The sequence below is a fragment of the Ochlerotatus camptorhynchus genome, unplaced genomic scaffold (assembly GCF_037179485.1).
Source record: "Ochlerotatus camptorhynchus isolate MF236.1 unplaced genomic scaffold, CSIRO-AGI_Acam_v1.1 ptg000261l, whole genome shotgun sequence".
In the NCBI taxonomy this organism is placed as follows: Eukaryota; Metazoa; Arthropoda; class Insecta; order Diptera; family Culicidae; genus Ochlerotatus; species Ochlerotatus camptorhynchus.
Genome location: NW_027040751.1, coordinates 520555 through 736890, shown reverse-complemented (window position 1 = coordinate 736890; position 216336 = coordinate 520555). Strand labels below are relative to the sequence as shown.

Below are 216336 nucleotides of genomic sequence, written 5' to 3'. Positions count from 1 at the left end.
AGTGCGTTAAGGGTAGTTGCAAGACCCTCATAAATCTTATCTGCCGCACCGCACCGACAGCCGAGCTACCCGACTGTCAAACCAATTATCGACAGCCGTCTACTCTACGGCCTGGAGCTCACCGCAATGGCCAAGGACAAAATGTTGCAACTCCTTACACTGGCACAACGACTATATGCGGGTAGTTTCCGGTCTCCTGCCCTCGACGCCGGCTGACCCAGCCTGCATTGAAGTCGGGGTACTTCCCTTCCGGTTTCGAATCGACACTGTAGTCGCCATCAAAGCGGCTGCCTACTTTGTAAAAACATCGGGTAACGAACGGATCTATCTCTATATCTATCTATCTCGGCGGCGCTTAGACATTGCGTTGCGGAAATGCTCAATTACAGGTACCCCAGGCATGCGCACCGTTTTACGAACGGGTCGACAATGCATAATTTTGTCATCAGAAAACGAGGGATCTCCGTGATGGGAAAAGTGGTTCCCTAACACAGTCGCCGAATATTGATACCGAGCACGTAATTCTAGATAAATTGCGTTTGTTTTGAATATCTTCGCTGTGAAGTACGAGCGAAACGAACAAATGAGTTCCTTATACATCAACGAATACGCGTTTGTTGATATTCACCACTGTTTGATTATCCAACCCAAAATTGTCAAAATCAGAAGCAATCCTTAAAAGCAAAATAATCATATTAATTTTGGGCGAAATGATTATTTTGAATAATGTCGATTTCAGAGCCTAAAACCTCGATATTATCATCAATTCAGCATTAGGCAATAATTTTCCATCAATCTGTGTATAAAAACCAACACTACATGTTCTACAGCGCTGTTTTTGTGTAATATGAAAATAATCATTTTGCATTTGATCCTCAAAATCATCCCCACCAAGATGAAGATGAATATTGATGTTGACAACAACACAGGCGATCAGCGTCGCCAGGTCATTTTCAGAAAAATCTGGACCAGTTAAAATATAAAATCTGGAAAAATCTGGAATGTATGTATGTATGTAAGGTAGCCACCATCCCTTCAAAGATCTTGTCTTGTATGCAGCTCCACTTAATAGCAAGATCAATTTGAGCTACCGATCTGAATTCACAATATCGCTGTATGAAGGGCCAAAAACGGAGGTGCGGACCCGTAAGCAGAGACACTTACACGAAATCCACGGGAATTTAAGAATCTCCTTCCAACGATACGATCCAACAAATCGAATAACACAATTCGCAATACTTATTAAGCTTCCTACAGGATGGTTTGTAAAGAAGGGCGCGTCAATCTCACTGAAACTGTTGAAGTAGAATTCACACCACCACAATCGAATCGGTAGGATAAAGAAAATGATAGTGTTTATTCCCTCCTAGACTCCGGTTGTCATACCACTCCATCGTCCAGTCCCAGGTCAAATGATACCCTGATGCTCCCTCCCAACCCAGTATTTATTTATATAATGAAAATATATGTAGTGGAGAAATGAAATATATCAAAACATTAAATATGAAATAATGAATATAAATTTATATAGATAAAATAGTTGATATTCTGATAAGATGCAGCTCTATGTTTCCTCAGCTCACAATATCAAGTGGATGTAACACTGAAATTTCAAGGTTATATTAAGCAAATATATATTTTTATCTCTAATTACTAATAATGTAAGGATGTAAATGTAAAGTGTAAAGTGTGATGTATAATTAACATGACTAACAATAAAATGGGATTACTAGAAAAATAAAGGAAAGATCTCACCCGATATGTTGCAAAGGAATCCATGACATCACGATGATTTCGAAGAGCTCCAATAGATATGCTGCTGCTACTTCTTCAAGCGGTGTTAAAAACAGCACTCTCGCCTTTCGGTTCTCACACAGCAGAGCAAACCCCATCAACCACGAAATACACTCTAGAGGGATCTCAGCAGAGGAAAAAAGGACTGCATCCACTTTCCATCACCAATCACTCGCGACGCCAGCTCCGATCACTTTTGTAAGCCGTAAACTACTGATTCATGGTAACGTCGACCGCCGAATCACCACCAAAACTCGCGACGGACACATTATCTGCACTTTGCCCGGCTAATTTGCCAACTGGACCGTGTTCAAACTCGCACCCGGTGACGGCAAAAAAAGGAATCGATGGGCAATTTTGTGATACGGAATTTCCACAATAAACCGGGAATGCACGAATTTCTTCACATCCAACTGCGAAACACGTTTAGGAGCACTTTTGGTACACTTTCGATCGAACACACTTATTTTTTTTTTTTCAGAAATGGTTGCGAGTGAACCAACATCATCACCGCGTAAATAAACTTAAATTAAAATTATCACTCGCGATGGCACAAGTTTCTGGTCCGGGAGAAAAAATCAAACAACGCAGATAGCTTCAAATCTTCTGTTGCTTGCAAACATGATGAATCATGTTTTCTTTTTCGATTCTAAAACTTCTCGGAAAGCGAGAAAACCAATCACACACGTATAACCGTCCGGGAGGCAGAGTGCCAGCGCTAATCCGGCAAATGCAACCGAAAACTATGAATGCGAACGCACGCACAAAACAGAGAACAAACTTAAAACACAACCGTATCCAAAGGCATTCGAAACTGAACTGTGTTATGAGAAACGAATATTTCAATATTACAAAATACAAATATGGAAATGGCTCTAATGTTGGCCTATGGATCCAAGATTGGGCCCATAGTCAAAAATCTGCTATTTATCAATTTTATCTACATGAACGCGTCATTAGGACGGTCCCAATGGATATTCCTGGTCGCTATAGAAAACTTAGTCGGTTGTCGCTATAGAAAACTTAGTCGAATTTATGTATGGGCCCAAATTAGGGGCATTTAGGCCGACATTACATCCATTAACCTTATATTCCTGACAGAATAATGTATGTATGAGGTAAGCTTAAAATAGAAAATCATAATGGTAAACGTCCATTGATGTTGCACAAACAAAAACCTGAAAATAAACTATAATGATATAAATCGATGGGTTCCACATTGTTTTTGTAATACTGGTATCCAATAGATTCTGCTGTTCTTCTGAACTCTATATGTCTACAAAATTTTATTGTGGTTTATTAACAATTAGAATAAATAGAAATAGATGGCGACATGCTGGATTAATATTCACTAAAGAAGTATTATCGGATAATTTTGCAATTAAGACGGATAAAACTACAGCTTTTTTTAATAATTTGGGTATCATGTAACAACGCATGCTTGGCTTATAATTAGATTGATGATCACAAACGAGTTAGTTCAACTAAGTTTACTTGAAAATGCAATCCTATCATCGTCAGGGAATAACTGAAGTTCCAAATAAAGCAGCGTTCAGCCCAGCTCTCAAGGGCTTTCTTTGTTCACATATTGATTTGCCTTCGAAAATTACTAAGAAAATTTGGGATTGATTCAGATCTTAATTTGATAACACAATTGAAAGCTTTAATCACTTGACTAAGATCTAACCAATTCGTTTTACAGCAAGCATTTAAGGATCGTTTTTTCCACCCATGATCCATTTGTTTGTATTATTTACAGAAAATGAAATACCTGTAACAATGAAAATTATGGGAAAATATACATGCAGCTCGCGTAGCTGTGCACCACCAATATAATGTCGACTTTCCTGAACGGTTCAAAATAGACCTATGGTTTTGAGTGCTAACACAGTTGTGCGCAGAACCGGGTCTAGGTTTCAAAATATTATTTAATAGAAGCATGAATAAGGAACAAAAGGAAAAGTAATTATAAAACCAACCAACAATTTATTTAAATGATCATGAAAATTAATTTAATTAGAAGTAGGTAACAGAAATGAGAATAAAAGTTTGAAAAATGATGGTTTACAAAATCACGACAGCACTGTGCAACTGAGACCCTAACGCACCAACACCAACATAGTTCTCCAAACCTAAAACACTTCACTGAACGCTCAAACGTCAGCGTACAAAGTAAGCAACTCCAAGTACATACCATCGTATCTACACTCTAACCAAGAGCTCCAACCAACACTTGGAGAGTCGAGAGTCCAATCCTCGCATTCCATTCTATACTGTTCTATGTGAATCCAGCTCTAACCGCCGTGCCACGTACTCTGTCACTGTATGCTAAGGCCATCCATAAATGACGTAGCATATTATTGACGAATTTTAAACCCCCCGTCCCACCTCGTAGCGTATTTAACATAGCCGATCACAACAACTAATAGCGGCTCTCCCTCCTCAAATGCTAAATCATTTATGGATGATCCCTAAAAAGAAAGGGAAGGTCACATCGCTTTCTTTTTATTCCTCTTGTAATATCTACTCTCTCTGTTTTCGCTTTCAGCAAATAAACACGGCTCGAGCCTCACACTCTCGAGTCCTCAGAATGATTCGGTCTAAACGCGCACCTACACAAACAACCAACCCATACACTTTCACGCAAATTCTTACATACACTTGACGGTGTTGCGGAAGTCAATGGTCTATGGTGGTTTGAGATAAATATACAAAATCTGGTCTTGCAATAGACGAAACACTAGGGCACTTCGTATGAAGCACAACCTTTAAAATATAATAATAATCAATAACTTATCTGTGTTGATGTCATTCCGCTTGTTAGCCACGTCACTCCGCAACACCCTCATAACAGCCCGTTCAAGAATACACATCCTTGGGCTTTGCCAAAGAAAGTGAAACAGCAAATACCACTTAACGGAATGCTTTTTAACACTAACACGACGTCTCTACCGCAACCGTGTATTTTTTTTTCTTCGGAAGCAACGCACTCACACCAACATTCCAAAAATCATGTTTAGCCCTGTTTTACCATATGCACTTCTTGATTTTCTTCTTCTTTAGTTCCGTTGGCTCAAGATTAGCTGTAATCAAGCATCTATTCTTTCCAATGCTAACATGATCAATTATCTTCTGAAACACAATATCGAATCCTAAAACCACAAACCAAACCAATGTTTCGCATTTCAGCATCAATCAGATTCTAAACCTCTCAGTCCGTTTTTTTTTCACACCCACAAACTAGAACAAAATGCGCTTTGCTACGCTCATGCATAGAATGCTGAATACTATTTAATTTAACTTGAATAGGCATGTAGGTATAAATTTATTGATTGAAAAAAGCACTCCAATACAAATCACACTGCAGAACACCAGCTAAACTGCGACGAACCTCGACAAAACAACGCATCAAATCAGGAGCAAGACCGACGCACACCCTCTTTCCTCAAAATCTGAAAGCTAACTGATCTGGAAAAATCTGGAATGCTCCAAAAAATCCTCTTTTTAACATAATGCTATTGAAATCAAAGCGATGTGTCAATCTCCCGTAAAAATAGGTCAGTATGATAATTTAGAATTTATTTAAAGTTCTAGAATGGTTATAAATTACATGTTTAAATAAATTATATAAAGCAAATAATTTGTAAACATTGCTTCCAAAAGTTGAAAAGTATTGACACGGTGTGCCCAAAAAGTTCATACATCCATTAACCAGCATTTCAAAAATTGAGATAAATGTGGGTAAAAAACAGCAGAAAATATGGTTAGAATTGTTTTTTAAACTGTAACTTTTTAAAAAAGAATGAGAAGCAAAGAATCAATGAAATTTGATGGGATGGATTTTTTGAACTAATAGTCGATGTAGTCCTTACTATTTGATGCAGTACCAGAATTTAAAGATTTTATTAGTTCTAAATAATTCTAATATTACTCTGAGGTTGATCAGATTTACAGTTTAATTCTTGACAGCATAGAACCCACCACACCCAACAGACCAGTAGGCAATTTTATGTTGAAGCTAAATTCACCGGGCTGAAGTGGGAATCAAAACCTAACATCGTGGAACTCACACACAGTTTACCTAAACTACGGGTAACTCCACTATTTGCATGACCATTATGCCAAAGAATAATTTTATTATATTACTAAAATGAAAGTCTGATAGTTTCATTTTTGAAGTCTCAGGATCTTGCAATGATTCTAAATTCCGGAATTTATATTTTTCCTGCGTCCCAGACCATGAAATGTTTTGGTAGTCTGAATTTACTTGGAACTCATTACAGGATATATTGGCCTTTTTTTGTTCAATATGAATCATCCTAGAATTCCATCATATTTCTTTTCTATATTCCCCTAAAATAATCTTGAAAATATCTAAACTTTTCCAGTAACATTCTAAGAGTTCTTATCATTACCTCTTGAAATCTCTTATAAATCACTCTTCAATCCCACAACTCCCTCAAATTGGTAATAATTCCCAAGAATTTGCTCAATTTTGTGTCCATTTTTCTCTATGAAATTCTTAAAATATTCTTAACAATTTCCTTGGTACACTCTTCTGAATGACCGTCACACTCTTCTCAGACTTATCCGATAATTCCCTTAAAACTGCTATGTAGGTAAGGTTAGAATTGGTTTGAAATCCTTTTCAGCATTACCCAAGTACTCAAGTACTTTGCCAAAATGGTTTTGAAAGTCTCCCAGAAATTGCACTTAAATTTTTAGTAAAATTAATCTCCATAGAAACATTTGACAGAATTCCATTGAAATTATTCTCGCGATTCGTATCAGCATGCTCCTTAAGTTTCATGATAAGAATTTTCTATGATTTATTTTCCGGATTGTATTTCCTTTATTGACAAAATCTCCATGCAATTGTCATCAGAGTTAACAAGACAATTGATACCGTCTTCAACCAGAGGTTGCACAGACTGAATATTTAACATTAAACAACGGAAAACACACCACACCCCTAAGAGATGAACTAGCCTATGGCTAAAAATCTCTCAAATAAAGAAAAAAAAAAAAACGCCACACCAATTACCATTAGAACAGTAGGCAAATTTTGAGGTTGCCATAATTTGCCCCGGCTGGAGCGTCAATCGAACCCTCACTTCGTGGCACTCACAATACGCCTAAATGATGGGTGACGCCGCACGACCCTGAAGCCCACAAAGATGGATGTCATTCTACTCAGAAGTAGCTTGAAATTCTCCTTTGATTTCACAAAGAATTCGCCTCACACTTAACTGTGAGCTATTTTCAGAATTACTTTAAAATTCCAATAATGTCCAATGTTGATGGCCTTTAATAATTAAAGTACCAAATTTGGCTTTTTATTTTTTTTTATTAGAGGAAAGAGCAAATTAAAAAATCTGGGAAAATCTGGAACATATTAAAAAAATCTGAAAATATACGAGGTCTGTCTGTCTATCTGGCAAGACGACTAAAAATCTGGAAAATCCAGATAAATCTGGAATACTGGCAACGCTGCAGGCGATAATAAACTTCCAGCCATGAATGAACAAACACAAATGTTGACTTCGATACTCAGAGGTTTCCTTGATCAAGAGAATGTGTTTATGTCAAAATTCAAATTCATGCAGGTAGTTGGTCTATCTGTTAAGGTTGTCTTCATTTTCAGCTAAGTTGAGAGTAGAAGGAATGATTTTTATCAGCACTGATTTATACATCCTTTGGTGCAATGAAAAAGTGCAAGGGAGCAGACAAATTTGGGAAAGACCTGTGATATTATTGGGGCGTCTAGTTAAATATTATGTCAAAATCAACTTATGATTGAAAATTGTCGAATCAAAATAGGTAGGCCCAAATTACGTGATTACGTGAGTAGGTTGGTATTTCCAGTGAAAACATGATGCATGTATTCTTCTAACACCATAGGCTCTTTCTTCTTATTCTTCTTCTTTTGAGTTATTACGAATTAATTATTGGGACTTTATGCCGGCACTTTCACAGTTGTTAATTGAGAGTTTTCTTAGCCTGTACAATTTTTGCATTAGTATAATTGAGTGGTAAGTACAGTCATACAATAGAGACATTTTTCAACCCGCAAAAATCCCTAGACCGGACAGGGCCTTGCTTGAACTTGTTGATCTGTTCGCGTCATTATTGGTGATGTTTCAATGGCTTTCATTAAAAATAGTTTAGGATTTGCTAACTTATACAGTTCATGTTGCTTAACTTCGCGTCACATGTAGGTATTAGATGTAACTTATGATAAGTATGCAATCTGCTTAAAAATAATTGAGCATGGTTTGGTTATAACCGAACGTATTATTTTTAAGAATTGTTCATTGACTTGAAGAGCAGTTGTTAAAAAACGAAACAACGCCGTTAGCGATAAGCGTTCGAGATCCACCCCAGCTCCAAGAGTCGATAATTTTTTTGTCGGTTACGATCGGGTAAAAATGCACAAAAGAACCGATCTATTCTGCCACTCGGTTGGGTGACTACAGGTGGCCAAAGCAAATAGGTACTGAGCGTATGTTGAGAGAATTTGAGCACTACACTCGATGTTCGGTTGATGTTTCGCTTATATCGAAAGCGAAAACAAGCTCTCGCTTTCGATCGCCAGACCACCATTTCAATCGTGGGAACGTTGAGCTATGGGAAGCGAACGGCGTTTGAGGGATCCTTTATGACCTACTGATTGATGCGATTTATAGGAAATGCTCGGTCTTTATAAATAGTCTGGTGTTAAAATGCTGATCGTTATCAAGCCGAGTGGCTCCTTCTATTTTATGACTTACTTAAGCTGTATTAGAATAATAGTTTTATTGGAGTAACTCAGCATTTGTATACTAATCCAAAAAAATTTAAAATAAGTATATTTCAGAGGTTTAAGAAGGACATGTAAAGAATACATAATTACAAGTGAATACACGAACAAAACAACGAAAGAGAACATAAAATAAGCGATACAATTGGGATCATGCATACCTTAAATTACTACTCGCTTTTGCAACAACAAAAATAACGAAGTAGTAAATAAGCTGAAAAGTATTCTCGATCAGTCGGTCGTACGTTTCCTAGGAAATTGACGATATGAGATAAAATGATGGTCTTTAAATTTCAACGTGACTGTAAAAAACGCAAATCTATCGAATGAGTCAATCTGCTATGATCATTACTGGTAAATTAGAAGGCACGTGGTAGAATCCACATTTGCTAAATACAAACGATTTTCGAGGAAAATCGCTTATCACATTATCCAGCAATTGAATGGCAATTTGCTAAACAAATCTTGATTATGTTATCAACTGTCATGTCGTGTGTTAATCTACCTTCTGTGTGGCTATAGAGGTAGCATTGATAGAAAAATCTGCATCACCAATTGAAAAGGGTAAATTAACAGTTGTAAACAAATCTTAAATGCTGTATTCAAATGTTATACGCTATGAAGCAACCTTAACTCAACCTCTATATAAGCAAATCTGACAAACTTAGTCAGCTACTTATGGCTGTTGGGACGGTTGGGACAAGCTCTTATTGCATATCCATTTACGCTTCTATACAGTTGTTATTCAGCTGTTTAGTTATGTGTGAACTTGAAAAGCGCTTATTCATCTTTTTTTCCGATTATCCCAATCAGTACACAGCTTTATCTTGAAGCCGGGTTTAATATTGTTTACACTTTGTGTTGCAGGAATTTATTAATTTGATTTTGCTGCGATCAAATAAATCGAAATTAGTTATAAGCACACCACAAAATTTTCACCCTACACCGGAACTTTAACTCGAGACGACCGTATTGGCAAACCTCGACACTATCAATTTAGCTACGTCTACTCATTGAGCTGCCGTAAACAAATCAACATGTCCTTCTACAACAGGATCGCTGAGTAGAGGCTTTATAATAGTGCACATGAATCACTTTTCTCTATTAGTTAAGTCAGCTTTGTACGAGGGGTTGGGCCAGCTCAGTCGGTACCCGATCAAAGTCTGAGATCAATTTGAAATCTAAATTTGAAGTTGTGATTTCACTGATAATGATTTCTCAGGTTGCTGTCGTTTTGGTCGTTTTAACGGTTAAAATATCAAAATTGAGAGCAAAAAAATCTTTCTGAGACATCACATTGAAAACTATTCCTGCTATCAGTGAGAGCAAACTAAAAACTCAATTTGATATCAATTTTTCCTGTTGATAACAAAACTAGTATTCAATTTGATGTTATGCTAAGGCAATGAAAACAAACCCGCAACAACATATTTTTGAAGAGTAAATGTACAGCAAAATGAAAACAAAATTTGGTATCAACCCGAGCAAAGTCCAGCATCAAAATGACAGCAAATTGAAATCAAGTTTTGATATCAACATCAAACAGAAATCATAATTTGATTTCAGTTTACGCAATTGACAAATTTGATACCAAATTTTGTTTTCATTTTGCTGTACATTTACTCTTCAAAAATATGTTGTTGCGGGTTTGTTTTCATTGCCTTAGCATAAAATCAAATTGAATAGAAGAAAAGCTATTATCGTCAGGGGGGTAAACAAAGTCCTAGCCCGAGCAAAGTCCAGCATCAAAATGACAGCAAATTGAAATCAAGTTTTGATATCAACATCAAACTGAAATCCTAATTTGATTTCAGTTTATATACCTTTTTGACGTTTATTCGTCTTTCTCTATCTAGCACACATGGATGAATGAACGGTTTGTTTTCCCACTAACCTGTTTCCCTCTTGCTCGCACTCGTTCGATTTAAATGGTGCAGTAGTGTGCGCCGATTAAACGTCAAAAAGCTCTATACAATTGATAAATTTCGTTTTCATTTTGCTGTACATTTGCTCTACAAAAATATGTTGTTGCGGGTTTGTTTTCATTACCTTAGCATAACATCAAATTTATTACTTGTTTTGTTATCATCAGGAAAAATTGATATCAAATTGAGTTTTCAGTTTGCTCTCACTGATAGCAGAAATAGTTTTCAATGTGATGTCACAGAAAGATTTGTTTGCTCAATTTTTATATTTTAACCGTTAAAACGACAGCAACTTGAGCAATCATTATCAGCGAAATCACAACATCAAAATTAGATTTCAATTTGATCTCAGACTTTGATCGGCGAAGCCCCCTCTCCAACTACGCATATTAGGTATATAGAATAATTCATCTAAACATAACAAATCAATAAGATAAGAAACTTCGAACTTATTTCAGCTTGAATTCTGACTTGCAGTGTTGACAGGAAAGGTTATTTTTGGAATTTTATTCGAAAAATCGATCTTTGAGCAGTTATTACTTTATTTAGATCCATTCGAACACCGTACACCCGTGGGCAAAGCTGTTTGGTACTTACTGGACTATACTTTGACATGATTAGTTGCATGGTTCCAGCAAAACTGTAGTCCCTAGGAATAAAAATACAAAAAAGTAGGTTTTCCATACTAATTTGCATACAAATTTCGAACGCAATGCCGGGTTACAACCAATCGTCCCCAAATTTAGCACAGTTGTTTGGGACCCCAAATTTAACCAAAAAATCATTGCTCTGTAAAAATGAACATGATGACTCACTCTAATATGTATATTCCATTGATATCTTGCAGTGAAATATACTATTCTAACAGTTCACTAATTAACAACACCTAGCAGTACGAGGCGGTTCATGTGTAGTAGATATATGCATTTTTTCTCTCTTTCTCTCTCCCTCTTTCTCTAACGGATATTTCCGTAGCCACCTTACCGGCATGGAATCGACCAGTAATAGCTGTCAACCTGGGCCCATTGGAGGTCAAACCGATTTAACCGCGTACGCCAAGCAGACCCGTCTGCTGACTCAAGTTCCTCGTCAATTAACAGTCGTAAATCTGCAGTTAGTTCATTTGCTTGCACGCTCGGTAATATTGCAATACTCCAAACAAAGTTGACTTCAGGAGATTGGACAATGACTAGGAAGTAACAACACACTTTCTTTCGCGCACTAAACGGCACATGCTAAGCAAGATGATACATCCAAAATTAATACACCGTGTAGAAATGGCTGTTTCTGTTATGTATGAGTTATACAATGACACAGACGTTAAATGAGGCTGGTATTGTTCTCAGAGTGGAACGCTATCTTAACCGAGTCACGAGGCTCAAAGCTCGGTTTCAGTCGACCTTGCTAGTGGAACCCATAAAACAGGCAGGAACTCCCTATCACAGAGCGCTAGGTGTCGTGCCAATATATTTACCTACCTACAGTTCGAACGTTAAAACGTGCCAGCGATCGGGTCACACATCTGCTTGCCAATAATCCATGGGGATCCGTTGAATTTGAAACAGCCTGTGTGCACATCGTGTGGTTGTATCGATTACATACCTGTAGCTGTCGATATGGCTCGATCTGTGGTCGCGGATCGTGATTGAGCAATTGATGCTGCGGGTGCTGCCAACCGAGATGATGACCGGACGAGAATCTTCGTTTCATCGGAAAATGAAAGTGATTCAGAGGTGGAGTTCAGTTTTATATTGAGCTTATGTACATTCTAACGAATAACGGTTCCTCTACTTGCTCATGTCAAAGATCACATCCTGACACATCACAGCAGTCATAAATCACGTCACTTGGCACACCCAAGTCAGTGGATACGATGTATTTTGACTCATACGTCTGTAACGGCCAACCTGTGTGTTACTCCTCCGTCAATGTGACAGACGTAGAAAAGTTGCACCCCTATCCTATTTAGCGACTGTTTCTTCTTACGGAGCCACTTCTAATTATGGCCATTCCCATCCGTAATCGAACTTAACTAATTTCGCTCTCGACTCAGACCATATAGACAGTAGCGCTATTCAAATGCTAATCTCCTCCGTTCCGGTCACCACTACTCATTAGGTTTACTAATTCTTTTAATAATTTGCAATACTGCCTAGTAATGCCCAGTACAGTATAGTAGACAACGTACGTGAGGAGACATTCACTCGACAGATACATGTTGCCTTTTCCGCTAGCGGTTGCGCCACTCTTGGGGCTAGATGAGAATTCGACGGCAATGATCAATTAGGCACCCCCGGTCGGTGTGAAGAGCCGCTGAGATTTGCTTACAATTGGAAGCTAGAAACCGTCGCAGCATGGAATACATACATATCGAATCGATTGCCTTAGTTATGATCGGTTTAGTTGATTAGTTATGGATAGCTGAAATGGTTTTCCACTTAGGAAACATTCAATGCTTCTGCTTGTTCAGATTTGTTGTCCCTTTCTACTGCCAATGAAACCAATCTATGAATTATAATTCATCCACCTGTGGAGACCTCAGACCCTTCTTATACGATAATTATTCACTGCACTCGGTAATTATATTTACATTAGAGAGTCTCAAGCACATTCGTCATTCGCTCGTTGTTCACTAATTCATCCTAAATAATGCAAAATTCTATAATCTGAAGCACGTTTTCAAATGTAACCGTTATTAAAGTCTGCTATTTAATTACTTAACTGTACTTTAAACTGTATTTAAAAACACGTGTTTATGTATGTAAAATATTTCTAGCAAATTAATGGACAGTTGCATTGATACAACATTAAAGATTTATTGCTGTATGTTAAAAATTAAGCCGGGAAGCATAGAATAAGGTGGGGTCTTGCCTTAAGATTACGTTATTAATTTTAGAATTCTGGTACCTTATTTACCGTATCATGAAATTTTAGTTTATAACCGTGAGTCGATTCCTTGATTTTTAACATCAATCTCTTATGGATAGCTATTTGAAAAATCATTATGTTTTTCTTTAAATGTTGATTTAGTAATAGGGTTCCGAGTGCGCACTTTTTTCCCACAGGTGGGGCAAGACTGCTAATTTAAATAAATGTTTCACAAACGTTTATTCTAATTTAATTACTGCTTTTTAAAACAAAAACAAATCAAAATTGGACCTTAGTTCGTCATCTTTACGCACATAGTATTTGTATGCACTAATCTGTCTTCTTTGTGCAAGTTTGGTGGAAGTTTTTAGCGGTGGAAATTAGCATAAAATCGTACAATTCAAATGAAAGTAATAATTTGGTAATATTAGGCCGGAACAAATATCAAGTTTTTCCTTTGTCACCCCCCCCCCCCCCCAAATTTTGGAATATCATCAACCGGGAAATAAAATAAAACTTTCAGTGTATATTTATTTTTCGCAAATTCATTTGGGTATGGATACTCGATTTGCTAGATTTTATTATGTCCTTGTTCTTTTAAAGAATTTTCACATAAATTGGTACTTGACCAGTACGGCATGACAGGTCCTTGAAATCGAATCAGCCGGTTTTAGTTGTTGAAGCCGGATTTTATCGAACATCATTCCTAATCTTGTTTGGCAACTCACTAGGTAAGCCATCTTCAATCTGATCGATCCCTCTTGTTCGTTGCGCACATCTTAGTCTTGTCGCAGTCGGATCACTACAAAGAACCATTTTCAGTGGGTCGTTATCCGACATTATTACACACTAATCCAGGCCTCCGTCGTTCGGTAAATTTTGAACTACAGAACTTTTCGGTAAAAGTTTAAAAATCAGTGAAAAATCCAATTTTTAGAAAATTTATTCCGAACTTGTACAGAATTCAAAATCCTACCGACTTCGGTGATCTGAATTAAGTGTGATACGATGTGCCCAGCCCACCATAGTCGCCAGATTTTTGCATTCGATCTACATTTCTTAACTTACAAACCTTCTGCAATGATACTTAATGATTCACTTCTTTTCTACAGTGATTCAACAATTTCCGAGCTTAATCCAATCGTTTCAAAATTGGTTTATAATTTTTAGAAGTGAGACCAAATCAGAAACGATTCATGAAATTGAAGTGAGTTCAAACTTTCGAATAAGTCATCAATATTTTCCTAACTAAGTCTTAACTTTTCTGTTATGTTATTCAATCCTTTTTAAAGTTGTCAAAACTTTCCTGAAGTGATTCGACATATTCCAAATCCATTCTTTAAAGAATTGGTTTCGCATGAATGAAACATTAGCTGATTAATCCTTTACCTAGATGATTATTATTATTATTTAGCTTTATTAAGGAGGCTTTCAGCCTTGGGCTGGTTCGCCTCCAACGTTACCTAAATGAATCCATGGTTTCCTGCATTGATTCAACTTTTTCCGAACTGAAACCAAACTAGTCAGAACGGGTTTGATATTTCCCTAAGTGAGCTCCAGATTTTTGTTAACTGCTTTGGCATTTGGCAAGGACACAATCTTGCTTAGTGAAAGTGTAGAAAGTTTTCCGAAGTGAACCGACAATTTTTTGAGCTTAATTTTTTCCAAATGGTGTCCAACCTTTTCTGAAGTGGTTCAAAACCTTCCTTAGGGAGTCCAAACTTTTCTGTTGAGTGATTGAATTATATTTAATGTTAGTCTGAGCTTTCCGGAAGTGATTTACCTAACTTTTATAGTAGGTTCCGCACCCTTAGATCCGTTCCTCGTTCTTGTGAGATTCACATCCTTTGAAAATTAGGCTGAGATTTTAAAGAATGGACCTTCGTGTGTTCATACCTGATGGTAGATTTTTTTTAAAGCAAGCACGAAAGTACGTATTTTTATAGAAATTTGGATTTCTTGATCAGCCAAGTTGGATTTTGGCTCCGTCCTTTGAAAAACAGGCTTGGATGTTACGGAATAGACCTTTGTGAGTTCATACATGATGGTAGATTTTTTTGAAGCCAGGTTGGATTTCAGTTTAATCTTTTGAAATTTGTGCTTGGATTTTATAGAATGGAACTTGCTGAATACCGGAAGGACGAACTTGGTTAATATTCACAAAAGAAGGTATTTTCATAGAAAATTAATTTTTCTGTTTTTCCGAACTGAATTTCGGCTTCTATCTTTGAAAAATAGGCTTGTATTTTAATAGAAGTTGCTGAATCCATACGTGAGGGTTAAATTTCTTCAATTTTTATAAAAACTTTGATTTTTTGTTCTGCCAAGTTTAATTTCGGCTCCGATCTTTGAAAATAGACTTGAATTTTATATAATAGACTTTGCTGAATCCATACGTGATGGTAATTTTTTTGAAGCATGCACAATTCTTTAAAAAACTGGGATTGAATTCTAAAAATGAACGTATTTTTATAGAAATTTGGGTTTTTTGTTCAGTCAAGTTAAATTTCGGCTCCTTCCTTTGAAAAATAGGAGTGGATTTTACCGAATTGCTGAATCCATCCGTATTTTTACCTTTGTTACTAGCGTAACATAGGTATTAGAATCGATTTTCACACTTCTTGCCGTCTGCGCCCGATAGCCATCCACACAAGCTATCTCACCTGTATAAAACATTCTCAATCGATAGAGCCCAATCGATAGAGCCCAATCGATTCCCAATTTCATCTAGGCAAGATTTTGGCTTATCCGATCAATATGGTTGATACGTGCATGTTGGTTAACCCCGTGTTTTTGTCTTTTTTTTTTGTCAGAGGAAGGCTTTATGTTTAGTCTGGGCGTTAGCATCAGAAGAAGAAATCGTACGCAAAATCATGGAATGTAGGGGAGAATAGCCCATAATGCACCTCTGGGGTAAAATGGCCCCGTGCAGTTTTTCGTTGCTTTTCCATTACTAATTCTGGAAATAGCATGTGCCAGAAAGTTAGTTCAAGCACTGAACTATCAATGCTGATGCTGAAGCTATGAAAAACAGCGCAGGGCCATTTTACCCAAGGGGTGCGTTTTGAACAATCTACCCTACGTATTCCAATAGACCTTTTCGATGCTTAATCGTCGTTCTCTATCTATCACACATGTATGAATCGATGGTATATTTTCTACTAATGTGTTTCCCTATTGCTCGCACTAGGGGGCTGTTCATAAACTACGTAGACAGTTTAGGGGGGGGGGGTTGGCAGTTATCCACGGTCCATACAAATTTTAAAATGTTTGTATGGACAATTGTCTACGCAGGGGGAGGGGGGGGGGGGTTAAGAATAAAAAAAAAAACTTTCTACGTAGTTTATGAACAGCCCCTAGTTGGATTTAAATTGTACAGTAGTGTGCGCCGATTAGACGTCGAAAAGCTCTATAAAACCAGTGAGATGTTGTCCCTTCAAATTTGTGCACGGCCGATGAGATCAATCCAAATAAACGCTTCAATAATCTGCTGGAAAATGCGGAAAATTTACGAACATTTTACACAGTCTAGTAGTAGTACCAATAGACCGAGAAAATCCAATCGTTGGTGTTATCATTTTCTGGCATTTTTTCCTTGAAAAAGCGCGAAAAAACTGGAAAACCTGAAGTTAACTTTTCTGAATTCCTGCACTTTTTGCGATTTATGAGTAAAGTAATCAAATTTGGGTTGATCTCGTTGGCCGTGTGCAGCGAGTTTTTCCACCTGTCTGCTCACGTTATTTCTAGACAATCCAATTTTCAGTAAGATCTACTCATTTCCATTAGAAGTATAGAGCAAACTAGATTGTAACTGACAAGATAACAAACTAACATTCGGATTTAGGTCGATGTTGTTCATTCGTCATCTTGTCAGTCCCAACTTTGTTTACTCAATTTTGGTGGATATGACTAGATCCTACTCAAATTTGGGTTGTTTAGAAATAGCTTGCACCCTGCGCTGTTTTTGCCCATACATCTAAACATCTATATATCTAAAGCGGACGTTACACATGTCAATGCATTCACAAGAAGGATAGTGTAACTGGCTCTTTAAATCACCCTCATTTTTAAAAACCGCTTTTAGAACTGGTACATCGTGAAACTCAGCCCCGTTGGCGTAGCTAATGGGAGTGCCTTAGGCAGTGATGGCACATTTTTCGAATATAATTCTGTATTCCTGCCTAACATTTGAAAAGAGTCCATCTCTTTTCCACGGCAAATTATACGAATTTCTCGCTAAGCTCACAGGACAGTTCGACAGAAGATCAGGCATAGTCGCTACATTCATAGCCTACCGGAGAGAATCTCGGGAACCTATTAAGCTGTCAAATAGCTGTTTGACCAATTGAGCTGTCAAATCACGAGCAACAACAGAAAAGAGCACATCAGCTATTACGAACAAAACTTCCGGAACCCGTTTTCTCGTGACTAAAGGCACGCCTACGCAAACTAACACCATGTTTGGGCTGGGGAAAATGTCCCCTATCCGATGATGCCGGTAATTTGCGTTCGATTGACGAGGAAAGAATAATCAACGTTTTGTTTATAAAACTTGATAGTACCATTTCAATTGTTGGTCTACAATACATTGAATTGGTTCCGCTTTTTGATAGATCAAATTTCTATCCGCCAAACTTTAAATATAGCACACTGAATGGAAAATTCAATTGCAGTCGGGTTATTCGCGAAAGAGAAAATCGATGAAGAGAATCGGGCTGATTGATTATTTAACTTTATTGGTTCGTCAAATATTATTGCAATATAATAAGATTGTATATAATAAGATTGTGCTTAAAGTATGTAGAGCACAATAAAGCAGATTAAGTGTAAAGTCATAATGCGCCAGTTGTAAGCCAAGAAAAAGAAAGTGATTTATATACACTTCGCACTACGTAAATTTTATATCAGCTCCAGATATATAAGCCACAATTATATCCTTAATTTATTGTCATGTTAGGAAATAAACGTGAAGACATAAATCAATTGATCATTGAATTATGATTTGGACTACAATTCAAACTAGCAATTGTTGTTCAATTGAGCACTGCAGAAACTGAGACCAATAAAAATAAAAATATCCATTAAGGCCTCGTCTATCTAGATAGTATCGAAAAACGAGATTATACTGGGTAACAAAGGTTCTATTCACCTGCCCGGTGGATCAATATGGGTTTTTTCATAGAAATTTGGTTTTTCGGCTCTGCCAAATTGCATTTTGGCTCATATCTTTGAAAAATAGGCTTGTATTTTTTAGAATGGACCTTGCTGAATCCATACGTGGATTGGAATTTTATGGTTTCTGTCAGTAGACGATATAGGAAAGACGTAATTGATGTGAGACCCTTTCATTATTGACTTCGAGTGGGGCAAGAGTACGAATGGTTTCGAATGGTGGTCAAATTGTGTCGATTTTGAAAAATGCTGATAGGTAGAACCTGTTTTTAATCTTTATGTATGCTGTAGTGCAATAATGCCGGAACAAATCACAAGTTTTTCTTTTGTCACTCGATGCTCGCACCAGTAGAGTCCCCCCCCCCCCACCCCCTACTACTTTTACCCCCTGGAATAAAAAATAAACCAAAATAAAAACATTCAAAATTCGTTTTAAATTATATCTAAATTATATCCACCCTATCCAAATATAACTCAGTTTTCTCAACAATTTTTCCTGCTTCAAAAAAGCAGGAAGGTCTATTTAACAAAATCCAAGCGTAATATTCAAAGGAAGGAGCCAAAATCCATCTTGGCTGAACATAAAAACCAAATTTTAACAAAAATACGTAGTTTTGTCAATTTAAACCTGGCTTTGTGTGTGCTTAAAAAAAATAATCATCACATATGAATTCAGCAAGGTCAATTCTATAAAATCTAAGCATAACTTTCAAAGTACAGTATCAAAATTCAACTTAGCAGAAAAGGAAAACCAAAAAAAAAAAACCATTTCGAATTACAAACCCGGTTTAAAGGTTGTAATTCAAAAAGGTTTTTTTTTTTTTTTTTTTCTTAAGGTCTGGGCTTGGGAAATGTTTAGTAACCTTGGAGATTAGTGACGAAATGCAATCAAAAAATCTTGAAATCTTAAAAATTTACTCGAGAATTCTAACATTGCGTATCTTATCGAACATACCGGTTGCGTCATTGTTATCGTATGACTTAAGTTTATTCATATTCCAGATGTTATTCTTATTCCCTACGCTTTGGTCAGAGAGCGTGCCAATTTGGTCGTGACACATTTCGAGTATGAGAGTGATTGCAGTTAGATCAAAAGTGCCTGAGAAAAATGCAAATAAGTACTTTTGTGGATTACCCGAAGTTGCGATAGTGAAGATATTTTCACAGACAAGCAGACGTAAAATTCTCCAAATGTGTCTTAGTTGGTAGTATCGTCACCGGTGGCGCGCCTAATGAATTCCCTTGCGTCATGTCCACACACTACAGCCGTCTGTTGAGTGTATTGCCCATAACAGTGCATACGACAGATGACGGTATCCAAGCAGCACACTTCCATCGAAATAAGTTGCTGCAACTTGTTTGTGACTGGAATAAGTTGCACACAAGTAATCACAATTTTTCAGTGGCAAGTGTGCTGCTATGGTAGTGTTTTAGCGACGATGTTTTACAATGAGAAATGTTCAATATGTTGTGTCTGTTGTCTTTGATATAATATTGAGGTAACGTTAGGATAAAATCAAAACATTGAGAAATATAACGCATCACTTTCAGAAATACTTCACATTGCAACCGATGATCCATTCTAACCACAGGACAGGTACCCACAAATTGAACTGCTTGCTACTGCGGCCAATTTTAACCGATTCTGAATCTTTTGGCACCAATGGATTCAGAAACTTATCTTCTTTCTGGACATTGCCAACAATGTCCATCCAGAATAGTCTGGTTCCCGGAAATCCGGATTTCCTGTCTAATGTTCCAGAACTAAGTATTTTCTTGGCACTTTCGCTAGAATTTTGAAGGAATCGATATCAAAGTATCAGAAATTCCTTCAAAAACCATTTCAGCTTTCTTGAGGACCAGTTAAAGGTTTCTCCCCGGAACGGCCATTCCGGCGCAGGTTCCCGTAGGGCCTCTAGTGGCCATAGAAGTGTTTTTGAAGAAACCCTGTGGGTATCAAAATTCATGAATTTACAGCAGGAGACTGTTTATCATAATTTTGAGGTCATCCGATGGATTGTCCCCGGGACAGCCATCCCGCACAGGTTCCCGTAGGGCCTCTAGTGGCCATAGAAGTGTTTTTGAAGAAACCCCTGCAATATGGGTATCCAAATACATGAATTTACAGCAGGAGACTATTTATCATAATTTTGTGGTCATCCAATGGATTGTCCTCGGAACGGCCATTCCGGCGTAGGTTCCCGTAGAGCCTCTTGTGACAATAGAAGTGTTTGAGAAGAACACCCTGCAATATGGGTATCAAAATTCATGAATTTACAGCAGGAGACTGTTTATCATAATTTTGTGATCATCCTATGGATTGTCCCCAGAACGGCCATTCCGGAGCAGGTTCCTGTAGGGCTTCTAGTGGCCATAGAAGTGTTTAGGAAGAAACCACTGCAATATGGGTATCAAAATTCAAGAATTTACAGCAGGAGACTGTTTATCATAATTTTGTGATCATCTGATGGATTGTCCCCGGGACGGCCATTCCGGAGTAGGTTCTTGTAGGACATCTAGTGGCCATAGAAGTGTTTGGGAAGAAACCCCTGCAATATGGGTATCAAAATTCGTGAATTTACAGCAGGAGACTGTTTATCATAATTTTGTGGTCATCCGATGGATTGTCCCCGGGACGGCCATTCTGGAGCAGGTTCCCGTAGGGCCTCTAGTGGCCATAGAAGTGTTTGGGAAGAAACCCCTGCAATATGGGTATCAAAATTCATGAATTTACAGCAGGAGACTGTTTACCATAATGTTGTGATCCCCTGGGTGCCCCAGAACGGCCATTCCGGAGCAGGTTCCCGTAGGGCCTCTCGATGGGATGTCCCCAGAACGGTCATTCCGGAGCAGGTTCCTGTAGGGCCTCCAGCGCCCATAGAAGTGTTTAGGAAGAAACCCCTGCAATATGGGTATCAAAATTCACGAATTTACAGCAGGAGACTGTTTATCATAATTTTAAGGTCATCCGATGGATTGTCCCCGGGACAGCTATTCCGGCACAGGTTCCCGTAGGGCCTCTAGTGGCCATAGAAGTGTTTTTGAAGAAACCCCTGCAATATGGGTATCCAAATACATGAATTTACAGCAGGAGACTATTTATCATAATTTTGTGGTCATCCAATGGATTGTCCTCGGAACGGCCATTCCGGCGTAGGTTCCCGTAGAGCCTCTTGTGACAATAGAAGTGTTTGAGAAGAACACCTTGCAACATGGGTATCAAAATTCATGAATTTACAGCAGGAGACTGTTTATCATAATTTTGTGATCATCCGATGGATTGTCCCCAGAACGGCCATTCCGGAGCAGGTTCCTGTAGGGCTTCTAGTGGCCATAGAAGTGTTTGGAAAGAAACCACTGCAATATGGGTATCAAAATTCAAGAATTTACAGCAGGAGACTGTTTATCATAATTTTGTGATCATCCGATGGATTGTCGCCGGGACGGCCATACTGACGTAGGTTCCCGTAGGGCCTCTAGTCGCCATAGAAGTGTTTGGGAAGAAACCCCTGCAATATGGGTATCAAAATTCATGAATTTACAGCAGGAGACTGTTTATCATAATTTTGTGGTCATCCGATGGATTGTCCCCGGGACGGCCATTCTGGAGCAGGTTCCCTTAGGGCCTCTAGTGGCCATAGAAGTGTTTGGGAAGAAACCCCTGCAATATGGGTATCAAAATTCATGAATTTACAGCAGGAGACTGTTTACCATAATGTTGTGATCCCCTGGGTGTCCCCAGAACGGCCATTCCGGAGCAGGTTCCCGTAGGGCCTCTAGTGGCCATAAAAGTTGCTTGGAAGGATGTTTCTACAATATGGGTATCAAAATTCATGAATTTTCAGCAGTAGACTATAAGAGATGAACTAGCCTCAGGCTAAAAATCTCTATAATAAAGAAAAAAAAAAAAAAAAAAAGCAGTAGACTATTCATCATATTTTCGTGGCTATCTGACAGATTGTCCCCGGAATGAGCTTGGATAGAATGCTCTTTATTTTTTGAAATTTAAAAAAAGAAACTTTCCTCATTATTTGCTTGTATCTGACTAAATGTCCATGGAATGGCCATTTTGGAACAAGTGAATAATCGAGTGGTGGTGAAAAATTTAGGATGAAAACTCATGCAATTTTTATTTTCTTGAGTTTTCCTGGGGTTCAATCTCTCTAGGGGTATAAACGGTGTGGATTAATGTTGTATGGAGTTTTTGCAGTCTCTGCTGTGCTAGAAATAAACTGACATTTCTCTGGACTTTTAATCCTCATAAAAAATTGTTAAAAAATTACAAGCACATAAAAAGCAAACGAAAAAAAAATTAGCAGTTATCGCAAATTTCTTGGCAGTGCTGATTGTACATAGGTCTTGAGCATGACTTCACATCTTCCTGGTCTTCCTACACTTGATGTCTTCACTTTTGCAGATATGACAGATGCCAACTTGAGGCTCCCGTTCAGACGGATCTCGGACATGAAATATTGGTTTACGTCTTAAAGGATTATGTCAAATTCTGAATTTTACTGGCGATTTAAACATCCATGCATGCAAATATTCATACATGTAAACTTCCTTTTCACGTAAACTAGCAACTTGCAAGATATGTTGCAAACAAAAGTGGACTGTTGTATACAATATATGGAATATTGCATTACATGTCTCATAAATTTACACGATCTATAATCTAAAATTGTATGATATAAGACGCTCTATTTATGTGCATCATAGTAACGGAAATTTACACTACTTTTTTTAGCTGTGTGGATTCCGTCACGCGGGCTAAAGGTGAAAAATAAAACAAATTTGAAGAGTAACACAAGAAAAGGGCCTACAAACCTTCACATGCCATTGACATTTATGACGCTTATTGCACTAGTGTGCATGCTTGGCATACACAGTTTTGGTCACGAACTGCTCATTTGCTAATAAATTTACACACAGTTGACCGAACGTAGTTCTTTTTGAAGGAGTAGATAGAATAGAGTGTAAGCTTGTTATAGATATGTAAAAAAAAGTAGATTTTAATGCTAGTACTAAACTGTATTTGTTTTTGCGTTGTAAAAACGAGGTGAGAAATGCTCACTACACATCTCAGAATTTAAGTGTTAAATTGATTAGTGTTGATTCAAATGTTAAGCTTTACCTAATCTTCGCATATCTATAGTAAACTATGAGCCTAATCTATCAATTACCAAAAAGAAAAATAAATTTCAACATCTGAGTGAAAAGTTATTACCAAATGAGCAGTTGGTGTGTACAACTGTGCATGCGTACGCGTATACGTATACATCAATTTTAGAGCGCTTTGTGAGAAAGTATTATTGACAATCCGTGGAAAATAATAGCAAACTGCTGTCAGACTCATTTTAGCAGGAGGAATCCATACATGTTGAGGTTAGTTATAGGAAAATATTGAGCAACTTCACACGGTGATTGTGTCTGTTAGTGTGCGTGCTTTAAACGTCACTAATATCTATAGGAAGCTTCCCCTGATATTCAGATGACGAAATAATGCCATGGAGCAAAGTTTCCTTCTGTAAATTCCTTAATTATGATACCCATATTATAGGGGCTTCTTCCCAAACACTTTGATCGCGCACGGGAGAGATCCCTACGATGTGTTTATTTGTTTATCTTTCAATTGTTGATCCCGATCGAGACGGATAGTAATGAAAAGCACCGATTGCTTCGCTACTAATTTATTGTTGTTTTGTTTTGTATGTTGTAACGGAACAGTGGGTAGGGTAGTTGCGCATATAGATGACATTGCATAAACACACTTCTATGGTCACTAGAGGCCCAACGAGAACCTACTCAGGAATGGCCGTTCTGAGGACAATTCATCGGATGATCACAAAATTATGATAAATAGTCTTCTAATATAAATTCATGAATTTTGATACCCATATTGCAGGGGTCCTCTTCTTAAACACTTCTATGGCCACTAGAGGTCCTACAAGAACCTACTTCGGAATGGCCGTCCCGGGGACAATCCATCGGATGATCACAAAATTATGATAAACAGGCTCCTGCTGTAAATTCTTGAATGTTGATACCCATATTGCAGGGGTTTCTTCCCAAACACTTCTATGGCCACTAGAGGCCCTACGGGAACCTACTCCACAATGGCCGTCCCGGGGACAATCCATCGGATGACCACAAAATTATGATAAACAGTCTCCTGCTGTAAATTCATGAATTTTGATACCCATATCGCAAGGGTTTCTTCCCAAACACTTCTATGGCCACTAGAGGCCCTACGAGAACCTACTCCGGAATGGCCGTCCCGGGCACAATCCATCAGATGATCACAAAATTATGATAAACAGCCTCCTGCTATAAATTCATGAATTTTGATACCCATATTGCAGGGGTTTCTTCCCAAACACTTTTATGGCGACTAGAGGCCCTACGGGAACCTACGTCAGTATGGCCGTTTTTAAGAAAATCCATCGGATGATCACAAAATTATGATAAACAGTCTCCTGCTGTAAATTCATGAATTTTGATATCCATATTGCAGTGGTTTCTTCCCAAACACTTCTATGGCCACTAGAGGCCCTACGGGAACCTGCGCCAGAACGGCCGTCCCGGGGACAATCCATCGGATGATCACAAAATTATGATAAACAGTCTCCTGCTGTAAATTCATGAATTTTGATACCCATATTGCAGGGGTTTCTTCCCAAACACTTCTATGGCCACTAGAGGCCCTACGGGAACCTGCGCCAGAACGGCCGTTCCGGGGAGAAACCTTAAACTGGTCCTCAAGTAAGCTGAAATTGTTTTTGAAGGAAATGCTGATGCTTTGATATCGATTCCTTCAAAATTCTTGCGAAAGTTTCAAAAAAAGGTTAGTTCTGGAACATTATACAGAAAATCCGGATTTCCGGGAACCAAACTATTCTGGATGGACATTGTTGGCAATGTCCAGAAAGAAGATAAGTTTCTGAATCCATTGGTGCCAAAAGATTCAGAATCGGTTAAAATTGGCCGCAGTAGCAAGCAGTTCAATTTTGTGGGTACCCGGGTACCCTTGTCGAGCTGTTTAAGGGTAAAAAAATTTACGACCCCCCCTTTCTAAGCCCCTTGCTGCAATTTGAAATCTTTCTTCACGAAAAGTTGTCACTCCATGAGTTCTAAGATGTCACTGAATTCTGGTTTCCTGTCGTGAAAATAACTTCGTAATTTATTAACTTGAAATCTGAAAAGGTACCCGGGTACCCTGTCGATCACATAAGGGTTAAATCAGTAGCTATGAGGACTCCATGATTTCTTAAAAAAATTGATGTTTTGTTAATTTTTAGGAAATTGTGGAAATCTTAAATAAGAAAATAAATGGTGAAATTGATCCACCCATCAAATGACTTCCCAGTGCATTTCTAGTAAGTGTTCTAATTACCAACTTGCCCAGGAAACACCTAAATCTATGTAGGGTAGGTGTTCGAGCAATAGTGGTGTACCTATAGTTGCGGTATGGAGGTTATGCCGGAATAGTGAGGAGGACCCGGATAAGATTATTTTTCATCGGTAGCTGTCCTAAAATAAAGCTTATTTGCATATTTAAAACTTAAAATTAGCCCAAATATTACGGAAAATCATGAATTTTCCTTAAGATTTTCACTCCTTTGCACCTATAGTTGCGGTAGCGTTCCTATAATAGTGGAACCCATAAAGAAACCAACGCATTCCACTATTATGGGAACCAAAGTTAGCAACTACCACAACTACTGGAATAGTGTTCCTATTAATGGAGGATGAGTTTTCTAAAATTGTATGCAATTTTATAACAGTGTAATATTTTTCTATCAAAATAGAGGTTGGAAGCTAAAGATTGACGAATAACAATTGTGTGTACATCGTATATTTATTGTTTACTTAATAAATTGGCTAGTACCTCCACTACTGGCTCACCCACCCTATCTCCTATGTAATCATCGATGATCAACAAATGATTTTTGTGAATTTTGAGAACTTCTGCTTAACATTTAGCAAAAATCGAGATTTATGATTATTGGAACTAACTCTTTGATTAATTTGGAGCCGCAATAATTGATGACATGCTAAATCATGCATCGAAAACTCAAATTTCCCATACATTTGTGTATGGCGTCCTTATATTTATCCAAGGTATATTTTACAATTGATTTACATTTTCATTTATTTATCCAAGGTATATTTTGCAATTGATTCATTCTTAGGTTTTTATTGCAACACAATAATGTAACTTCCAAACACACTTGATTTAGAATTAATCTGATTCTTAAAGTTTGGAGAAGCCATTCATTTTGCCATAAATGATTATTTTGAATATTATCGATTGCAGAGCCTAAAACCTCGATATTATCATAAATTCTGCAAAAAGCAATAATCTTCCATTGATCTGAGTGAAAAAAGCAGCATAACACGTTCCACAACGGTATATTTGTGTAAAACAAAAATAATCATTTGGCATTTGATACTCAAAATCATCCCCACCGAGATGATTATGAATACATATTGATATGACAACAGAACAGGCGATAATGAATACGCATCTTTGAATGAACAAAACAATTATTGTTGACTTCAAAACTCAGCGGTTGCCTTGATCAAGAGCATGTTATCATGTCAAAATTCATGCAGGTAGTTGATTTATCTTTCAAGGTTGCCTTCATTTTCAACATATTTGAGTGTAGAAGAAATGATTTTTATCAGCACTGATCCTAGGTATATTTTGCAATCGATTCATTCTTAGATTTTTATTGTAACATGATAACGTGACTTCCAAACACACATGATTTAGAATTAATGTGATTCATTGAGTTTGGAGGAGCCATGGTTTTAAAATGTTTTTATATCTATTTCCACTAGTGTTGTCGCAATATAACTTTGTGTATACAGGTACACCTCGATATAACGTAACTGTCACTTTTGACTTCCATCGGCAATATCTCGCTAAAAATAATTGAATCATATACATTCTTATTGCCAATAGATTGGAGATTATCTCATCTGTCCGATGTTGTTATTACTTTGCTTGTTTGAATGATCGTTTCCTAAAAATCGGCCGTGGAAGTCAATAGTGACAGCTACGTTATATCGAGGTATACCTGTATATACTTTCCTTGAGTATAGTTTGATGGGGAATCCCTATGAAACTATCATTTCTTGAAACTTATCCCTTTCGTGTGTACTTCATTGTCTTTTCACCTTTTGCATATAACACCATCTCATATTGGCGAACCAGCCGATGGCTGAAAGCCTTTCTCCCTTTTTTATGGCACAAACCTGTTGGATCATATTTAGCTGTAAACCTTGTAAATAAAGGAAAAAAAACCATCTCATACTAATCTATACATTAACGGTGCCGGTGGTGTAGTGGTAAGCGTGATTACCTCTCACCCCAGCAGGCCTGGGTTCAATCCCAGTCGGCGCCGCCGGGATGTTCTGAGGCATAACATCTCTGATCACGCCTTCCTTCGGATGGGAAGTAAAGCCGTTGGTCCCCGGTTCATGAGTTGATGGGTCGATAGGTAGGGTCCAGGTGTGGGAGCTGCCTTCCTGGCACGTCGGTAGCATTGGTGCTCAGCACGGAAAACAAGATCGACGGAAAAAACAAACCAAAGGAAAAAAAAAAAAAAAAAATAATCTATGCATTGATTCAATGATGAACGGAGCGCTCCTTTCGAGTGCTCGGTGGGCCAGCGACTACCAGATGACAATGCAAGACAATTTGTTTTTGTTTAAGGAACTATCACAATACAGGTAATTGCTATTAGATATTTTTGCAGACAGTGACAGATGGTGGACATGAAGATCCAATGGAGTTCCATGTTCGCTGTTGTAGTCGTCGTGATTAAAGCGATTTGGATGGGGAGAGTGGAATTACCAACTCCCTGTTGTTAACATTTCGTGAATTCAAGGTGGGCTCTTCTCCCCACTCATTGGGACATCCCTTCGTATGATGGCTTGTTCTGCATCGGATCGGACCATTTTTATCATTGGAAGGAGATTCTTCTTGCTCCATTGGGTTTCTGCTTACGGGTCTACCCTCCGTTTTTTGCCCTTTATAGAATGGTAAATTGAATACAACCAGGTATCGTACTTGATCAAGTCATACGAGGTGTCCACTGTCTAATAGCTGTGCCCTGCAACAATGAGTGGTATCCTTTATATACATACATTCCAGATGCTATTCTTATTCAGATGTTAAATATTTATTTTTGGATTTAATTATGTTGGAAATTGTATTAAGCCACGGCACAAGGATCGTTCGGATCATTCATAACTTTACCAATATTCCTGTTTTTAGCACATTTATTATAGTTATCCTAGTCAGCATGATGTTGCTCGTACCAATCGTTCGATCTCCTTTGGCATATGACAATCAATGAGAATGGGGTTATGTACATTTGTTGTAGCAATCTCATTAAATATTTGAAATGATATCCTAGCTCTATAGTTGTGAATTGCGCTGATAGCTTCTGTATACTTTCATAACACCCTCCCTACACGTGTTCAGGTCTGCGCCCCATCCTGTAGTTTATCGCTCAGTTAAGTACTAAACCATTAAAATATACAAAATCAATCTAGGTAAAATCCAACTGCTGAATTCGCCAGCCTGGTCCATAAATGCTCTCAAACAAGTTCAACAATCATAAATTTTCTGTTCATTCTCTTTCCGAATTGTTAGTGTCACACACTCGCTAATGCACACTACAGCAGCAAAGCCGTCTAAAACAACATCTAAAAAACTTCACAAATTGGTAACACTTTTGCTTGAGCGGATTAGATATGTTGCATGCCAAACCGAAACGTTTATGCCTATCAATGTCGACCAACAATTGGTCAGCAGTTCCCATGCAGCGTACACAAACCAACCAACTGCCCTTTATACCGATACACCAAAGTACAGTAACTGTCAGGATGCATGGTCGACAATACATTGCTATAAAAGTGTTTTCCAAATTGTTCTTGTTCCGCTAAACTATATTACACACCACCATTAGTGAATAGTAATTCGATTATACATCTTATGACAGTTTAAGTACATTCAAATATTCTTAGTATTCAGTTAGTTTGAGCTACAAAGTTCCCCAGGGGTTGAATTTATGTTATAACGATGAATTGCATCATTTTGATAAAAACATCGAAAGCATGATCTGAATTTAACGGTTACAATTTTTCACAATTTTGCTTGCCGATTTATCACAATGCGACATCGATTGATTACCATCCTATCTTTAGATATCTACTGCTTTCGTGATTTTTTTTTACTGTATGTCTGTCGGAGAAATGATGCAACACTTATAAATGCAATGTTTATATGTATGAATATGTGTGAGATGATAGAAAGATGTCACGCGGGACGTATTCATCATCCTGTGATCGATTAGTTCCTCGTTTCTAGTGAAAACCATAGAAACCATTTCAGAAAAGTTTCGGTTTGAGTGATCCTGTTGATTGGATTGGAGGCCATTTGATAATTACGTATGCACTTAGCGAGGGAGAGGCCGTACAATTTGTTTTATTGTTTTTCTTACATGAAAGGGAGAGGATATCATAAATATATTACGTAAGCATGAACGAGTCATATACACACAGCTAAGAAAAAGTAGTGTAAATTTCCGTTACTATGATGCACATAAATGGAGCGTCATAAATCATACAAATTCACATTATAAATCGTGTAAATTTATGAGACATGTCATTGCAATATTCCATATATTGTATGCAACTTTCCACCTTTGTTTGCAACATTTCTTGCAAGCCGCTAGTTTACGTGAAAAGGAAGTTTACATGCATGAATGTTTGCATGCATGGATGTTTACATCACCAGTAAAATTCAGATTTTTTTAGTGTGCAGACCATTCAAATATTCGCTATAATATCTTGCAATGGGAAGAAAGGGGGTTTTTGAAAATCCCAAACAAGTGCTTACATAATTATTGCATGACCCCTTAGTAGTGTAGTGGTTGCAAAATGGAACTCTTTTGTAATACTGAATGTATGCTATACGATGAAAATGATCTAAAATCAGTGATGTTCCGGTTTATAAATACTATTAACTCGACATGGCTATTGTATTCGTGGGGTTGTATGGCGATCAACGTATACAGCTTCAAGTGTTCATATGTAAATAATCGTCATGTGTTCAATATTCAAATAGTGTCGTAAAAACATATTTCCTGGTCCAGCCAGAAAATTTTATCGAAAATTCGTCGGCTATTTGCAATCTGCTGTTAAAAGTGAGAATTAAAAATACTCCACTAGCATCTCTAATTTGATTATTGTAAAATTGGTAATGACTATTGATTTCTGCTCGTTATGGCATCGATAACATTCATCTGAATCCTATCGCTATTTCCGCTCAGAGATTTAAATGCTTCTATTTATGTTCAAGTTCACAATATACACTCACTTTTTTACGGAAAACGAAAAGAGACTATGATCCTCTAGACATCCACTGTTTCTGGTTATAAATACTTACGCGACAATTGACAAATTTTATATTTTGTTCATTTCATTTGAATGCCTTGCTACCGACATTGCAACTTTCATACAACTTCCCTCCGAACCCTCCCCATTCGCTCACTATATCTCACTAATCCAGTTGGCAACATCTGATAATACATAGAACAACTTCTAGATATGGCAGTAGTAGCGGTTCCCTCTTGGATCTAGCGTGGCGGCAAACTGTGCCTTACCTTACTGTACGGTTCGAGATGTCACTTTAGGTCATGACTTGCGTGTCAATTTCTCTATCAGAGCAAAATTAATTGATCATTCCATGAAAAGAACATAGTTTCATTGTGAACTTACTTTTCCTCGTCGCGTTCTTCGTGGTCATGATGTTGCATAGTTTCTGGAAGGAATACAATCACAATGGCTCCGAATATACACCACGCCGTTAGCAGAGACATCAGAAGGTGGTCTTCGATTTTGGGCTGAGTTTGATAAAGTGTGTTAAAGCACCAGTAACTCATTCAGTTGTCGATTAAACTTACCAGCATGGAGAGGTACGGTGTTAGCACTAGAGCGAACCCTGCTGCCAGATTACAAGCACCCACGCCGACGTTTCTGATTGCAGTCGGATAGAGTTCAGCCGTGTAGACCGGCATTATGGTATTACCGGCGCTGATTGTGAATTTGCCTGTTCGAACGAAATAAATGGAAAATTTAAGGATTAGCAACTGTGTTTGCTTTGCATAGGTGTCCCATTTTTTGTCAATAGTTTTTCTGAACGTGTTTGCTGTTTAATATTTCCATGGAAGGTGTAATACAAAGAGTCAGTAGAGCGGCTGCTACAAAACAAAACCATGCTGGAGGTGACTGGGTTCGATTCCCGGTCCGGTCTAGGAATTTTTCGGGATGGTAAATTCCTTGACTTTCCTGGGCATAGAGTCAGATGGTACTTGCCACACAATTGCACTAATACAAAAATGGTACAGACATCGAAAGCTCTCAACTAATAAATGTGAAAGTGCATCTAGAACACTAAGTTGAGAGCACGCAATAAGCGATAAGCAATAAGCTTGAAATGCGAAGAAGAATAAGATCTTCAGGAATTCCGTCCAGCTTCTTCGCATCGTCGAAAACCTTGAAATCATGGCACAGAACTTTGAGATGATGCTGAAAATGCACGACAGACTGAAGGTTGAAGCCATTTGGATTAGATTTCTCATTAGTTACTAAATACTTAGTTTTTGAAAAAAATATAGCTCTAAATTATGTCAATGTTAAACACTTCCCAAAATGTGTAACCATAATTTAACGTTTTTCAACTGTTGCCACTTTGTGCAGCATATATTTACGTATACAACAATTGGTGCAGTTCCGAACGCCTTTGGATACGGTTGTGTTTTAAGTTTGTTCTCTGTTTTGTGCGTGCGTTCGCTTTCATAGTTTCCTTTGGATTTGCCGGATTAGCGCTGGCACTCTGCCTCCCAGATGGTTATTCGTGTGTGATTCGTGGTTTTCTCCCATTATGGGAAGTTTTAGAATCGAGAAAAAAATCGTGATTCATCATGTTTGCTTGCAAGCATCAGAAGAGATGCCTGCGTTGTTTGATTTTTTCTCCCGGACCAGAAATTAGTGGCATCGCGAGTGATAATGTGCGTGAAAGAGCTCGGTACGATCGGTGTTGATGTTGGTTCGCTTGCAACTATTTTTGCAAAAAAAAATAAGTGTTTTCGTACGAAATTGATACCGAAAGTGTACCAAAAGAGCGTCTGAACGTGTTTCGCAGTTGGGTGTGGTGAAATTCGTGAATTCACGGTTTTTTTTTCAGTGAAAATTCCGTATCACAAAACTCCTCACCGAGTTCCCGTCGACGACGACGGGTTTACGGGAGGAAAATAAGCATCGGGAATGTGCTCCCGGATACATTGATTTGGTGAGTACGTTCCAGTTGAAGATTGCTCTTAGGGGCTGTTCATTAACTACCTAGGCAGGATTTTGGGATTGTTGACCTCCCCACCTCCCCCTGCGTAGACAATTGTCCATACATTTTTTTTAAATTTGTATGTGCCGTGCATAATTGCCAACGCGACGCGACCAATTCAAGAGAATCTTATTATTTTTTATTAACGTCGCTTAAGGGTAGAATTTAATGAAGGCATAAGCGCTTTTTCGTAGCTTTTTTGTCTCCATGTTTAAAAGATCATCGGTAGTAGAGGCTTATTCTTGTGTAAAGGGCACCACCGTGGTGTTTGCGTTTGAATAAAACCCAGGTCCTATTATATTATTATTATATATTCAATAATAAACATTTATAACAGGACCAAAACACAACTGGAATAAGCAACGTAACATTGTTTGATTTTCTCTAATGTATGTTTAACGTTTATATGACAGTGCAATTAACCATTTTATTTTTCCTTTCCAGGTGAGAAAAAATTACATTACTGTTGATATATTTATATGTAAACTTGTAAATACTTATTTAATCAAATTCGGAATATGATTGATGAGGGAGCTTATTGTGTTCGCGAGTCCTTCGTTTTGGCTGGATTTACTGATTTAAATCTTTAAGTTTATTTTCAGTTCTTCGATTATGGAACATTTTTAGAATAATATTATAATGGTTCACTTTTTTCAGCCCTCGTTCAGGAAAATACAAAAACATTGTAACGCATGATAACAGGTGCATGAAAACTGCTAACTTTCCAAATAACCTCGATTTTTCTGACTATTGATTCATTCTTAAAGTTTACCAATATTTTAAAACCATTCCATATTGCTTTAAACAATTCCATGGTGCAAAGTAAAGTGTTTGTTTCAATTTCAATATAATATTATATTATAATATCTAAAGTTGAAATCAGTTAAATGTACTGAGGTTAACTCAAATCAAGCTTATTCGTGTTTTGTAATACTTGTTTATTTCTTATTCATTATAGTTTGTATATTGCATGATAAGTGAATTATTTTTATTTCACATATTTAAAATCCCATTATATCATTATAACTATAATTTTTATTTACAGAAAATAGTTGTCCTGCAGATCCTGAAGGACCAGCAAATAGCAAATCATTGTTATTAACATTTTATTTTATTATAATATAATATGATATATGGTTTTCAGAATTTGGATTACCGAGAGAATAAATTGAATATCATCATACATTAGGCCAATGTTTTTAAATTGTTTTACCTTTGCAGAATTATTCATGGATACTTGTTTTTATAACTCTTGTATGCTCAAATAACCTCGATAATTTAGCAAATTGATTCTTTACTTAAATTGTGAATTCATTAAATAGGCAAAGTTGAGTTCAATCATACCATGCAATTAAAATATTCATATATAGCTTGAGTTTAGAGAAATTAAGTGACTAGAATCGGGGTTGTTTTTATTTTGTTATATTTTATTAATTTTATATCGACGAGATGGATCCGAAATTTTGACGTCTGTGTTTTAACCTGCGATGGGTCGAAGAAAGTCCACGAAGAGGCCAGTTGCTGTTGGTGCAGCTCCACTTGGTTATTGGAGTGAGATCATTCCTTTTAATTTATTTATACAGTAACCCCTCCCTATTGTTAGGACGTCAATTCAGCATATCGTTTACCAAAACGAACCCTGCTGCAAACCCTACCTTCTTATCCAACATCCCAGTGATTCCTCGTGGAAGTGCAGAGGATTTCTCGGCTTCCATCAAAGCGAGTGTCACGTCAACACATTCCTATCCATTCCTTTCTTGACCTGTGTTCGGGCGCGGCCGGCGCTGGTATTGTCTAGTTTGAGATCACCAGTTTTTACACATTGAGGATGATTGCTAGTCCCAAGCGTCGTCTATTGGTTCTCTGTGTAAGTACAGCTGATCTGGCAATAACAGAGTAGCAACCGTGGCCGGTCAATCATGCTCATATATTTACGTATACAACAACACTTGCATCATTTTAATAGGATGAGTTATTGATTAATTTTCTTCTATTTTCCTCATATTTTGGACTTGCGTATCTTTCTTAGGTGCAAGAAGGTGCAGATAAGGTCAAATGCATCTAAAACTACATTAAAAGTGCTTTCAAATGGTGGTAAACTTGTCCGTTCCCGACCGCCCATTTACACTTCTGACAAGTTGCATGTTAATGCTTATAATTGTTTTAAAATAACTGTTTCATGGCCAACTAGTTTTATTGCACTAACTTATGTAGCAATATTAGGATTTATTTTTGGGTTTTATAAGGGCAATTCATATTGCTTTTTTTAAACGTCAAGGCAATCATAAAACCTTTCATAAGTGAAAATAGCATAAGCATCAGTTGGTTTTTTATACGGTATATATAGGTTTTCTAGATAGCTATAAGAATGTTCCATGACTTTCATTGTATATGCCCGTCATAAAGCTGTAGGTAATGGTTGCAGCTGCAATATAACCTTTATAAATTTTGAATGTAGCCAAGCAGCTCTAGATTTGTTACTTGGGAAATGTTGATAAACCACGCGCTGGAGGAGCTGGTACATCTAACGACGGTAACGGGGCCTCCCTTAGCTCAGTCGGTAAAGGCACAGCTACAAAGCAAGACCATGCTGGAGGTGGCTGGGTTCGATTTCCGGTCCGGTCTAGGAATTTTTCGGATTGGAAAATTTCTCGACTTACCTGGGCAATAGAGTATGATTATACATGTCACACAATTATACTAATGCAAAAATGGTACAGGCATCGAAAGCTTTCAATTAATAACTGTGGAAGTGCATCTAGAACACTAAGTTGAGAGCACGCAATAAGCTAATATGCCATACACAATAAGCTTGAAATGCGCGAAAAAAAAAAAACGTCGCTCGCAGATTTTTTTGCGACCGTGGGGTCTAGATCGTACTGCTCTCCATCGCTGTGCATCAATACTGCAGGTAATGGCATCCGGATGTAAGATAAACGCTTCGGCATTTGACAACTCTCCATAGTTTGTAATCGAGAATTATTGTATTGAACTGATCTCTTTGTACCCGTGGTATTACTTGCCCGCTAGTATTCATAAAGTATTGATACATGGATCAGCCGTGATTAAACATTTCCTTGTTGCAATCGGTCAGCTTTCTGAGGAAGCACAGGAGGCAAGGAACAAGGATTGGAAGAGGTACATGTATTTAACCAAAATAACATCGAATAAATTAATAAAACTTTTATTTAACATATACCGAGAGTTCAATACCCGCAAGCAATCAAGATCGCTTATAAATCGTGATCTATTGAACTGGCTCCTAGTATCATCAGATCCATTGATTACTAGCATTCGTGGATGGCCTAATAAGCACGAGATGCCATTGTCGAGCGATGCTAAACAGCTTCTAGCAGAAGAAGCTGAAGGAAACGATAATGATGATACACTGAAATTTTTTATTCGTAAACTTTCTTCTACTCATTTCGTAAAAACGGGTTTCATAGATAAAACAATTATTTCGTTTGATCTGCGAAACATTCCTATTGCATATCATCAGGTAAAATGTCAACATTACATTTAATTCGTAGAATACACGAACTGAATTTCGTACGGATATTAAAACTACCTTTTGATCGTCAGTGCAAATCAGTTTATAGCTTAGAATTTAGTTCCTTGACAGCTAGAGGAACTCGGCCATCATCATTAGACAGCTATATATAAAAAACGGTAAGTACATTGATGTGTTGTGATGTGATGTGTTGATGATACTATTTCGGGTAATAATCCAATTGATAATTTGCAGGATGTGGTTCCCGTATGGCATCCGGTTTGGAGCTAATCCAGTTGAATTTCTTTTAAATTCCTTCATCGCAGGGTCAAACTGTGTGCATCGATGTTTGTGCTGCCCACGGTGGATGGATGCAAGTGACGAAACTAAATTACCCAATGGATTTGTTCCCAATTAATCAGCGTTAGCGGAAATCCAGCGACAAAACAACCTACGGAATTAAAGACGCGCTGAGTGATGGTGCCCCGAATATGAATGAAAAATACTTGTACGATGCGTATCAGCGGGTTTGTTCAACGTTGAGTGATAGTGCGACGAATAAAGAAGTTAAATTTTAATGATTGTGGTTTGATTTTTTGTATTTTTGATGATGATCGTTTGTTCCACCAGTATTCTGCTGTTGTCCTCCCAGGTGTCCATATTCATATTATTGCTGTTTCTGCTGGCACTGATTGTTGGGCAGATGCTAATGTACTAACTTTTTCGTAATACAACAATGGCTAGAAATTCCCTCTTACTTGTCAACGAATCTTTTGTAAGTATGTATTGTTTATCGTACAATGTATGAATGCTGTTTTATGGGTCTACGAATGATTCGTACTCTTTTTCGTCATTAGCATTTTTACATACGAATAACGATATTATATTTTCAGTGTATTAATGGTTATGATTATGATAATAATGATGATAATTGAATACAATACAAAATATTGACAACAAAAATGCAAAAACCAATTGAACAAAAAGAATTTAATCCAGAAAAATATGTGGATATATTGAAGTTGATTATCTTTTTTACAGTGGTTTATATCATAAAACAGAGTAAAGATATGGATACTTGTTTTGATCACAACTCCCCCAACAGACGGTCGTGGATGGACAAGATTACCACCATTTGAAAGCTCTTCTAATGTAGTTTTAGATGCATTTGACTTTATCGGCACCTTCTTGCACCTAAGAAAGATAAGCAAGTCCGAAATATGAGGAAAATAGAAGAAAATTTATCAATAACTTATCTTATTAAAATGATGCAGGTATAGTATGTTCTAAAAAGATGTGTATTTTAGTATACCAATCAACTTTGTTGTACATAGTGAAGACCTTAAATTAAAGAAAATATGTGTTTTGATGCAAAACGTGTTTTTGGGGGTCCGTCCTCAAACAACGCACTCTATCTCTTTCACTCTACGAGTGAAATTTACGACTTTTATGTCTGGAGCAAAGTTGTTTGTAATTATTTTTGGTACAACTTTGCAACCATTTATCTCGACATTGTAAAAAAATAAATTTTTCATTTCACTTTTAGGGCGATTAATCACAAAACCCATGCATTCAAAAGATGAAGCATGTTATACTCATCAACTTTGCCGAAGACGTCATTACTCGAAATCCACTCTCCATGGTGCTATTAATTAAGAGCGTCAAAATGGACTTTTCAACCACTGTACGGCGGTGGCGTACTGGTGTGAAGCCATTGACTTTGATTGGTGGCAGTGTCGGCAGCGGTGTGCATCGGTGTATTAATGCTCCTCCACTTATGGCTTATGGAAATGCTTAAAACAACGCGCCAAACGACGTTGTTCTTTAGTTTTTGCAGCGTTTTTCTTGCTTTTGCTATCAATTCGCTGTCTGCCGTGTTTTGCAGCCGAAGCAGTGCGGTATCGGTTCTCATGTTTTGATTTAGGGTTGCGGATTTGAAGACGGTTTTCCAAGCGGTATGTATTCCCTTCTTTGTAAGTAGGCATTTGCCATAAATTGTATTGCTTTTCTATTGTTGAAATATTTTGCTCTATTTTTTTTCCTCTGTTCTAGACCTAACACCACTGCGACAGTAATTTGATCTATTGTAGTATATCCCGTGTCCTTAGTTTCACTATTGAGAAATGATGAAGTATTCGGTTTTTTTACAGTTGTCATTCTCGCATTTATCGCAAGGATCCGACTCTAATTGAAAGGTTCCGCTATTTATACCCTTCGGAGTGTTGAAACATCCTCCAAAGGCGCGCCCCTTTGTCAGTCAAAATTGGATTCCTTAGCAACAAAATTAAGGAATGACACCGATAATAACCATGCATCAGAACCCTAGTCTTAACCACTTCAAACTAGGGAACAATGAATAGAAGATTAGGAATCACATAGATGAAGACTAACTAACTCATTTCAGAAGATTAGGAATCACATAGATGAAGACTAACTAACTCATTTTTTCCTTGTTTCAAAATCATCCTCGGTGGACAAAGCTGAGTCATGTCACTATCAACAAGGCATAACAAGTAACAAATACTTAAGATATGTTCCTTGGATTACTGAAAAATTCTGTTCCCCTAGCTTGAAGTAGTCAGGACTAGGAATCGGTGGTAGATGTTACATCCCGTAACGTACCACGAAAAGGTGATCTACCCACGTTACGGGGTATTTTGCTACATAGAATGTACCTACATGAAACTTAAACATAAATTTTGCTCAAAAATCTAGAACGTCCGATTCAAATGCTGTGTGGTGTGCTGCATAAACCATAGAAAGTTTTTATCCAGATTAAAATAATTTGTTCAGAATAGATCGATCAGACACGAACCAACTCATACATTTTACACGCGTGTTTTCCACGAACACGCGATGCCAGTAGTATGCTTTGAGCAGAAATTGAATGATAATATGCTGATGTTGATTCATGTCGGTTTGTCGGTAGTATGAATGTGTTGTACAAATGTAATGTAATAAAATAGCCAAATCCTTGCAAAACAATGTCATGTATGATTATATTTGACATTTCAATCCCCAAAACTTACCAATCATCAGGAAGGTAATTTTCATCGACAGATAATCCTCTTTTCCTTCAACCACAGCAGCGCAAAGACAGGCAAGAGCACACGCAAAGAACGTCGCACAGAAAAGCCATTTCTTTCCCGTTCTGTTGATAATGTACATTGCCAGTGCTATGGCGGGTATTTCTACCAATCCTGCCAATGCCTGCAATGAAGCAAAAATGTAAATCGTCAATGGTGAATAGGACCTACATGACAAGATTGAATGTCGCACAACAAATCACACCAGTAGTGTCTAACTTTAGGCTCAACAACGATACTCACCGAATTCAAATAGATGTTACCGCCAAAGCTGTTCATGTTGAGCACCAGCCCGTAGTAGACGAGATTCATGGTAAACCAGATGCACAGGAAGCAGAACGTCACCAGTCGGAGGTACTTGGAACGGAACAGTTCGCATACGCCGGCCACGTTATCCTCATCGTCCGCAGGGGGTTTGAGCAGTTTGTCCAAATTGTCCGGCAACGGACGGTTGTTGAAGGCGGCCGCCTTCCGCACGATTTCCTTCACTTCGGCAATGCGACCTTTGCAGAGCAACCACCGAGGGGATTCCGGAAGTACGAACCTGTGACGCGATGAGACACAAGACACAAGGTGGGTTAAAAATAGCCGGCTCTTAAAGACGTATTTTTCATTTGTTTGGTTTTGAATGAACTTAATGGTTGAAATGTGCGTGGGCAGGCATTGATGGATGGAAAGAGTTTATGACTTTTTTACTCTTAATTGGTTAGCTTGACAGGCGCTGTTGGTTGATGATAATTTGTTGATGGATTTCTTGAGCGTTGGGAAATGTTTTCAATGTAAATAGCAACCTCTCGGGTGCTTGAGTGGAAACACATTGATGCATATTAGTAATCGTCTAAAAGTAGGAATGCAACTTACCATAGGAAGCACAGAAACACTCCGGGTAATCCGATACAGAGTTGCAGGCTTCTGAAGTCTTGTGTCAGGTAGGCAATTCCCGAGATCATGATGTAGGACACAGGGAGTGGAAACAGGTTGTACATTCCAGCGATGGTTCGCCACTGACCATCGACGTACTCGATGGCCAGAATCAGTCCAGCGTAGGTGACGGAAACGGAGACGATTCCGAGAAGCGCTCGAAGAATCAACAGGATTTCCAAAGAATCAACGAAGTACAACGCGATGCCTGATGAGTAGTGAGTAGGTTATTAATACACGAAATCTTTAATTTGCAGTAACCCCTCCAAATATGCAGTCTCAGCAGTCCTTAAACCAATTGAGCTGATTTTCTTTAGATAACTAATCCATGATTGACACTAATCACCTACAAAAAATCGGCGTTATTGGTTGAAGGACAGCCGGTTTCTCGGAATTACCGTATACAAAGAAACTTACCAAATATAGCTTGCAGGACAGCCGAGATGAAAAGCATCTTTTTACGACCGAATTTGTCGGACAGCACTCCACTGGTGATGCCACCGGTGGCCACTCCAACCAGGAAGAACATCTCCGCCACGTCCTTAAGGTATTCCTTGTCGCACACCAGACTCCATTCCGAAGCCCACGTATTGCCGAGATTATCGTTGGGATTGAACTCCCACGAGCTGCAAGTCATGTAGGATAGATTTCCCGGTATACTCAGATTTCGCTATTCAGTACCACACGCCCCACCAAGAAAGAAACAGAAGATGACATCTAGCGATTACCCAACCTGTGACTGCTAATTGTCATTATTCATGCGGACTAATTAATGAAAAAGGGATTAGAATTACACCTACCAGCGCTTGTTCGGAGCCGACCGAGTCCCAGTCGTAGTTCAGTATCTGGCAGTTTTCCTTTTCCTGGGTCACGTTCCGCCAGAGATCAACGGAGACGTCATTGAGATGCGACGGCCGTCGGCACCAGTGGCTTTTTTCTGCTGCCTGGGACGAAACCAAATATGAAGGTTTGAGGTGCGAAACGTCGTTGCAGCATTATCGGAACGATGTTTTGAGTGTGCGTGTGTGTTTGTGTGGGCATGAAGAACACATGAAAAGAAAGAAGATAAAGCGACTGTGATTACTGCCGTCCTCTAATTATCACATTTAATTCGACTCAGGACGGTAATTCGATTGCGGTGGCGTTTTCGCTGGCGTGGAAGTTCTGTGCTGTAGACGACAGCGTCGCCGTCGTAAAAGAGTGATGTTTAACGAATTGTGAAAAGCGTTTACTGGGTCGTAAAATCTTTTTTTTTTAATAGAGAAAATCTGCCAATGAATTTTTTACGGGGTTCATGGATAGTTCCGTATTTAATGTTTTGGAAAATGAAAGTTTACAAAAAGATAAATAGGGGAACTGGGTGTAATACACGCAAAACAAATTTCTCTTATGTATGGTTGGATTTATTACAATCTCTACATACGTTTCATACAACAAATGTAATATCAAATGGGGCCCTGTCATTGGCTTCTTTTGTCAAGAAAGGTGTGACTTAGACTCGAAACAGTTAATATTAGCGATGAGCGGCCCTTCATTGCTGAGCTTATTGAAAATGTTGTTCAAAATATTGAAGTAGCTTCTACGGATATATGGATTTGATTTATTTCGCAGACATTTACGGAATTAAATTCTACCCACAGTCTTTCTGAACCCAGAAAAATTTATTTAAAAAAATCATTCCATTTGCTCTAGAAATAGGATAACGATCCCATAAATCATCCACTTTATCACAAAAATGGAATCAAAACGATAAAACATTGTATAGTTTGTTTCATGGAAGTACAATAACTTATAAAATATGTATTATATACTACTGATTCCAGTGATAATAGCATTTTAAAACAGGTTTTAACGTAATTATTTAAATAATTTTCAATGTGTGTTTTTATCTTATTTGAATTTTTATTTTTTCTCAAATGATATTTTGTTCTTGAATTTGTGTAGTTAATATGTATGATTTTTTTTTCAAGTGCTTCGTATTTTCAAATTTAGATCATTTGATTTTTTTTAAATTATTGAGTTCCTAGTCCTATCAGGCCTTTTTAGAGCATTCCCACCTTGGTGGGATTGGTGTGTTTGAAATTCAAAAAAGAGGTCTACTTTTACTCTACTCTACTCTACTAATATGTACACCTAACCCACTATATAAAAATTGCTTATCAAAGCATGTTCAAATGTGTTGTATTTCTGCACAAACCTATTCTTAATGTAATCAGTTTTAAAATCTTATTTTGGAATGTTCGCCTCTAGTTGAAGTTCGCAAATTCTTGTGTCAAAGGGACGATCAAGGACCATCCTCAGCACTTTTTTCTCAGCGACTTGGATTTTGTTTCTATAAGTCTGTGCACATGATTCCCACACTGGAGTTGCATAGAAGATCGCAGCTGCTATAATTTGTTTGTAGGCAGCCAGTTTGTGCACCCTTGAAAGGCGGGATCTGCGGCAAATCAGCGGATACAGGCACCTAACCAAGGCAGAATACTTAACTACGGGTTTCTCTATATGCCAATATGAGGAGCTTTTCATCGAACAACATGCCCAGATAGGTTACTTCGGCAGAGCACTCAACCCTTGTCGGCCTCTGAATCTTTCAGACCCAAGATTGTTTGTTTTCTATAAAATGATAGTTTTTACTTAGATTCTCAATCTACCTGAATGGGAAGATAAATGCTCCATTTTGCCATTCCAGTGATTTGGATACCATTTGGTCATTATGCCCACAAGGAACTGGCTACAATCCGGAATAAATCTGGGTGAATAGAAAAAATGAATACTAAAGTTGACCGTTGATCTATGACTACACCAATATAGTACTGCCGAACATTATTTGACCATATGGGACTATAGACATCCGTAAAGGTGGCCAATTCATGAAACTCATCCTGTGATTTTTTTTCAATAGTTTACTACATTGGGACCTTCCATGGCCAAATTCTGATCCCCCAGAAAACCCTCCTCTCCCCCCTCGAGGTGTATTTTGCTATACCTAATACATGTCCGGTCACAACTTCTGAAACCTCCCATCCTCCCCCTCAAATCCTACGTAATTAGACCCAAGATTGTTATTTTTTTAATTTTTTTTTATTGAGTATCAAGCTGGAGCTGCGTGCCAGCTTAGTTTTCAAGACTTGATCCATTTGAATAAAATTTTGCTTCTATCTTTGACAATACAGCAGAAGAACTAGCCTATGTTGGCCGCTTGAACACTGGATTCCATGTGCATTGTTTCAAGAAAGTTATAGAAAAAATGCTGTGACGTGTGCGCGTAGATACATCCGCGTGGTAAATAAGTAAGATATTTAGAAATATCTAAATTATGTAAGTTACGAAAACCGCGTGAATTCCGAAAGCCGCACGCTATGTCTGCGGGCACTTTTTTTGCAACATTTATGTACCTCAGATTTTTCTTCACAGGATGTTAGCATTGATTCTAACAATCAAATCTGTGATGGTTTTAAAATATTTCATCTTGGGTTTTTTGAGAGCAAGTCAAAGTTTACAAAGTCGATAATGAAGGCGTATATGGACTATTGACCATACAACTGTTACGAATTGAACCAATGCAGTCAAATAAGGGTCAAAAGTTGATTGCATTAATCCAAATGGCATTAAAGAAGTTTTCTTTGACTCCCAAGTATTTGATTTTGTCGACTTTGTGATAAATCAAATAATATTTGTTCGTAGCACAATATCTTGTTTAATTTCTCTTTCCTCATAATAGTAAAAGAGAAAGAAGCAAGCAGGACAGTCCGAGAAAGCCACGTAATCATAGTAGGCATTGATTTTCGTCCTATTTTGAGTGTTTTTTTTTATGGATGTATCGTGTAGAAAATCTGGAAAAATTAAGAAAATAGAGAGTTCGCTTGTCGTGCTTCGAAAAGCGACTCTGTAAAAAAAAATGAAGCCACTTTAGTAGCGATGATCGTTGAAAGATTTTTACCGGAGTTAAATAAAGGAGATAGTAGGTATCCGAAAGTTATGTGTCTTGTACTCAGCAGCTGGCGAAGGTGGCATTTACCACATAATCATCCTGAGGGGCGGAAAATTTGCTTGGATTTTTAAAAATAAATAGATATGTTTGACGCAACGGCGGGATCAAAAATAAATTCTGGCAACCATGACGATATTTTTTGAAAATCTTTTAACCGATAATGCCGATAATACAGGAATGAAACTCACATGAGGTTAGTTACTCTTGCCCAGTGAGTTTAGGTAGCCCTCACCTTGAATTACTACAGAGTTGCTAGAGCTTCATTGCAGTTCCCATATTTTGTCCATGGAAATTTTCAGGAAGGTTCAGCGACCTTCTAGGAAATTCTGCAAACTATAGGGAACTGTAGTGAATTTTAGAAAAGTACTGCAAACTTTAAATAATTTCCTCCAATAAAGCAGAGAAATTCAACAATTTTCTGATTATTTTATTGAACTTCAGGGAAGTTCTACAAACTTCAGGAAAATTATTAAAACTTCAAAGATGTGCTTCGATCTTCAGAGAAGCTCTATAAACTATATAAGGAAAATTCTGCCGACTTCAGGGACGTGTTGTGAGCTTCTGGGGAGTTCAATGTCGTTCTGGTAAGTTCTACGAACTTCAAGAGGGTTCTGTGAACTATAGCAACATTATATGAATTTCAATGAAGCTCTGCAAAAAGTCCTTTAAACGTGAAGACATTTTGGCAAACTTTAGGATGGAAATTTAATAACATTAGGAAAGTAATGGAACTTTAAGAAATATCTGAGGATTTCAGAAAAAAAGGAGACGGTCAAAGAACATCAAGAAATTTCTAAGAATTTCATCAAAGTTCAAGGAAATCAAGGAAAAACAGGGCTTTGAATTTGAATGTAACTTCTATAAGCTGTTTCATCGGGTCGTTGGTTGAACAACTCCCACTCTATGTCTTAGAAAACAGGTATAGTAGAAATAATTTCTCTTTCACGCTTCCCTTACGAAATGTGATCGAGGGCATGAGCAGGGTAAAAATGAGAGTTCGCCAACTAAAAAAATATCGTGAATACGACTCACGCATGTTACATTCCCGTTTACCAGTATAGAAAAGGGAGCAGTTTATGAAAATTGAGGTTCACAAATATCCAGAAGAAAGATGTTAACAACAAGTTCAAACCAAACTTGACAGTCAAAGATGTGCGGGTTTGTAGATATTTGTTAGAAAAAAAAATACCACAGAAAAAAAAAAAAAATTCATAAAAATTAGCAAATTATGTCTGACGCAGCTTTCTCCTAGGAAACGTCATGCATGTAGTGAAAACTACTTTGTCGCCAAAAGCAGGCAAAAAACTAGCCGAGGTTATTTTTGTAAACGTCGCAGGAAGACCAATGGGTTTAAATTTGAAACAGTCGGGAAAAAATTCTAAGATTTCTCACGAAGATTTACTCAGCTTTAAGAAAGATCTTAATCTGAGTGCTAATAGGTTCAGTGTGTAACAGTTATATTTTACAAAACTTTACACTATACTTTTGTTATATAACAGAAGCTAAAAAATGGCTCAACGTATGAGATATACCGGCTGTCAAATAGCCTTGCCTCAAATCAGCTATTAGGTGACTGCCGACTCGGCATACGCAATTTGGATTCGCTGGTCGCCATAGTAGGTGCTTGATAAATGCAATTGCCTGATAAACGTGCAGTTTTTCAAGGATGAAATTTTGATCATCAGCTAACGAAAAACAACACATCGCTGATTTTTTGATATGTTGTGTAAAAAAGCCTAATCTTTTAAGGAAAAATATGAAAACATATTGAAACCTCTATCTACAAACCATGAAACTATAATAAACGAATACACTGGAGTCGCTTTTAACGCGGTTTTTTTACACGGTTTTTTTAACGCGGTTGTTTTTTTTACGCAGATTTTGGAATTTACACGGTTTTTTTACGCGGTTTTTTTTTACGCGGATTTTGGTTTTTTTTTACGCGGATTTCAGAATTTACGCGGTTTATCGTTATACACTAGAGTCACTTTTTACGTGGTTTTTTACACGGTTTTTTTTACGTGGTTTTTTACGCGGATTTCGGAATTTACGCGGTTTTTTTTACGCGGATTCCGGAATTTACGCGGTTTTTTTACGTGGGACGTATCACCCGCGTAAAAAGCGACTCCCGTGTAAAATCAATGTGTTTCAATATAAAATCCCAGTTTTTTAATAACATTATTTACATGAATTTTTAATTACCTTTCATTTTATATTTTGATCTTTGAAATCAGACCAATAGTTCAAAAGTTATAAATTTAAAAAAGAGGCATTTGAAAAAAGAAATAAAAAATAAACGATTTTTCGGACTACTCTAACGTTGATGACACAAAATAAAATTAAAATATTTTGCGTTAAGGAATAAAATTACAATTTTTTACCAATTTTTGAGAACCACTATATCGTTTTGCAATGGAATGGCTGAATAATAGTAAATTTAGAGACTACACAATTTTTTAATTATTTTATTTATTTAAACATTATGAGATCATGACAAAGATACGATATCTTACGGTACCGAAAAGGGAATCTTACTTTACCAGTATTTTGGCAACTTTAGTCCCATTTTTAATCATTTTCAGCTGAATTTGTTTCGATCCGTAACAGTTTTGTATCATCAATAGTTCGTATACGCCTTTGTAAACGACTAAGTATACTTCAAAACACTTTTTCTCTAAAAACCCAAGATGAAATATTTTAAAACTATCAAAGATATGATTGTTAGGAACAATGCTAACATCTTGTGAAGAAAAATATGAGGTACATGCATGTTGCAAATAAAGTGCCTTCAGACATAGCGTGAGTCGTGCGAGACAACCGAAGCGAGAAAAAAAGGCTTATTATCATTTAGAGAGTGCCACAAAAATAAATGTGATAGCCTATGTTGGCAAGTTGGTGAAATTTTTTTTCCTCCCTAGATATTCTACTTATTTACTACTGAGCTTTGAATCAAATTAGTTAATTTAAAGAACGTATCAATCATTTCAAGATTTCGCGACTGTACCGAACAAATTCTATACTACATAAGCTCAAAAGCGTTTGACAAGCTCTACCGAATTGCGTATCTCTTCTGCGTAAGCTCCGTAGAATTAGGCGCGTTGATTCCGACAGCCGTCAAAGGTTTAACCTGCACCAAAACCGCTTAAGGAACGACCTCGAGTCCGTAAAACCGGTTAGAACTAAACATCTAAATTACGTAAGATACGAAAATCGCGCATGCTCAGGTTATATGCTCCAACTATGCTCACACGCTTCCACTATGTCACACCACCAAAAAACGTATGGGTATGTCACAATAGAAGCACGCAACAGCGCAAATCCCGAGCCATAGTTCAACAATTTATCCCAAATCAAAATGAAGCACATATAAGATTAGTTACAATACCATGTACAAAAATGGTGTTTAACATTGTTCCCTGAGTAAAACCTCAATGAAAACAACACTTGAATCTTGTCACGCAAGTAGACAACTGTTGGGCACTTTCTGAAATATTTCAATAGTATAATTTCCTTGCAAACCCAAATAAATCTATCTGCGTATAAAAAAAGAGTGATTTGCGGAAAAACCCGCCAGTATCGCACCCAACGTCAGTGCCTATACGTAAGCGTACTACGACGTGGCTCTCAAACAAAGGAGTAACAAGTGTGATACTATCACTGCTGGACTAGATCTTTGGTTTTCTCATGCAGTGGTTCATCAGAGAGGGGAAGCTTAGTAATCCACATTGCCTGCCCATGGCGCCATTCTATCGCGGCATGAGCCAGCAACGCCGGCCATAAACCTACCGTGTCCAACACTCCACTATAAAGCATGAAATTAAGCCCGCCCACCAACAGCAAGGTGCAAAAACTAGCCAAGGGGAGGAAATTAGACCCAAGATTGTTACTACCATCACATAATCATTTTTACTTAGATTCTCAATATATCTGCACGAATGGCAAGATACATGCTCCTTTTTGCCATTCCAGGGGTTTTGATGTCATTTGGTAATTATGGTATCATGGAACCGGCTACAATCCGGAGTCAATCCGGGGGCATGTAAATTGGTTAATTTGAAATAAAATAACTATGAAAACATATACTAACGGTTACTGCTGACCTATGGCTAGACCAATATTTGCCAATATGGTACTGTCAAACATTATTGGTGCATTTGGGACATCGTTGATTGCGAGACAGATGTCCCTACGGATAACCAGCAAATGTTAAGTGAATAATTCTAACGGGTGACTCTAATATGCATGATACTTGTCATGAAAAAAATTTTCTGATAGTAGTTACACCCAACCTGGGGATGTAAGATTCGCTTACAATTATGTGGGATTCATCATCAGAGGATGTTAGTGGAGACCGCATGAACCGAGGATACAATATACCGAGCTGCGGTCCAATGCAAGAAAATGGAGAAAGAAAAATGTGGAGTGTTTTAGTGAGTGAAATTAATCAAGTCGAAAAAAAAAGATTGCCGACTGGGGGGACTCGAACCACGAACGTGGCGATTATAAGACCCCTCCACTGCTCTCTCTATGCTTCGGGATATGGATAGGCTAAAATCAAACAAGAAGCGCTCATTCCCTCGCATACTCGACTTCGTTTGATTTTTCTGCTGAAGAGAATATGATTATGATGACGGTCCCACCTCTTACCCCTACAAAGGTTTGAACTGGACGATTTATCTTTAAGATAATTAAATATGACATTTTAACCAGGTTAGCAAACAAAATCGAACTGGTTTCAGTTACAGATATAAATTCCTTCTAGAGTTTACAGTTGCTTCACAGCGATATAAATGTGGAAAAGCTCTTAGCTCGCCTTTTTGTCCACCTAAAATATTCATAAGTATTACAAGCAATCAAAAGTTAATGAACAATCAACAAAGCATCCTTTTACACTAGTAGCCCCGCAATCTGATGCTATCATAATTTTCAGCAATGTCAGGAATGCTCACGAACCCCCAACATTTGCCAAAAAACTTACTACTAACTCAAGGTATCTTCCAAATAAGCTGCAAAATTGCATTTTTTTTATCAAATGTTAAATTCAGTCCTCTATAATACGCGCGCGAGGCTCAAATCTGTGTAGACTACTTTTTTTTTTAATTAATCTACTATTAAATCAAATCTTAAAAATCCATCATCACCATCGAGGCGAACAGGAATAGTTTTTGCAGTGCTACAATCAGTCTTATAAGTGGTCACCGTAGTTGACATATTTTCTGTGATAATCGACTGCCTTTGCTTCCGACACTTGCAAAACAAGCTATCAAATTACAGTACCAAACTAAAATGTCATATGAAAGGCTCTGTCATACGACACTGTTGCCAAAGACCGCCACGATGTAAGTATTTTAGTTTTTCTCATAATAAGAGCTGCTGTGAATTCTGAAAATAGCAATCAACGATGTCCCAGTAATAACATTTCTGATCAGAAATGGTTTACTTTACACCAAATTGAGGAATTAGACCGAAATCTCACATGTCATATGATAGTTATTTGAAAATTTTCTTTTTGCTCGACTGTTGTTCTACCGTTTTTGTTGTGTAAGAGAGACGACGGTAGAGCATGAGAGTATGAATAAAAACAAACCGTCGTGCATGACAACGAAGCGAGTGTCGTAAAAAACGTCAACAGTTTCAACCCCTGGCTACAATAGTTATTGAAAAAAGTCGTTATGACAGCTATCCATATAAAATAATCCGTTAGGGATAACTTCGTCAAGATACATAATTTGTCAATTCATAAAAAAAATCACTGGATAACTGTTCAAAAGACAGTTTTAACGTGTGAAATGCAGTGTCTTTTAAATTCTGTAAGTGTTGCTGAACGATTGATATGTCTAGGCATCGAATTGAAAACATTTATTCCTTTAAAATATAATGAATTTTGTGAAGCACAAGTCAAGAAATGTGGTGTTCTTATTTCAGCCGCGTTTCTAGTATTATATTTATGAAACTAACTTCCTCTTTCAATTCGATCACACAAATATCGAGGCAGCAAACCGTTAACTACTTTAAAAATGAACACCATAGTCAAATCTACAATTATTTCCTTTACCGCCAACCATTGTAAGGCATCTAGTATCAAAGTTGAGGAAGTGAATCTATTACATCTCAAAATCAAACGCATTATTTTTTTCTGCAAGCGCTGTAATCTCGATATTTGTGTTGCATTGGCCAGAAATAAAATGGAAGGGCAAAAGTCTAGATGAGGAGAGATGATTGATTTGTATAACTGTATTTTACTGGCAATAGTTAAATCGTTTTTCAGGCGACATAGAATTCCATACTTCTTGGCAATTTTCTTGATAACATTGTCAATGTGAGAGTTGAACTTAAGCGTGTCATCAATAATCACGCCAAGATATTTAATCTCCCGAACGCGATCAATAGTCTCATCATCAATTACAACAGAGACGTTCTCATTTACTCTATTCCGCGAAATTACCATAAATTTAGTTTTACTTGTATTCAATTTCAACTGCTTATACTTCAACCATCTACTTAGAGAATGCAAATCTTCATTCAAGTGTAAAACGGCATCATCTAAATCCTTAGCTGCAATGAATAACACAGTATCATCTGCAAAAAGATTAATGTCGCAAAATCGTAAAGCACGTCGCAAGTCATTAATATACATAATAAATAACAGGGGCCCTATTATACTTCCCTGGGGCACTCCAAGGTTATTCCCCACGGGACTGGAAACAGAATCATTAAAAACAGTCCGTTGAGTTCTGTCAGACAAATAGCTTTCAAACCATTTATATGCAGTACTCGTAATTCCAAAGCGCTTGATTGATCTTAACAATAAGGGCCTAGAAATTGTTTCAAAAGCACGTTTAAGATCCAAAAAACAGCAACACTCCAAGTTATTTTTCCACTTCGCTAATACCAAATTCATCGCGGTTTCACATGAATGACCTTTCCGATATCCCGATTGTTCTGGTATCAACAAACTATTACTATTTAAATACCCCAACAGCTGGCCTTTAACAGCAAGTTCTAAAATGTTCTCTAATGTGTGCAACATGTTGATGGGACGAAACTCTTCGGCGTTAATCGTTCCAGCAACTGTTTGAATAGGGACCACTAAGGATTCCTTTCAAATTTGTGGCACATGTCCAGTTTGTAATGATTCATTAATAAGGTCCAGCAAGATGTGGCCAATGACATGAAAGCAATCTTGAATAACTCTAGCATTAACATTATCTACTCCAGCCGCTTTCCCTAATGAAAAACAAATAACTCTAAGTTCATCTAATGTAATTGGGTGAAAAACTTCAAATCTACAACTACTATTAACTGGCTGTTTTATTTCGTCAGGTCCATCGACCAATTCAATGGATTGATTGATCAATGAAACACTGCCTACAAAATAATCATTAAACTTAGATGCAATTACTTGTTCTGACTGTTCTAATAGAATAGAGGCAAGTTTGAGCGTCGTTCTACCATGTTATACATAACAATCAAGGCAAATGCTTGCTTGTGTAGGTGTAAGCATAGACAGACCACGGAATAAAAAAAAGATCTAAAAACATTGCATCGTCTGCAAGGTCAACTTCTAACATTCGCTGCGATGTTCATGAACAGAGGATGATAGGAAACGGAACTAACATTCATTGTAATATTTTTTTGGTTTGCGTATAGATGCACATATCTGCTTCAGCCAGACGGGACTGTCCACGTCGCCGCACAGTCATTGACATTGGATGATGTCGATGGTGAAGATGAGGATGATCATGTCCAATGCGAATAAGCTAGAAAATTTATTTAAAATAAACGATTTACTCCTATTAAATTTTTATGCGGGGACTGAGGTCCCACACAACCAGAAGTCGTAAAACAATGTACAGACAGTATCGTAAATTGCTACAGTTTAAGTCAAAATCGCACATAAGAATGGCATACCTAGCATTATGTTTAAGTTAAATCGTATAGAATGCAAATTTCCGCCCTATATGCGATGACTCGTTTTTCCGTCGTACTGTATCACAAATTAAATCCGATTACATCGTAAGAGTTTTCAAAATGAATTTGTTATTACAGATTAAATCATATATGATGTTGAATCAACTCGTTTAAAATTAAATTAAAATATGCACGTATATGGCCTCCACTTTTGTACGTACAAGCCATTTATATGCATTCTATACGAATTGTTTGTTTGTATATATGTTTGTATATCACGAAAACAACTTTGAATAAATATAGGTGCATTCTGATTGTCTGGGGTAGCAGTGATTCTATTTTACTAGTCCAGGTTGAGCGTTAAATACTTCCTGGTGATTCAGCCAGTTGATGGTTCTGTTGGTGTGCCGGATAGCGTATCTATGTCTCGACCTCTACAACACTCAATGTTAGTGAATGTTTTGCTTCAAAATCCGTGAAACATCTGGAAGTCAATACAGAAGTGCATAAACTTCCTAATTCCGTGACAGTTTTTGTCCTCCTGCGTTGGCTTTCAAAGATTCATATTAAATCCACCCGGTCGTCGCCGTGATGTCGGCATCTTCCGTTGCTCCGGTTGCGGATCATAGCAGTAAGGGTGAGTTGAAGGCTCCGGCGAAATTATTTGTTGCGGATACCGAAAATCGTGTGCGCAGAAATAATGCAGTGATACCAGTTACTTTAGAGATCACAGAAAATATGTACAATGGGTGCTAAATAAGTGAGCCATTGTGTGACCTACTGTGTTTTTGGCACACTGTGCTAAGTGCCCTACCCCTTGACTTTGCTGAAATCTACAGGGTGGCTAGTGAATTTTCATTTTGAAATTCCTGTTTTCCTGGTTTTCCTGGTCAATGATTTAAAAACTTCCTGGTTTTAAAAACCATGTTTTTAAAAAAACAATTTTTAATAAAAAATAAAATGATCCCTGGTACCATCATTCTTCGCGCAATGCGGAATTTCACAAACCAAGATAGGTATTAAGGTTCTTGTGAATGCCCGTGAAATCTTTTTCTGATTGTTTGTTGTAAAGAAGCTAGTAGGGAGCCGCGCTACTTCGTCGTATCATGGCACCTATTTCCGTTCTATGTTCTAAAACTATAATAGCAAAGCGTTTTCACTCATTTTTTTTGCAAAAAACATCTTTGTTTACAAGATTAATTACGATTGACACTGAAACATTTGCGATAATCCGTAAAATGAGCTATTTTAGGGGTGTCTGACGAAGAAAAGCTGAGATACGACGGACTAGCGCGGAGCCCTATCGAATGTCTGAAATTTAGAGATCTATAAGCCCCTAAATCTTGAGATTTCTGTTTTTGAAACTGCGATTTTTTTTTAACTTTATTATTAAGATTTTTAGCCAACGGGCTAGTTTATCTCAAGGTGAAATTGCGAAGTGTGATATGAATGAGGACTCTTTTAACACAGTTTGTTTAAATTTTCCGCAAATTGTCAACGATTAAGGATATTACTTAGCGGAATTTTGATTGCACCATGATTTCAAAATCATATGATTAAAAGATTTCATAAACAACGCTGGTTTAATAACTCTTATTATTTAAAAGACTGACTGCTGAAGTTCATAGCAACTCCCTAAAGCGTTAAGGTCTTTACTGAAGGGTGCATTGAAGTTTGTATTGCCTGAATTTCATGGGACTTCCCCGAAGTTTGAAGGACTTTTTTTAAGATCTTAGGACTTCTCTGAAGTTCGGAGTTTTTTGAAATTCATAGGAATTTCTTAAATATCGTAGAAGTACCACGAAGTTCGTAGAAATTCTCAGTAGTTCGTAAGACTTCCTTCAAGTTCGAAGATCTGAGGACTTCCCTGAAGTTTGAAGGACTTAACTGAATATATGAGGGTCCTAAATTTAGAAGAGCTTCCCTGAAGTGCATAAGGCTTTAAATATCGAAGGGTTTTCGAAAAGTGTGTGGGTCTTTCCTTAATTTCTTGGAAATTCCCTAAAGTTTGGAGAGCTCCCATGATTTTCGTAGGACTACCTGTAGTCAGGCATGGAAAATCATTTGCATTCATTTCATACATTCATTTACATTCATTTGCCTCTAACTTTTTTCATCAACAGCATTCCGCAAAATGATGTATAGAACTTTTGTAGGTTTTGTTATTAACTACAACTTTTGCTCATAATTTAAATCTGTATCTCTTATGCATCACGAACTAGAGCGGGCAGAACTTGTTACTGTTTTTCAGTGAATGTAAAATACATTCACTGAAAAACAGTAGTGGATTCTGTTCACTCTGGTTCGTCATGTATAAGAGATACGAATTTGACTTGCTGACAAAAGTTGTAGTTAATAACAAAACCTACAAAAGCTCTATACATCATTTTGCGGAATGCTGTTCAAGAAAAAAGTAAGAGACAAATGAATGTAAATGAATGCACGAAATGAATGCAAATGATTTTGCATGCCTGCCTGTAGTTCAATTGACTTCTCGGAAGTTCTAGGAACTTTTTTGAGCTTAGAGAACTATGTAAGTTCAGAGGACTTCCCAAGCGTATTGAAGACTTCTCTGAAGCTCGGAAAAATCCATAAGTGTCATAGGATTATCCTTAAGTTTTAAGTAATGCCTAAATGTCGTAGAAGTTACATTAAATCTGTAGAAAGTTCTGTAAAATTCGTAGTTATTCCCCAAAGATTAAAGGACTTCCCTGAAGTTCGTAAGACTTCTCTGAAATTTGTAGAACTTCTCTGAAACTTGTAAGACTTTCCCGAAGTTTTTAGAAATAGAATTTTTTTATTGAACATGTTAAAGAGGTACTTCAAAGTAGTTAAGCGTCGGTACTGCTTAAGTCTGCTATCAATTAAGCACAAATCATACATGCAATTGATTCGAGAAAAAAATTAAATTAAAAATAAATACAAAATATATTTACTAAATTCTCAGGGTAAATTTTGTTCATCAATGTTTAGTTGTGTGAAAGATTTAGCTTGAACAAAATGGTTAGTTTTGACCTGATTATAAAAAGAAACTTTGACATACATAAAAATGAAAACCTATTTAAATTATTCAAACAAGATTATTTTCCTGGTGGACTTATGAAATTCCTGCTTTTTCCCGGTTTTTCCTGGTGAAAATAAACTCCAGACTTTTTCCCGGTTTTCCTGGTTTTCCTGGTTTTCCTGGTTCACTTGCCACCCTGAATTTACAATATTTGGAAACTTATTTACCTGTTTGTAGCATTACTCCGGAAAAAATAAATACTGAACGGGACTTCTTTTCAGCAGGTACATCCCGAAACTGCGCAAAATGATCGACCCATGGAGGGTTAAAAAAATCAGTGAATGAAGCGATCCAGATAGTTAAGATTAGACCCTCTCTAGTTTAGATGACGAGTTAACGGAGAAATTGGCAGATGTTGCCATATACGGTCCATGGGAACAACATTAAATTGAGTAGGATTAAGTTTTTCTAGGATTTTAGCGCTTCTTTAGTGAGCATTTTGCCAGCTCTCAACTAAAAACCCGAATTTATCCACCTATGGTATGAAGGGTACTTATTCAAGTTTATTTATTTTATTGTCATTATCAGTGACCAAGCCCCCCACCCCCGTGTCATCCAGTGACGCTACGCCACTGCCTGGGGGTACCCGGAATATATCCGGGTGTAGTCTATTTGGTGAGGCTACCAATCACCTTATCATCGTATTTTAATGTGATTTAATGGGTTTTAATTCAATTCATATTCAAGAAACTTCCCCGGGGTACCCGGAACATGTCCAAGTGTGTCCAATGTGGTCTGGAACACTTAACACGACTTGCATTGATCTTATTTTTGAATTCTTAAGTAATTTGATGTGTCGCATGATGGTTTTAATACGTTTTCCGTTAAATCCAGCGTGAAGGCCCATATTCACCGGATCTTATTCCGGCCAAATCTCCGGAACCGATTCACCGATTCCAAAACCGTTCAATAGCGTTCAATCGGTTGAGCGGTTGCTGAGAAACGTGAGCGCATTCATTTCGTTACATACACACACACACACATACACACATACACACGTACACACACACACACACACACACACACACACACACACACAGACACACACACACACACACACACACACACACACACACACACACACACACACACACACACACACACACACACACACACACACACACACACACACACACACACACACACACACACACACACACACACACACACACACACACACACACACACACACACACACACACACACACACACACACACACACACACACACACACACACACACACACACACACACACACACACACACACACACACACACACACACACACACACACACAGACATGTTCCGATCTCGTCGAGCTGAGTCGAATGGTATATGACACTCGGCCCTCGGATCGATAGTCGGTTTTTCAAGTGATCTAAGATTAAATATTGTTAATTTTGGACAATTGATGGTTTTAGTTTCCTATTACAAATTTTATTCTAATTTGCCATAAGCTCCAGTTTGAATAAAATTGTAATATAATTTAAAACAGGAATATTTTCACAATTCTGAGTAAAATTTTACTCAACTGTGTGTTATTTTCTATACCTACACACTAAGATTATTTTACCGAAATCTGTGAAATTTTACCGAAATCTCAACAGCTGAACGTTCAGTGAACAGTTCGGTGATTTATCACAGTTTTCCTGTAATTTTTCAAACGAACATCTGTGAAAAATCACAGCAAATCTGTGAAAAATCACCAAACTGTTTACCGAACGTTCAGCTGTTGAGATTTCGGTAAAATTTCACAGATTTCGGTAAAATAATCTTAGTGTGTAGACTTGTTGATTTTGAGCTGTCAACTTCTAAGTGCTCTATTTACAATGTAACAGTCACCTTTCGCGTCACTAGTGGCGCTAGTATCAGGATAAATCGTGTCTTGGGGATAATAGAAGAGTAGATCATATTGTTGATTTATAACATTTGGTTTTATCATGCACAGAAAAAAAAATCCGGATTTTATCTCCCTCGTTTAATTTTAAACTATATTCGCATAAACAACAACATTGTATGCAAGCTTGCATGCAACACTGCTCGTTTATGCGAAATTTTGCCTGAATGTACATGAAATATCGTGTAAATTTACACTAAATCTAGTGTTAAACACGTGTGTGCCATATATCGCAGAAATGTACATGAATTTTTCAAACGGTGTGGTTTTGAAATGGTTTATAATATTATAATACTTGAAATGCACTTGACAACCACAATAAACAGGGGAATATTTCTTCAAACGCTTAACCTATACGTTTACCCTATTTGTCTGTTGAAATGTTGATAATGGATGATGGAAAGTATAGATTATGAACTAAAAAAACATATTAAAAATTTCATATTGCATTTGGATGCACCTTTACATATGTGGTAAGCTCCAACCGGTATTATCCTCGGATCAAATCCCGATCAAGAATGACAGGCTGCTTTGATTTTTTTTTTTTCAGAGTTAATCAACATGATTCAAAGCCAACATTTTGCAGATCATCCAAACAGAGTCGTTATTAAGCGTTAATCCGAGTTGAAGCTTACCGTCATAAATGAGTCATGCCACACATTGTGATTAATATTCATTGGAAACAGTATAGGGTAGATAGGGGCAATATGGTCCCCCTAAGAGAAACACATCATAAATCATGAAAAACATTCATGAATGCATGGCTGTGATCAACTCATGCTTTGGAATATATTTGATAATATACAGTGTTCAAAATATGGATAAAATATGATATACTCATTCAACTATTATGTTTGAATAATTTCAGTTTTTAATCCGATCAACAACCATACGGGGCAAAATGAGCACTCAGGTAAAAGTTAACGTTTTGACAGGTTTTGCTTGTTTTGTTGGCTGCATAGATTCTAATATTTTAGAAATTTGGAGGCTTCCATCATTACACACAAAAAATTCTGAATTTTAACTATCGCGTAAAATCTCACCTCTTTTAATTTTGAGCTACTTTTTGAGCTAGCTTTTGAGTATACAAGCTTGCATACAATATAGCTAATTTAAGCGATATTACACTTAAATTTAAACGAAATATTGCGTAAATTTATGCCAAATCTAGCATTAATTTTAGGTGCGCTATATCTCGCTACAATTTACATGATTTTTTCAAACGGTGTATCTTAGACATATAATTGACAAATAATGCATATTAGAAGCATTTTCAACAATTTTGTAAAAAAAAAATAGATTGAGCTAATAGGTAATATTCCCAAACGAACAGTGGCCCAACTCGCCCCGTATGGTCTTGCCCCCATATCCCCTAAACACATATTCACACATCAATTTGTATCAGGCGAATGCATATCCTCGCTGTCATCGGGAAAATGCAATGATTTGAACTCGGCCCTAGCCTAGCCCCAGCCAATACAACTACGTATGTCGGTACACCCATTACCCCTCAAACCATCATTATAAGCAACAACATGTTGCAAACACAACGCACCTGAAACGTGGGTGAGTAGATGTGAAACGTGTTGGGCACCTGGAACAGCGACAGGAGAAACGTCATCACAAACTGCCACTTGCCGTAGTCCCCTATCAGGTCCCCAATCACATCGCTGTCCTCGCTGGAGTTTTTATGCTTCCCGTGGGGTGTCTTTTTGCTACTGTTGTTGTGGTTGTTGTTGTTACTGCTACTACTGTTGATAGGGGTGGCATTTTTCATTTTGTTGCTGTTGCTATTCGAGGTTGGAGTTGTGGCTGTTGGAGAGGGACTGTTGTTGGTACTACTGCTATGTGATGTTACTGCTGCTGCTGTTGTGTTGAGGTTCAGCGCTGTCAACTGCTCATCCCGCGAGATTGGTGTCGGCGAAGGATCCGCTGAGGAGTTTTTCGATTTGAACATCTTCACTGGAATAGGAGAAAAATACAGATTTGAATTAGTACAAATCTTCAATTATCGCTTAATCTACGAATTATTTTAGCATTCTACGGCCATCCCAACGATCAATCAAACTGTATGAATCATATTTCCCTATCCCCATCACGGGGAGCAGTCTGTCATTCGCAGGAAATCATCTGGAAATGTAAACATACAACACAACATTCATTTAAACGGTAGCCGCATCGCGGGATCGCACAAAAAGCGGCGCTCACACTTGTCATCATGTTGTCGGTCGGATGAAACTAATTGAATCGTGAGAGTAAACATTCATCCGCGGAATCATTGAAATGTGGTAGGTAAAAGGGAGAAGTAAGGGAGTAATGGTACGCGCTACACCTGTCTCCTGGTTTTCCATCCATCAAACTCGGCTCCGCCCGGTCCATTCCTACAAACCGAACTTGATGGGATTATATTGGGGTAGTACAAATCGTTCAGTTATAGCTACTCGAGGTATCTACTGGCGGCGGACATTGACAGCAGAAAAAACTGCTACTTAGTCTACTAACAATGAATGAACGATTCGCTTCGAATCAATTGATACAATCTTGAATGGGTGCATCTGAGAATGGTGCACTGGTTGATGCTAGGTGATTTTTATCATATGCAGAATACGGGTTAGAATGCAATTGCAATCGCTTTGACTGGAAACGAATGAATGAATTTCATTCAGTATACATAGATACTTATGATAATGGAGCTGGAGCGGAAATTAGCACCTACTAATGACTCAGAGAGGAAGCATGAATAGAAGCGATCAATTAAGACCACAGGTTGTTTCTATTTTTAGGAACAATCGTTCATTTGATCACTGAGCGGAGTTGTGTACATTCATACCATGTTTGATGGAATTTAAAGAATGTAATTTCAGAATTTAATCGATTGCACTCAGATGTACACAGTACGAAAAAGTAATGAAAATGTCGGTGCTTTGAGACCGACAAAAGCAAGCGAAGAATCAGTTGAAAGAGACTAGAAAATGCTAGAGAAAATCAATTCAATCAAACGCACTTTTCGTCGAGTTGCGTCCTTCTTCTTCGCATTTCAAGCTTATCAAACTCGCATATTAGCTTATTGCGTGTTCTCAACTTAGTGTTCTAGTGCCTGCACTTCCAAAAGTTATTAATTGAGAGCTATCGATGCCTGTACCATTTTTGCATTAGTATAATTGTGTGACCCAGAGAAGTCGAGAAATTTTCCAAATTCGGGAATCGAACCCAGTCACCTCCAGTATGGTGTGGCTTTGTAGCTGCGCCTTTACCGACGGAGCTAAGGGAGGCACTAGTTGCATATGTTTCGGTTTCAGTACATTTAATTTTACATGACAAGTTTGTTTACGTTCTATGATTAACGTCAAATGTGAATTTCGTCACGTGTAAAAATAGTAATTTTAAGTGTACTTGCAACGCCACAATCACAATTCAAAACTAACCGTCAGTCAGTTGCCGTTGCCATTGACCTTTCATCAATTACAAACCAGATTGCCTTTTAATCCACTCATCAAATGGTGCCCATTTTACATTTTACGACCATACTAAAGCTTAATAACATACCGCTCTCTCGATAGGCACGTGCTTCCGAGCTACACAGTTGCACTCGCGATGCGCGCATCAAGACTCCATAAAATTTCGTTCCACCACAAGCTTAACCTTGACTATTTTTGCATCCCAATTCTATAGGTAGATAATACTAGCGAGGAAATCATCTATTACCTACGTTTGGCTGCCGGCCCGCAGATGTGTTTGTTCACTTTTCCCACGCGCTCTCCGGCAGTCAGGTTGAAGTTTATCTTATTTCTTCGCACATGTTTAGGTTTTTCCTTCATAGGAGGGGGATTCCTATTTCTCGGAACGATCGATTGTTGATTTTTCCTATTCTTTGACGAAATGTTGCGATGAGGTCCGTTCGCTGTGGGGGTGTTTGTGGTACCATGTGCGCCACGCCGTCAAGCAGTTTGTTTATCCACTTAAGTTACGTCGGTCGTAAGGTTCAGTGACGGAGTGAACCGGTTAGTGTAAAACTTATGAGTAGTTATAGATAATGCAAAGGCAAGATAGTTTCCATAGGAAAGTTGATCATAGCAACTTCCCCGTTTCTCAGAAAGCAAGATTGATTCAACAATATGCTTTGCCACGCTCATTCAAATCGGTACATAAAGCATGGCCCATTTATAAATGGAACATCATCAAATGTGGGCATTTCGGATTTAAAGATTTGTTTCACTCATGTGTAGGATTTGATGTAAAAATTGATGGAAAAATACAAAATCAAATATTCATTGTATTTTCTAAGACATTCCCAAGTAAAAATGTGGGCTTTGTGAGGGTTTTGAAGACCATGGTTTAGACCTGTAGAATGCTTTAAAACTTCTATTCAATTTGCAATGTTCTTCCCACTGATGAAGGCTGCACATTGTAGTCGAAATACGTATCTGTCATGGATACAAAAATTAATTAAGTGGAATTAAATGGAAGATAAACCCTTTTGCTGTTTTATTTAGCATTCCGCTAACAACCCAATTTCATTACTTCATTGCAATGTTGCTTGGGCTTAGGGACTTTTCCTGGACCCCGGATCATCAACCCGCCCACACATTCGTCGTCCACCGTTTTGATAGTCCTAAAGCCCGATTCAAAGTTAATTTGGACTGAATGCGTGAGTTATCATAACTCAAGAATTAAACAACATACACGGTTGATCAAAACGTCAAACAAAAGGGTATTTATTCAGCTTTCAAACGATATGTAACAAGTTATTACATTTCACCGTTTCGAACGAACTGTCGCACTTTACTTGTGATCAATCATGATCTGCACAGTCGCTGGTGACACTGTACCGGCGAACTTATTCCACTTTAAACGCATTTGTTGTGCTTTTGTCACTTCTTTACCGCATCCTCGAAGTTTTCGCTTGACAATTGCCCAATATTTTTCGATCGGTCTGAACTCAGGGCAATTCGGAGGATTAATCTCTTTGGTGACGAAATTAACATTGTTTGCAGCATACCATTCTAGTACCTCCTTAGAGTAGTGGCAGCTGGCTAGATCCGGCCAAAACATAATGTTGGTCTTGTGTTGCCGAATGAAGGGTAAAATCCGCTTTTTCAGACACTCTTTAATGTAAACCTTCGACTTCATTGTGTGAGATGTGATGAAAACCTTGGTTTTAAGGCCACAACTGCAGATTCCTTGCCAAATCATTAGTTTCCGAGCAAATTTATTAGCAAAAACAAATTTATACCTGGAAGGGACATCCCCACGACCAGTTGCCAGGTAAAATTTTCGTCCGTTGATTTGTTTATAATCCATTTTGACATATGTTTCGTCATCCATTAAAATACAGCCATCAAATTTCGTCAAAACTCGTTCGTATAGTGCTCGCTTTTAGGCCACTAAATTTTGTTTCAGGGAGCGATTCGGATGTTTACTGGCACAAAAAGACTTATATCCTTCTCTTGAAAGGATGTTACGCACGGTGGAAAAGTTGGAATCGTATTTCTTTGCCCAATCACGTATGGAGACACCTGGGTTGCTTTTCACGTACCTCAACACCTTTCTCATCAGCTTCCTAGTGTCACTTTTATGATAGATGCGCTGTGCTCTATCCACACTCAGAGTATCCTTGTAACGTTTGATTACAAGACTCACCGTTGGCTTTGGAAATTTTAACACTCTTGCTAGTTTTGAGGCAGACAACGAAGGGTTCTCTAGATGTTTGTGCACAATTAATTTTCTTTTCTCAAGTTCCTTGATCCGTAATTTCGGGATGCGTCGATCAATCGAGAAAAACTTTTTATCAATTTCTTCGTCAATGAAACATCAACAAATGCCTGTCAAACGTTTTTTGTTCCAACCACCAGGGGCGCGGTGGTGTATTAAACCGTGCGTCCAGATTTATTTTGAATCGAGCTTTAATCCACGACCCCTTACCAGGGTTGGATCGCTCTTTGGAGCATCATTACTTCTTAATGAAGAAAGTTAACGTTTAGTTCAATTAAATTTACCTTTGTTTTATAATTATTTCGTTTGTACAGGCTCAACCGAATAAACTTAACGGAGAGAAGATATTATTTACCTTCGACCAGACCCCCTTCACTCTTTGGAATTTATGGAGACATAGAACAGCGACAAAAGGTTTGCCAAGAGACAACGTTGAACTGCATCGTTCATGGAGAAAAAAAACTACAAGGGACACCGTTATGGGGTTGTACGCAATGATGCCGTAGGAATACGTGGTCTTATATAATAAATCTTATTTGTTAACTGCAGCAGAAGCTTGTATTTTGTGTAGGAATAGGAATTATAGCGGGGTTCTCTCTGTTTATACTCTTTAGTATAACGCGCTTGGCATAGATGGCCCACAGCGACTCACGAAGAGCTATTGATTCCGATCATTAGCGGTGCGGCTTCTTCCTCCTTCTATGGATGCTCATGTGGGATGCAGCTCGCTGCTTGCAGGCAGCCTTTCGTTGTGTACTGGAGAACACCACCACTCACCACGCGGGGATTGAATTAACACCGTATGGTGAGACCGGATAGAATTCAACTTTGAAATCTATGTTAGGGAAATCGCTTTTCGTAGGCAATCGATGATAATTTTAATTATCATAGCAACATTTGCACATCCGTGCAATTTTCAATAGTGACATTTTTTTTGTGATTAAGTCTTAATTTTGACAGATACGTAAAAAAATATCATATCGATTCGCGTATTAAGAATTAAAATTCATTATCTCTGGATCAAAATCAGGCCACTTTCATGCAGCAACCGACTTTGGTTTTTTGAAATTTCACCCCCAATGTTGCCTTAAAGTACATGGTATGTTAGATTTAAACATATCTAGATAGAGCTGGAATTAGCCGTAGCAGCTTTTGTAAACAATGACTTCTCTCGATTATTTTTAGGAATTCAAGGCACGTCCACGCAAACTTTACCATCGGGGTAGGAGAAGTTTTAAGGCCGGCGCACAATGCATACGTTTTCGGATTATTTGACAGATAATACATGGGCTAACTGTCAAAAAACCTGAAAACGTATCTATTGTGCGCCGGCCTTTACATTACCTGACGGTGATGTTGATTTGCGTGGGCGAGCTTTCACTTTCAAGACATAATCAAAAGTAGTCATTGTTTACAAAAGCTGTTACGTCCTAATTCTTGCTCTATCTTGATATGGGAACTGACATCCGGTTGATGACCTTGGCAAATGTCCAAAAATACTCTTTTACAAATTTATGGTGGTCCTTATGTACTGGAGAACAATGTTGAACGCCACGCGCCGAAAGCACTGCTGCTGCTGCTGCTGATATGCCGACGACCGGACACCACCACACACTGAATCCGATCAGCGATTGAGGGCAGCCTTGACAGCTAGCTGCTTGCGGGAAGCCTTTCGTTGTGTACTCACCACCACTCACCACGCGGTGATTGAATAAACACCGTTTGGTGAGACCGGATAGAATTCAACTTTGAAATCTGTGTTAGGAAAATCGCATAGCAACAAGTGCACATTCGTCCTATTTTCAAAAGTGACATTTTGAAAAATGATAAAGTCTTAAGTTTATCAGATGCGTAGAAATGTTTCCGTTCGATTGGTGATAAAATTATTGAAAGTCGTCCAGGGGCAGCTGAGTTATTAACGTTCAAAATCGTTCATAATTTTGTTACATGTTCCATTTTAAGTTTTCACAGGGTGTACCCCCATATAGAAATCACAGACGTAGTCCTACGTCAAAATACTAGCCAAAATTTGAGTTCTTTTTACTTGATTTTGAGATGAGCCCCTAACTTGCACTCGTTATTGTTGTCAAAAAAGGAACGAGAGATTTGACCCAACGATATAGTTCAGCCCTATAAGCTACTTGTGAGTAAATTGCATATTCTAAAATTTACGTGAGTTAAACTTAATTTTGGGTAGAATATACTTAAGAGTATGCAATTTTTTTGCCGGTGTTCAATGGAAACTACTATATGCAATTTACTCAAATTTGGGTTATTGGGCTGAACCCGGGAATTGAGGGAAGAGTACTTAATTTTGGGTAGTTTTTAATCTCCATGTTGGAAGAAAACGCGCACACCAAATATGTGCGTGTACGAAATATGCATGTACGAACCCACACCACTGAGCGTACGTTACAACGCAAATCAAAACACGAAGCGCTGTCATCACTCATAGTCATCATTCAGCTTCGACAGCTTCCGTTTGCGTTTGCTTTCACCGGCGTTAACAAATACCTTCGTACGTTATAAAATAGGAACGTAATCATTATTCCAACATAAGGGATATTCTGTAAATTAGCGCTAAACTAGAAAGACTCCCATTAGCATTAGCATCGAACAAGATGCACAATATCGTAGGTGGTAAGAATTCAAAACTATTAAGAGCAAGACGGATATCTATTACTGGACAGATAGACATATCCCGCTCCAACAGTTAAGGATTGTCCTGGCTACGTCCTTACAACTGGTAGGGATAGGAAAGGTATGTTAGTCCAACATTTACTTAAGAGAGATGCAGAGAACTCTACGACCCCTCACAAATGTCTCGGGAATTTAGGAATTATGTTAGTAGAGAAGGTATACCATAGGATAGGGTAAATCATTATTCAAATGTAAATAATAAAGTTAGCAGATTATAATATGTCATCATCATCATCTGCCGCACAACAAGAATATTCTCCGACTTTTCCGTTCCCGCAGGAGAAAATACTTAACTTCCGAAGGAATCAAAAGCAACGGAAAACTGAGTCACAGATCCAATGAGCGGAATACCGTTTACAGCGCGTAAATAGGCTGAAATTAAAAATTATCGATCGCGATGCCACAAATTTCAGGTCCGGGAGAAAAAATCAAACAACGCAGATAGCGATATCTCGTCTGATGCTTGCAAACATGATGAATCACGTTTTCTTTCTCAATTCTAAAACTTCCCGGAAAGCTAATCACACGCGTATAACCGTTCGGGAGGCAGAGTGCCAGCGCTAATCCGGCAAATGCAGCCGAAAACTATGAAAGCGAACGCGCGCACAAAACACAGAGCAAACTTAAAACACAACCGTATCCAAAGGGGTTCAAAACTGCACTAAACTAGAAAGACCTCCATCATCTGCAAATATTCTTGGACAAGTTCTTTGAAATTTAACGAAGTTCGCAAAACTTCCAAGAAGTTCATTGAGTTTTTTTTGTAGAAAGTTCTCTGACAAACTGCACCAAACTTCCTTAAACTGAAATAAAGATCCCTGAAGATCTTGGAAGTTTGCTGAACTGTTTTTAGATCTTCTACAAAATTATCTGCACTTATATGAAGTTTTATGCAGCTCCTCAAAATGCTACGAAATTTCCAAAACTTCTACAATGTTTGCTACACTTCTACGTTGCTCGTCGATTTTTCGCGAAGTTCATCATATAGAAAGAATTTCATGAACTTGTACGTAATTCACTAAACCATTCCAGGCTCATGAGGTTTCAAAAAAGTGTCCTGAAATCATATGAATATCCCCGATTAATAATGAGGTTCCCAGAAATTATATAATGTTTAACTTCTACGAAGATTCCAAAACTTAATTTGAGTTCCCACTTCTACGCAATTTTCTGAACTTTTCCATGAGTTTCTACGAACACAAGTAACGAAAAGTAATTAATTAATTTAGCTTTATTTAGGAGGCTTTCAGCCTTAGGCTGGTTCGCCTCCGAAGTAACGAAAAGTACTGATAAAAGGCTAATTGTCGCTTAAGGAGCTTGGTTGAAAGTGGTCTATAGTATTCTAACCGGCCTCATTTTTAAGTCGTTATAAGAACTTGGTACCATAATTGAAGAGTATTCTAAGCAACTTCTGGTGGAGCTTGAACGGCACTTTTAGAAAATAAGTTAAAAAAAGGTTTTTGTCCACTGTACCAATTTTATATTTAAGCTCGCACTTTTATGAAAGTTAATTCTAAAGTCAGGTCTTTATGAAAGTTTTTCTCCTAAAGGCAGGTATGAAAGTATATTGATTTATCAGCATTAGTAGTAATGTTAGAGCTGTTTGAAGAATTATACCCAGTCCTTCTGCGTGAGAGCCCCAGCACGAACCGCTACGCCATCTGAGATATATTAAAGTGAGCTGTTGGCCCGCCGACTGTTGGAGTTTTCAGTGCCAACTGACTGACTTGAATACGAAACATATCACCTTGTTGAATTTTAAATTGGTGTTTGCCCGCATGGTATTCCAACCACTGCGCCAAAAGTGATACAACACACGGGTTTGAATCCGGGAAATTGCTCTTTGTTTAATTCTAAGAAGTCCCGCTGGGAATTTATTCCGAACTTTCTTGCGGCCATGTTTTCAGTCTTGCCTGAAGTAATTAAGAAGTGCTTACGGATGCTTTTTGGAACTTTGTTTGAACTTTAAGTTGCTAAGAAAACCCTTCGGAACCTTTTTGGAGCCTCGCGTGCTTTCTATAGCTTTTAAAGTAACCAGAAAGTTCTGTTGAAACTTTACATGCTTTTTATGGAATTTGAAAGTAGGTTTTAACCTGCAATACGCAACTTTTGGTTGTTTGGGAAGAAAGTTCTGCCGGAACTTTATTTGGACTTTATGGAACTTGAAAGTTCTATCAAAACTTTATTTGAACTTGAAAGTTCTGTTAGAACTTTATGGAACTTGTCAGAACTTAATTTGAAATTTATGGAACTAGCGCTTTATCGTTGAATGCGGAACTTTTGGTTGCTTGGGAATTTTCCTGAAGCTCTATGAAGTTCTCAGAATATCTACTAAGTTTTGTTAATTTTTACGATCTTCCCTGAACTTCTTAGAAGTCCTTGAAATTTTACGTTAAAGAAAAATCCCGAACTGATAAAATAACGTTATAATATAGATTCTCGAAATTGTTTCTTCTAGTCTATAACATTAAGAAAAGTAGACATTCATAAAAATCAAAAAAAAATCAAAATTTACCTCGCAGCTGCTTAACAAAATACCGGTGTATAAAAAAAACACCCAAAATTCTTGGGGGAGGGGGCTAGATAATTCTGGAGGGGGGCCTGGCCCCCTTGGCTCCCCTATTAGCTGCGCCAATGTAATTCAGAAGTACATAATTAATCATTTTGTTCGACCATTTTCCACAGAGATGACGCTGTTCCACTGGTAGGGAGTGATAAAAATCTCCATATAGAAATTGAGAAGAGTGGGAATAATTCGCTTTCGGTACATATTCAAGTGAAAAAAAGTGAACGACAACCTAAAGAAATTATTTAGAGACTTTGTCGTTCAGTTTTTTTCCCGGAAATTATTGTTAAACAAGCTACAATTAATTAAAAATGATTTTTCCCCATACAGTTTTACCTGCTTTACTACCAGTTCCCAGAGAGCCAAAAAATTCAAATTTGAGAGAGAAAATTTGCTCTCACGACCGAGCTCACGACCTCAATCTCTCAACATGCCATGCCCAAGTAACAATCTAAATGCTTGGAAGATTTATTCTTATTTTATCATTGTTTTATCAGAGCATCCCTTGCAGCCTGTAGTTGTATTACGGCTTTGTGTGCTTGTCATAAAATTAGGCCGTCAAGTCGTCTATAAAACTGTTTTATGACTACTAAATTAAAACTCAGACTTCATAGTTTTACGGTAGCCGTAAGGTGCTTCTGTATCACTACTTATAACAGCAGAATAAAACCAAAACAAAACATACAATTATGTTTTATGGCATACTTTTTTTGACCGATATAAAACATAAGCAGTCTTAGACCTTCATTAAAGCTTCATTGCAACTATCATCTTTATCAAAGGCCTAAGATTCACAGATTAGAAATATACAACAACAATAACAAAAAATACTCTGAAAATTGTTACCAATATAAAAAAAAAACAAATCTATTCAGATACATGAAATGAGAACCCCTTCAATGCTTTTGAATACGATGAAGATGAGACGATCGCCAATTTCAAAAAGGGGAAACTATTAACCCTTACCGCACAGAAAAACCTGTCGTTGGGGATAATGAAACATTGCAGTTCATTTTTGACAAAACTGCCAATTTAGGACTGAACCAAATTAACCACATCAAAAACCAACAAAATTGCTATTTGGACTTTTTACTAACGAATATTTATGAAGATTTCTGTGTGACCGAATCATTAAATCCACTGTGGAAAAATGAAGCATTTCACACACCAATTGTATATTCTTTATTTGTGCATGAAAACCAAAGACCCAACGACTGCGAATACGAAGAAGTCTTTGAATACAAATTAGCAGACTACGAAAAAATAAAATTTAAATTAAACAGTGTCAATTGGCAATTAATTTTAAGGAATGTAGGAAATGTCGAAATTGGTATGGACGTGTTCTACAAAATTTTAACAGAAATATTTTCGAAATAAATTCCTTTGAAGAAAAAAAGACGCAACAGAAACAAACAAAATCCAGTCTGGTATAACAGACAAATAAAAAACTTGAAAAATCGGAAGCAAAAAGCACATAAAATTTATAAAAAACAAACCTGTCCAAAGAACTTCTTTAATTACGTAAAAACCAAATTAAAATCTGACAATTTTCCTCGGAAAAAAACTGCAATCTATTTGCAAATTTTTTTCAAGAAATCTTCTGATTTTCTGAAGAAGATCGCGACCGCGATTATTTTGCATTTTTTCCAGAATTTTCAAGGGACATTGGCCTCAATCAACTTCAAGTGAAGGATATTTTGCAGGCTTTAAAAGATTTAGATGCCTCAAAAGGTCCTGGACCTGACGGAATTCCTCCAGTATTTATTAAATGTCTAGCAATGGAACTCACTGCTCCATTGTTCTGGATTTTTAATATGTCCCTGGAATCTGGAACCTTTCCAAAAACTTGGAAAAGCTCATTCCTAGTGCCTATCTTTAAATCTGGCCGAAAATCTGACGTACGTAATTATCGTGGTATAGCCATTATCTCTTGCATTCCTAAACTTTTCGAGGCAATTGTCAACGAAAAATTATTTCTCCAAATCAAAAATAGAATTACTGACATGCAACACGGCTTTTTCAAGGGTCGCTCGACCTCGACAAATTTACTTGAATTTATAGACTATTCATTGAATGCAATGGATAATGGAAACCACGTACAAGCTCTCTATACAGACTTTAGCAAGGCATTTGACCGCATAGACATACCAATGCTACTTTTTAAATTGCAAAAAATTGGAATTGAGTCAGGGCTCCCAAAATGGCTTGAATCATATTTAACTAACAGCCAACAAATAATTAAATTCAACGGAAAGAAATCGAGTCCAATTCAAGTCACTTCAGGCGTCCCCCAAGGCTCTCATTTGGGACCTCTTCTTTTTATTCTATACGTAAACGACATTCTCAAAAAACTTAAATTGCTTATTTATGCCGACGACATGAAGCTCTTTTTGGAAATAAGAAATGAAGAAGATATCCATATAGTCCGGAATGAAATACACATTTCTACATATGGTGCAAAAAAAGTCTACTAGAATTGAAAGTAATAAAATGTAACTTAATATCATTTAGCAGGAAAAGAACAACTTCAAATATTTCAATTGCACTAGGAAATCAAAATGTAGAAAAATGTGAAAGAGTTAGGGATTTAGGAATTATCTTAGACTCTAAACTAACTTTCGTAGGGCAAATAACATGCTAGGCTTTATCAAGCGCTTTTGCTATAACTTTCAGGACCCATACACAATTAAAACACTATATATCGCCTATGTGAGGTCAATACTGGAATATTGCAGCATTGTATGGTCTCCTTTTTCAATCACGCTCGAAGAAAGATTAGAATCCGTACAAAAACAACTTCTATTATACGCTCTTCGTAAATTAGGTTGGACATCATTTCCTCTTCCATCATATGAAGCACGCTGCATGCTTATAAACATACAAACATTAAAAGAGCGTCGTGAATATGCAATGGTTTCATTTGTAAACGATATCGTTTCGTAGCGCATTGACTCCACAGAACTTTTATCAAAATTAAATTTCCATGCACCTATTCGGCAACTCCGAAATCGAAATTTATTTGCCATAAAACATCATCGCACAAGTTGTGCAAAATACGGGCCATTAAACCGCATGATGGCCTCTTACAATCAATACTGCGAAACCATTGACTTTACAATGTCTCGGCATAAGCTAAAACAAGCTGACACTGCTTAATTTTTATTAAAGAAAAAATTATACTTTTAACCTTTTGTCCAAAGTTGACGAAATAAATAAATAAATTTAAGAAAACAAAACTGTATTCTAATATGTACTAGTCTACGTTGGTTGACGAAATAATTAAATTTCAAATATGAAACTCCCAAGCCACAGTGCGGTGAAGGATCTCATCAAAATATTGAACAAACGGCTTTCCGATACACTTCCGAAAGATCCACGAACCCTTTTTAATACAACGCAGACAGTTTTACTGGCCCGTTCGGCCATGCTACAAAATCAAACACAGTGCAATACTTGCCCAAAGAGATGAATCGAAAGAATAGAATACGATAAGACATTCAAGCACACAATAAACCGCTTCATAAATAATTTGTCAAATCAAAACCACTGACTGACGCTAGTCAACTCATTTGTAAACGGGAGAGACAGCTCAACAGCTGGTAAGTACCAATTGATAACAACAATGGTCCATTTCACTTGGATTACCGCGCGCCTCTCAACTCGACTGGCTTATCTTTTGCAGTTGACGTTCGCCATCACGCCGTCATCGTTTGGACAACAACAACAACAAGAAAAACAACAACAGCGGGACCGATCTCATTAACAGCAGAAATAAATCGCAATTTACTTTCATCTCTCCTGCGAAGTGATGAAGTTCTCACATCATCTCTGTTCGCACTAGCTTTTTGTCACTGATTAGCCTTTTTTTGGTTCGTTTTTGTTGACCAATTGAGAGATAATCAGGATTTATTTGGCAGCGAAATTTAATCATGCGAATTAACTGGACATTGAACTACATCCAATGAACACTCATTCATCTTGTATTAAGATAATCATAATATGCCATATAAATCTCAATTTCGCAACGAAGACCATGTTAATTCTCGCAAAATGACGCCCACGGGTTTCCAAAGAAAATCAGCGGGACATTACGGATTAGCATAATATAATCAATTTTTGCATTAAAGACATTTGCATCCTAATAAAACACCCCTTGCCATCATAACACGCATTCAGAAATCCAGTTTATCGCGTTGCAGCAGATATACACAAGTACAAGTACTAAGCTACAACAGGCAGGTCATTTCATTTTTTTTGTTACCCCTTCGACGAGCCCGTGATCTTTACCAAAAGGGTGAACTAGGGGTTGATGAATTGTTGGAGGTTACAAGGGGGCGCACACTCACACTGTATGTAACCTGAATGATGTGAACAAGCTCGAGATTTTGCTGCCATAATCAACCTGTCGGTGGCACCGATAAACCCACACCCTAAGAAAATGTCATGTAAATGTAGGTTCCCTGAGACCGACACATGTAATCGGCCCTTTTGACATAAGAATCAGTTGAAAGAATCAAGAAAATCAATTCAATGAAACGTTCTCTTCGTCAGGCATGGAAAATCATTTGCATTCATTTCATACATTCATTTACATTCATTTCATACATTCATTTACATTCATTTCATACATTCATTTACATTCATTTGCCTCTAACTTTTTTGATCAACAGCATTCCGCAAAATGATGTACAGAACATTTGTAGGTTTTGTTATTAGCTACAAGTTTTGGTTATAACTCAAAACTGTATCTCTTATGCATCATGAACTACAGCGGGCAGAACTTGTTACTGTTTTTCAGTGAATGTAAAATACATTCACTGAAAAACAGTAGTGGATTCTGTTCGCTCTGCTTCGTCATGCATAAGAGATACGGATTTGACTTGTTAACAAAACCTACAAAAGCTCTTTACATCATTTTGCGGAGTGTTGTTGAACAAAAAAGTCAGAGGTTAATGAATGTAAATGAATGAACGAAATGAATGCAAATGATTTTCCATGCCTGCTCTTCGTCGATTTGCTTATGTTTCGGTTTGAGAACACTTAATTTTACATGAAATGTTTGTTTACGTTCCATGATTTACGTCTAATATGGACAACGTCTCGTGTAAAATTAGTTATTTCTAAGTGTGCATCATACGCAACTAAGGCTGTGTCACCATTTGGTGAATTTTCACTTAAATTTGACAGTTGGAAAAATTTCAAATAAACCTGCTATTCCAGCAGACTTATTTCTGACAGGCAAGGAATCAACTTTGACAGACGCTTTCTCGAAAAACGGCCGATCAACAACATAGGGATTTTCGAACATATTAATTTATTTTCGAAGTGTCAAATTTAAGTGAAAAATCACCAGATGGAACACAGCTTAAATAATGTGGTGATAGGGGCATCCATTAGCCCAGTCGGTAAAGGTGCAGCTACAAAGCAAGACCATCCTGGAGGTGGCTGGGTTCGATTCCCGGTCCGGTCTAGGAATTTTCCGGGTTGGAAAATTTCTCGACTTCCCTGGACATAGAGTATGATTGTACCTGCCACACAATTACATTAATGCAAAAATGGTACAGGCATCGAAAGCTCTCAAATAAGTTGAAATCTGTGGAAGTGCGTCCAGAACACTAAGTTGAGAGCACGTAATGAGCTAATATGCGATAAGCAATAAGCTTAAAATGCGAAGAAAATGAAGAGAAGGTCGAATGATGAGAAAAGAGACAAATGGTTAAATCAACAAAAGATAACATGATTCAAAGAGGGACACAATAAAATGGTCGAATGGACAAAACTTCGAATGGACTAAAAGTCGATTTATTCAAAGAGGAACAAAAGGACGAATCATGAGAAAGGGGACAAAAAACGCCAAATGATTCAAAGAGGGACAAAAGGTCGAATGATGGTATATTTTGTTGTGAAGCCCACTTGGCCAAATGATATATAGTGGAAAGAAGCTTTACAGACTTAAACACCGTTACGTTGAATGAGAAGAACTAGCCAAGTACTAAAAATCTCAATAATAAAGTTATTTAAAAAAAAACCGTTACGTTATGAACATTGAATGACCAATAATTAATTTCGATATTTTTATTTATTTATTATTATTTTTTGTTAAATGATAGAAAGAGCATGTAAACATGTAAACGGATTGATTCAACATCATTTTGTAAAAAAACATAAGAAAGTCCTTCCGATACGAAGGATTCAACCAGAGATTATAAGAAAGAACAATCAGTGATGAAAAAAAGGAAAAATAATGATAATGGGATCTTAAAACCCAGTGTCATCAAGGTTGCAAATACTCATTTCAGCTAAAACAATGTTTTTTTTTTTAAATTATGAAATAATTAGATGCCATGATAATATTTTGAATTGGTAGGATACAAGAAGAGGTTGCAAAGAATGTGTTTGACATATTAAACCTGTTTATTTCACTTCAATCAGCGATTTTTCACACACTCACTCACTCACTCACTCAGCGATCAGCAAATCGCTGATTGTGACTCATAGAAAGCAAAATTTACAGGTTTGATGTTTCAAACGCATACTCTGTAACCTCTTCTTTTAAGTTACAAGTAAAACATGCCATCATACCATTTTTTGGTTTTATTAGTCCGAAAAACATTATTTTAGCTGAAATGAGTATTTGCAACCTTGAGTGTCATATACCATATTAACAATACTATTCGAAAGAACTGCTTTTTAGTTAGAAAATTAAATTTAATCTATTTTCATAAGATATATGTGCGTATTATTACAGTGTTTTCTCACTTTGCACCATTCGACCTTTTATCCATTGGACCTTTAGTCCCTTTTTGGGCCATCCAAACCCTTTGTCCTTCTTTGGACCATTCGACCATTTATCCTTTCGACCTTTTGTATCGCTTCTAATTATTATACGTTATTAAGGTCGAATTTTTCGAAAGGTCGAATTGCCCAAATTTTGACAAATGGTCAAATGGCCTAAAGAGGTACAAAATGTCGAAAGGTGATAAATGGTCGAATAATCCGGAAAACTGCCGAATCGTAAAATCAAGACCTTCTCCGATTTGCATGAAACTTACTTTGCATAATTGTTTGTAATGGGCAATGATTCACTCACAATCTTGTAAAACATTTTGGCGCCCTTGAAATTAAAAAAAAATTAGCCTGGAAACGGCATTTCTGACACAAAGTTATAGAGAAAAATAATTAAAAAACATTTTTTTATTTGTGTGGGGTAAAAATTAAGAAACAAAATTTAAAAAAAAAATTTTAAAAAGTGCCACATTTTTAAACACTCCAAAAGTTTTCTTGTGCTTTTCATAAGCTTTTTTTTTTGATTAAAAAAAAATAAAAAATAAATCGATCCAGAATATTTTGATATATTCAGGTTTTATCATTTTTACTTGAAATAACTTTAAAAAACTGTTGTGTATTTTTCTCTATAACTTTGTCTCAGACGCCATTTAGACCGGGAAATTATACAAGTTTTAGAATGGCCGAATTTTAGCAAAATGTGAATCAATGCACATAGCTAACAATTATGCAAAGTTTCGTGCAAATCGGAGAAGGTCGAGTATTTTCGATTCGGCTTTTGGTGGGGAACCGCTTTGGATCGTTCGCACTTTTGTCACCTTTCGAGTTTTTGTTCCTGTTTGGGCCATTTGACCTTTTGTCCCTCTTTGGGCCAGTAGATCTTCCGGCCTCCTTCGAACCATTCAACCTTTTGTCTATCCGACCTTTGGTCGCTTTTTGAACCATTTGACAATTTGTTTGTCATTCGACCTTTTGTCTCCATTTGCACCATTCGACTTTTTGACCCTCTGACCCTAATTCAACATTTTGTACTTTCGACCACCATTTGACCTTTAAACCTTTTGTTATTCGACATTTTGTCATTAGTTTGTCATTTGACCTGCATCCGCTTAAATAGCTTTAATAGAAACCAAAAATTGCCATTGGTAACGCCCAGATAAGGGCTCTACATTTTCGATGCCCCCCCCCCCCCTCGAGTTTTGTTTTCTTTCATGCAACATGTCATTCCTATAACGCATAGCTCGCCTATCAGCGCGAAACGAAAATGAAAAAGAAGCACGCTTAGATCGAAAAGCTGGCTGTGGGTTTTCTCGACTTTGCTTTAAAAATTGTACTCGAAAAAAATGCAACACTTTCTTTTGTGTATAACTTTTTATATCATGGGTAAAAATTGATGAAATTTTGAGTAAAACTAGTTTAGAGCGTAATGTTTACATCTCGTCACAATCTGTCAAGTGGTTTCGAGATGGCTTGCAAGCAAGAAGTGCTTTTACAAAAAATTATGGGAGTGGTCGTGGAAAATCCAGGCCAGTCCCACAGGTGTATCGCGAAACAGTTTGGAATCGACAATTCGACCGTGTGGTAAAATCATTCAAGGAGCCTCAGACGACCCAACGGCGAGCGGGTAGCGGAAGAAATGCGAAGACGACTGACCCCTCGAACGCAAGGAAGGTGAGAGGTTACTTCAAGCGCAATCCGAACCTTTCGATTCGGGACGTGGCCAAGAAGGTCAATTCTACCATCGGGTTCATCCAGCAGACAATAAAATGGGCCGGACTTCATGCCTTCAAACCCCGCGACAGGAAGCTGTACAGCGAGTCGTTGGTGCAGCCGAAATACATCGCAATGGACGACGAGACGTATATTAAAGAGGACGTCAAGCAGATCCCCGGCCTGAAGTTTTTCGTCGGCAAGTCCCGCCTGGATGTTTCGGAGAAGTCCCGGAAGAAGAATTTGCCAAGAAGTACTTAGTGTGGCAGGCGATCTGTGGGTGCGGCAAATTCAGCAAGCCGTACATAACCACCGGCACCATAAACCGCCAAATATATAAAGAAGAATGCCTCCAGAAGCACCTGCTTGTCCTCTCTCCGGTCACACGAAGGTGACACTGTGTTTTGGGCGGATATGGCATCGTGGCACGCGAAACCGGTGATGGAGTGTTACGAAGCCAACGATGTTGTTTTTGTGCAGAAGGAGGCAAATCCACCAAACTCGCCAGAACTTCTTCCAATAGAAAAAAAATTCTGGGCGATTATAAAGGGCAAGCTCCGGAAAACAGGGAAGGTCTACAAAAATGACAAGGATTTGAAGAAAGAGTGGATGAAAGTTTGTAAGCAAGATGGCGCAAGTGTTGCACAGGATTTGATGAGTAGCGTTAAGGGGCCTCCCTTAGCTCAGTCGGTAAAGGCGCAGCTACAAAGCAAGACCATGCTGGAGGTGGCTGGGTTCGATTCCCGGTCCGGTCTAGGAATTTTTCGGGTTGGAAAATTTCTCGACTTCCCTGGGCATAGAAGTATGATTGGACTTGCCACACAATTATACCAATGCAAAAATGGTACAGGCATCGAAAGCTCTCAATTAATAACTGTGGAAGTGCATCTAGAACACTAAGTTGAGAGCACGCAATAAGCTAATTTGCGATATGCAATAAGCTTGAAATGCGAAGAAGAAGAAGAAGTTAAGTCGAAAGGTGCGGCCATTTAGCCTAGCAGAGGAGGTTGAATAAACCAACTTTGCAAAAACATAGCTAATATGTGTTTATTTATTTCCTGATAGTTTAAAAAATATCTGACTAAAATGAATTTTTGGTGATCCTTGTTGTCTGTTGCATTTTTTGACGTAGAACTACGTCTTTGTCGACTATACTGGGGTACAAATCAAAAATATTTGTGGTGAAGGAGTGTTAGGTTTTGGACGCTTGTAACTTTGTCATTTATAGATGAAATTAAAATCCAAGTACGCAAATCGATAGGATATTACATTACGAACCTGCTGAAATAATTTTTTTTTCAAATTTTTCTGTAATTAAACTTTTGAAAATGTACAAATGATAATTGTATCACTGTTTTCATGAAATAAGCCTTTTTCCCAAACCCAGTCATCATAAACGAATACCACTTGGTTGCACATCATTCTGCTTGAACCTGAAAAGATATAAATCAGCGCTGCTCTCCTGCCTCTGCTCTCATTCTTTGCTCGACTGTCGAGCTGTTCAGTTCGTATTTTCGCTCGAGTTCTCGATTCGATTTTGTTTCGTTTTGAGCTGTCGCGTTGCGTCGTGGAAGTGTCACCACCTTTTCGCATTCTGGCAAGTTTAATTGAACTTGCAAACACGAAACAAATGGTGCGTAAACGTGCCAATGAGCCAGCAGCGGACCCTTCAAAGAAGGTGCTAATCAAGCTCAGCGTGTCGCAGGATGACGCCGTAAAACGAGTACTGCAAGCCAACCAGTATGCAGTACTCCCGGAAGAAAATGGCGATGGTGACGCCGTTCCCATTGCAAGACGAGAGCGGATTCCCCCGCTTTTCACGCCGGTGAAGGATGTTGCCAAGCTGGGTGCCGAACTGGCAAAACACAAGCTGCTGCCTCGCTTCAAGCTTTGCAGCATCGGTACCAAAATCATGTGCTCCAGCCTGGAGGAGTACAAACAAATAGGAAGTTTCCTGAAGAACAACAACGTGGACTTCTTCACGCATGCTCTTCTATCGAGCAAGCCACTGAAGGTGGTTTTGCGTGGATTACCGTCGTTCGAGGCTACTGCGGTGGAGTCCGAGCTGGAGCGGCTTGGGCTCCAACCTGAGGCCGTGTTCCAGATGAACCGGCGTCCCAACCAAAACACCAGCTTCCGTGATCAGTTGTTCCTGGTGCATTTCACGAAGGGATCCACCAGTCTTGTGGCTCTGAGATCCAAAATCCGGGACCTGTTTCAGGTCATCATCAGTTGGGAGCATTACAAACCCCAACATCGTGATGTAACGCAGTGTATGAACTGCCATGTATGGCCATGGCACCAGAAACTGCCACATGAAGACAAACTGCGGCAAGTGTGCTGGAACTCACTCAACTGCGTCCTGTGAGCAAGTCGATGACATCGAGCCAACGTGTGTCAACTGCAGTGGAAACCATCAAGCCTCCAATCGCGGATGTCCCAAGCGAGTGGAGTTCATTAATATCCGTCGGAAGGCTACAATCAACAACCAGGTCGGTCGCCTCCGTAATCATCGTTCGCCTCCTGTACTCACGGAAGTCCAGTACCCAGCTCTCCAGCCCCGTCGACATGTTCCGAACTTAGCTCCGCTTCCGCTCAACAACCAACATGCCAATCCTGCGAGTATCCAAATGGTTCCTAACAGTCGGACAGTTCAGCATCGTCTCGCTGCTGCTGCGGCCCAGCCAATTCCAGGTTCATCCACCGCCCCTGGTTTATCATACGCTGGTGCTGTCTCAGGTGAATCTGTCGACGATTCTCCGTTCACCTCAGAGGAACTTGTGACGCTCGTGGCCGAGGTCATCATCATCATGCGCACCTGCAAGACTCGATCTGAACAGCTTCATGATGCCTTGTCACTCGTCACCAAGTATGGACCGTGAAGCTATAAAAAATGCAAATTGGAACGCTTGCTCACTGACGAACAAGCATAGAGAGCTACTCGATTTCCTCAACACCAAGGAGGTCGACATTGCTATCATCACCGAGACGCATCTGAAGCCCGAACTGAACGTATTCCTTCCCGACTTCCGGCTCGTCAGACTTGATCGCACCTGCTCTGGAGGTGGAGGTGTGGCCATCGCTGCAAGACGGAACATCAGTTGCCGGCTGCTACCAAACTTCCAGCTGAAAACAATTGAAGCCATCTGAGTGGAGGTGAGCACATCACTTGGCCCAATCACCATCATCGCGGCCAACTACCCCAAGCAAACCAACATCAGGGACGGGTCGTGTGTACCCCGTATTGCCCTAATATCTCATGAACTGTTGTTTAAAAACATAGAATTCTAAAACCATGCATAAAGTGCTTATGTTTTACGAAAAATAGAGCTGTGAAAAAACATTTCCTCCCAAAAGTAGAGGAAAATGGGGTTAAATGGTCCAAAACACATACCTACAAGGCTCTCCTGTCTATGGGACTACGTGCAATCGATTCCCCGGACGATTTCCCTTCGGAAAAGTCGTTTTTCATGGCCGGAATTCAGCGTGCTGTTGAGATATTGAATTTTGGGTAATTTTGGACCCATTTTTGCCCATAGTGCAGTGGTTCATCTGATAACTCCTGAAGAGAAGGCTGCCGCGATAGGTCAACACTTTGTCAGCTCCCATAATCTCGGACAAAACATCATCAGCCCTCATGAATCTGAGGTTGCTGAAAATGCAACCAATCTTCTTCGGATTCCTAACATTTTTCCAGAGGAATCCCAGATTACGGCTGACGAACTGTTGGCCTATATCAAATCATCTAAAAACATGAAGGCCCCAGGTTTCGACAACATCCTGAATCTGGAACTCAAACATTTGAGTTACAGATTCTACAACCATCTGGCACTGATTTTTAATCAGTGCCTCAGACTTGGCTATTTCCCCTCGTGTTGGAAGTCAACTAAAGTCATACCCATCCGGAAACCTGGGAAGGATCCGTCCTCTCCTTCAAGTTATCGACCAATCAGCCTTCTCTCAGGGATATCAAAACTGTTCGAAAGAGCACTGTACCACCGGCTCCTAACATCTGCCGATGAAAACAACTTGTTACTCGAGGAACAGTTTAGTTTTCGGAAAGGTCGTTCGACCATCCACCAGCTGACTCGAGTAACAAACATTCTCAGACGGAACAAGACTGTTTCGAAAACATCTGCCATGGCGTTGTTGGACGTTGAAAAATCATTCGACAATGTCTGGCATGATGGCCTGGTGTTCAAATTGCAGCAGTACGGTCTTCCAATCTTCCTAGTGAAGGTCATAAACAACTATCTATCAGGCAGGACGTTCCGAGTCTCTCTGAATGGCATCTCATCGGATGCTTTCAACATCGGTGCCGGGGTCCCACAAGGAAGCATTCTTGGCCCCATCCTATTCCACCTGTTCACCTCCGATATGCCGGCTCTCCCTGATGGTGGATCGTTGTCTCTGTTCGCAGATGACACATCCATCGTCTACAAGGGTAGGGTCATCGGAGCGCTGACTGCCAAACTTCAGAGAGGCCTGAACGTCCTGTCTGAATATTTCAACAGCTGGAAGATCCGTATCAACGCTGCAAAGACCCAGGTCATTATCTTTCCACACTCTAAATCTCTTAGACTTGTTCCGTCGGAGAATAACAAGATCTGCCTGAACGGCACAGTGGTGGAATGGTCCAAAGAGGTCGTGTACCTCGGGCTAACACTAGACAGCAAGCTTCTTTTCAGGGAGCACGTTAACAAAACAAAAAACAAGTGCAACATCTTGATAAGATCGTTGTATCCAACAGGAAGTCAACCCTGTCCCTGAAAAATAAGCTTGTTTTCTACAAACAAATCATCTTTCCTGTAATCGAGTACGGTATGCCAATCTGGGAGAGTTGCGCAAAATGCCATCACCTTAAACTCCAAAGGATCCAGAACAAAATCCTTAGAATGGTCCTAAACAGTCCCCCGCGGGCTAGAAATTCTGAGATCCACTTCCTGACTGGAATTCAAACATTAGAAGAACGGAGAGTATTCATCCTGGAAAGGTTCAGAAACACCTGTCTGAGATCAAATCATCAGATCATACGTGATCTAGCACGTTAGGTTAAGTTATACTCGTAGTTAGGTAGGTTATCACTTTTTTTCAATTCAAATAAAACACATCCCCAAAGGGATATTCTGTAAACTAGTTGAAAAACGCAAATATTCAATTAGAATAACAAATTAAACAAAGATGAAGAGCCAAGTAGGCTAATCAATTAAAATGATAGCTCAATGTACTATCATAATCAACAGAAATAAACATAATTTTACTACAACTGCCTCTGCTCATTACCGCTTCGGACGGCGTGGCACTAGGTCCTACAGCAAGCAGGACAAAGTCAGCGGCTAAAGGTGGATCACGGCGTGTCCACCGCAATGAGGAATGAGACTTGAAAAAACGTGCATGTAAAACCCCCTGATAACCTACCTAACTACGAGTCTAACTTAACTATCGTGCCAGATCACGTATGATCTGAAGATCTGATCTCGGACAGGTGTCTCTGAACCTTTCCATGGAGACCTTTCGTCGCTCTTCGAGAGGCTGATGGCCAGCCAGGCGGTGGACCTCAGAATTTCGGGTCCGTGGAGGACTGTTTAGGATCATCCTAAGGATCTTGTTCTGGAGTTTTTATGTGTTCCACACATGAATTGTTGCAACGTGATCAACAAAACGGCCACATACTTAATATATGTACATATAAAAACCATGCGTGACCACACATACTATTCATTTGCGTATAAATTTCATGTGTACTTCTGAGTGGATTCTGTTTATGTGTGGTCAAATGAAAATCATGTGGAATTTAACATGGATATTTGTCAAGAAAAATGTGTTTTGAGTGAACTATAACCGAAACATTGAAATACTTGAAAATTTTAAGATAAAGTACAATAGTCAAAAATGCATGAAAAACATTAATTTTGTGGGGTTCTACGTCATACTGCGGTCGTGTCTAGGACACAACCCTTTAATTTTTTTTTCGCGTACAGTCTCAACCCTTAAATTGACAGTAACGTGGATTTACGAGTTGAAAAGAAGTCTTTTTAGACTCATAGGTCATCATAGGATGCTGTCTTGAGCAAAGTTATTCCTTATAGTTTAAGCTACGTGTGCTGAAATTCTGAGCTTAATAAAGTTTCCTGAACCAGTATTATGCACGAAAGAGTGAAGGAATGTTATATCTCCATACATTTCAACCAATGTCCCCATATAAATTTTAAATCAAAAGCGCTAGCTCTTGTTACATCTGAGAGTGGTTTTCTCACCTAATGGCACAATTCTAAAGGTTGGCCTGATGAAAAAAATGATAAAAAAATTTCCCCATATAAATGTGGGCCAGTCTAATACATCATGAATCTCCATAAACCTTCCTTAAGATAAATTCCAGTTAGCGAAAAATTAATCCACAAGGTATCCAGTGCACTTTTCAGCCAGTAACACCATCCAATGGATACGTTTCTGTACTACTAAAAATTGAATCCTGACTTCATCCAACCCGGTGAATCTATTTTTACCGACCAACACACCTACCTACACCGGATACTATTGACTTGTGTGTACACTCTCAACAGCAGGCAGACTGTCAACAACTCTGATTCAATTCCGTAGGAAAATTGACCAATCCCTTCAGGACACTGTCTGTCTCTAGCTTGTCGTTTTCCGAGAGCAAAATGGACAAATCAAAGTCTATTTTCATTGCTAAACGAACACCTTTCACCAACCAGCTCACGTACGCCATCTAACTGGAATGTCTGTCGTTTATTCCATTTCCTTCGACTATTTTTTTTTCCATTGAAAAAGCAAGGTCATATCTTTGCATCCTAAGCCCACGTTCCACTAACCGGTCGAGGACGATTCCCGGAGTGGAGGTGGAGGTTGATGTTTGTTTTCTCAACCCCCTGATGGCTCTGGCTTGACCGGATATGACACCCTCCTGTTGCGCATTGGCATCATCAGGACGACGGACGCCACGGGGTGAAACTTTTCAAACAAACAATCCCCACCAGCCTGCATATCAGCTGGCAGCAGTTCACATGATGGAGGAATGTCGAGAAGTGGAGATTATTGAATCACGAACGGAAGACCGCCCGACCAACCAGTCAGAGTGGCTTGCTACAGCTTGACGTACGGACCAGTTGAGATATGATGCTGGGGCGATTGACGGTCCTGACTAGAGAGAAAAAACAACAGCGGCAGGATATTATTGAAGCGATTGTACGTGATGGTCCGTGCACTTAGTTGCAGGGCGTTAGTTTACACGATTTTATGAGACTAGGTTAGGCAGACAGTGAATCCAACGGAAATAACTGACCTTTAATAGTGAACCGTCTTGATTGGATTTTACTGTAATATTTATGCTGATTGTTGTCAAAATTATTCGTAACTTAAAACTGATGTTGTCCTCGGAATTCTATTGAAAAGGTATCTACCCAAATTTTTCGAAACATTTGAACAGAAAGCAAATCATGAGAATAGATGAAAGCAGGCAATTAGAGATCAACCCATCCAGCAAAATTCCCATTCAACTTGATAAACTGCACGTGTTTTGCCATCAAGAACATTCTCAGAATCTGTTGCCATCCCCGTAGCCATGCATCGTCAAACTGGCACCGTTGACGACGGTTTCAAGTGGTTCATTAAAAATATTAACCAAATTATGAATTCCGCAAAGCAACGATTCCACAGGCCAGGTGTGTCCCGTCAGCTTTTCCCGAAGACAACCAACTTTTTCCGTCCGTCGAATCCAACCAGCGGGAAATACAAAAAAGTCCACCTCTGGGAAAACCAATTGCTGTGCGGTCTGGTGAAATGTAAATCTGTATCTGATTTCATTTTCGCACAGATTTTACACTTCGTTTAATTTATGACTCTTCCGGAAAATGTAGATGAATGAATTCCCCAGCCAAGATAAAGCAGATCGAATTGATCGATTCACGAAACTGCGGCCTGAGAAAATACATTACCATGCATAACAAATTTCACGATTATCATATTTTGAAAGTGATGCTCAGATCTTTCGGGGGAACGTCTGCCAGTGGGATTGTTCATTTTTTTTTTTTGGGAATCGAGTTTGATGACATAAATTGACGTTTAACATGTCAGTTGAATAATTTTATCAGGATTTCAATCATCATTTCGTCTTCGTTCTTACAAAGTTTGGGCATCCCTAGATAAAAACGCTCACCTAGAATCATTACTCATACATAAAGCGCTACAAGACGGAAAACTGAAGGAGTAAACATCTCCCTTCAGAGAATCTATTTTCTTTATGATACTATCTAAGAGATCGTGCCCTCCTTGACGGTTGGGAATGGGAAAAACGTCTTGGAATACAACGACGTGTTTACTTGTCAGCGGTTGTATATCATTTTGGCATATCAAATCACATTTCACGTCGTCTTCGTCGTCGTCTTCGTTGTCTAACGCCGCCACCTACCTAAACGACTACGTTCCGCATTCACGTTCCATGACCTGCTCTCTCTTCCTTGCTCCCGGACGAGTTCTACGTCCGTTCGTGCTTCGTCCCAGCGAGAGAAAATTACAAAGTCAAACCCCCAACTCCAAGGAATGTGTCGAGTCGCAAGAGACATGTGGCTCTTCGAAGGAAGCAGTTTATCTAGAAATCACCGCAGAAACCACTTTACCACCGACTGATTTTCGGCAGTCTCCCCGGGTGATGGCGTTGCTGGTTCGTTCGAGCGCTGTTTGCTGTTGTGACTGTGTAATAAGGAAATGTTTTCCACGACAGACGAGCCCCCTAATGGAGTGGTGTTGCCAGTTGTATCAAATGTTATGCACGAGGGAACCAGCTGAATTCGTTCTTGGGAAAATTTATTTCGAACCAGAATGGAATTTCGATTTTCAACTATCATTTTAAAATAACAACTCAAACCGTAATTCATCCCCGTAACGTGGGTAGATCGCCTTTTCGTGGTACGTTACGGGATGTAAGATCTACCAGCGATTCCTAGTACTTACTACTTCAAACTAGGGGAACTGGATTTTTCAGTAATCAACAACAAGTGACACATCTTAGTCCTTGTTGCTTTGTATGCCTTGGTAATAGTGACAAGACTCGGCTTTGTCCACCGAGGATGATCTTGAAACAAGAAAAAATTAGTTAGATAGTCTTCACCTACAGTGTATCTCAAAATTGATCGTACACCCTAGAGGACAATTTTTTGTAACATGTTGAATAGATATATTTTTTTTTAAATCATGGCTGATGGTTGAACAGATATTTATTGATGTATTGCTATAGTTTTGGTATTTATTGAAGATCCTGTAATAAGTAAGATTTATTTTAGTAAAACGCTCGATTTTCAACTTTTTACCTATTGGACGAATTGTACATAGTCAAATTGGTGGCATATGAATGATCTTTATTACGACTAAAAATTAGCAAAATTTCGAGAAGTTATGTTAATTTTATTTCAATAAAATAAGTTTTTTTCAAGAAAAAGATTGGTTGGAAATGCTATCTAACATGAAGCATTAGTGTGATAATGTATTAGCTTGAGAATGATCTTAGAAGAGGGTAGGTGGATAGTTCCGTTAGAGTACGGCAGTATGAAAATTGCTTAGAAGTTGAAAATGAGCGAAGGGCCAGAGGAGCAACACAATTGTTGGGTAAAGAAGAATTCTAGATAGAGCTGGAATTAGGGCGTAACAGCCATTGTAAACAATGACTTCTATCGATGATTTCTAGGAACTCAAGGTACGGCCACGCAAACCAACGTAACCGTCGGGTAGGGGAAGTCTTCCCCTACTCGATGGTGTTCTAGATTTGCGTTGGCGAACAATAGCTTTCAAGAAACCATCGATAGAAGTCATTGTTTTCAATGGCTGTTACGCCCTAATTCCAGCTCTATCTAGAATTGCATAATAATACACACTAAAAATAATGTTCACGTCAATGCTATGTGAAAACATACGTAGATTTTTTCCATCGTACTTTTCACGTAAGGGTTACGTGATTCTCATGTAGATGCACTCATTTCGTCAAGCTTCAACGTCACATGAGTATCACGTATAACTTACGTGATTTTGCTTATGAATGTCATGGTGGTTTTAAGTACCATTGTTATTGATTATACTTATTTATGTACTTTTTTTATTTATTATTATAATGAAATTCTCAATATATCAGAATAATGTCCTTTTATTCAATTAAAAAAAGCCACAATGAAATCCGATGAAACACTAATAATTCCAATCAGGTGCAGGGTGATAACATAGAGGTTGGTGATAATCCAAGTTATTTTTCCGCGGGGAACTGCTGGATTGCTTGACACATAAAATAATAAAGTGAATTTTGACAATTGAAAAAAAAACTCATATCTTATACTTACATCTTGCAATTAATTTATCAAAATAACGAAAACATCTCTATATCTAGCCGCCATGTTGTGCACCATGCTGAGTGTCGCACTCTTCTTTTTTTCAGAAGTGGAAACCATGTTTACGTGAAACGCACATAGAAATTGTCTATGTAGAAATCACGTAAATTTCATTGGATGCATTAGAGTATTCAACAGAAATTTTCTTTAATATTCAAGTGGTATCACATATATGCTACGTGAGTCACGTAAAGCTGATAGAATAGGGAAACGAGATACCATATGTGCTTTTCACGTAACTTTGCGTGTCGATTATTTTGAGTGCACCATCGACTGGAAATGCTCTTGGCAACGTGGGGCTTTAGGTAGTGATGAAACGTCACTAGAACTGTTCCACAGCCGCAGACAGTAATGAGCAAAGGCGGGCGCACACTTTTTGCCTGTATATTAGAAGACATAGGGTTTTTGATCTAATTTCCGTCCTACTAAGCACAACCCAAAACAAAAAAATGGAATATTTCTGTCAAAGATGGCTTTTAAATGTATTCACCTTTCCATACGTACCGTTGGATTTGATAAAGAGTTACAAATTGTTGAGATATCTAATACTGCTTCTTGATTCAAAAATCCGTTCTACAAGTTTCAAATCCGTCCTAACGCATTGAAACGCCATTAGGTTTTCTTCGTCCAACGGATAAACGTAAAAAAGGGGATTCGCTATAAGCGCTTCTTTTGTTTTGAGAACAATGAGCGTAAATATTCATACAATGCGCTCTAACAGGATTTACGTTGTAATTAATTGATTGATTTGTGCACGGTGAAATCATTGATATTATTGATCTTTTCTGATCGATAGAACGGAAATGGGCGATTACGACGAAGTAGCGCTCTACCCTACTTCAAATTTCCGCGTACATCGTACGGGTTAGGCAAAAGGTGGGCGTTTGACTTTGTACTGTTGCATTAATGGCCCTTCGATCATTTTCAACTACTATTCAATTTTCATACTGCCTTACTCTAACGGAACGCAACCAACTCTGAAAATTGCAAACTTCGCGTATGAAGTAACATAAAACACTTTGAAAAGAAAAATGTGTTTCTTTTAAATCGCTCAAAATAAGCCCAATACTGAGCCAAAAATTGACAAATGTTTGCTGAGTCAACTGCCGAAAATTCAGAAACGTACCTTTTTAACTTGTGCTTTCAGAGCCGTTTTTCTAAAATTTAAGTACAGCTGTACGGCCAATTTTGAGATACACTGTGTTTCCTAATCTTCTATTCGTTGCTCTGTAGTTTGAAGCAGTTAAGACTGGAGTTCTGATGCATGGTCATTATCGGTGCCATTGCTTATTTTTGTTGTTAAGGAATCCAATTTTGACTGACAAAGGGGCGTGCCTTTGGTGACCTTGCGCTTCGGTCAGAGAGCGTATAGGTCGTCGTTGTGCCAATTTGGTCATGGCACATTTCGAGTATGAGAGAGTGATTGCATTTAGATCAAAAGTGCCTGAGAAAAATGTAAGTACTTTTGCGGATTACCCGAAGTTGCGATAGTGAAGGTATGATCACATACAAGCAGACATAACACTCTTAAAATGTTCATCAAAATCGCTTTTAACGGTCAATTTAAATGTTTCTTAGTTGGTAGTACCGATTGTGGCGCACACAATCAATTCCCTTGCGTTTGACGTTTACAAACTACAGCCATCTGTTGAGTGCATTGCCCATCACAGAGTATACGACAGATGGCGATAGAGTTAACAATGAGAAATGTTCAATGTGTTGTGTCTGTTTGTCTGTGATATAACATTGAGGTAACGTTAGGATAAAATCAAAACATTGCAACCGATGAACCATTATGACGGCCAATTCAGGTAGGAGCGGCAAAACGGGAACAGAAAACATGGAGGACAAAAGCCGAAAATGCACTGAAAATTGATACGGAGAAAGCATGGTAGGCTGTAGTGGAGAAGATGCCGAAGGAGCCCCGAATTCACGTATGGAAAAGAAATATAGTGATACGCCAGGAGAAGAAGGAGGAGCCCAAAAAAACGTAAGGATGATCATCAAGGCAACAATGAGTTAAAAAGTGGAGTAAGCAGTGGACGGCGTACTATCGAAAATCAGGAGAGGAAGAGGTAGAGGCCACACATACGCACACGTTCCGAGACATTTCATGAATTATTTCAAATAATGTATGCAACAATACATTTTATTGACAAATCCATGCAAGTTGTGTAGCACAATGGAATATTTTTTCGAACATTCAATTTATTTGGGTTTAAGTTTGTCGACAATAAGGAAGACCAAACTGATCCATACCACTGAGCGTAACCTGCATAAGTTTTGGATTTGTTAATTGTGCAGAGAGCACAATGATACACCATAGGAATTCCCAAAATGTTAATTTTCTAGACTGTCCGGAATTGTACCCACTCTCTGCAGCATGGTTTGGTTTAACAGTTCCATGAATGTGTTTACTTTTTTAACAGCCATAACTAGAGATCGTTAAAGTGTGATACCAATTGCTTAAAAATTATGTTTTTTTAATATAAGAGTAGTGAGCTCCAACATTTGATGGTCACTAGTATAATTCACTTTTCTTACTATTTTTTTAGAGAAAACCAACAACTTTCATTTGCACTTCATATTTTCGACAGGATAAGTCAAAATAACGTTCTTAAAAGTTGTATAGCATAACATCATTCAAACCTAAAACGAATTTCCATAGCATTTGATCTAATTTTCAACTTATGGTTTCAACGAAATCATCAGCAGTGTTTTTGAAAATAACTTCCGTCTTATTAAGCACAACCTACGCTCTACCTCTCTGTACGTATGGATATGATAAAAAATGGAATGATTCTACTATAGATGACTTTTACCTTTATTTACCTTTCCATACGTACTGTTGGATTTAATAAAGAGTTACGTGCGGTATTGTTCAAAATCTAACACTGTTTTTTTATTCTACGTTGCTGCAAGCAGCAACTTTGTATCTAGCAAAGATGTCGAGAGTCGACCCTGCATGGACACGAAATGTATCAGAACACTAGTGCCACCCAGCGACATTATTCTGAACCAAACTGTCCACAATTCAACCTCATTGCAGAAAACTGATACTTTGTATCTAGCAAGGATCTCAAGATGATGACCCTGCAGGCACACAATAACACTAGTGCTACAAGGCGAGAAAATTCTTAACAAAACTGTTCACAATTCAGACGGCCTTGGCTTAATGAACAACATTTTTTTTATATATCTTTATTAAGGAGACTTGCAGCCCTCGGCTGGTTCGTCTCCGAGGATGAACAACATTGTATAATACTGCTACTTTGTATCTAGGAAAGATCTCGAGATGTCGACAGGGGGAGGTAGCTCATCGATTCTTCCGGTTCGCCTCCTAGCATCGTGCTATAAGGTACCAGGCGATAACCAGAGTAGTTGATCGAAAGCTCGATGACGTAATTTCGTTGGCGTCTGCAATGGGAAATTCTCATAGCAAGCGTTGACGATGGGACGTTGTCGAGTTGTCGAATAGCAACTATCGTGGTAACTCACCGATTACCTGTCGATCTGCCAAATTTGGAAAGACGTCTGCATTTAATTGTCTCATATAATAATATTCCGCCCACTATATCACAAGAAATTGCGAGTAGCTGAGTGGAATGGAGATAAGTTAGGCATTGGGTACAGGACCAAGTCTCCCCTGGGTGGTGCCAGAAGATGAGCGCAATAGAATCATCAAGTTGCCATAAGGCACGGAATGAGACTATTGCATGGCTGGGTAGTCAAAGTCTTCCATTCGTTAGTCATTTCAGGTGGATTAGAACAGGTTTAGGTTTAGGGTGGGCGTTGGCCAGATTTGGATTTTTCAGATATAATCCTAAATAGGACCTAGATTATTTAATACACTAGTAACCTCAACCTCGGTCACAATGTTTCATTGTGATTAATCAACACTCAATGGGTAAAATATCAAATTTGCGGTAAATTTGAAAAAAAGGGAACTTGGAGTGTAGAGCGCACTGCCCACTGGACGATTCTGAAGCCTGGTCAAGTGAGTGGGTTACGGTTTTATTTGATTGTACGTCATTTCCAAGTTATATATAGATACATTCATTGGCATTTTGTATTTGAGAAAAGACAGAGATAGGATGCGGAGGGCCCGCTTAGCGGGAGCGTAACCCATGTTATGGCTTCCATTTATTAAATAGTTCAGATAGGCTGGAAATGATAGGTTCATGGTGAGAAAATGTACAATATGGTGACCGTTCACTGATCAAAATTAGATTCAAATCGTCAGGCCCTGCCCTGGAATAAGAAGATTGACCGAGGGGGGCGACTCTATCTACGATGCATGAAAATTTGTGTTTTGATGTGGTTAGCTGCGCGCACGCTGAGTAGATACAAAGAAGATTGATGACGATTCTGAAGATTTTCTTCAAAAAGATTATGTACGATGCAAGTATATTCGAGAAATGAAAGAAGATTTTTCCAATATTGATTCGCTAATGTGAGATTTGAGAGCATTGAGATGTAGATGTGTCGCCCCCCTCGGGATTGACGATGATTTGTCAAGTTTCATTTTGCATTTGCATATAATTGTAAGTTTAGGTTTGCTTTTGTAATTGTAAGATAGATTGAAACATTGAGTTGTATAAACTTGACGAATCATACCTCTAAAATAGTAGTAGTTACCACTGCCTGCAACTAATGTTGGAGGGGCCGGCAGGGCTGATTACGGATCAAAACTAACATAACTCTAACACTGAAATGATCCCGAAACTAACGCTCATTCATTGCACTTTGAGTCATAAAGTAGTTTTATTTATTTTCCTACTAATCGATCTACACACTTAGTTTTTTCTACCGAGCTCGGCTGTGCGGGTCTCGGCGGAGAGGGTTTCGCTGAGATCTCGGCGGGAGTGACATTTGATTGCTGAGTCTCGGATAATGCCTTTTCTAATAATCTGCCTTCGTTTCTTTTCTTTGTTATCTACTTTATCCCCTTTTTATTTTTCTGCTCTTCTTTCCTCTTCTCTTCTTTTGTTTTGTTTGTTTACATATAACTAGTACTAATACCTCCTTGTTTTCTTTCTAATTTGTCTACTATGTCCCACCATCACGATGAGAGATGAGCTACCGTACATGGTACACGCTCATATACACTCCCAAAATAGTATGCCGCAAGTAAGTATATCACAGAGGCAACTAAAGATCCAGAAAGCCGTTCGACGACGACGGGTGTGCTTTCGCGAGAGTGACGTTTATTTGATCCGTTTCTTTGCACGGGTGTGTTTTTTTTTGTAACTAGCGTAAGTGTGCCTGCGATTTGCATTGAGTGTCGGAGATTGTAAGTAATCTGAAGGATGCCTCGCTGGATACGCCCAAGACTGGACGGGCAGTAGCTGGTGGCCGTGAACGGTTCCTGGGGAAAGCACTACATGCGAAACTCCTCCCAGATGACCATGGCAATACAGGAAGTATTACAACAAAGGTAATTGCTATGAAGAACCAGCGGAGGTGCCGGGCAAAGGTGTTTATCCTAGACAAATGGTAAGTTACAAATTCGCTGTTGTCGTTGTCGTAGGCGCCGTCGTAGTCGTAGGCAGTACCGTTAGTATATTTAAAATCAACCACCAACTACTGAAAACATGAATTATCGCGTGTTTCTGTTGTTCATTACATGCCAAGTGAAATTCGAGACCGTAATTTCATTTGAATAGCTTGTTTAACCAGGTCTTAAACAATCGTCAAGTCGGTCATAGCTTGTTATGATTGCCTGAACCATGCATAAAGAGAAAATCGAAACATTTAACTTCGCGTGAAAATGGATCTTAATGAAGACCTCTTTCGTAGCTTTTAGTTCAAGGATTTCAAAGATCGTCGGTTGCAGTTGCTTGCTTACTGAGCAGAAAAACGCGGTCCCAGGTCCTTTCATATTAAAAATGCATGGTAAGATCGCTTGTTTATCGTGTATTTTGTAAAACTTTTCGTTGTCGTCGGTGTAACGCTATAATGTGATATGAGGGGCTCGGTGGCCTTAGAACAACCGGTTTTGCTTACTGAGCAGAACATCATGAGTCTAATCTCAAGCCCATCCTCATTCAAGATTCGTCAATCGTTTTATTTGTTAACATGACTAGATGGTAATAACAGCAACTCGATGATTAAAAAGGAGCTCGTCTGACTAGTGGCAAACGTTTTTGCTTACTGAGCAGAAGACTGTGGGTTCAATCCCAAGCTCCTTCGCGCTATATGATTGTTAGGACATCAATTCAGCTTATCGTTTACCAAAACGAGCCCTGCTGCAAACCCAACCCTATTACGCAATATCCCAGTGATTCCTCGTGGAAGTGCAGAGGTGTTCTCGGCTTCCATCAAAGCGAGTGTCACGGCCAGGGCTCTACATTTTCGAAGCTCTAAAATGAACTCGTGTTTTTTTTTCTCATACATACGTGTTCGACGCTTCATTTCTATAACGCCTAGCTAGACTATCAGCAAGAAACGAAAATAAAAAAGCAGGACGCTTAGAAGGAAAGGCTGGCTGTGGAACTTCTCGTCGTTGCTTTGCTCATCGCTTTCAATGTAACTAACGTCGATTTTCTAGTTAAACGAACCTCATTATGGCTTTCAATCCCCTTTCACGAACACTCTATCACCGCTCTTTGAATTTGTTTAAAATGCGTTACGTCCCGTTTTTGATCATTTTTTTTAGATAAATATATAGATGGAAGATAAATTAAAAATATTACGTGTTTTCACGTGAGAAATGCTTTAAATGTATATTATTTTCCGTCATATACGTCATGAAACCTCTGTTGATGTGTTTCATGAAAGAGAAAACTATCAAAGTCGAGCGCTCTTTCGCTCATCCGTTTCACCGAAGCTTGAAAGGAAGACCAATGGAGCGACGGGAGAAAGAGAGACAAGCGATTGAACATTTGTTTGTGCACGCCGACTGAGGTTCTAGAATGCTTCGAAGCTGTTCGACTTTAACAGAAAAAGAAAACCAGCAGTCTCTTCGTCGCATCGATTTGGTCGATTGAAGCTGATATTGTGACGCCCTGGTCACGTCAACACATTCCTACCCCTTCCTTTCTTGACCTGTGTTCGGGCACGGCCGGCGCTGGTATTGCCTAGTTTGAGATCACCAGTTTTTACACATTGAGGATGATTGCTAGTCCCAAGCATCGTCTATTGGTTCTCTGTGTAATTACATCTGGTCTGGCAATAACAGAGTAGCAACCGTGGGCGGTCAATCATTCTCATGCTCATGCTCATGCTCAAAGATCTCGAGATGTCGACCCTGCATTTGCAGAAAACTGCAACTTTGTATATAGCAATGATCTCGAGATGACGTCCCAGCTTTTATACGAAATTCATAAGAACACTAGTGCCAACTAGTGAGTGATTTCTGTTCTAAACTGTCATGGTCTTGGCCTCCTGCACAATATTGCAAAACACAGCCACTTAGTATATAGCAAGGATTTCGAGATGTCAACCCAGCATGTACACGAAATTTATAAAAACACTAGGTGGCACTAATGAGATAATTCCGAACTTAACTGTCCAAAATATAAAAAGTCTTAGCTTCATAAGCAACATTGCAGAAAATAGCAACTATGTATCAAGAAGCAACCTTACTAACATTTTTTGCAATGTAAACGCTTCACTCATTTCATTTATACAGCTTTCCCCCGAAGAACGCGAGTAATACGTACCGCGTAAATCGAATTCGCGTAAATGGAGTACACGTAGCATATGGTATTTGACCTAATAGGGACCAACATGGAATATCTCGCGATCCTGGACATATAGAAGGTTACTGTCTTCTGTAAAGTTGTTCAATGGATCAAGACTTAAAGGTTGGTGGACAGAAGTTCGGAATTTTCTCACTACGCGGTGCTAGTGTGCATGAATTTGTGATATCCTTGTTTTTGCGATATCTTGAAATCCTTGCCATCTAAGAAGTTGTATTCTTTGGCGAAGTTGTTCAGTGGATCAAGACCTTATCGTTGGTGGACAGAAGTTCGGAATTTTCTCACTACGCCTACGTGGCGCTAGTGTACATGAATTTGTGTGATATCTTGAAATCCTTGTCATCTACGCAGTTGCTTTCCTGGGTGAAGTTGTTCAGTGGATCAAGACCAACATGGATGGAATATGGATATTTTCGGAATCGGGATGACGTCTAAAACCCGATTTCCGACGCCATTGTGAAATCCAAGATGGCAGCTTCCGGTTTCTGAAAAAGTGTGAAATACTGCCAAATACCCTTCGTCAATACCGTCATTTTCGGAATCCGAATGACGTCTAGAGACCGAAAATTGATGCTCAGCGCCATTTTGAAATCCAAGATGGAAGCTTCCAGTTTCAGAAAAAGTGGGAAAAACTGTAAAATACTCTACAATATGGATATTTTCGCAACATAGACGACGTAGAAAATTGAAATGCCCTGACAGTAATTGCTAGTCCGTAGATATAACCGCGAATCTCTAAATACCCACATTCATGGATGTTTGACAGTATTTCCAACTTTTCCTATACCCTGTAGCTGCCATTTTGGATTTCATGACACTCATTTTCATCCCGATTCTGGAAATACCCATATTGAAGGGTATTTGGTAGTATTTACCACTTTTTCTGAAATCAGCAGCCGCCATCTTTGATTTAAAGATGGCGCTAGACATCGATTTTCGGTCTCTAGACGTCATCTCGATTCCGAAAATATACATATTGAAGGGTATTTGGCAGTATTTCCACTTTTTCTGAAACCGGAAACCACCATCTTGGATTTGAAAATGGCATTTGAAATAGATTTAATATCCATATTCCATCCATATTGGTCTTGATCCACTGAACAACTTCACCGAAGAAAGCAACTTCCTAGATGGCAAGGATTTCAAGATACACACTACGAAAAATACATGTAAATTTCAGTGCCCTGAGACCGACACATGCAAGCGGCCCTTTTGACATAAGAATCAGTTGAAAAGGACGAGAAAATTAATTCAATCAAACGCACTTTTCGTCGAGTTGCATATGTTTCAGTTTCAGGACACTTAATTTTACATGTCATGTTTGTGTACGTTCCATGATTTACGTCAAAGCTGAATTACGTCTCGTGTAAAAATAATAATTTCTAAGTATGTATCACACAAACAAGGATATCACAAATTAATGTACACTAGCATCGCGTAGTGAGAAAATTCCAAACTTCTGTCCACCAACGATAAGGTCTTGATCCACTGACCAACTTCACCCAAAAAAGCAACTTCCTAGATGACAAGGATTTCAAGATATCACAAAAACAAGGGCATCATTAATTCATGCACACTAGCGCCACGTAGTGTGAAAATTCCAAATTTCTGTTCACCAACCTTTTGGTCTTGGTCTCTATTAGGTCAATCATTCGATACCAACGTAAATGGAATTCGTGTAGATCGAGTTCGCGTTCTTCGGGGGAAGAGTGTACATCCTCCAGCTGTATTTAAATGTTATACGATATGATGAAACCTTTTCTCAACCTCTATATAAGCAAATCTGGCGAACTTAATCAGCTACTTATGGCTGATGTGACGGGTTGGGACAAGCTCTTATTGCATATCTATTTACGCTTCTATACAGCTGTTATCCTGCTGTTTAGTTGTATGTGAACTTGAAAGGCGCTCACTCAACCTTTACCCGATTATCCAATAATCACTACACAGTTTTCTCTTGACGCCAGGTTAAATATTGTTTACGCTTTTTTGTTGTTTGAAAAATTTATCAAGTTTAATTTACTTGCTAATCAAATTATTCGAAATTAGTTATAAGCACACCACCAAATGATTTACACTGTACCGGAACCTGGAATCGAACTCGAGACGACCGCATTGGCAAACCTTGACACTACCAACTTCGCTACGCCAACACTTTCAACTGACGTAAACAAATATGCATGACTTGTTACAATAAAACCGTTGAGTAGAGGCTTTATAATAAGGCACATGAATCACTTTTGTCGACTAGTGAATTCAACTTTGAAAAGAAGCAGAGTAAAAGCTGTAAAACTGCACGTCTAAAAATAAACCTAGTTGACTGTAAACATGCTTCCAAAGTAGGGCTAACACAGTTTATTAGCTGAATACAGGTTTGTTTAGTTGTTGTAAAAGCACTTTTAATGTTTATGTTATTCACCAAGAGTGGTTGATTGTGTAGAACCCATCAGAGTTATATATTAGATTTGTTTAGCAGCTACAAGTTGAAAATTGGTTAATATTTGCATATAAATGACATCAGAGTTTATTGGCTGCTGTTATTCAGTGCGACTGACATATTGAATAATGGCTGTGAAAAAGTTGAGTAAACGCTCTCCAAAACTATTTTGCTAGCTTCTGCTTGTAGCTGTATCTGCAGCTTTGTTTCAGCTACTTTACAGCACAACGCTGGAAAAGATAGCTAATAAAGCTGAAAATCTTAGTTGGGAAGGATCTAGAGATGTTGACCCTGCATGTACACGATGGTTACAAGAACACTAGTGCCGCCTAGTGAGAGAATTCCAAGCTAAGCTGTCCACAATTCAAAAGGTCTTGGCTTCCTGAACAACATTGCATAAAACAGCAACTTTGTATATTTATAGCCTGGATCGTGAGATATTGCACGTACACAATTTTCACGTGATCACTAGAGCCAGCTAGTGAGTTAATTCTGAACTAAAAAATAAACAGTAGTGTTGGCATTTGTAATTTAAACAACAATGCAGAAGACCGCAGCGCTACCTAGCGAGTCGATCCCAATCTAAATTGTTTACCATTTGAAGAGATTGTACCATACCCAGACAACCAGAAGTCGTATAACAATGTACATACAGTATCGTAAATTGCTACAGTTTAAGTCAAAATCGCATATAAGAATGGCATACCTCGCATTATGTTTAAGTTAAATCGTATAGAATGCAAATCTCCGACTCATATGCGATGATTCATTTTTCTGTCGTACTGTATCACAAATTAAATCGGATTACATCGTAAGACTTTTCATAATGAATTTGATATTACAGATTAAATCGTATTTGATGTTAAATCAACTCGTTTAAAATTAAATTAAAATATTCACGTATATGGTCTCCACTTTTGTACGTATAAGCCATTTCTTTGCATTCTATACGAATTTTTTGTTTGTTTATATGTTTGTATATCACAAAAACAACTTTGAATATACGTGCATTCTGGTTGTCTGGGTAGAGCAATATTGATGAAGACATGTATTAATTTTGAGCTAAAGTTTCTCGACAGTAACTAAAAATGTGACTGAACTATAGATAGATCACTGGGAGTTAGAAACTTTTGATCTTTTAATAGGTCACTGGGCGTTAATGAGTCAATTACACTTAATATTAAATTAAACACTGATATATATATATATACTTAAAGCAAATAAGGCCTCCCTCCGCTCAGTCGATAAAGGCGTAACTATAAAACAAGACCATGCTGGAGGTGGCTGGGTTCGATTCCCGGTCTGGCCTAAGAATGTTTCGTGTTGAAAAATTTCTCAACTTCCCTGGGCATAGAGTAAGATTGTAATTACCACAAAATTATACTAACGTAAAAACGGTGCAGCATTAGAAAGCTCTCAATTAACAACCGTGAAAGTGGGCAGCGCACACTAAGTTGAGAGCCGACGTAAATTTCGAGTGGGGACGAAATAAAGCCAAAATAAGAAGATTTTACTAATTTAATTAAAATATACTCAATAGAAATAGAAACGCATAAACTGGCAACACTGCCCTCAAATTTAGTTTACCGAAGGCTCGTCTCGTCCGCCACGTGCTGGTCGTTTTGCGGTAGAACGCAGCTTCAGGAAGAACATCTCTCTCGGCTGGTCTTGTTCACTTGGCAGCATCGTGTTCCACCACGATTACGACCGACGACGACAGACGATTTGTCGTAAATGTAATTTTAATGAAATTTAAAAAGCATAAATAAAACATTATGCTTGTTCGAGTAGCTAACATAGCCGTCGACATCACCATCGTTGTCGTTACCCCCAAATGCATTAGGTACCATACCTAGGGTGGAATCTTCTACACTATATAGTTACTTCTGGGTTGTGTTTCGGTTCAGTATAGCAGATTACTCGACCAAGAAATTGCCAGATTTGCTTCCTTCTTCAAAATTTGAACGTGAAAGAGACACTTTTCAGAGCTTGTGGATTGAGATTTTCATATGATGGAAAATATGATGATGATTACCTCGCATGAGAAGGTTGCCCTCTTGTCAGTCAGCCACATCGGTTGACTGACTGTGGTGAGGTTTATGCGAAAACGATGAAGACAAACCATCTTCCTCGATGCGCGAGCTCTTGTGGTGGAAATCTCAAACATATACACATATTGCTTGATGGCTTGCGACATCGTAGCAGATGACAAATTTTGCTGAATTGATGTGGTTTTCCACAATTTTGCTATGTAAATAAGCATACTGCCGTGCACGTATGGCACCACGAGCCACCAACCGGAGGTAATGAAAGTCCGCCACGGAGATTGGAAACGAGGATGGAATGTAGGAATGCGTTCTAATAGAAAAAAAAACCGAATAAATTTGAACATGTCTCTGAACTGCTTGATGAGCATGTCCTAACCTTCTCCAGTTACATGCAAGCTGTTGCCGCGTTTTCATATTTTGATCCTGAGGATGGTTCTGAAGCTGCGGTGGGTGTGTGGTGAAAATTTAATGAAATTCTTAATTAATCTACATGAGATTGTTTTTCAACTGTTTACATTGCGAATTTCGTATCATGATACCGTGATACCTGGCTTTCATGTGTATGTATTTACTCGCTAAACATGGTTACTTTAAATGATTTGCTGAACAAACATCGATGGAGAACACAAACAACTATTGGATTTCTTCAAAATAAATCAAATAGAGCTGGGAACTCTATCTGTTGCTGCAAAAGATTTCAAAACTCATCATATTTTTGCGAATTTCCAGCCAAGTCTTGATTGTGTTGCATCCAACTGCTTTAGTCTTTTAGAAAATATCGTGTACGTACCACGATAAAATTACTACTCTGCCTGTTAAGAAATCGAAAAAGACTGGGTAATTTTGCGGTCGTAACCGAGTAACGGTAGTAACGGATGCGTTAAAAAATTGAGACAATTTAAACCGATTTTTTAAGCGATGAACCTGCCTCATGCGGTAATTTATGACTAAAACAGTGATTTTGGCCGCAAGTGTGTCAGTTTATACAGAACCACCATGCGGAAAATATACAGTATTTTGGCCTGACCTTGCATCATCTCCAGGGAATGAGAATAATCTATTCCGATAATTAAAATGTTATTATCATAATTATTACACTCTCGATCAGTACTGAACAAAAAATCACATAGAACAGTTCTGCAAACGATAATGCGATTATCCTTTTTGTTACACATCATGATCAACTGTCGTCATTGAAGATTCCCCATATCAGGCGAGAATAATTTGCATATATCTACCAAAATGTGCTGTATCTCGATATTCTAACCACTTGGGTAGTTCCTGTCGTGGGAATAGTTATGATCAAAGTTTTCCACATGGTGAACATATTAGTTCAACATTCACAGCACATACTGTAAGTTCACATGTACACTAGCTCCACGTGGAAGAATTTTAAACTTACATATCCAACATCCAGCGGACAGCAGCGGATCAGTGATGATTTTGCGGATATGAACTACGATCTGGATCTCATGAAGTGCTCTTATGGGCAGAATCGATTCGGCAGCGTTTGTGTACTGCAGATTTGTAAGGTTTTTTAAAAACGATTTTTGCCATCTGTTCCACAGCACTTGCAATTCGAGCAAATAAGATTTGCTTGCTATTTAATAACCAGTTTGCGACAAGATACTGCAACCGTGAGTGCATTAAAGACTAATACATTTTATATACACGTGTCATCAACAAATAGACAATGCTTCTCGTTTAATTTCAGATTACACATATCGTTGATGAATAGTAGGAAAAGTATAGGACCTAAATTGCTGCCTTGGGGTACTCCTACACGCAAACCAAAAATCTATTCAAATGAATGTTAGTTCCATTTCCTATCATCCTCTATTCATGAACATCGCAGCGAATGTTAGAAGTTGACCTTGCAGGCGATGTAATGGTTTTTTGCCTTTTTTATTTCGTGTTCTGTCTGTGCTTTCACCTACACAAGCAAGCATTTGCCTTGATTTTTATGTATAACATGGTAGAACGACGCACACACTTGCCTCGAATCTCTCCAGCAGAAAAAGCATGAGCGCTTCTTGTTTGCTTTTAGGCTATCCATACTCAGAGGCATGGAGATAGCAGTGGAGAAAGCACAGGTCTGATAACCGCAACGTTCGTTGTTCAAGTCCAGTCGGTAACGTTTCCTATTTTTTTTCGACATAATTAATTTACCTCACTAATACACTCTACATTTTTCGGTCTCCAATTTTCTTGCATTGGACCGCAGCTAGGTATATCGCATCCTCGGTTCATGCGGTCTCCACTTACATCCTTTGATGATGAATCCCACATAATTGTAAGCGAATCTTACATCCACCGGTTGGGTGTATGGATATGGGATGTGGTGTACTTTCCAGCAACATCTTTTTTTTCTCTCTCTGTTCGGGACCTAGCACTACTGCGACCAGTAAATTGATCTATTGTAGTATATCCCGTGTCCTTAGTTTAGTGCATGTCGTATTACTCCATCACTATTGAGAAATGATGAAGTATTCGATTTTTTTACAGTTGCCACTCTTGCATTTATCGCAAGGATCCGACTCTAATTGAAAGGTCCCGCTATTTATACCCTTCGGAGTGTTGAAACACCCTCCAAAGGCGCGCCCCTTTGTTAGTCAAAATTGGATTCCTTAGCAACAAAATTAAGGTATGACACCGATAATGACCATGCATCAGAACCCTAGTCTTAACCACTTCAAACTAGGAAACAACGAATAGAAGAATTAAGGCTGGTACGTTACTGCAGTAACTGGAGCACCTAGGTTAAAAATGAAATGTAATTTATTTTGAATTTGGAACAAATAAAGAGTTAAAAAAAAAACGAATAGAAGATTAGGAATCACATAGATGAAGACAACTAACTCATTTTTTTTCCTTGTTTCAAGATCATCCTCGGTAGACAAAGCCGAGTCTTGTACACTTTCATCACAATAAGTTACAGCAACTGGTTTATGACTGAAATTAGTCGTATATAAGTTCCTACAATTGATTTGTGACAAGCGTGCTACTAGGATATCAACAAGGCATAAAAAGTAACAAGGACTAAGATGTGTTCCTTGGATTACTGAAAAATCCTGTTCCCCTAGTTTGAAGTAGTCAGGACTAGGAATCGGTGGTAGATCCCGTAACGCACCACGAAAATGTGATCTACCTACGTTACGGGGCCAGCAACATCATGGTGGTTCCTCTGATTCCGTATGATTCAAGCTTTTGTACTGTATGCGTGATAATGTTTGCACCATCGTACAAATAAGGCTCCCGTTTCACCTGTGCATACAATGCCTTGGTTTTCTTTGCATGCACGTAACCTATAGCTCATACCGTATAAGGTTGTGTATAAACGAAAATGATTTACTTAGTTTGACGAAGTGGCAGCGTATTCGTTATTTGTCCCACGCGCAAATGTCGCAAAAAGACATTTTAATCGCCGTGGGAGTGTCCCGATGGACCGACCGGGTTTTAGACCGAGAAAAGAAAGGACAACTATCCACGAAGGTGGCCACAGGTCTTCCGAGGTCAGCTCGGGTTCCGAGGGTTATCGCTGCTATCAAAAGGAAGATTCGGGTGAATCCAGTGCGTTCAATAAGGAAAATGACAAAGGAACACGAGATCAGTGACTTTATGGCACGGAAGATCGTAAAGGAAGATTGCGGGGCGAAGTCGAGGGCACGGAAAAAAAACTCACATGAATACCAACCGCATCCGGGAGCTACGAGTCAAACGATGCAAGAAAATCTTGAACTTCCTTAAGCGAAAAAAAAATCCGGTAATCCTGTTCACCGACGAGAGCATGTTTACCGTCGATCCCGTATTAAATTCCAGAACCGACCGGTATATTAGTTCTCTTCCGGTAAAAGACGTGGCCGACGAGCACAAGAACGTGTATCTGACCAAGCATCCTGCTAGCGTTATGGTGTTTGGATTGGTGGCTTCCGATGGCAAAACAATGGACCCGGTGTACATTCCAGAAGGCGACAAGGTCAACACGGAGGTCTACATCGGGATTTTAAGTAAGTATGTTCTTCCGTGGATCAAAGAACAGTACGGTCCGAAGCCAAATGTTGTATTTCAACAAGATGGGGCTCCGTGCCACACCTCGAACCGCACTCAGAAGTGGTTGCAGGAACATCTTCCTTTCTTGGCGAAGGATATGTGGCCGCCATCCAGCCCCGATCTTAATCCGCTGGATTACTCAATATGGCGCGTCATGAAGGCCAAGGCCTGTTCTAAACGCCACCCGAGTACAGCAAGCCTCAGACAAACATTGACCCGTACCTGGAGAGAAATGGATCCAGACTACATTATTAGAGCCTGCCGTGCATTCCGAAAGTGTGTGGAGGCCGTATTGCAGCAAGTGGAAACTTGATCGGCGATTAATATAGTTTAAGACTCTGAGAAACATCCCCCCTTTGATAAAAATAATAAATAATAAATCCTAAATAAATTTTTTTTTTAATTTTGACATTGCTGAATGATGCAAACATCATCACGCATACGGTATTAGCAAGTTGTGATCAACAATATCAAATGCTTTTCTTAGATCAATAAACAAAGTACCAACAATTTGTTTAATTTCCAGAGCAACGTAAATATGCTCCACCAAATCACAAGTAGGCGTTGCGTACTGGAGCCCTCTCTGAAACCGTACTGGTGGTTGTACAGATAAGTATTTAACGAGCATAGTCACAATAAGTTTCGCGACAATTTTATCGATGACAGATAACATAGAAATCGGCGGAAAGTTGTTAGGTTATGTAGAATCACCTGATTTCATAAATGGAACAACTCGAGCAAGCTTAAGACAATCAGGATACTGGCCACTTTTGATAATTTCGTTAAAGATGTCACTAAGCAGCCAAGCGAAAAACACATGACTTCACTAAACCCGTCGTTAAGTTGTCTGCGTTGTTGATCAGCAGCACAATCTCACTGGTAGAGGCTGGTCTGAGGAACATATATAATGAGGGTGGTGTTAAGGTTTCGAATTGATGTATATTCCAATTACTTGACGCCATGTCGATACCAACATAATAAAAATTATAAAAAAAAATAAAGTGGTACAAATTTGCGGTACGTCTCTAATAGTTCATCCATTCTTACGAATTACAGTAATCGAATGTTTGGAGTCAGTTTTCTTGGATGCTTGATTGATAAGCTTCTAAGCACTTGTCTGGTGACCAACCGAGAGTAATGTTCATGCTTTCACTGCGCTTTTTTTGCCTGTAGAATTTTCGATACATGCGCTAGAAGCTCAGCTGCACTGTAATCATTCGGATTGAAACGTGATACTTTTAAGTTATGCTCTTTGATTCGAATAAGCCTCCATAGGTCGAGTGTCATCCAAGGGAAATGTCCTTTAATCCTTACGTGCGCAGTCACTGTTCTTGTACAATGTACATTCTTTTAATTTGATTTGTAACATTCAACCACGTAGAAATCCATCTTTGACATAAAAGATAAGACGTTAACAAACATGTCATGTAATATTAAGTGCTCCGAGACTGAAAAGTTCATTGCTCGACGAAAAGTACTTTTGATTGAGCTATATTTTGCGTCTGTTATGATTCAACTTTATGTTAAAATGGAACTTCGTATATGTCACTCTCAGAGAACCTAATTTTACATGAATTTTTATAAGTGTGTAATTTCTCCTCTTCTTAGCGGTAAGTTCATCGACTGAATAACTCGTTTAATCGATTGTGGTCTGTTATCCGTTTTGTTAATATTTGTTTAGAGGCGTGGCAAACCATGTTGAAAAACGAAAGTATCATACAATGGTCATTCAAATCGTTGCAAATAGTGTCATCATTAACTGTTTCAGCTAGAATATCCGAACATACAACGTGATCAAGAATATTGGAGCTTGACAGACCTTCTGGTGATAGAGTTCGTAACCAATAAGTTATAAGAAGCCAATAGACGAATATATTCACGGACAATGTTGTTGGAAGTGATATTCGCTCAGGGTTACCATATGGTATCCTAAAGGACATGTTCTCCTTTTTCAATATTTTTTCTACATCCTCCTTTTGCCCGAAAATGTCCTCCTTTTTAATCCTTGCATTTTTTCCAGTAACACACTTATAACATTGTTTTGAAAGAGCGTTGTTTGCAGAGCTTATTTGTTTAACCTCATCTTATCTAGCAAATGCCATTCGATGGTGAGACTAGGAGAATACTACAGCTGTCAACTCCCGTACATTTAGGCTGCGATCCATTTGGTGAATTTTCACTTAAATTTAACAGATGGAAAATTTTCAAATAAACTTGCTTATTTCAGACAGACCAGGAATCAATTTTGACAAATAATTTATCGAAAGTTGGACGATAAACAACAGAGGGATCTTCATACAATAGAATTTATTTTCGAAGTATCAGTGAAAATTCATCAAATGTAACACTGCGTTCAATTTTTTTCTAAATGTTTACTTAAATTTGACATTTCAAAAATAAATCACAATGTTCGGAAATCTCTCTGTTGTTGATTGTGTGATTTTCGAAAAGGTGTTTGTCAAAATTAATTCCTGGTCTGCCAGAAATAAGTCTGGTACAATAGCATGTTTATTTGAAAATGTTCTATCGGTCAAATTTAAGTTAAATTCACCAAATGGAACACAACTACACAGATTGAATCCAACATGGGTTCGATTTTGACGTTCTGGTTCTATGAGATTTTAGGTAACTAGCAACAAGCATAACTATTCAAATCGACGTATCTGATTTTGCAAACAATCATTTCAATCGACGCTAAGCACTCCTCTTCGCTCCCACTATGGCAGCGGCCTTAGAGTCCTATGCTGAATTGATAGTAACAGGTTGCTTAGATGCTTCATGTTGGTTTCAATCAGCAATGATATGTATCCTGATTTTTATACATGATAAAAGTTGTGATGGTTTTAAGGCTGTAAAGCTGTAGTTTTCATGCCAATAAGCTAGACTAGATCATTTCCAAGTATCAAAAATTAATTATGAGAGCTAGTTTGATGCATTTTTCAGAAGTATAACGAGAAGATAAATTGAATTGATAACGACTACAAGTTATGAACAATCTCAATTGAACCTTTGCAAATCATGAATATTGTGATAGCGAACATATTATTAAAAAGTTTGATAAAACTCATTGGGCTCATGTTAAGAAAAGGAATAATTGTCCTCCTTAATCTCCAAACCTCAAATGAAATGTCCTCCTTTTCAAGTTTTTGAATTGGTTACGCTGGAATATTATAGCGAATTCCAGTTCCAACCCAGTGCGAAACCGAACTTTTTGTCAGTGCAAACTTCAACCTGAGCTAGGTTTTAAACACAAACGAGCAAACTGACGTTTGTCAGAAAACAAGCAGACCTAATCTTGATACCCAATCCAGGTTGGATCTGAATAATAAACGAATTCGCTATTAGTGGCATCTACTAATGCCGCGGATACACTTGTATAACAAACTATGAACATGACCATTATTTGTATAATAACTGATGAGCACATTCATAGTCACAACCGGTAAGCGTGATTACCTCTCACCCCAGCAGGCCTTGGTTCAATCCTAGTCGGCGCCACCGGGATGTTCTGAGGCATAACATCTCTGATCACGGTAAGTAAAGCCGTTGGTCCCCGCTTCATGAGTTGATCGACGGAAAACAAAATCAAGGAAAAAATGCATGGTCACACTTTTATAGTTTTTGTATAGTTTTTTTGCCCTTATTACCGATGTCACTTCACGGTGAAGTGACTACTTATCACGCACGGTGAAGTGATCTACACGGTAATCACTTCACCTTGAGTGACAAGTGGTCACTTCACTTCGTTTTCACCGTGAAGTGATCAACTTGTTTCGCATAAGATGTAAACTTGCAGTGAACGTGATGAAAACAATCCATTGTTCTATTCACACATACTTTAACATCAAGCTCACTGCGAACGAAAACTTGCAGTTTGAATCCATGTCTCACATAACACAATAACATCAATGCGCTATTTACTCCTATATGCGCCGTTGATGCCCCGAATATGTAATTGCAGGATCTTAAAATTCAAAGAAGAAGAACATGTTCTTTTATTAACTATCTAATCTTCTATGCAATTGTAATGTGTTACAATACATTAAGAATCAATGAAAAACATGAATATCAACTAGCGGCGTTTAAAATTTGGTGCTTGCCCATCCGGCGAAGACGTGTTCGAACTAGAATTTAGTGGTCTCTTTTTTCTCGAACGTTCCAAACTCTCCAAATCTCCTACACTACGAATGACGTTAATCTTCGAATTCTCGGATTGTTTCATAAGCATTACACCATTTCGTGCTGGCCAAACAAATTTGTAAGCAATTGACCACGGTTCTTCTTTTCATTTTGTTGGACACATTACTGAAGCAGACTATGATCGGCGGCGGTTTTGCGTCGGAAGAGTCAGATTGTTTAGACAACAAACGTTTTGCGTCTTCAATTGCCGTTGACGGCACCGTTGAAAAATCGTCTCTTCTAGTAAAAAATTACAGCTTCTTTTGAGTATTTTCGGTGAAGTGAGGAGATAGTATTCCAAGGCCTCCATGTTTCGCGCACAGTCTGACGTTTGCTTACGGGATTTTCTATAGGAGTAAAGAGCTATAGAACAGCGTTGCCAGATTGTTTCAAAGTTTATCAGTATCAAAGGTTTTAAAAAATCAGTATTTATCGGTATTTACTATTTTAGTTTATTTTATATTTTAGCTGTTTTTGAAAGCGAAATTTTTTACTTTTGGACTATGATAGGAAAATTCAGAAAGAAAATTCCGGGGAATGGTTGAATTAGCTGCTGAAGGAACTTCCAGAGAAAGAAGAAAGAAGCTCTTCTGGAAGAAATTTGAAGAAACTTCTAAGAAAAGTCGGAGAAACAATCGGGAACTACCAAGACAAGAATTGAGAAACTTCTAGTGAATATTCAAAGAAACTATCGGAAAAAATGTCGGATGTCACATCCAAAGGAACTCATCCCACTGCGACCTAGCAAGAAGTACAGTCGACTTGTTTCGCGCTCCGGTATTTCGGAAGTTTTCTCGGTATTCGGTTGGTTTAAATTATCAGTTTTTTCTCGCTTAGTGATTACTGGCATAGTACCCGGCTAAACAATTATCTGAAAGTGAGTTTTTCTGAGAAGAAAGTGGTTTTCGGCGTCATCGGAAAGAAAATTGTTCACTTGCAATTGGATATTCGCAAACCAATTTGCGCTTCATCGGTGCGTGATCACGCATACCTGCACACAGATCATCGTCATCGAGTGTCAGTATCTGCCTCCGCATTTATATCGGTCATCCATCATCGTGTGTCCAGCTGAGTGCCGAGGCTCATACAAGCACACCACTACAAAGATCGCCCGCACACGCGCATCGAAGGTCACCCACGCTGCGCGTCGCTCCGCTGCTGCAGTGTAATCACTCGGTGGTAGTAGTATAGCAGATAAGTTTTTTTTTTCTGTTTCTTTCTCTCGCCCATCAGTTAAATTTAATTTTGTGTTTCTGTGTTTGTAGTTTTTTTCTGTTTATTGTGTCTGTGTGGTTTTAAGCATCGTTTCAGTGGTAGAGCGTTTACCGCTCCCACTAGTACGGCAAAATGGACGTCTCGTCAGAAGACGATATGGACATTTTGTCGGAAGATGACACCAGTTTGCCACTCGATGGCAAGAAAAGACGAAAACGTCCTGTCATTCATGGTTCGTCTCAGAAAAGCCCCCGATCGCGAGCCTATCCAGATGACTCGACTGGGCCATGGGTTGTCTACTTTCAGCCCAAAAACAAACCTTTGAACTTGATGCAAATTTCCACTGATCTGACGAAGCGATACTCGGCCGTGACCGAAATCACGAAGGTTAGGCATAATAAACTTCGTGTTGTCGTTTCTAACCTGAAGCAGGCTAACGAGATTGCTGCCTCCCAGCTCTTCACGCTCGAGTACAGAGTTTACATCCCAGCTCGTGATGTGGAGATCGAAGGTGTGGTCACCGAAGCGAGTCTGACCCCCGAGATCTTGGAGAAGCAGGCGGTTGGCCGTTTCAAGAACCGTTTGCTTCCTCCGGTGAAGATACTGGATGTCCAAAAACTGGGCTCAGTATCTGTCAGCGAGGGTAAAAAGAGTTTTACCCCCACAGACTCGTTTCGCGTGACCTTTTCTGGTTCAGCCCTTCCTCAGTACATCGAGTTGGGAAAACTTCGGCTACCTGTGCGCTTGTTTGTTCCTCGGGTCATGATCTGCCAAAACTGCAAACAGTTGGGACATACGGCCTCTCACTGTGGCAGCAAGGCACGCTGTTCCAAATGCGGGGAGAAGCACGAGGATGGCGCCTGCACAGTCACGGCACCAAAATGCGTGTACTGCAAAGGTTCTCCTCCTCATGGTCTCTCGTCGTGTCCGGTGTACAAACAACGCGGGGAGAAACTAGAGCGCACTCTTAAAGAACGTTCAGGCGGTCTTTTGCAGAAATGCTTAAGACAGCCAAGCCATCGACCAACGAAACAAATCCCTTCGCTCTTTTGTCAGATGACGAGTCTGGCTCTGACTTGGCTGAGGAGGGAGTTTCTTTCAGTTTTCCGGAAGGTTCTGCCCGGAAACGAAAACGCATCCGTTCGCGGAAAGTTGCAGACCAAGAACCCCAAATCAGCTTGCCCAAATCAAGGAGTGGTGGAAAAAAGGAGACTTCTACTCCTCCTGGATTCCGCAGAACTGATTATACCCAGGATTTTCCACCTCTTCCGGGGACATCCAAAACCCCTGATGGCCCATTTTTAAGAACAGAAGCCCCATCTTCATCCGGGTTGTTCTCATTTGATAAAATTGTGGACGATATTCTCAAGTACCTCAATATTTCTGATCCTCTCAAAAGCATTGTTCTGGCAATGCTTCCTTCTGTGAAGACCCTTTTGAAGCAATTGACATTGAAGTGGCCCCTCCTTGCAGCAATCATCTCCTTCGATGGATAATTTTCCAAACGAGGTCGGGGATTTGATCACTGTTCTACAGTGGAATTGTCGAAGTCTTATTCCTAAGATAGAATCGTTTAAGTTTTTGGTTCACAATAATGATTGTGATGCATTTGCTCTGTGTGAAACTTGGCTCTCTTCAGATATCGATCTTCCTTTTCATGATTTTAACATTATTCGACTGGATCGTGAGGATTCGCGTGGAGGAGGAGTACTTTTGGGGATCAAAAAGTGCCATTCCTTCTATAGAGTGAATCTTCCACAATTTCCAGGTATTGAAGTTGTCGCATGTCAGGCTATTATTAAAGGTAAGAGTCTTTGTATTGCTTCTGTTTATATTCCTCCTAGAGCCGTTGTTAATCGAAAACAACTTTCAGATATCTGTTCGGTACTTCCTGCTCCACGGTTGATTATGGGAGATTTTAATTCCCACGGTACAGGCTGGGGGGAACTGTATGATGACAACCGTTCTACTTTGATATATGACCTCTGCGACAGCTTTAATATGACAATTCTTAACAATGGAGAAGTAACACGTCTGGCTGGTCCATCCTCAAATGGAAGTAGATTAGACCTCACACTTTGCTCTAATTCATTATCGTTGGATTGCACGTGGAATGTGATCCAGGATCCCCACGGTAGTGATCACTTGCCGATCGGCATTTCGATTGCCAGTGGGTTCAATTCGTCGGAATCCGTTAACGTCGCGTACGACCTCACCCGTAATATCGATTGGACAACGTTCAAGACCGCGATAGATGAAGCCGTGTCGTCGGTAGAAGAGCTTCCACCGTTGGAGGAATATAACTTCCTCTCCAATCTGATCTTGGACAGCGCGCTTCGAGCTCAAACTCGGCCGGTTCCAGGAACGTCTTTTCGTAGGAAACCTCCTACCCCTTGGTGGGACCAGCAATGCACTGAGGTTTATCGTAAAAAGTCCGACGCGTTTAAGCTTTTCCGGAAACGCGGAACACCCGAGTATTTCGAAGCGTACTCGACTCTTGAACACGAACTCAAGAGCCTCATCAAAGCCAAGAAACGCGGATACTGGCGGCAATACGTGGACGGTTTATCGCGCGAAACGTCGATGAATACGCTTTGGAACACGGCGCGAAGGATGCGTAACCGGTCTTCAAACAACCAGAGCGAGGAGTACTCGGATCGGTGGATTCTCAAGTTCGCGCGAAAAGTATGTCCTGATTCCGTGCCGGCACAGATGATTCCTCGCGAAACGACGAATTCGGTAGACGAGATCAGCCAGCCTTTTTCAATGCTGGAGCTCTCACTCCCGCTCCTTTCGTGTCGCAATTCGGCTCCGGGGGCTGATAGAATCAAGTTCGACTTGTTGAAGAACCTCCCAGACGTCGCTAAGAGGCGCATGTTGAACTTGTTTTGTCAGTTCCTGGAGTTCAATATTGTTCCAGATGATTGGAGGCGAGTGAGAGTTATAGCCATTAAAAAACCTGGAAAACCCGCGTCAGATCATAACTCGTATCGTCCCATCGCGATGTTATCGTGCATTCGAAAATTGTTGGAGAAAATGATCCTTTTTCGCCTCGACAAATGGGTTGAGACGAACCACCTACTCTCAGATACTCAATTTGGTTTCCGTAGGGGTAAGGGAACGAACGACTGTCTCGCGTTGCTTTCCACAGAAATCCAGTTGGCTTTTGCTAAAAAAGAGCAAATGGCTTCTGTGTTCTTGGATATTAAGGGGGCTTTTGATTCAGTATCGGTTGAAGTCCTTTCAGACAAACTCCACGCTTGTGGCCTTTCCCCATTAATTAATAACTTTTTGTACAATTTGCTGTCAGAGAAACATATGAGCTTTTCTCATGGAAACTCTACAGCTTCTCGATTTAGTTACATGGGTCTCCCCCAGGGCTCATGTTTAAGCCCCCTTTTGTACAATTTCTATGTCAGAGAAATTGACAATTGTCTAAGTGACAACTGCACGTTGAGACAACTTGCAGATGATGGCGTAGTGTCTATGACAGGGCCCAAAGGGGTCAACCTGCAAGGACCCTTACAGGATACCTTAGACAATTTGTCTACTTGGGTTATCCAGCTAGGTATCGAATTCTCCACGGAGAAAACTGAGTTGGTCGTTTTTTCTAGGAAGCATAGCCCAGCACAACCGAAGCTTCAACTTTTGGGTAAGCCGATCACTCATTCCATGTCTTTCAAATATCTTGGGGTCTGGTTCGATTCCAAATGCACCTGGAGATCCCACATTGAGTATCTGAGACGAAAATGCCAACAAAGGATCAATTTTCTCCGAACAATTACCGGAACGTGGTGGGGAGCTCATCCGCAAGATCTTCTAACGTTGTACCGGACAACGATTTTATCGGTTTTAGAGTACGGTAGTTTTTGCTTCCAGTCGGCGGCAAAAACTCACATCATCAAACTGCAACGTATCCAGTATCGTTGTCTTCGTATCGCGTTAGGATGCATGCACTCGACTCATACGATGAGTCTCGAAGTGTTGGCGGGCATGTTGCCACTATCGGATCGGTTTTCGGAATTGTCCTTCAGGCTCCTCACCCGTTGTGAAGTTATGAACCCACTGGTAATCGAAAACTTTGAGAAGCTTCTTGAGCTAAACCCTCAAACTCTTTTTTTTTTTTTTTAACTCTTTATTTGTTCCAAATTCAAAATAAATTACATTTCATTTTAACCTAGGTGCTCCAGTTACTGCAGTAACGTACCAGCCTTAATTGTTATGATATATATCTAAGTGTTTTTACATTGTTCATGTCTTGGCAATTCAGTATTTTAAACAGGTTTTTTAACCTGCATGTCAGTATAACAATTGATATCTTAAAACTAAAAACTAAAACTAAATCTTATCTAAGTATAAAGGGAATTAATCGTTGCAATTGAGGATTGCAACGATTTTTGCCTGAAATTATTAATTATTTTGTTGGACATTTGTGCTAAAGTCTCAACATTCGAAATTCTATGTACTTCGGTTGTACTGTACCAGGGAGGCAACTTCAAAATCATTTTCAGAATTTTGTTCTGAGTCCTTTGAAGTGCTTTTTTCCTGGTAGTGCAGCAACTAGACCATATTGGCACAGCGTAAAGCATGGCCGGTCTAAAAACTTGTTTAAATATTAGAAGTTTATTCGTCAGGCAAAGTTTGGATTTCCTGTTTATAAGAGGATACAAACATTTAATATATTTGTTACATTTGGCTTGAATGCCCTCAATGTGATCTTTAAAAGTTAATTTATGGTCAAGTATTAATCCAAGATATTTCACTTGGTTTGACCAGGAAATTGGAACTCCGTTCATAGTGACTATGTGACTACTACTAGGTTTCAAAAAGGAAGCCCTGGGCTTATGTGGAAATATTATAAGTTGAGTTTTGGAAGCGTTGGGAGAAATCTTCCATTTTTGTAAATAAGAAGAGAAAATATCTAAACTTTTCTGAAGTCTGCTGCAAATAACACGAAGACTTCTTCCTTTAGCGGAAATGCCTGTGTCATCAGCGAACAAAGATTTGTGGCAACCCTGAGGCAAATCAGGGAGGTCCGAAGTGAAAATGTTATACAATATAGGCCCAAGAATGCTACCCTGAGGAACTCCTGCTCTAACAGGTAGTCGATTAGATTTGGAATTTTGATAATTTACCTGCAGAGTTCTGTCAGTTAAATAATTTTGAACTAATTTCATAATATAAAGTGGAAAATTAAACTTTTTCAATTTAGCAATCAAACCTTCATGCCAAACACTGTCGAATGCTTTTTCTATGTCTAGAAGAGCAACTCCAGTTGAGTGGCCTTCAGATTTGTTTGAACGAATTAAATTGTTAACTCTTAAGAGTTGATGAGTAGTTGAATGCCCATGGCGAAATCCAAACTGCTCATCTGCAAAAATTGAGTTCGTATTGATGTGAAGCATCATTCTATTCAAAATTATCTTTTCAAAAAGTTTACTTATTGAAGAAAGCAAACTTATTGGACGGTAGCTAGAAGCTTCAGCTGGATTTTTATCCGGCTTCGAAATTTGAACAACTTTTGCATTTTTCCATTTATCAGGAAAGTATGCCAAATGGAAACATCTGTTAAATAATTTTACCAAGAAAGACAAGGTACTCTCTGGGAGTTTTTTGATGAGTATATAGAAAATTCCATCATCACCTGGAGCTTTCATATTTTGAAATTTTTTAGTTATAGACCTTACTTCGTCCAAATCAGTCCCCCAGGAATCATCAAAAATATTTTCCCGAGAGAAAATATTCAGAAAATCCCGAGCAACCTGATTCTCAATAGGACTAGTAAGACCCAAACTGAAATTATGGGAACTCTCGAATTGCTTAGCAAGTTTCTGAGCTTTTTCCAAATTTGTGATCAAAATTTTACCACCTTCTTTAAGCGCTGGAATAGGCTTTTGAGGTTTTTTCAAAATTTTTGTGAGTTTCCAAAAGGGTTTGGAACTCGGGTCTAATTTAGAAATATTATTTTCAAAAGTTTTGTTCCTCAGGGCAGAGAATCGCTTTTTAATTTGTTTTTGCAAATCCCGCCAGATAACTTTCATGGCAGGATCGCGTGTTCTTTGATATTGTCTCCTACGGACATTTTTAAGACGAATCAAGAGCTGAAGATCATGGTCTATTATAATTGAATCGAATTTAACCTCGCATTTTGGTACTGAGGCAGCTCTTGCTTCAACTATAGAAGTAGTCAGAGATTCAAGAGCATAATTAATTTCATCTTTGGTTTGCAAAGGAATGTTTGGATCGAAGTTATATTCCATAAATGTTCGATACTGCTCCCAATCAGCTCTATGGTAATTGAAAGTAGAGCTGTTGGGATTACAAATTATTTCTTGGGATATTTCAAAAGTTACTGGAAGGTGATCAGAACCGAAGTCAGCATGGGTAACCAATTGGCTACAAAGTTGACATGAATCAGTTAAGATCAAATCAATAGTGGAGGGATTTCTTGCAGAAGAAAAGCATGTTGGGCTGTTTGGATATTGAATAGTGTAATAACCTGCAGAACAATCATCAAACAGAATATTACCATTGGAATTGCTTTGAGCATTATTCCATGAGCGGTGTTTTGCATTAAAATCACCAATAATGAAGAATTTAGACCTATGACGGGTAAGTTTCTGGAGGTCACCCTTGAGAAAATTCTTTTGCTGGCCTACGCATTGGAATGGCAAATAGGCAGCTATAAACGTAAGTTGTCCAAATTTTGTTTCAACAGAAACCCCCAAAGTTTCAAAAACTTTGGTTTCAAATGAAGAAAGAATTTTATGTTTGATTCGTCTATGAATAATGATGGCAACGCCACCACAGGGTCCATCAAGACGATCATTTCTATAAATCAAGTAATGTGCGTCCTTCTTAACCTTATGGGCAGGTTTAAGGAACGTTTCAGTTATAACGGCAATATGCACGTTATGAACTCTTAAAAAGTTAAATAGCTCGTCTTCATTATCTTTAAGAGATCGAGCATTCCAATTTACAATATTTAATGCTTTATATGACAATATTATTTGCAAATTTTACTCCAGTTTGAATAGCATCAAACATGGAGTTAGATTTAAGCATATCAGAAATCATGTCAATTAATGAATTCTGTAAAAATTCCATTTTGGGGGCAGTAATGCTTCCTAAGTCAAAATTTCCATTAGAACGTTGGTTAGTATTTTGATTTCTACCCGCTGAAATAGCAGCATAGGTAGCTCCATTAACTCGCTGAACATTGTTAGCAGCGAGGGGAGTAGGTACAGATGAAACATTTGAAGCAGGGGAGATATTTGTACCTACGGGTACGAATGTAGAATTTGTTCCTCGCTGACCGTTGTTAACAGCAGAGGAATGTGTACCTGGTCGGAAACGTGGAGCGTTTCCTACCTGACGGTTAGAACGAGATTGTAGGATCGCTTTGCGAGTCTTACATTCCCAAAAATTGGATTTGTGGTTTTCACCACAATTTGAACATTTAAATTTCTTAGGATCTTCCTTCACAGGACAGTCGTCCTTTGCGTGAGAGGAATCACCACAATTCATGCATTTAGCTGGCATGTAGCAATTTTTAGTTCCGTGACCCCATCCCTGGCACTTACGGCACTGGGTGAGGTTTTGGAAATTTCCTCCAGTCTTCCTGAAGTGTTCCCACTTCACTCGGACATGGAGCATAAGGCTAGCTTTTTCTAAGGCCTTAAGGTTGTTTAGTTCACTAGACTTGAAGTGAACTAAATAAAAATCATTAGAAATCCCGTTGCGCGAATCGCCAGGACGGGATTTCATTTTCATTTTGATTACTTGGAGTGGCACAACTCCAAGTAATTTTGCCAGTTCATCTTTGATCTGATCCAGGGATTCACCACTGGGCAGTCCTTTCATGACAACCTTGAACACACGTTCAGTTTTGGTGTCGTAAGTAAAAAATTTGTGCTTCTTCTCAGTAAGATACTTGAGAAGACATTTAAATCCGTCCAAGGTTTCAGCCAATACACGGCATTCACCCCGACGTCCAATTTGTAGTGAAAACTTAACTTTCACGAAATTCAAAAGTTCCATGCGAAGAGCATGGAAATCGGTAGTGGTTATCACAATAGGGGGAATCTTTTCCTTCTTTGCATTAAGCCGGGAAAGTTTACTAGAATTTTTCTTGGATGATGGATCATTCTCATCATCCGTGAGCAAATCAAATTGATTACTCAAATTAATTTCATCAGAAGGGGGGTCAAGAGTTTGCCCCTTTCTTTTGCGTTTAGGCGCCATGGCGGCAGTAAATTTTTATCCAAATCGACTTCCAAGCAGATTACTATAAGAATCTGAAGGATCGAAGAGGAATTTTCCAAATCGATATCCAAGAAGGATTACCTCGGGTAGGGTCCAAACAAGGATCGAAGAGGAATAAGAGTTGAACAAGGTAGAAAATTTTTACAGGTTGAGCACTGAAAAGTGCTGTTTAAATTTGTTGTAGCTTTAGGTAGTAGTAACACTTCCTTCAGCAAAAAGCAAATAGATCCGCACGGCAAGAGAGCACGATGCGGACTGTGAAACCCTCAAACTCGTTTTATGTCATTGTACTACGTGTACATAACTCAGGATGTCAGCCCTTCACAGCATAATCCCCATCGTGTATGCTTCTCCGACTTCGGCAATTCAGTTAGTTTTGATTTATCTATGACGCGGGAGATTCGTGGAATCCCAGAACATCATCGTTCCATGATTGTTCCGTCAATTTACGCTGCAAAGTTTGGCCAAGTTGATTCCGCAAGATCGTTCTTCACAGATGGATCACTAATAGAGTCGTCCGCTGGTTTTGGTATTTTTAACGAATTTCATAGCGCTTCTCGAATGCTTCAAGCTCCTTGTTCCGTATATGTTGCTGAACTGGCGGCAATACACTATACGCTAGAAACAATCGCCTCACTTGCACCAGATCACTATTTTATTTTTACGGATAGTCTCAGTTCTGTCGAGGCTATTCGATCCATGAGGCCGGTAAAGCACTCCTCGTATTTTCTCATGAAAATACGAGAGCTTCTGAGTGCTTTATCTTTAAGATCTTTTGTCATCACCTTTGCATGGGTCCCATCTCATTGCTCGATTCCGGGCAATGAGAAGGCGGACTCACTTGCTAAGGTGGGCGCTATGCAAGGCGATATTTACGATCGACAAATCGCCTACAATGAATTTTTCTTCATTTATCGTCAACAGTCGCTCGCCAGCTGGCAAAATAAATGGAGTGAAGGAAGTTTGGGACGATGGCTATTCTCGATCATCCCTAAGGTGTCGAAGAGTCCTTGGTTCAAGGGGTTGGATGTGGGTCGAGACTTCATTCGTCTGATGTCTCGCCTCATGTCCAATCACTATTCGTTAAATGCTCACTTGTTCCATGTTGAGCTGGGGGACAGCAATCTCTGTGAATGTGTACTAGGCTATCAGGACGCCGATCATATTATTTGGTCTTGTGCTGAGCATCGTGGAGTCAGATCTGAGCTGTGCGATTCCCTTCGGGCTCGAGGTAGACAACCTAATGTTCCAGTTCGGGATATTTTGGCTAGACGTGATCTGGAGTTTATGAAACTCATATATGTTTACTTTAAGAATACTAACCTTAGATTGTAAGTTTGATTAACCTTGTGTTTAGTTTGTGTATTGTGCGTGTAGTTTTTTTTTAATGTTTGCCTTCAAGATGAATAGAAATAAGTTCATGTTTAAGGATTAATTAAATATTTGTATAATAAATCATATTTCAAACCTCCTTCTCCCTTTCCCCATCCAAAAAATTGTAAATCTCCACTAACCTCGAGACGACCGCGAGTAATCGGTTCAATTCCTTTAACTCTAGATTTAAGACATTAATCATGTATAATGCAAATGATAACTCGGTTCTGTAAAGTTTATTCGATTGAGCCTGTACAAATAAATTAATATAAAAAAAAAACATCCAAAGGAAGCCAGAAAAATTTCGGAAAATGGAAGTAAATTCAAGAAGTAGCCAGTTCTAGGGAAAGCCAGAAGAAGTTCGGAAAAACCTTCCAATAAAAGTCGAAAACCTATGGCTTATGGACACAGAATTTCTATTCCAGAAGAAGACGGAACAAACTTCCTGGAGACGCTGGCAGACACTTCCTAGGTAGATTGCAAGAAAGTACTTGGGAAATTCGGAAGCCAGAGCGCATGCAGAACAGTCAAAAGAAACATGGACATAATTTCGGAAGAAAGAGATTTCTGGGGGATATTTAGCCTTCGGCTTATAATCTCTAAAATAAAGAATAAAAAAAAATTCAGGGGGATGTTGACAAATTTCCCTGATATTCATAAAACATCCCTGAGGACCATGCAATGCCCCTGAAGCTTACGGAACATGCCTGAAATGCACTTAGCAATATTTCATAATTCCACGTAATTCCTTACAAGTTGTTGTAATTTTCTTGAAGTTAATGGGGCTGTTTTAGAGTTCCCTGATCATCCTCCAAGTACTCTGAACTTCCCTGATTATAATGACACTACCTGAATATCTATAATCATCTTTGAAGGTATCCCTTTGGTTTGTTTTTTCCGTCGATCTTGTTTTCCGTGCTGAGCACCAATGCTACCGACGTGCCAGGAGGCAGCTCCCACACCTGGACCCTACCTATCGACCCATCAACTCATGAACCGGGGACCAACGGCTTTACTTCCCATCCGAAGGAAGGCGTGATCAGAGATGTTATGCCTCAGAACATCCCGGCGGCGCCGACTGGTATTGAACCCAGGCCTGCTGGGGTGAGAGGTAATCACGCTTACCACTACACCACCGGTGCCGTTATTTGAAGGTATCTGGACTTTCTTGAAGATTACGAAATTTCTTAAGTGCACTCACATTTTTCTTGAATTTATTGTATCGTTGAAGATCTCTGATCTTCCCGATTTTTAAAATTTTTGTTCTTGGCACTGCCATTGAAAAGCACGGAACTTCCCCTTAAATGTTCTCACAATATTCTAATGTTCATGTAACTTCTCTTACGTTTCCTAAATTTGTGCAACATTGCCTGAGTTTCTCGGAAATCCTTTAAAATGTCAGCATTTCCTTGTAATTAATTGATCAGTCCTGATGTTCACGGAGCTTCCCTAAAGTTCTCTCTATTCTCTGAAACAAATGAAACTTTCCTGACAACGCTGATGACATGAAGCTATTTTTAGAAATAGGAAGCGATAACGATATGAATGTGTTTCAGAATGAAATACATGTTTTTTACAGATGGTGTAGTAAAAGTTTATTGATACTAAATATCAAAAAATGTAATCTTATAACGTACAGTAGAAAACTAAACAAACAAAATCTTTGTATTACATTAGGTAATGAAAATGTTCAAAAATGTGAAAATGTAAGAGATTTTGGTGTTATTCTAGATTCTTAATTGACATTTGTGGACCATTGTAACACAATAATAGGGTATACGTCCCTAACCTCGGTCTAATATGCAGCCATCGATTACGTTTTTAATCATAACTCATCAATGAATTTACCTGCAAACGATATTCTACTGCTAAATGGTATGCTTAGATATGCTTATCATGTCGTTTGCTATCAGAAACCACGAAAAGTTGAAAAACTTACTTTTTTTAAGACAATAACTCACGAGGGAAATGTATGTAATATGGGTCTATTGTCCCCAAATTGGGTCTATTTATGGATGCAACTTCGTCCTATCTTGTTTGATCCTCAAAAAAACGCTCTTGGTAACGTTTTCTGATGTATTTTTTTTTATCACTATCACTGTTAACTTAATGCTCTTCATTCCTCAAAACATTTCTTAGAGAAAATTTTACGAAAACTACATTAAATCACTCAATTTAAAAATTAAAAATTAAAAATTTCGCTTATCGTCTTTTGACCGCAGAATATCTAAATCAGAACATTGTGATGTTCATTATACAGGTTTGGCAGAAAAAATCTCCCTTCCTGTTCGTTCCTTATCATCCAAATGCAAAACAACATTGTTGACGTTACTCTTATTGCTATATGCTGTCAAATGAATTTCATGGGCCATAGTTAGGAACATAGAAAAGAAATGTGTCCCTAAAGTTGGGTCCATGTTTTACTTGTGAAAACGTTGTTAAACAATTAAAATAAACATAAAATATTCAAACAGCAACTGTAAGTTTTACGTCTAGTGTGTATTATCAGGTAATTCCAATCAATAAATGCCATAATCAGGCCATTTGATGATCGTCAGTCAACCTTCCCATCTTAACCTTATAAGTCATGGCGGCTAAAAACTCCGAACATTGTGATATTCTCAACCAGTTTTATTACTTACGAGAGCTGAAAATGTATTGAAATGTTGTGATATAAATTGATTTGTGTGTGGTACACATTTATCAACCATCAGTGATCAATATTTTCCTTATTTTTTGTGTAATATTCCTTAATTAATTATTTATTTGCGTGATAGGCCGAATGAAAGGACTAGACCCACATTACATACCGTAACCCTACATAGAGCAGGCAATATGCTTAATTTTATAAAACGTTTCGGTCTCCACTTTAAAGATCCTTATACAATTAAATCACTTTACGTTGCTTATGTGAGGTCAATTTTAGAATATTGTAGCGTTGTTTGGTCACCCTATATGAAAAAGCATGAAGAACGAATAGAGTCAATCCAAAAGCAATTTTTATTATATGCACTACATAAGTAAGATTGGACGGCTTTTCCTCTCCCGTCACAACGTGCTTCATCGTTGTTTGCTGATCAGCATTCAAACATTGAAAGAATGTCGGGACTACGCAAATATTTCTTTGTTAAACAATATCATTTCGCAACGCATTGACTCTGCTGATCTATTGTCAAGGTTAAATTTGTTTGCACCTTCCCGACAATTACGCAATCGACAGTTGTTCGCAGTAGATTGCCATCGGACCAATTACGCTAAATTTGGACCGGTAAATCAGATGATGACTGTTTATAATCATCATTGCGAAATGATTGACCTAAATATGCCCTCAACAGAATTAAAAATATATTTCAGAACCCTGCGAAGTCATAGAACATAAGTCCTACACACTAAAAAAAAAACTAATTTTACACGTAACGGAATCCGTCTTTGACATAAAAGATGAGACGTAAACAAACATGTCATGTAAAATTAGGTGCTCCGAGACTGAAAAGTTCGTTGCTCGACGAAAAGTACGTTTGATTGGACTATATTTCACGTCTGTTATGACTCAAATTTATGTCAAAAGTGAAGCTCGTATATGTCACTCTCAGAGCACCTAAATTTACATGATTTTTTCTAAGTGTGTAATGTTAATATGTAGTCTACGATTTGATTGATTGACGATAATAAATAAATAAATAAATAAATAAATAAAAACCATTAAATTTCCCTGAAGTTCTTTGAACTTGTGAAGTTTCCAAAATATTTCTCATGTTTTCGTAAGTTCACTGGAGTTCCCTGGACTTTCCTGGAATTTTTGGGTTTTGGAATTTGCACAGAAGATAATGAAACTATCTTTAATTTATCGTAACTTACTAAAAAGTCTAGACTTTTCTGTAGTTTCAGAACTTCTTAAAAGCTAGTGTGAACCCGGAATAAAAATCTGAAAACATCCCAGAAGTTCAGGGGAAGTTGAAAAAAAAAACTGGTGGGAGAAGACGGAAGAACCATTCAAGCGATGGCTGAAGAAGCTTCCAAGGAAAGTTGAGGAATCGAAAAATAAGTTATGGTGTAAGGTGGAAAAAAATTCCAAGCGAAAGTTGGAAGAAAATTCAGGAAGTAAAAATGAACAAAAACTTTACGAAGTTAAATAATGTTTAAAACGTATTTCGCGATTCTCAGGAATAACCGAAAAGATCCATCGACAGTTTCTCTCTTCATGGGTAGCCAAAAACGGTGAATAAATGCATACATTAGTCAAAAGAGTATGTAGCATATGACATTCTCAAAGATGATTTTTTTAAAGAATTTTGAGGGCTCAAAAATTTGAGTTATTCAAAAAGATACAAGTCTCTCACAGTAATTTATTCCGAAATTCGAGCGCGGGTAGGCAATAATAATGTTGATCAATAAAAAAAAAATCGGTATACAATTTCAAAAATCGGTATTCTGAGGAATCTTATCTGTTTATCGGTATCTAGTTCGGAAATCGGTATAAATACCGATAAATCGGTATATCTGACAACGCTGCTATAGAGTCGCCGTCAACGCCAATTCCGGAGAACTTTGAGATAATGGCGTAATTGCTTTTGTAAACAAACACGGAAATTGCCGATTTATCGTAAATTAAATCTCAATCTAAAAAATTAACGGCACAACCCAAGTAACATTGTATGTTTTATTGAGGTTTTAAAGCACTCTACAAGTCTAAATCATGGTCTACAGTACCCTCATAAAATCCAAATTGTTACTTGGGAAACAGGTAGAGAAATGATTGCTCTATCATTTGGTAGTTCTCCGGAATTGCCTCATCAGGTAACCGGGCACCAACCGCAGCAGCAACGTTCCGCACGATTTGAATAGGGTCTTCATTGTGTTTGGTTGGCATCCCAATTATTACTGCATTTTTCAACACAGCAGCACGGTTGACTTGATCCAGTTGTAACTCCAACCTATCAACACGGCTACTAAAGCACTTTTGTTCTGAACGAAGTAATTCGACATTTGTTTTCAGCGTACTGTAATCTATTTTTAAAGATTAATCCTTATTACGTAACGCTCGAACAGGTAGTTTAGGAATTTCTCTATTTCACCAACTATACTTTTTACTGTCTGCATCTCCATACGAGTTTCTCGCACTTCATGTAGAACGGTTTGTAATTCTTCAAGCATTTTTGATTCAGCTGGTGTGCTGCAAGTCGTCCGTTTGTGAAGCTAGTCACAACCCAGCGAACCAAAGTAAGGGAGACCTCGAAGTCTACGCACTGCGCTCCTGATCACATTCTTACATTCAAAGTGTTCACTTTTGTGACAGTAAACACATTCGATAACCTTGGGTAAATGTTGACCGACTAAAATTTTGAAAATATCATCAGAGATGCAAAAAACAAAAAACTCTCGCTAAAGCAAATGAACAAAAAGCAAACAAAATTAGCTTTTAGAGTTGTAAACTTGAACATGTTTAAAGCTCTCATCGTAAAAAGAGTTTCTTCTGCGTTTGCAATCATCGTCATCGCCTTATCTCAGATTGAATTTATTCCCAACTTGATTTAAAAAAAATGAATCGATACTTTTCACGCCCACGCTACTTCCCCACTGGTTATCACTGGTTATCAAATAAGCGTAAAATCGAATCAGCAGCTTCACCAGAAACTCGATAATCACCCATCGCGATAGGTACTACCTACATACTACTCGTTTGTGCACGTGCCACTCGTCACGTGCAACACGCACTTTCATGGCGGGCTGTTTATTCAGGAGGATTCAACGAACGGTAAACTTTAGGGTCCTGGTTTATCGATTGTTTTGGATTGGATGATGACGAAATTTGAAAAGAGCTTTCCAACACCAAGCGTTCATGTAAGTTACACAAAAATAGGACTAAAATCGAGCATCCTTGACATGGATTGCAATTCATCAAGATTCGACTCAGCCATGCAGAAACAGGGAACTGCTGGAGTGCCTAAACATTCCTGCCGTAGTATGTCGTTTGAATAAATGCAGGAAAGTGTCAAGGTTCGGTTGGTATTCACTTGGACGCCTGAATATGGAAAACCATCTCACAGCATAACCCAGTACGTAGTGTGAGAGCATAAACCTGTGCGGTCAGGATATTCATTTAACCTTTCGTATGCTATCTGTCCGTCGCCTGATGTGCTAAAATATGTCACAAGTTGGACTGAAACAGTACAAAAAGTGGTTGGCATGTGTGTACATTTCAAATGAAATATGCCAATCCAATGAATGTTGCTGGTGCACTTAACTTGGGGCTCAACGGAGCTCACACACATGCCATGGCAGTTTAATTGCTTTTACACATGAACAACTTCTTTGCTGCTGGTGCGACCGTGATGTACGACATACCTACTTGTATCCTCGTAAAAAGATATTACCGTCGGTTCACCAGCACCAGCGAAGGGATGATGCGCCGATCTGTTGTTGAATGACCTTGGCCGTTGCGATGTGGCTGGTGATTAGTCGTAACCCCATTTCGAGATTGTGTTCGAGGATATGATTTTATCAACCCTCATTGGTCGATTTCCACTCGAGCATAAAGGGGAATAGTGTTAGCATGGTTCTTCGTCTTCTTTCCAGGAATGATTGGTTGCTCTTTAAAAAATATGTTTTTTTCTTAATTGATTATAACAATCGTTCTACAATCAGTGCCCTACAAGGGAAGATACAACTATGTTGGAGATCATCAACATCGGATGCAGTAATTTTGAGTTTGATTCCACTAGCTCTGTCCAAACCCAACTTATCTGAGTAAGCTTATCTTCTTACTTAATCACAGTATTGCAAATTTTGCTCGTTAAGCTTCCTTTTGTCAACTGTTCCATCGCATCCCCACAAACACATATTGCAAAGGCTTATCTTCGTTCCCGTCAATCTGGTTTGCAAACCACACCACACACCCCACAATCCCACATCCTTGAACGCATTCACTCCAACCAGCAGGAGTAAACGGACCGTAAGACGTTATTCTTCTCATTTCCAAATGGTTATCGCGTTATACCCATTATTCCGGTGCGCGCAAAGATGCTTATCCTTTCCCTTTCCCTTTTCCAGTGTAGTCACAACACCACCGCATACACCGCCGTCATCCTATCAGCTCAGCTTACGGGAAGGATAGCATCGGAGAGTGAATCCTACCAAAGTCGTACACGTATCTTGTAGGGTGTAAAAACTCCACCAACAACCATACCATCGACCGGCAGTAGGACCATCATCAGCATAAACGTTGTCAAGTTTTTCCTCCCATGTTTTCACCAACTTTCCGCATTCTTCTTCTTACTGGATTTAACGTTATTCATGCTAGCTTGTGCCTGCTCTCAACTTGGTGTTCTTTGAAGCACTACCACAGTTGATGACTGAGAGCTTTCCCAGCCGATACCAATGCAAACATATGTATATTGTGTAGCAAGCATAAATGATTCTCAACCGAGAAAGATTTTCGTGACCAGACCGGAAATCGAACCCGGTAGTTGGTAATACCTTGGCTTAACTGACTAGGCTATCTGAAGCCCCTGTGGATTGGAAGCCTGATTTGAAGGCGGTGAGGAACAAAACTTTTGGAATATGCCAATCATGTAGAACACTCGATAGATCAAAACGCCAGAGACATTTCTTCCCATCTGACCCCCTCAACTCCACTTTAAAGACAAATGTTTATAAACAATGTTAAAAAATCCCGCAAACGACATAAAGTGCAATGATCATTTATTCCCACTCGGGTCACAAACACAACATGAAGCAGACCTGTGGATATGAGCCGGATAAGAAACTTTCTTCCGTTTTCCTTTACAGATTTACCTAGTTTTTCTCGTGGTATTCCTGCCTCTCCAACCGCCGCGGACAATTTATCCTTCAATCTTCACAAACGGTGCACAGCGCCTCGAACACCGGTACTTGTGGCAAGTACCAAGAATCTGCTTGTCTGCTGGTAAATCCCATTAAGTAAATTGTGCTCAGCAAGTGATATGTTTATAATGACAATCGTTCTCGTTCCTGTGGCGCTTTTGCTGTCGGTTTTCTTTATTCTTCGTTTTGTATTCAAATCTACCGGCAAGGTCTTACCATGCTGGTCGTGGTGGTATAAAGGTAGGTGTACACGACACAGCAGACACATTCGTCAGGTGTGTTTTGTGGCTTCCTGAAAGCATAATGATGTGTAATTTGGCTCATCTCTCTGGCGAAAAAAATGAGCCTCCCCCATCCTGTTGCTTCAACAAGGAAGATTCGCATTTTGTCATGTGTGAAAAAATAAAACAGCCAAGAGATAAGGGGGAAATGATGCTTTAAAGATGAATCACGCTCGCTTTGTGATCAATTCGGTGTTTACCGTCCTACAAAAAAAGAAGGAAAGCTACATGCAAGTAACCATTGCAATATTATTCCGAGCAGATCCTTTGAAATGGAAAATAAAGCGAGTATTTTTCACTAGCTAATGTTTTTCGCAATATGCGCGATAGCTTCCAGCTATTGGTTTTAACTCCAGATAGAAATGACATTTTCACTCTGGATGCTGGTTTGGACATCGCTTTGTAGAATGCGGGAGAAGGGTGAGATAATAATTTCAACACAATGTTTTGAACAATTTCTCGGAAGGATGTGCTTGCATCTTAATTTGCTTCACAAAGAGGCTGATATTTCATACATAATCTGCATCTTATGAGCAACTTGTATATCCTTATAAAATTGCGAATAATTTGATCAAATCTCATCTGTTAAGATCAGTACTCTAAAAAGGATAACATTTGAATATCCACTAGGTACATCAAAACATCATTTAGATTCCATTAATCGTACTAACTATTCCACTAATAACAGGTTCCACAATATGTTGAGTAGAGTGGAATGATAGTTTGGAGGATCAAAAACACCCTGTCAAAATTTGAAGTCATTTGATTCACGGGAACCCCTCGCTCAAAGAGCTTGAAGTTTGTATGGGGAAAATCGACTAAATGTATGGGGGAACGAGCAACTTTCCCATTCTAGGTGGCGCTGTAGCTGGTAGATTATCTTCGTGTACAAAATGTAAAATCTTTGGATTGTTGCGAACTTCTTGGTTCAAGACCGGATGGGAATTCAAGTTAATCCCGAAAAGTTATTAGCGTTTCAAATGAACACCACCTGCCAATACTTTTGGGTGCCAATCGTGTAGAACAAGGTGATGCTGAGTAATGTTTTAACAAAACCAACCCAAAACCGGCGGACCATCTGGTGACCATTCGGAGCCAATATCCAGTTAATGTATCAAAAATCACCATTTAACTACATTTCATATAGTTGCAGATAAAAATCATGGCCTACTTTGATCTAATTTACGAAGCAATCAATTTTAAGGATGTTCCGGATCTTCCGTCATCTGGTAACCATTCGATGCCAATGACCAGCTAATATATCAGAAATCACCATTAAACTACATTTCCTATAGTTGCAGAAGCAAATCAAAGCAGAGTTTGTTCAAATTTACCCAGCAATCAATTTTACGGATGTTTGGGTTCTTCAGGATCTGTTTACCGCTGGGAGCCATTTTCCCACATCGCATATAAATGCAGAGTAAAATCAAGGCCTACTTTGATCAAATTTACTAAGTAATAAATTTTACGGATGTTCGGGATCTTCCGGTGGGTCATCTGGTGACCACTTATAAGCAATGACTGGCAAATATATAAAAAAAATCACCATTTTACTACATGCCATATAGTATCAGAACTAATCAAGGCCTACACGCAAACCAAAAATCTATTACAATGAATGTTAGTTCCGTTTCCTATCATCCTCTGTTCATGAACATCGCAACGAATGTTAGAGATTGACCATGCAAGCGATGTAATGGTTTTTTGTCTTTTTTATTTCGTGTTCTATCTACGCTTTCGACTATACCAGTAAGCTTGTAGAACGACGCACACTGTACACTGAAAAAAGTTTTCATATAGTTTTCATTGGGAACGCACATGATATTTTTCCAATAACAAAATTAATGATTTTTATCTGAAATTCAAATAACGTTCATACGATCACATGAATTGTATATGTCAAATCACATAAACTTCATTGGACACATAAGGTTCATGTGATTTTGTGATGCGATTCCCAATTATGAGATCACATGAAAGTTAAGTGAAATTCTAATGGATATTTTCCATTGGAAATGTGATTTATTTTTTGAGTGTAGAACATTGTAGAACGACACACACACTTGCCTCGAATCTCTCCAGCAGAAAAAGCATACGAAGTCGAGTATGCGAGAAAATGAGCTGCTTCACGAAATAAAGCCGAAGATGATACACGTGTGCAGCATTGCCAGTATTCCAGATTTATCTGGATTTTCCAGATTTTTAGTCGTCTTGCCAGATACACAGACAGACCACGTATATTTCCAGATTTTTTTAAATATGTTCCAGATTTTCCCAGATTTTTTAAACATGTTGCTTTTAAAATATCACTTCAATTGATTTACCCTCTAATCAAAATATGAAAAGCCAAACTTGCTACTTTAATTATTAAAGGCCATTAAAGTTGGACACTATTGGAATTTTAAGGTAATTCTGAAAATAGTTCACAGTGAAGTGTGAGGCGAATTAATTGTGAAATCAAATGAGAATTGCAAGCTTATTCTGAGTAGAGTTCCATCCATCTTTGTGGGTGTTCAGGCGTATTGTGAGTGCCACGAAGTGAGCGTTCGATTCCCGCTCTAGCCGGTGCACATTTTCAAAGAATTGCACCTGAAAATTTCGCTACTGGTCTGCTGGGTGTGGTGTGTTGTCCGTTGTCTAGTGTTAAATATGCAGTCTGTGCAGCCTCTTGTCAACTCTGATGACAATTGCATGGAGATTTTGTGAATAAAGGAAATACAATCCGGAAGAGAAATCATAGAAAATGTTTCTATGGAGATTCATTTTAATAAAATTTTAAGACATTTAAACGGAATTAGGCGCAGTTTCTAGGAGACTTTCAAAACCATTTTTGGATAGTACTTGAGTAATTAGGGAATCCTGAAGAGGATTTCAAACCAATCCTAACCTCACCTACAAAGCAGTTCAAAGGGAATTATCGGATGAGTCTGAGAAGAGCGTCATACTGAAGAGTGTACCAAGGAAATTATTAAGAATGTTGTAAGAATTTCATAGACAAAAATGGACAGAAAATTATGCTGATTTAGGGAATTGTGGAATTGGAGAGTGATTTATAAGAGATTACAAGAGGTAATGCTAAGAACTCATAGAATGTTACTAGAAAAGTTTGGATATAATCAAGATTATTTTAGGGGAATATAGAAAAGAGTATGATGGAATTCTAGGATGAATCGAATGGAACTAAAAAAAGGGCGAACATATCCTGTGAAGAGTTCTAAGTAAATTCAGACTAACAAAAAAATTCATGGAATTTAGAATCATTTCAAGATCCTGTGACCTTAAAATGAAGCTATCAGACTTTCATTTTAGTAATATAATAAAATTATTCTTCGCCGAGCATGCCCCTTTCTAAGAAATCTCTGATTCTAAATTTCGCATAGAATACGAACTTTTTTGTACGCCTCAGCTAGTAGGATGAATCTCTCTGATTTGGTATTGTGTACATATAATGACTACCAAATTAGATAGAAATATCTCTCTTCAGCTATCAGTCAATAATTGACGTGATAATTATTATCCTCTCTTTCATTCATACACAGTTGCAGATATTCTAGAGGCTAAATTTTCTGTTTTTTCAATGTCCCAATTGCGGGAGTGAGTGCTACTTCCATGTCCCGATCTGTTTTCTGTGGAATCCTCGGTGGAGTCCTACCGATTGCTGAAGGGAGATGTCTCCTTCAGAAAAAAAATCAACAAAAACAAAAAGGGCACCAAACGAATGTAAACATTTTTGGCTCTAGGCAGTGCTGTAAGAAAAGATCGAAAAATGTGTTCTCATGGTGGTTGAAGAGTGCTTGAGTGTGTCGAAGAGTGTTTTTGATGTGTTTAACACAAGGTGGCAGAGTGACTTACCCCCTGAGTAAGGTCTACATCGACTATTAGTTTAAAAAAATCCATCCCATCAAATTTGCTTGATTCTCTATTTCTCATTCTTTTAAAAAAAAAAGTTACAATTAAAAAAAAAACAACGCTAACAATATTTTCTTCAGTATTTTACCCACGTTGAACTCAATTTTTGAAATGCTGCGTAATGGATATTTTAACTTTTTGGGCACACTGTGTCAATAATTTTCAACTTTTGCATGATTTTAGCAATGCTAACAAGTTATCTTCTGGCGGAGAAGAATAAAGTGAACGTGGCCCTCGAATTCATAAAACATTGTCGCGAAAGTTTTAAAACATACCCTGGTTTCCGATCCATAGCAGCGATTTTATTCGGCGAAAGAATCAACTCTTTGAAAATTTCATTCAAGTGTATATCCCTGAATCGTTGGATGGTGCACTTCTGTAACCATCCGGAAGAAGGAGATCTTTTTCGGGAACGATTGCGCCTCCAGCTGTTCGAAATGCAAAATGTTGTAAAACAGTATCGCAAACTATCTGAGTAACTGCTTCCAATCCATCGGGAGAAAACCACCTGGAAGAATCCTGGATCTCACAGCGCTACTATCGAAAGATAAACAAACTTTGACGTTTAACTTTTTGCAGGCAACTTTGCCTCCATAAATGCTGCCCTAAATCTGAACGGGTTAGGATCAAACAAAAAGGCTTTAGATAAATACAATTCAGCCTGCAAGTTTTCTTCATAAAAGCCATTTTAAACCCTTATTAATGTGTTAAGGAATTCTTGAAAGCAAAACAACTTTTTCACAAATGACCCATGAAAATCAACTTTTATGCCACCGCCATGTTATGACATAAAACGCGGACCTGAATGGCAATGGGCCATGCTTCAAAAAATCAGGAACACCAGCAAAACTACACAGTCCACGTAACAGATCCTACAGTCTTACATGAATAAGTATACGTTGTATGAGGGGGAACATGAACTCGTTTAATTTTGCATTGAAAATGCTATGATAAATTCGATATTCGATATAGGTCAAGTAACACAATAGAGTCAGGTTTTTTTTTTTCGAAAACACTTTGAACTGTGATAAAAAAAAATGAATTTAAAGACGTGACAATTATCTAATCTAATCTAATCCAATCTAATTTAATCTAATCTAATCTAACACCAACACAGCCAGTTCTTGAAAGCATCCTGGAAAATGATATATATATATACCTACATAATTCTTCTTGTCTATTTGATATATGTTTCACATTGAAGATGCGTCACACATATCAAAACGGCCAGGCTTACTATGCAGCATTTAAGGGGCAAGATGATTCAGAAAACATCGGGCCTGTTGAAATCAAAGATTTAAACACGATGCTTCAGAATCCGTGGACATCTCGTACCGTACGTTCCGATTTTGCTGATTATATGATGGTCGTTGGAAGCATCAAAGCTAGAACCAAGTGATGCTCCATTTTCTTCTGACGGTTGGGGCATGAGCACTAACTCTTGCCCTAGCCTTTTATGACTTGTGGCTATAGCACCATTACTCGCTTTCTGAAAAGAGAAGAGGGAAAGGAAAAGGAGAAGGACAACGGGAAAAGCAACAAGGACTAAAATGTGATCCTTTGGTTACTGGAAAATCCTGATTCCCTAGTTCGAAGTTGTCACGACTAGGTGGTAGATCTTATACCAGTAACGCACTACAAAAAGGTGATCTCCCCACGTTACTGGTTTGAACAGATAAAAATTTGCAAAATGGAACGAACTCACCAAGTTTAGCCAATTGAACCTGAAGGCTGCCTGACATGTGTTGATGTAGAAGTCCAGACGAAGCTTGACGAAGATCAACATGAACTAGTCCGGTTTATGGTAGTTGCGTGGAATGTCTTCCTTCACATTCCGTAACCCTATTAGTTTTTTTTATATCCAGAAATTCGAATAAGTTTAAGTCTCAGAATCGTTCTAAAAGCTAAAAAATTCGTTGCGTTGCGTTTGCAACGGAGTAATTCGTAGATTGCATACTGGCAACTGTCATGTATCTACTTTAACGTTCTTATTCTAATTTCTTAAGGAAAACTATTTGGGAGTGAATAGCTTTCCATTCAGAACTCAGAACAGGAACAGCATGACAATAGCCATGGCCGGCCCGCTCCATCTTCTCCGTTACGGGGAAAGCAAGGATATTGTTGGTGTACCATCTACTTAACGAGAGGCCAGCGATTCACCGACGCCCCCATATATGCTACGGAGTTGAGTTAAGATTTGCTTAAGCAGGCGATACGACCTTAGGAATTGTTTTATTTTGGAGGAGCTTGGGAGTCAACCCACGATCTTCTACTCAGTTAGCAAAAAACAGCAGCCACCAAGCTAGCCGAGCTCCTCAATTTAAACCCTGGGACATAATTTGCTAAAGTTTTATGAATACTAATAGAATTATAATGCAACAACTGAAATCAAAAGGAAGCATCTCACCCAAATGATCTGTAATTGGTCCGCCTCTTCGTGATTCTTAAGATCATTGTTCTCGCAAATGGAGCTCCATCTCCTTGATCCTAATAATATCAAAAGCAGTTTTCCCTTACTCTGGCCTCGGGAAGAAGTACATCGGAATAAACGCACCGTCATTGCAGCATTGTCGATGAACCTCCAGATGTTGGCTCACGATTCCTGTTCCGATCAGCTCTAACTGTTCCACTCTCAGATTCAAACATTCCAATACACAAAAACACATGTTCGCAAGAAACTTCACAATTTGTTAAACACGGGAGCAAATTCAAACACGTCACTTCTTCAGCGCGACCTACTTCGATCTCCGAATTTGGAGACGTGGCAATTATGGACATAAACATGGACCCTGATTACCATGGGATCGTTCTCCGGAAGGTCCGACACACCCGTAAAAGTTTTCAATCCACGAAACTGATCCTAGAGCTTCACGGTTTCTCGACATCACTTGGAACTGAAGATTTTTTTAGATTATCGGACAGGCCGAGCAAGATTCTCAGAATGCTATGAAATTTCCCCAATATGTATAGTTTATTTTAAAAAATGGAGTGGTCAATTTTTCTAGAAAAACTTTAAGGGGAAATGGCTCTAATGTTGGCCTATGGATCTAAGATTGGGCCCAAAATCTGCTATTTTAGTGTTATCTAGATGAACGCGTCATCTGGACGATACTGATGGATATTTTTTGTCGCTATTGAAAATTTAGTCGATTTCTGAATTTATATATGGACCCAAATCAGAGGCATTTAGGCCGACATTTCATCCATTTCCACTACGTTTAAAATTCATAACTCATAAACCATCCATCTTAGAACAAATGTTAAATTACAAAACATAACTCATGAACCAAGTATCGTCAAAATGTATTTTTTTTTTAATTGAGATCGTTAGGAAATTATCTCTGATAATCTGAACATGAATAAATTCAACGGTTTTATAAAATAGCAAAGAAAATCAGGAACAATCATTGTCCGAGTAGCGATAATTTTCCTAAAAAATGCATTTTTCAGATTATATTTTCAGACTTATGTCCTAATCACTTCACTATAAAACATTTGTTCTACTATGCTTGGTTCATGAGTTACGAATTTTCAAGGTACATGATGTTCTGGAAAATCCAAAAAGTTTTACTAGTTTTCCGGGAAAATTGACAACCCCAAATTTTTTGAAATTTAATTTCGCTCATAAGATCATACAGTCTACATGTGAGCGAAATTTCATAGCATTCAGCGAACCCATATTGTCTGATAATAAAAATCAATCTTCAACTGTCGTTTATAAATGAATTTGGGGTCATAGCATAAACATGGAAACTAGGGTGAGGCTTATTTTTCAAAATCGTTCGGCGGCATATTTTCTCATGTGGAAAATGATTATTGGGACTAATTAAGTAACATATCAAAAATTTATAACAGCTTTAAGTGAGACGGTATCACTTTTGCTACAGATCAAGAGTGTAACAGTTAAGTGTAATGTTTTAGAATTTAGACTAGGGTGCTTTCATTTTAAAAAGTAGTTGTAATCTAGTAAGCCACCATCAGGTTTGATTTACAACCTCAAAATACTGTGAAAAACCTGGTAAAGATTGATGAAGGTTTAGAGGTCACATAAAAAGTGTGTATAGGAAGTACTAGGGTAAAATCTTCTATAGTTGCGGTAGGTTAGAATTGTTAGGTTCCTATAACTGTGTATGGAGACAAAAAACAACTGGCTTGTAAATCGTTGTCATGATAACCACATATTTAGCGTTTGGACTACTAGAACCAAGTCAACTTAGATATATTTGAAAATATTATCAAATATATCTCGATGATATTAAAAACATGTAGAAGATAGAGATTTATGTGCAGAACAATGTTTGTTCTACGGATTATTTTGTTTTTAACTCTAAGTAAAAAAATGAAGATATAAAAAATGGGTTTCCCGCCCCTTGACTAGAACAAAACTTAGAGCGATAGAACTGGAATTCAAAAATCCCTCATATTAATTCACCATAGTCTCCATCAAGACTTCAAACCATTTAAAGCGTAATCGTTAACGTCTTGAATGGAAATTTGCATTGAAGACGATAACGGACATTAACGTTATTAACAGTCCTGATCACGATAGTATTTTATATAATGTACTGTGTGCCTGAACGTCTGGACAGAATTTTAATATTATTCACAATGTTATCTCTTCAACATAATAGTCCCCTAGAATGGTTCACAATAATCTACTTAGCAATTTCAAAACATCCAAACATCGTTCAACTTTACCTGAATCGTAAGTAATACGCCGCCTTTCCGAATCACTGGCTGTCACCGAAAGCACCGCCCAAAGTAAGAGGTTTCCTGTTTCTGTTTCTCCGCACCGAAGAATACCCAGCTGTGTGGGGAAACTCTTACTCACCACCCGTCGTCTTCTCACACAGAACTATATAAACTTTTCCACCTCCCACTAAAGACACCAGCATCCAATTTAATTCACTTCACGTCAGGCAACACGGAAAACAGACACCGGAGCAGCACAAACTACCCAACCTTTGCTCGCTATTGTAGCCGCTCTACAGGAAAATTATCAGACAACTCCTGTTTTTATATGAACCAAATATCCCGATTCGAACTTCTCTTCCACTCGGGAATACAGAATAACTACAACATCCACTTCACAAGATAAACTCAGTGCTGCAAATCTTCAATTTCAATTCACCACAAAACTCAGACTGATTAAACCATTCAAAGTAACCGCGCGTTGCTCTCTGTTCCTTCCCTTATCAACTGACCAACGCGTGCTGCCAAAAATAAATCCCAAATTCAAACCTTGAATTGCCTGTCAATTAGGTACGTTACGATACTGTCAAATTTAAAACTAAACACCACATACAATTGATAACGTCTGTCGTTATATTTCACTGGCGCGGAAATGCACCACTTGATCGCTTGGCGCCTCCGTGAGCTTGGCCGATGGCTGATCCCTTTTCGGGCGGCAGAGAGATTCAAACACAGACACACAGTGAGAAAGGGGTCACCGTTACCTATAGGGGTGAAAATCCGCGGAAAACACGCCACTCGAACCTCGAGGAAACACGTCGTAACCGAACGAATTCACAGCGTGAACTGAGCCCTGTTGGTAATATTTTGCAACATTTTAGCAATTTCGAGATAGGCGCACACTTCGTCGACGCCGTCGTTGGTACAAGACATGAGACAGCATCCCCGCATAGGACTTGTGTTGATTCAATCTTGGAATAAATTCTGATCGGAGCGGGAGAGCACTGAGCGGATGCTTTCCACATGCTCACTGTATGCGAATGATTCGCAGCTCGTAGATTTGTTACAATGACAAGATTGCACGTGGTTTCTTCCAGGAGAAAATGTTCTGGCCATGAGAGATAGAGAGAGAGCAGTGCTGCTAGTTTCGATAATTATTCATATGACGTTAGAGTTATTATATTCAAATCGATGCAAATTGTGGATTGAAGATTGTGAGGCTACTCTGCAATTAAAATCTGGTATATTTTATGGCCTTGCCTGGTAGAGAGATCATCGGTTGCTTTAGAAGTGGAATGATATGTGATGAGCTGGTGATGTAATGTGACAGAACAGAGGAAATAGTTGAGAATGTGTGAATCAAATAAATGCGAAAGATGCTGGAAGCGTTTATTGAATTGCTAAACTAGGGGAAGAGAAGAACCTTATCTTTAAAGTGAGGAAATTTATTATTAATTCGCAGTATTAACATAAAAACGCAATAGGCTCCACTAGAATTAATTGCTGTGAATGGCTGTTGTAAGCCGCATTTAGAGAAATTCATTCTTGAGACTGGGGGACCGATGGTAAAATAGCTGATTGATTGACTCTCTGAATGCAAAAATAACTGGATGTATATGTCAAACACATACTTTACATCCTCTCCTTGTACCTTACAAGAACAAAATATTATCATAAAATCTACTGAGTTCATAATTTAAAAAAAAAGCGAAATGAGTCGAAGCAACTTTGCTCAGAATACTTAAGTAAGTGAAGTTAATAGTAAAGGATTGAAATTTTATGTTAAAATCAACCTGCGATGACTAGCCATACAAGTGTGGAAAATCAGACGAATTGATAGGGAATTCTTTAACACGCACGTCAATTACAGATAAGGTACACCGGAGCAAATTGAAATGCGGAGTACGTTGAAACGGAAGCCGTTACTATATGTGGAAGTGAGTTATCGCTGTGATTATTTTCAACAGTATAATTTAAACTTAAACGCATCCTATGACTGTCAAACCAGGTAGTTAAAAACTGCTTAGCGTGCTGCTCAGCTTTGTTTTATATGAAATTTACAACACACATTTTTTACGGTTTGCTTCAGTTTTCTCAAAAAAAGTAGAATATTCTGTATTTTACCCATTTTTATGCACTATGGAAGGCTAGTTGGAGTGATGTTATAGAAAAAAAAAACTGGTCACAAATGATGTTACAAAAAATATTCTCTTCATTTCAAGTATTTCAACTTGACCCACATGTCCTATGGGGCAAATCGAAATGAGTAAAATGAGGCAAGTTAAAATGGTGGATATCTCATTTTTAGAACAATAAATCACTTCAATATGTTGAAGGATAGTCAAGAAACAGCGATAGGTGTTTCTAAAAAAACAGCATAATTAAAAAAATAAAACTTTTATTTTTACCACAGAAAAGAGGTCGAGTTATCATAAGTATATAAAATCCTTTTTCACCATCAAACTAAATCCTAACCGGTGGATTACGCTGTTTGAAAACACATTAAGCTTATATACCGTATTACTTTCACTAAGTCACTATTTACTTTCACTATCACTACAAAAAACTCTAACAGATACGTATTTCGTTTACTTTACAAACTTATTCAGTGTCTACCCAACAAACAATTCAGAGTCACAAATAAGCATATATATTGGCCCCGTAACGTGGGTAGATCACCTTTTCGTGGTACGTTACGGGATGTAAGATCTATCACCGATTCCTAGTCTTGTCTACTTCAGATTAGGGGAACAGGATTTTTCAGTAATCAAAGGAACACATCTTAGTCCTTGTTACTTTTTATGCCTTGTTGATAGTGACAAGTCCCCGGGTTGCCTTGACCGAGGATGATCTTGAAACAAGGAAAAAATGAGTTAGTCTTCACCTATGTGATTCCAAATCTTCTATTCATTGTTCCCTAGTTTGAAGTGGTTAAGACTAGGGTTCTGATACATGGTCATTATCGGTGTCATTGCTTGTTTTTGTTGCTAAGAGATCCAATTTTGATTGACAAAGGAGCGTGCCTTTGGAGGGTGTTCCAGCACTCCGAAGGGTATAAATAGCGGGACCTTTCAATTAGAGTCGGATCCTTGCGATAAATGCGAGAATGACAACTGTAAAAAAATCGAATGCTTCATCATTTCTCAATAGTGATGGAGTAATACGACATGCACTAAACTAAGGACACGGGATATACTACAATAGATCAAATTACTGGTCGCAGTGGTTTTATGTCCCGAACAGAGGGGAAAAAAAAGCATATATATTGAATAAATGTTGTATAACAGTGTACAATGCTGAATAAAAGGGTTGTCGAATTATGTGCTGAAAAAGCTCATTGAGATCGATAGATGCACATTTATTCCATTGTTTTGATTAATTTACTTATTAAAAGCTGTAATAGCGTCAAATGTATTCCCAATTCAACGCCAGAAGTTTGATCTAATAACAAACTGAATAACTGTAATTTGTACATACATTAACACTTTAATTCGACTGTTTTCAATTGATTTACTTACATGTTTTATTAGACGTCTAATAAATGTTCTCTAGCTCCATTATTAGATTTCATTGCATTGCTTTACAATATTGCTGAATAAAGGTGAATACAGTCAGCATAATAGCTATTATACCTCTATGCATCCATGTTGTAATCACATGATTTGTAAATGCTTTATAAACGACGTTTTAGATTCATTATTTGACAACACTGATTCAGTGTAACAACAAGACGAAATCTGTAGATTAGTGGTTACCTTTTCCGCTTTCCAAGTAGAAGGTCGTGTTCAACCCTTTTTCATTTGTGTTCTACGTCTAATTAATTTAAATAGTAATCATCGATCACATGACTCACGACAATAAATGCATTGATCTAGTTTAAAAAATAACCTAGCATCCTTTCCTTGGAATTGGAGGGGTGAAGAGGGAGCATTGGTCTCATGAAAACAACGATGAATAAATTAATCATTCCCACACGGCCTTGAAGAAGCTAGAGTTGCGATCGGGAGTGCTGATAGGTATTCACTTTCAAGAAAGCTTTTATTGATTATTGAGCTGCCCTTATGATGAATTCTAGAATAGCTCAGATGACAAAGCAAGTGGCTGGTGATCGGAAGGTTCATGGTTCGAATCTCATGCAACGACATATATAATATATATGGAGTTCATTTTCTAATATCTGTGTGGTACGTGCCACGTCAGAAATAATGAAAACAATCACTTAATATAAACGCACCCTTCCCTGTCCCCGGCTCTCTTATTTTCGGGTTAATTTTCCCACAGTTCAATAATCGTTTAATAAATGTATAATAATGTCTTATTAAACGTTACTTCACATGAGAATCAAGCGTATACACAAAGCATCACTGTTTTAAAGAAGCGTGATGTGTAATTAACGCTGAATAATCAAAAAAAATTATCGTATAAATTATGTTATAACTCATATAAGTCGAATAAAAGCTTCTCAACATACCTTATACAAAACCAAGTAGTTCAATGTTGTGGTTGAATAAATTCTCCAGATTTATGTGAACAAAGCCTGAACAGAAGTTATTATTAAAAAATAGTACAAGTACTATTAAGTATGAAGTTGAATAAAATGGCCAAGAAGTCGTTTCTTCAATAGACGATTGTTTGTTGGGTAGTCTATGACACACGAAATACGTTTAGTTTTTTTTTTAAGTGATAGTGAAAGTAAATAGTGAATGTGAATAATGAATTAGTGAAAGTGCAAGTGATACAATAACACTAACTTCAATAATAAATTACCATCTGCTCAATCATTTCAGGTCTTTCCAAAGGCAACGCAAACTTTAAGCAGACGTGACACGTGTCAATAAACTAACAATTAACATACTGTCAATGTTACCATCAACTTAATCAATATATGGAGATTGACAATATTTATGACAAAATAACTTTACGTCATCCATATTATTGACTATATTTCCCCGAAATTTTATCGATATTTTGTCACGTGAAACGTCCGTTTTAGAAACTTAGCATAATCAATAAGAGCATCTCCACCGCGGGGCGCTAAACGGGGTTGAATACCCGTTTTTGCAACCCATGGGTTGTAATGACTCCCACCGCGGGGTGCAAAATGGGTGTGAAAAATAACGGTGAACGCACTCTCGGCAGAATTTTCTTACTCTCATAAATATCAAGAACAAATCTCGAGTTACTTTTTAATAGGTCCTAACTACATTTATCGATTCTCTCTTCCGTTGATAAATTGGCTGCATACATATTTTGGGCAAAGTTTTCTACATAGTCTGATGAAAGATAGTATGATTAAGCGTACTTGACGATAAGAGCAGCTTAACATGCTGTTGGACCCGACTTATTAACGAAGAAAATCCATCAATGTATTTTATATTGAAGAGTGACGCGAGATATGTCAAGCGATTTTGTTCCTTGATTTGTTTTCCGTCGATTTTGTTTTTCATAATGAGTACCAATGCTACCGACACCAGGAAGGCAGCTCCCACACCTGGACCCTACCTATCTACCAATAAACTCATGGATCAGGCACCAACGGCTTTACTTCGAAAGGAAGGCATAAATGTCTAGCGTTCAGACTCATTAGGGCCTAACTGCGAAAATCGATTCTCTTCATCAATTTTCTCTTTTGTTAATAGCTCGGCTGGATTAACATTTCTTTATGCATTTGATGTTGCTTTTGCTAGCTAATACAACCTTTCACTACACTGCCACAGTGCTCCAGAATGCAGATTTAGGTGAATATCCTTGGTCCTTATCTATTATTCATTTTTTAGTTTTTAAACTCGTATAAAATAAATTTGAAATTATTAATTTTTTACTATATTTGGGTATATCTTGTTTATTAGAAGATATACAGGCAATAACTACTGCTATAAAATTTGCGTCTTAAAGAGCTTTAAAAGTATTTCAAATATGACTTTCATGGAATTCATTGTCATTAACATGAGGGCCTTAGCGGCGCCGGTGGTGTAGTGGTAAGCGTGATTGCCTCTCACCCCAGCAGGCCTGGGTTCAATCCCAGTCGGCGCCGCCGGGATGTTCTGAGGCATAACATCTCTGATCACGCCTTCCTTCGTAGGGTTTACTTCCCTTCCGAAGGAAGGCGTGATCGGCTTGTTGGTCCCCGGTTCATGAGTTGATGGGTCGATAGGAAGGGTCCAGGTGTGGGAGCTGCCTTCCTGGCGTCGGTAGCATTGGTGCTCAGCACGGAAAACAAGATCGACGGAAAACAAATCAAGGAAAAAAAATGAGGGCCTTACTATAAGGAACAACTTTGTAGAATACACTTTTTATCTAAAATTTCAATTTCAGGCTCAAAACTTATCCTCCCACTTAAATCTGCATTCGGGACCACTGCGCACTGTATTTTAATGATTTCTTAAAATTGGTTCACTGAACTGTGGCAATACGAAGAGAAAATCTTTGAACAGAATCGATCATCACAGTTAAGCCCTTATGATTCTGAACGCAAGATGTCCATATAAGGATAACAGATATAACAGCTAATGACCTTGTTCTTCAATGCTAATGTGATTTGATATGTAGCATTATGAATGTCAGCACATAGTTACTTGTTGTTGCCCACTTTCCCCAAGATTCCAAGCCCATACTGAAAATATCTGGACGTGGTCATTGCTTCCCTGAGTTCTCATAATAACCTATAATAGTCATACAATTATTTCCATTCCTTTATTTAACGTCGGTCTCTGTTCCGCAATCTACTGCCAATCATCGACGGATATCGATTGCCATCCATTGACGGCAATCGAATGTGCAGGAAGGAAGCTTCCACACCTGCGTAGGATATCGCATCCATTCAAACACACATGGGCCGGGATCAACGGCTTTACTTCCCCCTTCCGAAGGAAGACGTAACCAGAGATTTTTATGCCTCAGAAAAATTCCACCGACCTCGGCTGGGATTGAACCCAGACCCATTGGGGTGAGAAAGCAGTCACGCTTACCACTGCACCACCGGCGCAGGTACAATTATTTCAATTGTTTTTTTTATAATGTAGATACATATATTTGCAAGAATGATCGTCATACCCCTAGCACCTGTCCGTTTTACCCACAACTGAAAAAAATATGTGAATTTTTGGACCATTTTTAATGTTAAATTTGAAGATTTAAAATCAAATGGCAACACTGCTTACCCACGTTTCTTGCTGCAACGTTCATTTTCAAACATTCCAGAAACCGCGCGCAAAATCCTAATTAATTTTCCCGCTATACGCTACCACCAACAAGTCCACCCGTGTTGATGTTGGGGAGGGATGCTGAGCAAAAAACCTACCAAACAAAAAACTGCACTGCAAGGAAAAACTCTGAGAGTAAGAGAACGAGAATGAGAGAGTGAGAGAGCCATGGTAGCAGCAGCAACATTGTAACGAAGCATGTTCGTGACTTTGCATACTAATGTCTGTAGGTACCTCCATACTGAGTAGACATGATGGGAAAGAGAGAGTGAGATAGCATCAAAACAACATTCTGATGGTTTGATTTATAGCAATGGGTGGAAAAGTCGAGTCGGCAACAACGGTGCGACGCTGGGTGGTGAAACATTGCTCACCTTTGAGATGGTGCGATGCTTCGCGACGGTTATTGTTAGCTGTTTTGTTGCGTATCCTATCATGGTAATGTAGTGCGACATTAATCTATACCGGTCTACGGGTTCATCGTGCATTTAGCTCGTACACCCAAAATGGATCTGTTGATTCGATTGGTGTGGATTCGTTTGGTGGTGGCTCTAATTTAGGGTAGGTGTTGCACTAATAAAGGTGTACCTATAGTTGCGACACGAGGGCTATGCCGGATTAATGGTGGAAAAGCAGATTTATTTATTTTTCAGCAGTGAACCTCTTCAAATGAAGTAGTTTCTCGTATTTAAAACTTTCAATTAGCTTAACAATGACGGAAATCCAATTATTATCCTTAATATTTTGAATCGTTAGCAGTGTTAGGTAGTGTTCCTATAACAGTGAAATCCATTAGAAACCAATGCGTTACACTATTATATGAGTCATATTTAGCAACTACCACAATATTACTTTTCATGAAGGATGATTTTTACAAAAATGCAATTTAATCATAATTATCAGCAATTAAATAAATGAGCATCAAAGTTCTATCACAATTATTAGGGGAGACTGGACTCACTTGATCTCTGGGTACATCCCAGCCTAGTTTCTCATGATTCTGAGCAATTTTTGTTCACATAAATTTCCTCAAAGTTTCGTCTAGACGGCAGATAATGTTATGGTCACATTTACGTCAGATTATGGGACGAATATATTTTTGAGAGCAGTTCGTATGTTTTCACTCCCTCAGACTTTTTTAGACAGCATGAAAACCTTTAATATTTTTTTTTTTTTTGATTTTCTTCGACAGCTTAATTTTGGACCAATTGTATGATCATGCTGCTAGAAGGAGATATCTTACTTTCCCGTGGGGCATATAGGTGACTTTGGCTATCGATGAGGACAATCAGAGGTTATTAAGCTTGATCAAATCAAATAGTGAGTGAGCCTACTGCTATCGGACTAAGTTTCCGTGCGACAATGAGTGGCGGGCAATTACATTATAAACTTACAACATATATTTCCCTGTGAACCTATGTGAAAATTGCAACAAGTTTTGATTTTTTCGCTGACATATATCCAAAATCAAAACAAAGAGATCAAGTTATTTCGGTTTTAATAAAGATGTCATTCTTGCCTTCACCGCAAGAAAAATTTTTATTGAAAGGTCCCGCTATATATACCCTTCGAAGAGTGAGGGCACCCCAAAAGGCACGCTCCTTTGTCAGTCAAAATTGGATTCCTTAGCAATGTCAAATGTCAAAATTAAGCAATGTCTTAACCACTTCAAACTAGAGAACAACGAATAGAAGATTAGGAATCACATAGATGAAAACTAACGAAGCAATGTTTCCTAGCTTCAAGATCATGCTCGGTGGACAAAGCTGAGTTTTGCCACTATCAATAAGGCATAAACACTAACAATGACTGTGTGCTCCTTTAATTACTGAAAAATTCTGTTCCCCTAGTTTGAAAAAAAAACTACAAGGGACAACCCTATGGGGTTTGTACGCAATGGTAACGTAGGACTTTGGTGACGTAGGACTGATGTTATTTGTTAACTGCAGCAGGTGCTTATTGGGACCTCCCTTAGCTCAGTCGGTAAAGGCACAGCTACAAAGCAAGACCATGCTGGAGGTGGCTGGGTTCGATTCCCGGTCCGGTCTAGGCATTTTTCGGGTTGGAAAATTGCTCGACTTCCCTGGGCATAGAGTATGATTGTACTTGCCACATAATTATACTAATGCAAAAATGGTACAGGCATCGCAAGGTCTCAATTAATAACTGTGGAAGTGCATCTAGAACACTAAGTTGAGAGCACGTAAAAAGCTAATATGCCATACGCAAAAAGCTTGAAATGCGAGGAAGAAGAAGATGGTGATAAAATTATTGAAATTGGTCAACGGGCAGCTGAATTATTAACGTTCAAAATCTTTCATAATTTGGTTACATGTTCCATCTTCGGTTTTCACAAAGTGTACCCCATATAGAAATCACAGACGTAGTCCTACGTCAAAAAAGATTTAAGTCCCAAATTTAACTCCAATCCTAATCGAAACCCAAGCAGGAGAAAACAGCCCATGAATACCAAATGCAGGTATGATAACAGCATAAGTAGCAACTTAAATATGGTATTGATGAGCCTGAAATAAAAAGTAAAATACCAAAAATAATACCTCAGAATTATAATGAGAGAGAGAAGGATTAGTATTTTCCATTTAATTCCACTACTTTATTTGCTTATCCTTGACAGATACGCGTATTTCGTCTACAATGAACAGACTTCTTTAGTGTCTTGTACTAATACTCGACTGAGTATTAGTACAAGAGTATACTGAGTATACTGAGTCGAGTATTAGTACAAGACACTGAAGAAGTCTGCACATTGTAGACGAAATACGCGTTTCTGTCAATGGATAAAGTAGTGGAATTAAATGGAAAATACTAATCCTTCTCTCTCTCATTATACAGGTATTCCACTAAGACGCCTACATTCATCAGGATACCTCAGAATTGTTCCACGAATAACGAACTGATAAATTATTTAGTTATTATAAGGTTGGCCACGGCCACATGGAATGTTCCATGATCCTGACCATATACAAGGTTACTGTCATCGGCAAAATTGCACAGTAGGTCAAGACAGATTGGTTAGAGAACAGTAGTACAGAATTTTCTCACTATGTGGTGCTAATGTGCAACTGAATTTCCTTTATAAAATATATCTTGAGATTAGAAAGATGTTTAGGTGACAAATGTCTTCTAATTTGTGGGCATGTTAGTTAAGAATTTTCTCACTACGCGACTCTTGTATGTGAGTGGACTTCACGTAGATGTCCTGACTTCGTTGATGGTGAGGAGTTCAAGATATAGCTTATAGATATAGAAAGTTCGCATATACACTAGCGCCACGTAGTAAGAAAATTCAAAACTTACCTGTGCACCATCGCCATTTGGAATGCCTTGAATGCCAGAAATAGAAGCTTCTTTGAAATCTAGAACCTAGTTTTATGAATAGGCTGCTTGTACGGATGTTCTGGATTTTCTGGCTGTTATCGACAGTCGACTTTTCTATGGCCTTGAAATAACCTGCTTAGCCACCAAGAAGCTCAACGACATCCTCGCTCCGGTATACAATACTTACGTCCGCATCGTATCCGGCCTTCTCCCTTCCACGCCTGCAGGCGCCGTGTAATCGGAATCCTCCCTTTCCGCTATCGATCTGCTACAGCCATTGCTACGAAAGCCGCTGCCCTCGCTGCTAAGACATCCGGGAACGAAAGGGTCTTTCTCCTCAACGAGGGGAACAGAGCCCTCCGCACTGTAGCCAACCGTGACCTTCTCACGGTGGCCAGGGTCCACTGGCATGGAGAGAAGAGTTGGCGATCAAAAACGTCGTCAAAATAGATAAGCGGATTAAGAGTGGATTCCAAGCCGGAGATAACTCTGTAGCATTGAGACGTTCTGTTTCAGAGCTTCTCGGGTCGGTTTATTCGGAGCACGTTCATCGCTTTACGGACGGATCGCGGTCACGGGCTGGAGTTTGACTCGGAGTGCTAGGACCGAACACTGCAACGAGTCAAAGTCTACCGGATGAGTGTTCCGTCTTTTCCACTGACGCCGCAGCTATTCTAGACGCAGCCATCACTCTGGCAGATCAACCGTGCCTCGTGTTAATTGACTCACACAGCGTCATCCAAGCGCTGGAAGCCGAAGCCCTGGATACAAGCCATTACACGGTACACCCCACCTTCAACGGTCTTTACGTGGATCCCCGGACACTGCGGTGTTCCCGGAAACGAGGGTGCGGACAGATTGGCGGGATCTGGTGCATCCCGTGAATACTATTATGGAAGCCTGGCAGCAGGAATGGTTCCAGTAGCGGACCACTTTCCTGAGGAAGACCAAGGAAACCGTACGCTCCTGGCTGGACAGTCAAAAGAACAAGGACCACCGGATCATCTCAAGACTCCGGACCGTCCATGCGAGGATTTGGACCACTTGCGAGGAGGTCCCGGTGGAACACCTTTCCGCAAGGTGTGTTCAATTTGCAGTATCCCCGCCTCGGTGGAACACCTACTGTGTGTCTGCCCGGAGTTCCAGAAGCTACGCGAACAACATGGACTCCCGGAGAACGTCAGTAATCTGCTTGGTTACGACCCCTCGACGTTGGCTGCGCTGATCGCCTTTCTGAAGGACGCCCACTTGTATGATCAAATCTAGCCCTCCGTCGGTGGCTGCACTGATCGTGTTTTCCTCACCTTTCTATTATTTTCTGCCGTCGGGGCTTCTCCGCCGGACCGGGCACTGTCTCCAGCGGCGGAGCTCTACCTTGTTCGCGCACCCACAGCCCCGATGTAATCATCACTTTACATTAAGTTTTTAAAATGTTGTCTGTCTCATTCGTTGGGTAATCAGAGCCAGATATACGTCCCGTTAATGTCAAATTGAAACCTATTTATTTAGGCAGGATCTAGCCTGACCATCTGCTGTATAACGTGATGACCTAGCCTATGGCTCAAAATCACGGTAATAAAGAAAAAAGAAAAAAAAGAAAAAGATTTTCCGGTGGATCCCCCCGTTGCCTCCTAATCACGAATTCATATTCATGTCACATCTACAAATGTTTTCTAAAAAAGTCCTGAGGTGGCCGTCTTACCCCGATACAAGACAAATTGTAACAGCTTCTTTAATACCTTATAATTTAATGAAAACTGTTTTTCTTATCTAACATCTAACACCTGTAAAGTTCCTTGAAATTTAACGAAGCTCCCAAAACTTCCAAGAAGTTCATTGAACTTTTTTGAAGCAAGACCTCTGACAAACTCCAACGAAGCTCCCTAAACTGATGCGAGGATCCCTGAAGTTCTTAAAAGCTTGCTGAACTATTTTTAGATCTTCTACAAAATTTCCTGCACTTATATGAAGTTTTATGCAACTTCTCAAAATGCTACGAAATTCCCGAAACTTCTTTGGATACTTTTTTCAAGACTTTCGCAAACTTTGTAGCGGAATCCGCTGCCTTTACATGTTTCCGCAAATATGCTTTGGTCAGGGCCCAAAAAGGCCTGGGGACAGTTTGGCGGATTGATCTCCTTAGGTACGAATTGGACCTTGTTGGCTTTATACCAGGCTACCGTGTCCTTGGAGTAATGTCCCAAAGCCAAATCCGGCCAAAACAGTACTGAGGCTTCGTTTTCGTGGATCATGGGTAACAGACGCTTGTTTAAACACTCACGCACATAAATATCCGTTGTCACAAACAGTTTGGAAAGCATACCACGCTCACAAATGGCTTACCTAACCATAGCATTTTTACCGATTTTTTCGGTAAAAATCGACTTATCCGCGTCGTCAACACTTTGGTCATCACGAACGGTATAGTACTGATCACCAAGAAAAGGGTTTTGTAATCAAATTTAACGTATGATTCTTCGTCCATAATCACGCACACCGATCTTCCGCACACCAACTGGTCGTATTACTTCCGAGCGAGTTTTTCACTCCGCTTTGGTTTCTTCTGCGTCTTTTACGTCTTTAGACCCATTCTTGGTCCGCTGGACGTTACTTTTCGAGCATCCCACTTTTTTAGCCACGTCTCGAACCGAAGCACTATTCTTGGGAATGAAAGCTTGCACGATTTTCCAGTCCAGATTTCGGTCCAGGGTTCGGTTAACGTCCAGATTTTTGCTTGTTCTGGAAAGTTGCTTTATATCCATACTTCCAAATCGCGTTTCGGACGGCTCCGATGCTCCCTCCTGCTAATTGACTCAGAGAACTGTTGGGGATAGTACACCATTTGTACATCTGTTTGCTTTTCCGGAGAAATGCTTCGCATTGTCACGGACATGTAAAGAACCGACACTTGCGATACACGAAACTGTTGGTCGAAATGTAAACAATGATTCAGCGTGATAATCAGCTGTTTAAGCGTTATCTGAGCAGGGGTGTTCCAAAGTCGTGCTTAGACATTCTAAGACACCCTATAGTACATTTTACGGATATTCCAGATCTTCCGGTGGGCCATCTGGTGGCTACTTAGAAGCAATGACTGGCTAATATATTAAATTCACCAGTCGGCCAATCTGTTCCAATTTTCAGTAGGCCATAATTTCGAACATTTTCTACGCACTGTGAAAATGTCAAAAACCCCTGCAAACGTAAGCCTGTCCGTAAAACTAGAAACCGCACAAAGCGCGTTAGGCCCTCCCCAAAAGTAAGGCAGGTGGTGTTCATTTGAAACGTTAATAACTTTTCGGGGTTCACTCGGATTCACATCCGGTCTTGGGCCAAGATGTTCTTAATACTACAAAGGTTCTAAATTTTGTACACGAAAAAAGTAGACCAACTACAGCGCCACCTAGAGCCGCACATATGAAAGTGGCTCGTTCCCCCATACATTTTTTCAATTTCCCCCATTAAAACTTCAAGTCCTTTGAGCGAGGGGTTCCCGTGAACCAAACGATTTTAAGGGGTAGCGTGTGAAATCCCAGGATTGACCTATTTTGAAACACACTAATACACATCCAATGAGTAAATTGTCTCTACAATTCCCATTAGCTGGGTCGTATAAACGTATGAAAATATGAGCTCGGCCTAGATTCATAAGAATCTTATGTCTTCATACTGCATCTATGGCATTTATAGTTTGATACAATCAAAGGTTTAGGAAACCATGTGAATTCCATAAATCCATCGTATGATTTACGCTGACCCAACTTATGACAAACAAGATGGTGGATCTAGTTTCGTGACGTAGTACAATCGAAGCCCTGAACCTGTTAATTCTTTTTGTTTGAAATCTACTGCTTTTCATTTTCAGACTGTAAAAATAGCTGATGCTGTTTTAAAAATTTCCGTATTAACAACCCGCCGCAAAAAGAAACCTGATCACGTAAGTGTCAGATTTGACTAACATTAATGATGAAATTATTAATCAGCATCATTTTCCCCAGCTACCAGAAACTGACGTGCTGGAAAAACTTTTGAGTAAAGCTGTCACCTCAATTGGCCAAGCTGTACCTGTTGTTTCATCTCCACCTTCGCAGAAAAAAAAACACATTGTAGACGGCGATTACAGCGGACATTTAGTTGGATTGTACATTCCAGTGTTCGCAGCTACATCAATTGGTCGAGTAACCTCATGGATTGCATCAACGTCGAAAGCGTGTTGATGGCTTCTGTCGAAGATTCACTAGTAATCAGAGCTCAACCGAATGATCCGGTAGCTCCACTGATTGCATTAGGTTTGTTTTGTTGTCTTTTTCTGTTTGGATTTTAGGCCGGTATTCCTTTTTTGCTGGATTCCTTGAGTTTTGGTTAGAAATTTGGAACAACGAATACCGGAATCCCATCCGGTAACAACGATACCTCTCTGTATTGCATCATGACGGACGAATCAGTAATAAATCCCAAATTTATATTTTTCATTGATTTTTCTTATTACATATATATATATAACATATATCGTACGTTTATATTGAAATTACTATGGCTAATTGAAAAAAATCATACGATATTATTTTGAAGTTTGAACGAATTATATTCTCAGTGTAATGAGACCTTTTTCGATCAATTCTCCGAACATGTTCACAATAATGCAGAGCATTTGAGTTCATTATTATTGGTGAGGATTTTTAAAATCGTAGTCTATCTTATTTTCTCTAGAATGAGGGTAAAGGCACGTTAATAATTTAGTTAACAGAACACAAAACTACGATCATAACCCTAACTCAAACTCATGAAACCATAATAGTTAAAATAGGTTATAATTGCTAAAAGAGTACATGACTAAACGTAGGTTGCACCAATACTGTAAATATCATAAACGAAATAGAAGCATAAAATTGATTAGAATCGTACAATTGCCTTGTTGTCAGCCATTCCAAAAAAGGCCTTACTAATGTAACCCGAAAGAATCCATCGAACGAATACAACATGCAGCTTTCTACCGCAGCACCACACTGCTATCACGATCAAAATGTCCACAACAGCAGCAACATCAACAAAATCCTGCTCCAACAGCGAGCGCAAAAATATGTACATGCTAAATCATATTTGCGCCGCGATTATGCTAATTCCCTTTGCATTATTCGCATATCATCACCCGCCCGTAGCATGGCGCAAAACTTTTACCCATCTATTCCTCTGGGTGCTTCATCGTGTGTTGTGGCGATGTGGGGTTGTCAACGTCTTTTGTGCCATCTTGAGAAAGGTTGTGTCCCTATTCCTCATCGACATCATCATCATCATCACCGTCTTCGGTTTGATGAAAATCATGGACAGCTAGTACACAGGGAAGCGTGCTGTCGAAAGGTGTAAATGGGGAAATTTGCAACGTAAGTAAAGCCCGCTTTTGCCAAAGGAATAAATTTCAATACGATGTAGGATGGGGATCGGTGAGCGCTTTAGTTATTCAGTTTAAATGCTAAAGTCGTGGTGAAGAAAAGTTCCATCAGGGTTTCCTCCAATGTAATAGTGTTCAATGTTTTGTCACTACGCAAAGTTATAATATCGCTTTGAGTAAGACCCCTGCAGAGATTTTTCATAACTCGGCTCACTTGAAATTAGGTCTATTCACAAGCGAGCAACAACAGCGGATAGCCAATGATTCTATTTATGAGGTGATGATAATGTCCTTCCACCGCTTGCAAACATACAGTCGAACCAACACATTCGCACCGAGGAACACAAGAGTACAATGCGATTATTCCCGTCGGATGCTTCATCTTTATCGTCATAATAGAATAAATGGCCTAAAAGAAACGGTTCTATTGGAAAATTGCTTTTGCAAGCAGTTTCGGTACCTTTGCTGCGTGTGTTGTTTTCTCCCCCGACCGATTCCGTAATCGGCTACAAAATGAATTATAATTTGCACTGGTTGTACACTCACATCGGCTACTGAATCATGGCTTGGCCATTTCCGTTTGTCACTCAAAACAAACTATTGCAAAATTTAGTGAATTATGTAGAGTGTTATGTCAAATGCAATACGATTCATAACTGAGTTTGATGTATTACGCGGAACTAACCAAATAGGACTTTTTGGCATAAAGTAAACAAATTTTTACTATTAGGGTTCGAGCAGGCCTAGTAAATTCATAAAGTACAACTCAATAACATAAAATTCACTAGTTAATTACATATCTGAAAACAATGGAAAGATATTTGCACAATGATGCTGCAATGAATATATTTTAAATGAAGTTCACAAACAATTTCAAAAAAACCTCAAAAGCCTATTCCAGCGCTTAAAGAAAGTGGTAAAATTTTGATCAATTTTTTTATAAAAGCTCAGAAACTTGCTAAGAAAGCTCCCATAATTCCAGTGTGGGTCCTATTGAGAATCAGGTTGCTCGGGATTATCCGAATATTTTCTCTTGGGATAATTTTTTTTATGATTTCTGGGGGACTGATTTGGACGAATTAAGATCCATAACCATAACTAAACAAATTCAAAATATGAAAGCTGCAAGTGATGATGGAATTTTTTAAATCCTCATCAAAAAAGTCTCAGAGAGTACCTTGTTTTTCTTGGTAAAATTATTTAACAAATGTTTTCATTTGGCATACTTTCCTAATAAATGAAAAAATGTTAAAGTTGTTCTAATTTTGAAGCCGGATAAAAACCCAACTGAAGCTTCTAGCTACCGTTCAATAAGTAAACTTTTTGAAAAGATAATTTTTAATTGAATGATGCTTCACATCAATACGAACTCGATTTTTGCGGATGAACAGTTTGACATAGAAAAAGCAGTCGACAGTGTTTGGCATAAAGGTTTGGTTGCTAAATTGAAAAAAGTTAAATTTCCCACTCTATACTATGAAATTAGTTTAAAATTATTTAACTGACAGAACTCTGCAGTTAAATTATCAAAACTCCAAATCTGAACGACTAAAGGTTGTCCCACATCAAATTGCATCACGCAAAAAACGCTGTAGAAAAATATCCATTGGGTATTTTCTATTGGAAATTTGGGTAGAAGTAGTTTAGAGTGTATTGTCTAGGTTGTATTTTTATCGCTGTCAGTTTTTCGAAAGTTGGAAAAAATGGCGTCACCCGAAAAGCAACGTCGCGAATTGAGCAAGCACCTGGAAAATCCTCAACTCTCTCATCGCGACATTGGAAAACAACTCGAAATCGTGCAGTCAACGGTGAGTCGTGTGATTAAACGTTACTACGAAACTCTGAGCATCAAACGGAAGGAGAAATGCGGTTAGAATGGATGTTCTATTAGTGATCAGTGATTAGTGGAATCTGTCCAAGTCTTTCGTAAACGTGGAGATCTACCTCAAAGAGTGTCTACAGAAGCGTCTGCTTCCTCTGTTGAAGCAACACGAGGGTCCTACGATCTTCTGACCGTTTCGTGCCACTATTCAAATGTTGTCCTGGAGTGGTACGAAGCCAACGAGGTCACTTTCGTACCCAAGGACATGAACCCCAACTCACGGGAACTAAGGCCCATCGAGAAATACTGGGCTATTATGAAGCAAGCACTACTAAAGCATCCTAAAGAGCTCAAATCTTAGGAAGACATGAAGAAAAAGTGGGTTTCCGTACAGAAGAAGCTGCAGCCAGATGTTGTACAGGACCTAATGAGTGGAGTTAAGCGTAAGGTACGAACGTACGGTTATGGTATTGAAGTTGAATGAAATAAATATGCCGAAAGCTTAATAATGTGTTATATTTTATTGTCTTAAAGTTTGAAAAGGATAGGTCAACAGGTAATTTTCTACCGCGGTTTTTCCGTGATGCAATTTGATGTGGGACACCCTTTACCTGTTAGAGCAGGAGTTCCTCAGGGTAGCATTCTTGGGCCTATATTGTATAACATTTTCACTTCGGGCCTTCCTGATTTACCTCAGGGTTGCCACACATCTTTGTTTGCTGATGACACAGGCATTTCCGCTAAAGGGAGAAGTATTCGTGTTATTTGCAGCAGACTGCAGAAAAGTTTAGATATTTTCTCTTCTTATTTACAAAAATGGAACATTTCTCCCAACACTTCCCAAACTCAACTTATAATATTTCCACATAAGCCTAGAGCTTACTTTTTGAAACCTAGGAGTAGTCACATAGTAAATATGACCGGAGTTCCTATTTCTTGATCAAGCCAATATCTTGGATTAGTACGTGACCTAAATCAACTTTTAAAGATCACATTGAGGGCGTTCAAGCCAAATGTAACAAATATATAAAATGGTTGTATCCTCTTATAAACAAGAAACCCAAACTTTGTCTGAAGAATATGCTCTCTAAACAAATTTTTAGACCAACCATGCTTTACGCTGTGCCAATATGCTCTAGTTGTTGCACTGCCAGAAAATAGCACTTCAAAGGATTCATAACAAATATTTTGAAGTTTCGTCCTTGGTACAGTACTACTTGAGTACATTGTATTTCGAATGTTGAGAATGTTGAGACAAATGTCCAACAAAATAATTAATAATTTCAGGCAAAAATTATTGCAATCCTCAATTACCACGATTAGTTCCCTTTATACTAAGATAAGATTTAGTTTGAGTTTTTAGCTTTAAGATGTCAACTTGCAGGTATAAAAGACTGAGTGCAGTTTCGAACGCATTTGGATACGGTTGTGTTTTAAGTTTGTTCTCTGTTTTGTGCGTGCATTCGCTAACATAGTTTTCGGCTGCATTTGCCGGATTAGCGCTGGCACTCTGCCTCCCGGGCGGTTATACGTGTGTGAGTGGTGATTTTCTCGCTTTCCGAGAAGTTTTAGAATCGAGAAAGAAAACATTATTCCTCATGTTTGCAAGCAACAGAAGATTTGACGCTATATCTGCGTTGTTTGAGTTTTTCTCCCGGACCAGAAATGTGTGACATCGCGAGTGATAATTTTAATTTTAGTTTATTTACGCGGTGATGATGTTGGTTCACTCGCAACTATTTTTGAAAAAAATTAAGTGTTTCCGAATGAAAGTGTACCAAAAGTGCTTGTGAACGTGTTTCGCAGTTGGGTGTGGTGAAATCCGTGCATTCTCGGTTGATTGTAGAAATTCGTATCACAAAATTGCCCACCGATTCCTTTTTTTCTTTTTTGCCGTTCGACGACGACAAGTGTGCTTTCGCGAGAGTGACGTTTATTTGATCCGTTTCTTTGCACGGGTGTGCTTTTGTTTTGTAACTAGCGTAAGTGTGCCTGCGATATGCTTGAGTGTCGGAGATTGTGATTAAGCTGAAGGATGCCTCACTGGATACGCCCAAGACTGGACGGGTGGTAGCTGGTGACCGTGAATGGTTCCTGGGGAAAGCACTAGATGCGTCCCTCCTCCCAGATGACCATGGCAATGCAGGAAATATTACATTAAAGGTAATTGCTATTAGATATTTTTGCAAACAATAACAGATAGCGGTCATGAAGAACCAGTGGAGGTGCCAAGCAAAGTTGTTATATCCTAAACAAATTTTTTTTTTTATATTTACTTTATTTGTACAGGCTCAATCGAATAAACTTTACAGAGCCGAGTTATCCTTTGCGTTATACATTATTGCTGTCTTAAATTTAAAGTTAAAGGAACTGGACCGAGTACTCGCGGTTGTCTCGAGGTTAGTGGAGATTTACAATTTTTTGGATGGGAAAAGGGAAGAAGGAGGTTTGAAATGTGGTTTACGATACAACTATTTACTTAATCCTAAAGCATGAAATTATTTCTATTCATCTTGGAAACAAACATTGAAAAAAAAAACCCCACACGTACAAAATACAAACTAAACACACGGTTAATCAAACTTACAATCTAAGGTTAATATCCTTAAAGTAAACATATATGAGTTTCATAAACTCCAGATCGCGTCTAGCCAAAATATCCCGAACTGGAACATTAGGTTGTCTACCTCGAGCCCGAAGGGAATCATAAAAATGTGATCTGACTCCACGATACTCCGCACAAGACCAAAGGATGTGATCAGCGTCCTGGTAACCTTGTCCACATTCACAGAGATTGCTGTCTTCCAACCCCACACGGAACAAGTGAGCGTTCAGACAATAGTGATTGGACATGAGACGAGACATCACGCGTATGAAGTCTCGACCCAAGTCCAACCCTTTGAACCATGCAAACTTCGACACCTTAGGGATAATTGAATGTAGCCATCGTCCCAAGCTCCCTTCACACCATTGATGTTGCCAGCTAACGAGCGACTGCTGACGATAAATAGAGAAAAATTCACTATAGGCGATCTGTCGATCATAAATGTCGCCTTCCATAGCGCCCGACTTCGCAAGTGAATCCGCCTTCTCATTGCCCAAAATTGAGCAATGCGAAGGGACCCACGCGAAGGTGATGATGAAAGAGCGCACGGATAAAGCACTAAGCAGTTCTCGTATTTTCAAGAGAAAATACGAGAAGTGCTTTACCGGCCTAATGGAACGGATAGCCTCGACAGAACTGAGACTATCCGTAAAAATAAAGTAGTGGTGCGGAAGAAGTGAAGCAATAGTTTCCAAAGTGTAGTGAATTGCTGCCAGTTCAGCCACATACACAGAACAAGGAGCTTCAAGTTTTCGAGAGGCGCTATGAAATTCATTAAATACACCAAAACCAGCGGACTCCTCTATTAGAGATCCATCTGTGAAAAACGTTCTTGCAGAATCAACATGGCCAAACTTTGCAGCGTATAATGACGGAGCAATCATAGGACGATGATGCTCTGGAATTCCGCGGATTTCCTGCGTCATAGATAAATCAAAATTCACTGAATTGCCAAAATCGGAGAAGACTACACGATTGGGAATATTTCTTGAAGGGCTGACATCCTGTGTTAAATAAAGGTAGTACAAAGTCATAAAACATGTTTGAGGATTTAGCTCCAGCAGCTTCTCAAAGTTTTCGATCACCAGTGGGTTCATTACTTCGCAACGGGTGAGGAGCCTCAGAGATAACTCTGAAAAACGGACGGATAGTGGCAACATGCCCGCCAGCACTTCGAGACTCATAGTATGAGTCGAGTGCATGCATCCTAACGCGATACGAAGACAACGATACTGGATCCGTTCCAGCTTGATGATGTGGGTTTTAGCTGCCGACTGAAAACAAAAACTACCATATTCTAGAACCGATAAAATCGTTGTACGGTACAACGTCAGAAGATCTTGTGGATGGGCTCCCCACCACGTTCCGGTAATTGATCGAAGGAAATTGATCCTTGGTTGGCATTTTCGTCTCAGATACTCAATGTGGGATCTCCAGGTGCATTTGGAATCGAACCAGACCCCAAGATATTTGAAAGACATGGAATGAGTGATCGGTTTACCCAAAAGTTGAAGCTTCGGTTGTGCTGGGCTATGCTTCCTAGAAAAAACGACCAACTCAGTTTTCTCCGTGGAGAATTCGATACCCAGCTGAATAGCCCAAGTAGACAAATTGTCCAAGGTATCCTGTAAGGGTCCTTGCAGGTCAACCTCTTTTGGCCCTGTGATAGACACTACGCCGTCATCTGCAAGTTGTCTCAACGTGCAATTGTCATTAAGACAATTGTCAATTTCTCTAACGTAGAAATTGTACAAAAGGGGGCTTAAACATGAGCCTTGGGGGAGACCCATGTAGCTAAATCGAAAAGCTGTAGAGTTTCCATGAGAAAAGCTCATATGTTTTTCTGACAGCAAATTGTACAAAAAGTTATTCATTAATGGAGACAATCCACAAGCGTGGAGTTTCTCTGAAAGAACTTCAACGGATACTGAATCAAAAGCCCCCTTGATATCCAAGAACACAGAAGCCATTTGCTCTTTCTTAGCAAATGCTAACTGAATTTCCGAGGAAAGCAACGCGAGACAGTCGTTCGTTCCCTTACCCCTACGGAAACCAAATTGAGTATCTGAAAGAAGGTGGTTCGTCTCAACCCATTTGTCGAGGCGAAAAAGGATCATTTTCTCCATCAATTTCCGAATACACGACAGCATCGCGATGGGCCGATACGAATTGTGATCTGACGCGGGTTTATCAGGCTTTTTAATGGCTATCACCCTCACTCGTCTCCAATCGTCGGGAACAATATTGAGCTCCAAGAACTGATTGTACAAGTTCAACATGCGCCTCTTAGCAACGTCTGGGAGGTTTTTCAGCAAGTTGAACTTGATTCTATCAGATCCCGGGGCAGAATTGCCACACGAAAGGAGAGCGAGTGAAAGTTCGACCATTGAAAAAGGCTGACTGATTTCGTCTACCGAATTCGCGGTTTCGCGAGGAGTCAACTGCGACGGCACGGAATCCGGACACACTTTTCGCGCGAATTTAAGAATTCATTGATCCGAGCATTCCTCGCTTTCGTTGTTGGTGGACCGGTTACGCATTCTTCGCGCCGTACTCCAAAGCGTATTCATAGACGTTTCGCGCGACAATCCGTCTACAAACTGCCGCCAGTAACCCCGTTTTTTGGCCTTGATGAGGCTCTTGAGTTCGCGTTCAAGAGATGTGTATGCGTCGAAATGCTCGCGTGTTCCGCGCTTCCGAAAAAGTTTAAACGCGTCGGACTTTTTACGGTAAACCTCCGTGCATTGTTGATCCCACCAGAGCGATGGTGTTTTCTTACGGATTGACGATCGCGGCACCGGTCGTGTTTGAGCTTGAAGTGCGCTGTCGACGATGAGATTAGAGAGGAAATTATATTCCTCCAACGGCGGAAGCTCTTCCACTGACGATACTGTATCGCCTATCGCGGATTGGAACTTAGTCCAATCGATGTTACGGGTTAGATCATACGCGACGTTAACGGATTCTGACGAGTTGAACCCACTGGCAATCGAAATTTTGATCGGCAGATGATCACTACCGTGCGGATCCTGGATTACATGCCAAGTGCAATCCAACGATAGTGAATTAGAGCAAAAGGTGAGGTCTAATCTGCTACCATTCGAGGATGGACCAGCCAAACGTGTTACTTCTCCATTGTTAAGTATTGTCATGTTGAAGTTGTCGCAGAGATCATAAATCAAAGTAGAACGGTTATCATCGTACAGCTCCCCCCAGCCTGTACCGTGGGAGTTAAAATCTCCAATGATCAACCATGGAGCGGGAAGTACCGCACATATGTCGAAAAGTTGTTTGCGATTAACAGAGACTCTAGGAGCAATATATACAGAAGCAATACAAAGGCTCTTACCTTTAATGGTAGCCTGACATGCGACAACTTCAATACCGGGGAATTCGGGAAGATTCACTCTATAGAAGGAATGGCACTTTTTGATCCCCAATAGTACCCCTCCTCCACGTGAATCCTCACGATCCAATCGAATAATGTTAAAATCATAAAAAGGGAGATCAATTTCTGAAGAGAGCCATGTTTCACAGAGGGCAAATGCATCGCAATTATTGTTATGGACTAAATACTTGAACGAATCTAATTTCGGAATAAGACTTCGACAATTCCACTGTAGAACAGTGATCAAATCCCCGACCTCGTTTGGAAAATTATCCATCGAAGGAGATGATAGCTGCAAGAAGGGGCCATTTTGAAGTCAATTGCTTCAAGAAGGATTTCACAGTGGGAAGCAATGTGAGGACAATGCTTTTCAGAGGATCAGAAATGTTGAGGTATTTGAGAATACCGTCCACAATGTCATCAAATGAGAACAACCCAGATGAAGAAGGGGTTTCTGTTCTTAAAATTGGGGCATCAGGGGTTTTGGATGTCCCCGGAAGAGGTGGAAAATCCTGGGTATAGTCAGTTCTGCGGAATCCAGGAGGAGTAGAAGTCTCCTTTTTTCCACCACTCCTTGATTTGGGCAAGCTGATTTGGGGTTCTTTATTTGCAACAATCCGTGAACGGATGCGCTTTCGTTTCCGTGCAGAACCTTCCGGAAAACTGAAAGAAGTTCCCTCCTCAGCCAAGTCAGAGTCAGTCTCGTCATCTGACAAAAGAGAAAAGGGATTTTTGTCATTGGTCGATGGCGTGGCTGTCTTAAGCATTTCTGCAAAAGACCGCCTGGAACGTTCCTTAAGGGAGCGTTTCATTTTGTCCCCGAGCTGTTTGTACGCCGGGCACGACGAGAGAGCATGAGGAGGAGTTCCGTTGCAGTACACGCATTTTGGTGCAGTAGCTGCGCAGGCGCCATCCTCATGCTTCTCCCCGCATGTGGAGCAGCGTGCCTTGTTGCCGCAGTTGGAGGCCGTATGTCCCAACCGCTTACAATTCTGGCAGTTCATGACCCGAGGTACAAACAACCGCACAGGAAGACGAAGTTTTCCCAGCTCGATGTATTGAGGAAGGGCAGATCCAGAAAAGGTCACCCGAAACGAGTCTGTGGGGGTAAAACTCATTTTACCCTCGCTGAGCGATACTGACTTCATTCTATGAACGGCCAGTATCTTTACCGGAGGAAGCAAGGGGTTCTTAAATCGGCCAACCGCTTGCTTCTCCAGTATCTCGGGGTTCAGGCTCGCCTCAGTGACCACGCCTTCGATCTCCACATCAGAGGCTGGAATGTACACCCTATATTCCAGTGTGAAAAACTGGGAAACAGCAATTTCATTGGCCTGTTTCAGGTTAGCGACGGTCACACGAAGTTTGTTGTGCCTAACCTTCGTTATTTCGGTCACGGCAGAGAATCGCTTTGTCAGATCATCAGATATCTGAACAACATTCAAGGGTTTGTTTTTGGGCTGAAAATAGACAACCCATGGGCCAGTCGAGTCATTCGGGTAGGCCCGCAATCTGGAGCTTTTCTCAGCCTGCCCATTGTCAGACTGAGACGACGAACCATGGATGACATCATCATTTTTCTTAGATGAATGGTCATCCATGTCGTCTTCTGACAAAACATCCATTTTGTTCAACTAGTGGGAGCGCAAAACGCTCTCCCACTGAACGCACAGACACAATACACAGAAAACAGTACAAACACAGAAATACAAAATGAAAATTTAACTAATGGGGGAGGAAAAGAAACAAAAAAAACAAAAACTTATCTGATAATTCTATACTACTACCACCGAGCGTTATATGTGTAGGCGTTTACGCAGATGGCTGGAAGAGACGCGCTGCGTGGATGACCTTCGTTGTGGTGCACTTGATCGAGGCTCGGTACTCAGCGCACACAGGCGTACGATGATTGATGAACGATGTAGATGTAGAAACGGGTGCTCACATTCGATGATGATGATACGTGCGCGGGTATGCGTAAGCGCGTATGCGTGACCACGCAACGATGATGCCCAAATTGGTTCGCGAATTTCCAATAGCACGGATTAATCGTTCCGAAAATGACACTTTCTACTACAAAAAAAAAACTCACTTTTCGATCAATTTACCGGGAACTATGCCAGGAGTCACTTAGTGAGAAAAAAAACTGATAATTTATATCAAGCGAATACCGAGAAAACTTCCAAAACAACGGAGCGCGAAACAAGTCGACCGTACTTCTTGCTAGGACGCAGTGAGGATATCCTAAACAAATGGTAAGTTACAAATTTGCTGTTTTCGTTATCGTAGGCGCCATCGTAGTCGCTGTCGTAATCACCGTCGTAGTCGCCGTAGGCAGTACCGTTAGTATATTTAAAATTAACCATCAACCGCTAAAAATATGAATTATCGCGTATTTCTGTTGGTCATTACATGCCAAGTGAAATTCTAGAACATAATTTCATTTGAATAGCTTGTTTAACCAGGTCTTAAACAATCGTCACGTCGGTCATAGCTTGTTATGATTGCCTGAACTATGCGTAAAGAGACAATCGAAACATTGAACGTCGCGTGAAAGTAGATCTTAATGAAAGCCTAATTACTCTTTCGTAGCTTTTAGTTTTAGGATATCAAAGATCGTCGGTTCCAGTGGCTTGCTTACTGAGCAGAAAAACGCGGTCCCAGGTCCTTTCATATTAAAAATGTATGGTAAGAACGCTTGTTTATCGTGTATTTTGTAAAACTTTTCGTTGTCGTCGGAGCAACCGGTTTTGCTTACTGAGCAAAACATCATGAGTCTAATCTCAAGCCCATCCACATTCAAGATTCTTTAATCGTTTTATTCGTTAACATGGTAATAACAGCAACTCGATGATTAAAAAGGAGCTCGTCTGCCTAGTGGCAAATGTTTTTGCTTACTGAGCAGCAGACCGTGGGTTCAATCCCAGGGTCCTTCGCGTTATATGATTGTTAGGACATCAATTCAGCTTATCGTTTACCAAAACGAACCCTGCTGCAAACCCAACCCTATTACCCAATATCCCAGTGATTCCTCGTGGAAGTGCAGAGGTGTTCTCGGCTTCCATCAAAGCGAGTGTCACGTCAACACATTCCTACCCCTTCCTTTCTTGACCTGTGTTCGAGCGCGGCCGGTGCTGGTATTGCCTAGTTTTAGATAACCAGTTTTTACACCTTGAGGATGATTGCTAGTCCCAAGCATCGTCTATTGGTTCTCTGTGTAATTACAACTGGTCTGGCAATAACAGAGTAGCAACCGTGGGCGGTCAATAATGTTCATGCTGCTCATGCTCATGTTAAGATGTCAACTTGCAGGTATAAAAGACCTGTTTAAAATTCTGAATTGCCAAGGCAGGAACAATGTAAAAATACTTAGATATATATCATAACAGTTAAGGCTGGTAAGTTACTTAAGTAGTTGGAGCACCTAGCTTAAAATGATATGTAATTCATTTTGAATTTGGTTAAGGGTTGGTTAAAAAAATCGTAATGAATCGTCATTTGAAATGGAACAGCTCTGCTTCCTTCTGCAAAGATATTCAGGAATACGAGGTCTTCAAAACCATCTTAAAATACATATTATATAACGCTATCTACAGATCCTGCTCATATGGATGGTTACAGTCTTCACCAAAGTTCTTCAGATGGACAAGACCTATCCTAAGAAACAGAATTTAGTTCAGAATTCAATCACCAGGCGACGGTAGTGTGACATTAATTTTGAATTGTTTACTCTAACTTAATATATGATCTAGATAGAATATTGCCATCTTCGGTAAAGTTGTTCAAATTGACAAGACCTATATTATGGTAAAGAGTTCAGCTCAGAATTAAATCACCAGACGGTGATAGTGTGACATTAATTTTGAATTGTTTGCCCTAAGGTTTCCGTCGTTGGTGAATTTGTTCAGATGGATATGACCTATCTTAGACTATTGATGAACAAAAGTGACTGTTATGAAAAATATCGTTCTTTTAATGAGAAAACATTTTTAAATAAACGAATCCTTAAATTTAATTGCGTATTTCTTTCTAAATGTGGATGACAGGATCTTCTGAGAAGAGTTGGCAACTAAAGGATTATTATTTTCTGACCAAGATTGTTGAAGAGAGCGACATTCTAATTAGATAAAATGTCAAATAAAAGCTAAACATATAAACAAAGTTAAGCTCCACCGATCCCAAGAGAGTTTAGATCATAACCATATAATTGTAAAACTTTGTTGAAAACAGAAACCTTCTATCTAGGCAAGCTGTCACGTGAAACTAAAAATTAGAAACAACGTGAAGCAACAGAACGAACTGACGAGTAAATATTGAGCTTAACTGTCTACCATAGAATAGGTCTAGTCTATCTGAACAACTTTGCCCAAGACGGGAGCCTTCTATCAAGTCAAGATGTTAAGTTAGGGCAAACAATTCAAAGTGAATATTAAATACACAAGCGCCAGCTGGTGAGTAGATTCTGTGCTAAACTGCTGAAAAAAGGTCTTGTTCGTCTTAACAACTTTGCTGAAAACGGAAACCTTCTATCTAGTCCATCTGAGCGCAAACAATTCATACTTAATAGCACATTAGTGACGAACGGCACCGGTGGTGTAGTGGTAAGCGTGATTACCTCTCACCCCAGCAGGCCTGGGTTCAATCCCAGTCGGCGCCGCCGGGATGTTCTGAGGCAATAACATCTCTGATCACGCCTTCATTCGGATGGGAAGTAAAGCCGTTGGTCCCCGGTTCATGAGTTGATGGGTCGATAGGTAGGGTCCAGGTGTGGGAGCTGCCTTCCTGGCACGTCGGTAGCATTGGTGCTCAGCACGGAAAACAAGATCGACGGAAAAAACAAACCAAAGGAAAAAAAAAAGCACATTAGTGCCACCTGGGGAGTGAATTATGAAATTCGTTACCTTAGGATAGGTCCTGTTTATTTGAACAACAGTACCGAAGACGGAAACCTTCTATCTAGTCTATATGTTAAATTGGGGCAATCAATGAAACATGAATGTCACACTAGCGCTGCCTGGTGAGTGAATTATATCTCTTTATCATAAACCTTCTATCTAGTTAAAAATGTTAACAATGGAAAATTAATGCCACCTGGTGAGGGAAATCTGAACAAAACTCTTTCTCATAAAATAGGTCTTGTCCATCTGAACAATTCTGCCGAAGACGAGAACCTTCTATCTAGTTTATATGTTAAGTATGGGCAAACAATTCAAAATTAATGCCACACCAACACCTCCTGCTGAGGTAATTAAGAGCTGAAACCCTAACCATAATATAGGTATTGTCCATCTGAAGAGCTTTGCCGAAGAAGGAAACCTTCTATCTAGTCAAGATGCTAAATAAGGCAAACAATGAAAATTAAATGTCACACTAGCACCGCCGGGTGAGTGAATTCTGAACAACTGTCCTTTAAGATACGTCCTTTCCATCTGAACAACTTTGCTGAAGACCGGAACATATGAACAGGATCTATAGATAGCGTTATATAATGTGTAGTTACGGAGGCGCAATTTGATCGTTTTCGTTTTAGCGCCATCTAGTGAATAAATTCTTTCATACACTATCCTTAGTTTTGAAGACCTCGTATTCTTGAATATGTTTGTGCAAGGAAGCAACATCTGATAAGATTGGGATCACGTGATACAAACATCTCCAACATCAAAATATGCCACTTCATGCCCCCGAGAGAAGTCTGATAATTTGAACAGAAATTCAACTAAATCTACTTTGGAAATCATTTAAAATTTCAGAAATCCATTGAAATTTCGTTGAGATACGGCAATCAGAACTTGGGGTCAAATTGACGCCAGGGTACAGACAACGTCAGTATCTCAATTAAAAAAAATCAAAAAAGGTTTTTTCAAAGGCTTTAGGAGCAGATTTTATCCATTATTACAGAGTTCCGGTGGACGTACCTCGTCATCAAAGAATTAGTAAAATCAATCGACAAATAAAAAAGTTCCAGCTTTTCAAAGTGGTCTGGGGTCAAATTGACCCCAAGGTAGAGACAAAGAGTTAACAAAAGTTGCTCACGTTTTCTACTGTCGCATACGCTACACTATGCTATGCTTTAGGTGTTAATGTTTAAGGTTTATTTTGATGTTTTAAAGTACAAACTAGCTTTTGAACGCGCGAGAACTCGGTCGGAGAGGTGTGAAATAAAAAAAAGCGCTTGTACTCGCCTTGACGTATGCTCAAGCCGAGTACAAAAACATAGTTAAATCCTGCTGAGAAAAGATATTTGAATCTACCTCATACCACTATTGGTGAAAATCGTTACTGGTAGAACTCGGGTGGATCGGTATGAAAAAAAGGAATATGTTTAGAAAAATATGACGTTCGCTTGAACGGGGTTGGAAAATATTGTTAGCTGCGCTTTCGGAGACGGAGACATCTTTCATTTGAATATCTTCTTAGCGATCGTCTGTCGCAGCTTGTTGTGATGCAAGGGTCAAGATGGCCCTAGAGTGACCATTTTTGCTTACTGAGTAGAATATCGTGGGTTAGAATTCAAGCCCCTTTATATCACTGAGGGGATAGGGTCATTTTCTTACCATGCTTTAAAACATTGCATTACTTTCCAAAGTGAATACAGAACTATTTTTTTTTTTCGAAAACCGTCCTTGCCATAAACAGGGCTCTATATTTTCGAAACTCTAAAATGAACTCCGCTTTTGATTTCTTTCATACAACGTGTTTAACGCATCATTTCTATGACATCTAGCTAGTCTATCAGCGAAGACATCATATAAAGAAGACTGGCAACTTTGCCTGAATCTGAACGACAGATACAATAGCGCTGCGCTTGAGTGAAGGTGGAAGCAACGCATAGCAAAATGATCAAATACACAAACCTTTACTCTGAGGATGTAATATTTGCTATCAAATTCGTTCGAAGCATTTACTTTTGAGTGGCATATGACGCGATTGTACCTGTCTCATAGCGTTCGTATGAGAAAATGGAAGAGTTGCCAGTCTTCTTAATTTGTTGTCTTTGCTAGCAGCGTGAAACAAAAATGAAATAGAAACACGCTTAGAACGAAAAGCTGGCTGTGGATTTTCTCGTCTTTGTTTGGTTCACCCTAATCATTGAAAGTAACGTTGATTTTCGAGTTGAAACAAGCCTCATTTTGGCTTTCAATTCCTTTCACCGACACTCTGTCATCTGCCCTTTCAATTTGTTCAATAAGCTATGCGATCCGTTTTCGTTTCTTTTTTTAGACAAACATATGGACTTATTCCTAGCCTATTAAGCACAACCCACCTTTAGTCTTTCGTAATCTAGCGTAGTTTAGCGCCAAACGGAATATTATTATTACAGATGGCTTCCAAATGTATTTACCTTTTCGTATGCACGGTTAGTTCTGATAAGGGGTCGTGAAATATTCGTTTATTGTTGAAAATGCAAAACTGCTTCTGGCGGCTCTACTTGTCCGACGGGTTTTCTTGGGCCTGTTAGCCATTTAAACGCCATTGGGATCCTCTTTGGCCTATCGAACGGAGAGAAAAATAAATTCACGTGTGCCTTTTATACACTTCAAGTGCGTTTTTTGTTTTCGAGATCTTATTTTGCTTTCTTCGACAATTCGTCTTGCAGCTATTGAATAGAAGCATTGTACCAAACGTTTGTTTGACACGTTCACGACGAAATCAAAGATATATTTGATGTTTTGTGCTTGATAGGCCGGGAATGGGCGATTACGCCGAAGTAGATATTTCCCCTATTACGTGTAATTCAATGCTTTCATGTTCCAAAATATCAACTGATTCACCCTCCATTTGCTAGCTTAAGGTGTTACAAAGAAACATTTGTGTAAAGAAAACTTTAAAAATGTGATTTAAAGTGTTACCGATGAGATTTTTTTAAAAAGTGATATTTTCATAGCTATTTTCGAAAAAATACTTAAAGCGCGAGATACTTGTTTGTTACGCCGAAAATCACAAAGATTACAAACAAGCTTAAGCTCCATACCAAGCCACACGCTTACCTATAATATCTTACTGGTTGAATTGAATCAAACCATGTCAAGTCAAGCTTATCTTGACCTTCTTCCCAAAAGCAGCGAATTGCTAACAAATCCAAATTTAAACACATGCATATAAACACTACACAGTAGGGCAAAATCTGTCACAACTCACCTTTGGCATTTCCATTTCGTTTGCTCCGAAGGGGCCGCTGCTCGTCGAAAATCATAATCCTCTCCTCGTCATCGCTATCACCATCGTCATCGACACCGGAAGTGCGATCATTATGTTGCCGGTGCTGATGCAAATCACCACCATCATCATCATCATCAGCATCACTGCCATCACCACCACCAACAACAACATCACGATCTGATCCAATTGGCCCCCTTTCACTATCGTCACCCATGATCCGCACTGGTGACGATGTGGAAGCCGCTCGATTCAACAGAACTGCAATTTCAAATTCATCCCCGCACTCTTTACTGGCAGGGCTACCACCGCCCGTTAGCGACCACCTGTGGGCCATTTTCACACACACGAGCAGACCGATTGATTGATCTGGATTTATTACGTCAATTAGCGTTCCGAGCGGCACTTTCAGAATTTATAAATCTCACAAAAACATAAATCACTTTTCCACAGCATTCGATTTGCTTACTATTTCCCTCGCAAATGTTTCAAAACACTGATTGCGCCGCGAACCTTGTTCGATCGATGTTTTCCAATCAAATCACTGATTCCGAATGCCTTCTTGGTTGCACCGCGCGGCCCAGCACCTGAGTTGGGAATTCGTTGATAATAGGGTGAGCTGGAAATTACCACTTTGAAGCCATCGTCGTCGTTGCCTTCCACGATATGATCGCCGCCGTCGCGTAGTAAGCTACAACCATCGCCGTCGTCACACACAGTTAATTAGAGTTAATTGCCAGTCTAATTGTATGCAAAACTGAGCAGCAAAGAGTTGGGGTTGACCGGCTGTTGGCGGGTCCGGCAGGTAGGCAAAGTAAGTTGTTTGGATAGCATTACATTATTGGGATATCGCACTGCCGAGGTGCAATCAATCCCGGTTTCACCGTTTTACCTCTATTATTCAGTCTACAGCTTAACAGTGTTCCTGGAAAATGTATGTCTCGAAATGGGTAACATGCGTATTCATTAGGGTGTCCCAAAATAGCTTTTTTGATATGCTTCCTGAGGGTTCACCCTCCAAATGATAGCTTAGGGTGTTACAAAAAAAAACAACGTTGTAACATTTGGATGGCACTGAAAGTAGTAATACTGAAGCACTTAGTAATCTGTTCTCAACTTTTTTTTTCAAAAAATTTACACGATTTTGAACATAATGATCGTGATAGGGAATATTTTTCTGCTTCCCAGATTTATAATGCGACGTTAATGTCAGACATGTAGACGTGCAGGATATTATAGATGCCTTACAAAATATAGATGCTTCTAAAGGATTTGGCCCTGATGGAACTTCCCATGCGGTCATAAAAACTCTAGCAGGCTGAATATTTCTTAACATTTGCAAACAAATCTTTCCTAGTGTCTATTTTTAAATATGGTAAAAACTTCGACACACGGAATTATCGCGGTATTGCCACTATCTCCTGCATTCCAAAGTTATTTGAGAAAATCATCATGGAAAAACTATTTGTTCAAATTTTAAAAAACGGATAGCTTGTACACAAAACGGTTTTTTTTTTTCAAAAACCGATCAACCACTACAAACATACTTGAGTCCTTTTATTATTCTTTAAATGTAATGGATAATGGTAACCACGTAGAAGCTTTGTATATCGATTTCGGCAAAGCATTCGATCGTATTGACATACCGTTGCTTTCTCTTAAATCGCTAATAAATGGGCTTTTATCACGGACTTCTCAAATGAATCGAATCACACTTAACTAATCACCAACAAATTGTAAAATTCAACGGAAAGCACTCAAATACAATCAATGTTACATCATTGTATATGTAAATTAGGTACGTTTTATTCTTAAAAACCTCAAGATCTTTACTATATGGGAATACAATACTTTTCAACATAAAATAATGATCGTATACAAGTGGTGCAAAATATTGTGTTGCAATTGAATGTTAAAAAAACAATAGAATCGCGTTCAGTAGAAAACGGAATACACCCACACGATATTGAAGTCACTCTTAGTAATCAGCAAATAGAAAAATGCGAAAGAGCTAAATCTCTTGGAATTGTATTGGATTCAAATTAACTTTCATTGACCATTATAGTGAAATTAAAAACACAGCAAATAACATGCTTGGTTTCATCAAATGTTTCTGTTATAACTCTCGTGATCCTTATACCATAAAAGCATTGTACGGTGCATATATCAGGTCAATACTATAATATTGTAGCATAGTTTGGGATCCTTTTTCGAGTGTGCATGAGGCAAGAATTGAATCGGTTCAGAAGCAATTATCATCTACCAGATATTTCCAAATCATACCAGGTTGCACAGAAATTATTTTAAAGATCTCCAGATGATCAAAGACATCCAAATTTCCACTGTCCAACAACTCAAATCATATCTCCCATGCATTTTTAAAGGGGCCTCCCTTAGCTCAGTCGGTAAAGGCGCAGCTACAAAGCAAGACCATGCTGGAGGTGGCTGGGTTCAATTCCCGGTCCAGTCTGGAATTTTTCGGGTTGGAAAATTTCTCGACTTCCCTGGGCATAGAAGTATGATTGGACTTGCCACACAATTATATCGATGCAAAAATGGTACAGGCATCGAAAGCTCTCAATTAATAACTGTGGAAGTGCATCTAGAACACTAAGTTGAGAGCACGCAATAAGCTAATATGCGATATGCAATAAACTTGAAATGCGAAGAAGAAGAAAGAAGATGCATTTTTAAAGATGCTCAGAAATTATTCAAAAGACATCCAAGTGGTCATAGATCTCCATAATATCCTCAAGATGTTTGTTTTAGAGTTCAGCTTGATCAGGAATCATTCTGAAGGTCTTCAACTAACCAACAATTCAATTCATGGTATTCTCAAGGATTCCAGGTTGCTCAGAAATTATTCAAAATAATACCAAATGATAAGAGATCACCTTGAAAAGCTCAAGATATTTTTTTCAAGATTTCAAATTGATCAGGTATCATTATAAAGCTATCCAAGTGTTCCATAATCTATATCGCATCTCTCAGATTTTCTTTCACGTGAAACACGGCAGTTTAGGCATTATTCCAAAGTCCTTCATGTGTTTTAAGATCGCCTCAACTCGTTTGGATATTTTTTCAAGACTTCAGGTTGGTTAGGACTTTTTCCGAAGATGTTTAACTGTCCATCAATTCAGATCACTTCTTTCAGATATTCTCTCGTAATGCCACGTTGGAAGATCAAAGTTCTCCACAACATTCTCTTGATATTGCTGTTTTCAAGGCTGTGTATCAGGTTATTCTGAAGATCTCCAACCATACAACAATTGAAATCTCGATGCTTACATTTTCTCAAATGTTACCAGAATTTTCATCAACTTTTCCAGGTAATCAATAATCTTCATAATAACCTCTGATTTATTTTTATTTAAGATTTGTGGTCCATCAGGTTTTATTCTGAAGATCTCAAACTGTCCAACAAGTCAAAATCAGTAATGACACATCTCTTTAAAATTCTCTGGATATACACTGAACTCTCCTCTACTCAATTTATTCTTAAAACCTCCCTAATTTGATGGTACCTTCAATATCGAATATCGAATTAGATCGAGTTGGCATGCAATCCGTCTTGGGTATGTTGGACAACATCAACTTGTTTCTCTTCAACTAAGTCTAAAACAGAACGGGTCTGCTAGAATCAAAATATTCTGGAGTATCGTTAGCGATGATCTCTCTAACTTAACATATCTATCCGGGTTCATAGATCTATGATACTTCGTTTAGTTCAGCTACGATTTAGTTCAGATACGGCCGGTTCTGTTCGTGACTCTCTGAATTTACTTGGAAATGTATCATTGCTGAAGACATCGTTCAAGTGGTGGATTAAGGCTACGCCATGTTATTATCACTAAAACAGATCTCTTCAATCATAACTTAGATATCTCAATGCATTGATAAATTTGAAAGATTTTAAGAAAATTTCCCGAAATTTCTCAAACATCAAACTACGGTATTAGAAATCTAGGTCATCAGACAAGCTTGCATTTTCATATTTTTATTGGTTATTTAATATCAAAACGTACAACTCCAGGGCAACTGTACTACTCATTCAAAACTGGTATAAGATCCAAATATTTATATCTGAGCACCACCTTAATGAGTTCTGGATTTCAAATGGCGGCAGACATCGATCTTCACCTTCTATTCGTCAACTGCTTTCCATAGATAGGGGAACTCATCGAGCATTCTTCAAGTATTATTGAAGAAGCAACGTATATGGAATTTCACTAAATGAAAAATCAGCAGCCCACCTAGTACAGGGTGTCGAGTCAATGAAGAAAACCAAGTAATTTGAAAAAAAAAATCCAGCTGCAGTGCCTACCTGTTTTTGGCAACCCCATTAGCTATTATACTAGTGCTTTCTGGACATTTTTCATGAAATACCACATAGACCTCTAACCCATGAAGAATGATCCTATACAATTTCATATTGAATAATTTGTTCGATACATTTTACAGAATGCAAATAAGACATAAATCGCGTGTTGCGAAAAACAGGAAAGCAGTGCAGTTTTCTAAATATACACATTTTAAACATAGTAAACGCTAGGTAATCAGATCAAACAGTAATGCTACGGATGTGTGAAAGAAACTGCAACCATCTCGATATAAATCTACTTTTTCTGGATCTTGAACTTGGTTCCGCAATTTTTCTATAAAAATTTACTCAAAACTTAACAGGATTTTATTTGATTGTTCTTTTCTTTTCATTTGCTTATTCTTTTCAGAATTCTTCTCAATTTAAAATTCTCTCTGGGAGTCCCTTGAAAATTTATGTAGAACACTCCAAAAAATTCTATAATTTCGTCCATAGATTCTCTTCGAATATTATTCTCTTTCACTGAATTCTTTGAAGCTTATTTTTTTTTTAAATTCGGTTTAATTCTCGGAATTTTTCGAAGAATTTCCCATTGAACTCACCTCAGAATTCTCAACCAAAAATTGAAAAGGGCCTACTAACTTTTGAGAGCTAACTAGTAATTCCCTTTCCCTACCAACCCGATCTGACAGGGGAATAGTCCTCAATGTTTGCTCAGAATTACCATGGAGTTCTTCTCTTAATTCTTCTGGAAATTGCTCGGAACTCTCCTTCAAATTATCTAGAAGTTCTTTTCGAAATGCGGATGGAGTTATCATCAGAATTTTCTTTGGAATTGCTCCCTCAAAATTCGATTCCCTTGGTATTTTTTTTACGAATTCTGGAATCCTCTTCACAAACTTCATGGAAATTTCCAGACAGGTGCTTAAACGTTTACTCTAAACTCACTCAATTGACTTGGAAGTACTAGTCGAAACTCTCGTAGAGATTTTCCTGAAACTCCCTAAAAATGTTTACTGAAATACCCTGGTGTTATCTCTAGAATTCATTCTAAAAACGATCCAATTTTGTTTTGGAAAAAAAAAATCCAAAATTCTCTTAAAAGTTCTTCAAAGTGTGTATCCTGAAAATCTACTCCAGTGTCCAGTCCAAGGGTGGTAAAATCTCATTTTAAGAAGTAAAAACAACGCGTTTTTATTATGTAAGTAAATTCCATATAACATGCAATAGCAGCATCATCACAATACTAAAACTTCACTGAGAAGCTAATTTTACGGGCTAACCAAGTTTACAATGAAGACCTAGAATACTCAATAAAGCCACTCTGTGCAGTCTAGACAATGCTTTTCTACGTATTCATGAATCATTATTCAACCATAAAAGTGGTACTCTAAGCAATTATGAAAAAATCCATCCAAGTAAGACCATTATCCTAAAATGTCATTTAGTTGATTACTGATCTATCCAGGCTGTTAAGAACACAATGAGGAGCAAGAACTACAATTACAGTACTTGTTCGCTAACTGCGCGTTCTTCAACTATGCTGTATAGTCACGTCAAAAATAAACATCACATTTAGTTTGACATTTCGTTGTCATAATTGGTGAGGGACATTCGAATGGCATATTAAGTGATAATATAAATAAATGAGTAATTATTTTCGTTTCACACAGTGAAAATATCTCAGTGTTTTTGACGTTTGACAAACCAGCCTGCACTTTTAGCCCAGCTAGCAAACAAGTACTGTATTCGGAAGAAACATTGTGCTCTTCTCTTATTTCTTTACCATTCGTGAATTTACTGAAAGGCACTCGAATGCGCTCAAAGGATAGATTTTTGTTGAACACAGCTGGATCGAGCAGACCCACCAATTTATTCCACGGTTAAATTTTGTGGCTCTGATGTTGGCCTATGGATCTTAGATTGGGCCCATTGCTAAAAATTTAATATTTATCAATTTTATCTAGATAAACGCGTCATTGGGACGGTACTAATGGATATTTTTGGTCGCTATTGAAAATTTAGTCGATTGCTGAATTTATGTAATGGCCCAAATAAGGGGTATTTAGGCCGACATTACATCCACTTCCCCTATTTCAATTGTAATTGTTTATTTCAGATTCATGGGATATGATTTAAACATTCGCGAAGTCAAAACTTAGTTATTCGGTATTTGCATAAAATTTTCGAACTCTGCACTTAACTCCATCCATTAGCGTTTGTACAGATTCCTCAGATACCGTGGTGGCCGTCTTTGTCCAAATTTGTTGGAAGTGTTTGATATTTTTGATTCCGTGTTTCTTTCCAGGAAGCTTCCACTTAATCAGAGCCAATATCTCTCGATTAGACGTAACTCTGATGGACAATAAGGCGGATTTGCGGTTTTTGGTACAATATTCACTTGATTTGCTTCGTACCACTCCATCACAGTTTTAGCATAATGGCATGATGCCAAGTCGGGCCAGAACAAAGGGTTTTCTTTGTGACTTTTGATGAAGGGTTTCTGCAGGGCTTCTGCAGGTACTCTTTCTGATAAATCTCATTGTTGATTGTGCCTGTAGTGACGAAAGATTTACTCTTTCGGTCACACGTGTAAATTGCTTGCCAAATAAGGTATTTTTTGGGAAATTTCGATGCCTTCTTCTTCCTGAAGTACTCACCTGTAGCATTTTAGGTCATATTAGAATAGAAAGCCAGCCCTGGAAGCTGCTTGAAATCCTCCAGGACATATGTTTAATCGTCCATAACAATGAATGAAAACTTTGTCAAATATTCGCAGTACAAACGTCGAACCCGTGATTTTGCTGTCAAATTCTGTTTGTCGTTCCGATTTGGAACTGTTTTTACTTTATACGACTTCAGCCCCATACACTGTTTTGATTTTTGAGGTGATTAACTCTCACCCCAGCAGGCTTGGGTTCAAACCCAGTCGGCGCCGCCGGGATGTTTTGCGGCATAACATCTCTGATCACTCCTTCCTTAGGAAGGGAAGTAAAGCCGTTGGTCCCCGGTTCATGTGTTGACGGGTCGATAAGTAAGGTCCAGGTGTTGGAGCTGCTTCCCTGGCGTCGGTAGCATTGTTGCTCAGTATGGAAAACAAGATCTACGGAAAACAAATCAAGGAAAAAAAAAGGTTCGAACAGATAGAATTGAGTTTTCCTTCAATATCCTCTTCACCTTTCGGTCCATGACAGGATCAGCACGTCCAACGTTTGTATCACATCTCGGTTTTCTCTCGACCGTCAAACGTCCCAAAAATGATTTGAGCACACCGTGAACAGTGTATATAGGATAATCCATTTTTTTTAAGTTCCCGTATTGACAAGTCAAGATTTGCATTACTTCCTTACAAAATCCGCTCGCGCACGTGTTTTTCATTCGTCGTCATCTTGAACACTAAACATGGAATGTAAACACCAATCATAGTCTTTTTCATCAATGACTCCCAGCCAGTGTTGGGAAAATATCAAAAAATCAAATCTCACCAACGTCCAAGATCACGCTTGTTTTTCGTAGACAAAAATCAACAAGCAAACAACTGCGGTTGATTTTGCAAGCTGTGATATCGCAGCTCGGAATATCAAGGTAACAAAACTCACCAGCTGCAAATCTCAACAAACTGTGGTGAGATTGAGTTTCATGATTTTTGCTTTACACCCGAATGCAACCGAAGTTTCCATAACGGCTGGCAGCAGTCACTTCGTGTCTGCCATCGATGAAGAGTAAAAAGAGATAGCAAACTATACTTTCTCTTTCTAAGAAAACGATGTTTAACAGAATCATTTTGGTGTCGAGTCAATTCTCAGCTTGATTTTTGCACGTTGTGAATAGTCTCGCAATATCAAAGTAGCTTGTAAAATCAATATCAAGCATGATATTTTTTTTCCAATATCACACATGATATTGCGAGCGCATGAAAGCGGAAAAATATCAATTGATTGCTGATTTTGCCAACACTGCTCCCAGCTATACCTCAGCGATATTTTGCACTCCTACGTGAAATATTTCAAAAGTTACAGTGATTTGAAGGTGTCCGGATTAATGTGGATACAGACCTAACAGCGAGTAATTCGGATGTTTGATGCTAGCGAAATTAGTCATACTTATTAATAGGTTTCTGTGATTAGCAAACATTTACCTGAATTTGAATGAAATTCTCTCAGATTCCCTGATTTTCCAGGTCCAAAAATAATATCCCTGATATTCCCTGATATTCCAGGTTTTTAGACGTAGACGACACCTTGCTAGAAGTTCTGGATGAAAAACCAATAAACTTTGAAGATGCTATGTTTCAAATAACAGACTTAAAGTGGGATCCCAAGTAACAATTTCCAGTTGAAGAAACACTTTCGTTTTGATTTTGTTCAGCTGCATGTTGAATAATAATTGCACAATGTGTTCACCACAACTTTAATAAAACCCTTGTTTACACTGGTTTGGAGAACCTATACAACTGCAACACAAAGGTGTTGTCTAACGTATTCAGTAAAACGTTTACCCAAAATCAATTTCTTGTTGAAGAAACGCTTCCATTGTGATTTTATTCAACTGCATGCTGAATAATAACTGTACAATTTGTTTATTACAACTTCTGTAAAACTCTTGTTTACACTGGTTTGGAGAACCTGTTCAACTACAGCATTATATGTATACGCGGTATAGGAGTAGAAGCAACTTTTATACAACGTTTATATATACATATTTAATCTCAAGCTTTATTATTTTGGTGAAAGCTCTAATACAACGTTTGTAGACACCTCCTAACAGCTGCTTCGAAATGTATTAGAGATTGAACCTGAGAGGCGTTTGTTACACTCTTTTATGACTCCTAAATAATCACTATACAGCAAGCGGTGAAAAGCGTTTATAGCACTTTTTAATGACTCCTTAATAACCGTTGTGTAAATACTCACAATATTCACAGATTAAAATTAGATTAACAATTGTCGTGGTACGCCAAAATAATTGCTTGTACAGTTTTTATTAATTTAATTTATTTGTGCACATTGAAAAAATATGTAATTATGCCGTAATTCACATTCTGTGATCATGGAGAAAGTAGTAACAAGCATCTGTTTAATCTTTGATTGATATTCTTTCAATTAATCTCTCTAATCATTAATTGAGAGAATTTATCTAGAAATGTTATCGTTGATTATATGATATATGTCTTAAATTAATGTTTGCATTTATATTAATAACACACACCTATATATAATTTACCTCTACTCCACCGAGGGTTTCTCGAAGCAAGATTCGAACTCATGATCCCGGATTGCCAGCCGCTTCTGTTTCCATCTGCTCTATTCTTGAATACATATTTTGATCATATGAGAGAAATATATGAAGCTCATCTTGAGTGACTTCTCTTGCAGTCGAATAATCATTGCCTTATGGTCATATAAACGTGCCTATCATTTGTGCTATTTTTAGCAACAAAATTGTGGTTGGTGGTTGGTCGAACGTAAACCTTCATTTAAGAGTGCTCCAAGCAGCTTTTGAAGCTTTTAACCAAATGGCAATACAACTACATTCTTGTACAACTCTGGCAGCTATTATTCAATGTTTGATCAACTCAGGTGTTTTATAAGAGCTTCCAATGGTTTGTTTTGATGCGTTTATTTCACGTTCTATATAGCTCTTGTCAATCAGTTTAACAAAGGTGCTATAAAAGTTATCGTAGGTCTTATAAAGCATATAGCTAAACCGAACGTAAACAATCATTTAAGAGTGCTCCAACAGCTTTTAAAACTTTTAATCAAATGGCAATACAACTACATTCTTGTTCAACTCTGGAAGCTATTATTCAACGTTTGATCAACTCAGGTGTTTTATAAGAGCTCCCAATTGTTTGTTATGATGCGTTTATTCCACGTTCTGTATAGCTCTTGTGAATCAGTTTAACTAAGGTGCTAAAAAAGTTATCGTGGGTCTTATAAAGCATATAGGTAAACCGAACGTAAACAATCATTTAAGAGTGCTCCAAGCAGCTTTTGAAGCGTTTAAGCAAAAAGGCAATACAACTACATTCTTGTACAACTTTGGAAGCTATTATTCAACGTTTGATCAACTCAGGTGTTTTATAAGAGCTCTCAATTGTTTGTTGGGATACCCTTCACCAGCCCAATCCAACTATGGAGTTTGGTAAAGAGAGATGATCAACCCAATTCGTACCTTCCTCAAAGTTGTCCTTGCTCGCTTTCTACCCCCTATAAAAAAAATTTCTAACGGAACTAATCTAACGGAACAATCAACTCTTTATTTTTATTTCCTAATCTATCGTATAAAATGACCACTTTAAGTCTGTTCTTTGAAACTTAGCATCTTCAACTATGTATAATCGTTAACTTCACGCAGAAGTAATACATATATAAATATAGTTAATGCAATAAACTTTGTTTCAAAAGTGCATTAACAAATTCTGTTGATCATATTACCCCGCTGGCGCGTGTTACACATTTTCCAACTTAGCATATTGCATAGGTTCAGATGCTTATTCACTATCCGAAAGCCGCCACCTTGATTTCCAAGTTGGCTATTGAAAAATTGAAAGGGGTCCTGTTTAGTATTAAAACCTGGCACTGTCCCGGAGGCTTTAGAAGTTGTTTTTCTCTCTCTAAGGTTATCCAGTGCGAATCTGAAAGTAAAACTATTTGCGTTTAAATCAACAGTGCAAAAATAAATAAAAAAAATTATAGGAGCGGTCTTTATTCGACCCAATCCCCATAGCGTTATTATTGAATTGGATTCGCAAAAATCGTAGGTAAAGTACCAGACAAAAGTATATATCGTCAAATATTTTCATCTCTTCAAAATAGTTCCCGCGGGATGTTCCATGTCCATATGGTTTAGAGCTAGCTTAGATATTATTTCATCATTAATGATAAATAGTCGGTTTGTTGTCTGTTGTCATTCTTATTTTTATCGCAGGGCATCGATAAGATACGATACGATATATCAAATTACTGTTCAACGTGGATTATCGACCTGAACAGAAAAAAAAAACCTGAGCTGACAACGCTCTTCGGGATTCCCTCTTAATACTTCTACATAGAGCTGGAATTAGGGCGTAACAGCTTTTGTAACCAATGATTTCTCTCGATGTTTTCTAGGAATTCAAGGCACGCCCACGCAAACCAACATAACCATCGGGTAGGGGAAGACTTCCCCTACCCGATGGGGATGTTGATTTGCGTAGACGAGCCTTGACTGTCTAGGAATCATCAAGAGAAGTCATTGTTTACAAAAGCTGTTACGCGCTAATTCCAGCTCTATCTAGACTTCAGGATACTTACACCAACAGAATATTTCACCTAATCAAAACAAACGTCTCAATCGTTCGATATCTTATCCGAACCATCTTAATCTTCCTTGATACAACGGCCGGTCACCCTTTAATTGTTGCATGATAATCCGAGAAGCGGGATTCCACGATTCACGATCACGACGCCAGTGGATTACACTCAAACGAGCGAGCAAGCGCGCACGCGTTTTATCAAGATTCCGAGTTCAATTAATCTCGCCAACCATGGCGACTATTAAACAATAAATGTCTTCATTAAAATCCACAGCGGCACGCCCTCCTCACCCGTTTTATTCTATCACAGCATTCACCAGTTTTCAAACGAACTGCGCAAGGAGAAAGAGGAAGGGACGGAGCAGTGCAGGGAAAATTATCACTGATCATCACCACCCCTCACACACTGACTGTCCACGCGCACTGGCTGCAGCTCGTCAAATTGTTTGTAAATAAACAATTTGCGTTCTTTCCAGGAAAAATTCACCAGATTTTTATCGATAACCACTGCATTCGGAAGTCGGAACTTATCAGTGCGCGATTTTTCCCGTTCCGCACCCGGCCCGATGGCTGACCGTAGCGATACTGAACGCGTGCTGTGTTGTGTGAGAATCTGACGACGAAGTATGCCTGCGAAGGTTTGCTGTTGTTGTTATTGCAATTAGCGAATGAACATACTTGCTGGTGGAGGAACTGTCGAACAAATCAAAGCGTCATGTTTGTTTCGGCAATCTTTGGAAGCCGTGCCCCTTTGCACAAAAATTATCAATCACGGAGGCTATTTTGGGGCCATTTTTTTGCATTACTAAATGATAAGAAACCACAAAAAATACTAATCTTGATTGAGGTAAGATATACCTTTGAAAAGTGATGAAATGGCAAAATAAATCAATTTTACCCCGGCTTTAAATAACTTAAGGTAAATCGCTGTGGAAGCATTATTTCTGATTCATCTCATTTACGCACTTTCAAGAGCACAAATATCAGCTCTCACGAAACATACATCAAGGAAACTGGTACTTCTGGGGTTTTTACACACACTAATGTTAGAGCCGGCGCCGGTGGTGTAGTGGTAAGCGTGACTGCTTTCTCACCCCAATAGGTCTGGGTTCAATCCCAGCCGAGGTCGGAGGGATTTTTCTAAGACAGGTCACGTCTCGTGTCTTCGCAAGGGAAGTAAAGCCAATGGTCCCGGCCCATGTGTGTTTAAATGGGTGCGATATCCTACTGTCTATATCCTACTGATTATATCCTTACTGTCTGGAAGCTGTCTTGCTGTGCACATTCGATTGCCGTCAATGGATGGCAAGCGATGTCCGTGGGTGATTGGCACTAGATTGCGGAACAGAGACCGACGTTAAATAAAGGGATGACTGAACACTTATGCTAGTTTACTAGCTCCACCAGCTCACCCAGCTAGAACGGATTTCAGTTGCTCCTAAAATCTCATGCTGACGCCCTGTTTACATTATGCTGATTCCTTTTAAGTACAATGCTAGGAAAGGGTGTCCACGTAATTTTTGCACCACTGACATTTGCCTATAACGTGCATTGTTTACATCCAGTAAATTTGGAGAGATTCTGATGTGAAAATTTCAAAATGTAACCGAAACAGCAAAGCAACCATGTAAACATTTTGCTCGCACACCGTGAAAATCCAACATAATCCTACCGCGAACTCGGAAGAAGCCGACTTTCAACAATTACCAGGTTTGGTATTTTTCACTGCCCGTGATAAAATCGATGTGGCAGATAAATTTAAGCAGAAACAAAGATCGCCATTTTTTTTTATTTGGCGGTAATCGAAATGGGATTCGACACAACCGGAACTGTGAATCAAAAAATGCTCTAAATGAGTGCCTCCAAAAACGTCTACTTCCATTTTTGAAGCAAAACGGTGGTTCACCAGTGTTTTGGCCAGATTTAGCCTCGTGCCAGTATGCAAAATCGGTACTAATCTCCAGTAATGTCCATCGCTTCTAGCTGCCACACTCCAACCGAAGCTATTGAAATTGTTGAAACATCTCTGACCGAAGCTGTTGCAACAAGCGTCGTTTCACCCAGCATGCCAACATACCATCTAGCGTCGCATCTCGAAGTGCCCATCGCAACGAAGCGTGTTTCAGATCGCATGTTTTCTGTGTACTACCAGAATGTCAGGGGTTTGCGCACAAAAATTGCTCAGCTGCGTTTGCTGTTGTCCAGTTGTGATTATGACGTACTTGTCTTTACGGAAACATGGCTCCGTGCAGATATTGATAGCTGTGAAATCTCGTCTGATTACGTTTTTTTCCGTTGTGATCGCAATGAATTGACCAGTTGCCATTTGCGGGGTGGTGGAGTGCTGATTGCGGTTAAGAACACACTGGAGTGTGAATCTGTTTCGATGGCTAACTGTAATGAACTAGAACAAATCGCAGTTTGCATAAAGTCACAACTTCGTTCGCTTTACGTAGTTGCTATCTATCTCCCACCTAATTCGAGTACCGAGTTATATACTGCTCATGCTAATGCAGTGCAACTTGTTGCAGATCGTCTATCGGAGTCTGACATAATCTTGTCGGTTGGCGATTTCAACCTTCCTAATTTGCGATGGCATCTTGACGAGGACATTAATGGATTCATTCCTTCGAATGTATCTACTGATACTGAGTTGAACTTTACAGAAGCAATGTTTGCCAACGGGTTGAGACAGATTAATAGTTTCGTCAACACAAATGGCAGACTGCTGGACCTTGTTTTTACCAATCTACCGAAATATCTTGACCTGATTGCACCATCTTCTCCGCTGTTGCCTATAGATAACCATCACACACTATTTACTTTATTTATTTACTACTTGACGAGAGTGACGCACCAACACTACTTGACGATCATGATCATTGTTTCAAATTTGACTATTCGGCATGCGACTTTGACTTGTTGAACTCTACTTTTATGGATATTGAGTGGGAACGATTATCGAATAATGGTACGGTAGATCAGATGCTATCAGCTTTTTACGAATCTCTCTCAGAAGTTATCAACCGTCATGTACCTCGAAAAAGACAAAAATCGATATCTGTTTTCAACCAACCGTGGTGGACTCCTGAGCTACGTAACCTTCGTAACAATGTACGTAAGATGCGCAACCGATATTTCCTTACAAAAACTGGGTCTGACAAAGCTAGACTCCGTGAGCTTGAGTTAGAGTACAAAGTCATTCTTTCTGCAACACATGAAAACTATTTGCTCAGTATTCAGTCAACCGTCAAGCAAAATCCTTCACGCTTCTGGGACTTCATCAAGAAACGGAAAGCTGGAAATGGAATCCCTGGGTCAGTCAACTTCGATGGAACTACTTCTCGGTCAAGCTCAGAAGCAGCCAATCTTTTTGCTACTTTCTTCGAGAGCGTGTTTAGTAAAGCATCACCCGTGCAACGTCAAAACTGTTTTGAACAGATACCGTCCCATAACATTAATCTACCGTGTATACAGTTTTCTCCAGACGAAGTACAGAAAGTTCTCGATGAGCTTGATTCAAAGAAAGGACCCGGAACCTGTGTTTTTGAAGAACTGCGCCGCTACGCTGGCGACGCCCATCGCTGCTGTTTTCAACCGTTCGCTCCAAGACAGAACGTTCCCAAATGCATGGAAAATGGCGTCCATAGTACCGATCCATAAATCCGGAAGCTTCAAGTGTGTCACCAATTATCGAGGTGTATCCATACTTTGTAGTCTCAGTAAGGTATTTGAGAAACTGATCCACACCGTTTTGTACAGAGCTGCTGCACCGATCATCTCCAACAGTCAGCACGGCTTTATGAAGCATCGTTCAACAACATCGAACTTAATGTGTTATGTATCAGCGATATCCCGTAGCTTAGAATCGAAGCAACAAGTGGATTCGGTTTATGTTGATTTTGCGAAAGCGTTTGATACAGTACCGCACAATCTCATCGCTGCCAAAATGAACCACATTGGATTTCCGACATGGATCACTGAATGGCTCTATTCATACCTGTCTAATCGCAATGCTTTCGTGATGGTGAATTCCGCACGCTCCAGGACTTTCAACATACCATCTGGCGTGCCACAAGGCAGTGTTCTCGGTCCTCTTATTTTTATCATTTATGTTAATGACCTGTGTGACATGCTCTCATCATCCAAACTTTCTTTTGCCGATGATCTAAAATTTTTCCGTGTGATTGTTTCTCCCACTGACTGTGTCGCGTTGCAAGAAGATATACATCGTGTGATAGTCTGGTGCGGTGACAACGGCATGCGCGTAAACAGCAAAAAGTGCAAAATAATATCCTTCACTCGCTGCAACAACGTTATTCACCATCAATATTACATGGGGCCGGATTCTCTAGAACGTGCAATTTCAATCTGTGATCTAGGCATTACGATCGATTCGAAGCTAAGGTTTAACGAACACATAAACATCGTAACTGCTAAAGCATATACTGTGCTTGGTTTTATTCGTCGTCATGCTTCTGGTTTCACCGATGTTTATTGTCTCAAGACGCTATTCTGCTCGCTGGTTCGCAGCATTTTAGAATATGCTTCCCCGGTTTGGTCTCCATTTTACGTTACGCATATCCTTGCGGTTGAAAGGATTCAGAAAAGTTTTATAAGGTTTGCATTGCGCTCCCCTGGAATGATCCAGTCAATCTTCCAAGTTATCCCGACCGATGCAAGCTGATTGATTTGGAATCCCTCTCTGCCAGGCGTCTCAAATTGCAACGACTGTTTATCTTTGACCTCATAACAGGAAACGTGGACTGTCCTGAACTTCTGGAACTGATTCCATGGAATACTCCTCCTCGACGATTCCGTAATTCCCCGTTACTTGCAATTCCATTTCACAGAACGAACTTTGGATTCAATAATTGTTTTAATTATTGTTTGCGTTCCTTTAATGATGTTTGTAGCGAGTTTGATTTTATTTTGACCAAACATGTGTTTAGTGCTAGAATAAGGCGTTTAGATTAAATTAGGTTTTAAGTAATGAGTCTGTACGACGTTTTTGGCTTTATAATTATTTTCTGTAAACGTCTATTGGTTTGAAATGTTCAGTATTTCACATCTTTATATTCATCATATTCATAAAACTTATGTTTTGATGTTAAAACTGATTTTTTCATACAACCTCTACTGCTTCGATTTAATGCCCAAAATTGTTCAAATTATCAGAATTTTCAACAAATATTTTCTGTATATTCCAATGACCGCACTAGATTCAGAAATAGGTAAGTAATTCTTGCTTTTGTTAGAAAAATGTATATTTTTGTCAGTTGAAAGCAATTGGCTACCATTGACTACCACTATATTGACAAAATTAAAGTCAATTAAATTGTTTAAAAATGAATCTACATTTCTTGCTGAAACTTAACTGTGATATGAAATCCCACTCCTCGGCAAGAGATTGAATTTTATTTTCGAACAAATTACAACGCATTTGCTGTCACGTTGATAGCAGGGGTAGGATGTGGCTGTCAAACATGAATCGTCGTCGTAACTGGTTCCAAACGTAAACAAGCCATAAGAAACCTACATGGTTTGTTTACGTTATTGTACGATATAATGTCATTGTATCTAAGCTGTTGCAGCGATCTTTGCAGATTTTGCATTCAAATGGCATGCTGACGCCATTGATTATATCAAGAGAAAATTTTCATTACGTCGAAAGTAACAAAGGTAAACAAAGTCGAGCTATCAGTGTCAATCGATGCTCCTGTTATTACACTATATAAAGGGTGTCCCACATCAAATTGCATCACGGAAAAAACGCTGTAGAAAATTATCTAGTAGACCGATCCTTTTCAATCTTTCAGACAATAAAATACATCCCATAAGTAAGCTTTTGGCATATTTATTTCATCAACATCTGGCAGCAGCAGCACTTTTTCTTCATGTCTTCCTCAGATTTGACCTCTTTCGGATGCTTCCGTAGTGCCTGCTTCATAATAGCCCAGTATGTTTCGATGGGCATTAATTCACGTGCGTTGCGGGGGGGGGGGGGGGGGGGTCGTGTCCTTGGGTACGAAAGTGATCCCATTGGCTTCGTACCACTCCAGGACAACATTTGTAAAGTGGCACGAAGCTAGATCCAGCCAGAAGATCGTAGGGCCCTCGTGTTGCTTCAACAGAGGAAGCAGACGTTTCTGTAGACACTCCTTGAGGTAGATCTCCCCGTTTACAGTCCCGGTAGTCACGAACGGCGCACTCCATTTGCCACATGAGCAGATCGCTTGCCAAATAATGTATTTCTTGGCAAACTTTGAAAGTATCTGCTTCCTTTCTTCCTCCGGAACATCAAACTTGTGCTGGGCGGTGAAGAACAGTAGCCCCGGAAGCTGCCGGAAGCCCACCTTGACGTAAGTCTCATCATCCATGATGCGACAATGAGGCTATGTCATCATCTGGGTGTACAGTTTTCGAGCCCGTGACTTTCCCATCGTATTTTGCCGTTCGTAACGATTTGTAGCCTTCTGCACTTTGTACGTATGCAGTTCCTTCCGGTCTTCCGGCTCTCTGAACGAAATAATTGGACAGATTCAACTTTTTGGTCATATCCCTGACCGAAGCATTGGGATTCCGCTTAAAGGCTTTCACGACACGCTTGTGATCCTGTCCATTATGACCGCATTTCTCTTTCCGTTCGATGCTCAGAGTTTCGTAGTAGCGTTTTACCACACGACTCACCGTTCACTACACACTTAAAGGGTGATACGGTCAAAATTTGGTCAATATCAACTTGACGTATTTCTTTCTATTTTGCATTTAAAAAACCTGAACACCCCTCATTTTGAAGGTGTGTGTGTGTAGAATGTTGCTCCTATTTTGATTTTGGAATTCACTCTTCAGTTGTCAAAATGCCGTCCAAGCAAGAAGAGCAGCGTATCAAAATTTTGCTCGCGCATCGCGAAAATCCGAGCTACTCGCACGCAAAGTTAGCAAAATCGCTAAAAGTTGCCAAATCAACCGTTACAAATGTAATTAAAGTGTTTGGGGAACGTTTGTCGACAGCCAGGAAGTCTGGATCAAGGCGAAATCGAAAACCGGAAGCCGCTGAGACGACAAAGAGAGTTGCCGGTAGTTTCAAGCAAAACCCTAACCTCTCTCTCCGAGATGCCGCAAATAAGCTGGTTGTATCGTCTACAACCGTGCATCGAGCCAAAAAACGAGCCGGACTATCGACTTACAAGAAGGTAGTGACTCCAAATCGCGATGATAAACAAAATACGACGGCCAAAGCGCGATCCCGGAGGCTGTACACGACGATGCTGACGAAGTTTGACTGCGTGGTAATGGACGACGAAACCTACGTCAAAGCCGACTACAAGCAGCTTCCGGGACAGGAGTTTTATACGGCAAAAGGAAGGGGAAAGGTAGCAGATGTTTTCAAGCACATGAAACTGTCAAAGTTCGCAAAGAAATATCTGGTTTGGCAAGCCATCTGTACCTGTGGCTTGAAAAGCAGCATTTTCATAGCTTCCGGGACTGTCAACCAAGAAATTTACGTGAAAGAGTGTTTGAATAAACGTCTGCTGCCTTTCCTGAAGAAACACGGTTGTTCCGAACTGTTTTGGCCGGATTTGGCATCTTGCCATTACGGTAAAAAGGCCATGGAGTGGTACGCCGCCAACAACGTGCAGGTGGTTCCCAAGGACAAGATTCCTCCCAACACGCCAGAGCTCCGCCCAATTGAGAAATACTGGGCTATTGTCAAGCGGAACCTAAAGAAGACCAAAAAAACTGCTAAGGGCGAGCAGCAGTTCAAGGCAAACTGGCTTTCTGCGGCGAAGAAGGTGGACAAGGTGGCTGTACAAAATCTGATGGCAGGGGTTAAGCGTAAGGCCCGGCAATTCGGATTTGGAAAAGCGGAAGCCTAACTGAATATTTTTCCTGAATTTTATACTAATTGAACTTGAAAAAGAAATTTAATTTGATTTTTTAAATAAACGATTTCACCAATTTACACGCGTTTTCCCTTGACCAAATTTTGACCGTATCACCCTTTAGATTATTTTACCGAAATCTGTGAAATTTTACCGAAATCTCAACAGTTGAACGTTCGGTAAACAGTTCGGTGATTTCTCACAGTTTTCTTGTAATTTTTCACAGATATTCGGTGAAAAATTACAGGAAATCTGAGAAAAATCACCGAACTGTTAACCGAACGTTCAGCTGTTGAGATTTCTGTAAAATTTCACAGATTTCAGTGAAATAACCTTAGTGTGTACACGATTCCGAGTTGTTTTCCGATGTCCCGATGAGAGAGTTGAGGATTTTTCAGGTGCTTGTGCAAAATCAATTCGCACGTTGTTTTTCGGGTGACGCCATTGTTTCCAACTTTCGAAAAACTGACAGCGATAAAAATACAGTGTAAGCAATACACTCTAAACTACTTCTACCCAAAATTTCAAGACAAAATACCCAATGGGTAATTTTCTACAGCGTTTTTTTTTCCGTGATGCAATTTGATGTGGGACACCCTTTATCCAATTTTAAAATGTATATACCAGTCAAATTGCTTTTTGACGTAATCACCTTCCAATCAAAATATTTTTCGATGTTACTAAAGTCACCCAATTTCTACGGAGATGCCGTTTGTTTTAAGTAACAGCGCAGAGAAACCCGTGAAAAGTGTTCTTTCGTCGTTTCGCTTTCTCATTATTAAAGTGAATAAATCGAACTGTTTATTGCTAAGATGATTTCGGTGGTCTTAAAATGATGAATGAGCGTAAGGAGACGCGATTGATAACTCTCCCGAATATCCTGGTAAACGCAAGTTACATTAGGGGGCCATCAAACGACATATAATAACTTTTGAATCAAAAACCAATATTTTTAGCATGAAAGCTAGCGATCTGCTTTGTATGGTTAAAATCCTGCTTAATATGTTAAGCATTGCTATCACTATGAGATTATATGTGTTTGATTGGAAATAGGAATAAACTTTATTTTTCTGGGATCGGTGCGAATGTTACTTTTGACATAATGAAAATTTGATCTGAAGAAAACACAAATAAACAATTTTATTCCAATTGGTAGTAAGTCATAATTAAGCTGCACAAAATTATATGTTTACAGCAAAATCAAGAATAACTTACCTTCAATTATATTATTATTATTAAAATCACTTTAACGCTCTTGGATCATTCGTGACCTGGCCGGGGTTGCCCCATATCTTAACTATGTTGTGATCTAGTGTGTTAAAACATTCATAATACTTATGTGCATTGATTTTTTGAACTAATTTGTGGAACATTTCATACCAGTAGAAGTTTATAGAAAATAACTATAAAGCAAAAACTTGTATTGAGCGTATTCCACGAAAAATGTTCTATATTTAAATGAGATGAAGAAATACACGTACACATACACTCCGTCAATGTCAAAAGAAGGGGCTTTACATATCCAGAAACTTTGTTCAAGATACCACTAGTCTAAAATGCAAGATTCACGGGATAATTGACCGTCTTTTCACAGGTCTGAACCACTGTGCGCCATCATGATCCCCTGCTGCTGCCCGAGCAAAGTCGGTTAACAAAATGCAAGCAAATCGATATTAAACTTAACTTCAAATTCTGCTGTTAACGTCTTGTTGAAAGTTTAATATAAGTTCATCTGTCGTTGTACTAACAATTATTATCAATTCGTTTTGTTTAACACATTTTAGGTCATTCGTGACTTGTCCGGGTGAGATTTTAACTCAAGTCTTTTAGTGTGAGAAGCGTGGATGCTAACAATTTAAACCAGACCCGTATTCAGTTAAATATTATGAATGCAAAATCAGTAATCTAATTGATTTCATTGAAAGCAGGAATAGTTTTCGGTTTGATTCAACAATGTAAAATTAAGCTCCAATTTTTGTTGTGTTAACCGTTAAGTCAACCCAAATGAGATCAACTGGAGTATTCAAAATAAGTTACATCATAACAGCACATTTTGATTTCAATTTGATCTCCAGCTTTGCTCGGGTGCCCATACAATCCAGCGATTGCTTGCTGATTTTGTTTCCGCCCCTTCGTAGTGTGAGGCCACCTCCACGTACGTTCTCATATTTCAGTTGATATCGGCTACTGATGAAATCAACGATGGAGCTCAACATTCCTGATTCAGTTGTGAGGCCACCAACCCCAAATAATATACCGCAGGCTGGATTGATAAACCTGCCGCTTTTGGGTGCTCTGAACGCACTATATTTCGCATGCGTATAACAGCACACATTTCATATGGGTCATCCCAGCTCAAGTGGGTACAGAATTTAAAAAAGTTGTGGTCGATGTCACCAAACTTGGCCAAAACGCTTATTTTGGCATTCTGAACAAACGCCCATTTTTGGTTTTACTCTGAAGTTCCTAGATCCTTCTGGGCTACAACCCTGGATTTTCGAGGTTTTCGAAAATTCCAACTTTCAGAAGAGATTACTCCACAACCAAATAAGCTATTGGGCTCAAATTTTCACCACACTTTGTAAAACTCTTCTTCTTCCAAGGGCAAATGATTTGGACTAATAGTTTTTGAGATATGACTGAGAGTGAGTGGTATTTTTGAGCTTTTCTGGTTGAAAATCAATGCAATTGATTCTCATTATATGAAATAATAGCTAGCTCATTTATTTACTTCTGTCCATAATTTAATTGTGGTCCTAAAAGTGAAAAATATGTTCCTATGGGATACAGCCAAAACGTTGTGCTTTAGATGTACGATGAAATCATATGGATTAGCAGGGGAAGGAAGGGCATAGTGAACAGGTGGGGCATAGTGAACAGGTGGGGCATTGTGAAAAGGTGGGCATAGTGAACAGGTGGGGCATAGTGAGCTTCCTGTGCTCTAGTCTTGAATTTTTTAAGGTTCAAAACCAAATTAATTGGTCATTGATCATTTCAATGGTGATATTGAACCAATTTATTTATTTCAAACAATTAAAGGTTTGGGACTGGATTAAGGGATGCTTATTATGCCCCTCTTACCCCTACAGTTCAGTTGTGGATGACAGCTGCTATTTGAATAATACCCTTTAATTTTTTTAGATACAATCTCACGAGCAAGAATACTTTTTTATTATAGTTGAGGGGATTAGAAGGAAAGGGGTGTAAGTGACATTGATCGATTCTCTTCATCGACTTTCTCTTTCGTTAATAATTCAGCTGCAAATACATTCCTTGATTCGTGATGCCATTCTGGAGGCTAGATGAGAACCTCCTTTATCAAACTATGTTGCAGAAATTGCAAAATCTGTTTATAAAGCTGTGGCTATCAAAAGAGAAAGTCTAAAAAAATAAATTAATTACTCAAATAAGGGTATTATTCAAGTATCAGCAGTCATCCACAACTGAAATTATATATACCTGCTAATCTATCTGATTTCATCGTACTTCTAAAGAACAACGATTTAGCTGTATCCCATTGGAACGTCTTTTTCACTTTTTGGACCACAACTAAATTATGGACAGAAGTAAAAAAATGAGCTAGTTTTGAATTCATATAATGAGAATCCTGCCCAGAACATAAAATTATTGTGCTATCGGCGTGAGGGAATTCAAGAAAAAAATTTAAAAAAATGTTAAATAGCATTGATTTCCCACCAGAAAAGCTCAAAACTACCACTTAGTCATCTGGTCATATCTCTCAAAAACTGTTAGTCCAAATCACTTGCCCTTGGAAACACATCTAGTAGAAGAGTTTTAAAAAGTGTGTAGGAAATTTCAGCTTCAAATATTAAGAAATAAAAAATCCCGCCCATGGTGAAACTAGGCAATTTTTTTACAATTTTGATACCTGCCGGTAATCAGCCTGTTTACTGTAGTTTCTTAAACAAAAACTAAATGTGTGTACACCTATAAGAATCTAAATTTAAAAAAAATCAAATTGACGTTCTAAGATCACGAATAGCTTATTTGGTTGTGAAGTAATCTCTTCTAATGGATGAAATTAAAAAAAACCCCGAAAATCCAGGGTTGTAACTGGGAGGGATCCAGGCACTTCAGAGCAAAATCAAAAAAGGCGTTTGTTCAGAATGCCAAAATAAGCGTTTTGGCCAAGTTTGGCTCAAATCGGTGACATCGACCACAGGTGGTGTACCCACTTGAGCTTGGAATGACCCATATGCAACTTGAAAATTCGGATTTTGGTGTATCGACATCTCGATATACATATCAGGTTAGATCTCCAAAAGTTTCGTAAACTCGCAGAGTCAGCCCTAGCTTTCATGATTCGGTACCATTATCTGACGCTATCTGACTGCCGCATAGTTTTTGAGCTTACTCTGCATATCAGAACGCCGATGTGCTAATAGCGCAACATCACCAGCCAAATGGAAGTAGTCGAGGAGCTCCATAGTGATAGGCTGCAAATACAGTCCACGGTTTGGTACACGAACAAAAATTGGATTGTGTCAACAGCAAAGATTTGACACATGCGCTGCGCTGTTTTTGGCACACTCTACGGAGTGACCAACCCCTTGATATCACGAAAAAGTTGATTTCTTTAACGAAATCGGATGAAAAAATATTTCTCATTCAGGAACACATTTTGCATCATATTTTAAGCCACAACTTGGAATTTGGTTGTTACATTTTTTTCTTTATGAGTAATTGATTAAAGTATGTTGATTTGATTAATTAAAATTTCGAAAATTTATGTATAATGATTTTGAACAAGTATTTCAAATCAGAGAAAAATATGTTGATGTTAGTAAACCTGTATTATGCAATATCAAAGCATAAGTGACATCTCACACTGGAAGTCTTGGGTTTGAATATCATCATGACAAGTCACAAAGGACAACAAAATTGGTTAAAGTGACTTCTGACAAATCTTGAGTATCTTGTTCTATATCTTAATTTCTTTAAAGGAATGTTTACTCTTGGTACAGTCATTATAATGTCTATAGTCTCAACTTCTACATATACTCAAGTCTCAACTTCTAAATCCTTAAAAAAAAACTGAGCAACCTAAGATTTTTGGACATCATTAAAATCAGCTACTGAAGCCAGAAAACGTCAAGGCTTAATAAAAAATATGCATCCTCTTGGATGTAATATTAAAATTTATTTTTTGACTCCTGTGCTAAAAATAATTCTTCAAATTGTTCCGTTCATTAAATATTAATATTTTCCATTTCAATGTAAGAAAGTGCTACATTTTACAATACAAATTCTAGTGGCAATATAACAACACACTAAGATTATTTTACTGATTTCTTCAAAATTTTACCGAAATCTCAACAACTGAACGTTCGGTAAACAATTTTACAGTTTTCCTGTAATTATTTACAGATATCTGTGAAAAAATCACAGATATTTGTGAAATTTTTTTCGAACGTTCAGCTGTTGAGATTTCGGTAAAATTTTACAGATTTCTGTAAAAAATTCTAAGTGCGTATGATAATTATTAATTTTTATTTTTTTCTAGTATGAGTAAAAAAATTATGATGGATTATTGTCAGGAGCCTTCTTTGGTGCAAAATGTGCAATAATTAATCCTCTTACATTTATAGGAATTGAATAGGAATTGAATGTTTAACAACATGTGATACCAGCGACTTGGTTGAGGAATGCATGTAGCATTTGACGTTTTCTAACAAGTGATAATGACCTCAATTGTGTCGGAATTCAAATGAGTAAGGTGGTAGACAGGCAGAATAATCAGGGTTTTATTCTTTTCAATCTAATGCATTTATTATAGTTTAGAAAGTAAAATCAGAAAAGAAAATTTTATTTAATATTACAGACTTTCAAAGCAAAATTGTCCATTATTGTATAATATCTTAGATCTGAAATAATATCAATCAAACCATTTTCGTAGAGCAGTACAGAGATTTCGTTAAATGAAAAATCATTCGATGCCGTACTAAGTTGTGGAAAAACTAAGAGTTACGTGCAGCTAACAGAAGACCATAGAAAGCAATGAATATAATAACACATTTTTCCGAACAGCTGCAAAATGCGCATCAATTGCAGCACCAGCGTCAACAAACCTATACAAGGCTACTTCCCCTTTCCGCTGTCCGAGACCGGTATAGCTTGGTTAAACAGCGTAAATCACTCAAATCCTCGCCAATATTGCGCGATGCTAAACACCGGTAGCCGTTGCAGCCGGTCAACCGACATCAGTTTACCGTCAATATTTACCTAATTCGTCATTAAAACGTACATCACCGGAGACAAACGCTATTTTTCAATTTACCCCGTACTTTGATCAAACATTACACGCCGCGGTGGTGGCGCTGCTGATCAGTGGAAGTTAGCATTTATTTAAAATCACGTCACTGGGTACAGCTTTTCAGAGGCTGCTGGCAAAACACTTTCGATTGGCGCGATTGGAATCGAACCCGATCACCACCACCATCCGTCGTCACTACCTCCGATCATGTGGTTCAAACAAACTGTCCGCTCAACCGCTCGTCAGCTTTTAGCCAGGGCGCGCAATCTGCAAAAGAGAACGAAAATTAAAGATGACAAATGATTTATTTGCACTTTGAGTTTTTACCGAGTGTAACGCGTGTGCTGCTCAATCACCTTCTGGTATGCTCCGCTCCCGCCACTGACTGGTCGGCCCCTTACATGCACAGCGCGGTTGTAATCGATCAGTCCAATAAATCATTGTTTACTATTTAAAATGTCATAGGGTTGAGTGTTTACTCGATGGGTACAGTTGTATGGAGTACATAAAAGTTAAATGGGCGTTAACAGTTCTTCATGAGGCCTCCTTTGGCTCAGTCGGAGGTTCAAATTCATGCTGGAGGCGTCAGATTCGATTCAATTAACAACTGTGGAATTAGCTACTGAAAAAACGCTCAGTTGAGGGCAAGTTCTAGTTGGGACATACATATCAACATAGGGACATCGATGAAGCAGAAGATTATTTAACAGTTTCCACATGAGCCCACAAGAGAGAAGCTCGATTTGAATAGATAGGATGCTATATTTTAGTTGATGTCAACTTCAGTGAGATGCCGGATATTGTTTGGTAAAGTACAGTGAAATAACGTATAAGCACAGACAAACAGACATGACACTCACAATCACATACTTTGCAAATAAAGTTTTAGTAGGGAATTGCTCGCATTTGTCTTGGTGGCGCCACTGAAGCGTTAAGCAAGCCACCTTATTTTGAACTTCTCAGTGATGCCAGTTCTTATTCAGCTCTTGAAAATAATAAGAGGGGCAAGGCTGGAGACACATACCACTTACTAATCGGACGAATACAGAGTTGATGAATATTACATCCAAACAGCTGCGCATTGGACATTCCACTTTTTTAACTAGTTCGTTTATTTACTAGGCTCAGTCGTGTGTGACACTTTGCGGAGCCAAAAATCCGTAATTTTTTAATTAACATTTTAAACAGCAGTAATCTAGGTTAGTATTGGGTACCAATTACTCGTGGCGGGCTCGAGGTTAATGGGTAACAATTTCGTTCGGAGGAGCTAGGTAGGAAACAGTTTTCTCAAGCCTCCTTCAGATACTACTCCCGAACGGTTCATGAAATGCTGGCTGGACAGGGGCAAGTTGCTCAGAAACAGGTGGATGATAAGACCGGGACACAATGACTGAAAAATATGTGGAAAAGTAGGGATGGTCACATCTAACTCTAACATCAGCCAAACAAAGGAATTCGTAGATCGCCTGCATGTAGGGAAGATCACAGGTTCCCAATACACATCTTACTTCACGCTTCACGGAAGGGTTGTCTACCTCGGGCCACTAGGGTATCCAATAGTCGTGCTCTGGAGGCGTAGTTACCCGGACAATGCCAAATTGCGTGATCGGTCATCATAACCGGTTCTGCACCTACATATATTGCTGTCAAAGAGGTTCTTCTGTAGAGATGTGCGTGTAGCGAATAGTGGTTGGACATAAATCTTGACATCACGCGAATGAATCCCCGACTCACATACAGACCTTTGAACCACGGTCTCGAAGAAACATTTGGAGTAATGGAATGTAACCACCGCCCAAGAAAATTAATTGTCCAATCGTTTTGCCAACTTAAAAGAGAACTCTGACGTAATAATGGGATAAATTAATCATGTGAAATTCTTCTATCATAAATCTCGCCTTGTTGTGCGCCCATCTTTGCGAGAGAGTCTGCCTTCTCATTGCCTGGGATTGAGCAATGTGAGGGAACCCATACAAAGGTAATTCTATATGATCTTTCGACCAGCAAACTCATCGGCTCCCTTACCTTTGAAAGGAAATAAGATGAGTGCCTACCTTGTTTCGTCGACAGAATAGCCTCAATCGAACTGAGACTATCCGAGAAGATGAAATAATGGTCAATAATAGTGGACATGTCGGAAATCATCCCCAATGTGAAGTTGATTCCTGCTAGCTCAGCACCATAAACGGAACAAGGTTCCTGAAGCTTCCGGAAGGCGGTTGAATATTCATTGAAGACATAGAAGCCAGTGGATCCATCAATGTGTGATCGATCAGTGAAAAATTTTCTATTGCAATTGACTTGTTGGTACTTTTCAGAAAAACATAGTGGTATTGAGATAGGTCGAAGTTGATCTGGAACTCCTTGAACAGCCTGTTTCATGGAGAAATCATAGTAAATGGGGGAACTGTATTTAGTAAATTGTACACGAGGGGTGTTATAGCACGGAAGGCTAATATCCGATGACATACAATAAGGTAGATTCGCACGAATCTAGACTGGGTGCTCAATTCGAGCATTGCTTCGAAGTTTTAAATCACAAGGATGTTACTGACACTACATCATATCAAGAACAACATGCGAAAGGGCATACAAGCTTTTTGTAAACAAACCTTCTTATGCCCTTTTCTCGCCACCAGTATGACACCAACCCAAACCATCAACATCACCGGGTAGGGGAAGCTTTGCCCTTTCCGATGATGTTGTTGGTTTGGGTGAGCGACCCTCGGCGACCCTGTTTAAATAGCCAATGTATCAACCAATTCAGATTGAGACAAATTCTCGGATGAGAGCTCCCAGAAACGGTTCTGCAGGGGTGTTATGCGCGCTAGAACCTCTAGGCTCATATTGTGTGTTGAATGCATACAGTCAAGGGCAATACGTACCCATGGGGGGATGCCTACAAAGTGGTCATGGCAAAGACCCGCAGCGTGGCGGCACCCCCGGAGAGATCGCCGGCGGTACTGGCTCCGATCGTTGGGTTCTTGTTTCCACGTAGGGACGTAGACTCCTGGCCGCGGAACCCAGGCGCGGATCAGGGAGAAGTGTCTAGAGTGACGAACAGAGAACTTATCGATATTTCCAAGTCGCTGGCGGTGGGCAAGGCCCCGGGCCCAGATGGGATCCCGGTTGTGGCTCTGAGGGCGGCCGTTGCGGAAAATCTAGACATGTTCCGTTCTGTTTTTCAGACCTGTCTGGACGTAGGCATCTTCCCAGATGCGTGGAAGCGGCAGAGGCTGGTGCTGCTCCCGAAGCCAGGAAAACCCCCTGGGGACCCGTCAGCATACAGATCCATTTGTTTGCTAGACACCACTGGGAAACTGCTTGAGAGGGTCACCCACTGAAGGTGTAGACGGCCTGTCAAGCAGCCAGTACGGGTTCCGTAAGGGCAGATCCACGGTGGACGCCATCCGCGACGTCATCAAGACGGCAGAGGTGATCCACCGGAAACGAAGGGGCATTCGTTACTGCGCGGTGGTAACCTTAGATGTGAAGAACGCGTTCAATAGCGCGTGCTGGGGGGCGATAGTCCGCTCGCTACACCAGCTCCAAATTCCCAGAGGGCTGTACAAGATTCTGGAAAGCTACTGTTGACGTACGACACAGAAGATGGCGAAAAAGTCTACGGGGAATCCCTCGAGGAGGTAGAGCTGACAGTGGCTCACTGCGTCAAGCTTGTGGAGGAATGGATGAGATCCAGGAAACTGGAGCTTGCCCATCACAAGACGGAAGTGGTCGTAGTCAACAATCGCATGTCAGTACAGCATGCGACGTTGACAGTCGGCGGAAGCACAATTAGGTCTGTGCGCTCTCTGAAACTCTTGGGGGTTATGCTCGATGATAAGCTCAGCTTCGGCTGCCACGTCGAGTACGCCTGCAAGAGAGCGTCTACGGCTGTGGGGGCATTATCCCGCATGATGTCAAACAGCTCGGCAGTGAATGCCAGTAAGCGCAGGCTCCTCGCTGGAGTCGTAGTATCTATCCTCAGATACGGCGGCCTTCGTGGGCTGCGGTACTGGATATTGACTGCCACAGGCGGAAATTAGAGAGCACACACAGGCTAATGTGCTTGAGGGTGGCCAGTGCATACTGCACTATCTCGAGAGAGGCCGTCTGTGTCATAGCAGGGATGATGCCAATCAGCCTTATCATTAAGGAGGACGTGGTGAGCTATGACGCGAGGACCGTTCGAGGGGGGGGGGAACAACGCGCGAGCTGCGTCGACCGCGAGATGGCAATCGGAGTGGGAAAACTCCACAAAGGGGAGGTGGACTTACCGCTTGATATCTTCCGTATCAAGCTGGGTCAACAGGTGCCACGGGGAAGTAAACTTCCACCTGACACAGTTCTTGTCAGGCCATGGCAGCTCTAGAAGCTACTTGCATAGGTTCGGACATGCAAGTACTCCCATCTGCCCCGCGGGGGGTGACACATCTAAATCTCAATTCTAGGTACTCAAAAAATCTCACACTAGCGAATCAATCTTCGAAATATTTTTTTCATTTCTCGCATCTACTTGCATCGTGCAACATCTTTTTGCAGGAAATCTTCAGAATCGCCATAAATCTTCTTTCTATCTACTCAGCGTGTGCGCAGCTAACCACAGCAAAACACTATTTTTCCTGCATCGTAGATAGAGTCGTCCCCCTCGATCTGCCCCAGGTGTGCTGGCATCGAGGAGACCGCCGAACACGTTATGTTCGCCTGTCCACGCTTCGAGCCAGTATCGAGCGCTATGCTAGCGATATGCGGAGCGGATACCAGTCCGGATAACATCGTTCCTAGGACGTGTGGTACGCGGTGGTGACTGCGGTCACCCACATAAAGGGTGATACGGTCAAAATTTGGTCAATATCAACTTGACGTATTTCTTTCAATTTTGCATTTAAAAAACCTGAACACCCCTCATTTTGAAGGTGTGTGTGTGTAGAATGTTGCTCCTATTTTGATTTTGGAATTCACTCTTCAGTTGTCAAAATGCCGTCCAAGCAAGAAGAGCAGCGTATCAAAATTTTGCTCGCGCATCGCGAAAATCCGAGCTACTCGCACGCAAAGTTGGCAAAATCGCTAAAAGTTGCCAAATCAACCGTTACAAATGTAATTAAAGTGTTTGGGGAACGTTTGTCGACAGCCAGGAAGTCTGGATCGGGGGGAAATCGAAAACCGGAAGCCGCTGAGACGACAAAGAGAGTTGCCGGTAGTTTCAAGCGAACCCCTAACCTCTCTCTCCGAGATGCCGCAAATAAGCTGGGTGTATCGTCTACAACCGTGCATCGAGCCAAAAAACGAGCCGGACTATCGACTTACAAGAAGGTAGTGACTCCAAATCGCGATGATAAACAAAATACGACGGCCAAAGCGCGATCCCGGAGGCTGTACACGACGATGCTGACGAAGTTTGACTGCGTGGTAATGGACGACGAAACCTACGTCAAAGCCGACTACAAGCAGCTTCCGGGACAGGAGTTTTATACGGCAAAAGGAAGGGGAAAGGTAGCAGATGTTTTCAAGCACATGAAACTGTCAAAGTTCGCAATGAAATATCTGGTTTGGCAAGCCATCTGTACCTGTGGCTTGAAAAGCAGCATTTTCATAGCTTTCGGGACTGTCAACCAAGAAATTTACGTGAAAGAGTGTTTGAATAAACGTCTGCTGCCTTTCCTGAAGAAACACGGTTGTTCCGTACTGTTTTGGCCGGATTTGGCATCTTGCCATTACGGTAAAAAGGCCATGGAGTGGTACGCCGCCAACAACGTGCAGGTGGTTCCCAAGGACAAGAACCCTCCCAACACGCCAGAGCTCCGCCCAATTGAGAAATACTGGGCTATTGTCAAGCGGAACCTAAAGAAGACCAAAAAAAACTGCTAAGGGCGAGCAGCAGTTCAAGGCAAACTGGCTTTCTGCGGCGAAGAAGGTGGACAAGGTGGTTGTACAAAATCTGATGGCAGGGGTCAAGCGCAAGGCCCGGCAATTCGGATTTGGAAAAGCGGAAGCCTAACTGAATATTTTTCCTGAATTTTATACTAATTGAACTTGAAAAAGAAATTTAATTTGATTTTTTAAATAAACGGTTTCACCGATTTACACGCGTTTTCCCTTGACCAAATTTTGACCGTATCACCCTTTAGTTTCGGAATTACAACGACAGTGGCGTGCCGAACAGCAGTTGCCTACTGCCCGGCTAGATCGATAGAGTATTGCTAGAGAAGCGTCATAGCGCTACAGCGGCCCCTCCCACGAAGTAATGCCTTCGGGCGGTTCCGGGGAGGTCAAGGGCCAAGCGCACAGGGTAAGGTTTAGTGGGTCGGGAGTGAAATTCTCCCATCCCCACACCCTGAGTTCCTTCTCAGGTGTCTGTGAGCAGATTTCCCCTGTATAAAGAAAAGGGTAATACGTAAACAACGATATTGAATACGTTCCAATTTGATTAGGTGGCTGTTTCTTGCCGAGAGGAAGCAAACAGAGCCATACTCAAGAACTGAAAGAATAGTCGTTTATATAGTTTAATGAGGTCTTCCGGGTGAGCACCCCACCATGTCCCGGAAATTGATCGTAGAAAGTTGATCCTTTGTTGACACTTTGGTTTCAAATACGTAATGTGAATACCCCAAGTGCATTTTGAATCAAACCAGACTCCAACGTATTTGAAGGTAAATTCTCAGCCCAAAATATTTAGACGCAAATGGGCTGGAAACCGCTTCCTTGTAAACACTACCAATTCAGTTTTTTGCGGTGAACCCCTCGATCCCCAAATTTCTGGCTCAGAAGAAAAGATTATCTAGGAAATTTTACAATGGTCTTTGCAAGATTTCCGCACGTGGACCTCTCAGGGAAACCACGGCATCATCTGCAAGCTGTCTAAGCGCAATGACGTTTATATAAGGTCTGGGCCAAAGGGCTTATTGGTGTTAGTGAAATGTGCAAATGTTAGTGGTGTTCGTATTTTATTGCAATGTTTATCTTTTTACACGAAACAGCTGTTGGCAGTGACTATTTCTATCTGTTCTCAGTATGTTGGTAGTGACGTATTTCTATCTGTTCGCAGATGTTCAGCAATGTTTATAACATTTTTGCTTCTAACACCAGCAAGCCGCCTGTTGGCCCAGACCTTATATAAATGTCATTGGTCCAAGCGTGCATCGATTATCTAAGCAGTTATCAATATCTTTGACATAGAAATTATAAAGTAAGGGACTTTAACATGAACTTTGGGGTAAGCCCATGCAACTAATTCTAAAAGTTGTCAGTTGACCTAGATTGAAGGTCATTTGTTTTTCTGACAGCAAATTATACAAGAAATTATTTAAAATACAGGGTAATCCACTACTGTGCAGACTGTACTAGGAAGGTCAGTTGAATATCAGATGAAATCAACGCTAGACAATCGTTTGTTCCTTTACTCTTTCGGAAACCAAATTACGTATTTGAAAGCAGGTTGTTTGATTCAACCCAATTGTCAAGTCTTGATAGGATCATTTTTTCTAATGATTTCCTCAGGCATGATAATGCCCCAGCGATGGGCCCAATCTTAGATCCATAGGGCCATTTCCCCTATTATAATGATTTTTTGTGTTTGACACATAAAACCTGTCAAATTCGCTTTCAGGTAGTCGCAATCAGCGATTTTATGACTTGCGAGCGCTCACTCTCGCGCTATTTATCAATTTTATCTAGATGAACGCGTCATTGGTACGGTACTAATGAATATTTTTGGTAGCTATTAAAAATTTAGTCGATTGCTGATTTTTTTTTCCTTGATTTGTTTTCCGTCGATCTTGTTTTCCGTGCTGAGCACCAATGCTACCGACGCCAGGGAGGCAGCTCCCACACCTGGACCCTAATTGCTGAATTTATATATGGGCCAAAATAAGGGGCATTTAGGTCGACATTACATCCATTTCCCCTATACATCCCTTTTTGTAGCGCCTTTTTAGGTCGCTGAAGGTTCATTCCGGTTTCAAAATGTTTGTTCTAGAAAGTTAGGAAAAATCACAAAATTTCAACTCTGTTCCTTGTTTCGTTGCGAAGTTACAGCTATTTGTATGTGCCGCTTGGGTTATATAGACCCTAATATACTAGGAAGGTTAGATCTTTCCTGGATTTTTGCACAAGTGTATCCACCGCATAATTTTAATGATTGACTAAATATTTCAATTAACCTTCCCAGTACATTGAGGTTATTTTTGGTCTGGAAACACTGTGTAAATGTTTCCTAATGCAACAGTTATAGGAGAAACCTGCTACTTATTTCTTTACTTGCATTTATGTTGAAATTCATCAAATTTCACGATCATACAATTTGAAGTTATCATCAGTAATTGGGACCTGCCTTAACTCAGACGATAAAGGTGTCACCTTAAAGCAAGACCATGCTGGAGGCGGCTGAGTTTGATTCCCGTTCCGGACTAGGATTTTTTTTGGTTTAAACTATTTCTCGAGTTCCCTGGACAATAAAGTATAATTGTACTTGCCACACAATAATACTAATGCAAAAATTTTACTGGTTTAACAACTGTTGTGTTTTGAAGGCCAGCGTATAATCCCAGTGGGGGCGTAATAAAGCCAAAGAAGAAGAATCAGGAATTCAAATTCAAAATGTCTGCAAACATGAAACTCAAAGCTTGATTCATTATAAACGGCATAAATGCGGCCAGCCAAACAATCAGTCCGTCTAGTCCAAATTATCTGCAATAGAAATATGTTCCACTCTGCAACTACTTCATTAAAAATGATCGTTACAATTTAACGCAGGCATCTGGTGCAGCTCGAGATCAACATTCTCAAGCTAATCTGTCGACGATCTCAGTTCATTTAGTAGGACTTCCTTTGGCATTCATTTGCTCACTTGCTCGCGAGCTCGCCTTAGGTACTTCCCAATCTCTCTCTCCCTGATTCTCACCTCACGCGCGGTCGGAGCAGCACTCTCGCCTGGTTCTGGCCGCCCCTGGCCGCGGCTCCCGAACTGGACTGCACGAATTCTGTCAGCCTCACACCGTCGATCGGTCGGCGAGTCGAGACGAGCAAACGATTCGGATGTCGTGATTAGCATGTGACGTCTGTGATTAAATAATGATCACTGTACTGTTTGTGTACTCGTTTTCACAACCCTTCTTTCTAGAGGAAGGTAGATGGTGGCACATCTCAACGTTAGTTGTGCGCTTATAAACATCGCTCAGCCGGGGGGTAAGCGGAGGGTTGGAAGTAATTGGTTCAATCGTCTACCGCGAGAGCACCAATGTGTACAACTATACACGATATAATTAAACATCATCATGTGCACTGGGATGGCTCGGAGACCGGAGACATACCTACAGCTGTATAAGACAAGCAGACTAGATATTACGCCAAAAAAGTCAATTAAGAATCACGCGACCGGCGGTGATGGAAGCGGTGGCTCTAGAAAGCAAATTGTTTATTGTTTTGAGCGATCACTAACTACTGTTAATCGGGTTAACGAGCGAGTTGACATAACCATAACCTAACCCAACATGATCTGCAAATATGATGTTCGTTTGTTCAAGATTTAGTCGATTTCATTCATAGAAGGATTGTAAAAATTCCTGAACCTTAATCATAGGATTATACAAACGATGATAACCTTTTACCAAAGTTTTGCATCAACATACAGCTGATACTGAATAGAATACAAATCCGATTATCAGTAGAAAGAGTTCTACCTCCCCTGGTAGTTCGAGTCTAACCGTTGTCCTGAACAAACTGATAACAATGGAACCCGTATTGAAGTAAGTTACTAACATTCTTCCACTTCCATCGATGATGACCTTCCTAATAAAAGTTAATCCCAATCTCAAGGATTCTACTGCTGCTACTAATCAGGATCCAATGTTGCCATCAAGAGCGATTTCAGTGTCACCAAGAGCCCAACGTCAAGGTCCAATGGCATCACGAAGGTAGTTGCGTTCAGGAGAATTCAGATCAGCACAGTTTCCTCGAGCTGGACTCCGATTCATTGCTGAACTACACGGTTCTGGAGCTCGTCAACGCAACGTTCGCACAGTTCGGTTCGAATCACTTCCAAGTGATACCGGCCAGTGTTACGACTCTGTCCGTTTACTTTGGGAACGTTTCGGAAGTTTACTTTCTGTCGGGCTCGTTGCACTCGCTATCGATTCTGGACACCGATCTGCACCGGTTCTTTGTTGCCGAACAGGAGAACCAAGCACTGACATCGCTTGAGATTCGATCAAAAGCCCTGGGAACTGTTCCTTTCAGTATCGAATACTTAAAAGAGTTACAGAAACTGACACTGCGGGGTTGCAATCTGACCATGGTTGACGTAAAACAGTTCGGAGGGTTGAGTAATTTGGTCGAATTGGATCTAGCGGAAAATTCCATCTTCACCCTAGATATTCCAGTGAATATAAGGGTGGGATCATTGAGGAAACTGTTTATCGAAGATAATTTTCTAACGGAGGTGAAAAATTTCCCGATGGCGTTCCCCCGACTCAGAACTTTGGGCTTATACAACAACCGGTGGTACTGTGATTGGGTGGCTGAGGTGAGGAAACGCATCATGACAGCATGGATCGTTGTTTACGGAAGAGATGTGGATTGTGAAAAAAGAATTTACCATGGTGGTTTGTGTTGTGTTCGACGGCCTGACCGTGTTTCGAAGTGAATAAAATAATTGATTGAAGTGAGATTTTTTTTTTCCTTTACAAACTTATCTACAACATTCTACCACCAACTGAAGTCCACCATCATCATCAATCAGAATCAGTGTCGCGTAGATCGCACCCCCAGCAGCGCAAACATCATCGTCGCTGTGTTGTTGTGATTTGATTGGTGTGTACGTACGATAACTGATTGTTACTCTCACGATGACTCAAATTTAGTGCACCGCGCTGCCGGGTTCTCAGGATGTCCACAATTTAATCAGCAGAGGGGTGATTGTTTCAAAACACCAAACACTCGCGCTACACTTGGAAGGTGCCATCACCCCGGCTCCGTTGGTGGTGATCGTAGTTCACGATATGCAATTCTGCTGGATGAACAAAACAGCTTTGCACTGGCGTGCTTGGGTTAGCTTTGGTGATATTCCGTTGTTGTTTTTAAGAAAAATATAGTTCCAATCTAATGTTTCTCAGATCTCAGGTAGGAAAAAGGGGTCGTATCGAAAGCATGAGTGACGATTCCTCACTCAATCACCATGTGATAAACATCTATACTGGGCGGCTGCATGCTTTTTTTTTACCTGTGCCCAGTCAATTTGCTGTTGACTTGCTTGATTTCCTTGTTGAGACTCCACCGCCATATAAACCACTTGGGTTTGCCTCTTGGTTCCAATGCAGTGCATGCTTGCAGAATTTGTTTCCGCTCCTTCATAATGTGTGGCCGACCCACCCCATCCAAAATTTCGTTTATGAATATCTGTTGATATCGGCTTCTGATGACAGCATTCAAGATTAAGATGTGAGGCAACCAACATACTGTTTAAATAGCCAATGTATCAACCAATTCAGATTGAGACAAATTCTCGGAGACTCCCGGAACATATTAGGTGGAGGCCAGTGCGACTTTGAATAGTCATATTATTTTATGTCAAATTCTCAACCAAACTCAATCGGCTGTTTTCAGAGTAACACTGCATCTTGCACTTACAGAAGCGCTCAAAAGTCATTTTGACAATTTGTTTAATAATCTGATTTTTTATCTATTCAAGTTTTTTAACTTTGGTTTTTTCAGCTTTAAAATATGAGTGCTGTGTGACGAGTAACAGAAAACAACATATTAATTTTATTATATACTCACTAAATCTGATTTTATAACAAAATAGAAATTCATGAAGTTTTATGGCTTCTCCGAGGGCATCTCGATGTATTTTAAAGCTGTAAATCTGCTTAATTCGGGCGTAAAAGCCATAAGCAGTTGCATTTGGTTGGAATTATGGACTGAACCTTAACCCTAATGTTGAATTAATAGGTTTCTGATATACTTCTCCATTCAGCTAAAATAGCAACTAGAAACTCCGCCACGTTGGAGGTATGTGTTCTATACAGCGCTTTCAATTGGAATAAATAAATTCAACTTGTTTCACTAATCTTTACTAACCGACCTATTGAACTATTATTGAATAAAAATAATATTTTAAGATAAATGTCAACGGGAGCATTATAGGAGCATACGAGTCAATTTTGTCAGAAGTCTTTAGTAAACTAATATATTGAGTATTATACACAACGAGTGATGGCACGAGCACTGGTTTGTTTTACCATTTTTTCATTAAGATTTGATACTTTTCGCAATGACCATAGTGAAGACACACAGAAACAAACTGGCAAGCAGCAAAAATGTCGTGACATTTCTGAACTTTTTGCTGCCAACGACTGAACATTATGGCACAAAGAAGCAAGCAAGTGGTGTGCGCGTCATACATTTATGTCACGTAGAATGTTGTTGATTACTGACTAATTACTGCATTTATTTGATGTTTTTAGCATATAATTAATATATAAGTATGAATACTAACCATTCATATGCTAAAATTGTGCATAAACAAGGAAGTTGATCATTTACTGTCACACGCAAACTTATAGTTACAACTCAATTACTCCTATTCTCTATCTCCGCCGTTCTATAGAAATTTACAATATTGTACGTAAACAGCACTTCCATAGAAAAAAAAACTACTAGTGATTTTACATTGTTCCTGCCTTGGCAATTCAGTGTTTTAAACAGGTGGTCTATACTTAAAAACTAAAACTAAATCTTTAAATAAATATAAAGGGAATTAATTGTTGCGACTGAGGACTGCAAAGATTTTTGCCTGAAATTTGTAATTATTTTGTTAGACATTTGTTCTAAAGTCTTTTTTTTTCCTTGATTTGTTTTCCGTCGATCTTGTTTTCCGTGCTGAGTACCAATGCTACCGACGTCAAGGAGGCAGTTCCAACACCTGGACCCTACCTATCGACCCATCAACTCATGAACCGGGGACCAACGGCTTTAGTTCCCTGGCATCAGGGCGTGATTTAGGCGTGATGAGAGATGTTATGCCTCAGAACATCCCGGCGGCGCCAACTGGGATTGAACCCAGGCCTTCTGGAGTGAGAGTTAATCACGCTTACCACTACACCACCAGCGCCACTAAAAAACTCAAGTTTTTGAAAAAAAAAATATCCAAGACATGATCCAATTTTTCTTTCAATCTGCTATAATGAAAGAACATCAAATTTACTGAACTGAGTGTGGCGAAATTTTGAAATAATTTTAATAAAATGGGTTTTTTTGTTGTCGAAAAATATACTAAAATCCATCATATTTTTTCCGGAATGTGGTTTACTGAACTAACAAAGATAACTACGCAAAAACTCATCGAATATCATGGTGAAAACCTTTATGTTCTATTATTGCAATTATTCTATTCCGGAGACGAACCAGCCCAGGGCTAAAAATCTCCCTAATAAAGATAGAAAAAAAAATATTCTATTCAAATTCTTTCCGAAAACTCGGCATCACTGCATATGAACACAATAGTTCATCTGCTCTGACAGCTTGATTTGACAATTTGACGGCTCGCAATTCGCGTTGGAGTGCATTTTACAAATGTCAGAGAAGTCTATTGACCAATGCACGGAATGAACTCACGAAACAAAATTGACGTTTGAGCGGTGCCGTGTTTACTAAAAATGAACACATGACGTAATGCTCGCGTAACTTTAGAAAAGGGCCTATCAACTTTTATAAACAACTCGTTAAGTCTTTTTTGCACGCACCGAAGTACACCCACGCAAACTAACAACACCATCGAGTATGGAAAATTCTCCCCTTCCCGCTAGTGCCCTGGGTTTGCATGGGCATTCTTCGATTCACGTGAAAAGGGCATAACAAATTGTTTTTAAAAAGTTGATAGTCTCTTTTCTAAAGTTGCGCGAGCATCACGTCATGTGTTCATTTTTAGTAAACACGGCACAGCACAAACGTCAAATTTTCTCATGAATTTATTCCGTGAATTGGTCAATAGCTTATGTGATAGGAGTACAGAGCAATAGTAGCACAATAGAGGTAACCTAATACTAGAAGGTCCCGAAGAAACTATGAGATGGATAATAACTAGGTAGGTCGGGACTTTTCATACACATTTTCTGACAGTTGGTGAAAGGTCATTTTGGATTCATAGCGCCATAGCGCGGGTAAGTTGAATATTTATTAGCTGCGTCGTGGGAGATTTGCCCATAATTAATAACGGCAGATTTTCACATTTCTGGCGATCCTGCCATGAGACGAACCTGGAATCTTGGAGACCCCCGATAGGTAATAAAGGGCAAATCACCTACTTACAAGGAATATTGGAAATTTGAACGCGACCGGGACGGCCGTTCTGAATGCGAGTGAGGACGGATTTGCAAAAATCGTCTCCTCGCCGTGGCAAAGCCACAGGAGAGAACGCGACCGGGACGGCCGTTCTGAGAAAACGGGTGAGGACGGATTTGCAATAAAAAAAGTAGAAGGGTCTGTGCCTAGGGGCACGAACGGAAGCTTGACGTAGGACCGCTAGTGGAAGGAATAAATGTGAAGAGCATTTAGTTCTTTTAATTGATCAATTATCTATTATCTCAACTCTTTCCGTTTTTGAATTGTAGGCGTACCAAATTTGTAGTGATCTTTTTCAAAGAGAAAGTTGATTAAGAGAATCAATCATAATGACTTGTACCCCTGCTTCCAAGTTTGGTTACAAGATTACAAGTCTGAAGAAAATTTTGTGTGATCGTTGGGGGCTTGTAGTTCTGAATATGGACAAACAAGCACAGATAAATTCTATTCCAACTCTTTACTGATGTAAATAAATAAAACGGCCCTTTTCAGAGTCATCAATTTATTGAAGAGGACATCCATGGCCACTTACGCTTGGCGTGTTTAGTGTAGGTGGTAGCATCACGGACCTCATTTTCCAGGAACACCTTCAGCACACCTCGTAGATCAGACCGAAGATACGTTTGACACCACCATGGCGAGCCAGACGACCGATGGCGGTTATCTCGAAGAACTTTGCGATGACGCTTGGCGCCTCCTTTACCAGACCTTTTCCTCCTTTGCCACGACCAGTCAATTGTTGCTTGTTAGGTGCGAAGGAGTGGACTAGCCACCAACTTCCTACTGCTGCTACTGCTGTTCACCACGCCGTCCGAAGCGAAAATGAGCTAATGCCATACAGCAGCGCACTTTTATATCTTTTCAGGTTAAAGCAGAATGCTGTGCAACCAAGTGGTATAAAAGCTACAAAGACTCCTCCCATTATGAGTAGTTTGCTATCAAGTAGCCACACTGGCTCTTTTCTTTTTGCGTACGTGGTGAATGAGAACGACCCAAATTTGAGTTAAGTTCACTCTTAATCGCCAAAAGTGCAGGAACTCAGCGATGAGTAAATTTGTTTCCTGTGGAAAACCTAAAAAATCTGCCAGAAAATGAGGAAATTGACGAAAATTTTATTCAGTCTCGGAGTAGTACCAATAGACTGAGTGAATCCAATCTTTACTTTTCTCAAATTCGGGAAAAATCCCGGAAAAACCTGGGAAAACATGAGGCAAATTTACTCATCGCTGAGTTCCTGCACTTTATTTCTTATTTCTGAGATAACTAAACTCAAATTTGGGTCGTTCTCATTCGCCGTGATATCACCTTGAAAGATATCGGCGCCGGTGGATAGCGTGATTACCTCTCACCCCAGCAGGCCTGGGCCCAATCTCAGTCGGCGCCACCGGCAACATCTCTGATCACGCCTTCCTTCGGGAAGTAAAGCCGTTGGTCCCCGGTTGAGTTGATGGGTCGATAGATAGGGTCCAGGTGTGGGAGCTGCCTCTCTTGGCGTCGGTAGCATTGGAGCTCAGTACGGAAAACAAATCTCGCGTCACTTTTCAATAGGTCCTATCTACATTGATCGATTCTTTTCATCGACACTCTCTTTCGTAAATAACTCGGCTTCACAAATGTTTCCTGCCGTCTTCGTCGAATTAGATGCTAGATTGTTGCTTCTTCCATCGAAAATATCCAGCCGTGGCGATTCAAAGTTGATCAAGGTTGATCAAAATAATTTGTACCCCTGCTTCCAGTTTGATTACATGAGCATTTTGTGTGGTCGTTGGTTCTGAATATGGACAAACAGGCAGATGAATTCTATTCCTACGCTTTACTGTAATAAGCTTGGTGGCCCTGAAAAGAGCCGTTTTGTTTCCAATGTTGGTGATGATTTACCTCCGAAACCAAACAGAGTGCGTCTCTGTCACTTCAAAAACGTAGATGACATCCATGGCCGCTTACGCTTGGCGTGTTTAGTGTAGGTGACAGCATCACGGATCTCATTTTTCAGGAACACCTTCAGCACACCTCGTAAATCAAACCGGAGATACGTCAGACACCGCCACGGCGAGCCAGACGACGGATGGTGGTTATCTCGAAGAATTTGCGTTTGGTTCTGAACATGGCTCCCTATTCGCACGCGCCCGAGGATCGGAGGCGAATGCCACTTCGACTTGTTTCGTCTACTTACTACTCTCTGACGACTGTGCTGGGGAAGCAGCATATGCATGTAGGTAATTGGTGGATTTGTTAGTTAATTCGACGCTTTTGGACAATGCTGGACATTTACCAGTTTTTCAATAGTTTCTTGTTGAAAATCAACATTCGGAAGCATTGTTATCGATGCGTAACCATATTTCTGATCGATTGGTGGTAAAATTATTGAAATTGGATCAGGGGCAGCTGAGTTATTAACGTTCAAAATCTTTCTTAATATGTTACATGTTCCATTTTCGGTTTTCACAAAGTGTACCCCCATATAGAAATCAAAGACGTAGTCCTACGTCAAAAATCGTCTCCTCGTGGTGGCACGGCCACAGGATAAGAACGCGACCGGGACGGCCGTTTTGAGAAAACGAGTGAGGACGGATTTGAAAAAAAAATCGTCTGCTCGTGGTGGCAGTGCCACAGGATAAGAACGCGACCGCGACGGCCGTTCTGAATGCGAGTGAGGACGGATTTGCAAAAATCGTCTCCTCGCCATGGCAAAGCCACAGGAGAGAACACGGCCGGGACGGCCGTTCTGAGAAAACAAGTGAAGACGGATTTGCAAAAAATCGTCTCCTCGCAGTGGCAAGGCCACAGAAATAGAACGCGGGGCACCACGTTTAGTGGCCGTAAGATGAAATACGTAGTACATTACTCGAGCCATGCCGGACAGACGGGTGAGGACTACCCAGCGGGCTCACCGCCAGATCAGACGACTGAAAAAGCTGCTCTCGCAGGCTCGCATAGACCTGGAGCAGCGTGCTACTGAAATTGCTAGACTTACCAAAGAGCTTGTTAAGCTGCGGCTCTTCAAGGCATCGCTCGGTTCCCTGGAGGAACGTTCAAACTCCAGTAACGCCGTAACGGTGCGGAAGAACATCACCAACGATTCAAACACGCCCAGCTCTCAGGGCATTTCACCGAATATGGATCAAACGGACGAGTGTAGCAAAGCCAATCCCCGGCATCATCTGCACAATCATGGCATCCACCAGGTGCAGTTTATGGACAAGATGTCCACCTCGGAGATGCAGAGCTCGTTTGCCGATTCGGAACTTTTCGAGGACCTTGCGACCTCATCGATCCATTCCAAAGATTCGTACGTACACACGCAGGATCGTGCTTGCGGAAGCGACGATAACATTGATGCCGAGAAGCAGCGGCTTGTCAAGATGTACGAAGCTCGCATTGAGGAGCTAGTTAAACAGCAACAGGCCGACGAACAGCAGAATCGCATGTACAACAATTATCGCGTTGATGCTTTGCTGCAGAAACTGTCCGAGTTGAACAAATACTGGTTTTAATGTAAAAATGGAGGCGAAAAATTTTGCGGAGCACAAAAAATATGGAAATAAAATGGCGGGTGGCGCCATGTTGTTAGTAAGATTAAAACTGACAGCATTCAGTTATTCATTATCATTAATTATTGCTCATAAAAAAACGTATAACTTTTATACCGAAGAAGAGGGATGAGATGGATAATAACTAGGTAGGTCATGACTTTTCATACACATTTTCTGACAGTTGGTGAAAGGTCATTTTGGATTCAAGCTGCCATAGTGCGGATAAGTTGAATATTTATTAGCTGCGTCGTGGGTGATTTGGCCATAATTAATATCGGCGGATTTTCACAGAAACGTGCTCAACTTTTTGGCTCAGCTCTGGTATTATCTTCGGTCCCAAGCTAATCACTGCACCCCTCGAATCATAGGAAAATCCACGAACCCCTCATTTTATCTGTCAAGCTTTCATAGCAAATCAAAACAAACATAGTGTAGTACTAGAGTTTCGACTAGAATGGGGTACGTTAATCGATTTGCTTGGGACTATGGGCTAGTCAAGTAGTGAGCCAATTTTAAATCGTTAGCTTCCAACCGGTGGTAACACCGTCAATAACAGTAACTTGATAATTTGACAGCTCGCTGCTAGGATTTTGCAAATTGTTTTCGAGGTTCTTGTAATTTGCGTTTCGGCAACCATTTGCCATATTTGATTTGTCGCATGATGTGTTTGGTTTGAGAATCTGGCTATTTTCCCGAGAAAATTTGGAACGCGTCCAGGGGTACTCCGAGTGGTCCTAAGCACTCGGTATAACCAACAATCAATACGAAACTAACGATTTTAAATTGGCTTACTACTTGACTAGCCTATTGGTCCCAAGCAAATCGATAAACGTACTCCATTCTAGTATAAATTCCAGTACTACACTATGTATGTTTTGATTCGCTATGAAAGTTTGACAGATAAAATGAGGGGTTCGTGGATTTTCATATGTTTCGAGGGGTGCATCGATTAGCTTGAGACCGAAGATAGTACCAGAGCTGAGCCAAAAAGTTGAGCTCGTTTCTTCGGGACCTTCTGGTCTTAAAGTTACCTCTATGGTATAACCAACCGGTGGAAACTGACGATTTTAAATTGGCTAACTACTTGACTAGCTTATTGGTCCCAAGTAAATCCACAAACGAAGTGACAGACGACTAACTGGCGAAGAAACCCATTAAAATAATGTGGTTCACTGTAATAGAATTTTCTTGGAAGCTTGTGCCATCATCCACCAGATGGGTTAGTTTTTTGTTTTGATTTGAACAAAGTTGATTTTGTGTACAATGATTCTTTGACAGTGTGCAAAGAGTGTATCATTTTGTCATTTTTTTATGCATTTCAGTTTTGAGTAGAGTGAAAGAAATAGAACCAAAACATTCTAATACATTTGGTGAAAATGCTACACTGATAAAATTCCAAAGATTATTGTTATGTGTCCCACACATGAATTTTTGCAATGTGATCAACAAATGATATCTATGTGTCGGACACATACTTAATATGTCTACACATAAAAGCCATGTGTTACCACACATACTATTCATTTGGCTCATAAATTTCATGTGTGCTTCTGGGTGGATTCTGTTTATGTGTGGTCACATGAAAATCATGTGGAATTTCACATGGAAACTCATCAATAAAAATGTGTGGAATTTTATTAGTGTAGTACAATCCAGTAGTAGTGTTGTTATGTGGTACAGTCTAGTAGTAGTGGTGTTGCCATGTGGTACAATGAAAAATTGAAATAGCAGGTTAGTCACCAAAGTTTTCGAGCCGCTCCGTCTGTCACTTCGTTTGTGGTAAATCATAAGCGTACCCCCATTCTAGTCAAAATTCTAGTACTACACTATGTTTGTTTTGATCCGCTATGAAAGTTTGACAGATAAAATGAGGGGTTCGTGGATTTTCCTATGTTTCGAGGGGTGCATCGATTAGCTTGGGACCGAAGAAGGTACCAGAGCTGAGCCAAAAAGTTGAGCACGTTTCTTCGGGACCTTCTGGTCTTAGAGCTCCTCTATGGTATAACCATAGAGGTAACTCTAAGACCACTGGGTCCCGAAGAAAATCATTATTATTTTTGGCTCACTCAGTACCAGAACAACGGTCCCAAGCAGTCCCAAGCTATTTCACTCACCCCTGCATGTTCTGCATGAATCCACACACCCCTGATGTTATCTGTCAAACTTTCATAGCGAATCAAAACAAACATAGTGTAGTAATAGAATTTAAACTAGAATAGGGTACGTTAATCGTTTGCTGGGGACCAATAGGCTACTAAAGTGGTGAGCCAATTTAAAATCGTTAGTTTCGTATTGATTGTTGGTATAACTGCCATCGGTTGTTTTGGTTTGTTATCCTCATGCGATTTGAGGTGATGTGTTGAGGTATAAGACCAGATTTTTTTTACGTTCCCTGGGGAATATCTGGATCTCGGCACTTGATGCAGCTTGTTCTCAAATGATCATGAGATGTTATATGTCACATGGTAAGTTTAGGCTAATGTCAAAATCTGGCCACTTTCCTGGGGGCTTCCTGGAGAGAGCTGTTTACTAGAAACGCCTTAGAAACCAGAATGAAAATGAAATACCTAACCTGTTAATTTTCCCATTGATTCAGAATAGGATTCAGTACCAAAACGTCAAATCCCATTAAACTAGAACGTCAAAATCGAAAACATGTTAGATACAACCAAAATTTATGGGGTTTGGCTGCTGTAGTAAGGGTTTGCGGTATAATACGGAAGTTTTCGGAATTTTGCAAAACTTTTGTGTATTGGTTTCGAAAACAGCGACATTCTGAAAGTTAAACATACGGAAAATGGTTTTGCGAGCCATATTCTTCAGATGAATACACGCAAACCAAAAATCTATTACAATGAATGTTAGTTCCATTTCCTATCATCCTCTGTTCATGAACATCGCAGCGAATGTTAGAAGTTGACCTTGCAGGCGATGTAATGTTTTTTTGCCTTTTTTATTTCGTGTTCTGTCTGTGCTTTCACCTACACAAGCAAGCATTTGCCTTGATTTTTATGTATAACATGGTAGAACGACGCACACCCTTGCCTCGAATCTCTCCAGCAGAAAAAGCATACGAAGTCGAGTGTGAGAGGAAATGAGCGCTTCTTGTTTGCTTTTAGGCTATCCTTATTCAGAAGCATGGAGAGAGCAGTGGAGAAAGCACAGGTCTGATAATCGCAACGTTCGTTGTTCGAGTCCAGTCGGCAACCTTTTTCCTATTTTTTTTCGACATAATTAATTTACCTCACTAATACACTCTACATTTTTCGGTCTCCAATTTTCTTGCATTGGACCGCAGCTAGGTATATCGCATCCTCGGTTCATGCGGTCTCCACTTACATCCTCTGATGATGAATCCCACATAATTGTAAGCGAATCTTACATCCACCGGTTGGGTGTAGAATCTGGCAGTATCTGATTGTTATTTCTAGAAATAGAAAAATTCATTTCGTCCCGTTTCGTTTCGTTTAGACAACAATGTGTCAGATGTTCTCAACTAAATTTATGAGTATGGACAATTCTGAAGTAAATAAGCCGATAAATTGAATTCATAGGGGCTTACAGAAGCACATGTTAACAATAAGCTGACAACTCCTGTACAGCTTTCGCTATGTTTCGCTATGTTTCATTAATTTCGGGTTTTTACACCGCTTATCCCTGAGCTGTAGTATACCCGTAATATACGTGTCTGATACTTGCTAAAGAAACTGAATTGGATAAAGAGGCAACATCTCATCCATTTAGCAGGTTGTCTGCTCGATTGGAATGGCTTTAACAGATATCCGATTGTTCCAATTTTGACTTGTCACCTCTTTCTGGATTAAGCTTCTCAATATTAGCCATAATGGCCCCTCCAATGAAAGATATTGTTTTTGAATTCTTGTGCGTCTTAAAATTTAACATTTTCCAATTTGGTGTAGTGTGCAAGAACAACTTTTTATAAAATTTAGAAGTGGAATAAAGTCTTTACATCGTCGGCGTAGTAGCAATTATACAATTATTATAAAAAATGATCACGGCAGCGGCGGCGAGTGAAAAAGTGTCGGCGGCCGAGGCGTGGCGCGGCGACGCACAGGTCTAATATTTACACCTGAACTGGTAGGTAAATGTGCATTTTTACTGCAGAGATGTGAATGGGAGAAAACATTGTACCAACATTGTATCCCCTCACATTTTCATGGCATTTACCAGCTCTACGTGAAATTACTCATTATTCTCAATGTAAGAACAACAATTCGGCCAAATTGTATAAGGTATAGAGAAATAAGCTATGAGGGAAGAGGTTTAAAATTGGTCAGAAACTGTTACGCCATTTAGTATGCCTCCTTATATTTTAAAATTGTACCTCTGTATTGCTCTAATATGTATCAAAATGGTCTGGTCCTAACAAACTTATTTACGAGTAGGGTAATGGATGTATTTTGGCCCACTATCATATTTTGGCCCATCTGGCTATATTTTGCGCATTTCATCAAATAAAATTAATAAAATTTTAGAATATTGTGGAAGTTCCATGAACATTATTACACTTCTATTTTTGTTTTCAGTTAAATGTTGCATTTAGTGGTAGTAAATTGAAAATATACTCACGCATTTTATACTGAACCCGTCCAAAATCAATAACCCCAACTTACAATAGTTATTATTTTTTAGATGTATACAATTTGAACATCCGAATAATAGGTTGGTTGGTTGTCTTTATTAAGGAGATTTTCAGCCGGACGCTGGTTCATCTCCGAAGATCCGAATAATACAATACAATAACAGCATCAATCAGATCCGATTGAAACCGTTTCTTAGCTCGAAGAAGTGATAATATGTGTAAAAATAGTGATGATGCTAGCATGGCGGAAACATTTTCGTCATTATCTAGAGAGAAAATATTTTCACCATGCCCGCTTAAGGTAGAAAAGGTGGGCCAAAATATGTTTTGTTCGTGGGCCAAAATAAAATAAAAATCGTCTTCAGTATTTGTGACATTTCCTGCTTATTTTTTGTCATATTTCGATGTACAACGATTTGTTTTGACAAAAAAAAACATTTAACTCTGATGAATTCATTGTAACAAAATCATACTTTTTTTCGAGAAATTGTATAACGACTTTCTAAAGCGGTCCAAAATACCTTCGTTACCTTATTTTTTTTTCAATTTGGGATGAACTGTAGTCAGCAACCTAACCAATCCGAACTTCCTGCCGGCCCCCACACACACCCCTGTGACCCAATTCGTTGTTGCTGATCACCGTCGAGTGTCGTGTTCCAGGGGAGGGCAAATCCGGAGGGCTTATCACCCCATTTAAGGTGATTGAATTACCACTTGGATTTTGCCTTGATTCCCATTGAAACCTTTCGAGAGGCAGCACACCAATCAACACACATTTGAAGCACTTGAACAAAAACAACGACTTGTGAGACGCGAGTTGTTTCCAGGAGGAGGTTCGCTTGAGATGATTTGGTAGGTAAGTGGGAGGTCGTTCGGCGGGAGCGTTTCTACTATTACGAAACTGCAATTTAAGTTCATTGAGCAAATTTTACATACGTTGCAAGTGTTATTCTTGTTGCTGCTGCTGCTGTTGAAATCCAGACACACGTACA

General features: G+C 39.2%; 2 protein-coding genes across 5 annotated transcripts; one reads left to right on the top strand and one right to left on the bottom strand.

Moving 5' to 3' along the window:
* Positions 1-28841: 28841 nt before the first annotated feature.
* Positions 28842-168081, bottom strand: LOC135705191 (organic cation transporter protein). Of its 4 annotated transcripts, XR_010517828.1 has the most exons (11): positions 167079-168081; positions 58890-59296; positions 41272-41415; positions 40889-41141; positions 40412-40679; positions 39794-40094; positions 39494-39674; positions 31539-31684; positions 31354-31478; positions 30489-31292; positions 28842-29987 (listed from the first exon to the last, which is right to left on the bottom strand). XR_010517828.1 is itself a non-coding variant. In XM_065226793.1 (10 exons), exons 1-10 carry the CDS (start codon positions 167431-167433, stop codon positions 31265-31267), a joined length of 2208 nt encoding a protein of 735 aa, XP_065082865.1. In that variant the 5' UTR covers positions 167434-168081; the 3' UTR covers positions 30428-31264. The 4 variants fall into 4 exon arrangements, 3 of the variants coding, with proteins under 3 accessions (XP_065082865.1, XP_065082867.1, XP_065082866.1); XM_065226793.1 differs by lacking the exon at positions 28842-29987 and having other exon boundaries at positions 30428-31292; XM_065226795.1 differs by lacking the exons at positions 28842-29987; positions 167079-168081 and adding an exon at positions 135201-136231 and having other exon boundaries at positions 30429-31292; positions 58890-59291.
* Positions 168082-202550: 34469 nt separating this feature from the next.
* Positions 202551-203513, top strand: LOC135705231 (uncharacterized). The gene is made up of 2 exons (XM_065226840.1): positions 202551-202617; positions 202688-203513. The coding sequence occupies exons 1-2, from the start codon at positions 202601-202603 to the stop codon at positions 203511-203513; spliced, it is 843 nt and encodes a 280-aa protein (XP_065082912.1). The 5' UTR covers positions 202551-202600.
* The last annotated feature ends 12823 nt before the right edge of the window (positions 203514-216336 follow it).

Bases quoted from the DNA above. Each gene is read 5' to 3' on its own strand.
- LOC135705191 (XM_065226793.1), bottom strand. From the start codon at position 167,433: ATGGCCCACAGGTGGTCGCTAACGGGCGGTGGTAGCCCTGCCAGTAAA. The intron at 59,297-167,078 runs GTGAGTTGTGAC...CTCCTATTCCAG, and splicing joins ACGAAATGGAAATGCCAAAG to TGAAGATGTTCAAATCGAAA. The intron at 31,479-31,538 runs GTAAGTTTAATC...TATCAAACTCAG, and splicing joins CACCGTACCTCTCCATGCTG to CCCAAAATCGAAGACCACCT.